This window comes from Neoarius graeffei, chromosome 10, assembly GCF_027579695.1.
Source record: "Neoarius graeffei isolate fNeoGra1 chromosome 10, fNeoGra1.pri, whole genome shotgun sequence".
Classification (NCBI taxonomy): Eukaryota; Metazoa; Chordata; class Actinopteri; order Siluriformes; family Ariidae; genus Neoarius; species Neoarius graeffei.
This window is the reverse complement of record NC_083578.1, coordinates 26420399-26708756: the sequence shown is the minus strand read 5'-3', so window position 1 is coordinate 26708756 and position 288358 is coordinate 26420399. Positions and strand designations below refer to the sequence as shown.

At 41.7% G+C, this 288358-nt stretch overlaps 3 protein-coding genes across 4 annotated transcripts in view; 1 reads left to right on the top strand and 2 right to left on the bottom strand.

The window, feature by feature from the left end:
• LOC132892994 (transketolase-like) overlaps positions 1-40508 on the top strand; it is a 43544-nt gene extending 3036 nt beyond the window's left edge. The window contains exons 2-14 of the mRNA XM_060931651.1: positions 2603-2720; positions 7110-7223; positions 9762-9859; positions 13072-13263; positions 13825-13943; positions 17733-17926; positions 19822-19986; positions 23364-23520; positions 28131-28261; positions 28902-28985; positions 31126-31219; positions 34589-34711; positions 38392-40508. Coding sequence (XP_060787634.1) covers positions 2603-2720; positions 7110-7223; positions 9762-9859; positions 13072-13263; positions 13825-13943; positions 17733-17926; positions 19822-19986; positions 23364-23520; positions 28131-28261; positions 28902-28985; positions 31126-31219; positions 34589-34711; positions 38392-38579 — 1777 coding nt within the window. The 3' untranslated portion in view covers positions 38580-40508. The remainder of the gene's footprint in view (positions 1-2602; positions 2721-7109; positions 7224-9761; positions 9860-13071; positions 13264-13824; positions 13944-17732; positions 17927-19821; positions 19987-23363; positions 23521-28130; positions 28262-28901; positions 28986-31125; positions 31220-34588; positions 34712-38391) is intronic.
• Positions 40509-44154: 3646 nt separating this feature from the next.
• On the bottom strand, positions 44155-86835 carry gnb1a (guanine nucleotide binding protein (G protein), beta polypeptide 1a). Of its 2 annotated transcripts, none has more exons than XM_060931649.1 (11): positions 86304-86835; positions 60763-60875; positions 59205-59243; positions 58976-59082; positions 57592-57655; positions 54884-55046; positions 54548-54614; positions 53954-54155; positions 50292-50508; positions 47548-47663; positions 44155-45985 (listed from the first exon to the last, which is right to left on the bottom strand). In XM_060931649.1, exons 2-10 carry the CDS (start codon positions 60817-60819, stop codon positions 47557-47559), a joined length of 1023 nt encoding a protein of 340 aa, XP_060787632.1. In that variant the 5' UTR covers positions 60820-60875; positions 86304-86835; the 3' UTR covers positions 44155-45985; positions 47548-47556. The 2 variants fall into 2 exon arrangements, with proteins under 2 accessions (XP_060787632.1, XP_060787633.1); XM_060931650.1 differs by having other exon boundaries at positions 60763-60870.
• Positions 86836-124433: 37598 nt separating this feature from the next.
• Positions 124434-277513, bottom strand: cfap74 (cilia and flagella associated protein 74). The gene is made up of 38 exons (XM_060931648.1): positions 277429-277513; positions 277254-277341; positions 277034-277180; positions 276090-276188; positions 275901-276005; positions 270933-271106; positions 270623-270733; positions 270437-270539; positions 264755-264912; positions 257338-257542; positions 256443-256640; positions 244801-244962; positions 244564-244682; positions 229320-229386; positions 218239-218328; positions 217949-218125; positions 217714-217822; positions 214675-214772; positions 212830-212952; positions 212610-212731; positions 190974-191102; positions 183422-183509; positions 180952-181125; positions 165602-165735; positions 163110-163386; positions 162880-163035; positions 162634-162788; positions 161187-161321; positions 159040-159149; positions 158886-158941; positions 156538-156657; positions 154120-154275; positions 149733-149862; positions 146607-146761; positions 129675-129818; positions 129220-129345; positions 128905-129039; positions 124434-124544 (listed from the first exon to the last, which is right to left on the bottom strand). Exons 1-38 carry the CDS (start codon positions 277511-277513, stop codon positions 124434-124436), a joined length of 5031 nt encoding a protein of 1676 aa, XP_060787631.1.
• Positions 277514-288358: the final 10845 nt, after the last annotated feature.

Genomic DNA, 288358 nt, shown 5'->3' with positions numbered 1-288358 from the left:
TGAAGCTCTGGTCACGTGCGCATCGAGGTTCTCACACACACCTGGTCTGGCTGGAAACCGGTTTAAACCGGAACTCTTGGAAAAACGGTGTAAAACGGACACGACGTGTTTGTCATATATTTTTATTTGTTTCGTCACATTTCTTTCACTTTTTCTCCATTTCGTAGCTGAAATCACACATGTATACGAGTGTAAAAGTAGACAAACACTGTTATTTTATTAGCTATTGCACGCATTTCAAACATTTCTTGGGCATACGGTAAGTTATAAACTAGTCAACGGTTCGATCTTTAACTGTATATATGGGTAGTTCTTCGGTAACGGTATTACATTCACAACAAATTTTTTTTTTTTTTTTTTAAGTTGCAGTACTCATGATGATGGTATTCTATTAAATTCAAACAACACCTCATACTGTACTCGGTGGGGTATCTTTTGACCCTCAGAAAGCTTAGAAAAATTGGCTATGTGTAACTCTGAACACAAACAATTTTATGAGGAATAACATCAGGGGGGAAAAAAAACCCTGAACTTTTATTTCTCTGAAGTCTGTAGCACATATCAAACTACTTTCTCCAGTTCATGGTAGCTACACGCAGTGGTGCTTGAAAGTTTGTGAACCCTTTAGAATTTTCTATATTTCTGCATAAATATGACCCAAAACATCATCAGATTTTCACACAAGTCGATAAAGAGAACCAATGAGACAAAAATATTATACTTGGTCGTTTATTTATTGAGGAAAAAGATCCAATATTACATATCTGTGAGTGGCAAAAGTATGTGAACCTTTGCTTTCAGTATCTGGTGTGACCCCCTTGTGCAGCAATAACTGCAACTAAACATTTGCTGTAACTGTTGATCAGTCCTGCACACCGGCTTGGAGGAATTTTAGCCTGTTCCTCTGTACAGAACAGCTTCAACTCTGGGATGTTGGTGGGTTTCCTCACATGAACTGCTCGCTTCAGGTCCTTCCACAACATTTCCATTGGATTAAGGTCAGGACTTTGACTTGGCCATTCCAAAACATTCACTTTATTCTTTAACCATTCTTTGGTAGAACGACTTGTGTGCTTAGGGTCGTTGTCTTGCTGCATGACCCACCTTCTCTTGAGATTCAGTTCATGGACAGATGTCCTGACATTTTCCTTTAGAATTCGCTGGTATAATTCAGAATTCATTGTTCCATCAATGATGGCAAGCCGTCCTGGCCCAGATGCAGCAAAACAGGCCCAAACCATGATACTACCACCACCATGTTTCACAGATGGGATAAGGTTCTTATGCTGGAATGCAGTGTTTTCCTTTCTCCAAACATAATGCTTCTTATTTTTTTCACGGTCTAAATCCTGCGCACTGATTGGCTGGCGAGCGGGTCCGTATCCTACGGTACAGAGCCCGGTTACGGACCTCTGGCGACTCGCTCATTCACAACAACAACATAGTAGCAATTTTTGTCAACATTTATTTTCACATTTCTCAGGAGAATAGCATTAATTTTACAGCATGGATAGCGATAACGACAGTGTTCACAGCAAAAGCGAGTTTTACTACCCTGAGGAAGACAAAATTAAAGAAAACATTTCAGGAGAAAGCTAAAAACCTGTAACTTGCTAATGCTGAGCAAAAACATGGCTGAATCCTGAATGACTTCTATTTGTATAAATAGGGGACTACATAGGCGGCAAAATGTAGTTTTTTTTTTTTTTTTCCTGCCATGGAAGTGCAGTTGTATACCGAGGGGAAAGCAATTTGCATTATAGCCATAAATGAGGATTCAAAATGTTGCCTTGGCTCAGTTTTCTCTTTCGGGCGCTCTCGTTTTCTGTTAGAATTTGGTAAAGAAAAAAATAAATATTTACCAGCTTAATGTCGGTCCGTATGGTGAAATACCGTGACCTCGGCCTTGAATACTGACCTCGGCCCAGAGGGCCTCGCTCAGTACTTTCAAGACCTCAGTCACGGTATTTCACGATGCGGACCTCCCAGCTGGTAAATAACGTATATATATTTCACTCAGATCCGTGAGGTATTTCATATGAAAAATGTGAGGGTTTTCAACATGGGAAGATAAACTTCATATCTTCAAGCCAACATGTGATGTTCTTTTATTTTTAGGCACATTCATGAACAAAAAATACAAAAACATTATCAGAACAATTCATCGATTTCCTTATGAGTGGCATATAGTGATTTATGTCACGGTTCTAGTTCTCCATGTCCTGGATGTAGTGCGTATGAAAAATGCAAGTGGCATATTTCCCAGTAAAACACTTCTGTCTATATTATAACTATATTATATAATAGTTATGTCTATAATTTTACACAGCCAGGCATCACAGAATTTTGAGAAACTTTCTCCATAATTAGGCAGACTAGTGCCAACACATTTTAGCAAAGCTTGCTTATACTTAACAAATCGATTAATGCCTATTATACAATACTTGCATGTTTTAAGCTTTTAGAATCCATTTCTGGTGACTTTACTTTGTTTGTGTTGTGTGTTTGCACACCTTTTTTAGTTGAACACGGTATGTTCGTGTATTAAATTGTGTGCGAGTAGCATCAGGGTGTAATCTTTTGTCTATTTTATGTTCTGTAGGCATCCAACATCATGTTGCAGTGCAGCAGAGATCATGTCTGTGCTCTTCTTCCACACCATGAAATACAAACCTGGTGACCCGCGTAATCCCAACTATGACCGCTTTGTTCTGTCAAAGGTAATGGGCACGTTTCTCTGTTGCAGCTAATTGATTATAAACATATACAATTAACATTGTATAGAACACCAAGTTCAATTCACAGACTCAAAATATGCAAAAAAAATCCTCCACATTAACTGATCATTTGAGTAAATCTCTCTCTTTGTAAGCATAGTTTCCAAAACAAGCAGGTTCATGCTGTTCAGGTGTTATGTTCTCTGCTGGAGCCGTGTTAGATAACCTGATAGGGCTGCATCACACTGTGTACATGAAAGTAAACACTAGTCCAGACGTGACAAACTAGTTAAGGCAGATTGCATCCATTTTTTGAAACAGTGCATCCTTTTGAATGAAAACAGATTAGGTGTGTGGTGTAGACAATCACCTTATCAAAAAATGGTGCAACCCCCAACAAAATTGTGTTTTCCTGCTGACTTGACACGCGTTGTCAAAATGGCGAGTATATGGCGGCATGGTGGTGTAGCGGTTAGCACTGTCACCTCACAGCAAGAAGGTTCAGAGTTCGAGCCCAGTGGTTGGCAAGGGCCTTTCTGTGTGGAGTTTGCATGTCTGCGTGGGTTTCCTCGGGTGCTCTGGTTTCCCCCACAGTCCAAAGACATGCAGGTTAGGCTGATTGGTGGCAAATGGTTGAGAGGAGAAAACCTCCATAATAATCCAGTAGAAGGCAATGGGAAACCACTACTGTAATGTTCCCAAGAGACTTTGATGGCTGAAGTAGAGGTCTGTGCGGGTCGGATTTTTCAGTCCCGCTCCCGCCCGCGTCCGCATTGTGCAGTCCCACCCGCGCCCGCAAAGAATTATGATTTTCAGTCCCGCTCCCGCCCGCGCCTGCCATATTTTGTCCCGCTCCCGCCTGCAAATCCCGCATGATGCAGACGTTTGCGTTATTTCTCAGGAAAGTTCTTGTCTTGACACAGCGTGATGGTGCCCCGCCCCCTACTTTGAGTGGATTTGAGCATAAATATCTACAGCTCATGTTCACGTTTGTTATTATTTACCTTGTTTCTGAATTCAGCATGTAGTCTAATAATAATTAGTGCTGTCAAGCGATTAGAATATTTAATCGCGAATCGCACATTTTTGTCACATGAGAAACCAATGTAATTCTCTGATCAGCATAAAAAAGTGAATGGGCTTGCTTTGTACCAATGTGTTTTGTTTTGTTTTTTATTGCAAAGCAGAGCTAGCAAAAGAACCATGAGTGAAGTGATGTACTGCTTGAGTTAGTCTACAACTCTAATCAGAGAGACAGGTTACACAGTGACGGTAGGCTTGACTCAATGCTATCCCAGAAATCCTTCCTGTAATATGCAAATTTGGCCGCCTCTGATTGGACAGCCAAATTTGCATATTACAGGAAGGATTTCTGGGATAGCATTGAGTCAAGCCTACCGTCACTGTATAACCTGTCTCTCTGATTAGAGTTGTAGACTAACGCAAGCAATAAATCACTTCACTCATGGTTCTCTTGCTAGCTGGGTGTGAACGGCGAGTCATTAGAGTGATCAAAGAATTTCCCGTTAGGGTGATCAATGGCAAATTTAAGATGCTATTCCTCACTCAATCTGGCAATCTGACTCTGTCTGCAAATTTAGGCATCTTAAAATTTTTTTATTAATACCAAATAAAATATCCAGCACAAATTATATATGATAGACATAAATTAATAATTTATAAATTTTATTTCAAACACGTTTTTAGTTAGCGGGACTGCAGCTTATCACCGCTCCCCCCCGCACCGCATATGTGCACTCCCGCTCCCGCCCGCGCCTGCATATGTGCACTTCCGGTCCCGCCCGCGCCCGCAGTGAGCTTTCAAAATTTGTCCTGCGCCGCACTGCTTTGCGGTGGGTCCCGCGGGACAACCACGGGAGTGCAGGGCTCTAGGCTGAAGCCATCAGAGTGGCCACGTCACTGTAGTAATATGCCAAAATGGAGATACACACTTAGGTCTGGGCAATAAAATGATAGCAATATGTACCATTGATAGACACTTCATCAATAGCAATAAGAAAATGGTCCAATAGAATGTTTGATAGTTTAACATAAATGCATTAAATGCAAATTGATAGAAAAGTACATGATGAATATGCAAAGTTCGGTTGTGTGCTCCTGCCCTGGCTCATAACCAGCCTATCATATCCCTTGATAATGGAGCGTGCTACGAATGACACATTAACAGCCAATCATTTAACAGGTGTATGGGTCAGTTGCACCATCAACATGTGACAACAACAGAAACAGCATGGAGTGAAAAAAATTAACAGTACTTCTCACAGATCTTAAATATACTTGTGGTGGTAACTGGCAGAAAGGGCCAACGTGACCTACCGACACAAAAATGGTTTACTAGCCTACATGTACAGTGCCTTGCAAAAGTATTCATACCCCTTGAACTTTTTCACTTTTTTCCACCTTACAACCACAAACTTCAAAGTTTTTTATTGAGATTTTATGTGATAGACCAACACAGAGTAGCACATAATTGTGAAGTGAAACGAAAATGATAAATGGTCTTCAAAATTTTAAACAAAAATCTGAAAAATGTGGTGTGCATTAGTATTCAGCCCCCTGTACTCTGATACCTCTAAATACAATCCAGTGCAATCAATTGCCTTCAGAAGTCATCTAATTAGTTAATAGAGTCCTACTGTGTGTAATTTACTCTCAGCATAAATACACTTGTTCTGTGAAGGCCTCAGTGGTTTGTTAGAGAACACTGAAGAACAAACAGCATCATGAAGACCAAAGAACTCACCAGACAGGTCAGGGATAAAGTTCTGGAGAAGTTTAAAGCAGGGTTAGGTTATAAAAAAATATCCCAAGCTCTGAACATCTCAAGAAGCACTGTTCAATCCATCATTCAAAAATGGGAAAAGTGTGGCACAACTGCAAACCTACCAAGACATGGCCGTCCACCTAAACTGACAGAGCGAGCAAGGAGAGTACTGGTCAGAGAAGCAGCCAAGAGGCCCATGATCACTCTGGAGGAGCTGCAGAAATCCACAGCTCAGGTGGGAGAATCTGTGCACAGGACAACTATAAGTCGTACACTCCACAAATCTGGCCTTTTTGGAAGAGTGGCAAGAAGAAAGCCATTGTTGAAAGACAGGCATAAGAAGCCATGCAGGGGACACAGCAAACATGTGGAAGAAGGTGCTTTGGTCAGATGAGACCAAAGTTGAACTTTTTGGCCTAAATGCAAAGCACTATGTGTGGCGGAAAACTAACACTGCTCATCACCCTGCGCACACCATCCCCGCTGTGAAACATGGTGGTGGCAGCATCATGCTATGGGGATGCTTTTCTTCAGCAGGGACAGGGAAGCTGGTCAGAGTTGATGGGAAGATGGATGGAGCTAAATACAGGCCAATCCTGGAAGAAAACCTGTTGGAGGCTGCAAAAACTTGATACTGGGAAGGAGATTCACCTTCCAGCAAGACAATGACCCTAAACATACAGCCAGAGCTACAATGGAATGGTTTAGATCAAAGAATATTCATGTGTTAGAATGGCCCAGTCAAAGTCCAGACCTAAATCCCATTGAGCATCTGTGGCAAGACTTGAAAATTGCTGTTCACAGACGCTCTCCATCCAATCTGGCTGAGCTTGAGCTATTTTGCAAAGAAAAATGGGCAAAAATTTCAGTGTCTAGATGTGCAAAGCTGGTAGAGACATACGGTACCACAAAAGACTTGCAGCTGTAATTGCAGCAAAAGGTGGCTCTACAAAGTATTGACACAGGGGGGCTGAATACTAATGCACATCACATTTTTCAGATTTTTATTTGTTTAAAATTTTGAAGACCATTTATCATTTTCGTTTCACTTCACAATTATGTGCTACTCTGTGTTGGTCTATCACATAAAATCTCAATCAAAAACTTTTAAGTTCGTGGTTGTAAGGTGGAAAAATGTGGAAAAAGTTCAAGGGGTATGAATACTTTTGCAAGGCACTGTAATTTAACCTGTCAGTTGTGAAAAGAAGTGGTTTAGTTTGACATGGATGATTGCCCCATAGGATTGCATTATATAGCCATTTTGCAGTTGCTGGTTAGAGCATTTTAACTCCAATACTGGACTGATTTCAATCATTTTTGTCCCTCATAAATATTTAGACCCAAAGGGATATAAAAATGGGGCCCAGGTCAAAAAAATCCCGGAATTTTCCTTTGAAGTAGAAAATAAATGTGTGTGTGTGTGTATATATATATATGTATATATATATATATATATATATATATATAAAATATATGTGTGTGTGTGTGTATATATATATATATATATATATATATATATATATATATATATATATATATAAAATTATACCAATATGTACTATGTGGTATTATATATCATCTGGGCTTTGTGTGTGTCTGTGTTTAAGGGTCATGCTGCTCCAGTGCTTTATGCTGCCTGGGCAGAAGCAGGTTTCCTCCAAGAGAGCGAGCTGCTTAACCTCCGAAAGATTGACTCCATCCTAGAAGGCCACCCAGTTCCAGTAAGCAAAATACAAATACAGGAAATTCCACAATAGACTGGTTTTTTTTCCTTCCCTAGCTAATTAGTATGATAGAAATTAAAATAAGCATTTCCCTACAAAATACTGTAATGTTCATTATGATACATGAAGTCTTAGCTTTAGCGTGTCATGATAATTTTCTATGTATTCTAATCTAACGATAAATCTAACGGTAAGTGTAATCATAACTTAGAAAACATTGCAAATAAATTATTTTAATAAATAAACCTAAATAAAGAATGTTTGTTTATGTAGAAAGAGGACATCACATTGTAGACAGAACATTTGATGCAGAAAGTGAATGAACTTTGGAGGTTGGCAGGATTCATGGGAAAGACAGAGAAGGATAGAAAAAGAGGAGAATGAATAGACAGTGAATCATGATGGAGTAACAAAAAAGATGAGGGATAACCAGATATGGCAAAGCTTTCTGTTAAGAGACATTTATTTCATGTTTGTGGAAGAAGTTTCAAGTGTCTGTGATTTTGTAGTGGTTTATTACAGAGAACTTTATACATTGCAATTTCTCGGTAACATGACAATCTGATTTTTTTTTTTCTTATTAAGTTAAAGAGAGAGCAAAAGAAAGATAAGTTGATGAGGGAACCACTGTTTATTGTTATAATGTAAGTGATAACAGGAACTAAGTTGTCTCGTGAACATGCCACAACAAGAACTCATCATTGGCAAATTGCAGTGGTGTAAGAGACACAAACTGCACATTTACAGTTAGGTCCATAAATATTTGGACAGGGACAACATTTTTCTAATTTTGGTTCTGTACATAACCACAATGAATTTTGAACAAAACAATTCAGATGCAGTTGAAGTTCAGACTTTTAGCTTTAATTCAGTGGGTTGAACAAAATGATTTGCATAAAAATGTGAGGAACTAAAGCATTTTTTAAACACAATCCCTTCATTTCAGGGGCTCAAAAGTAATTGGACAAATTAAATAATTGTGAATAAAATGTTCATTTCTAATACTTGGTTGAAAACCCTTTGTTGGCAATGACTGCCTGAAGTCTTGAACTCATGGACATCACCAGACGCTGTGGTTCCTCCTTTTTAATGCTCTGCCAGGCCTTTACTGCAGCGGTTTTCAGTTGCTGTTTGTTTGTGGGCCTTTCTGTCTGAAGTTTAGTCTTTAACAAGTGAAATGCATGCTCAATTGGGTTGAGATCAGGTGACTGACTTGGCCATTCAAGAATATTCCACTTCTTTGCTTTAATAAACTCCTGGGTTGCTTTGGCTTTATGTTTTGGGTCATTGTCCATCTGTATTATGAAACGCCGACCAATCAGTTTGGCTGCATTTGGCTGGATTTGAGCACACAGAATGTCTCTGAATACCTCAGAATTCATCCGGCTGCTTCTGTCCTGTGTCACATCATCAATAAACACTAGTGACCCAGTGCCACTGGCAGCCATGCATGCCCAAGCCATCACACTGCCTCCGCCATGTTTTACAGATGATGTGATATGCTTTGGATCATGAGCTGTACCACGCCTTCGCCATACTTTTTTCTTTCCATCATTCTGGTAGAGGTTGATCTTGGTTTCATCTGTCCAAAGAATGTTCTTCCAGAACTGCGCTGGCTTTTTTAGATGTTTTTTAGCAAAGTCTTTTTGTCTAACCTTTTTATTCTTGAGGCTTATGAGTGGCTTGCACCGTGCAGTGAACCCTCTGTATTTACTTTCATGCAGTCTTCTCTTTATGGTAGATTTGGATATTGATACGCCTACCTCCTGGAGAGTGTTGTTCACTTGGTTCGCTGTTGTGAAGGGGTTTCTCTTCACCATGGGAATTATTCTGCGATCATCCACCACTGTTGTCTTCTGTGGGTGTCCAGGTCTTTTTGCATTGATGAGTTCACCAGTGCTTGCTTTCTTTCTCAGGATGTACCAAACTGTAGATTTTGCCACTCCTAATATTGTAGCAGTTTCTCGGATGGGTTTTTTCTGTTTTCGCAGCTTAAGGATGGCTTGTTTCACCTGCATGGAGAGCTCCTTTGACCGCATGTTTTCTTCACAGCAAAATCTTCCAAATGCAAGCACCACACCTCAAATCAACTCCAGGCCTTTTATCTGCTTAACTGAGAATGACATAACGAAGGAATTTCCCCACACCTGCCCATGAAATAGCCTTTGAGTCAACTGTCCAATTACTTTTGGTCCCTTTAAAAACAGGGTGGCACATGTTAAGGAGCTGAAACTCCTAAACCCTTCATCCAATTTTAATGCGGATACCCTCAAATGAAAGCTGAAAGTCTGGACTTTATGTCCATGTCCATTATATAACTATAACCTGAGTATGTTTCAGTAAACAGGTAAAAAAAACAAAATTTGTGTCAGTGTCCAAATATATATGGACCTAACTGTATGTTGCAGATTTTTGATGTTATATTGGAATGTATGTAATCTCAGGCTCATTATAGAATGTCGTGATGATGTTAAAGCTTGAAAATTGTCGAAAGAGAGAGTCAAATGTCTATCTGTGTGTTTGTTTTTTAAATAGAAACAGCAATTTGTGGATGTGGCCACAGGATCTCTTGGGCAAGGACTCGGTGCTGCATGTGGAATGGCCTATACTGGAAAATACTTTGACAAGGCGAGGTATAAAACAATATACATGAAGTACTACTAATGCTAGCTCACATTCAGGAAGTATACATTGATAAACATGAACCATATTCTCAAGAAAATCCAGTGTAACTGTAGAAATGATTAAACCTTTTCACTCAGTCTTGATGTGAGCTCAATGTTCTGTGTGCTTTTTTTTGCATTTGCCTCCTCGTCTGTCTCCATATTGCCTTTTATCCTCTGTGCATTTCAGCATTCTGTCAATTCTTCAGCTCTGATAAGATGCTAATGGAGAAATCCTGCCCACCCCTGCACTTTTTCTATGGTTGGCTGTCATTCTCACTGCCTTCATCTTTTCTTCCTTTTCAGTATCCTCCATCAGTTCTCTGTCGATTTATTCTTTGTTTTCCCCTTGGCCACCCCCAAAGTTCGTTCACAAGTCCATGTTTTGCATCAAATATCCTAATTGCCTACAATGATGCCGAATGTGATGGACAAGGTTAATATTGATTTTCTGGCATCACTAAAGTACAGCCATAACCATATCTGATAACATCTGATATCTATACTAGATATCTAAACATATTACAGTTTATCATCTATAGGATTATAGTCAGTGCTTATGTAGTCTGTTCAAATGTTAATCACTTACTCATTTTACATCTACAAAATCACGTGTGTTTTGCTATTGCAGGGGTGGCCAACCAGTTGGAGACCAAGAGCCACATTTTTTACTGTATTACCGCAAAGAGCCACATCATACACATGGGCACACGAACATCACCCATCTCTTCCTCTCTCTCTCTCACACACACACACCTCTGCTCAGCCAGATTAATAGTAAATGTCACACACCAACATATTTACTCCTACAGTACTAAGACCACAGGCTGAGGCCAGTCATTTTTAACAATGAACATTGTGTGCACTTACTATGCATGCTGCTTAGTGGGACTCATGGCATTACCAAAAAAAAGCCACACCATACACATGACCGCACATGTGTACCATACATGTGACCCCCCTCGCTCTCTCTCTCCCTCACAGACACACACGCTCAAGCACGCACCTCTGCTCAGCCAGATTAATAGTAAATGTCACATACCAACATGAGAGAAATTTACTCCTTCAGTCAGTACTAATACCACAGGCCAGTCATTTACAGCAATCAATATCGTGTGCACTTACTATGCATGTTGCTTAGTGGGACTTCTGACATTCCTTGCCTTGAACAATCCTCTTCAAATCTGGCTTGTATTCCGTCGTTGCCACTCGAAGCAGTTCTTTCACATGGGTTTCAGTCAGAACAGAACGATGCTTTGACTTCACATGTTTCATGGTAGAGAACACAGACTCGCAGACGTATGTTGACCCAAACATTGACAGTATCTTAAGCGCAGCCTGTTTCACGTTCGGGTATTTTTCCAATGGCACACTTTTCCAAAACTCAATGGTGCCTTCCCTCAAAACAGGTTTCAGTTGGTCTTCCTCACGAAGATCGATCATCTCCAACTCAGCCGCAGCCTCATCTGTGACAAGCGGGGCTTTCAAACAGTCCATCTCCGCATTGAATGGGTCGACGAGGAACGTAACCTGTGGCCTTTTCAGTTGTATAGTATATCACGGAACCGGGTTACAAAGCTTTCGTGCAGGTTTTCAATTAGTGTTGCATATCTGGCTCCTTGCTTATTCAGGGAGGCGGGAAGCTTTGAAATGAGCTAATGACGACTGACATATAAGGCAGAATGGCTTGCCATTACGTTCAACAAAAAAGTATAAACTCTCCCACTCTGTTAAAAATGTCCTATGTTCGTCTTCATATTTTCGTTTTGCTGTGCATTTTTTCATTGCCATTTTGAGAGGCTACTTGACACAAGATACACCTTGCCCAAAAACTTAGCGATTATCTCACGCACATGCGCATTTGACATGACTTGAAAATACCGTAATATACCCAAGCAAAGCGAAGATGTATTTGACGAAAATACCATACTGAACTCAAGCAAAGCGCACATGCACATAAAAAAAAAACCACAAACACAAACTTCGATATGAACGTAAGAGCCGCATGACACCGGGCAAAGAGCCGCATGCGGCTCGCGAGCTGCGGGTTGGCCACCCAAGTGCTATTGGGTGTGTTTTGTCTTGCCAGGTGTGTGTGTGTCGAAGTGGCAGAGTCAGCCTTTTCTTTTCATGGCATGTGCGCATGATAATGCTCAATATTCGGTCTAATCACACTATGTTAAAGGTGATCTATTCCTTTTTCACAAGTTGACACAGCTCCCTGACGTCTTGAATGAAATGTCTGTGACATGCTTTGGTCAAAATACCATAAGGATAAAGCACCACAGCTCCCTTCTCACCCTGTCTAAACAGTCCTGTTCAAAACGACTGATTTGAGTGCCTGTTCCTTTAAATGATAATGAGCCACTGCTCGCCCAACCCTCCCCTTCCACCAGGCAATCAGGTAGCACTTTCATCATGAATATTCATAAATAAAGGTGGTTTTCAAGCCATTAGTGGAGATGCTCAGATGAGGGGATGGCATAATATAATATAATATAATAAGCTCCCCTTGTGACATCAAAAGGGGAGCAGAATCTAAACGGCTTGTTGAAGCACGTTTTCTGAAATGGGCAGCCCAAAAGAAACTGACTGAGTTGCTTTATTTCAGAGTTTGTGGGTTAGTAGGGACTCCAGATACCCAAATGTAGTATGTGCACAAGCACTGAAAAGGTTTTTCATAATATGTCGGCAAACATGTCTATTTGCCTGGAAATATGACTGCGATGTCATTAAAAACCATTCAACCGTGATCATTCCAAAGCATCTAATTTCTTTCTTTCTTTCTTTCTTTCTTTCTTTCTTTCTTTCTTTCTTTCTTTCTTCCTTGTTTGTTACCTCCTTATGACACTTTAAAACCTGATTCTATCTATATTTCTAAGCATATCAGCATGATACATATGGAAATAAAGCTAACATGATTTATATTTATATTGATATGATAATATATATCTTGTATATTTCTAACCATGTAAAACCATTTAGTATATAAAAAATAAGCAAACTTCTTGATTTTAATGACGTTTGAAATGAATTTTGCTTTTCATTTCCTTAAACTTAAATACACATTATTCTAAAGTGCAGGCTGCTGCTCTGTGAGATTATAAAATATACATTCCCAGCATTTTGGATTTAATTTTATTTGTTTACTTGTATTTCTTTCTCCATCTTTGGTGGTGTAGTTACCGAGTGTACTGCTTGCTGGGTGATGGTGAACTGTCTGAGGGCTCGGTGTGGGAGGCCATGGCCTTTGCTTCCTTCTATCAGTTGAACAACTTGGTGGCCATTCTGGACATCAACCGCCTTGGCCAGAGTGATCCCGCACCCCTACAGCACCAGATGGAGAAGTACAAGAAACGCTGCGAGGGCTTTGGGTGAGTGTGTACATGCATGCGTGCATGGTGCCATGCGATAACTTGGCGTACCATCCAGTGTGTATTTCCACTTGCAGCGTGCTGGGAAAGGCTCCAGGTCCACCCGGATTGAAGACACTTTATACATGCGGCTGATAACAGAAAGACAATATAATAACATAATTAATGCATAACAAAACAAACATAACATAAATAATGCATATAACATCCCTTAAACTCTCAGTACACATTAGCAGGTGCAGACTTGCACGCATAAATACGCACCTTTCCTTTTAGTTCCACTGACTGATTCATCATAGCTATGGAATAATATGTTTTAAGTTGAATAACTGGGGAACAAAATCTGAGACTTTAATCAGCTGTGTTGTTTGTCAGCTTGTTTGTTTTATTGGTTATGTTTGTTTTTGTTCCATTTTTCTCAGTACCTTGTTGTCCTGAATTTGTATATCATATTTAATTTGGACACAGGAAAATGTACTAAGAATTGTGAGAGGCTACAGCTCTGCACTGTTCAGAGTTTCTCAAACACATCTTATTTCGTTTGTGTGTGTGTGTGTGTAGATGGCATGCTATCATTGTGGATGGCCACAGTGTGGAGGAACTTTGTAAGGCTCTGTGTCAACCCCATGACCAGCCCACTGTCATTGTTGCCCAAACCTTAAAGGGCAAAGGCATATCAGGTATAACACACACGTACAGAAAGAGAGACGGAGAGAGTGTACATGTGTACAGAGAACACAGTTTATATATATTTTAATGTCCAACATGAATTATATGTAAACTTCTCGAAACTATCCATCAACTTATCATGTTGTTCCTACACTGCTGTAATGGTCACTGTATGCTATTGAGGTATTTCACCTGACGTCACAGGGTCACGTGACGCCCCGGTGTCCACCATTTTGGACGGCAAGCTAGCTAATGTCAACAACAGTAGCTAGTATGTTACTGTAGCAATATTTACGTTCAGTCATTTGGATGACTGTTAAAACCTTTCAGTCTCAAGTTTTTCCTTTACTGGATTTACTAGTTTACTGAGCTAGCGCGCGCTGGCTCCCGGCCCGGCCGGAGAGCGCGCGATGGCCCCCGGCCCGGCCGGAGAGCGCGCCATGGCTCCCGGCCCGGCCGGAGAGCGCGCCATGGCTCCCGGCCCGGCCGGAGAGCGCGCCATGGCTCCCGGCCCGGCCGGAGAGCGCGCCATGGCTCCCGGCCCGGCCGGAGAGCGCGCCATGGCTCCCGGCCCGGCCGGAGAGCGCGCCATGGCTCCCGGCCCGGCCGGAGAGCGCGCCATGGCTCCCGGCCCGGCCGGAGAGCGCGCCATGGCTCCCGGCCCGGCCGGAGAGCGCGCCATGGCTCCCGGCCCGGCCGGAGAGCGCGCCATGGCTCCCGGCCCGGCCGGAGAGCGCGCCATGGCTCCCGGCCCGGCCGGAGAGCGCGCCATGGCTCCCGGCCCGGCCGGAGAGCGCGCCATGGCTCCCGGCCCGGCCGGAGAGCGCGCCATGGCTCCCGGCCCGGCCGGAGAGCGCGCCATGGCTCCCGGCCCGGCCGGAGAGCGCGCCATGGCTCCCGGCCCGGCCGGAGAGCGCGCCATGGCTCCCGGCCCGGCCGGAGAGCGCGCCATGGCTCCCGGCCCGGCCGGAGAGCGCGCCATGGCTCCCGGCCCGGCCGGAGAGCGCGCCATGGCTCCCGGCCTGGCCGGAGAGCGAGCGATGGCTCCCGGCCTGGCCGGAGAGCGCGCGATGGCTCCCGGCCTGGCCGGAGAGCGCGCGATGGCTCCCGGTTTGGCCGAGCGCGCTAGCTCAGTAAACTAGTAAATCCAGTAAAGGAAAAACTTGAGACTGAAAGGTTTTAACAGTCATCCAAATGACTGAACGTAAACATTGCTACAGTAACATACTAGCTATGATGTTGTTGACATTAGCTAGTGCTAACAGCTAGCTGCTAGTACACTGCTACAACACAGACACCGACCCTAATAATACAGTTCTTGGTCATTGCCTGGTAACAGCAAATTTATAACGGGCCATGTCTCAACAGACTAAGAAGTTATTTCAATGACATTTAATAACATTTTGTTTATCCTGAGGACCGAAAGTAAATGAAAATGTGAACAAACCTTAGCTGTAATCAGATGGCGACCACCGGCTCCAGGGACGACCCGCTGATGTAGGCATGTTACCCAGCCTGACACAAAATATTTGTAGGCATCCAAACTCTTATACGCTTTCAGATCAATACCTGTGTATGGCGATGGGTTTTTAACGACATAGGTATACAGATCATGTGGGCCGAAGTCAGGTAAAGACGAGGGCTTCGTGTACTTCCGTACGTCAGTGAACAATCCTGGTGGAAGCAGGTAAACGTCGTTCTCTAAGCCTGCTAACCTCAATTTTTGCAAATACCTCTCCCTCTGCTCGCCCTGTAAATGCCCTACGTCGCTGGATAGTGAAGGTGTTTTCTGCATCTCGCTCCTTTTTCTTTTATGTTTTTCGTTTGTCGCCTTCCTCGCATTCAAACTGATTCGAGCCGTGCCGTCCAAAATGGCAGCATCACATGACTTGGTCACGTGAGTGAAATACCTCAATATACACTACATCATACAAAACCTACAGTGATGTTTGAAAGTTTGTGAACCCTTTAGAATTTTCTATATTTCTGCATAAACATAACCTAAAACATCATCAGATTTTCACACAAGTCCTAAAAGTAGATAAAGAGAAGCCAGTTAAACAAATGAGACAAAAATATTATACTTGGTCATTTATTTATTGAGGAAAATGATCCAATATTACATATCTGTGAGTGGCAAAAATATGTGAACCTCTAGGATTAGCAGTTAATTTGAAGGTGAAATTAGAGTCCGGTGTTTTCAATCAATAGGATGACAATCAGGTGTGAGTGGGCACCCTGTTTTATTTAAAGAACAGGGATCTATCAAAGTCTGATCTTCACAACACATGTTTGTGGAAGTGTATCGTGGCATGAACAAAGGAGATTTCTGAGGACCTCAGAAAAAGCATTGTTGATACTCATCAGGCTGGAAAAGGTTACAAAACCATCTCTAAAGAGTTTGGACTCCACCAATCCACAGTCAGACAGATTGTGTACAAATGGAGGAAATTCAAGACCATTGTTACCCTCCCCAGGAGTGGTCGACCAACAAAGATCACTCCAAGAGCAAGGCATGCAATAGTCGGCGAGGTCACAAAGGACCCCAGGGTAACTTCTAAGCAACTGAAGGCCTCTCTCACATTGGCTAATGTTCATGAGTCCACTATCAGGAGAACACTGAACAACAATGGTGTGCATGACAGGGTTGCAAGGAGAAAGCCACTGCTCTCCAAAAAGAACATTGCTGCTCGTCTGCAGTTTGCTAAAGATCACGTGGACAAGCCAGAAGGCTATTGGAAAAATGTTTTGTGGACGGATGAGACCAAAATAGAACTTTTTGGTTTAAATGAGAAGCATTATGTTTGGAGGAAGAAAAACACTGCATTCCAGCATAAGAACCTTATCCCATCTGTGAAACATGGTGGTGGTAGTATCATGGTTTGGGCCTGTTTTGCTGCATCTGGGCCAGGACGGCTTGCCATCATTGATGGAACAGTGAATTCTGAATGATACCAGTGAATTCTAAAGGAAAATGTCAGGACATCTGTCCATGAACTGAATCTCAAGAGAAGGTGGGTCATGCAGCAAGACAACGACCCTAAGCACACAAGTTGTTCTACCAAAGAATGGTTAAAGAAGAGTAAAGTTAATGTTTTGGAATGGCCAAGTCAAAGTCCTGACCTTAATCCAATGGAAATGTTGTGGAAGGACCTGAAGCGAGCAGTTCATGTGAGGAAACCCATCAACATCCCAGAGTTGAAGCTGTTCTGTACGGAGGAATGGGCTAAAATTCCTCCAAACCGGTGTGCAGGACTGATCAACAGTTACCGGAAACGTTTAGTTGCAGTTATTGCTGCACAAGCGGGTCACACCAGATACTGAAAGCAAAGGTTCACATACTTTTGCCCCTCACAGATATGTAATATTGGATCATTTTCCTCAATAAATAAATGTGCAAGTATAATATTTTTGTCTCATTTGTTTAACTGGCTTCTCTTTATCTACTTTTAGGACTTGTGTGAAAATCTGATGATGTTTTAGGTCATATTTATGCAGAAATATAGAAAATTCTAAAGGGTTCACAAACTTTCAAGCACCACTGTACATGTCTCTCCCTAACAAGCAAACCAAAGACCTCTAATGAGCTCTGTTTATGATATGAGGAAGAAGCCATGAGAAAAACCAGAAAAAAGGGAACCCAGGCTCTTCTTGGTGACGCCAGATAGTGGGATTTTGATCTGTATTGTATAGTCTTAAAAAGAAAAAAGGCACATAATACTGACCTGTTAAACACCTTCACCTTTGCATTCTGGCTGCTTTGCAGCAAATCTATAGATGTGTGTTTGTGTATATTATAGCCACAGAGGATAAGATGGGTTGGCACGGTAAACCCCTGTCTAAGGACATGGCTGAGAGTGTAATAAAGGAGCTACAAAGTCAGATTACATGCAACAGCAAGCTTTCTCCTCTTACACCAACTGAAGATGCACCTCCCGTCAGCCTGAAAAACATCCACATGCCCAGCGAACCCAGCTACAAACTCGGAGAGAAGGTATAGCTGAGAAACTCATAAGCCAAAACCCAATATTTACAGTCGGAGAAAAATGTTTGTACACCCTTTGGAATTTTTTACATTTCTGCCTAAACTGGTCATAAAACATCATCTGAACTCTCCAGCAATCTTAAGAATGAACAAACAGTGTCTGCTTGAACTAAAACCACCCAAACATTTGCGTTTTATCATATTTTTATTGATCATAAGATGGAATTATTCACAGGATAGGGAGGCATAAGTAAGTACACCCTTTGATTTAGTAGCTGGTTGACCCTCCTCTGGCTGCAATAACTTCAACCAGACGTTTCCTGTAGTTGCAGACTAGACGGGCACAACGATCAGGAGAAATCTTGCACCATTCCTCTTTGCAAAACTGTTGCAATTCAGCAAGATTCCTGGGATGCCTGGAATGGATGGCTTTCTTGAGGTCATGCCACAACATCTCGATTGGATTGAGGTCGGGGCTTTGACTGGGCCATTCCAGAATGTGAATTTTGTTCTTCTGAAACCATTCTAATGTCGACCTGCTTCTGTGTTTAGGGTCATTGTCCTGTTGCAGGACCCATCCTCTCTTGAGTTTCAACTTTTTGACAGATTGCCTCAGGTTTTTCTGCAAAATATCTTGATATACTTGAGAATTCATTTTCCCATTGATTATAGCCAGTTGTCCAGGCCCAGAGGCAGCAAAGCACCCCCACACCATGATGCTACCGCCGCCATACTTGACGGTGGGGATGAGGTTTTGCTGATGGTGTGCTGTACCGACTTTCCTCCACACATGATGTGGTGTGTTCCCCCCCAAACAATTCAACTTTGGTTTCATCAGACCACAATATGTTTTTCCAGTGGCGCTGAGGAGCATCCAAATGCTTTTTTGCGAACTCCAAACGAGCAGAAATGTTCTTTCTGGACGGCAATGGCTTCCTCCGTGGCCTTCTCCCATGAATCCCATTCTTGTTCAGTGTCTTTCTTATAGTAGATGTGTCCACAGAGATGTCTGCATGTTTCAGTGATTTCCTCAAGTCTTCAGCGGACACTCTTGGATTCTTTTTTACCTCATGACTCATTTGTGCATGACTCGCAGTGCCTTTGGAGTGATCTTCGCAGGGCGGCCACTCCTTGGCAGAGTAACAACCGTTCCAAATTGTCTCTATTCATACACAATTTTTCTAATTGTAGACACATGAACACCAAGGGTCTTAGAGATGGTTTTGTAACCCTTTTTAGCTTTATACAAATCAATTATTTTGTGTCTTAAGTCTTCAGACAGCTCCTTTGAGCGAGGCATGATGCACAGAACATGCCTCTCATCAAAACACACCTTTTAACTGGTTTTCCAGTGGGGTGGGTAGCTTACGACACACCTCAGTGATTGGACATCAGGTTGGCTCACACCTGAGTCAAATTGTTTAATCATCTAATTAGCTCTTGGATGAGCCTTAGCTAAGGGTGTACTTACTTATGCCTCCCTATCCTGTCAATATTTCCATCTTATGGCCAATAAAAATATGATAACGTAATTGTTTGAGTGGTTTTAGTTCAAGCAGACACTGTTTGTTCATTCTTAAGATTGCTGGAGAGTTCAGGCGATGTTTTATGACCAATTTAGGCAGAAATGTAAAAAATTCCAAAGGGTGTACAAACATTTTCCTCCGACTGTAGGTGGTGTGAACTCAGCAGGGTGGGTCTCTTCGACTTTACAGACAAACCTCTTCAAATTTTCTTTTGGCACAAATAAATCTAACTAGTTTAATGACACATTTTATATGTATATTTGAATGTGCAGAAATTCCACACTATATTCCTTCACTTGGCATCAAGGATTTACATATCCACATGAATAAATACTAACAGAAGGTTGCTGAAAGAACTGTGGCTTATTCGTCTTTCAGATCGCTACGAGGAAGGCGTATGGACTGGCTCTTACGAAACTCGGTCGAGCCAACGAGCGTGTTGTTGTCATGGACGCAGACACAAAGAATTCCACCTTTTCCGAGCTCTTCAAAAATGAATTTCCTAACCGCTATGTGGAGTGCTACATCGCAGAGCAGAATATGGTATGCAACTACAGAACCTTTGTTTCAAATTCTCACAATTACTCATGTAAACAAAAGTTGAGGTACAGCTTTAGTGTCTCCCGTCACGTTAAAGTAAAACTCCTTTAATTTACGTCAAAGTACAAGATTTAGAAAAGAGTGGGGGGGGGGGGGGGGGTTTCTTCCCGAATTTAGTCGCCGATAATAAATTATTGCCTCTTTTAATAGTTTTGGAAAAATATTCGAGAAGGCTAACAGCTTTATTTCTAATCTCTCAAATGTTAGCTGGGATGATGATGATGATGATGGGCCTCATTCATCAGTCTTTGAGGAAGGTTGTGTGTAAATCTTTGCATAATCCAAACTAAATATAAATACTGCATTTATATTTACAAAATTTACAAAAGTTTCTTAAATGCTGTGTGTGTATGTTGGGAAATGGCAATCACAATGTGCATGCCTCAGCTGATTTGCATTTGGTGATGCCCACAAAATCCTCGAAAAGGCCACACGCACAGAGTGAAAAGGACAAAATGGCCAAAAAAAAGAATTTCTCTAAGGCAGACGTACTTGTAACTCACACACATGAGAATAAAACATCATTGATCAGCATTTCTACCACAGTGACAGCGCCTGAAAAGTCCAAAATATAAAGAGAAATTACAGGGGTGAATTCGGTGTCGTCCATCCAGCATAATATAAGCGAGGTCAAAAGAAAAAGGCTCGACACAACTAAAACGAGCACGAAGGTATCATCAGTACCAGCGTTTGTGTGTAAATTCTCATGAATCCATTCATATTCAGCTTAATAAACGAGACCAGATTCCACACACAGTACAAATGAGTTGCATGCTAATGAGTTGCATGCTCTCACAGTGCAACCTTGATAAATACAAACTGTAGCTCAGCTCCTTGAAGCTCTTTGTGTAAAATAGTCACCTTATGACTTTATACATAGGTACATGATTATAGAGAAATTTGATGTTTGAAACAGTAGTAAGTGGAAAGTATGGGTAGGCAATATGACAAATATCGAACCATGAATCAGGAAGCTTACGATACACATTATATACTATGATATGTATATAAATGCTATGAAAGGAGGGGGAAAATGCAATTTTAAAGATTTGGTACAAAATTTTAACAGCTGCTTCCAGTCAGTTTGTAAATATTATTAAAAAACAAAAATATTTAATTAAAAAAACCCCATAATATTTCAGAAAAGTGTCACCTAATTTTTCACGATATGTACACTACCGTTCAAAAGTTTGGGGTCACCCAGACAATTTTGTGTTTTCCGTGAAAAGTCACACTTTGATTTCCCACCATAAGTTGTAAAATGAATAGAAAATATAGTCAAGACATTTTTCTGGCCATTTTGAGCATTTAATCGACCCCACAAATGTGATGCTCCAGAAACTCAATCTGCTCAAAGGAAGGTCAGTTTTATAGCTTCTCTAAAGAGCTCAACTGTTTTCAGCTGTGCTAACATGATTGTACAAGGGTTTTCTAATCATCCATTAGCCTTCTGAGGCAATGAGCAAACACATTGTACCATTAGAACACTGGAGTGAGAGTTGCTGGAAATGGGCCTCTATACACCTATTGCACCAAAAACCAGACATTTGCAGCTAGAATAGTCATTTACCACATTAGCAATGTATAGAGTGGATTTCTGATTAGTTTAAAGTGATCTTCATTGAAAAGAACAGTGCTTTTCTTTCAAAAATAAGGACATTTCAAAGTGACCCCAAACTTTTGAACGGTAGTGTATATTATAGTCTCATGGCACCCAGCCCTAGTCGAAGGTAGAAATGTTTCTTTTGAAATGTAAGTAAAAGATGAAAATTTTAGGTGAAAGACAAACTCGAGTAAAGTACAGATGCCAGATTAAATTCAGTAACAGTAAACATTTTGCTGGATTCCTTTACAATGAAATTTAAGAAGTGTAAAATTATTATTCTTTTTTTGATGATTTGTGAGATGTGCTAAATGAATCACACTTAAACAAAAATTCAGATCAAGAATGTCTAACAGTCATTAGCACATTTAGGGCTCGTTTACACGAGGACGCTGTCGGGTAAAAACGACTAAATATTTTACCGGAAGTGCCTTTCGTCTACACGGGGACGGCGTTTCCGAGGCTGAAAAACGGAAAAAATTGAAAACGCCTTCCAGAGTGGATAAGTTAAAAACAGCCCCCGTTGCATATCCGTCTAAACTACCCAATACGCGAAACCCTGCTCGGATCTGCTCACGTCGGGTACGCGTTTACGTCATACATATGTCATATACTGTACATGCCAGCCCGGGAAGTAAGAAAGTAAGTAAAAAAGTAAGAGCATGTCTCATTACATCGATCCAACGGACCTTCAGGCTGCTCTGGCAGCTTTAATAAACGTCCAGGAGTCCTTCGAACATCTATACCGAATCTGCACATATACCGTTAATGAACAGAGGCGGGTATAGCATGCTCTTACTTTTTTACTTACTTTCTTACTTACCATAGTCAGAGTAGTCAAAGTTTTCGCGGCGCAGATGTGCAGATCAGACAAGACGGAAGACGTTGCGCATGCGTGCAGACATAGCGGAGGTCTTTCACAGCACCACCTAGCCGCCTGGCATGCACGTCCAATTGAATTCCACACATTTATGCGTCACCGTATAGACGCAGATTTCCTCCTTGAAAACGGTCGTGTAGACGCAGAAAAAAGTGAGAACGAAAACGGACTTTTGCGTTTTTGTTTCAGACCGTCCCCGTGTAAAGTGGGCCTTAATGAGCTCTATTTAAGTCTCTTGGGCATGTACGGTGCACAACTGTGGGTCGCAACTGATTATCATGGTCATCCTATCAACGTCTTAAGTTCTTTTAGCAAAATCTGTGAAAAAATGTATTTTATTATAAGAGGAGTGGAAGTGTGGTCCTGCAGAGGTTAAACATTAAAGTGTCTTCAGCATGTTCAATATGGCATTGCATGTGTGCCTCATTGCCACAGTCTTTACAGTAAGCTGTTAAAAACCGGTAGCTGCTGTGGAGCCATAGAAGAGGAAAGTTTTGTAAAGGAAGTGGCAGTATTGCTGAATTATTACTACACAGGTTTTTTTTTTCAACCACTGTAGAGTATTTGCGCATGTTTAAGTTTTGGACATTTCTCAAGGCAACAGTAAGATAAAGCTTGCTGCATTAGATGTAGAAGTGTCCTGCATTAACTGAGGCCACTGACATCCAATCAGCTCTGGATTTATATAGTTCTCGTTTAATTTCTCATTATTAAACCAGTGTAGTTTGAATAGGATGTGCAGTGAAACCTGGAGATCTGGCTGTTTGGCTGTATGAAATAAACTGCTCTGAGTAATGTTGGGTTTATTTATTTATTTATTTATTTATCGCCCTTCAGGTGAGTGTAGCCGTGGGCTGTGCAGCTCGTGACCGCAACGTTGTTTTTGCCTCCACGTTTGCCACGTTCTTCACCCGAGCCTATGACCAGCTGCGCATGGCTGCCATCTCAGAGAGCAACATCAACCTCTGTGGCTCACACTGTGGCGTTTCCATTGGTTAGTGTTCGCTGACCCCTGAACTTTACCTTATTGTGAACTATGCAAGTACAACCCCGATTCCAAAAAAGTTGGGACAAAGTACAAATTGTAAATAAAAATGGTATGCAATGATGTGGAAGTTTCAAAATTCCATATTTTATTCAGAATAGAACATAGATGACATATCAAATGCTTAAACTGAGAAAATGTATCATTTAAAGAGAAAAATTAGGTGATTTTAAATTTCATGACAGCAACACATCTCAAAAAAGTTGGGACAAGGCCATGTTTCCCACTGTGAGACATCCCCTTTTCTCTTTACAACAGTCTGTAAACGTCTGGGGACTGAGGAGACAAGTTGCTCAAGTTTAGGGATAGGAATGCTAACCCATTCTTGTCTAATGTAGGATTCTAGTTGCTCAACTGTCTTAGGTCTTTTTTGTCGTATCTTCCGTTTTACGATGCACCAAATGTTTTCTATGGGTGAAAGATCTGGACTGCAGGCTGGCCAGTTCAGTACCCGGACCCTTCTTCTACGCAGCCATGATGCTGTAATTGATGCAGTATGTGGTTTGGCATTGTCATGTTGGAAAATGCAAGGTCTTCCCTGAAAGAGACGTCGTCTGGATGGGAGCATATGCTGCTCTAGAACCTGGATATACCTTTCAGCATTGATGGTGTCTTTCCAGATGTGTAAGCTGCCCATGCCACACGCACTAATGCAACCCCATACCATCAGAGATGCAGGCTTCTGAACTGAGCGCTGATAACAACTTGGGTCGTCCTTCTCCTGTTTAGTCCGAATGACACGGCGTCCCTGATTTCCATAAAGAACTTCACATTTTGATTCGTCTGACCACAGAACAGTTTTCCACTTTGCCACGGTCCATTTTAAATGAGCCTTGGCCCAGAGAAGACGTCTGCGCTTCTGGATCATGTTTAGATACGGCTTCTTCTTTGAACTATAGAGTTTTAGCTGGCAACGGCGGATGGCACGGTGAATTGTGTTCACAGATAATGTTCTCTGGAAATATTCCTGAGCCCATTTTGTGATTTCCAATACAGAAGCATGCCTGTATGTGATGCAGTGCCGTCTAAGGGCCGTTTTTATTTACAATTTGTACTTTGTCCCAACTTTTTTTGGAATCGGGGTTGTAATAAAACACTTAAATGTGGGTGGTTATAGGAAACTAATCAGTGACAGGGTGCTGTGATGCAACCTGACACAAAGCAGAGTTACTCTTACCACCTGATTACTTTCATATAACAGTATGTCACAAAGTGTTTGTTTTGTTCTCATACCACAGCGATTTGCCAGTCATTCCATACTTTAGTAATTACAGAATGACACACGCTTGTTTATCATTTTATAATTACATTTAATGTTGTGGAACATCCAGGAAACAAGTTTATTCCTGCGCTCACTTGCATAATAGCAACTGTAAACTTTCGTTCGCTTTCCAGCCTCTTTTTTTTTCCTCTCTCTTGAAGTAATAAGACAAATAAAAGCGGCTTGTCACGTTATCGAGAAACCAGAAGACGCAACGTCCTCCGTTCTGAAGACTTTCCTATGAAGGAAAACTCAGAGTTTTGTTAAATAAATGAGGCTTTTTACAGAACACTTCCCCATGTCAATGATGACATGTTTTTTCTTTGTTATAAAATAATATAAATGGATTAAAAGAAGTCAGATTATTGTAGAGCTGCAGCCATACAGATTGCTGCGAATGAGTTACTGTAGAAACAAGTGTTGCCAGGCAAAGCAAACCTCACCCGGCAGCACTTATTTTATACCTGTATGTTGATGATGGTAGTATTTTTCAGTCGTCAGCTGTCGGGTTAAAGTCCTATGAAAATCCATGACCTTGAGTTTGGCATTTCAGAGTCATTCAAGGTCAAAGGTCATGGTGCCAAATGAAAGCCCATATGGCACTTCCTATAAGTCGATAATGGTAAATATCTGTCTACCATCAACCGTTTTCGAGTTACAGCCCTCTGAAAACCCGTGACCTTACTGTAGATCATGGTGCCAAATGAAAGGCCATATGGGAGTTCCTATATGCTCATAATAGTAAACATTTGTCTATCGGTAACCGTTTTTGAGTTATAAATGTTATTTTGACCGAAAGGTTGACCTTTCTGGTGACCTTGACCCGATTACTGATTACAATACCTCGCCTCGCTTACTCCGTCGCGGGCGAGGTAATGATGCATACAAGAATGAGTGAGTGCGTTAATATAAACCTGTGATTAGACTTACAGCCACTACAACACCACTACTGTCAGAGGTGTTGTTATAGAAAATTAATCAACACTTTTTGACCCATTTGAGGCTTCAGCCATGCTGTGGTATAAAGTGCTGAACTCCTTGCTTTCTTATATGTGTATTTACTAAGAGGAACATTAATAAGTAGGCATGTCCATTTCGAAATATGTAGCCTTCTACAGTAATAATCTCCGTGCAGTTCAATCCCAGAAACACCCTTGATGTACTACTTCAACCCTGACCTTGAATGAGCAGCATTTATGGGTCACTTTGCAGAACGCAAGTTCTGTGAAATGCTCCATTGTTTAGTAAAGTTTGTATTTTATTTGCCATTGTAATGAAACTAGGCAGTAAATATTTTCTCTTGTGACAGTTCTTCTTTTCTTGTTCACTTCCTTCTGGTTAGTTTCCACACATCTTCCTCTTTCTCCTTTCACCATGCTTGCAATCCGCTATGGCATCAGTATTTGTTGCTTGTGCTAAGAGAGAGAGAAATTCGTCTTGTGGTAATACAAACAAGTATTTGCTCCAGCACTTTAAACCTTCCTAACACTAGCACTGCTCAAAAAGTTAACGCGTTGCTGGCCGTTTCGCCACATCTCAACACCACAGTGCAGACTATCACTACGTTCACACTGCAGGCTGAAGTGACTCAAATCCGATTTTTTCGCCCATATGTGACCTGTATCCGATCTTTTATTGACAATATGAACGACACAGATCCGATTTTTTCAAATCCGACCCAGGCCGTTTGGATATCTCATCTCATCTCATTATCTCTAGCCGCTTTATCCTTCTACAGGGTCGCAGGCGAGCTGGAGCCTATCCCAGCTGACTACGGGCAAAAGGCGGGGTACACCCTGGACAAGTCGCCAGGTCATCACAGGGCTGACACATAGACACAGACAACCATTCACACTCACATTCACACCTACGGTCAATTTAGAGTCACCAGTTAACCTAACCTGCATGTCTTTGGACTGTGGGGGAAACCGGAGCACCCGGAGGAAACCCACGCGGACACGGGGAGAACATGCAAACTCCACACAGAAAGGCCCTTGCCGGCCCCGGGGCTCGAACCCAGGACCTTCTTGCTGTGAGGCGACAGCGCTAACCACTACACCACCGTGCCGCCCCCGTTTGGATATGTGGTCCTAATTCCGATTCCTATCCGATCTTTTCATATGCGACTTCAGTCTGAACCGCCAGGTCGCATTCATCCGACTTACACGTCATCAACAAGCCACAAACGTCACTATTCTGCGCTGAAGTAGGCGGCGGGTCTCTCAAAAAAAGTTACAACAACATGGCTTTGATGTTCCTTTGAACGGAGGTTGCAGTCACTACCCCGCAGAACGCCTGAGCCAAAACCCTTGCCCTCTTCCTTCTCAACCTCCTCCTTAACATCAGGCTATTGTGCATGTTCTGGCTCCGTCGCAACAACAACTGCATCATCGCCAGGTACTCCATGCTGGCTACTGTCATACACAGGAAACTTTAGGTTACTTCCGTAAACACTGGCCATGCTCACTGCGTGTGACGTCATCGTATCCTGCAATGCGCATGCGGAACACTTTTAGGTCGCTTTTCGTTCATACTGAGGATCGCATACAAGTCGCATATATTTGTTAATGTGAACGACCTCACAAAAAAATCGGATTTCACAAAAAAATCGGAATTGAGCCTTAAGCCTTGCAGTGTGAACGTAGTGTAAATCGATCACTATATCAGTGTAGAAAAACTGACATACAGTATTATGTACCACCTGTTTATAAATCGCAAAATGGTCTTCCACGATGAGCTCTTCTACTCAGTAGAAAATGTGTCAAATTTTTATCTATAATGTTTTTCTTTTGAAGTTAACGTGTATAAAATTTCATTTCTGCATTTAAAAACCATATCACCACTAAAGCCGAGAAAAGGACATTTCATCAGACTGACACTGTGATCCTGAACACTTACTGCACACAAATAATACTGATAAGATATCTTCATTCAGCAGCCAGTTCTTTTTTTTTCCCCCAAAGGGACTAATAAGTGAGACAGACTCCAGTGCAATCACACACAGCTTTAGAATCTTGCTCAAGACCACAACAGTGGGATTTGAACTCTCAACCTTCTGGTAGCTAGCACAGAACCTTCACTGCTAAGTTACCGGTAACTTTGTGCGTCATCTTAACCACTCGCTCAGGACTATGTGAGATGGTGCTTCATCATTGTGTCGCACAAACAAGAATATTTTATGTCAAGAAATGGGCTTTAAAGGAATAGTTAAGCTCATAATAAAAAATAATTATGATGGTAATAATGTTGACCTTTGTGTTTAATTCCTTGCTCGTGTGTGTGTGGGTTGATATTTCAGGAGAGGATGGTCCCTCTCAGATGGCGCTGGAAGACTTGGCTATGTTCAGAGCCATTCCCACTGCCACTGTGTTCTACCCGAGTGATGGCGTATCCACTGAGAAGGCAGTGGAGCTGGCTGCTAACACGAAGGTTCTCATAATTCTCTCGCAAGCCAGAATATGTTAAATATCTTTAACAGAGGGCTTGAAATTAACACCTATTAAAATACGCGACTGGCAGGCAACTGATGATTGATAATCATCAGTACATTTCTGATGATAAAAAAGCTATTACTGTTGAGAGGGGAGAAAAACACTTGTTGTGTGTGTTTATGTACAAGTTGTTCACAAGCCTTGATCACTTTCGTCATGGTTCATTTATTATTGATTGCCACCTTGCAGAAGCTTAGTTAGGCCAAATGTGGAAACATTAATGCTGGTGTGAGCTGGCAGCATCCATTGAAAAGAGTGCAATAAGAAAGAATGAGGGGGGGTGCTTGAATAAAAAAGGAATGAACAGTCTGTTTGTTCCACTGAAACAGAATAAATGAGTGATTTAATTAATTTGTTTTGTATTTTTAACATGGCATATAGTTACATTTTCCCTTAGTGATTCTGTGGCAAATCCTTGATCTTGCCTCCTAAATTTAGAAAACAGTCCGTCAGGGTGGCTAGTGAACTTGAAGCTTAGTTTCCAGACCTGGTTTCACTGAACACACTTGAAATTTAATTCTCCTGATAGTCTGCAAAGAGGTTGTGCTCATGTGAGGTTGTATGCTCTCTTTTTGTAGGGTATTTGCTTCATCCGAACCAGTCGCCCCGAAAATCCTGTAATCTACAACAGCAATGAAGAGTTCCGTGTAGGCCAGGCGAAGGTGTGGTACTAAAAATTTTGTCCTCGATGAGTCAGTGAACTTACAGTTACAGTAAATGTTTATTTCAGCAGCCAGTCAAGTACACACACGACTATAACAGGCACAACATTTCCATTCTTCCGATACTATACTATTTAACAGTTATTCCATGAAATCGAGGCGTACATGAGCTGATAGCCGATGAGGCGCGTAGCATTCACTGGATTTTAAGAAACAGAGCATGGTTGGGTTTTTTTTTCTTTTCTTTTTGCGTAAATTTGATCAATAAAAACTTTATGCAAAACGTCTGACAAAATCATTTCCGCTTAGAATGTAAACAAACTGGTAAAATGACTAGCAATTTGTAAAAAATGCTATAATAATTCTTGAAAAATAAAAAAGGTTACGTTCTTACCATCAAATACTTTCATTCCATATTTTATTACCTTTTTTTTGTATTTTTTTTGGGTTTTGTTTTCAAGTAGAGATTTTATTTCGTCCTCAGTTGGTTCAGCAGCACGCGCCGCCATTTTGTTTTTCCCTACTTGAGCTGATAGCCTAGTAGTAGATTAGCCAATCAGAGCGTGCAATTGCTCATATTCAGTGAATGTGGATAGAATAATTTCTGTTATTCCATGTTTAGCACATGAGTAAGATTTATCTTAGATTAGCTGAATATCCATGGAAATAGTGTATAATTTTTAAAATGTTTTTCTACATTTGCAGTATTGGTGTAAGTCGGTGACGCCATCTGCATCTGTATTCAGACTTGCACCTGAAGTGTGATTGGCCTGGACCAGATTTTATTTTTATATATATATATATATATATATATATATATATATATATATATAATATATTAGTGCTGTCAAAAATGTCACGTTATTATCGCGTTAACTTGACTCAATTTTAACGGCGATAATTTTTTTATCGCGAGATTAACACTCTGTGACATGATGTAGGTTTTTCATAAGCTTTTGAAACTGCCAGGAACTTGGAACAGAGACTTTGCTTAGAAAAACGATAGCAGCTAGACTGTAATGCCACGCCCCGCACAGCCAGAGTCCTCTGCCCTCCCCCCAAAGAACCAGCGTGGGCAGGGCGCGCTAGCCCCGCGCCTCAGGACGAAGAGCCACGGTGCTCGGCTTAGGTTTCGTTTTCCCATCGGCGGCTCCAGCCCGACTTTGCAGTGGCTGCGACAAGACGTGTTATGCTCTGCAATAAAAAAAAAACATTGGTACAAAGCAAGCCCATTCACTTTTTTATGCTGATAAGAGAATTACAATGGTTTTTCATGTGACAAAAATGTGCAATTAAATTGCGATTAATCACGAGTTAACTATGACAGTCGCGACATTAATCGCGATTAAATATTTTAATCGCTTGACAGCACATATATATATATATATATATATATATATATATATATATATATATATATATAAATAAAATATGGGGTGGCACGGTGGTGTAGTGGTTAGCGCTGTCGCCTCACAGCAAGAAGGTCCGGGTTCGAGCCCCGTGGCCGGCGAGGGCCTTGCTGTGCGGAGTTTGCATGTTCTCCCCGTGTCCGCGTGGGTTTCCTCTGGGTGCTCCGGTTTCCCCCACAGTCCAAAGACTTGCAGGTTAGGTTAACTGGTGACTCTAAATTGACCGTAGGTGTGAATGTGAGTGTGAATGGTTGTCTGTGTCTATGTGTCAGCCCTGTGATGACCTGGCGACTTGTCCAGGGTGTACCCCGCCTTTCGCCCGTAGTCAGCTGGGATAGGCTCCAGCTTGCCTGCGACCCTGTAGAACAGGATAAAGCGGCTACAGATGAGATGAGATGAGATAAAAAATATGAAACCTACCACTGTGCCTCTGGAAACACTGGAGCAAACACTGACTCTGAGAGTTCCTCAGTCTCAGCTCCAGCTCATGACTGGTCTAAACTAGAGATATATGCTAAAAGAAAAAAAAACCCACAGTGCACCTCCTATCAGCATTTGTATATGTTTCGAACACATTATCTGTTCAATCCAAATAATGTATTCATTATCTGGTTCCATCCTACATATACAGAATATAGTAGACACTAACACTGTGTAACAGACGTTAATAGAGTAAAGATTTGTCTTGGTGATGATGAATAAGAGCTATGAAATGTGGTGTTTACATGCAGGTTGTGTACAAGACCAGCAACGACCAGGTTACTGTGATTGGAGCTGCTGTCACTCTGCATGAGGCTCTTGATGCAGCTGAGCAGCTGAAAAAAGGTACAGCAGGCAGAAAAGGAGCCAAATAAATATAGCACCTTTAAATACTCGAATGCACCAGACTGGTACTCTTTAGCTATATCAAGAGGAATTACAGTTATATTCTACAGCAGATACTACAGTTGTATGAGCAGGAAACTCAGTGAGCGTGTGGAACACAGGTCCTTTACCCAAAGCCATCACTTTGGTGTTGTGCTCACTGCGATGGCATCCGTATGTTCTAGAGTGATGTCAATATTAAGGGAAGGGAATGTGAGGGTTATAACAAAAGGTTTGTTCACTGCTACTGAAAACTTATTCGGTTATCAGCATGGACGTGTTGGCGTAAAATGTAACGTTTTGGCAGAAGGGTAATGTTCAGTATGCTAAATTATAAATAACAAGGGTGTATTTCATTGCGATTTTTAAACCAAGTAGGTCTTAATAACAGTAAATTAATAAGAAACGTTTCTCAGCTTATATCCTGAATGAGGTATTTTCTAAATTTTTACACATCTCCTCAGGGTTGTGGCTGATAAACTCATCACTTCTGAGTGGTAATTCCATTAACATGAGATGAGCCGGTTTCCACAGGGTTGTTTTCCCTATAAACGCTGCCGTTTGCATCATACATGGCCCTATTTTTATTTTATTTTTTAAAATGTGTATTAGTGCTTTGAATATAGAGAACATTATTAGATCATTTATGATTATTTGGCAGCATTTAACATTAGATGATTACCTCAGTGTTACAACAGCACACTGATTTTATTTCTAGAAACCGCATATTATACTGTATCTGAATATAAAGTGTCTGTACAGTGGTGCTTGAAAGTTTGTGAACCCTTTAGAATTTTCTATATTTCTGCATAAATATGACCTAAAACACCATCAGATTTTCACACAAGTCCTAAAAGTAGATAAAGAGAACCCAGTTAAACAAATGAGACAAAAATATTATACTTGGTCATTTATTTATTGAGGAAAATGATCCAATATTACATATCTGTGAGTGGCAAAAGTATGTGAACCTCTAGGATTAGCAGCTAATTTGAAGGTGAAATTAGAGTCAGGTGTTTTCAATCAATGGGATGACAATCAGGTGTGAGTGGGCACCCTGTTTTATTTAAAGAACAGGGATCTATCAAAGTCTGATCTTCACAACACACATTTGTGGAAGTGTATCATGGCACGAACAAAGGAGATTTCTGAGGACCTCAGAAAAAGCGTTGTTGATGCTCATCAGGCTGGAAAAGGTTACAAAACCATCTCTAAAGAGTTTGGACTCCACCAATCCACAGTCAGACAGATTGTGTACAAATGGAGGAAAATCAAGACCATTGTTACCCTCCCCAGGAGTGGGCGACCAACAAAGATCACTCCAAGAGCAAGGTGTGTAATAGTCAGTGAGGTCACAAAGGACCCCAGGGTAACTTCTAAGCAACTGAAGGCCTCTCTCACATTGGCTAATGTTCATGAGTCCACCATCAGGAGAACACTGAACAACAATGATGTGCATGGCAGGGTTGCAAGGAGAAAGCCACTGCTCTCCAAAAAGAACATAGCTGCTCATCTGCAGTTTGCTAAAGATCACGTGGACAAGCCAGAAGGCTATTGGAAAAATGTTTTGTGGACGGATGAGACCAAAATAGAACTTTTTGGTTTAAATGAGAAGCATTATGTTTGGAGAAAGGAAAACACTGCATTCCAGCATAAGGACCTTATCCCATCTGTGAAACATGGTGGTGGTAGTATCATGGTTTGCGTCTGTTTTGCTGCATCTGGGCCAGGACATCTTGCCATCACTGATGGAACAGTGAATTCTGAATTATACCAGTGAATTCTAAAGGAAAATGTCAGGACATCTGTCCATGAACTGAATCTCAAGAGAAGGTGGGTCATGCAGCAAGACAGCGACCCTAAGCACACAAGTCGTTCTACCAAAGAATGGTTAAAGAAGAATAAAGTTAATGTTTTGGAATGGCCAAGTCAAAGTCCTGACCTTAATCCAATTGAAACGTTGTGGAAGGACCTGAAGCGAGCAGTTCATGCGACGAAACCCACCAACATCCCAGAGTTGAAGCTGTTCTGTACGGAGGAACGGGCTAAAATTCCTCCAAGCTGGTGTGCAGGACTGATCAACAGTTACCGCAAACGTTTAGTTGCAGTTATTGCTGCACAAGGGGGTCACACCAGATACTGAAAGCAAAGGTTCACATACTTTTGCCACTCACAGACATGTAATATTGGATTATTTTCCTCAATAAATAAATGACCAAGTATCATATTTTTGTCTCATTTGTTTAACTGGGTTCTCTTTATCTACTTTTAGGACTTGTGCTGAAAATCTGATGCTGTTTTAGGCCATATTTATGCAGAAATATAGAAAATTCTAAAAGGTTCAGAAACTTTCAAGCACCACTGTACCTGTAGCTACCATTCTGATAGCCCCTTAATAAGCCTGCAGCATCGTGCTCTTCTGACCTGGGAAGTGTTTAATATGCAGGCTAGTAAGTAGCAGTATAATGTAAGAAGCAGGATCAGCCTGCAAAATCACTTAAGTGATTTTTTTTGGACAGGTCGTTGGAATATGTGGAATAGGGCTTTTAAATAGTTTTTCACACAGAAGATCACAGTAGAGAAAACGCAGTGGATGACATCAGCTATTTTCACCAATAATACTACATTTATGTACATACAAATTTTGCTTTAGAAAATGAGAACATGACCGATAGTCATTCAGTTGACTGATGGTCTTGAGTCCACAGAAGCTATTTAGAATCTTGCAGACTGTAATTATGTAAAAATTAATAATAATAGGGTAGCACGGTGGTGTAGTGGTTAGCACTGTCGCCTCACAGCAAGAAGGTTCTGGGTTCAAGCCCAGCGGCCGGCGAGGGCCTTTCTGTGCGGAGTTTGCATGTTCTATCCCGCCCGTAGTCTGCTGGGATAGGCTCCAGCTTGCCTGCGACCCTGTAGAACAGGATAAGCGGCTACAGATAATGGATGGATGGATAATAATTCAGAAAATAATCCAGAATGCATGTATGTGTTTGGGACTTAAGTCTGAAATGGCTATAAACTCCACCTCCTCGTGTTGTGACCCCAATAATGGCATCCATCATCAGTGTCATTACCCAAAATGTCATTACTTAAAACAGTGTGTATTGATTGTGTAATATTATTGGAGATTTTGGTCCCTGTGATAAACTGGCATCCTATTCAGGGTGTATTCCTGCCTCCTTGCCGAGTGTTCCTGGGATACACTCCATATCCAGTATCCCTGACCAGGATAAAGTGCTTACTGAAGATGAATGCGCAAATGTATGAATTTTCAAGCTTTGCAATCTATTATTGTTAACAGTATTCTTCTTATTATTTTCTTCTCAGAGGACATCAACATTCGAGTGATTGACTTATTCACTATTAAACCTCTGGACTCGAAGACAATTATTGAAAATGCCCGGGCCACAGGGGGTCGCATCATCACTGTAGAGGACCACTACTACGAAGGTGAGTGTTATAAAACGTTAATAGAGACCTTGACCCCTTAAACTCTCAGAATACTGTTAATCTTCTTACATATTATTCGACAACTTGTATGAGTTATTCGGTTGCTACAGAAAAACGTGTCGTTACTGGATGCATGAGATTGGATGAGACTTTAGGAGGTTTTTTTTGTGTGTGTGTTTGCGAATGCATGCGGAACACGAGTTTGAATTTTCATGGGTATGTGAGGACAAGTGTGAATAGTGAAGAAGAGCAGAGAGTGAGAGAAGGGAAGGGTAGACTGTGGCTTGGCTGCCTCATAAATAATTAACATGTAAATATATTTTGGCCATTGGGGTGTTTTTGATACAGTTGTGTTCAAAATAATAGCAGTGTGTTTAAAAACGTGAGTAAAGCTCAAAATCCTTATAATAGTTTTTATTTCCATGCATTGGGAACACTGCACATTATATTCTACATCAAAACATGAAGAAAAATGAACATTGGGCTGTTCACAAAAATAGCAGTGTCTGCATTTTTCATTACAAACTCCAAATATTTACTGTATAAACTGAAAAAATCTTAAGGATTTAGTATTCCTGTGAATCACTAAACTCATATTTAGTTGTATAACCACGGTTTCTGAGAACTTCTGGCACCTGTGAGCAGGTATTCCAGCCCAGGATGATTTGACAACATTCCACAATTCCTCTGCATTTCTTGGTTTTGCCTCAGAAACAGCATTTTTGATGTCACCCCACAAGTTTTCTATCGGATTAAGGTCCGGGGATTGGGCTGGCCACTCCATAACTTTCATTTTGTTGGTCTTGAACCCTGATGCTGCTCGCTTACTGGTGTGTTTGGGGTCGTTGTCTTGTTGAAACACCCATTTCAAGGGCATTTCAAAAGTCAGCGTTATGGATGTGACGAAATTCCGTTATGGATGTGACGCGTCTGAAATAGACATGGCATATGTTTAGAAAATCAGCAATTTAACCACCATAACCCTTTGAGAAACTCTCTAAATATCAGCTAAAACTATCAAAGTTCTTAAATAATATTTAGGATGGCTATTGTTTTGCTGTTTTGTGGATTTTAGCATACATTTCTGTGGCTTGTGGCAATAATATAGAATTGTACATGATCAAAGTTGATTTTAGCTTGGGTTTTACATTATAAGAAAGAAAGAGACTGACAGTGACACATTAGGTTGGTTACAAATTGGTTCAACTTATTCACATCTGTAAAATACAGGCCTAGGTGATATCTCTGGGAGTGGTTTTGATGTATTACATGTTGCTTTATTTTTGCATGGTGAGGTTGACATTTACATGGAATTGCCCATATGCAAACTGATCCATGATCCCTGGTATGCGATAAATGGGCCCAACACCATAGTAAGAGAAACATTCCCATATCATGATGCTTGCACCACCATGCTTCACTGTCTTCAGAGCGTACTGTGGCTTGAATTCACTGTCTGGGGGTCGTCTGAAAAACTGTCTGCGGCCCTTGGACCCAAAAAGAACAATTTTACTTTCATCAGTCCACAAAATGTTTTTCCATTTCTCTTTAGGCCAGTGAATGTGTTCTTTGGCAAATTGTATCCTCTTCAGCACGTCTTTTATTTAACAGTGGAACTTTGCGGGAGCTTCTTGCCGATAGATTAGCTTCACACAGGCGTCTTCTAATTGTCACAGTACTCACAGGTAACTTCAGACCGTCTTTGATCACCCTGGAGCTGATCATTGGCTGAGTCTTTGCCATTCTGGCTATTCTTCGATCCATTCGAATGGTAGTCTTCTGTTTTCTTTCACGTCTCTCTGGCTTTCCTGTCCATTTTAAAGCACTGGAGATCATTTTAGCCGAGCAGCCCATCATTTTCTGCACTTCTTTACAGTATACGTTTTCCCCTCTCCAATCAACGTTTTAATCAAAGCACGCTGTTCTTCTGAACAATGTCTGGAACGACCCATGTTTCTCAGGTTTTCAGAGAGAAATGGATGTACAACATGTGCTGGCTTCATCCTTAAATTAGGGCCACCTGACTGACACCTGTTTTTTCACAGAATGAATGACCTCACTAATTAAACTCCACACTGCTATTATTTTGAACACGTCCCTTTCACTTAATTATTCGATTACACAGACTCAGGAGCATGCATATCATGAATGTTGGGTCTGTTGGTTTTCTATGACTCTACTACACCTACTGGTAAATTATTTGCCATGTAATAATATAATTTCCACCAACAACAGTGATTGATCTGGTTAGTCGTGTTGGACTGCTATTATTTTGAACACAAGTGTATGTTCAGTGTATGTGTGTGCCCTAGCTCCTGCAAGTATCAGTAGAAATTTAGAAAAGCCCAAATTGGGAATGATCTGTAGCAGAGATCAAGAAATTCAGTGGTCAAATGCGACTTTTTAAATTATTGTTCCTCCATTCTTTCCTCTCTGTTCTATCATAAACTGTATGGCCAACCATTACACCCCATGTGTGCTTGTTGAACATCCCCTCTTTGCTGTTATAATAACCTCCAGTCTTCTGGGAAGGCTTTCCATTAGATTTTGGAACGTGGCTGTGGGAATTTGTCCATTCAGCTACAAGAGCGACGGTGAGGCCAGGTACTGATATCGGAGACTTGGGGTCTCGGTCACTGTTCCAGTTCATCCCAAAAGTATTCAGGGGGGTTGAGGTCAGGACTCTGTGCAGGACACTCAGGTTCTTCCAGACCATATCTTTGTGCACAGGGGCTTTTATCATCATGCTGGAACAGGTTTGGGCCCCATCGTTCCACTGAAGGGAAATTGTAACACTATACCATACAAAGACATCCCATACCGTTGTGTTCTTTCAACTTTCTGGCAACAGTTTGAGGAAGAACCACACATGGGTCTGATGTTCACATACTTTTGGCCATGGAAAATTAAGCAGGGGAGTGGCCACACCTATTGAGTCACCATTAGAAGCGCCTCAGAGTTACACCAATAGTGTTTCAAAAAGAACAGAGAGGAAGCACAAGACAGTGAGGTTTTGTGTCGGAGTGTGAATGATACAGATACGATGCATCCAAACCACTTCAAACCACAAAAAGTGCATCTGGATTTACAAATTCTGGCTTTTAATATGTACAGAAAATAAAAGCGCATCGACTTCTGTTCATAAGTGATAGTACAGCTTGTGTGTTTCTCTTAAATATTACTTATGTGACACAAGCTCACCAGGTAAAAGCAATTAAGCACCCGTAATCTGATTTATGAAGATTCTTGGTGAGAAAACATAAGGTTTATTATGGGTTAAGAATGTGAGGAGCGAGAACCTTAGTATTATAAGGCCACAAAAAATATACAAATTGGTTAAAATTTTAACATAATGTCCCTAAGCAATGATGTCTAATAATTTCACAAAAAATGCACAAATGAGAGCTAATAAATTAATTATGCTAACTTAGCATTTGTTGCTTTGTTACTAGTTGGATTGTAGATGTAGAGCCTCCTTTCTTGAACAAATCAAATACTGAAAATTTTTTAAATCTTCATTTTAGTGTATTTTATAATTTCATTGGTGGTAATTTTTTTGGATTAAAAAATAGGTGCATCAAATAATATAACGAGGCATTTTCAAGCTTGTTGGAGGGGTTAATATCCCCCAAACCATGTTGTTTAACATCAGGTGTTGATTAGGATGTGTGATTGCGCAGGTGGTCTGGGAGAGGCTGTGTGTTCAGCGGTGGTGAACGAACACGACTTCACTGTGCAGCGCCTGGCTGTGTCTCACGTGCCACGCAGCGGGAAACCCAGAGAGCTTCTCAAACTCTTCAACATCGACCGTGACGCCATCGTTCAAGCCGTGAAGAAGATAATCAATGACACGGCCAACAAAAAGTAACAAAGAACGAACGAAACACATTTAGTAGCTGTAAGTCATGGAAACTGGATTTGTGTTCTAAACATCATCTTTTCTGTTGAATGGTGTGACCTAACAAACCTCACTGAAGTTCACAGTACATTATTTTAATCCGCTAGACAATCTGGTGCTTTTTGCCACAAAACATTGCATACCGTCAGAAAAACAGGTGTTTGACTGACATTTCAAATCAGGGGCGCCGCCAGAAATTTTGGGCCCCCCAACTTTGCCCACCCTCGTCACAATTGCACTATTGTCATTATTTGACTTTTGATAGCCCATGGACCTTGAGTTTGTGACTTTATTACATTTTATGTATTAACCTACCAGGGACTAGATGAAAACTGGTCAGTGACTAATTCTGGTGCATTTACAATCACAAATGAAAATTCAAGATTTTGCCACATGCCTTCTTGTGCTAGGACAATTGGTAGTGAAATGTGTGATGTGACTGCTAATAAATCATAGAAAAAGTTTATTAGCAACACTTTAATCTAGCAAACTGTATATGGCGCTCGCTCATTAAAAACTTAAATCCTAAAGCATTTATGGGTTGTATTGCTGCTTACCTCCTTCTCCAAAGGGGGGTTCAGTGGTTTGGTAGGGTGGAGGTCCCCCTGAGGCTGAATCTGTGCTTATTTAGGGCACCCCATTAGTTATGAAACTGGTTATTAGCACCAGCATAACGTAATATTTCATCTTGTTTATCACACAAGTCAGTTCAGTTATTAAAATGGAAAAAATGTCACTGTACAAACTGTAAAAGTGTTCTCTTGATAGGCTAATCCAACCACGTTCATACTGTTCATTTACCATTCGCTAATATTTTGAACACACATGTGAGCGATAGCTACCTTTCTTTGGGAAAAACTGAGTGACCAGTTGCCTGCCTCTCCGGTCCCTTTCAGCTGCCTTTCTTTACGTTTTTGACAGCCACTCTTCATATTTAGCGATCATAGACTGTACGCACTCCACTGCTGGCTGCTGCACCGCGACACAGCAGCAAGTAGCGTTGCACTGATCAGCACACAGATTTAACGCATCGCGCTTCTACCAGAACTGGACCGTACCATTTCGCAAAAGGGGGAGGGTTAAATGACAATATGTTGAAGAACTCAAGAAATAGACAACCTTGTTCAATTAGCTCATTTTACTAGATGGAATATTGCATTGTTATTTCATTAAAAGCATATCAGCCCCTTAAAGGGCCCCATGGCAGTGCTGGGCCCCTAGAATTGTTCTAACCTTTCCCCCCCTGGCGGCGCCCATGTTTCAAACAGCCGACCATGTTTACTCTCCACTGTTTAAAAAAACATCACAGAAATGTAGGTTCAGTGACTATCTCTTGGTCCAAAATGCTCATTGAGACAGTGTTTGAAATTCATAACCTCTCTAGATAAAGTGCAGGTCACACCCTTGAAGATTCTGAAGCCTGGGGCCAGAAAAGTTATCAGGCGTTTAAGGCGTGAGTAGAGCATCTGAGTATGAGATTAACGTTACACTGAAATCTATAGGTGTGAATTTATGGTTAAAATGTCAGTTGCCATGACTTACTACTACTAGACATTCCAAATCAAGTGGATAACTTTTAATAAACCTCCCCCCCCACACACACTTTTTTTTTTTACTGTGTGGTTTTTATCCTTCAACACTGGGTTGAGTTTAACGGTATGAAATCTGATTTCACTCTCAACTGAACCTGAATCCATGAGAGATCAGTGCTGAAGCAATAAACATGTTGGGAATCATACAACATGAACTCATTAGAGATTTTTTTTTTCTTCAAGTGTTATTGAAGGAAAAAAATAACTGCCTTTGGTAAAGTAATACTTTATACAGTATGGATAAAGATGTTCTTTTGGTAGTTAATAAAATTATTCATTCTGAGCAATAAACACATGCTTTACTGCAGCGTCATTAGCATTTTGTATTTATTTTCATGCTTTAAGATGAAAAGCAGGGTGGCTAGCACTGTCGCCTCATGGCAAGGAGGTTCTGAGTTCGAGTCCAGCAGCCGGCGAGGGTCTTTCTGTGTGGGTTTCTTCCAGAGACATGCAGGTTAGGTTAAGTGGTGGCTCTAAATTGACCGTAGGTGTGAATGGTTGGTTGTCTCTATATGTCAGCCCTGTGATAATCTGGCAACTTGCCCAGGGTGTACCCCGCCTCTCGCCCATAGTCAGTGGGGATAAGCTCCAGCTTGCCTGCGACCCTGCACAGGATAAGCAGCTACAGATAATGGATGGATGGATGAAAAAAAAAAAAAAAATTCCATTTGAATCCCTTTCAGCAGGCCACACTAACAAAACACCTGCGTCTTTGTGGTGTGGTTTGATTTATCTCATCATCTGTAGCCGCTTTATCCTGTTCTACAGGGTCGCAGGCAAGCTGGAGCCTATCCCAGCTGACTACGGGCGAAAGGCGGGGTACACCCTGGACAAGTCGCCAGGTCATCACAGGGCTGACACATAGACACAGACAACCATTCACACTCACATTCACACCTACGGTCAATTTAGAGTCACCAGTTAACCTAACCTGCATGTCTTTGGACTGTGGGGGAAACCGGAGCACCCGGAGGAAACCCACGCGGACACGGGGAGAACATGCAAACTCCGCACAGAAAGGCCCTCGCCGGCCACGGGGCTCGAACCCGGACCTTCTTGCTGTGAGGCGACAGCGCTAACCACTACACCACCGTGCCACCCTGTGGTTTGATTTATCTCATCATCTGTAGCCGCTTTATCCTGTTCTACAGGGTCGCAGGCAAGCTGGAGCCTATCCCAGCTGACTACGGGCGAAAGGCGGGGTACACCCTGGACAAGTCGCCAGGTCATCACAGGGCTGACACATAGACACAGACAACCATTCACACTCACATTCACACCTACGGTCAATTTAGAGTCACCAGTTAACCTAACCTGCATGTCTTTGGACTGTGGGGGAAACCAGAGCACCCAGAGGAAACCCACGCGGACACGGGGAGAACATGCAAACTCCACACAGAAAGGCCCTCGCCGGCCACGGGGCTCGAACCCGGACCTTCTTGCTGTGAGGCGACAGCGCTAACCACTACACCACCGTGCCACCCTGTGGTTTGATTTATTTCTGACTTATTTATAAATTCTTGTGTACCATTTATATTCCATGATTAATCAGACGGATGTCAGAATATGAATCAAACTGAACAGTTTGAGAATGAAAAGGATGTAAATCATATACTACATCCTTGACAGTCAGTGCATCTCAAACCGGTCTTAAAATTGCGGGAGATTTTATACTGACGTGTGAAACTGAATCATTAAAACACCAACTGAGGGAACATCTTTTGGAAGTTGGTGTCTATCTTCAAAGGTTCTACGGTTCGTAGAATCTGTGCCAAAAAGCACTGAAACAGTTCCGGTAGGTGGTGATGGCCATCTTATTAAGACCCATCTGTACCTGAGCATCACTGATTAAAGCCAAGCATTGAATTAATTGTCAAAATGTCTGACTCTCTCTTTAAGAACAGTCCTTTTGCTGACTCACGTTGACTAGAAGTTAATGTACTTGGCCAACCAACTTGCTAAAACCTTTCTTCCACTCATCTGGCTTGTGTCCTCACTACCACTAAAGTGTACCTTCATTTTGGAACATGACCTCAATGTTGGTAGAAGGCTTTTAATCAGATTGGCGAAGGGATTTATGTTCGGAGCCAAAGTAACGACATCGGGGTGACTAAGCACACTTGAGAGAACCTCAAGTTGGGAGCCAACAAGCCAAATAAGGTCATGCGCACACTACGCGAGCACACTCATTCACTATTCACCCCACAGCGACTTTTACTCTCTTGACTCGTTTGCATTAGCTGCAGAAAAACACCATGCAGTGAAGCATCACCCATGGTCTTCAGTGTCGTGTAGGTTGTACGTGTTTATTATTCAGCCGCTGAAGCGTCACGGTTTCCTTAGAAGTGCACATAGTATTTACCTGTCTGTCCTCCACTTCAAACTTGTCTGACTATCCTTGTGAGGAACTTCCAGTGACGATTATTAATGCAGCTAATTAAGACGATGCTACACATTAACCTCATTAACCAAAGAGACCTTCGACCCCTTTAGGTTTTTTTTTTTCTATAAAAAGCTGCAACTTTCATAAAAGTCAAAATCAGATATAGTTTCACTTTTGTGGAAATACAGGATATAAAAACCTGTCCGTACACACAAAGCCGTGTTGTCTATGTGGAGATGAGCAGCATCAGAAAAGGCCAGAATTCTCAGATGGATACTTAAACCAAGTAAAAAGGCACTGCAAATCTCCCAAATGCTTCGCAAACAGTCACTGAGCTCTAATAAACCTTCCAGGTCTATGGTTCACACTGACCCACACATTACCACCTTTTCAACACAGCCCCTAATTTTAAAAATAAATAATCAGAGTAGCTGTGTACAGTAGAGCTCCGCTCCTTTCAGGTTCGGTCACGAGTAAACACTACCACCTACTGGAGAAAGCTGAATTTTTTTTTTTATGGCAATGCATGTTCAAAATTTCTGCTTGTATTCTTTGTTAGAAATTCAAAACAGCTATAAAAAGCACTTCATGTTTTTCCTCAAACATTTAAAAAAAAAAATGTAGCTTGCATTGTATATACACAAGTTTAAATTCAAGACTAATATTCATGTAGGAACTTAACCAGACCTTTGGGACAGGGTCATCCTGGAACCACCCACTCCTATTCACCAGAAGATCACTCAGATTGATTTGCAAGGACTCTTTCCTCTAAATGGATGAGCGAACGGAAACCACACCAGCAAATTAATTCAAAACTTGTTTTCCTGTTAACATAGAGCTAGCATCAGATCCATGTTGGATCTCCTGCATTACTAATTAAATCTGACCTCAAATCGTTGCACCTGCTGATAAGGGTTTATCCACGTTCTCTGGAAGGACAATCGTCCCACACAGCGTTCTTATTCAGGATCAACTCTCAGCACCTTGGTTCTAGAGACACATTAGAATGCTAGCGCATGTCATGTACAGACAGCAAGAATTCAATTCACACCTTTAAAGGAAAACTCCATCCTGAAACAGTTCATGTTTATACTGAAATGCTTGCGCTTAGCGATTCTGTCGCCATGTTGGTTGATGCTGCATTCTTGTCATTTCTGCGAGATGGTGGTGGTTGTGTGCAGCGATGTCAAGGAGATGAAATTTAGCTCCTAAAAACAAAAAGCCAAGAGCTTTTCTTTTTTGATAGTGGAATTAGCATGAAAGTTAAAGCTTTGGAAGCTGATCTATTTGATTAGAGTGGACAGAGGTGGTGAGAAAAGCAGAGTTAATGAAAAAATAAATTTAGAAAAAAAATTAAGCAAAAGCCGTCCCTCTGCCACCACCATCAGCAGGTAGCTCCGTGGCACTGTAGAAAACCAAGATGAAAATAGACTGGTGAATTTTTTTTTTTTGGGTGGGCAACTCAGAAAATCCTGAACGCTGAAGGCAGTACGTTAATTATAAAACAGTTCCGGGTGGATTTTCCTTTGAAAGATGAGCATGTGTCCTTATAAACAGCAAACAGTCAAAATTCATCTCAAACTGCTTTATTACATCTTAAATAACAGTACATTTTAATATAGTTTCTATCTTGCATCCAGCTTTCTGTTGTACACTGAATTTAAAATTAAATACAAAAGATGGATAAGGATACAGGGGTGTGTGCAGAGCTCTACAGTTATTTGTATGAAGAGACAGAAAGAGAGGGAGAAAAAGAGGAATTGATTTAATCTTTTTTTGTAGGTTTTCTTTTTATGTATTTTTGTTGCCAACTCCAGGCCTAATGCACAACGACAGCACTTTTGTACAGAAATGTCGCAGAGGGAGAACAGAATGGAAGAAATGCCACTACCGCTAAGGAAAGAGCGCCTCTCGTTACACGCAGAAAGGAACAGAAAAATTCTGCCATTCAAATGCTGCAAGTTTTTTCTCTCTTTTTTTTTATTAAAGGACATTAAAACCTGTTTGTTACAAAATGTCTCTAGCATCCTTTTCTTTATATCTGGAATTTTCGTCTTGCTACAGAAAGAATGAAAATTTTTGTTCTAGTTTGTGTGTACACGAGTGTTTTAGAAACTCCAAGATATGGATAGAACAGGTCAATGTGTTTGCTTCTCTCGAGTGCATAGCTTTGCGAGTTTAATTGAATTATGTATGCACAGAGTAGCAAAAGAAAAAAAAAAAAAGAATATAAATATTGTGATCTATTTAACAGGTTATTTTCTTAAAGAAAAACATCAAAGGACTTTCCATATGCACCTCTTTTTAAGCAATTCTACAGCATGCGATTCTAAGAGTTAACCCACTCATGGCAGACAACCGAAATAAGATTTTTTTTTTTCCATTTTTAACTTAGAAAGTTTTTTTTTTTCTTCAATATCATTATTTTCAAACATTGATTTTTACAACATGTCATTCACAGAGAAGTAACTGGTTTTTCCAAGCACGGAACGGGCACCTGTGTTGAAACTGGGTAAATATGGAAATTGAGTTACGCCCGAAACCTTTAAATCCCACCCTAAACCCTCCCTCACCCTCCACACCAAAGCGCAACCAAAACAAAAAGGACATGAAGACAGAGAGAGGGAAGAAGAAAGAAAAAAAATAATAAATGACAAGTTAATCTTCATTTCATGACTTGAACATCAGGCAAAAAAAAACAAAAGAGAAATATGTTTAAAATGGACCATTTTCTTTCTCTTTTTAAACGAGCATACATCATTAACAGTATGTGCTTGGTTAGTCAACATTCTATATATGCAATGCTTTATTCCTGTGCAAAGACTCATGACTAGACAAAACAGATTGTGGGACTAAATATACAGGTCAGGCTCGAACTGCTCTTCGTTTCTGACAAAGCTGTATTAGAACACCCGTGATTATTGTCAACATTATCCTCCATCTACAAACTTGATTCTAAAATATTTAAAGACTAAGTGAGCGCTTTTGATCCTCATGTGAAAGCCCAACCATATGTAAACGGGATGTAAAACACCACCAAAAAAAAAAAAAACAAACCTCTCATTTGGGGGAAAACGACTGCCACCTTTTTTTCTAACGTTAGCGTAAATGACAACTACAGTGTGATAAGCACTTGGAAAAAAAAAAATGGTCCCGGTAGGAATGCACAGTTACTTTTAGCCCCCTCCCCCACCATATAATGATGTCGTCGACCCCACTGATTTCCACGTGATGCAACAATGAAATAATTGTGCTCTTTTTATGGGAAGGAGGATCTTTTTTGCCCTGTTTCCTCAGATAACGGGGGTCAGTTGTGTTGCGTGTAAGAAGATTGGATATGCAATAAAATTTAACATTATGTTGGAATGGTCTTCCAGTCAACTTTGGAGTCCGGACGCCACCTGCAAAGAGAGCAAAGCGATCAGAGAACTCGGATCCTGTTTAACCCCTCCCCCACACACAATTATGAAAGCATGTTTACTGGAAGCTTCATTTCACAGCTGCTACCATTTTCCTGTTTTTGACCTAGTTGCATCACTTTTATCATTTCCTGAAGTCATGCCGTACCTGTGTGCCAGCAGGGGGCAGCAGAGCAGAGTGCGCATGACAATAAGGCTGTAGTAGATTATAAATCAGAATTATAAAATAAACAGCATACAGGTCAAGAAACTGGCAGAATCCGGGGGGGGGATCTGTTCCAGGCTCATCTTTTACACTGGTATCAGTGTCTGAATGAACACTTAGCCAACAGGATACAACTTGTAGGATTAATCAGCAATTATTTCAGCACAGATCTAACAACAGACAGCGATCAATTGAGTGAAGAGTCAAAAGTTCTTGTTCATCGAGGGTTGCGACCGACGTTAACCGGAAAAAAAAGATAAGACTATAGAAACAGAGATGGAGGATAAGTACAGTCTCTGATCACAAGTTTCACTTGAGTTCCTCAAGCTAGAAAATGTTACTTGCTTGAGGAACAAATTTCAGAGATGAGGAAAGCCTGTAGTTCATAGACCTACAGCACCAGTCAAAAGTTTGTACACCCCTACTCATTCATAGGTTTTTCCTGCATTGCAGAATACTGAAGACATCAAAAGTTTGTGGTGAAATAAATAAATAAATAAATAAATAAATATATATATATATATATACACATACATACATATATATTGCACACTACTGGCATCGTCTTAACCAGCTTCATGAGGTAGTCACCTGGAATGCTTTTCAGTTAACAGGTGTGCCTCGTCAAAAAGTTAATAAGTGCAATTTCTTGACTTCTTGCATGCATTTGAGATCCAACGGTAAACAACAAACAACCCAATTCCACAACAATCCATATTATGGTCAAGAACCACTCGACTAAGTAAAGAGAAATGACATCCATCACTAATGGAAGACATGAAGTGTCTTTCTTAATAAAAAATAAAGAAAAACTGAATTAGGTGGTGTCCAAAATTTTGACTGGTACTGTGTATAAAGATTTCATCACATGAAAGGTTTTCCCAGACTGTCACACTGCAATGAAGACGTGCCAACACTGCTAACAAGAAACTCCTGGCACAGAGACTTCGTGCATAAATAACAGAAATGTTTCAATGTAAGCAACGAGTGCATAAACTTACCTTATACAACTGTGGCAAAATGAATACAAAGATATCTGCTGTCTATTATACCGCACGGAAATATTTACTGTTCAGCTAAATTTATTAGCATCTTCAGTTTAGTGTTCATAATAAATAAATAAAATCAATCAATCTTTACACTAATCTCTGTGACAACTACAACATGGGTTTTAACCAACCGAAAGGTCTACAATCCCACCTACTTTTTTTTTTTGCGGGTCACACCTCAAAGTCCCACCTAGATAACTTTCATGCCTCCTTGGGTAGATGTCAGCACCTCTGCTTATCTTATATGAACGGTTGTTTCTTTAAAACGCGTCTTGAATGGAACAGCTTACCTTGCGGCTTTAATTCCAGATCTTAAGGAAACTGTCCCAAGAGCCTGTGGCCACTGCCATTCCATCATCAGTAACACCCAAGCAGCTAACACGGTTATCATGACCCGCCAGGACACCTGCAAAAAAAAAAAAAAATCGATATCCAGAATCTAGTCCACATACAACCCCGATTCCAAAAAAGTTGGGACAAAGTACAAATTGTAAATAAAAACGGAATGCAATGACGTGGAAGTTTCAAAATTCCATATTTTATTCAGAATAGAACATAGATGACATATCAAATGTTTAAACTGAGAAAATGTATCATTTAAAGATTAAAATTAGGTGATTTTAAATTTCATGACAACATCATCTCAAAAAAGTTGGGACAAGGCCATGTTTCCCACTGTGAGACATCCCCTGTTCTCTTTACAACAGTCTGTAAACGTCTGGGGACTGAGGAGACAAGTTGCTCAAGTTTAGGGATAGGAATGTTAACCCATTCTTGTCTAATGTAGGATTCTAGTTGCTCAACTGTCTTAGGTCCTTTTTGTCGTATCTTCCGTTTTATGATGCGCCAAATGTTTTCTATGGGTGAAAGATCTGGACTGCAGGCTGGCCAGTTCAGTACCCGGACCCTTCTTCTACGCAGCCATGATGCTGTAATTGATGCAGTATGTGGTTTGGCATTGTCATGTTGGAAAATGCAAGGTCTTCCCTGAAAGAGACGTCGTCTGGATGGGAGCATATGTTGCTCTAGAACCTGGATATACCTTTCAGCATTGATGGTGTCTTTCCAGATGTGTAAGCTGCCCATGCCACACGCACTAATGCAACCCCATACCATCAGAGATGCAGGCTTCTGAACTGAGCGCTGATAACAACTCGGGTCGTCCTTCTCCTCTTTAGTCCGAATGACACGGCGTCCCTGATTTCCATAAAGAACTTCACATTTTGATTCGTCTGACCACAGAACAGTTTTCCACTTTGCCACGGTCCATTTTAAATGAGCCTTGGCCCAGAGAAGACGTCTGCGCTTCTGGATCATGTTTAGATACGGCTTCTTCTTTGAACTATAGAGTTTTAGCTGGCAACGGCGGATGGCACGGTGAATTGTGTTCACAGATAATGTTCTCTGGAAATATTCCTGAGCCCGTTTTGTGATTTTCCAATCCAGAAGCATGCCTGTATGTGATGCAGTGCCGTCTAAGGGCCCAAAGATCACGGGCACCCAGTATGGTTTTCTGGCCTTGACCCTTACGCACAGAGATTCTTCCAGATTCTCTGAATCTTTTGATGATATTATGCACTGTAGATGATGATATGTTCAAACTCTTGGCAATTTTACACTGTCGAACTCCTTTCTGATATTGCTCCACTATTTGTCGGCGCAGAATTAGGGGGATTGGTGATCCTCTTCCCATCTTTACTTCTGAGAGCTGCTGCCACTCCAAGATGCTCTTTTTATACCCAGTCATGTTAATGACCTATTGCCAATTGACCTAATGAGTTGCAATTTGGTCCTCCAGCTGTTCCTTTTTTGTACCTTTAACTTTTCCAGCCTCTTATTGCCCCGTCCCAACTTTTTTGAGATGTGTTGCTGTCATGAAATTTCAAATGAGCCAATATTTGGCATGAAATTTCAAAATGTCTCACTTTCGACATTTGATATGTTGTCTATGTTCTATTGTGAATACAATATCAGTTTTTGAGATTTGTAAATTATTGCATTCCGTTTTTATTTACAATTTGTACTTTGTCCCAACTTTTTTTGGAATCGGGGTCGTACCAACTGTGCCATTTGTAACCAAGAAGCATGTTTAAAGCCCATCTGACATACGGAGCTTTACTGCAAACTACTTCCATTTTCACAACCAGATCACTTCACCATGTTCAACGTGTAACTGGAGAGCACAGATCATTAAAACTTCTTACCTTTTATAATAAACAACCGTAAACGTACACATTAGCTATTGGCTGATCTCATGAGTGTCTCTGAGGAAGCGCTTCTACGGTAGGTCACCGAATTTGATCTCCATTTCATGCTTTCTGGTGGTGTACATAATTCATGGAGATGCAATTTAAAAATAAATAAATAAATAAATAAATAAATATTCATGTGCTGGTTGACCGAGGAGATAAAAGGGCAGGTGTGTGTGACTTGCAGCTAGGAAAATGCTCGAGGGTTTGGAAATAATGCACATCTCTGTTAATAAACACGGAAGTCTTCAGAATTCTGCTGGCGCTCAAGTAAGTTGATCAACACATTCGATTATACTTTTAACAACTCCAATGTGGTGAGAAAGACTGGAGGGATTGGTTAAGGTTCTGCACTCGTGAAATTTTACAGTTCAGCGATCCCATCGTTTCCTAACCAGTACCGGGGCAATTCAAATGAAAATCTGAGTTTACTTCCGGCTTCATGCGCTAGCAGAAAGAACACGTTTTAAAATCGGAGCATGCGGCTCTTCCGATAGATGGCATCTAATCAGCATCAGCAGATGCATTTCCGTCATCGATTGTGGTCTGAATATGATCGATATCCCCTTAAAGTACTGCACATAATGTATACCCTTTATTACAACCCTATATTTGGTTTATCTCGACTCGGTCTTGTAATACAGTATTAGCTCCATTAAGGTTTCTAATGGACCTAAAAATGCTTTTCGAATATCAAACTTCCCGTTCCTTCGTCATTCACGACATCCTTCAGAATCCCCTTACACAACCTTGTAAGCCAAGTCTATAGCGTTCCTCGCGCTGACCTGCACGGTCTGCTTTGAGGGTGTCCCACACGTTGCAGTTGAAGTCGTCATAGCCGGCGAGCAGCAAACGGCCGCTTTTGGAGAAGGCCACCGAGGTAATGCCGCAGATGATGTTGTCGTGCGAGTACACCATCAGCTCCTGGTCGGCACGCAGGTCAAACAGCCTGCAGGTGGCGTCGTCTGAGCCTGTGGCAAACGCATTCCCATTGGGGAAGAACTGGTGGAGAGGAATGAGAGAGACACACACACACAGAGAGACATAACTACAAGCACAGGGTTGGTTTTTTTTTTTTTCTGAATTTCCTTGGTGAAGCTGTTTCTTTGCCCAAAATGACAAACTAATTAGCATGTACTCAAGCATCATTTTTAGAGCCTGGTCATTTAACATACAAGTCAAGGCACTCAAAATCCAACCATGCCTCACAAGTAGCGTCCAAGCAATGCTGCTTGAAGAACACACTGACTGCAGAACAGGGCGTGGCCAATGATGGTGAAACTTGGCCCAGGATTTGATCATCACTGACTTGGACTCGGTTAAATGGGTAAATATGACTGGTCGCCTCCACCAGGGGGCGCTAATAAGTAGATTTTGTGTACAGTCATCACTGGGAGACAGAAAGGAAAGCTTGCTTGCTATTTACTAGTGGCTCAGTGCTGTATGCTGCAACTCCGCAATTTCAGAAATACTGCTGTAAAACATCCTAACCAGGTCGTTGTCGGCTCCGGCACTTCCGCGCCTTTTTAATTCACTGCTTCTGAATGAAAGTGAGTGGGCGTGAAACAACGTGGCCTATAGTTAAGAGTAGAACCAATGCAGTCATGGAAGTCTTACTCTTCTCTGCCAAATCATACAGACTGTTCCCATTTCTAACACTTCACGTCAATCTGTTGAATGATCAATCAATAGCAGCTGTTAGGTGTGCATAAAACAAGCCAAAAAAAAGCGCATTGGAAAATATTTGATCAATATTTGTTTATCACTTAGTCCTGTCACAGTGCAGTATGCTAGGATAGTCATTAGCAGCTCCCCCCCTTAATCAGTACAACGACACTTGTTCATTATTGTCTAGCTTGAAATATACACTCCAATTCTGGGTGAAGGCTTTTCAGTGTACACAAAAAAAAAGGGTATTCGGTGCATCCAAATTCAGTTGTGGATAAATTCAACTGTACACAGCAAGACAGACAGTTACCTGGCTCTCTTACGAAAGAGAAAGGGTATACAGCATAAATATCGCCCTTGCACACGGAACTCAAACTTGGTTCTAGTATGAGGCCATCGCAGTACTCCGTACCGGGAAAATTCCTGCCTACACACTCATCCCACTGAATGTAGCGTTTGAAAGCGCATCAGCAAATTTTCCACGAAAGCTGATTCACTCACTTGTTCATCCAGGCCACAAGACAGACGGCTGGTTTAGATTTGAGATGACAAACTACCTTAAAAAAATGGATGTCAGAAATCAGTCATGATCTTTAAAAGGGGGAACTGAAGTTATTTTTAAACTTGCTTTATTTCTTAATTAACGTGTTATTCAATTATGTTTTCGGTTTCAGTAACCTTATATCGTGACTCGTATTGGCGACTAATTGCAATTAAATATTATACTTATCGGCCTATTCGGTTTTTAGCCGTGTTGAACCTAGTTCGTTTGGTCCACGGCAGGCGTCGCTTATCCGCGTGATCTTCACAAGACTTCGAAATGTGAAGTGTCAGTGCCGCCATTTTGAAACCCGCTTTCCAAACAAAATATTGCACAAAAACGAGTTTAAATGACGATTACTGCCTACTTTTTTAAACTTTCCCGATTATCAAAAACCTTCCGGCTTGATTACATCAGCATTCAAAATAGAGCGCATGCGTCTTTTTTTGCCATCGCGCTGAAAGAAATCAAAATTTTTTTTAAAAAAGTCTCAAATTTGATTTAATAAAAGGCAGTAGCAAAGAAGAAAGTACTCAGCCTTGATTTAAAAAAAAAAAAAAGATGCAGGTACTTTGTATTGATTAATGTGGGAAATGCGCTCAGTATAATATGGATTCATCACAAAAACACGTATTTATTATTTTGAAAACCCACCAGCCGACTGATCCGGCACATTTTAATTGTGCGACAGTAATGACGTAAATTGAGGTTTTTCACCCACATGACCAAGTCATGTGAGGCTGCCATTTTGGACGTCACTGCTCGAATCAGTTTGTATGCGAGGAAGGCGACAAACGAAAAACATAAAAGAAAAAGGAGCGAAACGCAGAAAACACCTTCACTATCCAGCGACGTAGGGCATTTACAGGGTGAGCAGAGGGAGAGGTATTTGCAAAAATTGAGGTTAGCAGGCTTAGAGAACGACGTTTACCTGCTTCCACCAGGATTGCTCACTGACGTACGGAAGTACACGAAGCCCTCGTCTTTACCGGACTTCGGCCCACATGATCTGTATACCTATGTCGTTAAAAACCCATCGCCATACACAGGTATTGATCTGAAAGCGTACAAGAGTTTAGATACCTACAAATATTTTGTGTCAGGCTGGGTAACATGCCTACATCAGCGGGTCGTCCCTGGAGCCGGTGGTCGCCATCTGATTACAGCTAAGGTTTGTTCACATTTTCATTTACTTTCGGTCCTCAGGATAAACAAAATGTTATTAAATGTCATTGAAATAACTTTAGTCTGTTGAGACATGGCCCGTTATAAATTTGCTGTTACCAGGTAATGACCAAGAACTGTATTATTAGGGTCGGTGTCTGTGTTGTAGCAGTGTACTAGCAACTAGCTGTTAGCACTAGCTAATGTCAACAACATCATTGCTACAGTAACATACCAGCTATGTTTACGTTCAGTCATTTGGATGACTTAAAACCTTTCAGTCTCAAGTTTTTCCTTTACTGGATTTACTAGTTTACTGTAATTATGATCCGGCAGCTATTTATACTGGATCCGGTGTAAATAGCTGCTGGATCATAATTACAGTAAACTAGTAAATCCAGTAAAGGAAAAACTTGAGACTGAAAGGTTTTAACAGTCATCCAAATGACTGAACGTAAACATTGCTACAGTAACATACCAGCTATGATGATGTTGACATTAGCTAGCTTGACCTTCAAAATGGCGGACCGGGGCGTCACGTGACCCTGTGACGTCAGGTGAAAAACCTCAATACCACCACGACAGACTGGTGTCCTAAAGCGCACCCCCCCCCCCCCCCCCATTTGAGCTCACTATATAGTCCTCTATATAGTAATTCTTCATATAGGGAGTAGTGAACGAGTGAACGATTTCCGACATGGAACACTGACAGATGTTGGTCACTTTGATTTCCGCTGTACGTTTTACTTCCGTCCTACAATGTCTCGCACAGGTCTCAGCGAATCTCGTTTACGGCCATTGCTTTGACATACGGACTGATATATTACACGGCGTATTTCAAACTCATAACTTGCTATAGCAGTGACAAAATAGCGATCAAAAATGCATTCCTATACTTAATAAAATGAGATCGATAGAATTTTGATGATAAATTTGCCTTCAGTTCTGCTTGTATTATGGGAAATAACTTGCTTGAATCCCATCACATTTCCTATTAGTGAGCAATGTAACGTTCATGACACTTTGGCGTAGACAATGGAGAAATTCCGAACACTGCATGTGTGTGATACATACACAGATGGCGTTGATGTCAGACTCATGGCCAGTGAAGGTCTGTCTGCACATGCCCTCTCTGATATCCCAAAGCTTAGCAGAGGCATCGCAAGCGCCAGAGACAAACAGGCGCGCATCTGGAGCCAGAGACAGAGACATCACATCCCCGGTGTGACCTGCAAACGTGGTCGTCTGCTGCCCCGTTTCAATGTCCCAAAGAGCACTGCAGACGCAACAATCAGGATTAGTTACAGCACCAAACGTGCGCTGCAGACATTTCTTCAATGAATAAACAAAAAAACTATTTTGACAGTCCTGATGATCTGCTGTGCAAGAGTCAATACTGAAGCAAATTATCCTAGTCACCTAAATCCTAAAGGCCTGCTCAATGAAGCCATGTTAAGTAAACATCTGGAAATTGGACATACATTTTTCCCCTAGTAGAAGGATGAAGCAAGAAAGCTGCTTGTGTGAATTATTCACAACGTCAGATATAAGGACTTGCATCATCATACAGCCGTCTGCCCAGTCAGAGCATCATGTGAGTCTATGCAAGTGTCTGTGTCTGATGCAAATGGCTAAAGCAGCAGTGCTGGTGCACTACCCCCAACTCACCAGGTGGTGTCGCCTGAGCTAGTGACAATCTGGTTGTCGTCCAGGAAACGACAACAGGAGAGGTAACCTGTGCAAAAAACACAAGGCAAAATTATACAACTGGACGACGAGTGTAGTATGCTATGCTACGATCGTGCTTAAATCCGGTCTTAAAAAGTCCACAGTACAAGATCACCGTTTGGCCAGCTCCACCGGATTTAACCCATAAAACCTTTCATGAATCAAATCAGTCACTGGTGGCCGATCGGAGGGCTTCATTTTATAATTCCTCCGCTACATTAGTGACCTGAACATGTCAAACTTATCACTGCTTGCTTAGAAGCACCACACACGAACCTGTATGGCCAGCCAGCTCACGGCTCACACGGACATTGCCCTCACGCGTCTTCAGATTGTAAATGGAACAGATGTTGTCCAGGCCACCGCAAGCCACGTAGTTGCCAGACGGAGCGTACGCACACGTCATCACCCATGAGGAGCGCAGTGGGATGGCATGCACCTATAAACAGGAGCGCTCGTATAATCAAAATCAATCGTATTTGGGAACACAACAAACCTAGATGGCTGCAGTTATGGTGAAGATAAACTGACTAAATATTAGACGTCAGTTTGTATTTACTCTGGTGCATTAACTCACAACCCACCATTCCCATGGATCGCCTACATTTAGTTGTATAACATGGTGGAATATTTATTAGGACTGAATTGATTCATCGTTTTAAAAATAACAGTGTTTACAATGTGCACGAGAGGCTGTTTTTGAAAACCAATACTCAAAAATAACCTGAATTGCAATAATTTCAAGTCTATTCATTAAACAGTTATGGGTTGTTTTACAAATCAGGGTACAAAGTTTGTGTCACAGGGGTCCAAAATTCAAATTGATTCAAACTGGTTCTTGTACCAGTTTTTAAGTGAAGGACAAGTTAAAGAACAGATTTCAGGTAATTTTTTGACATATGTGTATGGTAGTTTTGTGTAATCTGCTATAAGATGGGAGAAACAAATGAAGTGATTCTCGGAGAGGACTTTTTTTTTTTTTTGACAATTCAGAATCCACTCCTTCCATAGTGCTTTTAAATATAAGGCTGTAAGCTGTGTGTTAGTTGTCTCTAATATTTATGTCCCAATATCTTGACCACATTTTAGGATGAAAATAATCATTTTAGATATGTTATTTTATATTGAAAAATTAGCTGTCTCGGAGAGGACTTTTTTTTTTGACACAATTACATACTAATTTGATCAAAATAGTCTGAAAACTTACTGGCATTCAACATTAAAACTTAACTATGTTTCCAATGATATGGAACCAAATATACTCAGCAAAAATAAAAACTTAACACTCATTATTTTTCAAATAGTGTTCAGAAACTTTTCTCGAAAGAGTTCTTGTTGTGATTATGGTTAAATGCATTGTCAAGGGCATTACGTCACACATTCATTCTACTGGTCGGGCCTATGTAGCACGTGCGAGAGCACTGCACACTAAAATCACGTTTTCACGTGACGTGACCTATTGATACACGTGCAATTGATCTCACGGTAGCAGAGTAAAGGGTCATCTCAGAAAAACAAGGTTTTATGGTTAATTATTCGTTAATTTGCAATGCCACGACTGTCAAACATTCAGCGTGAACGTGCCATTGGCATGCTGAACACGGGAACATCCGTCACTGACGTCGCGAGGGTTATGGGATGCAGTCGACAGACCATCCATAATCTCCAGACACGTCTCCATCAAACTGGCACCACAGCCGACCGTAAGGAACCCTCCACAGAACTTGCAGGAGCTTGGTGCCATGTTGGTACAAATATGGCGGCGCATTCCCCAAGCTGTGTTCAGACGCATCATCCAATCCATGAGGAGGCGTTGTATCGCAGTTGTGAACGCCCATGGAGGACACACCCGATATTGACATGATTTCATTAAGTTGTGACTCTCAGTTTTTGATCATAGACATTGCCGTCGCATTTCCGGCGGAACCGATTCCATGACAAACATGATCTGTATGCTATAGCATCTTTAATGACGATAATTGAATACAATCGTTATTTCAAACCTATTTTCCAAAATGTTCAAATTATTGACTTTGAAACGAGTGTAAAGTTTTTATTTTTCATCTCATCTCATTATCTCTAGCCGCTTTATCCTTCTACAGGGTTGCAGGCAAGCTGGAGCCTATCCCAGCTGACTACGGGCGAAAGGCGGGGTACACCCTGGACAAGTCGCCAGGTCATCACAGGGCTGACACATAGACACAGACAACCATTCACACTCACATTCACACCTACGCTCAATTTAGAGTCACCAGTTAACCTAACCTGCATGTCTTTGGACTGTGGGGGAAACCGGAGCACCCGGAGGAAACCCACGCGGACACGGGGAGAACATGCAAACTCCACACAGAAAGGCCCTCGCCAGCCCCAGGGCTCGAACCCAGGACCTTCTTGCTGTGAGGCGACAGCACTAACCACTACACCACCGTGCCGCCCCAGTTTTTATTTTTGTTGAGTATATTTGTTTTATGGTATAAAGAATGATTTAAGTGCATCCCTTTTGGAGCTACCTGTGGTCAAAAAAGCACTTTTTCTAAATGACAAGTAATTTTGCTAAATATATGACATATATTGCCATACATTCACCAAAAATAATGTTATCACCAATTTTTTTTTGCATGGTAAATAGAGCTATCACAGGGCTACAATAAACAACCGAGTTTATTTAGTCAAGCCTTTTGATATTGAAGATAATAAGTGTTAAATGTGATTTTTAGCTTGCGTACCCTGATTGTAAAACAACCCTTAAACAAAAATTGTGGCAATCAATTTTGATCAAAATCTTATAACTTTATAGTTTACAAGCTCTACAATAACTTGCACAATAAGACGCTGTTCATGTGAAGAGCTCAGTGATGAAAGCCATACAATTTTAAGCACGGTTTGCCATAAGATCAGAAACCATAAACAAGGTTGTTTTTAGAAAAAGACATGCCTATTAACTAACAGTGGAGGTGAACAGGCTTTCAGGAAATCAGGCTCACCTTGTTTGTGGTATAGCTGTCCCAAATGATAAGTTTACCATCCTGGGAGGCACTGACGAGGAGTCTGCAGAGAAGGGGGGGGGGGGAACCACAAAGATGAACAGCAGTCTCTCATACTGTGTGGGGCATTCTGAACATAAATATACCTGGTAACACGGACATAATACTTCATTTCAACTAATTTAAATTATTTTAATGTCAACTTCATATGTAACCCCATTTGCATTCATGCCTGGGGCCTCTGGACCTTTCATGAGTATACAAGTGCGAGATATTCCCTGGATTCTTTGCGGTTGAACTAAACCCTGATAAGATTATCTCAAACCACCGCCAGAGAAATCACCACCACATAGTCTGTATACATATTCCTTCTGACTTATTTGAATAAACAAAACGATCTGGAATTTTTTTTTTTTGGCACATGGGAGAGGTGGAGACGATGTGACCATGACTACGTTTTGCTATCAGGAGAGTTAACGTAAACTTTCCACAGGGATTCAGTATGATGCCATATGTGCTCCACCTACCCAGGGGAAAACCAATAATTAAAAAACAAGATAGGACACTAATTGCATACCACCTCAAACAGAAAAGAAACGGTGAAAATATAATGAGAAATGTCAACTCGCTGCAACTTCGTGGACAGTACTAAGCTACACTCACTGTAGCTGGAACATAAGATGCTTAGTTGAGATTGCGCGGCATTATCTTGCTGTCCGAGCCCAACCTAATAACCGGGGAGTGGAATTAGAGTCTTTCTGCGCCAGTAGATTACCCATGTTCAGTTACATCTACTGATTAATGACGAAAGTAACAATAAGACCCAAAACAAGCTAGCTAAAATGTTCCGAGATGCGTTTGGTACGTAATCCAAATAGCTTCATGCTGCTTATTCTGAAAAATAACCAAACTTCTGAAGGACGCAATTAGTTACAAAGCTACAACCTCATACAGAACAGAAGAAGATATTGTTGTGCACATTGAAGAATCCAGACCGACAACTGCTTCGTGTCCTTCAAAACGAACAGCGGGTCAAAAGAATAGCCATTTTGGCAGAACGTGCGGAATCCGCTTTGCTCTGTTAAGTAGTATGACAAACCACACAGGGAGTCTCTGGGGCCTAACTTCACCTGCAGCCTCCCAATTAACCTCCTGGAGACCAGTGTGCGCATGTGTGTGGTGTGTAACGAGCTCTCCCTTGCAGGAGCGCACACCCAGAACAGTTCGTTTTATAATTATATTTCCAAAGCCTTGCTATAAACTGCATCTCCATTCACCAAAAATCTCATTGCAAGTGGTTTAAAACAAAAAACGGGGAAGGGGACTAGATCTAGCCATTGCTGAAATGGGTCTGGTGTTCAGTACACAGCTCGAGTGAGATTACCGTGAGTCAGTGCCCCAGTGCATGGCATAGATTTTTGCCAGGTGACCTCTCAGTGTCCGCCTGGTACGCATCTGAATTCGCCCAACTGGGTCGATGTTGGCTGTAATCTGTGCATGTACACAAATATACGAAAGTCATGACAAAAATACTGTTTACAATTTAAATTCTATCAAACAGTTACGTTCTTTAAAAAGTACTAATTCACAGGAGGAGGAGGTTAGACGCTCACCTGAGACAGGGTGGCATCCGCACATGCTTTCCTTGCATCCTTAAAAAAAAACAACAAACAGAAGCTATCAGCTTACAGAACTGTCACTATTAGTTCATATTACTTGCAGTATGCAATTTTATGTGCCACATTTACATTCCAGTTGTAGTTTTCTTTATCACTGAAACGTTCAAGGTCTTTCTAATCCTGCAAACAAGTAGTGAGCAATGTCAAGAGTGTGATGTAAAAGTTACAACATTAACTGTACATTTAGAACCTGTAGCACTTCAGTTTACTCCTTCCACGGCTGTTACGACAGTGATGCTCTAATGAAGCCTCGTACACCACCAACAACCTTGTTAATAAATATCACCAAAAATAGTGAGCATGTTTTTTTTTTTATGCCCCGTCAGCACCTAAGGCTATTTCACGGCAAGCACATTTCTAAAAGGTATTATAAAAGGTCTTCATAAATAAATAATTAAAACAAATAAAGCTACATAAATAAATACAATTCGGGTACGCAGGCGATAAAAATTCTCAAACGTTGTAGTGGTACCTTGTGTACTTTGAGAAGAAAATTGGTCCTTTGTAGCATTTAGGCCAGGACAAAGTAAAATATGCTCAATTGTCAGAGCCCGACAGAATGGCGTGGTGGTGGTGGTGGTGGTTCTTCACCCTTTAATAAAAACCATGGGTGAGCCGTGAATGACCAAGACAACGCCTGGTATACACCACTTGATCGTGTCTGGCTTGAAATGAGAATTTAAGACGCGTCTTATTGATGGCAGGGTTGATGTCAAGACTTTCATCCGATTCAAGTCTGCCACTTCCTTAAAATACAAAGATGCCAGTGGAGGTCTGGGGTCAGGATTTTACATTCAGGGACCTCTAAAGAAGGCCGTTTTGGCCACAGTCTGCCTGTTCATTGCCAGCGAGGCCAATGTGGTCTGGAATCCAACAACAAAAAAAAATAATGCTGCTCATTTCTCCGTCAAAGTTCAAGTTTATTTGAAATACTAAATGAACGTTAACATTAATGGATTATTTTTATTCTTCTTTAAAATGGTACTGTTGCTCGCTGGTTTGTGTTGAACACGATGGTGAACAGGCTGAGACCATCCTGTAAATCATCTTGCACATTTTGTGAATAAATGGTAGAAACCATTTAAGTGTTCACATAATTTTGACTAACCCTGTATTCCAGTGCTAACAAACACATGGGCCTCAGCCAGAAAACCTGAACTCTTCTCACCAAAATAAGGTTATCAGCATTAATATAGACTTGCATTTAAAGCAAGATCAACATATTGCTAAAGGAAATCAACAAAACAGAAATAACCTGTTATTACTTTTAAATACACAAGTCGTTAAAAATGCAGTTGTGCCTCACCCATTTTTATTTATATATATATATATATATATATATATATATACATATACACACACACACACACACACACACACAGTGAGCACAGTTATGACAGTAATTACATGCCGATTATGCATATACGCCAAGCATTCTCTTGTTGAAAACCCCAATGGCATCCTGGACATGTTGTGCTGTGTACGGACTCACTCTGATCTGGTTCTTCAGCTGCTCAGCCTCCTGACGTAGCTGGTCGAGTTCGCTCATTTTCCTCTTCTAAATGGTACGCTTCACTCCTGCCTCGCGCTGGGTCACTCACTGATCTGAGAGCGACAGAAAAGGAGAGGAGAGGGAGAGAGGGCGAGAAGGTGAGGTTAAGCCTGCAGCATAAGCTTCAGGAGATACAGCGGTCAGTAAGAACAGCCAGTCAAATCCTTTTAACTTAATCTATCCTTTGTCGTTTCAATTAGTTTATGCATGGTGAGCCTTAATAAAAGCACTTTACCATTTGTGAAAGAATTTTCAGTCCCCAGCCACGAAAAACACCCTGGCAATTTTCAGAAATACAATTAAAAAAGATTTATACAAAGCTCTAAAGTGATACTTAGCAAAACATCACAGCAAGCATATTCTACTGTGGGGAAAATGTAGCAGTGCTGTGTGAAGAGCGCATAATTTACAGGTCCACGGTGAGGCCCAACAGTCCCACACACAGCTTTAAACTCCACTAGCTTAGCCATCAGGCTAAGCAATGGCAATAAACGTGCCATAATAATTTAAAAAAAAAAAACAAAACCTAATCCAGGGATGGTACACTTGTACGCTCACTCTCCATCTCCCTCCCCCTCTCTGCTGGCGTGTGTCCTTGCCAACCCATGAAGCTGTTACTAAGCAACAGGGTTCTGCAGCAGCCCATACTAAAGATCACCATTTCGGTGCTGGTGCAGAGAGAAAGCTATTTACAAATCGAGACGGACAGATCCCACAGAAAATTCATCTGGCTTCCCAGCTTCGCTGTGTTAAAATGTAGCTAACTCAACCTTCGTCTTAAGGTAAACGTAGCCACCGTTGGGGAAACCTACAGCATAGTGCTAGATAAAGCTTGGTTCTTGTTCGTTTAAAACGCGACCTAGCGGTGCTACAAAAATCACGGTATCCTGGAGAGCGTTATATCCACCCTCAAGCGCAGGAGGAGTTTTAATCCGTTCTGTACGTGTGGCAAAGCACTTAACTGACTTCATAACATACCCTTAGATAAAAGGAAAAAGGAGGCCCAAAGGTTTAACATAAAAATTTTTTAAAAAAATCTAGTGGAACAAACTGGTCAAGAAAAGTGAATGTACAGTTAAAGAGAAAAAAAAAAAAAAAGTGTACAGCCCTGACAGGACGTCAAAGCTCTACGCAGCTGTGGCTACTGTCCTCTTTCCCTTCCCTCCAAAGTCACACAAGTAATCCAGGGACACTTAATTCAGCTCGTCCACACAAATCCGGTTAACACTGAATCTGCTGATGATCCTAAAAGGAGTGACACTTCTGCTGACCCAAATCCAACTGCAAACACGCTTACTGCCAACACTTTCACTCGCACAGTGCCGCTTCACTGCTAGAACAGAAAAAGACGACGATGACAAACACGCTAATGCTCTCTCTAACAAACCCAACATACTTGAAAGATGCGTCTTTCACTGGAGCTTGAAATATCATTTGGGTTGCTTGGTAATTAACCTTCTCAACCCACAAGAACCCCCAGTTGGCAAAGTACCAAGAATTAGCAGCAGTCCTTAAACGCCAACAAAAACTCTTTGCGCCAAGACATTCCCAAAAACAGGGGGGGGAGGGGAACCAAAAAAAACCCCAAAGACTAGTTGCAACAGCTAACTTTTTCTGGCTGTTGGTAGTGTTTTGGTAACGCTCTCCATTCCAACTAAAAACATCCCTTACTAGACTACAAATTCCCAACATACATCTCGCATGACCAAACCTTACCTTGCCCCTTTATGCTTAGCCACGAATCCTGTACGCCTGACAGCCAAAGACCTTCTGAATGGACACTATCCAATAAACACCCAACCCCGTTATACTAGAATGCTACATGCTGATTGGTCAGTGGGGTTAAATACGTTTGCATTTAGCCAATGCCACTTAAGCCCAACACAATCCAGGTGATAAAAACTTTACGCTAATATTGCTAATACTCTTCCACCATCAGATGCACAACAGGGTTAGCACTAGTTAGCCCCCTCCTGCCCAGGTTTCCATGACTTGAATATAGCCTTCCTGCCTTGGCAACTTAAGCCAAAGCCCTTGAAAACAAACAAAGACAGCTGATCATCAAGCGTCCGTGCTTCATTTTGAGAATTTCTAGAGCGCTGATGGGTTAATACGCATTTACTAAACCTGTTCATTTTGGTCACACGTTGCAGTCAAGAAAGCATGAAGGACTCAAAAGGCAAAGTCGATAATTGTTAGGCAGTTCTTGCCATGAAATAGCATGGCTGAAATGGTTTTGTTCGTACAGGAATAAAGAGAAACGAGAATGAGAAGAGGAAAATGACAGCAGTAAGGAAAGAGCCAAGACTAGAGAAAGAGAAAAGCAAGGGGGGAGGGGGGGCGGAGAGAGAGAGAGAGAGAGAGAGAGAGAGAGAGAGAGACACGAGCTACAGCTCTTATGCGCTGCCTCCCTCCTCTCTCCCCTTCCTCTTTTTCTCTGCACTATTTTTAGTCAGGTGGTGGATGGGCTCGGCTGAGAGGGTGGAAGCAGTCTTCACATTTTCCAGCACAGCCTATCAGCTCAGTCATCTCCGCACAATGATGCCCCTGCAACACACACACACACACACACGGGTGGCATAAAGTCCAGGCCTGAGCCACAGTCATTTATTTCTCTAAAAGACTCCGATTATATTAGTGCCTAGTTATAGGCTGCCGGGGAGATTTTTTTTTTTAGTCCTGTTGTAGGCAGGAAGAAAAGAAATGGGGCTGGTAAAAAAAAAAAAAGACTTCCTTCTGGTCACAAGAGAGGTGGGCGATGCCTTAACAGAGCTGAGCTGGCCGACTGGAAACCAAAAATCAGCGTTTGGAGGAAGGAGAAAGGGAAAAAAAAAAATCCAACATGTGCTCTGAAATTGATCAACCCTTACTCTACTGACACCAAGATGGCTCTTTCAACGAAAGACAGCATTTATAAAAATTACATACGGCATGTACGGTTTACCAAGAAAAATGAGGCAAGGGAAAAAAAAAAAATCTCAGAAGGGGAAAATCAGAATCAGCTAAAATGTACCTGTTTAGCTACAGATGACATGGACTTTTCCATTTGTAGAAATTAACAAGAACACTGAGCTGCTAATTTCCACCCAGGCACATTGTATACGTTGATGTACGTGTCAGGTGAGGACCGCGTACAATTAGTCATTTCTGTAAGGAATTTTCGTCCGTCTGCCCCATGAACACACTTTCAGCTTCACGTTTGAGAAAGTTGTGCACAGCCACAGAAGACGGATACATCCAATATTCAAATTAAGGCTGTTCTGGTGGCACAGTGTAATATCTTACATGCCCCTTTTCCACCAAAGCAGTTCCAGGGCTGGTTCGGGGCCAGTGCTTAGTTTGGAACCGGGTTTTCTGTTTCCACTGACAAAGAACTGGCTCTGGGGCCAGAAAAACCGGTTCCAGGCTAGCACCAACTCTCTGCTGGGCCAGAAGAAAGAACCGCTTATGTCAGCGGGGGGGCGGAGTTGTTAAGACCAACAACAATAACAAGACCGTGAAAGATCGCCATTTTTAAGCGACGAGAAGCAGCAGCTGTACAAACGCGAAGTCATCCATTATTATTATTGTTGCTGCTTCTTCCGTGTTGTTTTTGCTTCGATATTCACGCCAAGGTTTATGCAGACATAACTGACGTATACAGCGACGTAATGATGTGCCTTCCCTTAGCACTGCGAGCTATGGAAAAGCAAACTGGTTCTCAAGTTGAACGAGTTGTGAACCAGCACCGGCCCCGAACCAGCCCTGGAACTGATTTGGTGGAAAAGGGGTAACAGTGCATTTCTCTCCATTACCATCTATTGTTTTATATGATCAAATTCCTTGCCCCAGTAGTTCTTGTCCCTTTCATGTCCAGCCAGCTGTGATGCCCCAAAAATTTCACAACCCCCTTCGTCTCGACTTCCCTTCAATCACACTACAGCAACCTCTGTACCTCTCTGCACAGGGGGTGCAACTACACTTAAAGTCTAAATCAGCTACTTTTGTACACACATTACCTCTGCTACCACGTTCAAAACTTTCATACACAACACCACTATAGCACTGCTGACCAAAGCTAAACCAAGGCCCTGTCCACACGGCAACGGATTCAGGTGAATCTGATAAAATTGTTTATCGTTGCGGCCTGGTGTCCACACGGCACCGGCGTCTTGGGTGCCCCAAAACGAAATCTTTTGAGAACGGGTTCCAGAGTGGAAAAATCTGGCAACGGCGCCGTTGCGAAGTCGTCTGGATGAGTAGAACGGATTTGTTTATGATGACGTCAGAACCACATGTGCTTCATGCCGGGTAGAAGTGTAACGAACTCGATGCGAGTTGTCAACAAATCCTATAAATTTGTTCATGAAACGCGCTTACAAAATATTTTCACTGTGAATATTTATTGTGTAATGGTGCAAAGTGAGAGAGAGTGAGAGAGAGAGAGAGAGAGAGAGAGAGAATAGCCCTTAGGGCAGAGTCAATCCTGCCAGCAAAAATAAGGAAAAAAAAAAAAAAAAAAGAGTGATCTCACCTCTTCAGATGTTGGTTTAAGTCCTACAATACATTCCTCAAAAAGGGCGTAGAACAACAAATTAATCCATCAACGTGTTGCATTCAATTTATTCCGGACCATTCCGCATAGAATCATACGTCATCCTCGCCGCCATATCGGATGGGGCAAAGCGGAGAATAAAGATGCCTCATTCATGTGCTGCGTTTAACTGTACCAACAGGTTTACTGTCCAAACGAGATCACATGTGATTACCTTTCACAGGTGAGACTGGAAAAATACTTTTCATTGTATTTGGTCATTATAACGTAATTTTACGAACAGATTTTTCTGACTTTGTGGCTAATATGAAGTCTCGCGCATAATAGTTTATGTGCATACGTCCTTACTACTTCTATTGTTCTGGTGTCTCCGATGGGACTGTCTTACAGCGCACCTAGGTGTGGCATGTGTATTGCATCGTTTTCAGCAAGCGTTGCGTTGCCATATGTACCTGATGTTTTACTGATCCGTTGCCCATGTGGACGCGATATTTTTTTTTAAAATCTCGTTGCCGTTGTCGTGTGGATGTAGCCCAAAACACAAAGCTGTTCTCAAACATTAGTGACTCATTATGTAAGACACTAGTCTTTTCACGACCACCTTGTGTCTTTTAAAATGGTAATTAATAGCTAAAACAGCTTCAGAGTTCTGCAACTATGGATTTGTGCATCTTTAAACCCGTCTTCAGATGAACGTTGCAAGATAAACGGTTGAAAAGCTCTCCTGCACTGGATTTCTCACAGGAAACCACGTCCTCAAAAGCCTCTGAATGCTGCATGTTAAATCAGAGGATCATGCAACATTTATGTTGCACCGTTCAAGAACGTTACATTTTGCAGTCTTCCAGAATTGCACAGCTTTTAAATAGATAAAGAGAGAACACATCATGCTCAGAAATGATAGGAAACTGGTACAGGCTGCAGTGTTTTCACATATGTGAATCAGAGAGGGCAGCACGCTATTTTTAGGCCATATCACTCACCTCTAACAGGGAGATTAGCCTAATGGGACTCTATACTCAAGAGGATGAGTCGGAGCACGGCTTTTCTAATGAGGACTATGGTGAAGGAGACTAGGGTGTGGTCACCTTCAGAGACACCCACCCCCACCTTATCCAGCAACTGCTTAAAAGGTACATTCCTTAAAGGTCATAGGCAAGGGTCGGAGGTGGAACGTATAATATCAACTTTATTTTCTAGAAGAACGACCCAAAAAGCGAATTCAATCTTCCTGGTGTCTAATTTGCACCCTAAAATTGAAAACGGTTAAAATATACTGGTTTGCGCAAGTTCCGAAGGTGTGTTTACGGTACATCTGACCTACGTGCACTTTTACCGCCAGGGGACAATCGTCGTGACGTCATTCAAGGCAAACCGACTGGGAGCAGTTTTGCGTTTACTTGCGAACCGAGCACACGTGTACGGACTTTGGTCGTGAGAAGTTGTGTAAAACTTCTTCCCGAACCAGTCCTGTTGTTACAGTTCACTGCACGACAATAAGGCATGGTTTTTCTTTGGAAATTCCCAAATGCACGTATGCACTCAAGCCAAACGGCAATGCAAATAAACGGAAGTGGACTCAACTCAAGCAATTTGTTTGTCTTGAATGACATCACGTGCTGAGTGGTCACGAAAATCGCAGAGCAGAAATTCGCCGCGATCCGTTTTAATTATTACTTATTAACAATACTTCTTGGGACCAGAAGAAAATTACAGAGGGTTTAAAACATATAAAAAGTTTCAAATGTGCATAAATTGAAAACCTGTGTCTATTAACCTTTAACCACAGTTGAGAATGTCGTATGTTTCCTTTTCTTCTGGACAAACTTCAGACGAGCCTGATTCGCCAAACCTTCTAATTAAAATTAAGAGTCAGTTATTTTGGAGTTAGGTTTACTTAGAATCATTATTCAACTGTAACATAAGAAAGAAAGAACAACTTTATTCATTACACACTTGTGAAATTCCTCTCTGCATTTAACCCATCTGAAGCAGTGAACACACACACACACACACACACACACACACACACACACACACACACACACACAGCAGTGGGCAGCCATGCTACCAGCACCCAGGTAGCAGTTGGAAGTTAGGTGCCTTGCTCAAGGGCACCTCGGCCTAAAGGCCAATTTATGCTGACAACCCAGTCCTCGCAGACGGCGTCGCAGATAGCGTCTGCGTAGCCCCCCCACCTTCGCAGACGCTCTGCGCGCACCTCCCAAAAATTGTGACCACCACAGAAGCCTCGCAGACAAGAGGGCTCTGATTGGTCCACTCTACATCCGCTGTACACGCACTTCCGCTTCCCTACTTTCCCGGTTTGGTTTGTTTTCACTACCGCCATTTTTAAAAACACGAGCGAAGATGGAGCAGCACGAAGAGCGGTTGATCGAGGAAGTACGTACATCTATACGACTCCAGTTCTAGTCATTATAAGTAACCGGAGGATAAACACTCCACTAACCACACCCACCAACTACTCCTAGCGACTTCGCACCCCCTTGCGTTGTGGCGGTGAATAACATCGCGCACGCCTATTACTCCCTGCTCAACGATAAATTACAACTGTGCGAAAAGCTGTCTGCGAAAGCCTTGCAGCAAGAGCATGCAGAGGCCTTAAGGCCATCCCATATTAACCTAACCGCATGTCTTTGGACTGTGGAGGGAACCAGAACACCCGGAGGAAACCCACGCAGACACGTGGAGAACATGCAAACTCCACACAGAAAGGCCCTTGCTGGCCACTGGGCTCGAACCCAGAACCTTCTTGCTGTGAGGCGACTGTGCTAACCACTACACCACCCAAAATACAGAGAAAATCCCTCCGTGTTCAAAATCACTCACTTGTTCACTCCTCACTATATAGAGGACTATATAGTGAGTTCATGAAAAGACACTACTCAGTCATGCCTTTATTTTACATCATTGCTGTCGCACAATTAAAACGTGCCAGACCGCTAGCCGTGCTTTCTGCCATAATGGCGTAATGTTTACTACATTCAAAACAGTGAAACAAAATTAAAGAATACTCAGCATATCATCAAAAGTCAAACGGAGATTCACTTACATTTATACATAACGTTCTCCCGTTGCTGCACTGGCTGCTCCTCTCCATCCCCCCCCAGCGTGACCGCAATACATGATTGTATGTACCACTTGGCTAGTGACCATCGGTTGTACACTACTTTTCATGATGCACTGTGGGATACTTTGAGTGCACTATATAGAGTGCAATAATCCTCACTACATTCGGACAGCACTACAAAATGGCGACCTCACTATATAGGCGAGTAGGGAGCGATTTCGGACACAGGGCCTGTTTGCTTCGGAAATCAAGTTCAAATGAAAGGAAATGCTAACTCAGTCATGAGGGCTAGATGACTGATTCAAAAGTTTGCAGCATAGCTTCTCAAAAACAGTTATCTATTAAGCACGGTGCCCCGATTCTGCTTCTGGGGGCTTAATAATTTAAGACCCCCTCCCCTCCCTTTAGCCTACAGGCTTATGGGTAGCTCCAAGGGATTAACTCATCATCCAAAACGTCCTGAGCAAAAGCTGCAAGTCCTGATTCCCACCCCCCCTTTTTTTTGAGCAAATGAAGTGAACATAAAAGCGAATGAATAATCCTTTAGACTTCCTGTCGACACGTGTAAGACCCAACACATCCAAAAGCTACAAAGCGGGAGACCTGAAGGGTGGATAAATATTCAGCCGTGATCAACAGTAGGAAGTGTGCTTCAATACATCATGCAAGGCGTTAACAGAGATCTTCTGTGAGGGCTTTTGTGTTGCAACTGCAGTGCAGGAAGTAGAAACGCTGCACCCTGCTAAAAGCCTTGGCCATTAATAGTGGGGAAAATAGAACCCTGGAGTTCACACTCTTCCTGATGAGAAGTTACTTTTTTTGGAAAATGACCAAAAAAAAAAAAAGGGGGGGAGGACTCACCCAACGCCATGCCACTTTCACTTCACAAAAACATTCAGTGAACCACATCTACATTAACGAAAGAGTCACACAAAAACAGCAGTAAGGACTAACTGTTCCCTTATTTATATATATTTTCTGGTTAAGTTTGAAACTCACCAGAGGCGTTGCATGTATTTTGAATTTGGTGCGCCATGTTCTTATACACTTCAACCTAGTGACATCAGAAGACCACAAAGTCAGCTGAATGTGTGCGAGTACGTGTTACAAACAGGAAACGTAGGGCGGAGTGAGCCGCAGTACACATATGGCTCATGTTCTGAACCAACAAACAGACACCCCATCAGGTAGGTAGGTAGGAATAAAAAATAAATAAAACAAAAAGAAAGGTTACAAGGCTTTCTAAATACTCATAAGTGTGTGTGTGGGGATAGATATGGACAGTATTGAGCTTGAGGTGTCAAAAAAAAAAACTAAAATTAAAAAAAAAAAAAAATCCCTTTGCATTCTTCAGTGCTGCCTGTGCTCTGTTCATTGTAGCACCAGAAAAGGCTTTGGCTGGGAAACGTTGCTCTGAAAGGCTGACGGTTTGAGAGTGGAGAAATAGCACCACACCTTTCACGCTTCAAAACCCGACTCCTTGAAAACACTGTTCGAGAAACGATAATTTTTTTCTTTCATTTAACATTCAGGGTAGGCCTGAATAGGTTGACAATACAGCATTTGTTAATCCACATAACCCGAATGCACAAAAAGTGCTTCAGTGGCTGTAGCCCAAGGTAATAAGGCACTTAAGGGATGTACTGTAGAGGGTGAATAAGTGCATGCGCTGAAATTTAGATGCTCTAAATGGCCGCCGTAAGCATGTGTGTTTAGACAGACCATGCACTTACAGCCATGCTCTCAAGACAAACTATGCAATATTTAACAGCACCCTTGCCCCTTTTCCACCAAAGCAGTTCCAGGGCTGGTTCGGGGCCAGTGCTTAGTTTGGAACCGGGTTTTCTGTTTCCACTGACAAAGAACTGGCTCTGGGGCCAGAAAAACCGGTTCCAGGCTAGCACCAGCTCTTTGCTGGGCCAGAGGAAAGAACCGCTTACGTCAGCGGGGGGGGCGGAGTTGTTAAGACCGACAACAATAACCAGACCGCGAAAGATCGCCATTTTTAAGCGACGAGAAGCAGCAGCTGTACAAACGCGAAGTCATCCATTATTATTATTATTGTTGTTGCTGCTGCTGCTTCTTCCGTGTTGTTTTTGCTTCGATATTCGCGCCAAGGTTTATGCAAATGTAGCGACGTACCTGACGTGGCTTCCCTTAGCACCGCGAGCTATGGAAAAGCAAACTGGTTCTCAGCTGGCTCGCAAGTTGAACGAGTTGTGAACCAGCACCAGCACTGGAACTGATTTGGTGGAAAAGGGATACCTGGCTCCCGTTCCCTTTCCTTCATTCTTAGAGACTCTGTACATCTCTCTCTCTCTCTCTCTCTCTCTCTGACGTAGCAGCCAGGCAGCAGGACTATCTCCATGTGGCCCGTTTCTCCAGGGGCTTAAAGGTGCTCATGCATGTAAACATAATTGAAACACAAGGGGTCAGAAAGTGTGATGGGACCACAAGTCTGGAGGATGTGCTAGTTCCTGGAAGCCACTCCTTAAAAAGCCTTGCTGTTTTGACACTCCTTTCTCCTTTGTTCTTCTCTTTTCACCCAAGTGTACAATGCATGCCCCCCCTTTCGCACTAACCAATCCAGAGCATGTGTAAACACTTTACAGCAGCTGTATTCCTTATACATTAACCTTAAAAAAATAAATAAAATAATTTGTTAGAGCAAATTCCCACCCACGAGCTGAATCATCCATACCACAAAGTAGTTGAACATGTGTGAATAGCACCAAATACCCCATTTTGGATACTGTATTATCTTTACAAAAACTCCATGCAAGTTGTCCAATTTTGGTCTAAGAGCTAACTGCATCCATATCATAGTAATAAGCATAAAATCTGCCATCACGTAACCGTTTACTACAACAGCATCATTCTTAAAGTGCACATCTTGGGTATATTTAGGAGCAAGATCAATGTAATTCTCTTATTTTATATTAAACTTGTCACATTTTGCGCAATTGTTTTACCTTGCGCAATACCAGAAAAATTCAGTTGAAATCAAGGCATTTGAGGCGAATTGGTCCGCCTCTGAAAAAACTTGGCATTTGGATTTCCCGGCAAACACTGATTTTCGTGACGTCACGTGCGGGACGCCTCCCTCTGAATCCTACGTCAGCGCTGGTTTGTTTATGAGAAAACGACCTGGTGGTTTTCTGCAAATTTCTTCAACGTTATCACGTAATTATTAAAATGGTTAACAGATGTATCGTAGGAGGGTGTAGCAACACCAATCTTGATGGGATTAGTACTCATCGTTTTCCAAAAGACCGAACAATGAGAGAAATGGGAGCGCTTCGTGCAAGGCACCCAGAAAAACTGGCAACATGTAACAGACCAAAGCATCATATGCAGGGCTCTCAGCCTGCTGGCGGATCCACATGTGACGTCACGAATCTGGATCAATATGACTCCAGACTCCCTTGGGATTTTCCCAGACACTTTTTTTTTTCTTCTGCTGGAGACAGATGGCCTTGTGCAAAATTACCCTTCTGGATGAGTGTGTAAAGGGACATACTTTCATATTTAAAAAAAAAACCCACTAAATTGGTCCAGGATATGCACTTTAAGCTCAGGGCCAGGGTAAGTGCTTTCATCAAGGTTCAGATATGGAACAGGAGCCCCTTGTGGTAGGCATGCAACAATCAGGCAATGAAACTGTGGTACAAATTGGAAAATTTCAATTTTTTGGGGTGGAAGAATCACGATTACTAGGCGACATGATAGTTTTTTTTCCTAGCTGTAATTGTATCATCTAAACAGCAGAGGGTGGAAGACCATACAATCGAGGGAACGTATGCAATCTCACCATACGCGGAATTTACGGCTCTGTCTCAAAAACATTCAAAAAAACATCTAAAATGAGAAAAAGCTGTTGTACGATCGACTCTACAAATACCGTATTTTCTGGACTATAAGCCGCTACTTTTTTCCTAGGTTTTGAACCATGCGGCTTATACAAAGGTGCGGCTATTCTGTGGATTTTTCTTCCACCGCTAGGGGTGCTCTAAGCGGAAGTAGAATCAAAAATAAGATAGACGAAAAATCAATGCAAAGAAGAATTAGCAGATCTTTAGCAGATAGAACACGCACGACAAATTACTAACTGGTAATTATTTTCAAATCCAGCGAAGATGATTAAAGTGACTTGTGGTTTCAAACACAGGAGAAATGAAGGTAAATAAATACCGGTTATTTTCTCTTGGTTCTGTTCCGTTTTAATCAGCAAAGTTGCTGCCGTGTTAAAAGGCACTGTTCGGAAAGAATCTGTTCAGGTACATACATGTACATTTACAGTACAAAATCGTTCTGTACATGCAGTAAATATCTAATTTTTCAACATAGATATCTGCGGCTTATAGCCCGGTGCGGCTTGTATATCTTTTTTTTAATTTTTTAAAAAAAATAGAGCGGATGCGGCTTATATACAGGTGCGCTCTATAGTCCAGAAAATACGGTAGACATGTTTAAGCCTGGAATATTGAAGCTGATGAATGGGAAATGTTGCTTTTTTGGTAAAATTTAGATATCTGTCTAGAAGTATACTAGGGAAATCGAATCATGACCCCAGTATCGTAAATTGGGCAAATTGTTATGTGCCTACCTTGTGGTCATCAGACTATCGCACTTTGTACCTTTTGACCCGTTCCTCCCGCAGAGTGATCGCTCTCCAAACCTTGACATCATGCCATGTTCTCTACACAGCAGTCGCCTCAGAGAAACCATCAACCATGGATCCAAGAAGCAGCTGTGCGATATATGCCAAGTATTAACCGCATAGAAGAGGCTCCAGAGCTGCATGGATTGTGTGATCCTGCCTGACGGAAGCTGACTCATAAGGGCATGAACCCAAATATCCAGCATGTGGATGTTTAGTTTTGTTTCTCCGACATTACATGCTCTTGGTTTTGCATTTGCTATGAAGGTGTTAGGACTGCATTGTTACTTTGCTGCCTATAATTTCCTGTAATTTGATAACGCTTGCAATTAAAAGTCTGTTTTATTATTACTCCTTTGTGTCATGGCATGCTCACACGTGCATTTTCAAATCCTTTTTGCATATTCATACAGATGGAGATGCTTTCAAAGACTCCATTCTTGTAGAGGTTTTTTTTTTTTAATGGGTAAAATCTACATTTTTAAAAATTCTGTATTACATATGGGCAGGGCTTGAATGAGCAGACAGCACAAAACAAGAACAAAGTAGTCAAATTTGACAAACCTAGAGATGTAAACCTCAGGCTTCTACACAAATATTCTAACACGTGATGTATAAAAATTAATGACCAAGAGCGACATTTAACAAATATTATAATCAATCACTGAAAATATTCAGTGACCCAAAAATTTGCATACTTTCAGAACGATTTAACAAATCTCCAGTAAGGAAGTGCCAATATATTGCGCTGTCAGAATATGATGGACGACTCAGGAGGCCTGGGATTTTGAGGCCGCAGTGCAGTGCTTGTACTTTTCTGGACCAAGATTGGAGCAATTTCTAGAATTGGTTTGAGCTCCTCTTCTTACAGGTGCCAAGCTTCATTGTAACCATCAGCACTGGGGCAACTTTAGTTTTACCTTCTAAATTCTGTCTACTTCCTCTTTCAGAAACGCAGTGGTTAACACCACCGCCCTGTGCACGGGTAAGGCTTTAAATCCACGGAAAGGCAACGGTGCTTAGTAGAGTTGCACAAGGTACTGAAAGTTACATCCCTTCTCAATACAACGTAGTAAACAACTCAATTCTATAAAGCTGAGACTACACGGCTCTTAAAAATAGACCAACCGTATGAGCTGATCTTATATTCTGCCTATTGTTAGGTCAAATTGTGGATGCTAATTTGGCTCTGATGGGTGAGCCACACAAAGTGACTAGTGGAAAAGATGAGCTCAAGCTGACGCATTTGGGCACATTTTGGCTTACTGTGCTGATGACGAGCAGTCGGACCAGGGGGTGGGGGAGGAAAACCCACCCCTGCCAAACAAATTCAAAAAGAAAATCCTTCGGACCTCTACTGGCAGTGGTATTACTATAATGGTACAGCTCTGTGTTTTTACTCCAGAGATATAACTAGCGAATTTAAGTGCCTGAAAAAATATCGGTGCTCAAAACATGAACAGCGTGACTTGAAATTATGAACTGAGGCCATCCTTGAAAAAAAAAAAATCCGTTTCCTGTCCACCGGGTGAGCAAAAAAAATTCAGTCGGGAGGGAGGGATTTTTTTTTTAAATATATGGATGGATAAGAAATCACAATGCTGTGTTTGCTTTTTCTTTCAGTACTTTTTTATTACAAAAGCAGACATTTAATAATATGACAGTTTAATCAACTGAAACTTGTACAAGAACGTTAAGTTAGCATTTTAAATGCTGACTGCAACATTTGCAAAACTTTTACAAAGGTACTTAAAATGTCCGACACATGGACTTTTTGTAGTTCTAAATCGAGCGTTAGGCCTAGTTCGGATGAAATTACACTATTAAAATGATCACTGAATGATTTGTTTTTCTGAATCTTTACTATTTTGTTGTTCGCTAGAATACCATTTTGCGATTTCACACTTAAGCAAATGTTTGAAAACTCCGGATCTCCTTCCTTCATGGTGGCTGCCATTTTTTTGTGCCGCACGGCGCATGCGCAGAGCTGATTCAGTTCAGAGTGCGCGCGCACTCGGCGGAGGCAGTAGCGTGTCGGAGGGAACAGAAGCAGAGATAACGCTTATTTTGTCTCCGGTAAACCAGTCTGCTCTCGCTCAATTACGTGCTGACATCAAGAGACACCGTTGGTTGTAAATGAAATCAAACTGAGTGGTTGGAGTGTATTTTCATACACAAATGGAGAAAAGTTCGCCGAGTGTTTAATTGTGTAGCCCCACTGCAGACCGTTGTCGTTGTTAATTCATAGCATGCTCAGCTGCGTGAATGTGTCATGCACCGAAAATAAGAGATTTACAAGCCAGGAACGCCTCATGATGCAATACGCAAGAAAAGATGATTTACTGCCATTTTACTTTGTATTTGAGTAAAGTGAATAAATAAATGGTCTGTGGAAAATACATTTAATCCTGGGAACTGCGTGCACAGTAGTTTATTTTGTGTTTCCTCCCCCCCGGCTGGCTACTTATTTGTCATGGCTGGCTAGTATGAGCCTTAGTGGAAAGCCCTGGGAATGCGGAAATGTCAAGTTTGATTTTAGATTTACGAACCCGAAAAAAAATGTCGAAAAACCGGCGTTAAAAAAAAAAAAATTTTCAACCGCACAAACGCCACTCACCCGGCCGGTGGACCGGAAACAGGACATTTTTTAATAATGGCCTAATGCTATTTAACTGTACATATGGTGCAAAGTACATTTCTTTGCTAACTGCACTTTTACATATTGCTTGAAATTTTTAGCTTCATAACTGCTCAGTTTAGTTTGATGGCTATAAATGGAACTGCCATAACTAACTTAAGTTGGAGTCAATAATGGAGAAAACCGAGCATTCACAATGTGCTCCCAGAGTCTGGACTGATCGGTGCTACAATGCTCATGATTTCAGAACAAAACCATCTTTTACTTATATAGTTAGTTGGTTTATTTAATTTACAAAAGAGCTTAAAATCGAAGTCATACTTTCATCGACTGACAAAGTGCCGTTTTGGTATCAATAGTCTCTATACCGCATCTGTTCTTGGCACTGAAGTCCAAATTCTGAAATCATAACAACCCTAGTCCTTGTGCCAAACACTACAAAAGGGAGAACATGCTCACACAGATTAATCGGTCCATGTTCAATTCTGAGGAACCAGGACAGCTCAGTTCTAAGTGGGCTATTGGAGCAAACCAAAAATGGACAGTGTGTGTGTGTAGATTTCATGCTGCATGAGATGGTGGACAAACTTACCAACCCTACCAATAGCTACAAGACGAGCCTTGAAATCACTGATGCAGGAGCCAGTCAAACAAAAGAGAATATCTGAAGAGACCGTGTCCTGCATCCTCTGCGCACGATAGTGATCAATCATTAATCAATTCCTCTTTCCCCATTAAACAGGATTCTTGCAATTTTGAACGAAGTACATGCTTTCCGAAGGCAAGTTGTGGAAAATAAAACCAACCCTTGAAGCCCGAAGCACACAGACCCTCAGCATTTAGCCACCCCGTCAAAGCTGTCCACGTCATATCTGCATTCAACAAGCAGCATCTGCCTTTAAAAAGAGAAGAGGCACTAAAAATCACTGGTTTCAGGGCTTGTGGGCCACATTTAACGCCATTAGCATTTTGTACTTATTAAAAATAAAGCGCTCAAGCGAATGGTTTACTGGATTTGTCCATTTGTGAAAAGCGATTATAAAACCGTCCGTCAGTGTGCTTGGTCAGCGCTACCCAACAAGTTCTCAATGAATAAAAAGCGCTTTTAGATTTTAAATTTATTCTCTGCAACATCTCCAACACAAACTGTAGTAGACAGAAAGCGTTCGTTTGTTTGTGCCCCTCCCTTTCAAGCTTTACATCCAGCAATTCAGACTGCAAGTTAAGGGCAAATCAAAAGACCTTGGGAGGGGCAGCCCGTGCTATTCATCCTTTTCCAAATATAAACGGTCATTTTTAAGTGCAAGACTTCATTTACCAACTGAACTTTTGACATGGAAATTATTAATAGACCTTAATATCTAAGGAGTAAGTTGGGAGTAAGTGCCACAGAGGGTTTATGTGGGTCACATGCAGAACGGTAAGAGAAGAGAAAACGGCAATATGACGAGGAGCTTTTAACTGATAAAGACTTCAGAAGGATTGTGGTTTTATTTATACAGAAATGCCAATATAAAAAAGGAAAATGTTTTGTACGCTGCAGAAAAAGAATTAGGTGGATTACTTGCACATAGCCCATTAAAAGTCTAAAAATATGAAAACGCGGAGGCGTCGTGGCTCAGGTGGATAAGGCGCCATACCATAAATCCGGGGACCCGGGTTCGATTCCGACCCGAGGTCACTTCCCGATTCCTCCCTGTCTCTCTCCCGCTCGTTTTTCCTGTCTCTACACTGTCCTATCCAATAAAAGGTGGAAAAAGCCCCAAAAAAAAATCTTAAAAGAAAAATGAAAACGCAATGATCTTCCGTAAGGTTTGTCGACGCTACACTTGATAATGAACACGATGCATTAAGTGGTGTGTCATCTTGATAGTTTGCCAAAGCTGCTTAAAGGTATGCTTGCCTTGCTGCTAAACAAGAGTCTGAGCGTAAAGAGCAAACTCACTCGTCATTCCAATGCCCGTGGCGTGATGCCTCCAGCTAAACTGGTTCCTCTGGATAACGCTCGTGTTGTCTGTACCCTGGTCCTGAGACACTCACTTAAAATGCCAACACTAGCAAAGATTAAAAATGTGAAAGACTCTTCCAGATGCAGCATGTCTACCACTCAAGGCCCAGATTGTACTTAATAGAAAATATAGGATCCTACGAGAAACTTTTTGGCTCTAGCGCACACAATCATGAAAAAGTGAAACAGCTTGCCCAAAGCCAGACACACATTCATCTCTAACTACACGAACACACCAACTCCCTTCACAACGTTTCTGAGGCGCTACCGAGCAAAACTACTGCATGACTCAAAGCTCATCTTAATTTTATTTAAGGATCGTCTCGTTTTGGAGTTAGTTCTTCTGCTTCTAAACTAAGGGAAGCAAAATAACAGGGGAAGGAGACTTGGCAACACGTACGTGTATTTATCTTTGTCCCTCAGGCTTATGAATGTAAACAGCAAGTCAAACCTTTATTCAAAAACACCTGTGGCACTGAATGCAAAAATTGCAACAGGTTTACACCACAGTATGCAAAACCCTTTCCCCATTGCCATTAAATTTGGATATTCAAAATCGGAATGGAGCGTGCACCCAGTAACAGGAAAAGTGAGGACAGTTTTATGCAAAACCACTCAGACCGGCATAAACGCTAAGTACAGCTTGCTTGGTTAAGGGTTTTCTTACATCTTTTACTAGTGTAAAGGGAAAAAAAATGATCATTGAGAAAAGTCACATCTTAAAAGTGCATGAAATGTACAGTTTGGTGGAAGAAATAGGACAGGACGACGATGAAATCTGCTTCATTTTCAACTTCTCCCACACTCCATTTTAGTTTTTTCATTCTGGTTAAAGCAGATACGCAGAGCCATGGCCTCAATTTTTGTTTATAAACGCCTTGAGACATCAAGAACGGCACAGGAGTAGTTTTAAGCATAAACACATCTAATATAGTAATTTTTATGATTAAAATTATTCATATAGGTAGCAGTCAAGTGAATGACCTTGACATCTGTGATGTCATAGCAGGAAGGCTATCGGTCCCGTCGCCATTTCCGCTATACTAAAACACAGCTGACTGCAACTCCGATCCTCCATTTTGAGCTAATTTATCACCATGCCATGTAGATGTGTTGCTGGCGGTGCAGCAACACTACAGAAGGTGGATTTACGTTGCATTCGTGGCTCAAGAATGTTCAAACTGCAAAGATTTGGACGCGTTTTGCGAGAAGTTCACGGGCACATTGGGCGCCTACGAAGTGGTCTCTCCTCTGCTCTGCACATTTTACTGAAGACTCATACGAGACCTCTGATCTGTTGGAGTGTTGGCTACAAGGCTACGTTTACATTAGACCGTATCTGTCTCGTTTTCTTCGCGGATGCACTGTCCGTTTACATTAAACCGCCTGGAAACGCCGGAAACGGGAATCCGCCAGCGTCCACGTATTCAATCCAGATCGTGTCAGCTCCGGTGCTGTGTAAACATTCAGAATACGCGGATACGCTGTGCTGAGCTCTAGCTGGCGTCTCATTGGACAACGTCACTGTGACATCCACCTTCCTGATTCGCTGGCGTTGGTCATGTGATGCGACTGCTGAAAAACAGCGCGGACTTCCGCCTTGTATCACCTTTCATTAAAGAGTATAAAAGTATGAAAATACTGATGCAAATACTGCCCATTGTGTAGTTGTCTTTAGGCTTGCCATCCTTCCACTTGCAAGTGGTAAGTGATATGCGCTGGGATCACACACACAGCGGCTCAGTCCCGAATCACAGCTTGTTCACTTCACTCGCGTGCTCTGTGAGCTGCGCAAGGCCGAAGTGCGCACCCTCCAGAGGGCACTCGCTGTTCAGGGCGGAGTGATTTGGAGCGCAGGATGCCTGCGGAGCCGAGCGTATCCGTGTATTGGTGTTGCTGTGTGCACGCAAATCGTGTATTGGTGTTGCTGTGTGCACACTAATCGTTTTAAAAACGTTAATCTGATGATCCGCTGATACGGTCTAATGTAAACATGGGCCAAGTATTGAAAGAGGGTGCAGTACCAACAATTAAAGGAAAATAAAACCACAAGAAAAGGAAAGTTAGTTCAGTTGCACCAGTTCTCCCGGAGCATGAGCTGAGGATTGTTGCTAAAACCCAGGACGGAACAGGACGACATGACATATCGCTTGGGCAGTGACCTCCCCACGGTTGTTCCCAAAACTGGTGACATCCCATCCTGGGTTTTAGTAATTGCCTGAGCACTCAGTATGGAGAACAAGTGGGCCAGCCGTCTGATTTCTCCGCTGGATATACTTGCCTCAGCAGCAATATCTCACCCTTGCGTGGAAGAAGCGAATGAACGAACAACTGAAAGTCAGATTGTTTCAAAACAACCGTCCACAAGATCGGCCTTCAAGAAGCGAGAACACAGACGGGTAAGCTCCAACTCTCATTTGGATACAACACGTTGTTTACCTGCATTTAGATTAACACATCTAACTTGTATTGTGTGTTAAAGTTACCGGTATAAGATTTAATTTGCTTCAGAATATGATAAGTTCATCGGATTAATTAGCCTTTTACGTTTTATCAGTGAAAATGCATGCATGTACAGGCATAAAAGTTATAACACCCATCCTGTTTTAATGAGAGTCAACCCATAATCAATTCAGTCAAAATCAGTCTTAGTTGAGCAAGTCGGTAACGGTATTTCTTACTTTCACCATAAATTATTCATATATGACTTTGGTCTATAGCTGTCAAAGGACTCGGCCTTAAAACCGGTTCCTGCTGAATAGAATAGAATGCCTTTATTGTCACTGCACAAACGTACAACGAAATTTTAGTTCATCACATGATAGCAAAGCCGCTGCACAAGTATGCGCCGCCACTCTTGAGCAATTCAGCCCAAGGCCGTCCTATGTTAACTTAACTGCATGTCTTAGGACTGTGGGGGAAACCAGAGCACCCGGAGGAAACCCATGCAGACACGGGGAGAACATGCAAACTCCACACAGAAAGGCCCCCGTCGGCCGCTGGGCTCGAACCCAGGACCCTCTTGCTGTGAGGCGACAGTGCTAACCACTACACACACCGTGCCGCTGTGACGTCACGCACTCAGGGCTGGCTGGCTCAGCAGGGCAGCTTGAATGCTAACTTTGCAGTCGATTTTAACTCTCAAATGTATTTTTTTTATTCCCATTTATGCAGCATACAAGAGTCAAGGATGGAGATACTATCCACTCAGAAATGCATTTTAAAATAAAGGGTCTGTGTATCTCCTTTAAGCACTGGACACCGCACTGCTTACCAACGATGTATGCATTGTACCGATAATGACCTGAAAATACATTTTTGTATACGATTGGACCATCTTGAATAATTGTAACATCAGCAGTTTAAGACTTGTGATCATTCCATGGATATGCATTTCTGCTGTCCGAGTCTGAAATATGCATGGCAAAGTGGTGGATCAGTGGGGTAAAGGCTTTGTGCTAATAACTGGAAGGTTGTGCGCTCAAACCCCAACACCACACAGCTGCAATGTTAGGTGCCTGAGCAAGACCCCTACTCCTCAACCGCGCAATTTTTTTTTTTTTAAAGATATTTCTTTGGGCTTTTTTCACCTCTATTGGATAGGACAGTGCAGAAACAGGAAACGAGCGGGAGAGGGGGATTGGGAAATGACCTCGGGTCGGAATCGAACCCGCGTCCCCGGATCCACAGCACCCCATCCACGACGCCCCCAACTACGCAATTTTAAGCTGTTTTATGTCCAAGTTTTAATCAAATGGAACTAAAGGTCAACGAAAACGATTGGTTTCTGCTTAATAAGTCAGACAAGTTAGCGCAACGAACATAATTAAGAATTTCATTGTATGTTTGAACATTTGCATATCAATCAGTTAGGATTATTGCGAACAAACGCCAGGACTAACTGAGCAAGCTAAACTAGCACTACAGCCTACAGTTCACATGGACTATAAAACAGCCCGAGACTAGACACTCTGTACCAAATATGCGATGATTAACGCGCTAAATCCTTCCTTATCGTTCGGTCCTGGTGCCAGCGCGCATGTTAGAGAATTACTGAATATTTGGCACTTTGAAATGTTTTAATGCCTTGTTATAAATACAAAATCATTCAGATACGACATTCCCCATGAAATTTCCAGATGTAGCGCACAAAAAAAAACCCTCCATCTCACCACTAAAGAATCAAAGTACATTTTACAGTAATTCCACTTAAATGAAACCCGACTGCAGAGTCAGCTTCTTGCTTTGAAAGGTTTCTCTAGACCACTATTCCACCATAGAACTGCAGAGACGGTGTTTTAAAACAACTCCCCACTTTCATCTATGGTGAGAAACACCCGGTGTGTTGCAATAAAAAAATAAAATCAAAAGAAACACCACAAAGAGTACAAACTAAACTCTAACTGTGCTCGCAGGCAGAGATTTTGCTTACATCATGTAGGATGTGATTACTGAATTAGGTCCATTACAACTCAAGATGCAACCTTCTCAAATTAATGCTTTCGGCCTTGAAGCTCAGATGATCAACTCTAGCACCCCCCCCACCAAAAAATTTATTTTTAGACCTGATAAATCTATCACCACCTCCGCTTGTTTACTTAAACACCTGCCTACGTTCCACATACACATGCATATGGAACACTGGGGAGGAGAAAGAACATGGAAGCAAAAGCATGAAAATAGTTAACAGGAAACACATGCACAAGCAAAAAAAGAACTTCCTGCTGAAGGATTTTTAAAGGGCGTTGTAAGGTTGAGGCCTGCTGGGACCATTTTCAATCGGTTGGGAACTGGTAGTTTGTTGGGGCTTTTGTTTTTTTTTTTTATTTCCCTTTATTCCCCCCCTACACTTTGCTTGAAGCAAAGAAAAACACGAGAACCACATCTATAAAAGGTTTTAGATCTTAAAACTGTCTGCAATCTGAGTTCAAGCAATGAATGGAGCATTGATATCATGCTTACCCACACACAAAAAATACCCACCAGATCTTTACAAGCATCAGGTCCAATCCTAGGGTTTAGTGACCTTAAAGTCTCCAAGTTCAACCTAACGGTTCATTTGGTGTTTTAGAGCAGCCGAAATCCGTACAGGATTCAAGCAGCAATCTGAAACAATGACCCCTGACAACAAGAACAGCAATTCAGCCCAACATATCACATGAGCTTCATATCACGTTATTACAAAATGCCACGTCCTAGCTGACACGCTTTTAACTGACCTTATGCCTATTTTACTGTCACAGACAGAAGTCTCACATCGTAAAAAGAATTCTTTGGTCGCGAGTTGAAATAAGCGCATACCCTGACATGCTCACCAGCAGCCGATTTAGCGCGACTGCAACCAGTCAGTCAAGTCGTAGCAAAGACAAAAAAAAAAAAAAAAAGTCCTGCCAAAGTCAGAAATCTTTTTATCAAAATCTTAGAGTGCCAGCACTGCTACGATGCTCATCTAAAAGCCACAAAACTGACAAAAAACCATAAGACGACACAAAACTCATTCAACGGACACAAATCTGTAACGGCAATGACAAAACTAAATATTCTGAATGAACAGAAATAATATCCCCATTACCTCAAGCTCGCATTGAAGGTTTCTGTTAACATTCTACAAACTGACATTCGGCTACAGAACTGCAGTGAACCTTTTACTCTCATCATCTTGTACACTAAAGTTATTAAAATAGTGCTAGAAACAAGGGCTAGACCCAACCTGAAGTAGAGAAAACAAATCTGCCTTTGGTACCATAATACGAGCTAGACACTTCAACTTGGATGGCACTCATTGTTGAAATTTCTCTCACAGATGGATTTGTGTAGAGTTTCATTCAGAAGTTTTTCAAATTACAAAAGCTACTAAAAGAGGTCCATAACCTAGAGTGGAAACCACTTGCAGGAATGGCTGAAGGGGGGATTTTTTTTTTTTTATATTAAAACAGCTCAAATCATCTGTATCAATGACCAAGCCCATAATCCTAAAAGCTGAGGTTCAAAGACAGCAAGAATTTAATCCTATTCAGGACTGAAAATGGAGGAGAGAGAGACGGATGTTAAAACTAACGTCCACGGTGTTACATGGGGTGGATAATTCCAAGCTGGTCATATGTTCCTCGCTAAAAGCTGATTTAACATCTGGAAGCACAACAGAGGAACAGATGTTATTATAATAACAATAAAAATCATCTAAGATGAAATGACCAAGTACTATGACACTGATAACCGCCTGTAAGAAACATGATGCCTTTATGTAACCCATCTAGAGGAGTCCTGAATTTGGAAGTGAAGCATTATTTTCAAGCACGGATGCCACGGTGCTGCACGTTCTCAATACAGATGTGGATGCGTGTGACTGAGCAAGCAAACAACGTCTTGTATAAACGTGCAGAACCCAAGTCATGTGTGACTTGGCCTACTAGAACAAGACTGTGCAGAATGAGCACCATCACAGTGATTAAGGTGTCGTTAATACATCAGAAAAGAGAAGAAAAAAAACTCCTCAGAAACTGCCCAGATGTCTGAATATGATCCGACTTCTGACGCCACATACACTACCAAGAGGAAAGGAAGTCAAAAATACTGAGTGTATGGATGGATAAAAAGTGAAAGCCCCAACTGGTTACTCCGCTCATCCATGTTGCCCTAAATGTACTGCCATTAAACACAGGCTCGAAAACAAAGGCCATTTCCCACCGCATGGGAAGCTAATCCGGAGAAACATTATCAGAATATGGTTTTTCCATGGAACCACAGAGCCCAGTGCTAATGTGCTGCTTGGTCAGAGGGAAAAGAAGGAGGGGGGGAAAAAAATCCCTGCAAACGCCATCTTGTTGGTTGCAGCTGCTTGAGGTCGAGAAGACAGAGAGGCATTCAGAGGACGAGGAGGAGCGATTCAGGGCTGTGAACCACACCAGAGCTTAAATGTTACGGAGATTTAGACAAGGTTTAAGGGTGGTGTGGATACAAATTGCAAAATGGCTGTTTTTTTTTTAATCTAAGAGGTGTGCGTGCATGCGTGGAGCGCTTCAGTATTACACCAGACTCCTCTCTCACACAGTAGACACACACACACTGCAGTGACAAACCGGTTCAATCCAACACGTCTTCCATTTTTAAACGGAAAATTCCTGAGAAAAATTTTTGTTTTTGCTCAAACGTCTCTCCTTTTCAGCTCGACAATGTTCCTCGGTGCAGAGAAAGCCGCCCTGTTTCCTCTACACCACCACCAGGGCTGAGATTTCGAGATCACCCAAAAGCCAATCAGCTCATTCCCGGGTTGGTCAAAGTGTTTGATGAGCTTGCAGATCTGATCAAAAAACAACACACACACACACACATTAGCCCTAAAGCGAAGCTGATAAAACGAGAAAGGGCCGAGACCCTGTCAGTCACTCACAAGCCGGCTGGTGCAGGCATCATCCAACACACGCCATTTTTATTCATCATCCTAAATCTATACATACAAATGATCCAGAGATTAAAAGTAAGTGTAAAATGACAACAGAACCAACCATGACAGTCTCCTTATCTTTAACACTCGTGATGTGTGTGTGTGTATTTACTCTACACATGGTAACAAACTCAGTTTATATTTCATACCAAAATAGTCATGCATGCATTAAAGGAGCAAGATATACAAGTGCACCCGAGAACTTTCAGGAACTAAGGGTGAAAACAGGATTCCCAAATTCCAGTTTCACACACCCTGACTTCAACCCTTTCCAGAAATCTATCTACTGATCCCCATACTGGAAATAACCAACACAGGATCAGAACACCACACACATCTGGGGTGGTTAGTGGTAGTGATAGGACTGGGCTTCCTGCACACAAGTAGCCATTTCAGACCCACTACATCCATACAAAACCCTTGATTTGTTCTAATCCTCATACCCAAGTTAAAATTTAGGCAAAAACAGTGTGTGTGTGTGAGGATGGAGGTGTAGCCTGAGCACGAATGGCCGTGAATAGCTAAACAACCTGGTTCCAAGATGGATCTCTATCCGCACCGGAACCCTTCAAATGGTGGACGCAGGTTTCTCTCTCTCTCTCTCTCACAAAATAATAAACACCCACAAATGTTTCCAGTATCGAAAGAGGAAAAAAAAAAAAAAAAAGGTCGCCACTGCTGCTAACAGTAATACGACAAAAACACACACAGACAGACCGGATTATGCAAAGTGCTCCTGAGTGCAGACAGCACTAGCCTGCTAGCTCACACAGGAGGTGCTGACAAGCTCGAATGTTAAACAATTTTCAGGCACATAACCGTGATATATATATTTTTTATTTCTTTATTTTAGAAAGGACTGCCATCTTTCTCCACGGAATACAGCATGGAAAAGCGCACACAGCTCGAGCACCATTAAATCTCTGCCATTGTCAGCGAGTTTAGCTTTAGCAGCTCTTCCTCCACCCTGTCACACAAGCAGGGAAGTCAATCAACTCAATTAGCCGACTAGCTAGCTAGCACTAGCTAGCACCCTCTCTCTCCTTCTCTAATGCAAATAATATTTGAATACAAGTCAAGTAAAATGTCCACAGCTGCGCTCTTACCCGTTTTCAGTCGTGGGAATCCGTTGTTTATATCGCATTGACTGGAAACAGCAGAGATAAAGAGTTCCCCGTTTCTCTCCGTCGAGCTAGCGAGCTTCACCGAGGAGCGCCACTCCCCGCACCCAGCTTTCGATACGCCAAACGGTGGGGACACACCGGCACGTTTCTTTCTCTCTCTCCCTCTCTCACACACTCATTCATTCACACATTTCATTCATACATACATACATACACTCATACACTCACTCATGCATACACACACACAACATGCGCGCACACAAAAAAAAAATCAGTTGGAAGCTAGGCGTCTTTTTGTGCCGTTGACTCAAACTTGTTTAACTCCGGCCCCTATCCAAACGTAGCCTCCCTTTCTGCCCCGCTGTCGGTCGTTCTGTCTCTCTCCTGCGCTGCACTTTTCTTTCTTCCTTCCTTCCTTTCTTTCTTTCTCCTCACCGCGGTCTTTCAGGCGCTTCCTCCGGCCATCAAACGGCAGAGCTGGGCGCGGTAACCCTGCGTCTCGCTCTGGGAAACCCCACGCTCCGCCCTACGTCATCACGTAACGCGCGCGCAACCCATCTGGGGACTGTAGCTAGTGAAAGCTACTGCTCCAACCTTCCTCTTCAGCATCCGCACTTTCCACATCGCTCACTCCATTATTAACAGGCTTTCTAAAGCTTCTTACAAAATACACCAAATATTATTATAATACACTACTGTTCAAAAGTTTGGGGTCACCCAGACAATTTTGTGTTTTCCATGAAAAGTCACACTTTGATTTCCCACCATAAGTTGTAAAATGAATAGAAAATATAGTCGAGACATTGTTCTGGCCATTTTGAGCATTTAATCGACCCCACAAATGTGATGCTCCAGAAACTCAATCTGCTCAAAGGAAGGTCAGTTTTATAGCTTCTCTAAAGAGCTCAACTGTTTTCAGCTGTGCTAACATGATTGTACAAGGGTTTTCTAATCATCCATTAGCCTTCTGAGGCAATGAGCAAACACATTGTACCATTAGAACACTGGAGTGAGAGTTGCTGGAAATGGGCCTCTATGGAGCACTTGCATGTGACGTCACAGCCAATCCAGATTGTGACAGACGCCATCTTGTCGGTCAAACGCCATATTCCACCTTCTACTTCTGCTTTTACTTCTACCTTTTCTTCTGGAAAACCCTACTATATTGAGGTATTTCACCTGACGTCACAGGGTCACGTGACGCCCCGGTGTCCACCATTTTGGACGGCAAGCTAGCTAATGTCAACAACAGTAGCTGGTATGTTACTGTAGCAATATTTACGTTCAGTCATTTGGATGACTGTTAAAACCTTTCAGCCTCAAGTTTTTCCTTTACTGGATTTACTAGTTTACTGAGCTAGCGCGCGATGGCTCCCGGCTTGGCCGGCGAGCGCGCGATGGCTCCCGGCTTGGCCGGAGAGCGCCGCGATGGCTCCCGGCTTGCCCGAGCGCGCTAGCTCAGTAAACTAGTAAATCCAGTAAAGGAAAAACTTGAGGCTGAAAGGTTTTAACAGTCATCCAAATGACTGAACGTAAATATTGCTACAGTAACATACTAGCTACGATGTTGTTGACATTAGCTAGTGCTAACAGCTAGTTGCTAATACAGTGCTACAACTACACCGACCCTAATAATACAGTTCTTGGTCATTGCCTGGTAACAGCAAATTTATAACGGGCCATGTCTCAACAGACTAAGAAGTTATTTCAATGACATTTAATAACATTTTGTTTATCCTGAGGACCGAAAGTAAATGAAAATGTGAACAAACCTTAGCTGTAATAAGATGGCGACCACCGGCTCCAGGGACGACCCGCTGATGTAGGCATGTTACCCAGCCTGACACAAAATATTTGTAGGCATCCAAACTCTTATACGCTTTCAGATCAATACCTGTGTATGGCGATGGGTTTTTAACGACATAGGTATACAGATCATGTGGGCCGAAGTCAGGTAAAGACGAGGGCTTCGTGTACTTCCGTACGTCAGTGAACAATCCTGGTGGAAGCAGGTAAACGTCGTTCTCTAAGCCTGCTAACCTCAATTTTTGCAAATACCTCTCCCTCTGCTCGCCCTGTAAATGCCCTACGTCGCTGGATAGTGAAGGTGTTTTCTGCATCTCGCTCCTTTTTCTTTTATGTTTTTCGTTTGTCGCCTTCCTCGCATTCAAACTGATTCGAGCCGTGACGTCCAAAATGGCAGCATCACATGACTTGGTCACGTGAGTGAAATACCTCAATACAGTTCTACTACAACGGCTGCGGCTACAAGCTCTCCCTACCTGTGCACGTTTTTTATGTTTTTTGTGTGCATTTTTGCGTGTTGTTCGTCTGTACCGGACTTCAATATCCACTACAACCGTATGGACTTACTGGACATTGGTTTCCAGCAGAAAATGACGGTTTGTAGCGATTTCCATCGCATGCACAACATTCCGGACGAGATAGCGAGACCAGCGGGGTCTCCGTGGATTGTTATCGGAAGCAAAGCGAAGGAGGCGGTGCCGGGAGCGGAAGCAAAAGCGAGGCTGCAGAGCCGGCCTGTTGACTAAGCTCAGAAAACAGCCACTCAAATCTCCACTGCCAAGCCTCTACCTCTCCAACGCCAGATCCATGTAAACAACACGGACGATTTGGAATTACCTTATTCTATTCTATAATCGGCTGGTCAGTGCTATACTCAATACTTAAGTGACTTACCCATCCAATGAGGATTCTTGTTTACAAGATGCCACATCTGAGTCGCTGACAAATCCTGAATTTCTGTAAAGATAACTGTCCAGAGATTTATAGGCACGCAGTGCTTCACCACTGAACAGCGAGGGAAAGTTAATGAGGTAATTATACATGGGTATTCCGCTGGCAGTTCAAAATCCGGTCGTGAAAACTCCGTCCGGTAAGCCATAAGGGTCACTAATCTGTAGGTCGTTTATTTTAGACATATATCTAGTTATCTGTTCATTAGAAAAATGAGCCGTGTAGTCCGTCAGTTGAAATTGATCCATTCTGTACACGAGTGCAGCAGTATTCAGCGGTGTTTTTGACCGACAAGATGGCGGTTGTGTACTTTCCGGTTACATGACTGCAAGATCTCTATACACCCAGAGGCATATCACCTGCGGGGGATGCGTACGTTTCATCCCCCCCACTTTTGTTGAAACACAATTTCATCCCCCGCACTTTTGTCAGATTAAAATGACATCATTATGAAAATTATACAGCTACTATAAAATGTGTAACAAGGAAGTAAACTATTGCCATAACGTTAGACAAAAAACAGCCACGCAACGGACTCAAAACAGTTTTTCCTCACCCGACCAATCAGCAGTTGCATGAATATAATAGCCAGTTTGCGTAGCGTGCCGAAAGCGCTCAATAATACAGTATCTGTCTGCAGAGCTGCAGAGCCAACACCAGTTTTGCCGCTCCTGATTCACCGTTCCAGGTTTGACATCGCATGCGGTGCTTACTGTGCCTGGCTCTGCACACAAACCCTTCTCAAAGCGCTTGCGATGCCATCGTTCAAACAGTTGTCCCAGATGCCATGCCCTAAAAGACTGTGTTAAATTCCATAGGACTATTTTATGCATTAAACCTGATGTAATGCATGATGCAAACAAGTTTTGTACACGAGTTTGAATAATTAAAGACATTAAAAGCAGGAACTGCCCCGTCTTATTTGAATGCTATAGAGTGCTTCGAGGTCAGCGCGCACCCGGCGGCGGCCATATTGGAAGTCAAAGGTCGCTGTGTCAGTGCATTGTTGTTGTCCAGCGAAGCAAAAAGGGGTGACAATGCCAAATACGTGTGTCATTGTTGGCTGTAGTAGCCGGGGGGAAAAGGGTGGCAAAAGCTTCCACAGACTCCCTAAAGTCGTGACAAACCAGGGAATTGCAGCACAGGAGAAAAGCGAGCAGAGGAGACGACAGTGGCTGGCTGCCATTAACCGATCAAATTTAGGACAACTTGACTGTATCCGGATTTGTTCTGATCACTTTGTGACAGGTAGGTTAATATTGTCTTGAATTTCATAGTTACTAACCTAGACGCCGGTAGCATCCAGTATGCCGGCTGTTGTGTGACCGTCGTTCTTTCCCTCAGTCTCGTGGCCGCTTCAACATAAAACAACAGGGAAGCAACATGGGAGCAACATTCCCCAAGTCCAGCAATGCAGTTGCAATGTGCACACAAAATAGCATGTCTCTTGTCAACTATTATCCAGGGGTGTAGACTAGGCTGGGATAGTCTCTGCGAGTGTAACACTTTCCCTCTGATCACTTTTGTCTCTCCGTCTTCAGCAGTAAACACCGACACATCGCGGACCCAACCGGACACAAATCTATCGTATGCTTCCATACTCTTGTAGTTCTGGAAATCCTTTAGTTCACAAAATGGACTTGGGTGAAACACTAGATAGTTCACAAGATCTATGTATGTTAAATGCGGCAACAAGCTGGGGTCAGCTTTCCATTCCTTCTCACTAACAGTGTATGGATCTACATTCCCAATGAAACGTACCTTCTCAGCATAACGCTCCCGTGCCTGCTTATCCAAACTTTCACAGTAGTGCTCCATCACTTCAGATGTCTAAATTCTTGTAAATGTAAAAATCCAAGCTTTTAAGCCCTCTAACACGGAAACGAATCGCTAAATGTGTACTCACTCTATGATGTGTACTCTATGCGTGCTCTGGAGCGAGTGACTTCCAAGATGGCCGCGCACGCGCAGTGTTACTATTTTTAGTATCATCTCGGAGCCCACTATAGACCCTTTTCAGTCACGTGACCTTCGTAAACGCGACCGCCATTTTGGACATGTAGTGGACTTCGGCTCGAATCAGTTTGAATGCGAGGAAGGCGACAAACGAAAAACATAAAAAAAAAAGGAGCGAGATGCAGAAAACACCTTCACTATCCAGCGACGTAGGGCATTTACAGGGCGAGCAGAAGGAGAGATATTTGCAAAAATTGAGGTTAGCAGGCTTAGAGAACGACGTTTACCTGCTTCCACCAGGATTGTTCACTGACATACGGAAGTACACGAAGCCCTCGTCTTTACCTGACTTTGGCCCACATGATCTGTATACCTATGTCGTTCAAAACCCATCGCCGTACACATACAACGTCCAACGTCCGAGGTTCCGGAGCGCGCTCCGGCTTGCTCCCGGAGTGCTCCGGCCTGCTCCCGGAGTGCTCCGGCCGAGGTTCCGGAGCGCGCTCCGGCTTGCTCCAGGAGTGCTCCGGCCGAGGTTACGGAGCGCGCTCCGGCTTGCTCCAGAGCAAGCCGGAGCGCGCTGCTTAATTTGAGGGGAACCTCGGCCGGAGCACTCCGGGAGCAAGCCGGCGCGCGCTGCTTAATTTGAGGGGAACCTCGGCCGGAGCACTCCGGGAGCAAGCCGGCGCGCGCTGCTTAATTTGAGGGGAACCTCGGCCGGAGCACTCCGGGAGCAAGCCGGAGCGCGCTGCTTAATTTGAGGGGGAGCAAGCCGGAGCGCGCTCCGGAACCTCGGACGTTGGCTCCGGCAGCTATTTATACTGGATCTGGTGCAAATAGCTGCCGGATCATAATTACAGTAAACTAGTAAATACAGTAAAGGAAAAACTTGAGACTGAAAGGTTTTAACAGTCATCCAAATGACTGAACGTAAACATTGCTACAGTAACATACCAGCTACTTGTTGACATTAGCTAGTCAACAATAGCTACTACAGAAGAACAAAGAGGTTACAATGGGTGATTTTAACCTATTTGGTTACACACTCGCCGCCACAGAATGTTAACAGCAATGTAATGCCTTTTCTAGCTAATTTTATTCGTCTTACCTCCAACAAAGTGGTCACTACACAAGCGTTGGTATGCCGAGGGCTGCCAATCTTTCCTGTTAATGGCCGCTATCTATCTTCTCCGTCGGGATCCAATAAAATGATAAACCTTGCCTTGTTTGTTGATGGTTACTACATCCAGGTGCACAACAATATAGTGGCATGATGGAAGTCTTGCTGAAAGTAAAAACTTTCTTTGCTGCTGTTCCTCAATGTTGGCTGTGGTAAACTACTGGTAGTACATGTCCAAAATGGCGGCCGCGTTTGTCGTGACGTCACGTGAAAAGGGTCTATACTAAAGAGGTCCTTCCAGAATGCTGCGCTTCTCCATGAACTGATTAGCCATGCCTCCTGCTCACACAAAGCGATCCCAGTCCAAACTGTTATGCATGATGGTGTATGATCTATACACTGTGTATGACTTCTTGGGCTATGTGAAGTTTTTGGTTTTGTTTATATATCAGTGTACACCAGTGTAGGCAGCAATACTGACATCTCTGTTATAGAACAGTATCCTGTTACCTAGAATTATCACTCAATACTTTTTTCCTTCACTTACTGAATAATTACATAGCCCATGGCAGTAACAACACCAAAACCCAACATGATAGATCTCTGCATGAAATGCAGAACTTGGCTGGAGTCAACTGGATTTATAGGCTTTCTGCTGTCCTCCCTTTCATTTGCATCCATGGACCATGGGTATGAAAAAGTTCCATATTGGTCATTGACAGTACATCACAGTGTACACGCCGGGCGTGTATATAGCCATAAACCGATTTCTAATGATATGGCTTCCCCATTCCAGAACACTCCCACTTTTGGAAAGCTTGATACGCCCCTGTATACACCTATGTAGATATTGCACCAAAAACCAGACGTTTGCAGCTAGAATAGTCATTTACCACATTAGCAATGTATAGAGTGGATTTCTGATTAGTTTAAAGTGATCTTCATTGAAAAGAACAGTGCTTTTCTTTCAAAAATAAGGACATTTCAAAGTGACCCCAAACTTTTGAACGGTAGTGTATGTTCAATTTATATAGCGCCTTTCTCAAAACCCAAGGTCGCTTTACAAAAGAAAGCACAACTTTACTCATCACACCCACACTTGTGAAATTCCTCTCTGCATTTAACCCATCTGAAGCAGTGAACAAACACACACAGCCATGCTAACAGCGCCCGGGGAGCAGTTCAGAGTTAGGTGCCTCGCTCAAGGGCACCTCAGCCCAAGGCCGTCCCATATTAACCTACCCGCATGTCTTTGGACTGTAGGGGGAAACCAGAGCACCCGGAGAAAACCCAGGCAGGCACGGGGAGAACGTGCAAACTCCACACAGAAAGGCCCTCACCGGCTGCTGGATTCAAACCCAGAACCTTCTTGCTGTGAGGCAACCGTGCTAACCACTACACCACCGTGCCGCCCCGTATACAATAATAGGCAGGAAAAAAGTCCACCAAATATGCCCCTTTTCCACCAAATCAGTTCCAGGGCTGGTTCAGGGCCAATGCTTAGTTTGGAACCAGGTTTTCTGTTTCCACTGACAAAGAACTGGCTCTGGGGCCAGAAAAACCGGTTCCAGGCTAGCACCAGCTCTTTGCTGGGCCAGAGGAAAGAACCGCTTACGTCAGCGGGGTGGCGGAGTTGTTAAGACCAACAACAATAGCAAGACCGCGAAAGGTCGCCATTTTTAAGCGACGAGATATTCAGTGTAAGTAAGAGTCAAAACGTTATTAGGTTATTACCTGTCTCCTAGAACGTAATCGCCGTCCACTCAAAACCTGTCGATCAACACAAGCATATTGGATCTGCCGTTTTCTGATCCCAATGAAGCACCATAAAGCCAGAAGCAGCAGCTGTACAAAAGCGAAGTCATCCATTATTGTTGTTGTTGCTGCTTCTTCTTCTCCGTGTTGTTGTTGCTTCGATGTTTGCGCCAAGGTTTATACAAACGCAGTGACATAACTGACGTATATAGTGACGTAATGACGTGGCTCCCCTTAGCACCCCGAGCTATGGAAAAGCAAACTGGTTCTCAGCTGGCTCGCAAGTTGAACAAGTTGTGAACCAGCACTGGCCCCGAACCTGGAACTGATTTGGTAGAAAAGGGGTAATAGAGGTCAGGATATCATTCCAGTGGTGTAGCAGCCACAGTCCCACCAAAAGGTGCATGAAAACAAGTCCCACATCTCCAGCACAGCCGCCGTGATGCCGCCAGCAACATCGTTCGAACACCACGCCATGGATCCACAAAGCGAGCATAGAAGCACCGCCATGCAGAGCGCTGGTATGTCCTAAACCGCCTGCACAGCCACCGCAACGCTACCGAGCAACATCACTCGGAACATCACGCCAAGCATTAAAAGCGCAGAGCACTGGACAACCACGATGTTAAAATGAGCAACGAGCTCACTGCAGTCCATAGCTGGGAGCACAGGCATCACCCACGGCGAACCAAGGCCTAGAGGGAACCGACGCCCAAAACTGGGTCCGGAGCTACACCACAACCGGCGGACTAAAACACTCAAACAAACGTCAAACACAGAAAAATGAAAAAAATTAGAATAAAAAAAAGGAGAGAAAAATAAAATAAAAAAGCTCCGGTGAGAAGCGGCAGCCAGAATGCGCACGATGTACTCTCAACCGAAACGGAAACGAAAAAGATACAAGTAGACTGAATCCTGCTGATAAATGAAATATCTGACAAAACGCAGATTTGTAGTCCATCTTTGCTAGCTGACATCATGAACAATTTATTTTAAAGCACAGGAAGGCAAAAAAAAACCTCTCAAAGGGTGGGACAGTGGTGTAGTGGTTAGCACTGTCGCCTCACAGCAAGAAGGTCCTGGGTTCGAGCCCAGTGCCTGGTGAGGGCCTTTCTGTGTGGAGTTTGCATGTTCTCCTCGTGTCTGCATGGGTTTCCTCCGGGTGCTCCGGTTTCCCCCACAGTCCAAAGACATGCAGGTTAGGTTAATTGGTGGCTCTAAATTGACCGTAGGTGTGAATGTGAGTGTGAATGCTTGTTTGTCTTGATGTGTCAGCCCTGCGATGGCTTAGCAACTTGTCCAGGGTGTACCACGCCTCTCGCCCATAGTCAGCTGGGATAGGCTCCAGCTCGCCTGCGACCCTGTAGAACAGGATAAGCAGCTACAGACGATGGATGGACGTGAATGTGAGTGTGAATGGTTGTTTGTCCCTGTGTCAGCCCTGCGATGGCCTGGCGATTTGTCCAGGGTGTACTCTGCCTCTCGCCCATAGTCAACTGGGATAGGCTCCAGCTTGCCTGCAACCCTGTAGAACAGGATAAGCGGCTACAGATAATGGATGGATGGAAAACCCTCTCAAACCTTTATTGATCAGGGGTGGGTTTCCCAAAAGCCTCTTAACACTAAGGGCATCTTAACTAGGAGAGTGTTCGTTGTGCTGCTCGCTCGACCATTTAATGATGATCTTTGTGCTACGATGCTTTGGGGAAACTTGGCACAGTTTAGTCAACTTGTAACCTGAGATGGTCTACCAGCTTGACCAGCTCTCTGTCTCGGTCTACTTAGGTATAGTTTTCAGCATGGTGCCATTATTAAACTGAGATGATCTTCCATTAAATGTAATGTAATGGTCAACAAGTTTGGACCCCCTGACAGGTTAATGTACTGGGTCTCCTTAACTGTTTGATCATTGGGGTCATCATGGGCCCCTGTGTAATCTTTGTAACGTTGGAATCGTCTCCATGTATGTGAACTACTTGTTGTATATTGCAGTGGTTTTCAAACAGACCCCATGTCCACCTATTGGCCTGGACCTTTGAGACAGGAATGCTACCTGCAGCACCACCATGGCATACACAAATAATTTTATGAACCTAATCCAACTATCCAAATACCACTGCATCTCCAAAAAAAAAAATTAAAATATCATGAAAAAGTTCTTTTTTTTTGTAATTTAATTCAAAAAGGTAAACATTCATACATTCTATATTTATTACATGCAAAGTGAAACATTTCAAGCCTTTTTTGTTTTAAATTTTGATTATTATGATTTATAGCTCATGAAAATCAGAAATTCGGTATCTCCAAATGTACGAATATTCCATTTCGAGTTTGAGGAAAACAATACAAATGCCGTGTATCTCTCGGTCTAGTTCAGTACATACAACCACAATCATGAGGAAGACTGCTGACTTGACGGTTGTCCAGAAGATGATTATCGACACCCTCCACAAGGAGGGTAAGCCACAGAAGGTCATTGCTGAAAAGGCTGGCTGGAAAAGGTGCACAAGCAATAAGGATGACTGCAGACTTGAGAGGACTGTCAAGAAAAGTTGATTCAAGAACTTGGGAGAGCTTCATAAGGAGTGGACTGAGGCTGGTGTCAGTGCATCAAGCACCACCATGCACAGACGTCTTCAGGAAAGGGGCTACAACTGTCGCACATTCCTAATATCAAGCCACTCCTGAACCAGAGACGATGTCAGAAGCATCTTACCTGGGCTAAGGAGTGAAAGAACTGGACTGCTGCTCAGTGGTCCAAAGTCCTCTTTACAGATGAAAGTAAATTTTGCATTTCATTTGGAAACCAAGGTCCTAGAGTCTGGAGGAAGCGTGGAGAGGCATAGAATCCAAGGTGTTTGAAGTCCAGGGTGAAATATCCACAGTCTGTGATGTGGGGCGCCATGTCATCTGCTGGTGTTGGTCCACTGTGTTTTATCAAGTCCAAAAAGTCAATGCAGCTGTCAATCAGGAGATTTTAGAGCACTTCATGCTGCCATCTGCTGACAAGCTTTATGGAGATACTAATTTCCTTTTCCAGCAGGACTTAGCATCTGCCCGCAGTGCCAAAACTATGACCAAATGGTTTGCTGACCATGACATTACTGTGCTTGATTAGCCAGCCCATCTCGCCTGACCAGATCCCCATAGAGAACCTATGGGCTATTGTCAAGAGGAAGATGAGAAGCTCCCGACCCAAAAATACAAACGAGCTGAAGGCCACTATCAAAGCAACCTGGGCTTCAATAACATCTCAGCAGTGCCCCAGGCTGATCACCTCCATGCCACACTGCTTTGATGCAGTAATTCGTGGGAAAGGAGCCCCGACCAAGTATTGAGTGTATAAATTAACATACTTTTCAGAAGTTGGACATTACCTGTACTGTACATCCTTTTATGATTGATCTTAGGAAATATTGTAATAACTCGAGATACTGGATTTCTGATTTTCGTGAGCTATAAACCACAATAATCAAAATTAAAACAAAAAAGGCTTGACATATTTCACTTTATATGTAATGAATATAGAATATTTGCAAGTTTACCTTTTTGAATTAAATTAAGGGGGGAAAAAATGAGCTTTTTCACAATATTCAGATTTTTTGAGATGCCCTAGTATGTGGCACATGAGCCAACTATGCACCATGTTATTTATTGGAACCATGACAGTTGTTATTCCTATAAAATTGGCTAAACTCAATTGTTGAATGTGTGTGTGGAGGCCTGCGATGTCTAGATGCCTAGATGTCTCATCTAGGGTTTATTCCCGCTTCACACTAAGTGTTCTTGGGATAGGCTGTAGATCCACCATGACCCAGACCAGGAAAAAGCGGTTAATGAAAATAAATGAATGGTAAAATTTACCTAGTTTTAATTTAAAAAAATAGATAGCTTTGATTTGATATTATTTATAGCTTATTTTTAAGGTGTACACTTTCAGTCCCACTCAGTTAAAGTGACTATTAAGTCGGGCTTATATTAACTACTTTAAGTGAACAATAAATATGAAATGTACAGTGAAAATATTCATTATAGTGAGAACATAATTTGTGAACACCAGGTCTTTTGAATAACATAATAGAAAAGCTACTCATGTTTTTATGATGACAGCACTAAAAGTTTGCCAAAATGTTTACCTGGCTGCTATCACAGCTGCATGATTACTGTTGACAAGGTACATCCGTGTTTATGATTTATTGAATATGAAACTCTGAAGTGTACTTTACTTATATGCAAACTAGTCATAAAGGGATAAAACAAGACACAGTTTCCCTTATTACAGTCAAAGTAAAAAGTTTGTGAACCCCTTGGAATTTTCTATATTTATGTCTAATTCCGGGTGGCATGGTGGTGTAGTGGTTAGCGCTGTCGCCTCACAGCAAGAAGGTCCGGGTTCGAGCCCTGTGGCCAGTGAGGGCCTTTCTGTGTGGAGTTTGCATGTTCTCCCCGTGTCCGCATGGGTTTCCTCCGGGTGCTCCGGTTTCCTCCACAGTCCAAAGACATGCAGGTTAGGTTAACTGATGACTCTAAATTGACCGTAGGTGTGAATGTGAGTGTGAATGGTTGTCTGTGTCTATGTGTCAGCCCTGTGATGACCTGGCGACTTGTCCAGGGTGTACCCCGCCTTTCGCCCGTAGTCAGCTGGGATAGGCTCCAGCTTGCCTGCGACCCTGTAGAACAGGATAAAGCGGCTAGAGATAATGAGATGAGATGAAGCAGAAGAGGCTGGATGATGCAACAGGACAATGACCCCAAACATCGCAGCAAATCCACAGCACAATGGTTTCAGAAGAACAAAATCCACCTTTTGGAGTGGCCTAGTCAGAGCCCAGATCTCAATCCTACTGAGATGCTGTGAAATGACTTGAAGACAGCCATACACAGAAGACAACCCAAGAATATGGAAGAGTTAAGGCAGTTCTGCAGGGGAGAATGGGCTAAAATTCTCCCTGCACGATGTGCAGGTCTGACCTGCAGTTACAGGAAGCACCTGGTTGAGGTCATTGCTGCCAAAGGAGGGTCAACCTGTTATTAAATCCAAAGGTTCACTTACTTTTTTCACCACTACTGTGAATGTTGAATGCATCTGTAAAATAAAGTCATGAAAAAGTAGAATTTTTTGTGTTATTAGCTTAAGCTCATTGTGTACATCAGTACCTGTGACTTGGCTGAAGATCAGATCACTTTTTATTACCAATTCATGCAGAAAACCAGATAATTCCAAAGGGTTCACATACAACCCCGATTCCAAAAAAGTTGGGACAAAGTACAAACTGTAAATAAAAACGGAATGCAATAATTTACAAATCTCAAAAACTGATATTGTATTCACAATAGAACATAGACAACATATCAAATGTCGAAAGTGAGACATTTTGAAATTTCATGCCAAATATTGCCTCATTTGAAATTTCATGACAGCAACACATCTCAAAAAAGTTGGGACAGGGGCAATAAGAGGCTGGAAAAGTTAAAGGTACAAAAAAGGAACAGCTGGAGGACCAAATTGCAACTCATTAGGTCAATTGGCAATAGGTCATTAACATGACTGGGTATAAAAAGAGCATCTTGGAGTGGCAGCGGCTCTCAGAAGTAAAGATGGGAAGAGGATCACCAATCCCCCTAATTCTGCGCCGAAAAATAGTGGAGCAATATCAGAAAGGAGTTCGACAGTGTAAAATTGCAAAGAATTTGAACATATCATCATCTACAGTGCATATCATCATCAAAAGATTCAGAGAATCTGGAAGAATCTCTGTGCGTAAGGGTCAAGGCCGGAAAACCATACTGGGTGCCCGTGATCTTCGGGCCCTTAGACGGTACTGCATCACATACAGGCATGCTTCTGTATTGGAAATCACAAAATGGGCTCAGGAATATTTCCAGAGAACATTATCTGTGAACACAATTCACCGTGCCATCCGCCGTTGCCAGCTCAAACTCTATAGTTCAAAGAAGAAGCCGTATCTAAACATGATCCAGAAGCGCAGACGTCTTCTCTGGGCCAAGGCTCATTTAAAATGGACTGTGGCAAAGTGGAAAACTGTTCTGTGGTCAGACGAATCAAAATTTGAAGTTCTTTATGGAAATCAGGGACGCCGTGTCATTCGGACTAAAGAGGAGAAGGACGACCCGAGTTATCAGCGCTCAGTTCAGAAGCCTGCATCTCTGATGGTATGGGGTTGCATTAGTGCGTGTGGCATGGGCAGCTTACACATCTGGAAAGACACCATCAATGCCGAAAGGTATATCCAGGTTCTAGAGCAACATATGCTCCCATCCAGACGACGTCTCTTTCAGTGAAGACCTTGCATTTTCCAACATGACAATGCCAAACCACATACTGCATCAATTACAGCATCATGGCTGCGTAGAAGAAGGGTCCAGGTACTGAACTGGCCAGCCTGCAGTCCAGATCTTTCACCCATAGAAAACATTTGGCACATCATAAAACGGAAGATACGATAAAAAAGACCTAAGACAGTTGAGCAACTAGAATCCTACATTAGACAAGAATGGGTTAACATTCCTATCCGTAAACTTGAGCAACTTGTCTCCTCAGTCCCCAGACATTTACAGACTGTTGTAAAGAGAAAAGGGGATGTCTCACAGTGGGAAACATGGCCTTGTCCCAACTTTTTTGAGATGTGTTGTTGTCATAAAATTTAAAATCACCTAATTTTTCTCTTTAAATGATACATTTTCTCAGTTTAAACATTTGATATGTCATCTATGTTCTATTCTGAATAAAATATGGAATTTTGAAACTTCCACATCATTGTATTCCATTTTTATTTACAATTTGTACTTTGTCCCAACTTTTTTGGAATCGGGGTTGTACTTTTTTTTACTTTGACTGTACATCACCTGGTGTTCAATTCAGCGACACATTTTAGAACATAAACATGCACAATCCTTGTATTTATAAAGGCTTCTGAAACTGTGCAACATCCATTCAGTCATATGTCTGAATGCCTCTCTCAGATTCTGAAGAGTTCAGCACAGTTTAGTCGACTCTCTGCTCATAAGACACCTGCACAGATGATCAACTGTTAAGTCCAGACAGGTATGAAATGGAAACTTACTGGATTTCAAATGTGCAGGACCACAGTTAGGCTCTCCTTATATTACTGTACATATTATAATTGGGAGTTTGCAAGTACACTATCAAAAGCAGGCTTATACTACAGAAAATAACTAGACACCATCTAGTTAAATAAGGGCTCTTACTTTTATTGTAGTCATGCTCACTTATTTTTATGTCTAGGGTATACATTTTAATTTGGTTTCACATTTGTTTAATGTATATGAAGTGTAACCATAGCCATAAGTACAACCCCAATTCCAAAAAATTTGGGACACTGTGTAAAACATCAATGAAAATAGAATGTGAAGATTTTCAAGTCATGGAAACCCTGTAGTTCATTGAAAAATAATACAAAGACAACATATTAACTCGGGTGTGGGAGGAGTTCGGTGAGGCCATGGAAAGTGACTTTCGGTCGGCCTCGAAGAGATTCTGGCAAACCGTCCGGCGGCTCAGGAAAGGGAAGCAGTGCTCTGTCCCTACTGTTTACAGCGAGGATGGCGTGCTGTTGACCTCAACTGGGGACATCGTCCAACGGTGGAAGGAATACTTTGAGGATCTCCTCAATCCCACCTTCATGTTGTCCGAGGAGGACGCAGAGTCTGAGGGTGCTTGGGAGGACTCGCCCATCACAGGGGCTGAGGTTGACGAGGTGGTTAAAAAGCTCCTCGGTGGCTGGGCTCCGGGGGTGGATGAGAATCATCCTGAGTTCCTGAAGGCACTGGATGTTGTTGGGCTGTCTTGGCTGACACGCCTCTTCAACATTGCGTGGAGGTCGGGGACAGTGCCTTTGGATTGGCAGACTGGGGTGGTGGTTCCCCTTTTTAAAAAGGGGGACCGGAGAGTGTGTTCCAACTATAGGGGGATCACACTTCTCAGCCTCCCTGGGAAAGCTTATGCTGAGGTGCTGGAGAGGAGAGTCCGGTCGATTATCGAACCTTGGATTCAGGAGGAACAATGCAGTTTTCATCCTGGTCATGGAACACTGGACCAGCTCTTTACCCTTGCAAGGGTACTGGAGGGTGCATGGGAGTTTGCCCAACCGGTCTACATGTGTTTTGTGGACCTGGAGAAGGCTTATGGCCGTGTCCCTTGTGGTGCCCTGTGGGGGGTGCTTCAGGAGTATGGGGTTCAGGGCCTACTACTGCAGGCCATTCGGACCCTGTATGACCGGAACAGGAGTTTGGTTCGCATTGCCATCAGTAAGTCGGACTCGTTCCCGGTGTATGTGGGACTCCGCCAGGGCTGCCCTTTGTCACCGGTTCTGTTCATAACTTTTATAGACAGAATTTCTAGGTGCAGCCAAGGGGCGGAGGGTGTCCGGTTTGGTGGCAGCAGGATCGTATCTCTGCTTTTTGCGGATGATGTGGTCCTGTTGGCTTCATCAATCTGTGACTTACAGCAGGCACTGGGATGGTTTGCAGCCGAGTGTGAAGTGGCTGGGATTAGGATCAGCACCTCCAAATCCATTGCCATAGCGCTCAGCCGGAAACAGGTGGAGTGCCTACTCCGGGTCAGGGGGCAGTTGTTACATAAAGTGGAGGAGTTTAAGTATCTCGGGATTTTGTTCACGAGTGAGGGTAAGGGGGAGCGGGAGTTGGACAGATGGATCGGGGAAGTGTCAGCAGTGATGCGGACGCTAAACCAGTCTGTTGTGGTAAAGAGGGAGCTGAGCCAAAAGGCAAAGCTCTCAGTTTACTGGTCCATCGACGTTCCCACTCTCACCTATGGTCACGAGCTATGGATAGTGATCGAAAGAATGAGATCGCAGATACAAGCGGTAGAAATGAGTTTTCTCCGCAGGGTGGCTGGGCTCTCCCTTAGAGACAGGGTGAGAAGCTTGGTCATTCGGGAGAGACTCAGAGTAGAACCGCTGCTCCTCCACATTGAAAGGAGTCAGTTGAGGTGGTTCGGGCACCTTGTTAGGATGCCCCCTGGACGCCTCCCAAGGGAGGTTTTCTGAGCATGCCCCACTGGGAGGAGACCCCAGGGCAGACTCGGGACACACTGGAGAGATTACATCTTTCGGCTGGCCTGGGAACGCCTCAGTATTCCCCCAGAAGAGCTGGTGGAGGTGGCCGGGGAGAGGGAAGTCTGGGCTGCTCTGCTTAGGCTGCTACCCCCACAATCCAGATAAGCAGTAGAAGATGGATGGATGGACAACATATTAAATGGTGAAACTGAGAAATGTTATTGTTTTTTGATAAATATATGCTCATTTTAAATTTGATGTCAGCAACACGTTTCAGAAAAGTTGGGACGGGGCAACAAAAGACTGAAAAAGTTGTGTCATGCTAAAAAAGCTAATTTGGTTAATTAGGTCAGTAATATGATTGGGTATTTAAAAAACAAAAAGCATCCCAGAGAGGCGGAGTCTCTCAGGAGTAAAGATGGGGAGGGGTTCACCGCAATTTCAGAATAATGTTCCTCAATGTAAAATTGCAAAGAATTTGGGGATCACATCATCTATGGTACATAATATCATTTAAAAGATTCAGAGAATCTGGAGAAATCTCTGTATGCAAGAGACAAGGCTGAAAACTGACATTGGATGCCTGTGATCTTCAGGCCCTCAGGCAACACTGCATTAAAAGCAGACATGTGTCTGTAGTGGAAATCTCTGTATGGGCTCAGGAACACGTCAGAAAACCATCGTCTGTGAAAACAGTTAATTACTGCATCCACAAATGCAAGTTAAAACCAGATACAACAATATCCAGAAACACCGCCACCTTCTCTGGGCCCGAGCTCTTTTACAATGGACTGAGGCGAAGTAGAAAATTGTCCTGAGGTCTGACGAATCAAAATTAGAAATTCTTTTTACAACCCCGATTCCAAAAAAGTTGGGACGAAGTACAAATTGTAAATAAAAACGGAATGCAATGATGTGGAAGTTTCAAAATTCCATATTTTATTCAGAATAGAACATAGATGACATATCAAATGTTTAAACTGAGAAAATGTATCATTTAAAGAGAAAAATTAGGTGATTTGAAATTTCATGACAACAACACATCTCAAAAAAGTTGGGACAAGGCCATGTTTACCACTGTGAGACATCCCCTTTTCTCTTTACAACAGTCTGTAAACGTCTGGGGACTGAGGAGACAAGTTGCTCAAGTTTAGGGATAGGAACGTTAACCCATTCTTGTCTAATGTAGGATTATAGTTGCTCAACTGTCTTAGGTCTTTTTTATCGTATCTTCCGTTTTATGATGCGCCAAATGTGTTCTATGGGTGAAAGATCTGGACTGCAGGCTAGCCAGTTCAGTACCAGGACCCTCCTTCTACGCAGCCATGATGCTGTAATTGATGCAGTATGTGGTTTGGCATTGTCATGTTGGAAAATGCAAGGTCTTCCCTGAAAGAGACATCATCTGGATGGGAGCATATGTTGCTCTAGAACCTGGATATACCTTTCAGCATTGATGGTGTCTTTCCAGATGTGTAAGCTGCCCATGCCACACGCACTAATGCAACCCCATACCATCAGAGATGCAGGCTTCTGAACTGAGCGCTGATAACAACTCGGGTCGTCCTTCTCCTCTTTAGTCCGAATGACACGGCATCCCTGATTTCCATAAAGAACTTCAAATTTTGATTCGTCTGACCACAGAACAGTTTTCCACTTTGCCACAGTCCATTTTAAATGAGCCTTGGCCCAGAGAAGACGTCTACGCTTCTGGATCATGTTTAGATACGGCTTCTTCTTTGAACTATAGAGTTTTAGCTGGCAACGGTGGATGACACGGTGTTCACAGATAATGTTCTCTGGAAATATTCCTGAGCCCATTTTGTGCTTTCCAATACAGAAGCATGCCTGTGTGTGATGCAGTGCCATCTAAGGGCCCAAAGATCACGGGCCCCCAGTATGGTTTTCCGGCCTTGACCCTTACGCACAGAGATTCTTCCAGATTCTCTGAATCTTTTGATGATATTATGCACTGTAGATGATGATATGTTCAAACTCTTTGCAATTTTACACTGTTGAACTCCTTTCTGATATTGCTCCACTAGTCAGCGCAGAATTAGGGGGATTGGTGATCCTCTTCCCATCTTTACTTCTGAGAGCCGCTGCCACTCCAAGATGCTCTTTTTATACCCAGTCGTGTTAATGACCTATTGCCAATTGACCTAATGAGTTGCAATTTGCACCTCCAGCTGTTCCTTTTTTGTACCTTTAACTTTTCCAGCCTCTTATTGCCCCTGTCCCAACTTTTTTGAGATGTGTTGCTGTCATGAAATTTCAAATGAGGCAATATTTGGCATGAAATTTCAAAATGTCTCACTTTCGACATTTGATATGTTGTCTATGTTCTATTGTGAATACAGTATCAGTTTTTGAGATTTGTAAATTATTGCATTCCATTTTTATTTACAATTTGTACTTTGTCCCAACTTTTTTGGAATCGGGGTTGTAGAAATCATGAACACCACGTCCTCCAGGCTAAAGAGGAGAGGGACCATCTGGCTTGTTATCAGTGCACAGTTCAAAAGCCAGTATCTGTGATGGTATGAGGGTGCATTAGTGCACATGATGTGGGTAGCTTGTACATCTGGGAAGGCATCGTTCATGCTGAATGATATATACACATTTCAGGCTGCCATCATGACAAAATCTTTTTCAGGGAAGGCCTTCCTTCTTTCAGCAAGACAATGCCAAACCGCTTTCTGCACATATTAAAACTGAATGGGTCCGTCGTAAAAGAGTTCGGGTGCTAAACTGACCTGCCTGCAGTCCAGACCTGTCTCCCATTTAAAACATTTGGCGTATTATGAAGCGCAAAATATGACAAAGGAGACCCTGAACTGTTGAGCAACTGAAATTGTATATCAGGAAAGAATAGGACAACATTTCTCTTTCAGAACTACAGCAATTGGTCTCCTCAGTTCCCAAACGTTTACAGAGTATTGTTAAAAGTAGAGGTGCTGCAACACACTAGTAAACACATGCCCCTGTCTCAACTTTTTTGAAACGTGTTGCTGACATCAAATTCAAAAAGAGTATATATTTTTCAAAAAACAACAAAATTTCTCAGTTTCAACATTTGATATGTTGTCTTTGTACTATTTTCAATGAAATATAAAGGCTCCATGATTTGCAAATTATTGCATTCTGTTTTTATTTACAGTTTACACAGCATCCCAATTGTTTTAAATTGGGGTTGTATGTAAATATAAAGTACATATCATCAAGCTACTGTAAATAGCATAGAAACATGGGGTCACTAACAATGTTCTGTACTGTCTCTGCTTCTATGTGTACTGTGACTTGTAAACTTAGAGTAATTAGACTCATGGTCAAGCCTGTTTCAGCTCAAGTGAATAAGTCATCTGTATGAAATGTTGCAGCAATGAGATACTTCACATGGTTGAGTACGATATGAACACTGTGTCTATTAACTCTACAGTACAGAATTTTGCTCTCGAGCACAGGTTCTTGGTAATGGCATGCCCCTTGTCCTGCAGGTTTCCCTGCTCTAACACACCAACTTCACTTGATTAAGAGTTGTTATTAGCTGCTTGGTTGAAGCAGATAGTTGTGAACAGGAAAAACAGTAAAATGTTCAGGACAGGATCAGGTCTGGGAACCTGTGCTCTATAGGTTAGGAGGTATTATTCTTGTTGACTCATGAAACCATATCTAATGATAGAATTGAGTGCAAAAGATAAATGATGTGTGAATGCTAGGGAACGTAAACGTTTGGGAACTGAGGAGACCAATTGCTGTAGTTCTGAAAGAGAAATGTTGTCCTATTCTTTCCTGATATACAATTTCAGTTGCTCAACAGTTCGGGGTCTCCTTTGTCATATTTTGCGCTTCATAATACGCCAAATGTTTTAAATGGGAGACAGGTCTGGACTGCAGGCAGGTCAGTTTAGCACCCGAACTCTTTTACGACGGACCCATTCAGTTTTAATATGTGCAGAAAGCGGTTTGGCATTGTCTTGCTGAAAGAAGGAAGGCCTTCCCTGAAAAAGATTTTGTCATGATGGCAGCCTGAAATGTGTATATATCATTCAGCATGAATAATGAGGCTGGATTGCATGGAAGTAGAATAAGAATGTGATTTTGGGGTTTCAGTTATATATAAGAAAAAAACCCTTAGGTGCACTGTTTTCGAAAAATAATCAAATGAAAATGTGGTACAGTGTCTTGCAAAAGTATTCACCCCCCTTGGTGTTTGTCCTATTTGTCACATTACAAGGTGGAATTAAAATGGATTTTTGGGGTTAGCACCATTTGATTTACATAACATATCTACAACTTGAAAGGTGAAAATTGTTGATTTATTGTGACACAAACAATTTAGATGAAAAAACAAATCTGGAATGTGCATATGTATCCCCCCCCCCAAAAAAGAAGAAGAAGAAAAAAAGTCAATACTTTGTAGAGCCACCTTTTCATACTTGCCAACTTTTCAAAATTCTCATGGGGGAGAAAAGTGCATGAATGACCTTTTCAACTGGACGAGGGTATGATGCGCGGTTGAAACGATAAAAACAGTGGATCCTAATTAATTGCAAACCATTTTGAAATTTATATAATTAAAAGAGTTTTTGAATTGTTGATATTGTTCGATCAATTACTCTAGGTTATGGGATTCATGTATCAGGCATGAGAGAGCTCAGAGTGAAAAATCTGAAATAATACTCATCTTGAATTTTAATATAATGAGAATGAAAGGGAAGTATTAAATCAGATTTTTAGCTGAAAAATCTCATGCCTGAATATTGTATACATACCGAGACCCACAGAAAATAACACAAGTGATGCTTTAGAAGAATATTTATAATTTCACTTGTAAACTTTCACTTAAAACTTTCAAACATAAATTCAAAATAGCACTAAGACACTACCACACACTTCAAATACACTCAAACAAATTTGGCATCGTTTATTCCACCATGGCTGATGCTAAAATTTCTGCGACACAACTGAAAAAAGAAATTCTCAAGAGTTAAAAACACTTCAATATGATAAATATATTTCGTTTATACAGAGGTGCAGATCCTACTGTATATGCAATTTAATTATACTTCTTACTACAAAAAAATACAAAACATAATATAAATCTTAAGTTAATTTCAATGTCTCATAAGTACTTGTTACATACACATGTAAAAATGATCAACTATTTTTAATTAAAAAATAAAAACATTAAGAATTTACATAAAAGGGTGTGAATGACCTATTGTTGTTTTGAAGAATATGTAATTTACCAGCTTTTACCCCACCATAAGATTGGGATAATTGAATCGCAATTGAATAATTGGGATAAATGAATCGCTTTGTAGTTTTACCTTGCAAAATGCGTTGGTCTGGCTGGTTGAACATTTACTTATCCATGGAAATTCATTCTCCCATGCAACCCGGTATTTGCATTCATATTTTTGCCATTTGGTATTGGGTTTAGTGGCCATGATGAATGACTGCTTGTAAAAAATGTCGAACAGCCTGGGTGAATCCTACATTACAGAAGTGACTGTTGTTCTGTTCGTTGATTGGTTAAAAATCAGTTGACGTCAGCAGTGTTTCTCATACAATTCTGATTGGACATAATCGGGAGTATTTTTAACTTGACGGTAGGGATTTCCCCAAACCGGGAGATTATCCAGTTTTTAACAAATACGATCAGGAGACGGAGGCTAAAATTGGGAGCCTCCCACCAAAATCGGGAGGGTTGGCAAGTATGTCTTTTGCTGCAATTCCAGCTGCTAGTCTCTTGGGGTAGATATCTATTAGCTTAGCACATCTAGCCACTGGGATTTTTGCCCATTCCTCAAAGCAAAACTGCTCCAACTCCTTCAATTTAGATGGGTTGCGTTGGTGTACAGCAATCTTCAAATTATGCCACAGATTCCCAATTGGATTGAGGTCTGGGCTTTGACTAGGCCATTCAAAGACATTTAAATGTTTCCCTTTAAACCATTCCAGTGTAGCTTTTGCAGTATGTTTAGGATCATTGTCCTGTTGGAAAGTGAACCTTCGTCCCAGTCTCAAACCTCTGGCCGACTCAAACAGGTTTTCCTCCAGAATTGCCCTGTATTTAGTGGCATCTATCTTTCCTTCAGTCCTGACCAGCTTTCCTGTCCCTGCAGATGAAAAACATACCCACAGCATGATGCTGCCACCACCACGCTTCACTGTAGGAATGGTGTTCTCAGGGTGTTGGGTTTGCGCCACAAATGGCATTTCCCATGATGACCAAAAAGATAAATTTTAGTCTCATTTGACCAGAGAATCTTCTTCCATGTGTTTGGGGAGTCTGCCACATGCTGCTGGGCAAACTCCAAATGTGTTTTCTTCAGCAATGGCTTTCTTCTGGCCACTCTTCCATAAAGCCCTGCTTGTGGAATGTATGGCTTAAAGTGGTCCTCTGGACAGATGCTCCCATCTCCGCTGTGGATCTTTGCAGCTCCTTCAGTGTTATCGTTGGGGTCTTTGTTGCATCTCTGATTAATTCCCTCCTTGCCCGGTCTGTGAGTTTTAGTGGGGGCCCTTCTCTTGTCAGGTTTGTAGTGGTGCCATATTCTTTCCATTTTGCTATCATGGATTTAATGGTGCTCCCTGGGACATTCAAAGTTTGGGATATTTTTATAACCCAACCCTGATCTATACTTCTTCATAACCTTGTTGCTGACCTGTTTGAAGTGCTCCTTGGTTTTCATGTTGCTTGCTTAGTAGTGTTGCAGAGTCAGGGTCCTTCCAGAACAGGATGATTTATACAGACATCATGTGACAGATCATGTGACACTTTGATTGCACACAGGTGGATCTTAATCAACTAATTATGTGACTTATGAAGTGAATTGGTTGGACCAGCTCTTATTTAGGGGTTCCATATGAAAGGGGGTGAATACTTATGCACACTCCAGATTTCTGGTTTTTTTTCATGTTAATTATCATTTGTGTCACACTAAAATAACAATTTGCATCTTTGAAGTGGTCGGCGTGTTGTGTAAATCAAATGGCGCTAACCCTCCAAAAATCCATTTTAATTCCAGCTTGTAATGCAATAAAACAGGACAAACGTCAAGGGGGATCAATACTTTTGCAAGACACTGTATGATGCAGCCTGATGTGTGTTACTGTTTTCACCCTAAAAGTTGATTATTTGCCTATGACAGCATGCCCTAATAATTTTCTAATTATTACAATTTTTATTCATTAAAGAATTACATATCATATGTTTTATACATTTAAATATGTTTATTGTTGTTGAATGGGCGGCATGGTGGTGTAGTGGTTAGCACTCTCGCCTCACAGCAAGAAGGTTCTGGGTTTGAGCCCAGCAGCCAACGGGGCCTTTCTGTGCGGAGTTTACATGTTCTCCCCCTGTCTGTGTGGGTTTCCTCTGGGTGCTCTGGTTTCCCCCACAGTCCAAAACATGCAGGTTAGACTAATTGGTGGCTCTAAATTGACCGTAGGTGTGAATGGTTGTTTGTCTCTATGTATCAGCCCTGCAATGACCTGGTGACTTGTCCAGGTCATCGCAAGGCTGACACATAGAGACACGTAGTGTACTCCGCCTCTCGCCCATAGTCAGCTGGGATGGGCTGTAGCTTGCCTGCGACCCTGTACAGGATAAGCGGCTACAGATAATGGATGGATGTTGTTGAATGTACATGAAACAAGTAAGGGTTTCTTGTGTTGGAACAAAACTACAGCTTTATCTCTTACTGTTGCAAAGCACTGACACCTGAATGCTAAATTCTTCCAAAAATGGTAAATAAATGTTTCGTCACAGAAAACCTCACAATTTCAATAATAATTTGTTACTACAGAAACTATAACGTGTTACAGCAAGTGCATTAATGTAAACTTGGTAACAAGACCTGCTGTTGTAGAAAGTTAATCAACATCTGATCAATCAGAATCAAGCATTCAACAGTGATCTGGTATAAAACTGTTTAAGATTGGGTATTACAAACAAAAGAATTGTAGCAGATTAGTTGTCTCATCTCATTATCTCTAGCCGCTTTATCCTGTTCTACAGGGTCGCAGGCAAGCTGGAGCCTATCCCAGCTGACTACGGGCGAAAGGCGGGGTACACCCTGGACAAGTCGCCAGGTCATCACAGGGCTGACACATAGACACAGACAACCATTCACACTCACATTCACACCTACGGTCAATTTAGAGTCACCAGTTAACCTAACCTGCATGTCTTTGGACTGTGGGGGAAACCGGAGCACCCGGAGGAAACCCACGCGGACACGGGGAGAACATGCAAACTCTGCACAGAAAGGCCCTCGCCAGCCACGGGGCTCGAACTCAGAACCTTCTTATTGTGAGGCGACAGCGCTAACCACTACACCACCGTGCCGCCCAGATTAGTTGTTTATTCATTAATTAATGTCTAGCCAATTGGAGAACTCTCAGCATTTTTGGGCTGACTCCTATGTCTTATAAATCAGAGCACAATTTCTTTCCAATCCTGTTTACCAAGACAGCTGCCAGTACTTGTAGACTAGCTCAGTTTTAGAGTGCTCCAGCAAGCAGTGAAAAATACTCATCATTCAACATGCTAGTTGCATCATGTGCCCAGCTTTCAAAGTGTATAATTGGGCTGTTATGCACTTGCCTCTCATACTCATTTAGTTCTAGACAATCCTCATTGAGACCCACCCCCAGTAGAGGTGTTCTACAGGGCTGCGTTTAAGAGCCACTGTACCTCTACGAAAAAAACAAAAGAAACAAAGTGAAAGGCAGGCAGCTATGGGACTACTGGCAGATCTGAGGGAGACAGGGGAGTGAGTCGGTCTCCAACCCATAGCTAATTATCGCCAGCAGCAGGAGTGAGATATTACTCCACAGAGATGATGAAGTGAGTTGGGTAGCATCGTTACTTAGAGACTTGGAACACAATATACCCTGATTCATTACCCAGTAGGTCCAGAAGGCTGCTGTTTTCCCACATACAAACACTTTGCCAAGGACAGAGGACCTCCTCTAGGAGTTCTTCACAGGTTAAGGTGGGGCAGCCACCTCTAGTGCAAGGGCCCTTGAGTATGACACAAGAGAATACTCATGAATCTTTCATCAAAACAAAAACACTTGCAAAATATGTGTGGACTATGCTATGATTTTTGAGGGTAAATTTCTGTTCATTTAAATTTGGAAATGATATATTAACATACTAGTAATGGACTGGCATCCAATCCAGGTTGTATTTCTGGTAATAACAACAACTAGCTTATAATATTCACTGACACGTCACATTAACAACTGTAACAATAATGATATAGAAAATTGTCCAGGTAGAAGTTGGACTGGCTAGAATTAGCCATCATGTGATTTTAAGATTTTATTATAGGGAATAGGATGCTTCCAGAAAGAGCTGTTGCACCAAAAATGAAGAGACATTTGAACTCTTGAAACTGGAAAATCAATTGTTTACTCGTGAATTATTTTCATACACTCACCGGCCCCTTTGATAGGAACTTGTTCTTGATGCTAAGATTCCTGTTCTTGGCTGGCAGGAGTAGAACCCAATGTGGTCTTCTACTGCCGCATGCTGAGATGCTTTTCTGCTCACCGCGATTGTAAAGCATTACTGTGAGTTACTATATCCTTCCTGGCAGCTCGAACCAATCTGGCCATTTTCCTTTGATCTCTCTTATCAACAAGACGTTTCCACCCACAGAATTGTCTCTCGCTTGATGTTTTTTGTTTTTCACACCATTCTTTGTCAACTCTAGAGACTGTTGTGTGTGAAAACCCCAGGAGATCAACAGTTTCTGATATTCTCAAACCAGTTCACCTGGCACCAACGCCCATGCCACAGTGAAAGTCACACTTTGAGATCATAATTTTTCCCATTCGGATGTTTGAAGTGGGGCGGCATGGTGGTGTAGTGGTTACCGCTGTTGCCTCACAGCAAGAAGGTCCGGGTTCGAGCCCCGTGGCTGGCAAGGGCCTTTCTGTGTGGAGTTTGCATGTTCTCCCCGTGTCCGCGTGGGTTTCCTCCGGGTGCTCCGGTTTCCCCCACAGTCCAAAGACATGCAGGTTAGGTTAACTGGTGACTCTAAATTGACCGTAGGTGTGAATGTGAGTGTGAATGGTTATCTGTGTCTATGTGTCAGCCCTGTGATGACCTGGCGACTTGTCCAGGGTGTACCCTGCCTTTCGCCCGTAGTCAGCTGGGATAGGCTCCAGCTTGCCTGCGACCCTGTAGAACAGGATAAAGCGGCTAGAGATAATGAGATGAATGAGATGAGATGTTTGAAGTGAACATTAACTGAAGCTCTTGATTTGTATCTGCATGATTTTATGCATTGTGCTGCTGTCAAGGCATTGGCTGATTAGATAACTGCATTAAACTGCAGGTTGTTCCTAATAAAGTGGCCGGTGAGAGTGTATGGCTTGTCGTGGAAGTGGCTCAAACATGACTGGTTACAGCATATGAATTCTGAAGTTTATAGAAGCATCTGAACTGTTCAGAACCAACCAAATGTCTCACAACACATTGCATGGTACTTCATCTTGGAGAACCGTGTCCTGAACCGTACTGGAAAGTTCTTGACCTGAGCTGAACCTCAGTAAGCATGGCATGCACTTTATACACCATTTCAAATGGCTAAACTGAGTTTGCGTGAACCAGATTACTTATTGAAGGCAAAAAAAAGCCTTGTCGGGGGGAAAAAAGCAGGAAAACAGCAGGATTACAGGCCTTATATTGAATCAGCAGGGAAGATACACAGCATCTGGTGATGCAAGTTTTTAGCAGACAGCAATTACTGCTTTTAATTACTAAATGAATTACAATATACACTTTAAAAAGGGTTTTCCTGTATGAGTTTCCCAATATAGATGTAGGTAACTTTAAATGAAAGCTGACATTCTGCATTATTACAGCATAAAGGTGAACAGTCAGAATAACTGTGTTGCTCTGCATTGACCCTTCCTCAATGGGAACAAGTGGACTCAAACCATGCCAGCAAAATTCCTCCTGCATATAGTATACTCATAATATTCTGATATAATTACAGCACTACAGATCTGACTGGGACTCAGCTGGAGAGAACTATATGATCTAAAACACGTAAGCATAATCACGGTGAGATTTAGTTGCCTGGGATACTTTCTGTAAATGCACTGGGTGCATTGGGCTGCTTCACAAAGCATCCCTTGGGATCCTGTTAGCAAGGCGGTGTGATACTGCAGAACGCATGTAGGCTGCAACACATTTATGGTCCAGTGAATGAAGACAGCAGTTATAAATATATACTGTATACTTCAGATTATCTTAGCTTGATTGTCCACCAACGTAGTCCAAAGGGACATGCAATACTAATGCTGCTAGCACAAAAAGCTGGCATTATTGAACAAGCATTAGAATAGTATTCAACAAGAATCACAATAATCTAAAACAAATAAGAACAATGTCGCAATATTCAAATTAACTACCTATTAGCAGGGCTTTGAACCAGAATTTTTTTCCTATTGGTTCGTTCCGAACAGAAACTGAATTTTAACGTTTCCGGTTTTGGGTTCCACCATTAAATAGACGTTCCCGAACCGGTTAGAACAAAAAAATTTCGTTCCCGGAACGGTTAATTACGTTCCCTGTCAGCTGTTTAACAAATGGCTATAAAATGATGTCTCTGTCTCATCCAGCTTAAGCCAAATGTAGGCTAATTCTATTACAACCTTCATTAAATAAGACAAGAAATAATTCAAAACAATTATTATTTCAAATGTTGGCGATTTGGATTCTCAGTATGTCTTCCCATCTACACAAACAGAAAAAGTGCCAATAATGAAAGATAATTCGTTTAGTGTGTTACCAAAGGCTAGTCAGGCCCTATGCATTGATGGGCTAACAGAGGTTAACGTCATTTAATGTTCGCGAGCCTCTCATTAACGTGGACAAATGTATTGATATCGTGTTTGAAATTGACGTTTTTGAATAACGATAGACTGCAATATTTACCTCTTATTTAAGATGTGGAGACGTGATAGTAGTTCACCCTCCCGCTCTCTCCATTCAGTCAGCGAACGTCACACAGGAAGTGAACCCCAGCGGGTCATAGAAACTTGCGCAGGAGAAGAATGACTTTTTTATTTGTAGGCTACGGAAACTTTGAGGAACGAAATAAAAACCGGTATTAACCGGTTACCATTATTTTTAATAAGCGTTTCTGTTCTGGAACATAAAAAATAATAAAGTTTCTGGTTTCGTTTCTGTTCCATGTGAAATAGAAAAAGTTCCCGGTTTTCGTTCCTTGAACCGGTTCAAAGCCCTGCCTATTAGTCATCAAATAATTTCGAAAAGTGATATTCATGTAGGGCGGCACGGTGGCGTAGTGGTTAGCGCTGTCGCCTCACAGCAAGAAGGTTCTGGGTTCGAGCCCCGTGGCTGGCAAGGGCCTTTCTGTGCGGAGTTTGCATGTTCTCCCCGTGTCTGCGTGGGTTTCCTCCGGGTGCTCCGGTTTCCCCCACAGTCCAAAGACATGCAGGTTGGGTTAACTGGTGACTCTAAATTGACCGTAGGTGTGAATGTGAGTGTGAATGGTTGTCTCCATGTGTCGACCCTGTGATGATCTGGCAACTTGTCCAGGGTGTACCCCGCCTCTTGCCCATTGTCAGCTGGGATAGGCTCCAGCTTGCCTGTGACCCTGCACAGGATAAGCGGTTAGGGATAACGGATGGATGGCTATATTCATGTACAATATGTTTCGTATGCTCTGCTCTGTCTGCCAAGAGGGCTTGGAAAGTAATGCCATGTTGAGTTCTGAAATCAGTTTAAAATTGAGCAGTACTAATAAACTTTTTCTAATGGAAAAAAGGAGACTTCAGTGTAATTTGAGTCAAATGAAAGGTTATCAAGTTTTATAATACATTTACAGTAAATTAGTTTCACTTGAGAACCTTACCAAAGCTGTTATGCGAGCTCAATGTTATTAACTTAACATTAAGTGATGTATACATGTACTAGCTCTACAATATACTGTTCATTAAGTAGCTACTTTGTATTTATCTATTGTATGTATCTAAGTGTTCTTAATATACAATTGTAGATGTATTTGTAAATATTATTGATTACATTAAATCAAACTATGGACGGCAATAATTAAATAATATCGGCTGGCTTTTTTTCATGGTCTATCAGATATATTCCATTCAGCTAGCATGATATTGAATGAGTTGAAGAAGAGTTCAATGTCATGCTAGCTGAATGGAATATATCTGATATACCATGAAAAAAAGCCAGTCAATATTATTATTATTATTATTATCTCATCTCATTATCTCTAGCCGCTTTATCCTGTTCTACAGGGTCGCAGGCAAGCTGGAGCCTATCCCAGCTGACTACGGCCGAAAGGCGGGGTACACCCTGGACAAGTCGCCAGGTCATCACAGGGCTGACACATAGACACAGACAACCATTCACACTCACATTCACACCTACGCTCAATTTAGAGTCACCAGTTAACCTAACCTGCATGTCTTTGGACTGTGGGGGAAACCGGAGCACCCAGAGGAAACCCACGCGGACACGGGGAGAACATGCAAACTCCGCACAGAAAGGCCTTCGTCGGCTGCTGGGCTCGAACCCGGACCTTCTTGCTGTGAGGAGACAGCGCTAACCACTACACCACCGTGCCGCCTATTATTATTATTATTATTATACATACACATTCCTTTCAGGTGTTCAACGCATCTTTCTCGTTCAAAATTCTCTCAAAATCTTCTGTATTTAATGAAGCAAACCTGGCTGCCATATTTGTTTACAAATTGTCACAGTCGCTCGCTAGTGCGGAGGTTTTACGTCTCTGATGTGTGACGTCATGGTGTCTTGACAACCATGCAGTATCATAAACCATATTCAACGTTCATTCTCCATTGGGTAGAGTGACGTAATACACATAGGATAAGTGATATGCTAACAATATTGCATGCTATCAAACCAAATGAATGAAACCCACTAGAAGGGAATAGAACACGTGTTTTTATTCCATGGAAAAAGTGTCCTGTATAATAATTATGTATATTTCTCCCTTCCCAAATATGGTTAATTCATGCTCTTATTCTCCTTCCACTTTTCCTGGTGGGATTTACAGTGATAATAGGCTGAGAAGGTCAGCCCCAAATACTTCTACATTTACATTCACATTTACGGCATTTGGCAAACACGCTTATCCAGGGAAAATTACAGAAGTGCTAATGAAATCCCCATCAATGAACACATCCCCATATTGGTTTACAAGGTCAGGCACTAAGAGTAGTTCATTCCACCAACTAGGTTCCAGAACAAAGAAACTCCATGATGCATATCTTCCCTGAGAAATGGTGGGCCCAATCAAGCATTGCTAGAGGATCAGTGAGAGTGTGTTGAGCAGGGTGTGATAAGTGCTTTATGCTAGGAGGACGCTGGTCCAAAGCCATTTTTGGCTTTGTAAGCCAAGTAGGACATGCCTGATACATCTCTAATATGAACTGACCAGGGGACGTCCTTGTGAGGTGCCCAACCAAGAGGATATCACGATGTGATAAATAACAGGGATGTTACCTCAGCCCTCCATACAGGCCACTTCTCCAACCTTTGCTGTATCTTGATATCCTGTCCATGAAAACCACAAACAGGAGTGCAGACAAGAGATACTCTGTCAAAGTTGTGCAAAAACCCATATTGTTCATCCTGAAACTTAGGTTCAACTATCACACTGAGCCTTCTCACCAGAACACACCATCACACAACCCCATTTTTTAGAAACAGAGACCACCGGTTTCCTAATCCAAAGGCACTGGTCCAGATATCCAACCAGCAATGGGGTAAGAGGCATGCCATACAATCTCAACCTTCTCCAGTGCCTTTAACATCTCAGCATTGCTATAATGACAACTTCCGTCATAATAACCTTAGCCACAGAGATTGACTGACTTTAAAATGCCAGATATTTCTGGCACTGACTCCCCTTACAAAAATCTACCATGGTTAACTATGGTTTTACCATGGTTTTATGTAGTAACCATGGTTATACTATGGTTTTTATGTAGTAACCATGATTCTACCATGGTATCTCATGGTTATTCTAAGTACTATGAACCAACCATAGTATTACTATGGTTCATCCATGGTAGTAACCATGGATTTCAGGGCTTTGAACCGGTTCAAGGAACGAAAACGAAAACCGGGAACTTTTTCTATTTCACATGGAACAGAAACGAAACCAGAAACTTTATTATTTTTTATGTTCCGGAACAGAAACGCTTATTAAAAATAATGGTAACCGGTTAATACCGGTTTTTATTTCGTTCCTCAAAGTTTCTGTAGCCTACAAATAGTCATTCTTCTCCTGCGCAAGTTTCTATGACCCGCTGGGGTTCACTTCCTGTGTGACGTTCGCTGATTGAATGGAGAGAGCGGGAAGGTGGACTGCTAGTGAGTAAGTGCATTACTGAGTGTCTGAGCAAAGAAGAGCCTGAACGATGCAACCTCCCTATTGGCTGTTTATTGGCTGTTTGTAAAAATGTATCAGTTGTTGCCCTTCCCACGGGAATCATCGCGGGCTCGAGAGACGAGACCTGACGAGTTAGTTCGTTGGTAGCAGAACAAAATGTCTGGACACAAATCGGGTTTTCAGAAAAGGAAAGAAAATAAACGGAGGGTTGAAAATACAAAAAAGGAGGCAGAAAATGCAAAACGAGTTTTAAGGTAGGACAAATGGTTAGTTTTCTGAGGCAGCCCGCCGTGGCTGCCTGCAGGCTTATTTATTATAGCCCATTTAGTTAAAATAGTTGATATAAAATGTTTATAGTTATAGTTATGTGATGGTTGTCCTGATTTAGACTGTTTTTTTTGGGGGGGGGTTGCGCGATGTTGCACCCGGGTCCAGATTAGGGCAGAACCGGCCCTGGCTACATTTCAGGTGTAGTTTGTTTTATGAATGTATGTACTTGCATAGATGTGCACTTGGTCTTCCAATATGGCGCCTAACAAAATCTCGCGGCGCGGTGACGTCATGCGGTAGCCCTCTATAGGGCCTGACTAGCCTTTGGTAACACACTAAACGAATTATCTTTCATTTTTGGCACTTTTTCTGTTTGTGTAGATGGGAAGACATACTGAGAATCCAAATCGCCAACATTTGAAATAATAATTGTTTTGAATTATTTCTTGTCTTATTTAATGAAGGTTGTAATAGAATTAGCCTACATTTGGCTTAAGCTGGATGAGACAGAGACATAATTTTATAGCCATTTGTTAAACAGCTGACAGGGAACGTAATTAACCGTTCCGGGAACGAAATTTTTTTGTTCTAACCGGTTCGGGAACGTCTATTTAATGGTGGAACCCAAAACCGGAAACGTTAAAATTCCGTTTCTGTTCGGAACGAACCAATAGGAAAAAAATTCCGGTTCAAAGCCCTGATGGATTTACTATGGTATTTCATGGTGATTCTAAGTACTATGAACCAACCATAGCATTACTGTGGTTTATCCATAGTACTGCAGTAGCTGTGGTAGCATCATAGTTGTATGTGTAATAGGCCATAGTAACTATGAAATTAGTTTAAAAAGGGATAGTATGGTTTTTAAAAGGATGCACTAACTGTAGTATTATCATGCTTTCATCCAACAGTCAATGCTGTAGAGAAGGATCTCGATTAACAGCCCAGATACATTAACATTTACCATAGTGAAACCATGGTTAAACCATAGTCATGAACCATGGTTTTCATGGTTACCCAAAAAAACCATGAAAACCATGAATAACTATAAACCATGGTAAAACCATGGTTAGTTTTCATAGTAAAACCATGGTTAATTTTCGTAAGGGTCTTGATGGGAGGGTATGTCGTTCCTCCTAATCACTCCCCTCCAAAATATTGCCTTCATTTCCAACATAAGCAATGAAGTCCCATAGTAGCACTATGGAGTTAATACCCTCTCACGTGTTTACTCTAACTTCTCCAAGAAGTCTGAATACTCCAAACTGCTATTTGGTGCATACATATGCACAAACAATAGTGAGAGTTTTCCTTCTGTAGCCTGGGATTGGTGAACATCCTGACAGCCTGAGGCCTGTGGGAACGCTGGAGTAGCAGTGAAAGACCACCCCTGATCAAACAGTTTGGTACTGGAGCTCGTACCATGTCTCACACAGTAACAACAGAAAATTGATGTTGCACAATCTTAAAGCCAGTTTCTATTACAAGGGTCAAGTTCCTCTAAGACTGTCCATTGCATGTCTGCCATCAAAATGGCATTGGTAGTTCGAACTGATCCTGATATAGTGATCATTGGTGGCTTCGGGGGTAGGTTGTGGTAACCCTAATTTGGACAGCATACACTTAGTCATCTTGTACCCTTCATGGGGTCTTTCAGATTACTCTATTTGTCTGAGCTCTCCCCTCAGATCTGTTTACCTAGGGAGACCCTACTAGGAGCATTATGCTTCTAGTGACATAGCTCTGAGGTTCACAGAAATACAAAAGCCCCTTCACACTGATGAGGTCTTGAACCACAAAATGGCCTGACATGGTTAACCACAAATGTAATTCTCAATTGGGGATTAGTATAGGGGAAAGATGTTTAATGTTCAGCCCCCTAGACATCCCTTTTTACTACGTATAAAAGACCAAATTCAGACATGCTGAGGGCAGCACGGTGGTGTCGTGGTTAGCACTGTCGCCTCACAGCAAGAAGGTTCTGGGTTCGAGCCCAGTGGTTGACAGGGGCCTTTCTGTGTCGAGTTTGCATGTTCTCCCTGTGTCTACGTGGGTTTCCTTCGGGTGCGCCGGTTTCCACCACAGTCCAAAGACATGCGGTTAGGTTAACTAGCTACTCTAAATTGTCCATAAGTGTGAATGGTTGAGAGGAGAAAACCTCTATAATAATCCAGTAGAAGGCAACAGGAAACCACTACTGTAACGTTCCCTTGAAACTTTGATGGCTGAAGCCATCAGATTGGACCTGCCATTAGGCAGAATACTGAAGAAGACACAGTAATATAGTGAACAACTGAGTGAGTAAATCATCCATCTTATGGGACACTGTTTTTGCAGAGGTGTCTATCACAAACGAAGTAAAGGCCTTATAAAACATGATTAGAGACAAAATAAAATTAGTCCCTTAAAAGAGCATGAAAGAACACTACCAATATCACCGAATGATGCAATGTAGTGCATAAAAAAAGACTGATATTGCATACTGATAAGCTTATAATAACCTTGCCTTTTGAGCAGGGTCAAAATGCGGTAATCTGATTTGGAGTAATCTGCTCCAATCTGGCATAAATGCTGACCACATGCCTCTCTCCCTCTAACGGGCCACTCCTATTGGCTGAGCTTCAGCTTTACTGGTATATGCTGTCAACCTAGAGCATGTCATATTGACATTCAGTTAGGTACCTTTCTACATCATCTATATATTCCAAGTTGAATTTGGTCAGCACTATTACTGTAAAGTTCTACCAAAAATTCAATAAAATAGATATTATTATAATACATGGATTAGTATGCATATTCAGTCACTTCATATACAGAATAGACAAAAGAGCCCAGAAGGCTAGAAGTTATAATACAATTTAGAAATGGAGAAATATTTAAAGCTTCAAGACACATTCAACTTGATTATAAATACTACTATGTTTTGTCATTCTTCAGCGAATCTTCGAGATTAAATTCTAACTATAACAACACAAAAGCTTATATTCTCTGTAAGAAATATGAAGTAAAATTGTAAGTAAAACCAAGAGTGTTGAATTCATTTGCTTACCAGATTCAATTTGGAGTAAAATTAGCTGGCAATAGTTTAGAGCCCTGCCATGGCATCAAAGTAGAGCTTTGTATTAATTTATTCTAATACAGATGATCTTAACCAAAAGGCAGAAAAGCGCTAGACATTTTAGCAAATATTATATAACTAATTGTTTAAATTCATGACTAATTAATTATATATCTTCCCTGTTCATTTCACTATAATTTAGTGAATAATTCATAGCAGTTACTGAATAACACACTTGAAGATAATCAACTAAACAACAAACTGAAAAACTTTAAGTGGTTAAGTTAAGCAAGGTGTAATTATAAACGCATGCTGAAGTTGTCTGAGACACAGCTTAAATGTTCTTATGTCCTTGTGTAAGATACCTGAACCTAAATCTCTCAAATGGCACTTGATACCCCGAGCTGCGTTAGAGATTGCAAACGGGGTTTTTTTTTTTTTAGATGCTGTGTATATTGTATTGTTACATTTAATTTTGGGTATTTTCAGGAAATAGAAAACTATTGAATTGACAATTACTCTCATTTGAATTCATTTTATGTTATGATATTTCGATATGCTATCTAACCTACAACAAGGTTTACAAATAACATACTTAACATTACTGACAAATACAACTGAGCTGAGGTCCCCATATTCATATTACCTGTGCAATATCAAGTGAGCTCCCAGCAATAAATGTACTGTACCTGCCTGTAATCTGTAAATCTTCAATTACAGCTCATTGTCATGTTGCATATATATATATACACACACACACACACACACACACACACACACACAAGTGCATCTCAAAAAATTAGAATATTGTGAAAAAGTTCAATATTTTCCATCAGTTATTTAAGAAAGTGAAAATGTTATATATTATAGACTCATTACACGTAAACTAAAATGTTTCAAGCATTTTTCTATTTTAATTTTAATCAGTATGGCACACAGTACAAAAAAAAAAAAAAAAACATCTCCAAATATTAGAATATTTCATTTCGAGTTTGAGTAAAACAGTATGAACACAGTGTATCTCTCGGTCTAGTTCAGTACACACAACCACAATCATGGGGAAGACTGCTGACTTGACTGTTGTCCAGAAGATGATCACTGATGCCCTCCACAAGGAGGGTAAGCCACAAAAGGTCATTGCTGAAAAGGGTGGCTGGAAAAGGTGCACAAGCAACAGGGATGGCCGCAGTCTTGAGAGGATTGTCAAGAAAAGTTAATTCAAGAACTTGGGAGAGCTTCACAAGGAGCGGACTGAGGCTGGTGTCAGTGTATCAAGACCCATCACGAAGAGACATCTTCAAGAAACGGGATACAACTTTCGCATTCCTAATATCAAGCTACTCCTGAGCCAGAGACAATGTCAGAAGTGTCTTATCTGGGCTAAGGAGAGAAAGAAATGGACTGTTGCTCAGTGGTCCAAAGTCCTCTTTTCAGATGAAAGTACATTTTGCATTTAATTTGGAAATCACGGTTCTAGAGTCTGGAGGAAGAGTGGAGAGGCACAGAATCCAAGGTGTTTGAAGCCCAGTGTGAAGTTTCCACAGTCTGTGATGATTTGGGGTGCCATGTCATCTGCTGGTGATGGTCCACTGTATTTTATCAAGTCCAAAGTCAACACAGCCATCTACCAGGAGATTTTAGAGCACTTCATGCTTCCATCTGCTGACGAGCTTTTTGGAGATGCTGATTTCCTTTTCCAGCAGGACTTAGCACCTGCCCACAGTGCCAAAACTACTACCAAATGGTTTGCTGACCATGATATTACTGTGTTTGATTGGCCAGCCAACTTGCCTGACCTGAACCCCATAGAGAATCTATGGGGTATTGTCAAGAGGAAAATGAGAAACACCTGACCCAAAAATACAGATACGCTGAAGGCCGTTATCAAAGCAACCTGGGCTTCAATAACACCTCAGCAGTGCCACAGATTGATCACCTCCATGCCACACCGCATTGATACAGTAATTCATAGTAAAGGAGCCCCAACCAAGTATTGAGTGTATAAATGAATATACTTTTCAGAAGTTGGACATTTCTGTATTGTAAATCCTTTTTTTGGTTGATCTTAGGGAATATTCTAATAATTTGAGATACTGGATTTCTGATTTTCATGAGCTATAAGCCATAATCATCAAAATTAAAACAAAAAAAGGCTTTAAATATTTCACTTTACATGTAATGAATATAGAATATATGAAAGTTTACCTTATATATATATATATATATATATATATATATATATATATATATATATATATATATATATTTATTCTGTTTTTAACACACATTAATATCTTTTATTTTCTATAATTTGCCCAGCCCTTTTAAACACATAGTTTGGAAAATTTGCATTAAACCCTCCCCTGAGCTCTAATGAAAAATAACTGCTAGCTATGATATTGAGGGTACAGCATACCAAATTATGTGTACTGAACCACGCGTAAATGGCCACCTATACCTACCTGAATAACATCTTCCCTGCTGTTAAAGGAAACAAAAAAGTAACCCCTGGATGATGTAAATGACGTGTTGAAAGAGTGCTCTCAGACTCCCCCTTCTGTCTGCCTGCAATACAATATTGAACAAAGAGTATGCTTCTATCTGAGTAAGCTGATTAAAGAAAGACCTTCTGAATAATAAAAACAACAGAAACCATACAGTTTATAAAAGGTTATTTTAATGATAAGTAACAATAGCCTATGCAGAATGCGTGTGGTGGGATGTGTAGGCCATGAGTGTGACGCTGTACACGTCAGTCTTGTCTCCTTTCAATATCAGTGGAACACACATCTGCACCACCTTGTTGGGCTAGAACACACACACACACACACACACACACACACACACACACACACATACATATATCAATCACTGACAAAATGTAAATTAAAAGACAAAGATGACATTTTCTTTGCAGAAACATCTTCATAAATTATTTTATCCGGTTGTTAACTATCCTTGTTTTGATTCTTGATGAGATATAACTTCCATCTTTGTTCAAATCTGCCATGCTATCTGTGCATTAGCGACTCAGTTTAATATCGCTGCAGTCAGGTAATGATCAGGCTTCATGTCTCACTGGTAAAATGTTGGAGGGTCTAAATGTTTGATCTAAATTTGACCCAAGCCTCCAAGTTATTGAGGCCTTATTTATTTAGCAATTTTCTACATCTAGTCAAGTGGCTTAAAACTGAGGGTTAACGTGGCATAACGACAACTAAACGATTCTTAAACTCTGTTTAACAGATCAGGCTCACAGTGCCAGGAGGCTGATTTAAGATGCTCAGCTGTTGAAGTCCGTGAGCTACGCGCAAAATGATTAAACTTAAAGCGACATTTTTTGCCTCAGTCATCAAAATACTGTAAGTTCGTAGCTGACTGGCAGCATTACGTGGTTTTTTTTTAATGTTCTGCAAACCATGAAGCAGTGCATATGTTCTATAAATACATACCTTTTACATGAAGAAACTAGATAGAACTCGACGCCAACGGCATCGATGGGGATGCCTCCGCCCGGTAGACTACACGCCTTATTAAGTTGTGATTTGGGGATGGACATTTGACCTCACAGTAATCTTGACCTGGTGAAATTAATTGTATTGGCCTTGGAGACATTGTGTTCACAAGGTTTTCGGACAGACATTTGACCTCACAGTGACCTTGACCTTAGACCTTTTGATCTCAAAATCTAATCAGCTTATCTTTGTCCCCAAATGCACAAATGGTGAAAGTTTGGTGAAATTCCTTTTATTTGCCTTGGAGACATTGTGTTCACAGGGTTTTCGGACAGACATTTGACCTCACAGTGACCTTGACCTTAGACCTTTTAACCTCAAAATCTAATCAGTTCATGTTTGTCCCAAAGCGCACAAATGGTGAAAGTTTGGTGAAATTCCTTTTATTAGCCTTTGAGATACCGTGTTCACAAGGTTTCGGGATGGACGCACGGACGGACGGATGGACAACCCGAAAACATAATGCCTCCTGCACCTTAAGGTGGCGGAGGCATAAAAATGGGTTATGGTGACCTCCCTGACTATTGTGTGTACTGTGTATTGTACACTGCAAAAAACCTGACAACTGAATTTGAGGAGAAAATTCCTTAATACGAATAAAATTCTCTTGCTGCATGGACATAATTTTACTTGACAAGACATCTTGGAATAAGTTGGTTATAATCGAGAACTAGTTTTAATAATCTCAGAGTTGGTGTCTTGTATTCTTCTAATAGGAAACGCTAGATTGTTTCAACTATATTCAAGATATTCTAACTTGTTAAGATAGCATTTTTGCAGTGTAGAAGAAAACGAGACACCAACTCTGAGATTATTAAAACTAGTTCTAGATTGTAACCAACTTATTCCAAGATGTCTTGTCAAGTAAAATTATCCGTCCATGCAGCAAGATAATTTCACTAGTATTAAGGAATTTTCTCCTCAAATTCCGTTTTCTGCAGTGTATTGGGTTGCAAACGTTGTCTACCAAGCGCATTTAGACAAGAGGGTTGTTAGCTCCATAGTCAATAAAGCTTACTTATTTGTTATTCATTTGCAATGGTGTGTTCTATTACAGTTTACCCACTACAGGCAATTAAACAACGAAGAAAAAAATTAAACGAGTGGTCCAAATACCTAAATCTGCTTACTGCAGATTTTAAAAAAAAGAAAGGAAATCAGCCTTTTCCAGTAAGACCTAGATAACTTCATAATTTGAACCCGTTTCTTAAGGAGTTAAAATATTAACACAGGGTGTTAAAAAAAAAAACACCACCACCACCTTTTGTCTAGTAGTGCAGGTGGCACGATGGTGCCGTAGTTAGCACTGACTGTTGCCTTATAACAAGCGGGTTCTGGGTTCAAACCTGTCAGTTGACTGGGGTCTTTCTGTGTGGAGTTTTCGTGTTTTTCTCGTGCCTGTGCGTTTTCTCTCTGGGTACTCCAGTTTCCTCCCATAGTCCAAAGACATGCAGATTAGGTGAACTGGCTACTCTAAGGCTACATCCACACGACAATGGCAATGAGATTTTTTTTTTTAAATATCGCGTCCACATGGGCAACGGATCAGTAAAATATCAGGTACATATGGCAACGCAACACTTGCTGAAAACGATGCAATACACATGCCACACCTCTACGTGCGCTGTAAGACGGTCCCATCGGAGACACCAGAACAATAGAAGAAGTAGACGCATGCGCATAAACCCCTTCTTCTGTAGCATCAGCCACATAAAAAGTTTTGATTATTAATCAGTAGCGTAAAACGAAAGATGCGGAAAGAGGAATGAATGGGGGTAGATGGAAGCCGGTACGCCAACATTCTGATATCCTCCAGAATTCTTTAATGGTCCGGAATAAATTGAATGCTACACGTTGATGGATTACTTTGTTCTTCTACACCCTTTTTGAGGAATGTATTGTCGGACTTAAACCAACATCTGAAGAGGTGAGATCGCTCCTTTTTTTTCCCTATTTTTGCTGGCGGGATTGTTTTTGTTTTTGGAAAGCGCACGGGTGGTGCGTGGTTTGGTTATACTCAGTACTTCCGCAGTGCTTGGACTAAAGACTCTGCCCTAAGGGCTATTCTCTCACTCTCTCACTTTGCACCATTACACAATAAATATTCACAGTGAAAATATTTTGTAAGCGCGTTTCATGAACCAAGTTATAGGATTTGTTGACAACTCGCATCGAGTTCGTTACACTTCTACCCGGCGTGAAGCACTGACAGTCATGTGGTTGTGACGTCATCGTAAACAAATCCGTTCTACTCATCCAGACGACTTCGCAATGGCGCCATTGCCAGATTTTTCCACTCTGGAACCCGTTCTCAAAAGATTTCGTTTTGGGGCACCCAAAACGCCGGTGCCGTGTGGACGCCAGGCCGAAACGATAAACAATTTTATCAGATTCACCTGAATCCGTTGCCGTGTGGACAGGGCCTAAATTGTCCATTGTGAGTCTGTGGCTCTAACATTTCTAACCTGCGATAGACTGGCGACCTGTCCAGGGTGAACCCAATTGCCCAATGTCAGCTGGGATTGGCTCCAGTCTACTTACAACCCGTAATGGATAAGCAGCATAGAAAATGAATGAATGAATACAGCATGATATTTTATTGCTTAGTCATCATAAGCTTCAAAGCCATTGTGAAATCTGAATTAATAGTTTTGAAGACAAAATTCCCAAGATTCTTTATATTTAAATTTGATAATGTGCATTCGGGATGTAACTGAATACGAGTACTTTTGTCACAATGAACAAATAGTAGATGTGTTCTAAAGACAAACATGTACAGACACAAATAGGAGGTTCACTTTTTTTTTTTTCTGGAAAGGGTCACAAGACTTCTTTTTCTTCAGGGTGCTGGCTGATAGCAGGTCTGCTCTGATGGCTTCAGCCATCAAAGTTTCTAGAGAAGAAGAATTACAGTAGTGGTTTCCCGTTGCCTTCTACTGGATTATTATGGAGGTTCACACACACACACCTATGGACAATTTAGAGTAGCCAGTTAACCTAAGCGCATGTCTTTGGACTGTGGGGGAAACCGGAGCACCCGGAGGAAACCCACGCAGACACGGGGAGAACATGCAAACTCGACACGGAAAGGCCCCCGTCGGCGGCTGGGCTCAAACCCAGAACCTTCTTGCTGTGAGGCGACAGCGCTAACCACTACACCACCGTGCTGCCCGGTCACAGGACAGCTGGTTGAAATTAAAGGTGTGCCATAGGACTGGGATACTGATGCACAAAAATCTCTGGGAGGTTTTTACTTTCATGTGGGCATGAGTGGTTAAATATGAAGTTCAAGGGACAAAGAAAGAACTTGTTTATCGTGTTCCTTCATTCATACCTGCCTAGCCACACCTCTAGTTGAGACCATTTATAAACTCAAGTGATGTAGCTGAAATTGAGGAACTTTCAGAGCCAGAATTCATGGATCATACTGCCAGTGCTGGCATTTCAACTTCTGAGTTTTTTGCACTGCTTCTGGTGGCATAGTGCTACAGTTCTTATTTAATAATAATTTATTTAATAAAAAAAAACTCTTCTGGTTTCGGCCTCACCCTTCAGATTCACATCTGAATACAGATAGGAATATTTGGAGCTCTAAACAGATAAAGATAATGCTATTGCATTACACCCCTAGTGTGCATGTTATACTTCCGTACAGTGTGTCCAGCAGGTGGAGTCCAAGTGATAGTGATGGTGCATCTGTGACCTGCAGCCACACTTCCTTGGGTGGGGTCCACATGAAACCCATGCTTCTGAAGATCAGTTACGTTCTCCCATAAAAACTCTCCATTCTACAAACGGCAAGACAGAGATGAGATGAGACAGTGCAGAAAAGAGGAAAGAAACATAACAGGAAAGGAGGAGGAAAAGCTAAAAGCAGAGACAAAAAGAGAGGACATTTCAATTCCCAACATAATTTTGACAGCCTGTGAAATATGAGTGTCTTCTGGGAGATACAATATACAGTGTACCTTCTTGTGGTGTGGTTCTGAGCTGTTGATACAGCCCACCTCTAACGCCCGCACTGTGGCTTTTACCTGGCCCTCACTGTACACACTCCTCAGAGTCAGCAATAGGGGTTTGGGCTGCTTCTCTGTCTCTGTGTGAGTGTCAACCAATAAAGTGACAATGACATCAAGCTCATGTTTCCTTTTTAATAGTTTCCAGTCCAAATATACTACGCAAGCACACAAATAACATGCTCAAGACTGACCACTACCAAACTTACACAGCTTATTTCTCATGAGTAATGAAATATAAGTAAAACATTCACAGAACTGAACTGAAAAAAAAAAAAGATGTACACTTGTTCAGTATAAAAAAATGACTACACCTGCAATCATATCAAGAGTGGAGAAGTTGAGTTGTATATTATGAAGAATGTTTAAGATAAATTGTGGAAAGAGATATTTTTCTGGAATATCACAAAAGCTAGTTTGCCTTCTATACCTGTACTGGATATGTTTGGAGGGATGAGTGATTCAGAGCACAGGTCTAACGGATCACCACCACACACAAACATGGTGTGGCACTGTGCTGCTCCTCGTAACTCCAGATCACACACTGTTTGCTGTCTCACACACACACGGAGTTAAAATGAATAAAATGCTATAAACACATAACACAAACACTGACTCAAGTAGGTACCAGTATGACAAAACATGCACATGTAAATAAAATGTGTGTGATAGTCTGGGGAAACCCTTTACAGGCTCAAATGATGACATTTTCTCCTATATATGGTTCTAAAAACTCAACCAGAAGTAAAGTTATGTAAGAGGACCATGCAGGTATATGAAAATAATACATGCTGGGGTGGTGTGATATGGCCTGACTTGAAACATCCACAAAACAAGCTGCATCCTGTTATCACTTACAGTGTCCTGCAAAAGTATTCATCCCCCTTGGTGTTTTTGTCCTGTTTTGTCGCATTACAAGCTGGAATTAAAATGGATTTTTGGAGGGTTAGCACCATTTGATTTATGCAACATTCCTACAACTTTAAAGGTGAAAATTGTTTTATTGTGACACAAACAATAATTAAGATGAAAAACAGAAATCTGGAGTGTGCATAGGTATTCAAACCCCCCCCCAAAAAAAAGGCAATACTTTGTAAAGCCACCTTTTGCTGCAATTCCAGCTGCCAGTCTCTTGGGGCATGTATCTATTAGCTTAGCACATCTAGCCACTGGGATTTTTGCCCATTCCTCAAGGCAAAACTGCTCCAACTCCTTCAAGTTAGATGGGTTGCGTTGGTGTACAGCAATCTTCAAGTGATGCCACAGATTCTCAATTGGATTGAGGTCTGAGCTTTGATTAGGCCATTCCAAGACATTGAAATGTTTCCCTTTAAACCACTCCAGTGTAGCTTTAGCAGTATGTTTAGGGCCATTGTCCTGCTAGAATGTGAACCTTCGTCCCAGTCTCAAACCTCTGGCTGCCTCAAACAGGTTTTTCTCCAGAAATTGCCCTGTATTTAGTGCCATCCATCTTTCCTTCAGTCCTGACCGGCTTTCCTGTCCCTGCAGATGAAAAATATCCCCACAGTGTGATGCTGCCACCACCATGCTTCACTGTAGGGATGGTGTTCTCAGGGTGTTGGGTTTACGCCACACGTGGCATTTCCCATGATGGCCAAAAAGTTAAATTTTATTCTCATCTAACCAGAGAATCTTCTTCCATGTGTTTAGGGAGTCTGCCACATGCTGTTGGGCAAACTCCAAATGTGCTCTCTTATTTTTGCTCTTTAAGCAATGGCTTTTTTTCTGGCCACTCTTCTATGAAGCCCTGCTCTGTGGAGTGTACGTACAGCTTAAAGTGGTCCTATGGACAGATACTCCCATCTCCGCTGTGGATCTTTGCAGCTCCTTCAGTGTTCTCTTTGGTGTCTTTGTTGCATCTCTGATTAATGCCCTCCTTGCCCGGTCTGTGAGTTTTGGTGTGCGGCCTTCTCTTGTCAGGTTTGTAGTGGTGCCATATTCTTTCCATTTTGCTATAATGGATTTAATGGTGCTCCCTGGGATGTTCAAAGTTTTGGATATTTTTTAAATAACCCACCTCTGATCTATGCTTCTCCACAATTTTGTCTCTGACCTGTTTGGAGGCTCCTTGGTTTTCATGTTGCTTGCTTAGTAGTGTTGCAGAGTCAGGGTCCTTCCAGAACAGGTTGATTTATACAGACATCATGTGACGGATCATGTGACACTTTGATTGCACACAGGTGGATCTTAATCAACTAATTATGTGACTTATGAAGTGAATTGGTTGGAGCAGCTCTTATTTAGGGGTTTAATATGAAAGGGGGTGAATACCTATGCACACTCCAGATTTCTGTTTTTTCATCTTAATTATTGTTTGTGTTACAATAAAACAACCATTTTCACCTTTAAAGTGGTAGACATGTTGTGTAAATCAAATGGCGCTCACCCTCCAAAAATCCATTTTAATTCCAGCTTGTAATGCAACAAAACAGGACAAACACCAAGGGGGATCAATACTTTTGCAAGACACTGTACATTATAGCCATAACGATAAACAGCCATTCTCTACCAGATCACCACCATCTCCTTTTCTCTCTCAAAGTTAAAATAACAAAAAAGGCAACTTGTCATTTTATTAAGAAACCGAAAAGCATAAACTTCTCTGTCCTGAAGACTTTCCTGCACTGGGAAACTTTAGAAAGCACTGTGGCTGTTACGAATCGCTGACACCTAAGTGTCCTTCAATAAATGCTACATAAATGTCTCCTGATTAAAAAACCCCCCAAAAATCTTCACCACAAACATGAACTATACAGTGTGTAGAAACAGCCTTCACACACCTATTAAAACAACAATGTAAAAACAAAAAAACAAAACAAAAAACTGAAACCAAGATAAATCATGTCAGATCATTTTCCAAAAAAAGAGAAAAAACAAATAGGAAAGTTTTAGAGAAAAAAAAAAGAAAAAACTTCCAATAACCTGGTTGAGTAAGTGTGCACGCCCTTTTTTCATGGGACACGTGACTGTGCTTGGAATGAACCAATCACATTTAAACTCACGTTCAAAAGTAATCATCATACTCCTGTCAACAATGAAGTGATTCTGATGAACTAGAAATAAAGATTAGCGGTTTCTATAGGATTTTCTTGACATCTTCTTGGTTTCATCTTCATTTCTGAAGCCATGGTGCACAAAGAGCTTACAAAGCATGTAAGGGATCCCATTGTCAAAAAGGTCTCAATCAGGAGAGGGGTCCAAAACATTTTCAAAATATTAGCTGTACCATGGAACACTGAAGGCCATCATCAACAAGTGGAGAAAATGGGGCATCACAGTGTCCTTACCAAGAACAGGACGTCCCCAAAATTGATGTAAAGACAAGAAGAAAAGTTATCAGAAACAATGCTAAGAGACCTACGGCAACATTAAAGCCTCACTCACAACCCGCCGTAAATGTTTTGGACATGCATGGGTCGCAGGGTTTGGGAGCTCGCAGCCGTGCCGCAGGGTCGCGGTGAACCCGGGGGAAAGTTTGGGGGAGGAGTACAGGCAAAGTGGGCGGCACGGTGGTGTAGTGGTTAGCGCTGTCGCCTCATAGCAAGAAGGTCTTTCTGTGTGGAGTTTGCATGTTCTCCCCATGTCCGCGTGGGTTTCCTCCGGGTGCTCCGGTTTCCCCCACAGTCCAAAGACATGCAGGTTAGGTTAACTGGTGACTCTAAATTGACCGTAGGTGTGAATGTGAGTGTGAATGGTTGTCTGTGTCTATGTGTCAGCCCTGTGATGACCTGGCAACTTGTCCAGGGTGTATCCCGCCTCTCGCCCATAGTCAGCTGGGATAGGCTCCAGCTTGCCTGCGACCCTGTAGAAGGATAAAGTGGCTACAGATAATGAGATGAGATGAGTACAGGCAAAGTACTTGTCAAGTACAGGCTGCACACCTGACTTCCTCGAGGCGTGGGAAAAATTGCGCCGTTAGCCCGTGGAAAGCGTATATCTGACACACGTGATCAGTGTGTGTTCAGTAAGTGTGGAGTGTGCGAGACTTGCATTTTACCAGTTTCCTGTGCTATGAGTACGGGCCGCACTTGTGAAGCGTGTGTGATGCATGTGATTAGCACGTTACAATCACTCATAACTTGTGTGTGATGCAAGCCAGGAGTGGGTATACACCCAGCGTGTCTGCAGCATTCTGCATCTGTCTTTCAACTGAAGAACACTGGATATTTTGTGGGAAAAATTTAAACATTTTCAGTTTAAAGTTTAGAAAATGGGACCCAAGAAGAAGTGAGTAAAAGTGAAGTAACCCAGCCTGAAACAGCAGAGGAGGAGGAAGAAATTGATGATGATGGTAGCAGCACCGGCGAGCCCTGCACGGACAGGGAGAAGTATGCTTTCAAGCCGGCAGAAGGCACAGCACCCCGCCAGAGGGATTTTCACAGGTAAATACACAAGCTTTAAACATTCACTTCAGTATCTACAGGTGCTGGTCATATAATTAGAATATCATGAAAAAGTTGATTTATTTCAGTAATTCCATTCAAAAAGTGAAACTTGTATATTATATTCATTTATTACACACAGACTGATATATTTCAAGTGTTTATTTTTTTTAATTTTGATGATTATAACTGACAACTAATGAAAATCCCAAATTCAGTATCTCAGAAAATTAGAATATTGTAAAAAGGTTCAATATTGAAGACACCTGGTGCCACACTCTAATCAGCTAATTAACTCAAAACACCTGCAAAGGCCTTTAAATGGTCTCACATGCCCCTTTTCCACCAAAGCAGTTCCAGGGCTGGTTCGGGGCCAGTGCTTAGTTTGGAACCGGGTTTTCTGTTTCCACTGACAAAGAACTGGCTCTGGGGCCAGAAAAAACGGTTCCAGGCTAGCATAGTGTTGCCACCTGTCCCGGTTTTTCCTGATTGTCCCGGATTTTCATGGTCTGTCCCGGAAAAAAAAAAAAAAATCCGGGACACTGAATGTCCCGGTTTTTTGTACATGATGGGCAAAATGTGTATTTCAACTTGCGAGCCAGTTGAGAACCAGTTTGCTTTTCCATAGCTCGCCGTGCTAAGCGGAGCCACGTCATTACGTCGCTGTATACGTCACTTACGTCGCTACGTTTACATAAACCTTGGTGCGAATATCAAAGCAAAAACAACACGGAAGAAGCAGCAGCAGCAACAATAATAATAATAAATGACTTCGTGTTTGTACAGCTGCTGCTTCTCATCGCTTAAAAATGGCGATCTTTCGCAGTCTTGTTATTGTTGTTGGTCTTAACAACTCCGCCCCCCCGCTGACGTAAGCGGTTCTTTCCTCTGGCCCAGCAGAGAGTTGGTGCTAGCCTGGAACCGGTTTTTCTGGCCCCAGAGCCAGTTCTTTGTCAGTGGAAACAGAAAACCTGGTTCCAAACTAAGCACTGGCCCCGAACCAGCCCTGGAACTGCTTTGGTGGAAAAGGGGCAATGGAGGATGCTTGGAGTGATAAAAGAAACAGACTCTCTGTTGCAATGGTGAAGGCTGAGCTTCAACTTTCAGTTGTCCTGTACTGAGTTCAAGACATTCATTGAAAATCAGCCAGGACTCATAGCAGCAGCAAAGAAAAACACCAAATATAAATGGAAGATTAGGTAAGGTTTTGGTGAATTAAATGAAATAGTGTAGTGTAGTACATACTCCTGTATGTGCCCAGTTATATCAGTTACATGTCCTCCTATGTATTTGTTTAGCCAAGAGCAGCAAGCAGCAGAGGCACAGGCAAGCACAAGCAAAGCACACACCGCACTCTAAGCAATCAGGTAAGCTGTTTGACACTACACCTTACATTGTTACATTCAGGTATTCTTAGATACAATGAAAAATTAGATTATTTATTTTTATTCCACATAAGCAAACAAACAGAACTTAATTATGTATTCCCCTTTTACCTATGCCCACTACTGCCCCCACGTGTCCACAACCAAAAACTGTTGGAAATAAACCAAAATAATGAAGACCTGCTATATTATGTAAAGCAATTAACTAAACAAATAACTAGCAAAAGCGTAATTTTTACTAATTAGAGCAATACAATTTCAGTGTAGAAGGGTGATTTTTGTCTTGGGTTAGATGTGCGAAGGGCGCCGTTGCTTACAAGCAAAAAGGTCGATTGGATGGTCGAAATGTCCAGGATTTTTGTCAGACACAGGTGGCAACCCTAGGCTAGCACCAACTCTCTGCTGGGCCAGAGGAAAGAACCGCTTACGTCGGGGGGGGGGGGGGGGGGGGGCGGAGTTGTTAAGACCAACAACAATAACAAGACCGCGAAAGGTCGCCATTTTTAAGTGACGAGAAGCAGCAGCTGTACAAACACAAAGTCATCCATTATTATTATTGTTGTTGTTGCTGCTGCTGCTTCTTCCGCGTTGTTTTTGCTTCGATATTAGCGCCAAGGTTTATGCAAACGTAGTGACGTAACTGACGTATACAGCGACGTAATGACGTATACAGCGACGTAATGACGTGTCTTCTCTTAGCACCGCGAGCGATGGAAAAGCAAACTGGTTCTCAGCTGGCTTGCAAGTTGAACGAGTTGTGAACCAGCACCAGCCCCGAACCAGCCCTGGAACTGATTTGATGGAAAAGGGGTATCAGTCTCGTTCTGTAGGCGACACAATCATGGGGAAGACTGCGGACTTGACAGTTGTCCAAAAGACGACCGTTGAGACCTTGCACAAGGAGGGCAAGACACAAAAGGTCATTGCTAAAGAGGCTGGCTGTTCACAGAGCTCTGTGTCCAAGCACATTAGTAGAGAGGCGAAGGGAAGGAAAATATGTGGTAGGAAAAAAGTGTACAAGCAATAGGGATAAGCGCACCCTGGAGAGGATTGTGAAACAAAACCCATTCAAAAATGTGGGGGAGATTCACAAAGAGTGGACTGCAGCTGGAGTCAGTGCTTCAAGAACCACCACGCACAGACGTATGCAAGACATGGGTTTCAGCTGTCGCATTCCTTGTGTCAAGCCACTCTTGAACAAGAGACAGCGTCAGAAGTGTCTCACCTGGGCTAAAGACAAAAAGGACTGGACTGCTGCCGAGTGGTCCAAAGTTATGTTCTCTGATGAAAGTAAATTTTGCATTTCCTTTGGAAATCAAGGTCCCAGAGTCTGGAGGAAGAGAGGAAAGGCACAGAATCCACGTTGCTTGAGGTCCAGTGTAAAGTTTCCACAGTCAGTGATGGTTTGGGGTGCCATGTCATCTGCTGGTGTTGGTCCACTGTGTTTTCTGAGGTCCAAGGTCAACGCAGCCGTCTACCAGGAAGTTTTAGAGCACTTCATGCTTCCTGCTGCTGACCAACTTTATGGAGATGCAGATTTCATTTTCCAACAGGACTTGGCACCTGCACACAGTGCCAAAGCTACCAGTACCTGGTTTAAGGACCATGGTATCCCTGTTCTTAATTGGCCAGCAAACTCGCCTGACCTTAACCCCATAGAAAATCCATGGGGTATTGTGAAGAGGAAGATGCAATACGCCAGACCCAACAATGCAGAAGAGCTGAAGGCCACCATCAGAGCAACCTGGGCTCTCATAACACCTGAGCAGTGCCACAGACTGATCGACTCCATGCCACGCCGCATTGCTGCAGTAATTCAGGCAAAAGGAGCCCCAACTAAGTATTGAGTGCTGTACATGCTCATACTTTTCATGTTCATACTTTTCAGTGTGCCTACATTTCTAAAAATCCTTTTTTTGTATTGGTCTTAAGTAATATTCTAATTTTCTGAGATACTGAATTTGGGATTTTCATTAGTTGTCAGTTATAATCATCAAAATTAAAAGAAATCAACATTTGAAATATATCAGTCTGTGTGTAATGAATGAATATAATATACAAGTTTCACTTTTTGAATGGAATTACTAAAATAAATCATCAACTTTTTCATGATATTCTAATTATATGACCAGCACCTGTATATGCTTATGTAATTAATATTATATATGCTGATTTTCATGTATGTTTCAGCTAATGACGCCCAGAAGTGAGGACAGTGCAATCCCATCATCGCTGTCAGGCCATTGTGCCATGCTCAGTGATAAAGACAAGGACATCCCGACACCCCGTCCCACCACTCAGCAGGAGCAGGACAGCAGCTCAGAGTCCAAGTGTGTTTCAGTGCCCAAACTGTTGGGCTATTTAGTTGGGATTTTTTACAGTGTAATAAAATGCGTTATTCCCTTATACTCATGTTTTATTATTTGACGTTTGCATGGTAAATTAAACATACAGGTATACTCACATAAAAACAGCAAATGAGGTGGTCTTCTTCCTTTCTACAATGCTACACGATCAGTTCCTTGGTTTTCCGATTACGTTCATTATGTCTTATATTAAATATGGTTAGTTTTTTCTTTTTTTATCAGACATCTAGTTTTTAGGTTTGTTTACCTGACATGTTTTGACGAACGTAACTGTCGTCTTCCTCAGAGTGTCACCGGATGTTGTTGGTGATGCATCTTATCAGCTGATGTTTCCGAAGGCGTGACCTTCCTGTCTGGTTTGACAGGTCGGTCACGCCTTCTATTGGGATACACTCAACAACTTACCGACCATCTCAACACCATAGACAATACCGGCAATATAAAATTCACACATGAAGAGGAAACGGAGCAGTCAATAGCATTTTTGGACTTAAAAATACAACACACAGAAGATGGGGACATCAAAATAAAAGTGCATAGAAAACCCACACACACCGACCAATATTTAAACTGGACTTCTGAACACCCCATAATGCACAAATTATCTGTAGTTAGAACATTACATGAACACGCAGCAATAATTACAGATGCACAGGACAAAGAACAGGAGGAACAACACATACAACACGTGCTGAAGGCATGTCAATATCCACAATGGGCAATATCCAAAGGGGCAGAACAGGTCAAGAACAATAAAACACAGAAGAAAGAGAAAAAACACACCAACAAACAAGAACACAGGGGAGTAATAACATTACCATACATCAGAGGAATAACGGAACGCATTCAAAGAGCAATGAGGAAACACAACATTAACACACCTGTCAAACCACACACAACACTCCGTCAAGACAGAATACATCCGGACAACAGATGCAACACCATATATGAGATTCCATGCCAATCATGCAATAAAACTTACATCGGGGAGACAGGAAGGAGTTTCACCACAAGGAAAAACGAACATAAGAAAGAATGCGAAAAGGAGACAGCTACAAGACAAACCCGAACAATAAAAGAAAAGGCACAACAAGAAAACTATAAGTCAGCCATAACAGATCACTGCAAAAGAGAAAATCATATTATGGACTGGCGGAATGCCAGAGTCATCCGCACAGAAGATAATAAACATCAGCGCTGGATCAGGGAGGCCATCGAGATCCAAATCCGTAAGCGAAGCCCGAGGACCATCAACCGGGATGAGGGAGCATACATGCTCTCCCATACCTGGAGTGCCATCTTGCAGGGGACGAACAGACAATAGAAGGCGTGACCGACCTGTCAAACCAGACAGGAAGGTCAGGCCTTCGGAAACATCAGCTGATAAGATGCGTCACCAACAACATCCGGTGACACTCTGAGGAAGACGACAGTTATGTTCGTCGAAACATGTCAGGTAAACAAACCTAAAAACTAGATGTCTGATAAAAAAGAAAAAACTAACCATGGTTCCTTGATTCCTCCCCAATATATATACTGTACTCAGAGTCTTGCCCCTCGTGTCGCGTGCAGGTCGCGTGTGCTGTGTGCACACCACACATAGGGGTAGAAAGTGAGATGTACTTCTGTCTTGCGTACCGCACAAATAGCAAGTGTGGAATACTGTTGTAGTACTTCTGAGGCATGTCACGCATACAATAACCATGCGTCACTCATGAGTCTTACTGTCATCGCAAAAAGCCCCTACTAGCCGCGTTGCTGACTTGGTTCAGGCGTACAAAAGGAGTACGGGTCCCGTACGTAGTGTATGCGTTCTTGATTTGTTGCAAGACCCGTAGAATTTGCATGTGCAGGACCAAAAGTCTCCATGGGCAGTCTGCGACCTTCTACGGCACTGAACACACGCAAGTGTTGTGCAAGTCTCAAGCATGGTTTTGCCAGTTTTTTTTTACCATAGACTGCCTATTGAGGTATTTCACCTTACGTCACAGGGTCACGTGACGCCCCGGTGTCCGCCATTTTGAACGTCAAGCTAGCTAATGTCAACAACAGTAGCTAGTATGTTACTGTAGCAATGTTTACGTTCAGTCATTTGAATGACTGTTAAAACCTTTCAGTCTCAAGTTTTTCCTTTACTGGATTTACTAGTTTACTGAGCTAGTGCGCGTGCCGGCCGGCCGGCAGGCTAGCGCGCGCTAGCTCCCAGCTTGCCCGAGCGCGCTAGCTCAGTAAACTAGTAAATCCAGTAAAGGAAAAACTTGAGGCTGAAAGGTTTTAACAGTCATCCAAATGACTGAACGTAAACATTGCTACAGTAACATACCAGGTATGATGTTGTTGGCATTAGCTAGTGCTAACAGCTAGTTGCTAATACATTGCTACAACTACACCGACCCTAATAATACAGTTCTTCATCATTGCCTGGTAACAGCAAATTTATAACGGGCCATGTCTCAACAGACTAAGAAGTTATTTCAATGACATTTAATAACATTTTGTTTATCCTGAGGACCGAAAGTAAATGAAAATGTGAACAAACCTTAGCTGTAATAAGATGGCGACCACCGGCTCCAGGGACGACCCGCTGATGTAGGCATGTTACCCAGCCTGACACAAAATATTTGTAGGCATCCAAACTCTTATACGCTTTCAGATCAATACCTGTGTATGGCGATGGGTTTTTAACGACATAGGTATACAGATCATGTGGGCCGAAGTCAGGTAAAGACGAGGGCTTCGTGTACTTCCGTACGTCAGTGAACAATCCTGGTGGAAGCAGGTAAACGTCGTTCTCTAAGCCTGCTAACCTCAATTTTTGCAAATACCTCTCCCTCTGCTCGCCCTGTAAATGCCCTACGTCGCTGGATAGTGAAGGTGTTTTCTGCATCTCGCTCCTTTTTCTTTTATGTTTTTCGTTTGTCGCCTTCCTCGCATTCAAACTGATTCGAGCCGTGCCGTCCAAAATGGCAGCATCACATGACTTGGTCACGTGAGTGAAATACCTCAATAGCAGCCCGTACGGCGGGTTGTGAGTGAGGCTTAAAGGAGCTACAGGAATATCTGGGAAGTACTGGTCACTCTATGTATGTGACAACAATCTCTCATCTTCTTCACATCTGGGCTATGGAGTAGGTTGGCAAGGTGGAAGCCCTTACTCCCAAAAAAACCTCCCCCTAAAACACCCAAGCCCATCCAAACTTTGCCAAGACCATGTGTCAAAATGTGTTATGGTCTGATGAGACCAAGGCAGAACCTTTTGGGTATAATTCGAAAATATATCTTTGGCACAAAAACAAGATAGCTTATTACCCAAAGAACACTATACCCATGGTGAAGCACGGTGGTGGCAGCATCATGCTATGGTGCTGCTTCTCTTCAGCTAGGACTGGGGCTCTAGTAAAGATAGTCATGGATGATGGATACCTCCATATTCGAATCTATTTTTAGCACAAAACCTGCAGGCCTCTGTCAGACAGCTGAAGAAAAAAAAAAATTCACCTTCCAGCACGATAATGACCCAAAGCAAAAATATAAGTCAACAAAGGAATGGCTTCAGAAGAAAAAAAAAATCAATGTTTTGGAATGGCCACGTCATAGCCCGCAACTAAATCCTATCAAAAACCCATGGAATGACTTGAAGAGGGCTGTGCACAGGAGCTCCCCTCACAATTTGATAGATCTGGAGCATTTTTGCAAGTAAGATGGGAATACAACTGCCAAATCAAGATGCGATAAGTTCGTACGCTCTTACCCAAAAACTTGACGGCTGTATTACAAGCAAAAGGTGCTTTAACAAAGTTAAAACTAGACGGCCTTTCGATTTCATAAAATCGATGAAATTTAGTTCCCTCTGAAATTTGGTCATTGCAAGGAACGTTTTTTTTTTTGGTAATATTTCACAAACTATCAGGCTATTCTGGGGCTGGGAAGTTATTTAATTTGAGGGGCTTCCTGAGCAAATAATATGCATGAAATTGCTCGCTTTGCACAGTCAAGCAGACAGAGGAAGTCCATGTACGCATGTGCAGGTTTACCTTCTTCTTCTTCATTTTTTGGGTTTTACAGCAGCTGGCATCCACAGTGTTGCATAACTGCCACCTACAGGTTTACCTCGACCGTGCACTGACAGTTACATCATTCTGTCGCAAAACGAACAGATGATCACACCAAGGTTTGGTCCGGTGTTTCCTTTCCTTTGCAACTTAACGTCTTTTCTTCTCGCTTTCTGTTACTGTAGTTGGTCTTTCCAGTTTCATTCGCATCCTCCATTTTTCTCTTCCGTTTCAAATTTCTATCCCACAATGCCTTGTGCGAACGGGGAAAGCCCACCACGTGATGCATGACGTAGTATCTTGTATTGCGTCATGGTGAAGCAGGAAAAAATACCGGAGGATTTAGGGCCACGTGGCCCTAAATTCATTAGTTGTTTTATTAAAAATAAATAAATAAATAAAATTGGAAGTCTGTGATTTGAATTCAGTAGCTTTCGGTCCACTAAACAAAAATGACTGGGTGTCAGGGAAAATTCTTTTTATGACCTAAACTTGAAAAATCTGAAAGGCAGTCTACCTTTAAGGAGTGTGCACACTTATATAACCAGGTTGCTCTTAAAAACCAAGATTTATTTGTGTGTTGTTTTTCACTCGAATTTTGTTGGTTGTTATAACACCTTAAAGGTGGACAAAAGAGCTGCCATGATTTATCTTGGTTTCATTATTTACATCACAAAAACCTGCAATTTCAACAGGAGGATGTAGACTTTTTATATTCCGACATGTTAAAAAAATGCAGTTATTATCAGGCTTAGATTATGCATGAGCTGTTACTGTAAATACAACAATGTATTCGAACAAGCGTATATTAATAACCTATTGTTCACATTACAGCTGGAATTACTGCCCAAGCCGTGGTGTTGTATACAATTACTGATTAGTCTCATATCTTTTGAGGTGTAACGTAGCTATGCAACTAATATATCACAATGATCAACTCTTTGCCTGAGACAAGCACACCTAGGCAAGGCAAGACTGGAATGTGTCATTAAAAAATATTTCCATGTCAAAATATGTTACTGGCAAAAAACTTCCAAGTTTTGCTTCAAACTCAGTTTTTTCATCATTTTGGGATGTTTTACAGAATTTAGCTGCAGTAACATGCGACAGGTTTTCCCAAACCATCAGACATACAAAACTCTATTGTGACTACAGCATAACTCAAACAAAAGCCCTATTCGCATGGGATAAGCATTACCTGTGGACCTCTGGTAATTCGGAATAATTGCAGAGAATGTCTGAGTTCTTAGTCCCGTGTGAATGCGCCATGTCCGTAATTTGCCAAGTAATAATTCCGCCGCGAATTACCTACTGTGTTTCGGCAAAACACAGACATCCAGTGGTAATACAAGTCCCGTGTGAATGCGCATGTCTGTGTTTGTAATTATTAAACGCGCGTCTCTTGTACTTTTCTGGAGTGAATAATGGAGGATACGGGCGAAATTTTGATAAACAGCATTTCAGGGGCAAGTGGTAGTAGGCCTATCCCGTATTTGAACCAGATAAGCATTTTGAACTCCTGTCTACTAGTGTTGTGACGTTCGCAAACGAACTGATTCTTTTGAACGGCTCCTAGGCATGAACGATGAGAACCGAGTCTCAAGCTGGGGGAGCCGTTCTTTCTGTCGTTCTTTTTCTGTACTGTTTCAGATGAAAAAGCTTTTGCCCAAGGACAAGAAGTAGGCTAAACAGCATTTGCCTTTTATTTATTCAAGTTTTATCTGTTTGCCTAATAGTTCAAATTTTGTATATAGTTTATAATGTTGTTGTGTGATATTAATGATAATATTGTGGGAAAACTACTTTGCACGGACGTTCATTTAATTTATTCTATCGTCATTTTGTTTGTTCTATTTTTGTGTATTTTATTTATTTATCTGTTTGTCTAATTGTATCTATTTTTCTAATAATAATATATTTTTTGCATTAATACCGTAAAATACCAAATAATAGCAGAGTTCCAATTAACCGCCGAGTTCCCTTTAATGGCCGGGTGTACGCGTGTGTTGTGACAAATAAAGGCCGATTCCGAATACTCGCCGGGGTCTAAAAAAAAAAAAAAAAGCGTCCGAACGTTCTATCTAGAATCTTGAGGCCCAGCACTTTTCTGGTTTTCTGGTGTTTAAACGATTTTGCATTGCATAGTTTTCTACCGAAACAATATGAATGAATGAATGAATGAATGAATGCAAAATGAAATTATTTCTATAATACTGTTTACAACATTTTGTTACGTGATAATAAACATGCCATTTCAATGTTATAATCTTGGTCTACCGTAATATTTCTTGAGGAATGCAACTCCGTAACTTTTGACAGATGTCTTAGCCAATTACGTTTGACATGGGTGTGTGGGATATCACTTACGTCATCGAATGAGGAATACCCCTTTGGGGTATTCACCCAACGAAAGCCAGCGTGTGTGGTGACATTGAGGACTGCGGGTTTCCAAGGTTGGACTGCTGCTTCTGTTAAACGACCTAAATTGCCGAACGCATGCGTCAAAGCACACACTGAGTTTTATTAAAGACCTTATACCATTTCACTTGCCCTTACCCATTCGGATCTGGAAGACGCTTTACAAAAAAGGTGAGAGCGTTCTAACATGCATTTCAGTCTGCTCGCGGCCAATCTAATCCAAGGGGCCTTTTCAACAAGTAATCTGTCGTGCAAGTTGGGCAGAAGCACGCGTCAGGCAGGCAACATGTAGGCCTACAAGTCAGTAACCTATTCAACTAACTTTCATCCGAACTTTAAGTTTTCTACGGGGTCGAGCCACCGTACCAACTCACTCGGGGAATAGGCTCATATCCGCCAAATAGGGAGACGTCTTGGAGAGAAACGTGAGAATGCAAGATGACAGTATGTAGCCACTGCAGGTCACTTATTTTTCAGCATAAGAAAAAACCCTTTGGTTTGACACTTCGCACCCTAATTATGTTGCTTCAACGTCGCGCCCTCCATGCAATTTCAGATTGACAGACATCGCAAAGCGCAAAGGGTGGAGGCTGCATGGGTGAGGGTGATAGCAAGTGACCATAACTTTGCAGAGTAATTAAATCACAGTGCTGCGCACAGACAATGGTGTGGTTTCTTGATTATTTTGTAAAGCATGCACTTAGTCATTAACAGGAAAAGGTGTGTGATTTATCCTTTATCCACCCCGACTGTGCCATACGAAGATCCATTCTGCGTCTTCAAAATTCCCCGAAGTCGGCACCGTGCTATCTGTAATCTAACTCTAAACAAACTGTAAGTTATACTAGTTAAAAGTAGGCCTATCTGAGAATGATTTTTTCCCCGTTTTGAGGTAGATTTTGGGGACGGTGTTTGTGAAGAAGGAATTAATCGCCTGTTCCAAATAGCCGCCTAGTCTCTAATACGCGCCGGGTCTCTTACGTGATTGAGACAAATAATCACCCGGGCTATTATTTGGTATTTTACGGTAGTTTGTTTTTTCCTATTAAAATAATCGTGTTCTTGTTATAACTTTATCTATTTATCTGACTGTTTAGTTGTATCTATTTTTGTTACAATTTCAATATTTTTAATATAGAAAGCTTGTTTTTTTCTATTAAAATGTTCTTGTGTGATAACTAGTTCTTGTGTTATATTTATTGTAGTTGTATCTATTTTGTATCTCAGACTTAAATATTTTTGTAAAACAAGTGTTTTTCTAGGGCAGCACGGTGGTGTAGTGGTTAGCGCTGTCGCCTCACAGCAAGAAGGTCCTGGGTTCGAGCCCCGGGGCCGGCGAGGGCCTTTCTGTGCGGAGTTTGCATGTTCTCCCCGTGTCCGCGTGGGTTTCCTCCGGGTGCTCCGGTTTCCCCCACAGTCCAAAGACATGCAGGTTAGGTTAACTGGTGACTCTAAATTGACCGTAGGTGTGAATGTGAGTGTGAATGGTTGTCTGTGTCTATGTGTCAGCCCTGTGATGACCTGGCGACTTGTCCAGGGTGTACCCCGCCTTTCGCCCGTAGTCAGCTGGGATAGGCTCCAGCTTGCCTGCGACCCTGTAGAAGGATAAAGCGGCTACAGATAATGAGATGAGATGAAGTGTTTTTCTATAAAATATTCTTGCGTTCTTGATAACTATGTTCTTGAGTGTTTTTTTTTTACAGAAAAGCCGTTCTGCATGGACATTCATTAAAGCCCTCATTGTTTTTTAATGGTTATTTATGAGCGTTTAGGGGTTAATACAATAATGTAAGTCTAGGTTGCTTTATATAAAAGGTATGTCCAGAAATATTGATGTCACTGTCTAAGCAGAGGGATCTGGCTTCTTTAGACGCGGTCTTCTTAAAACTGAATAAATATTTAAAAAGAGCCAAATGAGCCAGTCTTTTGAACGGCTCTTTTCAAAGAACGGATCACAAAGATGCGGATCCCATCAAAGAGCCATAAATCCCATCTCTACTGTCTACAAGACGAAACAGGATGCTGTGAACTTACGACACATCCAGTCACAATGTCTGTAAATTCAGTGAATTACAGACTTTTGCTTATGCCGTCTGAATGCGCCACACAATAACACAGAGGTGCGGGGGTAATTGCGAATTACCAGAGGTCCATAGGTAATACTTATCCCGTGCGAATCGTACTAAAGTCAGCAATTCTTGGTGTAATCCTTATGTTACATTTGGATATGATGTATGGCTATGTAAGGGCCAAAAGTCTGAGGAGAATATTGAAAGATGGTTAATTTCATTTTCGCAAATGCCTTTAGAACAGGATATTCGAGTTTTAATTTCACACAAGGATTTCTTAAACGGCTAAAACCCTTAAATAAATAAATGTATGTTGGAATTATAAATATCACTTGAATAAAATTTTGTGTTCGCTTTTTGACTGAGACAGTTAGACCTGGATGTGTAAGACTTTATATAAATATAAATAACTGGATGTAAATAATAATTTAAAAAATAAATAAAATGAAATGTATTTAATTATGACTAATTAAGCATCAGTAATGTAATATGTTAAATTATTAATTATTAATAATTATCGATTATTAATATAGTGAATAATTTTAATATGTAAATACTAATTAAAAATCAATAAAAATTATAAATAATTTATATGTTATTTCTGATCAGTTTGCTGCAGATGTCTTACTGACTGATGCCCTCTTACATGGTTCATAAGTTGTACAAGGAGTGCATCTCGGTAATGTAGACTCTCGTGATCGGGCTGGAAAATCACAGTGATGTCTTGAGTTTCAAAAGGGTAAATAGTGCCCTCTGTGGGTGACACACTGAACACACTCTGACCACTGTAATTCTGAGTGCCTGGGAGGAACAACAGGGGAAAAAAAAAAAGAAGCCAAGATGTGTTTCAAAGCTACAGAACAATTTAAAGCTTCAAAAAATAAGTGCTGTGACAGTAGGTATAAATTGTAATGGCATAGCACGTCTCCTTCTTGTTCCACCAATGGATTTACAATTATAACAAAAACCTAATATCTCATTCGGACCTACATTAAGATCTGACCACCAAAGTGCTATAGCGAGGTAATGATGCAATATTAGCATTATCTGGAAGCTTGTGGCAAAGAAACAACAACAACAGAATCATGCTAAACTACTGGAGTATATTCAGGGGTTTGACCGATGAGTCTCACCTTATGGCCTGCGTAGGCTTTATGCTAACCTACAGTACATAACAAGGAAAGAACATGGAAGTATGTTTGCTTTGCCAATAAAATATATCTAAGTATCAGCAATGAGAGTTATTTTCAACATACATACATAAATACACTTATTTTAGTTTAGCTATCCTAATGATATGCATACTATATTATGCTATAGAATATTATGTCATTATACTTTACAACCCCGATTCCAAAAAAGTTGGGACAAAGAACAAATTGTAAATAAAAACGGAATGCAATGATGTGGAAGTTTCAAAATTCCATATTTTATTCAGAATAGAACATAGATGACATATCAAATGTTTAAACTGAGAAAATGTATCATTTAAAGAGAAAAATTAGGTGATTTTAAATTTCATGACAGCAACACATCTCAAAAAAGTTGGGACAAGGCCATGTTTCCCACTGTGAGACATCCCCTTTTCTCTTTACAACAGTCTGTAAACGTCTGGGGGCTGAGGAGACAAGTTGCTCAAGTTTAGGGATAGGAATGTTAACCCATTCTTGTCTAATGTAGGATTCTAGTTGCTCAACTGTCTTAGGTCTTTTTTGTCGTATCTTCCGTTTTATGATGCGCCAAATGTTTTCTATGGGTGAAAGATCTGGACTGCAGGCTGGCCAGTTCAGTACCCGGACCCTTCTTCTACGCAGCCATGATGCTGTAATTGATGCAGTATGTGGTTTGGCATTGTCATGTTGGAAAATGCAAGGTCTTCCCTGAAAGAGACGTCGTCTGGATGGGAGCATATGTTGCTCTAGAACCTGGATATACCTTTCAGCATTGATGGTGTCTTTCCAGATGTGCAAGCTGCCCATGCCACACACACTAATGCAACCCCATACCATCAGAGATGCAGGCTTCTGAACTGAGCGCTGATAACAACTTGGGTCGTCCTTCTCCTCTTTAGTCCGAATGACACGGCGTCCCTGATTTCCATAAAGAACTTCAAATTTTGATTCATCTAACCACAGAACAGTTTTCCACTTTGCCACAGTCCATTTTAAATGAGCCTTGGCCCAGAGAAGACGTCTGCGCTTCTGGATCATGTTTAGATACGGCTTCTTCTTTGAACTATAGAGTTTTAGCTGGCAACGGCGGATGGCACGGTGAATTGTGTTCACAGATAATGTTCTCTGGAAATATTCCTGAGCCCATTTTGTGATTTCCAATACAGAAGCATGCCTGTATGTGATGCAGTGCCGTCTAAGGGCCCGAAGATCACGGGCACCCGGTATGGTTTTCCGGCCTTGACCCTTACGCACAGAGATTCTTCCAGATTCTCTGAATCTTTTGATGATATTATGCACTGTAGATGATGATATGTTCAAACTCTTTGCAATTTTACACTGTCGAACTCCTTTCTGATATTGCTCCACTAGTCAGCGCAGAATTAGGGGGATTGGTGATCCTCTTCCCATCTTTACTTCTGAGAGCCGCTGCCACTCCAAGATGCTCTTTTTATACCCAGTCATGTTAATGACCTATTGCCAATTGACCTAATGAGTTGCAGTTTGGTCCTCCAGCTGTTCCTTTTTTGTACCTTTAACTTTTCCAGCCTCTTATTGCCCCTGTCCCAACTTTTTTGAGATGTGTTGCTGTCATGAAATTTCAAACGAGCCAATATTTGGCATGAAATTTCAAAATGTCTCACTTTCGACATTTGATATGTTGTCTATGTTCTATTGTGAAAACAATATCAGTTTTTGAGATTTGTAAATTATTGCATTCCGTTTTTATTTACAATTTGTACTTTGTCCCAACTTTTTTGGAATCGGGGTTGTAATAGCTGACTAATGCACACAGATAAGGGAATGATTATTATTCTATCCACGGTCACTGGATATGAGCAGTCGCGTGCTCTGATTGGCTACTCTACTACTAGGCTATCAGCTCATATACTGTGAGTAGAGGAAACAAAATGGCAGAGTGCATCAAGTCAGATATCAAGTATTTAAAAGAAACAGAAATGGCTAAAAGAATATAGTCCCCCCCCCAATATCTCCTGTTCCACATTCCAACCCAGTTGGTGGCGGTAATGCACCTTTAAGTTGGGTTGCCAACCGCAAAAAAACAAAAACAAAAAACCTAAAGAAGAAGAAAATGGCGGAGTGTGTTACTGAACCAACCGAGGACGAGATAAAAACTCTACTGGAAAACAAAATCCCCAAAAATACAAAAAAGCAACAAAATATGGAATGAAAGTATTTGATGGTAAGAATGTATCTTTTTTTAATTTTTCAAGAATTATTATTATAACATTTTTTTACAAATTGCTACTGTCATTTCGCCCGTTTGTTTACATTCTAAGCGGAAATGATTTTGTCGGACCTTTTGTATAAAGTTTTTATTTATCGAATCTGCAAAAAATAAAAATGCCCTGTTTCTCAAAATCCAGTGAATGTGGATAGACTAAAGCAGTTATTCCACTCAATATCATCGTGCATGGCTTATAGCCGACTCGGTGCTATGTGCCTCGTCGGCTATCAGCTCATGTACGCCTCGATTTCGTGGAATAACTTAAATGTAGCAACCCAGAAGAACTGCTTTGAAAAGTCCACTTTGTCCCCGAGTGTGCAGAGTGTAAGAGTATCTGTCTCTGTGCACTCACCCAAAGTTGTGCACTGTGTGAAATACTTGGACAGAAATGCTGGAAGCAAGCGTGTGTCATTTTGTTTGGAGGGGCTGAGGCTGTCCAACAACACTCTGAACTGTACAAGCAGAGTGGAAGTGTTCTGAAGCTGCACATTAGTAAAAGAAGATGGGAAAGAGAAACAGAAACAACAGCATTATGCCCACTAGGACTTATTCCTTAAATTCTGATCACCAACACATGATCTGATCACTAACACTAACTCTGACTGTGAAGAGCACAAAACTTCTGGGTCACACTACCAATAAACTACTGATTAAAAATCTTGATCTCTTTACAGTCTTCCATATGATAAGCAGGAAAAATCTAAAAGGTCTTTGCACGCATTACTTCAGGTCTGTATTAGCATCAGTAGAAGGTGTCAATAACAAAAAGAATAAAAATACACATGCTCTGCTCAGGTCTTAATTTGAGAATTTGTGAACTTGTTTGTCTTGATACAGTTGAAGATAAATTAGACAATTTGAACAGTGCTTTTTGTATACTTGATGCATCTCAAAGAATTAGAATATAGGGTTGGGCGGTATCCAAATTTTGATACCTTTAAACCGTCTCTGTGTTTTCCCGGGGTATACGGTATTACCGAGAAAAAAATAATATTTTGTTTCGGCCTACTGTGTAACGTGCGCCTATGCCTCAAATGTACTATTTAAAAGCAGCATAGCGAATTGTGTACATTGTGGTAAGGATTAAGCAGCAAAGCGAATTTTGTGCATTGATGAATGGATTAAGAGATATTTCAAAGCATCACGCAACTCTTCCTTCATCTTGAAAATAGCATTCAACTGTCGTTTACACATGTCTGCGTTGAAACGCCATTTGCAGCACTATTTCACCTGCTCCATCAAAAAAAGTACACGATGAGCAGGATCATACCCTTTCAAGCATGGGAAATAAAAAAAAGAAAAGAAAAAGAATCAACCAACACCCAAGTCCGTTTAGACTGCGCGATAAACCATATTCTTCAGCGCAAATGAGGCGAACCTAATTCAAATGCGTGATAGCTGCACAAGGCAAAATCATATGGGCCCACGTCATGCCATGGCGGGGAAATTAATAATCAAATGGCCTTACCTTGCTTAAAACGTTGTCTTGATCACGTAACTCCTTACAATTATTCCACTTAAATCCATACGGTTTAACACACCCAACAAAGGTAGCAAGCGCATTGCTAATTCCCACCAGAAACCGAACAGTTTACGCTACGATGTTTTCTTCCGTTTCTTCAGTAGATGACATTTCAAACGTTTATTACCCACATCCCAAATGTCATACGTTATATTATTTTACCTTGTTGTTACTCATGTAACCTACTCAAAACACAACTCATTGGAGAGATCTCGTGGAAGTGGAGTACCCCAGGCTATGGTGTGCCTTAGGGGACATATTAGATTTTTCGTTTGAAACCAAAATACTGCCACACTGCCGATGTTGTATTTTTTTTTGCCACTAACTCGTTATCTTGACTTGCCATCTTTCAACCGCGGTCTCAGTCTCTTTTTTTTTTTAGATAGGACAGTATAGAGAGACAGGAAATGAGCGGGGGAGAGAGAGACGGGATCGGGAAATAACCTCGGGTCGGAATCGAACCCGGGTCCCCGGATTTATGGTACGGTGCCTTAGCCATCTGAGCCATGACACCCCCGGTCTCAGTCTCTTGCGAAGCTTTCTGTCAGACTCCAAAATGTCACGCAGGGTTGCCATGGTAACGACATAAACAACCCTGCACGCGATGAAAACTTCTTTAGGAAATTGATAGAATTAGTGAAAATACGATCACACAGTTATTCGGGATGATCTTCAATTTATTATTTTATATTATGACCTCATGTACTCCATATTTATTTAGATATTATATATTTTTTTAAAATGACGGTAATGAGACCGATACCGTTGGTACTTTTGGATACCTTGGGATACCTTCTTACCGTAATACCGCCCAACCCTAATAGAATATCATAGAAAAAGTTCAACATTTAGACAGAGATAGTTTTATTTTAACATGAAAAACTTTCCTCACAAATCTCAAATTTGAATTATTTGACGTCAATAATGTTCCCATATACAGATTAGTTAGTTAGTTAGTTAGTTAGTTAAGATAGATAGATAGATAGATAGAGGGAGGCCCATAAGTCTGAGAGCACTCGTGAAAATGCTCCTGTTTTGCTTTTTTTTTTATTTAATACAACAGTTTCATTACAAATTATATTAATGACAAAAGCTTGAGTGAAAAGTAGAATCTCTGAAATATTTGCATGAATTTCACAGTTTCTTAGTAATTGGGACCAGGGCTTTGAACCAGAATTTTTTTCCTATTGGTTCGTTCCGAACAGAAACGGAATTTTAACGTTTCCGGTTTTGGGTTCCACCATTAAATAGACGTTCCCGAACCGGTTAGAACAAAAAAATTTCGTTCCCAGAACGGTTAATTACGTTCCCTGTCAGCTGTTTAACAAATGGCTATAAAATTATGTCTCTGTCTCATCCAGCTTAAGCCAAATGTAGGCTAATTCTATTACAACCTTCATTAAATAAGACAAGAAATAATTCAAAACAATTATTATTTCAAATGTTGGCGATTTGGATTCTCAGTATGTCTTCCCATCTACACAAACAGAAAAAGTGCCAGAAATGAAAGATAATTCGTTTAGTGTGTTACCAAAGGCTAGTCAGGCCCTATAGAGGGCTACCGCATGACGTCACCGCGCCGCGAGATTTTGTTAGGCGCCATACTGGAAGACCAAGTACACATCTATGCAAGTACATACATTCATAAAACAAACTACACCTGAAATGTAGCCAGGGCCGGTTCTGCCCTAATCTGGACCCGGGTGCAACATCGCGCAACCCCCCCCAAAAAAAACACCAGTCTAAATCAGGACAACCATCACATAACTATAAACATTTTATATAAACTATTTTAACTAAATGGGCTATAATAAATAAGCCTGCAGGCAGCCACGGCGGGCTGCCTCAGAAAAGTAACCATTTGTCGTACCTTAAAACTCGTTTTGCATTTTCTGCCTCCTTTTTTGTATTTTCGACCCTCCGTTTATTTTCTTTCCTTTTCTGAAAACCCGATTTGTGTCCAGACATTTTGTTCTGCTACCAACGAACTAACTCGTCAGGTCTCGTCTCTCGAGCCCGCGATGATTCCCGTGGGAAGGGCAGCAACTGATACATTTTTACAAACAGCCAATAGGGAGGTTGCATCGTTCAGGCCCTTCTTTGCTCAGACACTCAGTAATGCAATTACTCACTTATTATCACATGGAGAAGTGATGGTAGTCCACCTTCCCGCTCTCTCCATTCGGTCAGCGAACGTCACACAGGAAGTGAACCCCAGCGGGTCATAGAAACTTGCGCAGGAGAAGAATGACTTTTTTTATTTGTAGGCTACGGAAACTTTGAGGAATGAAATAAAAACCGGTATTAACCGGTTACCATTATTTTTAATAAGCGTTTCTGTTCCGGAGCATAAAAAATAATAAAGTTTCTGGTTTCGTTTCTGTTCCATGTGAAATAGAAAAAGTTCCCGGTTTTCGTTTTCGTTCCTTGAACCGGTTCAAAGCCCTGATTGGGACGTCCCCGTTTGGCTTTAATGACAATGTACACAGTCGAGCTGAGACACACTCCACAAGTTCGTGCAAGACCTTATGAGCCATTTGAGATCAAATCCATCAGAGTGTCATTTGAACACATGCTTCAATAGAAGAGATTTTTCATGAGGAAAATCTGACCTTCTGCACAAAGCAGTTAACATGGTCAATATCACACTTTTGCTCACATTGAAATATGGACCCAGAAATAGTGCGGAATCTCAAATATTAAATAGTCAAGATATTGAACATTTACTTTCTTTGTTTTAAATATTTCAAAATACTAAAGTCTTTTGTTTATTTTCGATTTGGCAAGAAAATAATTTCAATGTGTTCTCAAATTTTTGGACCCCACTGTGTATTTTTTGCATTCTTATCAGAATGATTTTATTTTAGAGGAAATGTAAGTGTATAATTTAATTTACACTGAATGTAAAATGCTCTCAGCTTGCACCCAGTCTTTTGTACACTAAAGTCTGTCTTAAACTGACTCACATCTGCCAAAATCCTTGATATTGGATACTTTAGTAGGTACTGGATCCTTGATAGTTAGTACACAGCCAGTAATGCACTAGCTTTAAAAAGTTTAAATTTATAACAAACAGAATATAACCTCTGAATTTTTTTCCTGTAACTTAAAAAAAACAAACAAAAAAAACCCTACGCATTTATTTTGATGTTCACTGGGATGAAAAAAGTGAACAGTAACAATAATTCTACAACATGAATTATGGCTAAGGCATTACCGTAAGGATTTGGCTCGTGCTCTGCTTCTCCAGCACATATCCAAAGTCCATAATTCGTCCCTCATATGTGCAGGTGATGAGAGGTTCAGTGCCTTCTCCACACAGTGTGAACGCCAGAGTCATTTTACTGCAGCTCACCTCCAGTATTTCACGATACTGATTCAACAAAAATGAATCACATTAGTATATTTACAATATGCTGTACAACATACTTTGTCATTTTCATGGTGACAAACTTCCACTTCCTATCAGAAGCTCTAATCTACAGGTTAGTAACTTAAAAACAAGTATAAATTATATCAACTGGAAGTTATCTGCAATTTTAATAAAACTAGAAAAAAAATGCTGTCATGAAAAACTGCAGTCTCTAATACCTTATAGTATCTTATATGTGCAAAGTTCAGTCGTATATCTGATTGAGTACAACCCCAATTCCAAAAAAGTTGGGACGCTGTGTAAACTGTAAATAAAAACCGAATGCGATAATTTGCAAATCATGGAAACCCTGTAATTCACTGAAAACAGTACAAAGACAGCATATCAAATGTTGAAACTGAGAAATTTCATTGTTGTTTGAAAAATATATATGCTCATTTTGAATTTGATGTCAGCAATACGTTTCAAAAAAGTTGGGACAGCGGCATGTTTACCATTGTGTTGCATCGCCTCTACTTTTAACAGCACTCTGTAAACGTTTGGGAACTGAGGAGACCAATTGCTGTTGTTCTGAAAGAGAAATGTTGTCCCATTCTTGCCTGATATACCATTTCAGTTGCTCAACAGTTCGGGGTCTCCTTTGTCATATTTTGCGCTTCATAATGCACCAAATGTTTTAAATAGGAGACAGGTCTGGACTGCAGGCAGGCCAGTTTAGCACCCAGACTCTTTTACTACGGAACCATGCAGTTTTAATATGTGCAGAAAGCGGTTTGGCATTGTCTTGCTGAAAGAAGGAAGGCCTTCCCTGGAAAATATTTTGCCTGGATGGCAGCCTATTGCTCTGAAACGTGTATATATCATTCGGCATTAATGATGCCTTCCCAAATGTACAAGCTACTCATGCCATGTGCACTAATGCCCCCTCATACCATGACAGATGCTGGCTTTTGAACTGTGCACTGATAACAAGCCGGATGGTCCCTCTCCTCTTTAGCCTGGAGGACATAGTGTCCATGATTTCGAAAAAGAATTTCTACTTTTGATCCGGCAGATCTCAGGACAATTTTCCACTTCGCCTCAGTCCATCGTAAAAGAGCTCGGGCCCAGAGAGGGTGGCGGTGTTTCTGGATATTGTTTATATCTGGTTTTAACTTGCATTTGTGGATGCAGTAATGAACTGTTTTCACAGACAATGGTTTTTTGACGTGTTCCTGAGCCCATACAGTGATTTCCAATACAGACGCGTGTCTGCTTTTAATGCAGTGTCACCTGAGGGCCTGAAAATCACAGGCATCCAGTGTCAGTTTTCAGCCATGTCTCTTGCATACAGAGATTTCTCCAGATTCTCTAAATCTTTTAATGATATTATGTACCACAGATGATGTGATCCCCAAATTCTTTGCAATTTTACATTGAAGAACATTATTCTTAAATTGTTGCACTGTTTGCCCACACAGTCTTTCACAGAGCAGTGAGCCCCTCCCCATCTTTACTTCTGAGACTCAACCTCTCTGGGATGCTCTTTTTTATACCCAGTCATGTTACTGACCTGTTGCCACTTAACCAAATGAGTTTTTTTAAGCATTACATAACTTTTTCAGTCTTTTGAAAAATACATACACCACATTACGGGCGGCACGGTGGTGTAGTGGTTAGCGCTGTCACCTCACAGCAAGAAGGTCCGGGTTCGAACCCCGTGGCCGGCGAGGGCCTTTCTGTGTGGAGTTTACATGTTCTCCCTGTGTCTGCGTGGGTTTCCTCCGGGTGCTCCGGTTTCCCCCACAGTCCAAAGACATGCAGGTTAGGTTAACTGGTGACTCTAAATTGACCGTAGGTGTGAATGTGAGTGTGAATGGTTGTCTGTGTCTATGTGTCAGCCCTGTGATGACCTGGCGACTTGTCCAGGGTGTACCCTGCCTTTTGCCGGTAGTCAGCTGGGATAGACTCCAGCTTGCCTGCGACCCTGCAGAACAGGATAAAGCGGCTAGAGATAATGAGATGAGATGAGACAATGTCCCAACTTTTTTGGAATTGGGGTTGTAGTTCTACATGTAAACGCAATTTTGTGAAGCCTTCGTTATTCGACCTACTTACACAGGAATGGGTGCCTAAAATACCTTCAGTGCTTTGTGCATATCTTACTGAAACACTGGCATCTCCGGCTATTTTTGAAAGAACTAGATTCAGTACAATATGTACTGTATCTCTTTATATGAGGACTTACTGCTTTATATACCACAAGAGGCCAGTGCTGTTTACCTTTTTAACCAAAGCTGGCATAAAAGCCAGCAGGACTGTGTGTGTCTCTCCAGGCTTGATTCCTCTCATTGCATTCAACACAGAGAATGGTCCATTTAAGTCCAGCAGTGAAGACTTCAGCTACAGCACATGGTAAGAAAGACATGTTTCTGGCACTTTGATACAATGAGCTGACAAATAAGACAGGGTTCGCACAGCCATGCTAAAGTCAATCTCGTCAGCTGCCAGTTTGTAGTTTATATTATCTTATTTTAACAACCAAAATCATGACTTTAAACCAAATAAAATGGAAAAATCAGCATATTCAACAATTTATTTAAAGGGCTGATGACACGAACATGACTCTATGCAATTTCTTAAATAAACTATACAACATGGCAAACATGTTAGATTTCTGTTATAATTACGTGAAAAGAAGCTGTTGTTACACAAATATCCAACTTGTAATTGCACAGCGCAAGAAAACTGGGTCCGTGGCTCGCGGCCATGTTGTGACGTCAGCGGAAGAACACGCTGCGGTTCACTGGCTGTTCTACTCTGGTTCTACTCAATGGAAATGGTGCATGAAAATGCCGGTGAACTCTCTAGTGCTAGCTCTTCCTCTTCTGGGAGTCTAGAATTGTGTTGATCTCTTCCAAATAGAATCTATGATAGCCTACCCTCTTTACCCTTTGCCTCTCGTTGCTAGGCGGCAGTTACATGAAAGCCGCAAGCTTTCACAAGCAAATACATGACTGATATCACGCCGACTTTATGATTACATTTATGATTATCATGTAGAATCTATAGCTCTACGTACCTTTATCTTATGTTGTTTCACAACACATGTTCTGACAGGAGGACTGTCTTTGGATCCGGCATAGCTACTAGTAGACCCCCTCTGGAATACTGGCAGTGTTGCCAGATTGGGAGGAATCCCGCCCAGTTGGGTGGTTTCAAGTGCATTTTGGTGGGTTTTGAACATATTTTGGGCTGGAAAACGTCAGCAGTATCTGTTGCCAGATACTGCTGACGTTTTCCAGCCCAAAATATGTTCAAAACCCACCAAAATGCACTTGAAACCGCTCAACTGGGCGGGAAACCTCCCAATCTGGCAACACTGTGTAGGCACTGCTGATGGTAGTAACACACGTTTGTGCTGAACTGAACACCCAAGAGATTCTTTTAAGCTGGGAAGGGTGTCAAAACAATCCAAATCGAAGTGTTCAGAGCACAGGACGGATGTTGGTGAGGGCTCCCACTTGTCACGAGTGCGCCTGACTTGCTTCACCCACTTCGCATGCAGCTCGGGATCTCTGGGAAACTTGAATAAACTTACCCCATCCTTGTAGGTTTTGGAGCAAAAGCCGGCAACACAACGCGAAGGCATAATAACTATATATATAATGTATAATAATGTCTAATAAAAATACTAATAATTACAAACTGAACACCTGTCGCATCAACAACAAACTGGTAAGTTAGGAGGAAGGTTCTTTCGCTGACGTCATATAGCTCCTCCTCCTCTTTCGTCTCCTGGGTGCTGCAGCCCCGTCAAATTTGCCCAAATAGCTGCGTTTTTTATCATAACTTGTAAAATAGGCGCCTTCGTGAATTAATATATGGATCATCGGGAATTACTTTTTATGTTATAAAACATCGCCAAAGATGTCAAAAACGTGTCATCAGCACTTTAAAACAAAATTATACCATATTACTGTTTAATTCTAAATTCTAATCAGTCAGAAGATCTTGATAAATTTTCTATGAAAGCCTGAATACTAGATTAAATAGATTAAAAACCTATAATCACTGACATGGTGAAATCTTCTGTGAGGAGACTTCCACTGAATATTTATGGAAGGAGTCTCCAATGACAGCACTTCATAACAGACTACGAGTTTTCTGCCAGGGGAAAGTCTTCGGGACGGAGGAAATTTTGTGCTTTCCTGTGTCTCAGTAACATGACAAGCTGCATTTTGTTTTTAATAAATTTAAGAGAGAGGGGAAAAAGTGGCTATGGAGGCAGTGATTGTTTATTGCTGCTATAACGTAAGCGATAACCGGAAATATTATCTCATCGAAGTTCCACAACGTTAAATGAAATGGCAAACTGATTGTGCTGTCGTGCTTTAATAAATAAAATACTGGTAGTAACAGTAATTCTACTTTGTGTCAGACTGCGTAACACCACCTCCTCACTGATTATTTTCCAGTAACAATATGCCCCATTGTGTTTAATTCCAAACAGGTTTTAAGATGATATGAAAAAGAACAAATTAAATATGAAAGGATAGCATCTACAATGACTTTAATAATAATAATAATAATAATAATAAGCTGCTCTGAAGTCTGTTTCAAAAGGATACCTTCACATACTCCGAACAAATGTTCTGGACTGTCACTTTTTTCAAAACTTTATGACCTAAAGAAAATAATAAAAAATAACAACAAACATCAAATTCTTCCCGATCAATGGAATCAAAGTAGCAGCAATACAAAGCACAGGCAGACCCATCTTACCTATTGCCACCTGGTTGAAATTGATGGTGGTTACACCTTTGTCAGAGATGACCACCAGCGCAGGTCGAACAGCTGGGCACCGCAGCTCCAGGTACAATGTGTTATATGGGCTGTAATAAGGGTTTCATTTTTTATTAGTCCAGCTCTAGCCTCAAGCATACTAACACAAGAACAAATTAAAGTAATTCTTTACTAGTCAGCCCTCTGCACAATCCTCCCAAAAAATTTGTGGCAATATGCATATGAATGCTTTCAATCATCCAGATCATTTCAAAATATCTATTAAGGGTACATCAGGACCAGCGGCTGCTGGTGAACTTTGAAGGAGGGGAAGCTCAGTTTTAGGTCGACGTAAGAACATTTTTCAATTATCTGTCAATTTATTGTTATTTATATGCGAATTCTGCCATGTTCTACTCTGACTCTGCGTGCACATGAACTTGCTTTTCTCATGCCTTTTGTATGCCCTGTCAAATCTCCAAAACTCAGTTTTGACCAAATAATACATCCCTGGGATGGTCTCGTTAAGAGACGAGGCCAACAGTACATTCACCTGGTCAAAGCACTCCCAGTTAACCAGTTTACTTTGTCATACCAAAACAGCTGAAATAAGTGATTGTGTCTCCCTGACTTTTAAATTTGATCTTGGGCATTGATCTGCCCTGTTGTTTAATTTTGAGCCTCTCCTTGAAGAATGGGCAACAAACGTCTTCTCCAAAATCAGGTCGAGAACATTAGCAACGTTTGCCATACCGCACAGCTAACAGCTACCTAGCTGGCTATATTTCCCCTCCACTGCCTGGCTTAAAGTAAATAGCTTTTACTGAACCGAAACGAAAGCAAGCAACAAACTCACAAACTCTATATTTACAATTTTATTTACAGTATATACAAATGAAAATAGGAAGTGTATATTTCTAGGAGGCGGCACGGTGGTGTAGTGGTTAGCGCTGTCGCCTCACAGCAAGAAGGTCCGGGTTCGAGCCCCGTGGCCGGCGAGGGCCTTTCTGTGCGGAGTTTGCATGTTCTCCCCGTGTCCGCGTGGGTTTCCTCCAGGCGCTCCGGTTTCCCCCAAAGACATGCAGTTAGGTTAACTGGTGACTCTAAATTGAGCGTAGGTGTGAATGTGAGTGTGAATGGTTGTCTGTGTCTATGTGTCAGCCCTGTGATGACCTGGCAACTTGTCCAGGGTGTACCCCGCCTTTCGCCCGTAGTCAGCTGGGATAGACTCCAGCTTGCCTGCGACCCTGTAGAAGGATAAAGCGGCTAGAGATAATGAGATGAGATATTTCTAGGAAAAGAACAAGAATGAGCAGCAGCTAGTCTCATGACTTCGCTTGCCAACACACCGCATGGACTGAGCTTGAATCCCTCTGATGCGATGTATAAATTTTAAAACGCTGTCAGTCACATGACATTCAAAAGAGATTTGAGAGTTCTTCCGATCTTCATATCGAAGCCCAGCGTCCAGTCCTGAATGTCCATAGACCCCCAGTGAAGCCGGGCGTCCAGAAATGATGTTTTAAAAGTATACTGTCCAATCAGTGTCTAGCTTTGCTGCACTAAGATCAAAGCATATCCCGTAGTGGCAGTAAACTACGGAACATCAATGGGTTTTCAATGGGTTGTACTTCCACAGGCTTCTATGGGGAAAAAAAAAATCACTTTATCAGATGATGATGACCGGCGAGAAATAACTGCTGAACGAACTAGCCGTAAAGCTGAGCACCTCTGAATGAACTAGCCATAAAGCTGAGCACCTCAGATCAAGACCATTGGGAGAAAAGATTTTTGCCAAACAGCCAAGGGGCTTCTGTTTCTTCTGTTTGAAAAAGACATCAAAATCAACCCTAATGCCTACCTTGACTTACAACTGCGAACAAAAAAAACCTTCACAATATTGTTTATGTATTTTTATGAATCTGGTCAGAAATATGCGTAATTGTGTTTTATTGTGACGGCTACAGTGAACAATGCATGCACCACTCACACACATTACATGCATTAATCCAACAAAATGCGATTCTATTCAATTTTATACGTGTAAGTCGTAAGAAAAGGTACAGATCCTAACCCTGTCCTAAGCTTAGGGTGTGACTGTTATACAGAACGAATTGGGTGCGAATTTGTAAGCAATTTCAGTTCACCTGTATAAGGGTTCTTCCGTCTGCTTTTGGTGTGTAATGTCTCCATTGGACACAAAGCATGGGATGACGTAACGGCTGCATCTGTTTTTGAAAGTGTGGAGCAGAGACGCCTTCGCAGCAGCATACTCATTTGAGCTAGACAAGCAAAGAGTGTATTAGCCATATTTTCACCTAAACAGCCCTTTTTGTTTAGAACCTGAACTAACGAAATACACTATATAGCCAAAGATTTGTGAACACCTGACCATCACACCCATATGTGGGCCTTTCTGAAACTGTCGCCACAATTGTACAGGATGTCTTTGTGCAGCATTACAATTTCCCTTCACTGGAACTATCGAGCCCAAGCATGACAATGCACCTGTGCAGAAACGGAGGTCCATGAAGACATGGTTTGCCAAGGATGAAGTGGAAGAACTCGAATGTCCTGCACAGAGTCCTGACCTCAACCCCACTGAACACCTTTGGGATGAACTGGAGCACCGACTGCACCCCAGGTGTTCTTGTGCCAACCTCAGCACCTGACCTCACTAATGCTTGGCGTTTCAGCCTTGCATATGCACGGCGTATCAGGATACGTGGCAGTAAGAGCTAATACTCTAGGATGCGTAACACGATCTCGTTGTATGCCAGGGTGCGGCGTATTTTTAAGTCCGCGCTTAAAAATCCGTAGCACATACAGTACGTAAGAGCTTTGATACGTCACATATACGCCGTAAAAATGAAAGCTACGCAGCAGTGACGCAGCAGGAACGTTGCTTGAACACCTATTACGCTGTGCGAACGCTTTAGTTGACATGTGTCTGATGAAGGTGGCTCTGAGGCTGGCTGGGTGGATGCGGCTGATGGCTTCCCTCTTCCCTTGCCCTTCTTGGGTCCTGACTTCTTTGCTGGCATAATGCTTTCTTGACTGTGATGAATGACAACGAAAGCAACATGGGGCCTCCTTTTATACCCACCTGTGAACGCCGCAGATACGCAGCAGCAACGTTACACGTAAGAACGAAATGCCACGCCAACAAAAGCACCAAAACGGTTACGCCACGGCAACACATCATACGCCTCAGTATGCCATAACGTTACGTTGCTTGAACCCCAGATACGCCACAGAAAGGTCGCACATATGCCGTGCACGTCACAGGACTTTAATTTTGGACAAAATACGCCTCATTTCTTGGCATTTGACCCACACGCCGCTTACGTGGCAAGATACAAGACGGTGTGATAGTAGCCTAATGCTCTTGTGGCTGAATGGACAAATTCCCACAGCCACGCCCCAAAATCGAGTGGAAAGCCTTTCCAGAAGAGTGGAGGTTATTATAATGGCAAAGGTGGGGACTAAATCTGGAACAGGATATTCAAAAAGCACATATGGATGTAATGGTCAGGTGTCCACAAAGCTTTGGACATATAGTGTATGTCTTGTACACTTAAGAAGAACACTGACTCTTTCTGTATGTCCTCTGGGTTCAGGGCCTGCAAAGGACTCTCACGTTTGGGAGTCAGAGACGCTTCGCTGGTCTTCTCCTTCAGCTTGCTTGAGCTATGATTTAGAGGAAACTCCTTCCCTTCCTTTGGTTCCTCTTGCGTCTCTTTATTGCTCTGAAAGCATGGGGAAAGAAAAACATAAATGTTTCTTGTTGCTATCTCGATTAGAAAAAAGATAACGAAAAGAGAACCAATGTATCCTGACATCTGTCACGGAATCTGTGCTTTTGCCATCGTTGCCCTCATCATCAACCTTCTTCAACACCTGTAGCTCCTCGTTCTGCGACAGCAGCCGAACAGCCTCTGCCTTGATGGCTTCATCAGACAGCGATGGGTTGAATGTAACTTGGACGAGACACCTCTGTGGACAAAAAAAAGAGCTTTAAGCTGTTAAAATTTAATACTTGACAGGAAATTAATCAGAAAGATCCGTACCTGCCCAGGCAGTACACGTCCTGCAATGGGCGTCACTGTAATTTCAGAGTTTTCTGGACGAGCGAATGTGAAGAATCTGGTACCCACAGGAGAGACGGGGCCCTTGCCAATGCGTGGCATGGGGCGTGTAATGTCATTAAGGCTAGTGTGGAAGTTCAGCACGTGTAGCACTGCTGTGGACCGATCTCCTACTGCTGTGGCTCCAAACTGCACCAATGAATTAGAGAGCTCCAGCACAGGGCGCACACCAATTGCATGGCACTTTAACCGAAACTCTCTAAGTGGAAAAAAGAATGGAATTTTATGGGCAAAATGGATTAAACTACTTGATTTCCATCATCAGAAATTTAAATAATATGATAAAGTAAAAATAGTGTTAAAACATAAGTTCCTGTAGCTAATAAGAAGAAGCATAAAAGGTGCATGGGGTGAAATTTAGATACAGTATATAAGTTTAAACCGCAATAAATAAAAGCCAAGGGTAAAGATTTTTCAGGGTATATAATATCATTCGAGAGCGGCACAGTGGTGTAGTGGTTAGCGCTGTCGCCTCACAGCAAGAAGGTCTGGGTTCGAGCCCCGTGGCCGGCGAGGGCCTTTCTGTGCGGAGTTTGCATGTTCTCCCCGTGTCCGTGTGGGTTTCCTCCGGGTGCTCCGGTTTCCCCCACAGTCCAAAGACATGCAGGTTAGGTTAACTGGTGACTCTAAATTGACCGTAGGTGTGAATGTGAGTGTGAATGGTTGTCTGTGTCTATGTGTCAGCCCTGTGATGACCTGGCGACTTGTCCAGGGTGTACCCCGCCTTTCGCCCGTAGTCAGCTGGGATAGGCTCCAGCTTGCCTGCGACCCTGTAGAAGGATAAAGCGGCTAGAGATAATGAGATGAGATAATATCATTCCTCATTAAATTGTTATATTATATTTAAATAATATTGGCTGGTGTATTGAGTGGTCTATCAGACATATTTCATTCAGCTAGCACGATACTGAATGAGTCGAAGACGAGTTCAATATCGTGCTAGCTGAATGGAATATATTTGATAGACCACGACAAAAAGCCAGCCAATATTATTATTATTATACATACACACTCTTCATATCAGCATTCTTGAAGGCTGATGCTAGCTTACCCACGACTAGGTGCTGTTAGTGCGGCAGTCCTGTTAGCTTCCAGCCGGTATAGCAGGAGGATTAGCGAAGGCCGACGCTAGCTTATCCGTGACTCAGCGCTGTTAGCGTGGCAGTCTAATTACCTTCCAGCTGGTGAAGTGTTCGCGAAGGCCAACACTGGCGCAGTCAAGCCGAATATTATTATTATTTTCCCTGTGTAATTTACTTAGCTACTTTTAAAATCAACATTGACAGCTACACACAATGGAGTGACCTGGCAGCCAAAATTCTCTCAAAATCTTCTGTATTTAATGAAGCAAACCTGGCAGCCATGTTTGTTTACAAACTGTCACTGTTGCTTGCTAACATGGAAGTTTTACGTCTCTGACATGTGACGTCGTGTTGTCTTGACAACGTGCAATATTGTAACAATATTGCACGCTCATTCTCCATTGGGGAGAGCGGCGTCATACATGGAGGAAAAGCGATATGCTAACAATACTGCATGCTATCAATACATCCACTAGAAGGGAATAGAATACATGTTTTTATTCCATGGAAAACATGGCCCATATATCTCATCTCATTCATCTCATTATCTCTAGCCGCTTTATCCTGTTCTACAGGGTCGCAGGCGAGCTGGAGCCTATCCCAGCTGACTACGGGCGAAAGGCGGGGTACACCCTGGACAAGTCGCCAGGTCATTACAGGGCTGACACATAGACACAGACAACCATTCACACTCACATTCACACCTACGCTCAATTTAGAGTCACCAGTTAACCTAACCTGCATGTCTTTGGACTGTGGGGGAAACCGGCGCACCCGGAGGAAACCCACGCGGACACGGGGAGAACATGCAAACTCTGCACAGAAAGGCCCTCGCCGGCCGCGGGGCTCGAACCCGGACCTTCTTGCTGTGAGGCGACAGCGCTAACCACTACACCACCATGCCGCCCGTGGCCCATATGTATAATACATTATATTATATTATAGACACTACAGCTATGCAAAGATACATGACAAGGCTAAAAAATGTACAAATTAAAAGTTTTGTCAGCAATAACTTACAATGAATCTGAGAGGAAAAAATAGGATATTTATACACAATCAATCTACCATACTGCATTGCTTCCAGTGTCAACCCCTGCTGTTTATGTTATATAACACAACGTGCGTCTCTTGAAAAGCTTGAGACAGCATGATCACTCTTGTATGATCAATTTCGTTGATAGTTTGGAACATATGAAGTCCCTACAATATAGGCCACATTTATTTTGATAGCTTAATTGAAACTGAATGCAATAGTGGTTCACATTTTGCATTGATTAATATTAAACATCTAAATAAATAAATGTTTATAAGAGGTATGACCTGACATACCTGTTAATTCCTGACTTGCAGGTGAGTTGAAAGTTAAATTCGCCTGCTTTTGGAGCACTGAAGATTAGATGAATTTCCAGTGTCTGTAGAGGGAGTAGTGTGCCAAAACCATCATTAGGCTGGACATCAATGAACTAGAAAAAATAAATCAGCGGATCAGAGACTCTTATAAACCTTGAGGGCATTCATGAATTCATCATTCAAGTCTTTCAGTTTTGTTATTGGTTAGATTCTTGTAACATTTTAATAAAATACAGACAACTAAAAATGATAGAAAATATTTTTAATACTAACACAAGGACATTTGAATGGAAAAATGTAGTTGATACTCAATGAATAAAACATTTAATGCCTTGATCATTACGTTAACTGTTAGAAATGACCAGCTGTCTGACATTGGAACAAATGTGGTTTCTGTTGTCTGTTTTCTCTGTCATATACTGTACATCAGTGTTTTAGAGGCAAAAATAATCAGTTTTCTGTCATTTTTTTTGGTCTTCAGTCATAAGTGCTCTACCATGTTTATAACATTTGTATTGGGGAATTTATGATCTCTGGTATTAGTTTGATTAGTCTGATTCAGTTTTAGTAGTTGCAACTGAGTCTTGTTATGGAGAAAATAATTAGGTCTGATGGATGTAATTAGCGGGCGGCATGGTGGTGTAGTGGTTAGCGCTGTCGCCTCACAGCAAGAAAGTTCTGGGTTTGAGCCCAGCGGTCGACGAGGGCCTTGCTGTGTGGAGTTTGCATGTTCTCCCCATGTCCGCGTGGGTTTCCTCCGGGTGCTCCGGTTTCCCCCACAGTCCAAAGACATGCAGGTTAGGTTAACTGGTGACTCTAAATTGAGCGTAGGTGTGAATGTGAGTGTGAATGGTTGTCTGTGTGTCAGCCCTGTGATGACCTGGCGACTTGTCCAGGGTGTACCCCGCCTTTCGCCCGTAGTCAGCTGGGATAGGCTCCAGCTTGCCTGCGACCCTGTAGAAGGATAAAGCAGCTACAGATAATGGATGGATGGATGTAATTAGCAATTTAATTCACATGTGGTGACATTAATAGTGTACAGTGGTGCTTGACAGTTTGTGAACACCTTAGAATTTTTCTATATTTCTGCATAAATATGAACTAAAACATAATCAGACTTTTACACAAATCTTAAACGTACAACCCCATTTCCAAAAAAGTTGGATGCTGTGTAAACTGTAAACAAAAACAGAATGTGATCGTTTGCAAATCATGGAAACCTTATATTTCATTGAAAATACTACAAAGACAACATATCAAATTTTGAAACTGAGAAATTTTATTCTCATCTCATCTCATTATCTGTAGCCGCTTTATCCTTCTACAGGGTCGCAGGCAAGCTGGAGCCTATCCCAGCTGACTACGGGCGAGAGGGGAGGTACACCCTGGACAAGTCGCCAGGTCATCACAGGGCTGACACATAGACACAGACAACCATTCACACTCACATTCACACCTACGGTCAATTTAGAGCCACCAGTTAACCTAACCTGCATGTCTTTGGACTGTGGGGGAAACCGGAGCACCCGGAGGAAACCCACGCGGACACGGGGAGAACATGCAAACTCCGCACAGAAAGGCCCTCGCCGGCCACGGGGCTCGAACCCGGACCTTCTTGCTGTGAGGCGACAGCGCTAACCACTACACCACCGTGCCGCCCGAGAAATTTTATTATTGTTTGAAAAATTTCTTGCTGTGAGGCGACAGTGATAACCACTACACCACTGTGCCGCCCTTTTGCCACTCACAGATATGCAATATTGAATCATTTTCCTTGATAAATAAATGATCAAATATAATATTTTTGTCTTATTTGTTTAATTAGATTATCTTTTTTTTGAGAGTGTAGTGAAGATGCAAGGAGTAGACGTAAAGAAAGTTGGTGAATTCAAGTAACTGTGTAGGAAAATGGGAGCTGTGACAGTGAGGTGAGAAAGAGAGTACACGCAGGGTGGAGCAGTTGGAGAAGGATTTCGGGAGTCATTTGTGATAGGAAAGTCCCAGCAATAGTGAAAGGTAAGATGTATAAGACAGTAGTTAGACCAGCTATGATGTATGGATTGGAGACCGTACCCTTAACGAAGAGGCAGGAGGCAAAGTTGGAGGTGGCGGAGTTGAGGACGTTAAGGTTTGCAATGGGAGTGACGAGGTTGGACAGGATAAGGAATGAGCACATCAGAGGGACAGCACATGTGGAGGGCTTGGGAATTACGCTAAGAGAGATGAGACTGAGATGGTATGGGCACATCCTGAGAAGAGATGCAGAGCATGTTGGAAGGAGAATGTTGAGGATGGAGCTGCCAGGCAAACGAAAACGAGGAAGGCCAAAGAGGAGATACATGGATGTGGTGAGAGAGGACATGAAAGTGGCAGGTGTGGTAGAGAAGGATGCGAAAGACAGGGAGCAATGGAGACTAAAGATCCGCTGTGGCGAGCCCTAATCGGGAGCAGCCAAAAGAAGAAGATCTTTATCTATTTTTCAGACTTGTGTGAAAATCTGATGATGTTTTAGGTCATATTTATGTAGAAATCTAGACAATTCTAATGGGTTCACAAGCTTTCAAGCACCACTGTATATCCGCAAAACTGCATTGTAAGAAATGACAGGAATTTTAAGGCTGCATGTGAGGTCAGGAAAAACACTACTTGGCATCATATTTGTGAGAAGAGATATACCATTGTACCCCGCCCTGTAAACCTTTCCTGAAATGGCCAATTTAGTGGCAGATGGATTCTTCCCCTTAGTGACCCCCTCTACGCAGGATGCCAGTACGTTGGTCACAGTGGAAATTTTATGCTGAAGCGGTCAGTTTCTGAAAAAAGCTCATGGGCAAGTGCCATATTAGTGACGTTTACTATGTGGTCTAGCCTTTTTGCTGAAGATGTCAGAGAAGGGCTGCATTCAAAGGCCATTTGGCAGCCATTTTCTCTTGCCATGATGACTCGTGTTTTGTTTGTGTCCCAGTTTCTACAAAATATGTCGTCAGAGCACCATGCAGCTTATGACATGTTTAGATGACTACATGAGACATTTCACAAGAAGACTCACTTTGCCACGCTCCACACAGAAAAGCATTCTCATACAAAACCTACAGTGGTGCTTGAAAGTTTGTGAAAATCTTTAGAATTTTCTATATTTCTGCATAAATATGACCTAAAACAGCATCAGATTTTCACACAAGTCCTAAAAGTAAACCAAGAGAACCCAGTTAAACAAATGAAACAAATATTATACTCGGTCATTTATTTATTGAGGAAAATGATCCAATATTACATATCTGTGAGTGGCAAAAGTATGTGAACCTTTGCTTTCAGTATCTGGTGTGACCCCCTTGTACAGCAATAACTGCAACTTAACATTTCCGGTAACTGTTGATCAGTCCTGCACACCAGCTTGGAGGAATTTTAGCCCGTTCCTCCATACAGAACAGCTTCAACTCTGGGATGTTGGTGGGTTTCCTCACATGAACTGCTCACTTCAGGTCCTTCCACAACATTACGATTAGATTAAGGTCAGGACTTTGACTTGGCCATTCCAAAACATTAACTTTATTCTTCTTTAACCATTCTTTGGTAGAACGACTTGTGTGCTTAGGGTCGCTGTCTTGCTGCATGACCCACCTTCTCTTGAGATTCAGTTCATGGACAGATGTCCTGACATTTTCCTTAGAATTCACTGGAACAATGAATTCTGAATGATACCATCAATGATGGCAAGCCGTCCTGGCCCAGATGCAGCAAAACAGGCCCAAGCCATGATACCAGCACAGAGGGGATAAGCTTCTTATGCTGGAATGCAGCGTTTTCCTTTCTCCAAACATAACGCTTCTCATTTAAACCAAAAAGTTCTATTTTGGTCTCATCCGTCCACAAAACATTTTTCCAATAGCCTTCTGGCTTGTCCACATGATCTTTAGCAAACTGCAGACGAGCAGCAATGTTCTTTTTGGAGAGCAGTGGCTTTCTCCTTGCAACCCTGCCATGCACACCATTGTTGTTCATTGTTTTCCTGATGGTGGACTCATGAACATTAACATTAGCCAATGTGAGAGAGGCCTTCAGTTGCTTAGAAGTTACCCTGGGAACCTCGCCGACTATTACATGCCTTGCTCTTGGAGTGATCTTTGTTGGTCGACCACTCCTGGGGAGGGTAACAGTGGTCTTGAATTTCCTCCATTTGTACACAATCTGTCTGACTGTGGATTGGTGGAGTCCAAACTCTTTAGAGATGGTTTTGTAACCTTTTCCAGCCTGATGAGCATCAACAACGCTTTTTCTGAGGTCCTCAGAAATCTCCTTTGTTCGTGCCATGATACATTTCCACAAACGTGTTGTGAAGATCAGACTTTGATAGAGCCCTGTTCTTTAAATAAAACAGGGTGCCCACTCACACCTGATTGTCATCCCATTGATTGAAAACACCTGACTCTAATTTCACCTTCAAAATTACCTGCTAATCCTAGAGGTTCACATACTTTTGACACTCACAGATATGTAATATTGGATCATTTTCCTCAATAAATAAATGACCAAGTATAATATTTTTGTCTCATTTGTTTAACTGGGTTCTCTTTATCTACTTTTAGGACTTGTGTGAAAATCTGATGATGTTTTAGGTCATATTTATGCAGAAATATAGAAAATTCATAAGGGTTCACAAACTTTCAAGCACCACTGTACACGCACAGTCATGAGAAAAAGAAAGCACACCCTCTTTTAATTCTATGTTTTTATTTATCAGGACTTTAATAACAATTGTGTGGTCCTTCTATAAACACGCATATAACCTCAGATAACACCACCACCAAAAACAAACACAACAGATTTCAACACGTAGTCATTTTTTCCGTTAAAAAGTAAACCAACATTCAGAAACCGGGTGGGAAAAACAAATACACCCTGACATTCAGTAACATGTACAACCACATTTAGTTACAGTAACTTGAAGTAAATATTTTCCTCAGGAGTTTATCACTCCCCTACGTTTTTAGAGAAATTTTGGTCCACTCTTCTTTACAACATTAATTCAGTTCATCGATGTTTGAGGGCATTTGTTTATGCACAGCTCTTGAGGTCTTGATTTCCACACAATGACCGTACATGTACACTGTATTTTATTGGCTATAAAAATGAATGAGCATTGTAACGTCTAAGTGGTGTATATTTCTGTAATCTAAATATCTATGCTTTAATTTTACTTGAATCTTTACACTAAGATACCACAATCATACCAGAGAAATAAATTTGGGACGGATTGAAGCATTTCAATGCGTAATATTTACAATCACATTATTCATAGCATAGACATATCACATGTAGCACATAATATCAAGTATCACCATTTCACCAATATAATCAGTCAAATAAAGCCATACTTGGAGAACCTTTTTGAACGTTTCTCTTTCAGATAACCTTGAACCTTTGAAGTTCAAAAGTTATATCAGTATTTCGGTGGGGAAGTTTCTTTGGCTTCAGAATTGATTTTCTACATTATTAAAATCATCTCTGAGGTTGTCAGCTTTTCCAAAAATAAATCAGGCCATAGAAAATGTACAACCCCAAATCAGAAAAAAAAAATTGTTCAGGTATGTTGAAATTAAAACTGAAAACAATGATTTGTAAATAGTCTTTGACCTGTATTGCACTCCAAATAATACAACAGCACATCATCTGATGTTCTACCACATGATTTAAATTTTTTTTTCAAAATAAACACATTTCAGTTTTAATTTTTGCAACATGTTTCAAAAAACGTTGGGACAGTAAGGCATTTACCACTTTGTAATGTTACCATTTCTTCTCAAAAGACTTAAAAGGTATTTTAGGGACTGAAGACACCGAGTGATGAAGCCTTTCAGGTGTTATTTTGTCCCATTCTTCCTGCAAACAGGTCTTAAGGCGTGCAACAGTATGGGGTCGTCATTGTTGCATTTTTTTCATTTCAAAATTCACCACACATTCTTTATAGGAGACAGAGGGGACAGGCGCCCTCTTCTTCCACAGCCATGCCTTTGTAACGTGTGCAGAATGTGGTTTTGCATTGTCTTGTTGAAATCTCCCTGGAAAAGGTGTCATTTCAAAGGCAACATATGTTGCTCCCAAATCTCACTGTATTTTTCTGCATTAATGCTGCCATCACAGAAGTGTAAGTTACTTCTGCCAAGGGCACTGACACAACCCCATACCATGACAGCCCCTGGCATTTAGACTTGTTGCTGTTAACAGTCTGGCTGGTCCTTTTTGTCTTTGGTCCGGAGCACACAGCATCCATCTCTTACAAAAAAAGACCTGTAATACTGATTCGTCTGACCACGATACACATTTCACTGTGTGATGGTCCATCCCAGACGCCTTTGAGCCCAGAGAAGTTGATGGCGCTGAACACAGTTAACGTAAGGCTTCCTTTCTGCACACTAAAGTTTTAACTGGCATTTGTGGATGTAACTGTGTATTGTAGTGCTTGACAAAGGCTTGCCAAATTAATCCCGGGCCCATGTGATTATATCATCTCATCTCATCATCTCCAGCCGCTTTATCCTGTTCTACAGGGTCGCAGGCAAGCTGGAGCCTATCCCAGCTGACTACGGGCGAAAGGCGGGGTACACCCTGGACAAGTCGCCAGGTCATCACAGGGCTGACACATAGACAACCATTCACACTCACATTCACACCTACGGTCAATTTAGAGTCACCAGTTAACCTAACCTGCATGTCTTTGGACTGTGGGGGAAACCGGAGCACCCGGAGGAAACCCACGCGGACACGGCGAGAACATGCAAACTCCGCACAGAAAGGCCCTCGCCGGCCACGGGGCTCGAACCTGGACCTTCTTGCTGTGAGGCAACAGCGCTAACCACTACACCACCATGCTGCCCTGTGATTATATCAACTATAGATAAATGATGGTTCTTGATACAATACAGTCTGAGGGACGAGAGCTCATGGGTGTTCAGCTTAGGCTTACGCCCTTGCCCTTTATGCACCAAAATTCTTCCAGATTCCTTGAATCATTTAATGATATTGTGCACCGTACAGGCTGATATAATCCAAATCCCTTCCTAGCTTTCTTTGAGGAACATTGTTTTTAAAAATTTAAATAATTTTCTCATGCATCTGTCGACAAACTGGAGATCCTCTTTGCTCCTCAAAGACTAGGCCTTTCCTGGATACTGATTTTTTTTTTGTTTTGTTTACCAAATCATGATTACAATAACCTGCTGACATCACCTGTTTCAAATCATAACATTATTTAATTGTTATTTTACTAGCCCTAAATCCCCCCCATTCCAACTTTGTTTGGAATGTGTTGCAGGCCTGAAACGCAGGAATGGATGTATATTAAGAAATTAAAAGAAGTTGACCAGACAAAACATGAAATATATCTTTGGTTCATACTGTCTGCAATGAAATACAAATCAAAGTAAATTTAGAAATCGCTGCTTTCTTTTTTTAATTAGCATTTTCCAGATCATCCCACATTTTTCTGATTTGAGGTTTGTGGCAGTGAGGGTGTGGTAAAGCGTTGGCTGTGAACGGTGAGGAGCCAGGTTTGACCAGCAGGTAACATGCGATGAATTAGACCCATGTCAAATTACTGGCTGTCTATTAATGTGTCTTTCAGATGGCCAGTAACAAGAGAAAGAAAGAGACAGAGAGAGAGAGAGAGACAGACACACGAATGAGCGCTGTATTCCCCAATGTGTGGTTGTGTTTGTGTGTGCGCGTGTGGTGAAGGCACTGAAAAGTGCATTACGGAAAAAATAAAACAAAACTTGAACTGTCATGCTTGTCTCCCAGCTTCTCATTGCCCGAGCATAAAATTGTCACAGGGTTGGAGACAGAACAGCAAGAGCTTTAAAAAAATTATTTTTTTCTACAGCAAAATGTGACATGATATAAAGAGACTTGAAAAAATAAAATAAAATAAAAAAGCCTATTAAGACTGCAAATGTGGTTTAATTTAACAACATGGCCTCCATGCTCATTATTCAGAAGCTTAAAAAATAGCACTTGATCAAGTGAATTCTATTATTTTTCGCAATGAAGTACAGAAAATTGTATCTACTATGTGAGAAATAATACATATGCGGGATGTAGGTTATTTTATCACTATTTAAATTTTATATTTTGATTTGTTGAATTAATAAAATGAGAGCGCTTTTTAATTCACTGTGCTCTTCAGAAAAGAAAAAAATGTGCCCACTGTTTAAAGGATAAGCTGACCAAGCACTCATCTGCTCCAGTTACAGCTCAGGAAGTAAGTATACTTCCTAATTTTATTCATAAATTTAAAAAAATTCATCATTGAGATTGAGAGTAGTGTTTCTAATTAAGATTCTGACACCTCTAATCTCCTTGTGAATAAAAATCTGCACTGTGGTTCATACAATTAATTAATAAGTAGTTTCATATTTATGAAGACTGAAGAGTTAACTTTTCACCAAACATTAAATGGGCACTCATTTAACAAATGAGTTTTGGGGTTTTTTTGTTTTTTTTTTTGGCTGTACTAACTCCTACCTAACTGGATTTTTGGTTGATAATATTCTTTAGGTAATGATACACAGGGCAACTTTTTGGGCAATGTTGCTGAGCAACTGCGCTTCGACACTTTCCCATTGAGACTGGGCAGCATCATTTCTATCTAAACGATTTTGATCATTTTGGGCAACTTTTTAAGATCACCCAATCAGAGCATTATCAGCAAATCATATGACCACCTGAGAGCTTCTGAAATTTTCAACAAAGATGGCGGCGTCTCAATTGCAGTGGAGCGAAGAAAATGAGAGACAACTAATATCTTTTTATGCTGGTAAGCTGTTGTGTGTAAACCCAAAGTGGTGACTTTACCTCATCAAAGGCTTAGAAAACCAACAGACATTTATTTTTATGTGCTTAGGTTGTAATTAAGACATCGATTTTTTTTCAGCCAAGTGTAAACTGCCGTTAGCTAACCACTGCTCCAGAGACATTGAATGGGATTTAGCTAACTAGCGGTAGTTTTTGCTAACATAGTTAGCTTAAAATTATTGCTAGCTGTGTATTCAGGTTTGTTCCAGAAGCGAAATAAAGACTGAAGCCAAGACGAAAGTGACAGCTGCAGATGTTTTAGTGTCCATCTCTGCGGTGTCTGTCTCCCTGGCAATAGATTTGCTCTTATCTGATTGTCTTGTCTCGTCTTCATCCGCTTATCCGGGGCCGGGTCGCGGAGGCAGCAGTCTGAGCATGGAAGCCCAAACTTCCCTTTCCTCAGACACCGCGGCCAGCTCCTCGGGAAGAACACCGAGGTGTTCCCAGGCCAGCCGAGAGACATAGTCCCTCCAGAGTGTCCTGGGTCTTCCCCAGGGCCTCCTCCCGGGGTGACATGCCTGGAACACCTCCCCAGGGAGGCGTCCAGGAGGCATCCGAAAGAGATGCCCGAGCCATCTCAGCTGATTCCTCTCAATGTGGAGGAGCAGTGGCTCTACTCCGAGCTCCTCCCGAGTGACTGTGATTCTCACCCTATTTCTAAGGGAGTGCCCAGCCACCCTGCGAAGGAAACTCATTTCGGCCGCTTGTATCCACGATCTTGTTTTTTCGGTCATTAACCAAAGCTCATGACCATAGGTGAGAGTCGGAACGTAGATCGACCAGTAAATCGAGAGCTTCGCCTTTTGGCTCAGCTCCTTCTTCACCAGAACGGACCGGTAAAGCGACCGCATCACTGCGGAGGCTGCACCAATCCACCTGTCGATCCCACGCTCTATCCTTCCCTCACTCGTGAACAAGATCCCGAGATACTTAAACTCCTCCACTTGAGGCAGGACTTCTCCACCAACCTGGAGAGGGCAAGCCACCCTTTTCCGGTCGAGAACCATGGCCTCGGAGGTGCTGATTCTCATCCCAGCCGCTTCACACTCGACTGAAAACCACCCCAGTGCATGCTGAAGGTCCTGGTTTGAAGAAGCCAACAGAACAACATCATCTGCAAAAAGCAGAGATGAAATCCTGTGGTTCCCAAACAGGATTCCTTCCGGCCCCTGGCTGCGCCTAGAAATTCTGTCCATAAAAATTATGAACAGAACCAGTGACAAAGGGCAGCCCTGCCGGAGTCCAACATGCACTAGGAACAGGTCTGACTTACTGCTGGCAATGCGAACCAGACTCCTGCTCCGTTCGTACAGGGACCGGACAGCCCTTAGCAAAGAGCCCCGAACCCCATGCTCCCAAAGCACCCCCCACAGAATACCATGAGGGACATGGTCGAATGCCTTCTCCAGATCCACAAAGCACATGTGGACTGGTTGGGCAAACTCCCATGAACCCTCGAGCACCCTATGAAGGATATAGAGCTGGTCCAGTGTTCCTAAACCAGGACAAAAACTGCATTGTTCCTCCTGGATCCGAGGTTCGACTATTGGCTGAATTCTCCTCTCCAGTACCCTGGAGTAAACCTTCCCGGGGAGGCTGAGAAGTGTGATTGCCCTATAATTGGAGCACACTCTCCGGTCCCCTTTCTTAAAAAGAGGGACCACCACCCCAGTCTGCCACTCCAGAGACACTGTCCCCGACTGCCACGCGATGTTGCAGAGGCGTGTCAGCCAAGACAGCCCCACAACATCCAGAGACTTGAGATACTCAGGACGGATCTCATCCACCCCCGGTGCCTTGCCACCGAGGAGCTTGCAAACCACCTCAGTGACTTCGGCTTGGGTAATGGACGAGTCCACCTCTGAGTCATCAGCCTCCGCTTCCTCAATGGAAGATGTGACGGTGGGATTGAGGAGATCCTCGAAGTATTCCTTCCACCACCCGACAATGTCCCCAGTCGAAGTCAACAGCTCCCCACCCACACTGTAAGTGTTGGCAGAGTACTGCTTCCCCCTCCTGAGGCGCCGAACGGTTTGCCAGAATTTCTTCAAGGCCGACCGATAGTCCTCTTCCATGGCCTCACCGAACTCCTCCCAGTTCAGAGTTTTTGCCTCCGCAACTGCTCAAGCTGTGGCATGCCTGGCCTGCCGATACCCGTCAGCTGCCTCAGGAGTCCCGGAGGTCAACATGGCCCGATAGGACTCCTTCTTCAGCTTGACGGCATCCCTTACTTCTGGTGTCCACCACCGGGTTCGAGGATTGCTGCCACGACAGGCACTGGAGACCTTGCGGCCACAGCTCCAAACAGCCGCGTCTACAATGGAGGTAGAGAACATGGTCCACTCAGACTCAATGTCCTCCACCTCCCTCAGAAGCTGGGAGAAGCTCTCCCGGAGGTGGGAGTTAAAGACCTCCCCGACAGAGTGCTCGGCCAGACGTTCCCAGCAGACCCTCACCATACGTTTGGGCCTGCCAGGTCTGTCCGGCTTCCTCCTCCGCCAGCGGATCCAACTCACCACCAGGTGGTGATCAGTTGACAGCTCAGCCCCTCTCTTCACCCGAGTGTCCAAGACATAGGGTCGGAGAGCCGATGAAACGACAACAAAATCGATTATCGACCTCTGACCTAAGGTGTCCTGGTGCCACGTGCACTTATGGACACCCCTATGCTCGAACATGGTGTTTGTTATGGACAAACCGTGACTAGCACAGAAGTCCAATAACAAAACACCACTCGGGTTCAGATCGGGGAGGCCATTCCTCCCAATCACACCCCTCCAGGTGTCACTGTCGTCGCCCACGTGAGCGTTGAAGTCCCCCAGTAGAACAATGGAGTCCCCAGTCTGAGCACCTCTCAGTACCTCTCCCAGGGACTCCAAGAAGGCCGGATACTCTATGCTGCTATTCGGCCCGTAGGCACAAACAACAGCAAGAGCCCTCTCCCCGATCCGAAGGCGCAGAGAGCTGACCCTCTCGTTCACTGGGGTAAACTCCAACACATGGCGGCTGAGCTGGGGAGCTATAAGCAAGCCCACACCAGCCCGCCGCTGCTCACCATGGGCGACTGCAGAGAAGTGGAGAGTCCAGCCCCTCTCGAGGAGCTAGGTTCCGGAGCCCAAGTTGTGCGTGGAGGTGAGCCCCACTATCTCTAGCCGGTACCTCTCAACCTCCCGCACAAGCTCAGGCTCTTTCCCCCCCCAGCGAAGTGACATTCCATGTCCCAACAGCCAGCCACTGTGTTCGGGGATCAGGTCGTTGAGGCCCCTGCCTTCGACTGCCGCCCAATCCACACTGCACCGGCCCCCTACGGCTACCTCTGTGGGTGGTGAACCCACAGGAGGTCGGGCCCACGTCACCGCTTCGGGCTGAGCTTGGCCAGGCCCCATGGGCAAAGGCCCGGCCACCAAGCGCTCGCATACGAGCTCCAACCCCGGGCCTGGCTCCAGGGTGGGGCCCCAGCTGTGCCATACCAGGTGACGTCACGGTCCTTGATCGATTATTATCCATAAGGGTTTTGGTGAACTGCTCTTGGTCTGGCCTGTCACCTAGGACCTGTCTGCCTTGGGAGACACTGACAGGGGCGTAATGCTCCCGACAACATAGCTCCTAGGATCATTCAAGCACACAAACCCCTTCACCACAATAAAGTGCCAGTTCTAGGAGGGGCTTATCTGATTGGTTGTTGCCAATTGTCTGTTGCCCTAATTAGTTGCCGTGTCTCACCTAGTTGCCTGGCAACACTGCTCAAAAAGTTGCCCCAACTATCATCACCTTTAGACCCTGTGCTATTTTACTAACCTGAGGAAAAGTTTTTATGGAAATTAAAAACACTTCTGTAAGTCAATCTGGATAAGAGCATCTGACAAACTGGCATGTCAACACTGGAATTGGTATTGCTTCTAACATCCAACAGCCATTACAAACTATCACATTCACATTCATCGTCCTACTGGTGTCACACAACTGGACTCACTTACACAATCATGCCAACAGTATAAAAGGACACTCATTCCAACACTACATTTCAAAGTATACTCTCAGTGTTTCTTACCTGTTGATACCAAGCCTTTATCTTGCCATCATGTTTTCTGGTTACAGTTCCTCTGATTGCACATCTCCTGATTACTGCCGGTATCCTGACTTTGATTTTGCCTTACATTTTGGATTTGTTTGCCTGCTGTATGAATAAAACTCTGAACCTGTAACTGTCACCATCTCCACTGCCTGACATAAATGCTGTACCACCCTGCATGCACAAACATCATGCTGCCCGGATAACACGCCAATCTGTAGTCTGAGCTCTGAATACGAATATAATCAATTTCGGTATTAATTCCTCCTACCGGTGCCTAACTCAATTCTGAATATGGAGCTAAATGTCTATTATACAGTAACTTAATGATAAAGGTCGCACAAATGTACAGTTGAGAGAGTACAACCCAATCCCAGAAAAGTTGGGACACTGTGCAAAACATAAATAATAACAGAATGCAATAATTTGCAAATAATGGAAACCTTATAGTTCATTGAAAATAGTACAAAGACAACATATCAAATGTTGAAACTGAGAAATTGTATTGTTTATTGAAAAATATATGTTCATTTTGAATTTGATGTCAGCACCATGCTTCAGAAAAGTTGGGACAGGGGCAACAAAAGACTGAAAAAGTTGTGTAATGCTAAAAAAAAAACCTAATTTGGTTAATTGGCAACAGGTCAGTAACATGATTGGGTATTTCTCAGAAGTAAAGATGAGGAGGGGTTCACCGATCTGTGAAAGACTGCATGGGCAAACAGTGCAACAATTTAAGAATAACGTTCCTCGGTGTAATACTGCAAAGAATTTGGGGATCACATCAGCTGTGGTACATAAGATCATTAAAAGATTCAAAGAATCTGGAGAAATCTCTGTATGCAAGACACAAGGCTGAAAACTGACACTGGATGCCTGTGATCTTCAGGCCCTCAGGTGACACTGCATTAAAAGCAGACTCGTGTCTGTAGTGGAAATCACTGTATGGGCTCAGGAACACTTCAGAAAACCATCATATGTGAAAACAGTTCATTGCTGCATCCACAAATGCAAGTTAAAACCAGATATAAACAATATCCAGAAACACCGCCACCTTCTCTGGGCCCGAGCTCTTTTATGGACTGAGGCGAAGTGGAAAATTGTCCCAAGGTCTGACGAATCAAAAGTAGAAATTATTTTTAGAAATCATGAACATCTACATCCTCCAGGCTAAAGAGGAGAGGGACCATCCGGCTTGTTATGAGTGCACAGTTCAAAAGCCAGCATCTGTCATGGTATGAGGGGGCATTAGTGCACGACATGAGTAGCTTGTACATCTGGGAAGGTATCATTAATGCTGAATGATATATACACGTTTCAGAGCAATATGCTGACATCCAGACAAAATCTTTTTCAGGAAAGGCCTTCCTTCTTTCAGCCAGACAATGCCAAACCGCTTTCTGCACATATTAAACGGCATGGCTCTGTAGTAAGAGAGTCTGGGTGCTAAACTGGCCTGCCTGCAGTCCAGACCTGTCTCCTATTTAAAACATTTGGTGCATTATGAAGCACAAAATACAACAACGGAGACCCCAAACTATTAAGCAACTGAAATTGTATATTGGGCAAGAATGGGACAACATTTCTCTTTCAAAACTACAGCAATTGGTCTCCTCAGTTCCCAAACGTTTAGAGAGTGTTGTTAAAAGTAGAGGTGATGCAACACAGTGGTAAACATGCCCCTGTTTCAACTTTTTTTTTTTTTGGAAACGTGCTGCTGACATCAAATTCAAAATGAGCATGTAATTTTCAAACAAGAATAAAATTTCTCAGTTTCAACATCTGATATGTTGCCTTTGTACTATTTTCAATGAAACATAGAGTTTCCATGATTTGCAAATTATCGCATTCTGTTTTTATTTACACAGTGTCCCAACTTTTTTGGAATTAGAGTTGTAAATAGTGGGACATTTCTATTACACTATGGTACAAATATTTTACATATAAGCTTGATGAAAATGATTGTTCTGTTATGTCATATATTGCAATATTTTTTGAATTACACCAAGTGTTAATAGTGTTTTATTGCTGTCAGTTCAGTAACAGATCATATGATATGTGGCTAACAGACCATGGATATGTGGTGTCTAAAACTAGAACTCATTTCCTCAAAAAGTCTTTAAAGTGCTTTCAGTGTGGGATTTCACGGAGCCAGAAATAGAGACTGTGTAAAATGCTTCATATTAGTGATGCCTTCAGGCTGGTCTATCAGTGAAAATGAGTGTAGCCCTATTTCCGATGTGCTCGAATAAAGCAGCAGCACAGCTGATGCATTTTCGAACCAGTATTCATAATCATAATTATCTCTTTTGTTCACAGATATTTTTTTCTTGCAGACGTGTAGTTACTAAATCTCTATAAATAAAACATGCATACATGGCATATTTGATTAGTATTCCGTACTCACCTTAGGAATGCCCACAAAACCGAAGTCCTGTGGCAATAAAGAGAGGTTGCTGAGACACACAGTGGTCTGAACAGACTCGAAAACGGTGCAGTGCCCAAAATCCACCTCACTGTGGTCAAACTTCAAATCAGAGGTACTCACAACCGCATGGACAGTGAAGGGAACAGGTTTCACCTATTGGAAATCATCCTAATTAGCCTTATTATTTTATGCATTGTGCCAAACGTTAGAGCTCATTCCAAAAGCAAAATTCGAAGACGGGTAAAGCAGAGGATGAAATGAGCCTTGGAAGCACATGCTAGTGGTGAATGTTGACTGGCAAAAAGATATCCATAGATAATTCTCAGAAATGTACAGCTGAACAAAAGGTTGCATTGCATTCTTAAATAAAACAGATGTGACAGTAAAATTTCTTTGGCTTCTGTCAAATTTCTACTTCACTATCCTCTTTTTTTTTATACACACTAGCATTTATTTATGGATTGGTAGAAAAGGAGGGAGACAAAGAGAGAGTGAGAAGCTGTGTGTGTATTTGCATTTGTGTTTATTTTGAGCATGACAGTGCTGTGGCTTCAATACGCTTGTGAGCACTTGTATGCATTTTATAGATGTTGGCTTGAGTCAGAAGGTCAATAAGGTAGGAATTGTGACAAACAGATGGGTGACAAATTAAAAGACAAAAACACAGTGAGCCAAACTGGTGAGTCATTGCAAATCAATACAATATTAAGCTACTCTGACTGATCACCTTCATTTTATGATGGAACAGTTCTATCCTGACGGGTGTAGTCTCTTCCAGGGTGACCTCGCCTACGTCGACAGGGCACGAGGGCTCACTGAATCATTTAATGAGGATGAAAACGATGTAATCATATCCTATGGCTTTTACAACCAACGCAACTGAACACCAGTAGGAGATTTTGAACTGATGTACTACGTAGTGCTCTGTACCACCACCATCAAGACACCAACTGAAGGAATATCTTTTGGGGAGACAAATGTCTTCAAAAGGATAGAATAGTGTCAATTGTCCCGAGAATGACCCGGTAGTTTGGCTCACAAAGAGTAGAAGCTCCTATTAAGGTCCTAAGGGCCCGGTCCCACAACACTGATAACTAAAACTATACCTATAACCTATACATATACCTATACAAGTCACACCACAACTATAATACCGGTTGGTCCTGCCACTCAGGTAAATAAATACATGCGACTTAGAAATGGTCATGGAAGATTTTCCAAGTACTTGCACATTATTCCAGGTCAAACTGTACAGCTTGAACTTCAAAACAACCCATGCGCATACGCCAGTGGTTGATATAATACAGATAGGTCACAGACTACAGAAATACAATAAAAAAAAAAGGCTACAAAATACGGAGTGGTTACAGATTTTAATCACGGATGCTAATAATTTACGGACTGGTAACAGACATTTCGGTAGATTACAATTGGTTACGTATTTCGTACAGATGATGCATCATGGATAAAAAAGTAAGAAGTCTAAAACAATTAAATGTTTGGGCTGCCAAAGTTCATAATTAAAATATCTTGCCGGCATTTATATATGTTTACTAATTTACTATTGATATTTCATGGAAAATTCACATATCTGTGAATAAAAGATCCATGCGTTGGATTAGATTTTTTATTTTCCGTGAATCCGTATTCCGTGACTTCATGATGCAACAAGGATGTACAAAGATGCCCGGGGAAAACAGCACGTGCTCAGACAAATGTCGCGTGTAAACAATTACCTGATTGGTCAGATGTTTTATCGGATCAGGTCCAGACCTGGAAAAATTGCTCCAGAAGCAATTTTTCAGGGAACTGCAGGGGACCGATTTATTTATAGTTCTCGTTATAGTTACACAGTTATCGGTATTGTGGGACCGGGCCTTAATAGAAGGTCCTTATAAAGACAGTGTGTGTATGTATTTGTTTGTTTGTGTGCGCATGCACGTGTGTGAGTGTGTGAGAGAGAGAGAGAGAGAGAGAGAGAGAGAGAGAGAGCATGTGTATCTATGTGTATGGTTTTTGAGGATTTGCCATGGGCAATGTTTTGGTCAGGAACACAGGTTTGAGCTCAGCATGAGTCCTGGCCTGGAAGCTAAATTCTGAGTGGGTGATAGGACAAGCGGATGATGTTAGATCCTGTTCGCCAAGGATGGAGTAGTGGAGGGGGGCTTTTTTTGGAAAGGGAAAGTTAACCAGAATCCAGGACGGGGGATTATGGAAGTTAGCCCTGCATTTTTACTGATGATGCTATATTACTCGATATGTAGTTATAAAATACTTAGTGTTATAAAAGACAATGCATAACAAATAAATATGGCCTCTTATCAAAGTAATACAGTGGGGTAAATGCTAGTTCACTGAGGGGAGGCCAACATCTAGAGAGAGAGAGAGAGAGAGAGAGAGAGAGAGAGAGAAGGCAGCCATGAGCTATTTTTGACTTATTTGCACCTACCTGATTAGCCACCTGTATATTCAGAGGTACCTCCAGGACTCCTGTGTCCTGGTCAAAGAAGGACTTGGCGTCCTCTGGCAGGCTACATCTATCAAAAAGACATGAAGGACAGGACACAAATAAACATTATGTAAATGGACTGCTGAAACGACCAGAATTAAAGGTAGACTTGCTTTGTCACCAGTGCTGTTGCTTAAACTTGATGCCTATAACATTATCTGTTAGGTTTCGTACTGATTTTAAAAATTCTTTCATTAGTTTATAAGGCACTCCATGGTCTTGCAATAGGCTACCCCTTAGAAACGCTTTTGCTTTATGAACCAGAAAGGTCCCTCAGATCCTCCGGTTCTTCTCTTTTAGCTGTTCCACAAAGCAGAACAAAAACATGTGGTGACGCTGCTTTCAGCCACTATGCTCCAAGCTACTGGAACAGCCTTCCAGTGGATATGAAAGGAAGTGGATATATTGATATTTTTAAATGTAAACTAGAAACCCACATGTTCAGTATTAAAATTTTTACAATCATTTATGCTACAGTATTTATGCTTTTTTTTTTAATATCCCTATTTTTAACTTTTATTGTTGATCATTTTAAAATTTTTAAATTCCTGTTTATTTTATTAAAATTTTTTCGTTTTGCCGTAACCAATTTGTGTAATTTTCAGATTTTTATTGCTTGTATTTTATTTTAATCTTTAAATTATTGTCGCATTAAATTGGTTGTGTATATCAGTTTCTACATTTATTTTAACATCTTACATTCTGCCAATTGCTCGTAAAAGCAGTCTGAATTGCAATTTGATTTGTTTGTAAGGTGCGACATAAATAAGGTTTGATTGGTTTAAACGTGATGTCTGTACGTCTTGGCTTTTTTTTTTAAGCTGTAACACATTCAGTAAAATTCACGACAATACTTCTGTTTGTCAGAGAATTCCTGCTTTCGTTCCTGCTGAACGTCAGGCATGCTGGAATATTTACTAATATTCTAACATGGACGTGATGACCTGGAGCAGAGATTAAAGCTGACAGGGAGGGAGGGAGGGAACAAGGGAGCAAGAAAGAAGGAGACTGTAAGAGACGGGAATATATGGAGAGCGAGGGAGAGAGAAATAAATAGAGCGAAACAAGAGTTACATTAGTAGTTCCATGTAGTCTGAGGGCTCTACCATGAAAGCATGGTAACCATGGTGATTGTGGGTGTAAGGCACAGTGGAGTGGGATTTAGAGAGGGACATGCAGTCAAATGTCAGATTATGTAATACAATAAGCTCTGCTCACTCATAATATGCCTAAATTAAACACCATGTAGAGTATACAAGCTACTAAAGGTCAAACACCAAAACAGGTTCAAGCGCTCAATAAGGGTTTTTTTTTTAATGAAAAGTAGCCAAATTTAACATATGAGCAAAATTATAAAATTCAGTTAAAATAGATGCAAGTCTCTATTCTTTGTATAGAAATTGTGTAAACACATTGTATTACTGTATGCAGTACTATTCTTCTACTTTCAAGGAGTAAATGCTTCATATAAACAAGAAATTGCTCTCTCTCTCTCTCTCTCTGTAGCCAGAGTTGCATGAAATTATTGGCCAGTTTTTCCTTTGGAAATTTTTTTTTTTTTGCAGGTTGTCAAATCACTGATCTTAAATGTTGTGAATGCCCCTTTAATTATACAAAACCTCCTAATATAATGAGCAGGGCTACAAGTGCTGCAAAGTCCAAATTCACACAAGGCGAATAAAACGCAGCTTTTTTTCTCGCATGAGCTCCAGCATTTAACAGTACAGTATGATCCAAACACACCCGAGCGATAAAGCATGATGTAATCCTGCACGTTAAGCCGAAGCATTAAGCAGAAACTAAGGCTCTGCCTTTTGTATCAGTGAATCTTCTCTCAAATAGATCTGATTGTATTCAAAACATTCTCCTCTGCCCATTGTCCCAACATTTCAGTTGTGGAAGGCGTGGGTATGGGAACTTTACAGAATGGATCACATAACTCACAAGTTGAGGCTCCAGAGGGAGAAACTCTCGAAGACATGGAGCCCGGTCTTGTGAATAATGTTTTGAGGCCAGAGAGCAAATCATGATCCCCCCTTTTTTCTTCTTCGTTTTCCCATTTTGTTTCGTCATGTTTTGTTTCGCTACTGTCTGTATGTGTGAGTATATGTTGTGGATTTAAAAAAAAAAAAATCTTGTCATTTTAATAACTCCAATTTCGTGTTTCTGAATGTCTATGATCAATAAACAATAAGTTAAAAACAAACAAACAACCCCCCCAAACACAATCTCCTCCAGTAGGGGAGCTATATGAAGTTAAAATATTCATAAATTGAAATTTCTTAAAAAAAAAAAAAAAATCCCTGAACTCTACAGCTGGGTAATGAAGTGGATATTAAACCTTCTGTACCTCATGCATCCTACTTAAGGCAAAACAAAAACAAGGCAAATCCGATTAAAGGATAATAAATGATGGTGTGTTTTTGGTAATGCTAAAGTGCAAGCATGAGTTAATGTGACAACTACATTTCGGCATCCCCAGCCTAGGCTTTATGTGCCATTTACCCCATCCATGCTACCATCTGAGAGTGCTACACTGGTGTTATCAATCCCACACTAGCGCCGATTTATTTAAGGAATCGCTTGTTCTCGGTTAATGGAGTCTCAGTGGGAGCGTCACTCCTGAATTAGCTTGGCATGATGCTGCGGAAAAGCCTTGCGGGGCGTCACATGGCCCATCTGTCGGAAAAAAAAACAGGCTTGTAGCATGGTTCTGGCTTGTGATATGAAAGCACCCCACGCTACCATCCAAATGATCAATACGATTCCTTTTGCATTATTTAAAAAAACAAAAAACAAAACCCTACTACCTAATCCCGGTCCATGAAACTATCTTAAAGACAAATTCTCCTGAAGACAGATTTCTTTCATCCTGTCGTCCTATGTATGGCCATATATTTGATAGTATTCAGGAAATATCTGTGAAACACATCTCAAATGAAATGAAAATTATACCTTCATGATACTTTATTAATAATTTGTTGTATAGTACTTATTTTCATCTTTAAATTAGAGTCCATCCACAAGAGATCTCACGAGTCTGAAATATTCACAGAGCAGTCCTTTAAGATTTATTAATATTACAGTTGGTTTTCTACTAGCCTTCTCAACAACAGTAGAAGCATTCTACGCATCAGAACAAGTACGCTTCTTCTATACCATATGCGAAGCCATTATTTAATCCGATTTAACTATGAAACATATCGGTTGCCTGCAGCTACAGTATACTGCCCAGTTTTCAAAGTGTCATCTTGAAGGAGCTGCACACACCCGAGTTTGAGGAGTTGAGAGAGCAGTTGGAGGATCACTGAAAAACTGAAAACAAACTTTACCAAGAGATTATGGAGAGTTTTGTGCTTGGGGGAACAAATAATTTTTTTTTTTTAACCACTACAGTAGAAATGACTCGTTTCTCCAGGCTCTTTTACTTATCATTTTGAATGCTCATGCTAACCTGATGTGGTTTGCTTTATATCATGGAGTCCAGCTAATAGAATGGAAATATGGCTCTACAATCTCATGAAAACAACCTACAAATTTAAACAAGTGAGGCTGATCTGGTCCGATTTCATAGAAACAAAGTCATAAGGTAGGAACACTGACTGTCAGGAACCCCAACCTTAACCCGAATACATTTTCATACAGAGTCTTGTAAACTTTTGTGACTGTATTCGAACCCTTTATAATGCATTTTACTATCCATTCATCCCACCAAATACATCATATTTTTCATGTCTATTTAACAGTTATTCCACGAAATCCAGTCGTACATGAGCTGATAGCCGACGAGGCTTGTAGCACTGAGTTGCCTATAAGCTATGTACAACGAGATCGAGTGGAATAACTGCTTTATTCTACCCACATTCACTGGATTTTGAGAAACAGAGCATTTTTATTTTTTGTAAATTCGATAAATAAAAACTTTATACAAAACGTCCGACAAAATCATTTCCGCTTAGAATGAAAACAAATCGGCGAAATGACACTAGCAATTTGTGAAAAATGCTATGATAATTCTTCAAAAAAAAGTTCTTATCATCAGATACTATTATTCCATATTTTGTTGCTTTTTTGTATTTTTTGGGGTTTTCTTCTTCTTTAGGGTTTTTTTTGGAAGTTGGCAAACCAACTTAAAGGTGCCTTATCGCAACCAACTGGGCTGGAGTGTAGAACATGAGATACTGGGGGAAAAACCTATCTGGGTCCGTCTCAGAAACTGGTCTCTCATTTGGGACCTTATGGTCAAAAAATAAATTTTCTAATTTTACTATTTTTTTTTTGCATTTACCCAACACTCAATGTTTCTTTTGTCATGTTTAATAAGAATAAAGATAGTATCTTGCTTTATCTGGCCTCCACTGTGAAATTTTTTTTTTTTATTACAATTCAAATGCTTTTGTAAAATTGATTTACATATAAAATAACTACATCATGAAGAATTAAAGCCCCTCCTTCACAGAGGAGTAAAAATATTGAATACATTTCCTCTTTTTGATTGCTTGGGTTAAAAATGCCAAGTTATGATGACTGAATTGATTATTCACTTAAATATGAATAATATGATATATTTTGGGTATTTGATATGGCGAAATAGGACACAATGGAAAAATCAAGAACACGCCGGAAAGATGAGAATAACAGCGGTGGTAAAAGAACAGCGACTGTACCGGCTGAAGGTCGCGCAGGTCTCTGCTGCGGTGCGCGAACAACGGGACATCACTACCGCACCGCGCACGGAGCGTGAGGCGGGGGCGGGGCAAAATGACTGGCCGTAGAGTCTATCAAAAGTTCAATCTAAATTGACCATGGTTGCAAAATATTGGCCAAAAATATGCAAACACTACGAAATATGAAAGTAAGATGAAAAAGAAACATTCTATTGCCTTATACTGCAAGACTAAAACAAAATAAAACTGTCAAAACTCACCTTTTCAGTGATAACGTCCGAACAGATCACCCGCGTAACAGAAAGACCGCAAATGGAAGCACGATCAACTTCTAACTGTTGTAGTGGAAAATTCCATTCTACACATGCAAATTGTTAATGTGTGTCCTTCCCCGCACACAAATAACACGCTACGGTAAAAAATAGACCACAACTCATTTTATAGCTCAGAAATTCATACAAGACCAGCTACCATCGTAACATATTCTGTAAGAAACATATTCTGTAACTAACTTTCAGCTTTCGTTTTAAAAAACAAAATCACAGATTTATAATTAAATTTTTATATGGCGTAGTGATTTTAAGTTACTACTTTTGGTGAGGTAGTGACCTTGACCCTGAGGCTTTCCGTTTAGATCAAAACACACGATCGTATTGGTTTTGGGTCTGCGGAAAATGGAGTTACGACAGTGATCAAATATTTTGCATGATGTTTTATTACAGTTATGATTATTCTGTGAGCGCACCGATCCTTAGGTGTATAAAGTTACAACTTAAAATACAATTAGTGATAACTGTAGACTTTTCAGTGGACTACAACCTTTTTAAAGGAATGCGATGTAGTCAGCCATTTATCATGTCCCAGATCAAGCCGCCATTTTTCCACAAATTTGCAGAATTTTTTGCCAAATTCTGAATAGAGTATTCACATCAAAGATTTAGTTTTATCTGGATTATTTCTTTCATCATTTTATTCCAAATTAAAACCAACATCACCATTCAAAACCGTATAGTTTATTGACTGTGAGTATATTTAGTGGGGTAGCCCCACAGTACCCAGTTTCTGAGACAGACCCATATTGTTTTTGCTATTTCTGTTTCTTTTAAATACTTGATCATTTCTGGGGTTTTGTTTTCGAGTGGAGTTTTTATTTTGTCCCCGGTTGGTTCAGCAACACGCTCGGCCATTTTGGTTTTCTCTACTCACAGTATATGAGCTGATATCCTAGTAGTAGAGTAGCCAATCAGAGCGCACGATTGCTTATATCCAGTGAACGTGGATAGAATAAATGGGTTTTTCTATATTTACAGCAGACAGACAAAGCACAGCATGAAATCGGTTCTAACTGCACCTTCTGCAGGATGCTGGATAATGGTGAGTCACATGAATAGAACAACCTCGCTGAGATTGTGGACACAAGCAGAGATTATTCATCAACTACATGTTCATACAAAAAAAAAACCCCTAGAAAACAGTTTTTTGTTTTTTTTTTTTAAAATAATTGATCACAATCTTACATGTGGTAAGAAGAAAGTACTTGTACTGGTCACAGTGAAAATGACAAAACTGCAACGAGTTATATAAGCAATCAAGTAAGACAAATCAAATCTTACAACTGGGTTTTGAGCATGGGGGAAGAGGAGTGAGTGAAGAACAGCAAGGATGGATAGATAAGGAGGACAGAAAGAGAGGACAGGCAGCAGGAATGCTGTTCTTTTAAAATGCCTTGCTTTTATAATAGAATTTATAAAAGTTTTCTATTTGCAAGTGTAACACTGAGGACGTGTAACCTACTGCACGTTGGTGCCTCCTTACATTTTCTCTTTATAGTAACGTACCTGAATTAGTTATGAATATTTTTGCCTCTATCATTAATTGCTGCCTACGCAATCGAGTCGTACACGAGCTGATAGCGGCTATAAGCCATGTACGATGAGATTGAGTGGAATAACTGTTTTATTCTATCCACATTCACTGGATTTTGAGAAACAGAGCATTTTTATTTTTTGCAAATTCAATAAATAAAACCTTTATACAAAACGTGTGACAAAATTTCTGCTTAGAATGTAAACAAACCAGCAAAATGACCGTAGCAATTTGTGAAAAGTGCTATAATAATAATAATAATAATTCTAGAATTTTTTTTAAAAAAGATACGTTCTTACCATCAAATACTTTTATTCCATATTTTGTTGGTTTTTTTTGTACTTTTTGGGGTTTTGTTTTCGAGTAGAGTTTTTATTTCGTCCTCGGTTGGTTCAGCAACACGCTCTGCCATTTTGTTTTTCTCTACTGACGGTATATGAGCTGATAGCCTAGTAGTAGAGTAGTCAATCAGCTCCCAGGCTGACAACTTCTCCATCCACAGGGCATAAGGACTCACCGAATAGTTTTAGGAGTATAAAAATGATGGAATGATCCTATTGTCTTCACACTCACCAAATCTCAACCCAACTGCATATCAGTGGGAGATTTCTGAACGGATGTGTTAGACAGTGCTCTCCACTACCATCATCAAAACACTGGCTGAGGGGAAAAAATAGTGTTCATCCCTCTGGACCAAGGTGAACTGAAGTTGTTCTAGCAGCTTGGGATGGCCCAACAGACATGTTTTTTATTTAACGTTTCAATGTTTCAGCTCCCTGTAGCCCTTCTGACCCAACTTCAAGAACTTATTGCCACTCAGAGGCTAAGACAATGGGCAGTTCATTACAAATCAAACCCCTCAAACTGATAATATACCTATTTCACAATTTAGATGAAGATCTAGGTGAGGATAATTTTTCTTTGTTTTCAATTTCAAAGAAGCTTAGCTTTGTGGTTACCTGGGCAGGAATCTGAGCTGAGCACGAAAGCTGGACTTTGCCTGAATATAGCCAGTTTTAGGCAGGATGTCCATGTGGTTCTTCAGCTTCTTGCACACTTCAAATGTCAATCTGAGTGCTGTGCTGGCTCTGAAACACATGAAACAAACATACATATAAAAAGTATGTACATGAAAATTGCCCCATATTAATATTTTCAGTGACTCTGTTTAAACTTGTCTTGCCACATCCTTTACCAACTGTCCACATATCAGAAACGGGGTGAAAAAACTTGTTGTTCTTTAAAAACAAAGCCCAGGCATGACGGTACTATGATAACGAAAGTTATTCTAAGCTGCACAATAACGCTACGTTCACACTGCAAGGCTTAATGCTCAATTCCGATTTTTTTGTGAAATCCGATTTTTTTGTGAGGTCGTTCACATTAACAAATATATGCGACTTGTATGTGATCCTCAGTATGAACGAAAAGCGACCTAAAAGTGTTCCGCATGCGCATTGCAGGATACAACGACGTCACACGCAGTGAGCATGGCCAGTGTTTACGGAAGTAAAACCGCCCGGTTGCGGTATGACCCATCCAATCTAGCTTGAATAGCTGTATCCCCCCAAATGGAAATCAGCTCCCTAACCTCTGCGTCCTTCCATTGAGAAGATTCAGAACCTTCACAGCCCGAAGCGTCCCTCGCATTGATGTCATGCGCAGGGGCGCAGATACGGTTTTTGAACTGGGGGGGACAAAAAACTGGGGGGGACAAAGCTGCCAGCAAACCAACCCCAACCCCGATATGCCTGTCAAACTTGTTGTGGGTTACCATAGCAACCAAGCTCGAGCTCGCAACCTGTGCAGTCTGCGCAGCTCAACCAACCGAATATCAGTCTTTGTTTTGTTTTATGTGAATTGTTGCAACTACGTCTGTACTGCTGTGCACCTCAATAAACCGAATGGTAATTAGTCTTTTGATTTTTCCGTGAGGTTTGCCTTATGCAAAGAAAAACAGCATAGATGTTTTTTCCTCCCTATAAGTGGGGGGGACCGAGCGAGGTGAATTTAAATCTGGGCCCTCTATCTGCGCCCGTGATTATGCGCCATGTTGTTGTAACTTTTTTTGAGAGGCCCGCCGCCTACTTCAGCGCAGAATAGTGACGTTTGTGGCTTGTTGATGACGTGTAAGTTGGATGAATGCGACCTGGCGGTTCAGACTGAAGTCGCATATGGAAAGAGTGGATAGGAATCGGAATTAGGACCACATATCCAAACGGCCTGGGTCGGATTTGAAAAAATCGGATCTGTGTCGTTCATATTGTCAATAAAAGATCGGATACAGGTCACATATGGGCGAAAAGATCGGATTTGAGTCACTTCAGCCTGCAGTGTGAACGTAGCCCAAGTCCTCCATGGTCCGTTTTCTCTGTGAGTACATCAGACAACCTGCTTTCACTGAACACCATTCAGTACCGTATTTATTTGTACAAAGTCCAGCAGCCATGGTCTTCATTTCTGTGTGGAAGCTGGAGCACATAAAAGTACCTACACTTGACTTGTACAGAAAAGAAACATACACTCTTTACCAGCAAACTGACCATGAGTAATACAAATACACCAAACAAAGGCACATATGATCAACCTGAATAGATATTAATAGCCTCACACTGTCAGTAAACCCGCTGGAAACGAGCAAACTACAAACATGGACAGCTCGGACTACAACTCCCAGCACACACAGTGCCCTCTATCTCCCGCCTTCTGATTCACAGCTGACTCACATTTCCACAATCACCAGTCACACTCTCACCCATTACGAAGTATCGTCCTGATTCACCAGTTCATACCAAGCCTTGTTTCTTTCTGACTGCCTTTCTGCCCCTTGCCAGTACGTCCTCATTTTCTTGCTCTCTGACTTGCCCTCGTAACTCTGTTTGCCGATCGCCCGACCCTCGCTAGCTTCTGACTATGTTTCCTGTCTCTCGATTTGGCTTGGTTTGCTCTTCTAAAGCTGTCTTCTGCCGCACATACATCCATAAGTGCCTGCGTCCTCACAGGATACTTCGCCAGCATGGATGTAGCGGGGGATTCTAAACAGACGGCTCTCAATGCACAAGGGCACCTGCTAGGAGAACATCAACAGATGCTTGCTGATTTGAACACCAGAATGACGCAGCTTACAACTTATGTCGCAGGCCCTCTTAGTGCACCCTGAACCTCCTCCTCCGGCATTGCAACTCCCCACGCCAGAGAAGTTCGCTGGTGACACCACCGCATGTAAGGGCTTCTTGTTGCAATGCTCGTTGTATTTTGCCACCATGCCTGATTTACCTGATGAGCACAAAATTGCTAAGTTTCTGTCTCTCTTCATCGGCAAAGCACGCCGCTGGGCTACAGCTGTCTGGAACAGGGCTGGAAAACCAACGGGGTCACATGAGCAGTTTCTCTCCCTCTTCAAGAAGGTGTTTGACCATGAACCTGAAGGGATCGAATTTGGGGAAAGCCTTCTCACCAGTTCACAGGGCACTAAAAGTCGTCTGTGCCAAGTACAAGACATACTGATAGACACAGAGGAGAGACTCACACCTTCTTTCCCGGCGATAGAGTATGGGTGGCCACAAAGAATCTATGAGAGACAAACACCTGTAGAAAGCTTCAACCATGCTACACCGAACCATTCAAAGTTCTGTGATGCATCAATGAAGTCTTGTACCGTCTGGAACTTCCACCGCACAGCCGAGTCTCTCCCACATTCCACGTCCTGAATCTCAAACCTGCCATCCCAGGACCTATTTCCGACAATACACCTCCCCAAGAACACACTTCTTTGAATCTAGAAGGGGAACCCATCTACCAGGTCAAAAAGATCCTCGACTCCAGACGAAGAGGAGGCCAGAACAAGTACCTGGTGGATTGGGAAGAGTACAGACCAGAAGAACAAAGTTGGGTCAAGTCCAAAGACATCCTTGACCATCTCCTGAAACAGGACTTCCATGCCCAGCACCCAGAGGTAGAGGACGTCCCCGAAAGAGTATAGCTCCCGGAGGTAGCTCCTGGGGGTGGGGGTGCAGCTTCTGTCAGTAAACCCGCTGGAAATGAGCAAACTACAAACATGGACAGCTCGGACTACAACTCCCAGCACGCACAGCGCCCTCTATCTCCCACCTTCTGATTCACAGCTGACTCACATTTCCACAATCACCTCTCTCCCCATATAAACCCCAGTCACACTCTCACCCATTGTGATGTATCGTCCTGATTCACCAGTTCATACCAAGGCTTGTTTCTTTCTGACCCTTGCCAGTACTTCCTCGTTTTCTCGCTCTCTGTCTTGCCAATCTCCTGACCCTCGTTAGCTTCTGACTACATTTCCTGTCTCTCGAGTTGGCTTGGTTTGTTCTTCTAAAGCGGTCTTCCGCCGCACATACTAGTGCATCTCAAAAAAATTAGAATACCATGATAAAGTTCCTCATCTCATCTCATCATCTCTAGCCGCTTTATCCTTCTACAGGGTCGCAGGCAAGCTGGAGCCTATCCCAGCTGACTACGGGCGAAAGGCGGGGTACACCCTGGACAAGTCGCCAGGTCATCACAGGGCTGACACATAGACACAGACAACCATTCACACTCACACCTACGGTCAATTTAGAGTCACCAGTTAGCCTAACCTGCATGTCTTTGGACTGTGGGGGAAACCGGAGCACCCGGAGGAAACCCACGCAGACACGGGGAGAACATGCAAACTCCACACAGAAAGGCCCTCGCCGGCCCCGGGGCTCGAACCCAGGACCTTCTTGCTGTGAGGCGACAGCGCTAACCACTACACCACCGTGCCGCCTGATAAAGTTCCTTTTTTTCATAATTTAATTCAAAAAGGTAAACTTTCGTTCTATATTCATTACATGTAAAGTGAAATATTTAAAGCCTTTTTTGTTTTAATTTTGATGATTATGGCTTATAGCTCGGGTGGCATGGTAGTGTAGTGGTTAGCGCTGTCACCTCACAGCAAGAAGGTCCGGGTTCGAGCCCCGTGGCCGACAAGGGCCTTTCTGTGTGGAGTTTGCATGTTCTCCCCGTGTCCGCGTGGGTTTCCTCTGGGTGCTCCGGTTTCCCCCACAGTCCAAAGACATGCAGGTTAGGTTAACTGGTGACTCTAAATTGACCGTAGGTGTGAATGGGAATGTGAATGGTTGTCTGTGTCTATGTGTCAGCCCTGTGATGACCTGGCGACTTGTCCAGGGTGTACCCCGCCTTTCGCCCGTAGTCAGCTGGGATAGGCTCCAGCTTGCCTGCGACCCTGTAGAAGGATAAAGTGGCTAGAGATAATGAGATGAGATGGCTTATAGCTCATGAAAATCAGAAATCCAGTATCTCAAATTATTAGAATATTCCCTAAGATCAATCAAAAAAAGGATTTACAATACAGAAATGTCCAACTTCTGAAAAGTATATTCATTTATACACTCAATACTTGGTTGGGGCTCCTTTACCATCAATTACTGTATCAATGTGGTGTGGCATGGAGGTGATCAGTCTGTGGCACTGCTGAGGTGTTATTGAAGCCCAGGTTGCTTTGATAGCGGCCTTCAGCGTATCTGTATTTTTGGGTCGGGTGTTTCTCATCTTCCTCTTGACAATACCCCATAGATTCTCTATGGGGTTCAGGTCAGGCAAGTTGGCTGGCCAATCAAACACAGTAATATCATGGTCAGCAAACCATTTGGTAGTAGTTTTGGCACTGTGGGTAGGTGCTAAGTCCTGCTGGAAAAGGAAATCAGCATCTCCAAAAAGCTTGTCAGCAGATGGAGGCATGAAGTGCTCTAAAATCTCCTGGTAGATGGCTGTGTTGACTTTGGACTTGATAAAATACAGTGGACCAACACCAGCAGATGACATGGCACCCCAAACCATCACAGACTATGGAAACTTCACACTGGGCTTCAAACACCTTGGATTCTGTGCCTCTCCACTCTTCCTCCAGACTCTAGAACTGTGATTTCCAAATTAAATGCAAAATGTACTTTCATCTGAAAAGAGGACTTTGGACCACTGAGCAACAGTCCATTTCTTTCTCTCCTTAGCCCAGATAAGACACTTCTGACATTGTCTCTGGCTCAGGAGTAGCTTGATATTAGGAATGCAAAAGTTGTATCCCCTTTCTTGAAGATGTCTCTTCGTGATGGGTCTTGATAGACTGACACCAGCCTCAGTCTGCTCCTTGTGAAGCTCTCCCAAGTTCTTGAATCAACTTTTCTTGACAATCCTCTCAAGACTGCGGCCATCCCTGTTGCTTGTGCACCTTTTCCAGCCACCCTTTTCAGCAATGACCTTTTGTGGCTTACCCTCCTTGTGGAGGCCATCAGTGATCATCTTCTGGACAACAGTCAAGTCAGCAGTCTTCCCAATGATTGTGGTTGTGTGTACTGAACTAGACCGAGAGATACACTGTGTTCATACTGTTTTACTCAAACTCAAAATGAAATATTCTAATATTTTGAGATGGGTTTTTTTATGTTTTTGTACTGTATGCCATACTGATTAAAATTAAAATAGAAAAATGCTTGAAACATTTTACTTTATGTGTAATGAGTCTATAATATATAACATTTTCACTTTCTTAAATAACTGATGGAAAATATTGAACTTTTTCACAATATTCTAATTTTTTGAGATGCACTACTACATCCGTAAGTGCCTGCATCCTCACACGCAATGTACAGTGTTTTCTTTTCTTGGCATTTTTGAGGTGACCGAAATGTAAGGAGAAATCCATTTTGTGCCAAAGAACTTCCAGGTTTAGGGAGATAAATGGGGTCCTATCAAGGAAATATTCTCCACAGAATTTTGACTACGCATACCTACTACTGCGACGGCACCATGCCAAGAGTTTATCTCTCTCTGTATGACTCACTGTCAATGGATGTTTGCTTATTTCTAAGCTTATGTAAATTATTGTGATTTTACTCCAGCAGAGGAGGTCTAAATAAGGACTGTCACCACCAACAAATACAGCCTGGTAACTTCGTAAACAGAAAGGGCAAGTGGTTCAGTTTCTTCTTGTTGTATATGTAAATAAGCACCATTAAATATTCAAATGGCAGATGTGTTATGTGTGTATTATGAATATGTAAGTAAGTACTTGTGCAGCGTCCTTCAAACCTCAGCAGTTCCTCAAGGGAAGAAGAGATGGGATATTTTAATGAGGAGACAGAAATTCCCTGACATTGCACTATGCTGTCAGCACTTAATTTTCAAGCCTTCAGTAAAGTGACCTACATAGTACAAAAAACCCAACAGACGTGCTTGTGGCACAGGCAAGGGCAGCGGCAGTCCATGGCTATAAACGGAAAACTTTAATGGTACGCTACGTCCTAGTCACAGAGATACTTCTGAGAGACTTCAGTCACTGGAGGAAGTGAGTTGGCTTAAGTACAGTACGTACTGCCAAATGCAATTTCTTTCTATGATTTCACATTAGTGCTTTTTTATGTCACCTACATATAACAAAGGCTGTGTCCCAGCATGCCACATCTACAGTTACTTGCAAAAGTATCCCCTTGGTGTTTGTTCTGTTTTGTCGCATTACAAGCTGGAATTAAAATGCATTTTTGGGGGTTAGGACCATTTGATTTACACAACATACCTACCACTTTAAAGGTGAAAATTTGTTGTTTTATTGTGACACAAACAATAATTAAGATAAAAAAACAGAACTCTGGAGCGTGCATAGGTATTTCACCCCCTCCTAAGAAACCCTTAAACAAGAGCTGGCCCAACCAATTTACTTCATAAGTCACAGAAATAGTTGACAAAGATCCACCTGTGTGCAATCAAAATGTCACATGATGTCTGTATAAATCAAATCAATCTGTTCTGGAAGGACCCTGACTCTGCAACACTACTAAGCAAGCAACATGAAAACCAAGGAGCCTCCAAACAGGTCAGAGACAAAGTTGTGGAGAACAGATCAGGGTTGGGTTATAAAAAATATCCCAAACTTTGAATATCCCAGGGAGCACCATTAAATCTATTATAGCAAAATGGAAAGAATATGGCACCACTACAAACCTGACAAGAGAAGGCCGCCCACCAAAACTCACAGACCGGGCAAGGAGGGCATTAATCAGAGATGCAACAAAGACACCAAAGATAACACTGAAGGAGCTGCAAAGATCCACAGAGGAGATGGGAGTATCTGTCCATAGGACCACTTTAAGCCATACACTCCACAGAGTGGGGCTTTCTGGAAATGTGGCCAGAAAAAAATCCATTGCTTAAAGAAAAAAAAAACCAAACCACATTTGGAGTTTGCCCAACAGCATGTGGCAGACGATTCTCTGGTCAAATGAGACTAAAATTGAACTTTTTGGCCATCATGGGAAACGCCATGTGTGGCACAAACCCAGCACTTCCCATCACCCTGAGAACACCATTCCTACAGTGAAGCATGGTGGTGGCAGCATCATGCTGTGGGGATGTTTTTCATTGCAGGGACAGGAAAGCTGGTCAGGACTGAGGGAAAGATGGATGGCACTAAATACAGGACAATTCTGGAGGAAAACCTGTTTGAGTCGGCCAGAGGTTTGAGGCTGGGATGAAGGCTCACGTTCCAGCAGGACAGTGACCCTAAACATACTGCTAAAGCTACACTGGAGTGGTTTAAAGGGAAACATTTAAACATCTTTGAATGGCCTAGTCAAAGCCCAGACCTCAATCCAATTGAGAATCTGTGGCATAACTTGAAGACTGCTGTACACCAATGCAACCCATCTAACTTGAAGGAGTTGGAGCAGTTTTGCCTTGAGGAATGGGTAAAAATCCCAGTGGCTAGATGTGCTAAGCTAATAAAGACCTACCCCAAGAGACTTGCAACTGTAATTACAACAAAAGGTGGCTCTACAAAGTATTGACTTTGAGGGGGTGAATATCTATGCACACTCCAGATTTCTGTTTTTTCAGCTGTTTGTGTCACAATAAAACAATTTTCATCTTTAAAGTTGTAGGCATATTGTGTAAATCAAATGGTGCTAACCCCCAAAAAATCAATTTTAATTCCAGCTTGTAATGTGACAAAACAGGACAAAAACACCAAGGCAGATGAATACTTTTGCAAGACACTAATTTTCAAGCATGGTGCAATTCAACCTACAAAGAACATGGTAGTTTTCATGACAAAACTCCCTCTTTCCTGCTTGATCAAGACTGTGTGGGGGTATTGGATCATACAATGACTGACAGTGGTGTCTCCCTAGCAACATCAACAACTTGTGACATACTCGTGAAAGAAGTTGTTGATACTAGAAAAGCTTGTAGGAATGACTAAGAGGTGTTTAAACAGAATTACCTATAAGGCATGAATGTTGGATAGTATATACTAGCTTGAGCTGACAGTAAATCAAATAATCACTCTTTGCAACTATGTTTTTAATTTAAAAAAAAAAAAAAAGCATCTCAGAATAGCCTCTTCACTGTGCACATGTCGAACCTTGAACTGGATAGGCTACAACAGTAGAAGACCACATCAGTTTCAACTCCTGTCAGTCAACAACAGTAATCTAAAGCTAGAATCGGCACAGGCACCAACACTGCACTCAACAATCCAGTTTCCGTGAACCTGTGCCCATTGTAGCAATAATTAATTTTCACCTGAACTCATGTGAGCTCACCATTCTGTGTAAACTCTAGAGACTGCTGTGACTGGATATCCCGGGAGAACTGTAGTTTCTGAAAGAAAGTATTAAACCCAAGATTTTCCCACCTGGTACCAGCAGCCATACCACAGTTAAAGATTTAAAAATGAACTGAAGCTCTTGACCAGAATCTACATGAATATATGCATTATCCTGCTGCCATCTGTTTGAATAATTGCATGCCACACCCCTCATTTTCCTGGGCTTCCTAGTTGTGGATTAGCTGACACACCTGATATCCGGTATATACCTTGTTTTTCCATCCACTCTTTGCCAGATCGTTGTTTCAGCCAGTGTGGCAGATTGCATTACTTGGCCACTTGGAATTGTGTATTCTGAGTTCATGTTTTCGTGTCATTTCCTGCCTCTTGTTCATGGATCTTGTCTCTACATGTTAACAGAAGCATTGCATGGCGCCTGCATTTCTGCTCATCTCCCTGTCTGCCATTCATCTCCAGCCACACTCGCTCTCTTGCCTCCAAGCCTGCTCTGCCTTCACTTTCACTTCCTGTCAGCTCAGTGAGCTGATACTGAGAAGAAGCTGCACTCTCACCACCACAACCCAGGATCGATCCCTACTCAAGCCTCCTCACACCTCCACTTTCACCAGATAAAATCTTCACTCCTCTTCCCTTTCTGAAAACTAAACAATATATTCTCCTCTGTTCACTCTACTCCTGAGCCTGTTCTGTATTTGGGTCCACATCATAACAGAGCAATCTGACCATCATGGACCCACCAGACATGAACCCCACTCACCGAGCTGTCGCCAGTCAGGGGTTGCTACTTGGACAACACAACCAACTCCTCTGAGTAATTATTATCTGATCCCTATCTGCTCATATCATACAGATTGGTAATAAGGTGGACGGTGTATCCATCTCACACAGCTTGCACCTGGAACCCAGTATAGCCTAGAGAGCCTTGTGTAGCTGAGCCAGAGCAGTACTCTGGAGATCTGAGGAGGTGCAAGGGCTTTCTGTTTCACTGCTCCTTGGTGTTCAAACAGAAGCCATCAATTTACTCCACAGGTAAGTTCAAAATTACTTACATTATGGGGTTGCTAAGAGGGAATGCATTAGTATGGGCTACAGTTGTGTGAGACAATCAAACCACGATTTGCTCCTCTTTCACCAGCTTTATTGCAGTCACGAGAAAGATTTTCAATCACGCATTTCAGGGAAAAGCTGCTGCCAAACACCTGCTCATTCTCCACCAGGGCCCTCTCAGTGTCGCAGAGTTCAGGACTGGCTTGGGGTGGAATGATGAGTCACTTCAGGGAGTATTCCTTAATGGACTGAGTGATCAAGTGAAGCATGAGTTCGCAGTAAGAAATAGCTAAAAAGGGAAGACTCACCCATTGAAGAGGGGGTTTGGGTGGGCCAAACGACTTACCCTTTTCAGCCCCTGACCCACAATGAAGCTTCCAGCTACCCTGTGCATAAACCAGCAGTGACTGCTGTTAGCATTAGTGGATTCTGGTAATGGAGGGGGACTTTTTAGATGAGAACTTTGCCCTCCAAGCTGGTATTTCCTGTGAGCCACTGGAAACCCCCCTGGATGCCAATGTGCTAAACAGAAGGCTTCTGGCCCATGTCGCACACTGCACAGAACTCCTGCTGCTTCTCCTTTCCAGAAACGACTGTGAACAGTTGCAGTCTCCTGTCCTCATACCCCTTTAGTCCTTGTTCACCTGTGGCTACAGTATCACAACCCCACATTGACTGGTCTGCTGAAAAAAAAAAAGTCAGCTGGAGCTTGTCCTGTCATTCCTCATGCCTGTAATCAGCCTCTCCTCCTGTTTCTGCCCCCACACTGGCCTTACAGTTGCGCCATCTACCTCCTCCCCAGAACATCTTTACTCACCAGTGGGCTGTACAACCTGTCCCATCCTGAGAGAGAAGCTACGGATGCGTATATTAGTGACTCCCTAGCTGTGGGCATAATACAACTCTCTCTTCCCCCATTGCTGCTGGCTTCTTTTTTGTGGCTATAAAAGACGGCTCACCACACCCTTGCATTGATTTTACTTGGGATCAAACAACATCACCATCTAGAACAAAACACCCTCTGACCTTGATTGATTAATTCAGCATTCGAACCCTGCCAATGGGCCACCATTTTCACTACTCAAAATACAATTCAAAACTAGACTTGCAGACTGTCTATCAGCTGGTCAGGATACTGGAGGGAGATGAATAGAAAACCATCTTCAATGCCCCGTTCGGCTCCCTCAAACACCTCGTAATGCCTTCTGGGTTGTCCAACACTCCTGCAATATTCCAGTCCCTGGTTACCGATGTTTTTATGGACTTTCTCAACCTCTATCTTTTACATTGATGCCATTCTGACATTTTCCTGTAACCACCAAGAACAGACCCTCTATGTTTGACAGGTACTCCAGAGGCTCCTGGAAAACAAGCTGTTCATGAAGGCCAAAAAAATGTGTTCCATGTTCATTCTTTGTTTCCTAGGGTACATTTCTGAGAGTGTGCAAGCGAGGATAGGTCCAGGAAAGCTCTGGGTGATGGCAGAGTGGCCTTAAACCCACAGCATTAAAACAGCTTTAGATCCTTATCCTGAGCACCCTTGGACTCCTATTGCACTCGACTTTTTCACAGGCCTGCCTCCCTCACAAGGTAACACAGTGATACTCATTGTTGACCATATCCCCAAAAGTTGTGCACTTCACAGGCCTTCCAAAACTCTCTACTGCCCAAGAGATTAATCTCTTAGTTCTGGAAATCTTTCTGTCAACCCCCTGGAGCCTCTGTGAGCCTGTCTTCAGGCTTCCACCCACAGACCAATGGCCAGATGGAGCAAGCCAACCAGGGCATGGAAACGGCACTCCACATTTTAGCACAAAACCCAGCTTCCTGGAGCACACAACTTCCTTGGGTTGAATATGCCTACAACTCCCGTACCAGTGTTTCCACTGGTTTGTCACCCTTTGAATGTTCCTTAGGCTATCAACCCCCATTGTTTTTCGCTCATGAAGATGACTTTGCCATATCATCAGTCCAAGCTCATGTCTGCAAATGTTGTAAAGTCTGGAGGGATGCTCGCATGTCCCTGATCAGATTATCTGGCAGCAACTGGTGTATCACTGCCACTTGCACCCAACTATCATCCAGCCCAGAAAGCCTGGTTCACTTATAGAGACATTCCCTCAAGACAGAATCCAAGAAACTCACCCCTTGTTGTATAGGACCATTTGAGATTGAATGTCTCATTAACCCCTCTATGGTCAGATTGAAACTACCCGGGTTCACGCGAATCCACCCTACCTTCCATGTCTCCCATCTCAAACTGGTGCCTATCAACCCCTTGTTAAATTCTGTGCTCTCACAAGCATGACCCAGGTTCAATCTCTGTTCAAGGCTCCTCACACCTCATTTGACATGCTTTCACCAGCCAAAATCCTCAACTATCTTCCCCCTATGAAATCTAGCAATAACTTCTCTTGTTCTTGTGTTCACTCTATTCCTGAGTTTGTGTTCTGCATTTGGGTCCACCCATTCATCATAACACTTAACTGAAAAAAACAGAAATGTATTTTTCTTTTATAGTTGCCATTATATTTGCCACAGAAGCTATAGATAACAGTAAGAAGCCAATTATGAAAATGAGTTGACAGGTGCTTTACCTTAAAGCCTAATTAGATAAATCCGTGCTAGCTATTGTTTTCTCTAGTCAGCATCTTCGTGTAAAACTCATCCAATAAATGACAAAACAGCAAATGACCAGATCAGCATTTAATTTCAGCTATAGTCTGTACTAAAGGGGAAAAAATTATATATATTTTTGTTGTACAAGCTCTTGAATACAGGAATTTTCAGCATACTGTACTTTAATATCTTATTCAATTCATTCAACATTTGAATACAAGGCTGCATGAAATAAAACAGTCTAACTAGAGCTTGTGATGACTATACAGCTATTCACTGTAGCTGTCCATTATTTTTTTCTTTTCTAATTCTGTAATTATGTGTAGTAAAGCAAACATAGACAAGTATTTATTTTTATTGTACCTAAAATATTCAGAAGATTTTTTTTTTTTATATTAACAACTTCATTCCATAGCTAGCAAGGGCCGTAGGGGCACCACTGATGACATTAACAGTCCATCATTGGTGTGTCTAGGGCATTAAAACTTGGTGGAGCCCGTCCTTCGTCAAGCTTGATCAATGGGCAACTTAGAGTAGCCAGTTAGCCTAAATGCATGTTTTTGGAGGAAACCCATGTAGACAGGGGAGAACATGCAAACTCCACACAGAAAGGCTCAAACCCAGAGCCTTCCTGCTATAAGGTGATAGTACCAACCACTGGACCACACCATATATATATATGTATGTGTGTGTGTGTGTGTGTGTGTGTGTGTGTGTGTGTGCGCATACACACCTTGGTTCTATTACACACTACCAAAATCCAACCATATTAGCCTTTTATTATTGTATTCCACCTTTACACTGACATAATATAGTCTACAAAGCTGCTGCTGTCAACCCGCATAGTAAATAGGCAGCACTGGGAGGAAAACTTAGAGGGTGTGTGTGTGTGTGTGTGTGTGTGTGTGTGTGTGTGTGTGTGTGTGTGTGTGTGGGCATGCGCCCAACCCACCTCTCCAAGTTGACACTTTATATATATATATATACACACACACACACACACACACACACACACACACACACACACACACACAATGTCTATATTAGATCAAAGTCAAAAGCAGTGCACAACTTGTAGAGAGAGAAGAAAAAGGAAGAACAGAAAACCATAAAAGGAGCAAAAACACAAGTTTGCATGTGCGCGCATGGGTTATATATGTGGTGTATGTGCGCGTGCGCAGTTTGTGTGTGTGTGTGTGTGTGTGTGTGTGTGTGAGGGGTCGTCAGTAAGAAAGGCCTGTTAAACTAGGCAGCGATGACAGGATGAAGGGCTTATTTTAAGCTGCTTTCAGACAGCACTGAGCTCCATGTCAACATTTTCTGTCAGACTGTTTTAATTCAGCTGATTCCAATTTGAATGCTTGAATCATGTGATTCACATGTCGAGAATTACATGTGACTCATACACTCACAAACTCATTTTATTGAGAGCTTGGAATTATTTTTGAGGTGGGCACAAAACACCCACCCATCCACACACACAGTTACAAAAACATTTAATTTTTCTAATAAAGTTCAACAATACTATCAGATCTGGCAGTATGACATGAAACCCACGTAAATGCACAAACACCCACCCACTCAAACACACACGCACACACAAGCAAGCATGCACAAAACGTGCTCACCCACACAGCTACCTACAGTAACACTATAAATATCACACACACTAGACATTGAACATGAGTCACCAGATACTGCACATGTAAAAGAAAATATTTTTAAAAATATTTTTGCACTAACCATGAATTTACCATCTTCCGTACATCTACTGAATAGTTAAATAGCAATGATGAGTGAATTAAAATGCCATCCATCATTCTGATGGATAGAAATTAATATATCTGTTGCATTTTCAGGGAAAGAGGGATTTTCTGTAAGGATTTAAGTTTTCATACAGATGCTTGGTCCGTGGCCATGGTAACACGTTTCTGGATTTTAAAATGCACGACTGTCGTGGCACATGTTGTGCCTGTTTCCAGTATGGAAGATAAGCACGATTTCAACCGACCAGCAAAGATGCAAAACCTAATGAGCATTGTCTGAACACTCATCCAACTGGATAATTTTAAGTATGGATGAGTGACGATGCATTTCAAAGGCTTACCCTCATTTTAAGCACCACTCTGTGATGGTTTTCATTTTACTCCTGCCATGAATTGCATGTTATGTTTATTAGTCACAAGCATTTCCACCAATATTCTTTGGATCGGCTGATGTCGTCTTTTGACCAAAATTGGGTTTTCCTGCTTATAGCAGACTTTAACACCTATACTTTAAGAAAAACCAAGTATTTTTCACCAAACTTATGTTAACATTTTTAAATCTACTCATCTGGGCTTTCTGCCTTCAGAGATCACATCACATTACAGAAAATAATAAGGCAGATTAACAAATGTGTTGGTTAAAAAAAAAAAGTCAGTCCGCCTAAAGATGCTTTAATTGCTAGCTTCCTAGCTATGTGTGTTTTCTTCACACAGTGAATATTATGTGTGATCAAGTTTTGGATATGTGCCCTAGCGCAACAAATACAAGCCTAATATACAGTGGGGAGAGCCCCACCATTTATATCAGCTGTTCAACAAATAATCTTCATTCACAAATGTTAATGGACCGCGAGCTGGCCTCGTGGTTATCGTGTCCACCTCTTAACCAAGAGTTCGTGAGTTCTACTCGCGGTCGGGTCATACCGAAGACCATCATAAAAATGGTGCCTGCTGGCAAGGTACGCTGCAATACAGGTGCAAGTAAGGAGTCAAACTCTCGCAGTTACAGTGGGGGGCCAGTCCTCTGGTAACTCCAGCTATATAATAGGCGAGAGGCCAAGGGATATAGAAACAGAGATCGGTGCTGCACCCATGTGCCTCAGGAGCTGGTTAGTACTGGGTAGAGCCCTGCACTCCCGCGGGGGACCCGACGCAAAGCAGTGCGGCGCGGGACAAATTTTGAAAGCTCATTGCGGGCGCGGGCGGGAGGGGCAGTGCACAATGCGGGAGCGGGCGGGAGAGGTGATAAGCTGCAGTCCCGCTAACTAAAAACGTGTTTAAAATAAAATTTATAAATTATTAATTTATGTATATCGTATATAATTTGTGCTGGATATTTTATTTGGCCTTAATAAAAACATTTTAAGATGCCGAAATTTGCGGATGTGGTCTAATCTCGCGTACGTTTCCGATTCCTTTCCGCTCTTCCGTGTTTGAGATCTCCGATCATGGCAGAAGAGCAGAGCTCCTCTAGTGAAGCTCACAGTGCTTCAGAAGTAAGTGCTGCTTTAAAAAGAGGTACATTTACCGTTAAAAAGTCAAGAGTCCTGAAATCAGACATTTGGAAGTCGTTCTCACTCGTGTACGATGCAGAGGGAAATCAGCTGCCCTTTGCTTGTTGTGATAAGTGCCAAAAGGTTCTGACATACAACGGCCATAAATCAGGTACATCAGGCCTGAATCGCCATGTATGTACTGTCTTAAAAGGACAACAATTGTTGGAGTTCAGAGGGAACAACGCAAAAGTGACAGATGCCTGTCAACGCGCACCCTCGCGACGTGCGCTAGGTGAAGGATCGGTCAGTGGAGAGCTCAGCATGTTTAATTCCCCAAGCCAATGACAAGAACTTTCGTGAGAAATAACGCGAATGTCTGCATCATGCGGGATTTGCAGGCGGGAGCGGGACAAAATATGGCAGGCGCGGGCGGGAGCGGGACTGCACAGTGCGGGAGCGGGACTGAAAATTCTGTCCCGCGCAGACCTCTAGTACTGGGACAGGGGACAGCCTGGGAAGACCAGATCCTGGCATGGGAGGGACTTTGATTTGATAAATGTTAATGTACCCCTTCACAACTATACATTTTAAATTACGATGTTTTGTTGAGCATTATTATTGCACCTAGTGGTTAAAAATAGGAAATGAAACAAGCACTGCAAGCAAGAGGTCCACTGGTTCAGGAAACTTACTGCCTCACGCTTGGGGGAGGAGCAGCAGCTGGATCAAAATTAAGGCCCACTTTACACGGGGACGGTCTGAAACAAAAACGCAAAAGTCTGTTTTCGTTCTCACTTTTTTCCGCGTCTACACGACCGTTTTCAAGGAGGAAATCTGCGTCTATACGGTGACGCATAAATGTGTGGAATTCAATTGGATGTGCATGCCAGGTGGTGCTGTGAAAGACCTCCGCTATGTCTGCACGCATGCGCAACGTCTTCCGTCTTGTCTGATCTGCACATCTGTGCCGCGAAAACTTTGACTACTCTGGCTATGGTAAGAAAGTAAGTAAAAAAGTAAGAGCATGCTATACCCGCCTCTGTACATTAACGGTATATGTGCAGATTCGGTATAGATGTTCGAAGGACTCCTGGACGTTTATTAAAGCTGCCAGAGCAGCTTGAAGGTCCGTTGGATCGATGTAATCAGACATGCTCTTACTTTTTTACTTACTTTCTTACTTCCCGGGCTGGCATGTACAGTATATGACATATGTATGACGTAAACGCGTACCCGACGTGAGCAGATCCGAGCAGAGTTTCGCGTATTGGGTAGTTTAGACGGATATGCAACGGGGGCTGTTTTTAACTTATCCACTCTGGAAGGCGTTTTCAATTTTTTCCGTTTTTCAGCCTCGGAAACGCCGTCCCCGTGTAAACGAAAGGCACTTCCGATAAAATATTTAGTCGTTTTTACCCGACAGCGTCCTCGTGTAAACGGGCCCTAAGTCTAATACATTTCTGCAAAGTTTACAGGCATACAGTGTGTCTAAATTTGTCTTCAGTTTCCAAAGCCTGAATTTTTTTTTTTCAGCTAGTTTTAGGTCTTTTGTGTGGTTTTTGAGAAATAGTTGGGCTGAAAATCTTGCTGTTACTTGGCAATCCTGGTTAATGAGATTAGGTCTTCTGTGTACGCCTTGCCGGGAAAGGGAAACACATCTGCTGTATTGAATGCAGTTGAACAAAGTTTCACTCAAAACAAACTGCTCGACTATGCTGAATGGCTGTGTGCTATCCATTCCCAACTGCCTATTACAGGCTTACTCTAAAAAAATTTGTGAAAAATAGTAGCCTATAGTATAAGTGAAGTGTGATAGCCTTTTGATGTAATTTCACTTGAGTCTATAATGTTCTTCCCCATCAAAATCTATGGTCACGAGCCACTGCTCCTAATGCTTTCAATTAACACATAATTGTAAGTTGCTTTGGATAAAGGCATCAGCCAAATCAAGGAAATGCAAATTTAATGTAAATAGATTTAGTCTGAAATGGTCTAAATGCACACACAGACACTGCCACCTCTACAAGCCGTAACGGTTGAATACTTACAGTTGTGGTCAGAAGTTTACATACAGTGACGTGAATGTCCTCTTGGATATGAATGTCATGGCAATATTTGGGCTTTCAGTAATTTCTTTGAACTGTTCTTTTTCTGTGCCAGAATGATTGTACAGCATACATCTTTAATTAAAAAAAACACTAGAATTTGGTGCACAAGTTTGAATTTTCTTTGGGTTTTCTGAAATCAACACAGGGTTAAAATTATACATACAGGATCAAAAATATACATACAGCACGACCTAATATTTGGGTAAAATGTCTCTTTGCAAGATTCACCTTGACCAAATATTTTTGTTTACCATGAACAAGCTTCTGGCAGAATTCTGGTTGGATATTTCACAACTCTTCATGGTAGAATTGGTAGCGTTCAATTGAATTTATTTTTTCTTGGCATGGACTCGACTTATAAGCACGGTCCATATATTTTTAATAGGGCTGAAGTCAGGACTTGTTTTAAGCTTAATGTTAGCCTGCTTTATCCTCCACAACCAGCTCTGATGCGTGTTTGGGTTCATTGTCCTGTTGTAACTCCCAAGTCGCGTTCAAGTTTCTGATGGTTTATGCTGAAGAATTCTGAGGTAGTCCTCCTCCTTCATTATTCCATCCACTTTGTGCAATGAACCAGTTCCACTGGCAGCAAAACAGCCCCAGAGCATGATGATCCTACCACCACCACCTGGTACAGTGTCCCTCTGTACACGGTGGTTATTGTGGCCAAACAACTCAATCTCATCTGACCATACAGCTATCCTCCAGAAGGCTTTTTCTTTGTCTATACTGTATATACTTATATATACTTTACTTATATAATTAGTTAAGCTTGAAGGTGTCAATTTTGGAGCAGGGGGTTATTTCTTGGATAACAGTCCATGGTGATCTGAACTGTAGACAGTGATCCATCAGCTTCCAGTTCATGGCGGGGTTGTGCCATGGTGGTTCTCAGGTTGTTCCTGACCATCCAACCCAATTTTCTTTCAGCTGAGGGTGACAGTTTGGGTTTTCTTGAAGCAAAGTGGCTTGGCAAAGTGACTACACCTCACAATAACTTTGGATACAATTGTTTGAACTGATCTTGGAATTTGCAGTTGTTTAGAAATGGCTCCAAGAGACATTCCAGAGTTGTGTATATCTGCAATCCTCTTTCTCAGATCTGCACTGAGCTCCTTGGACTTTCCCATTGTATTGCGTGTTGGTCAATCCAGTGAGTGCTGTAAACAAACCCTTTTTATGAAGGCACAGAGAAGCTACCAGCTGTAGTCAATCATGATCACTAACAGGAAGTTAAGAGACCTTGGCTTTAGCAAGATAAGAGACAGTTTGGAAGTTTCAGCACCTCTGAATTAATAATCTAAGTGAGCGTATGTAAATATTTGACACTGCATGCATAATTTTGACCATGTGTTGATTTCAGAAAACCCAAAGAAACTTAAAACGTGTGCACCAAATTCTAGTGGTTTTTTTAATTAAAGCTGTATGCTGTACAATCATTCTGCCACAGAAAAAGAACAGTTCAAAGAAATTACTGAAAGCCCAAATATTGCCATGACATTCATATCCAAGATGACATTCATGTCACTGTATGTAAACTTCTGACCACAACTGTATAAAAATAGCCTACAGAACGAAATTTGCTAAACTAAATCAGCAATTATTTTACCACAGATGAATGTAATAATGTAAGAACCAGTGATTTAAGTGAGCCAGGACACACCGGTACGCAGTACCACCACTTCTAGATTTTAATCCCTGGCGTACCGGGACTTTTTACGGCATACCAGGATTTCTCACAAGCTCACAGTACCCTTTCCTGTCCTCTCCGTATCAGACTGTCTCTTGGCGATTCATTATGACATTTAAACTACATTACCCAGGGTGCACTACGCGATGCTCGACGCTCACTCGCTTGTTCAAGGAGAAGTCGGAAACACCAAACGGGAAAAACACAGAAACAAAAACAGGACCGTAATGTTGGCATGGCTGCAAAAGGGCACAAAGAGAACGAGAGTCGAAATGGAGTCGGATGACGATGCAGCTCTTTGACAGTCAAATTCTACCGCGACAGAAAATGCAGGTGGCGAGCGGCAAGCTAATACTAGCACGTTTGCTAACAGCGAAGAGCCTGTTGCTATACCAACTGCGATGTTAACAATAACCTCCTTCAACATGAATGGCCAGACTGTTGGTCAAAGGATCAAGTACAGTATTTTTGCTCACAGAACTTATTTGTAAAGACAAAAAGCTTGGGTGCAAGATATGTAGCCGCCCAACTCATATGCCAACAAGTGAATATGGGGAGTACTAGCACTTTTTTTTTTTCCACTTAAAGCACTGGTATGAACAAACAGTGATCGGCTGAGTGAATTGCAGTGACCTCGAGTTTAACAAATACCACAAGCTGACATTTTGTTTCAAAATCTAAGAGAAAATGTGGGGGCGTCGTGGCTCAGGTGGATAAGGCGCCATACCATAAATCCGGGGACCCGGGTTCGATTCCGACCCGAGGTCATTTCCTGATCCCTCCCCATCTCTCTCTCTCCCGCTCATTTCCTGTCTCTACACTGTCCTATCCAATTAAAGGTGAAAAAGCCCAAAAAATATCTTTAAAAAAATCTAATGCCGCTTTTCCACTACAAACGCGGCTGAGCCGTGCCGTGCCGAGTCGAGCTGAGTCGGGCTGAGCGGGGCTGTTGGAGTTGCATTTCGACTACAACCGCACTGAACCATGCTGGCTGGAAGTTGGTGGACACATTGGGTGGAGTTAGCGAAAGTGGGTGGACGTCACGTGATGTCGTTAAGCAGCGCAAACAGTGACATCAGTGACAGTGGCGGAACAAGTCAGAGCCGGGCCGGGGGCGGGGCAAATGACCGGGCCCTTTATTAAAGCTTATCATAACATCATTTTAGGCTACAAAATGTCCGCAACTGCGGTGTTTACCAATTTCAACACTACCGGGTGCAACTATGTTATTTAGTACATCTAGTCCTTCAAACGAACATGTAACTCAGAAACAAAAAACATTAGGATACTGTACATGGCTCATAATAAAACATCAATAGCCTATACTGCGCACATTATTTGAAGGGCATACGAATGAGCGCTCAGAGTGGTGACAGGAAGAGTCAGAAATAAAAGGAGGGCGGTGCAAACCTCACTGAATGCACTGTGTTTACCAATTTCAACACTACGGGGTGCAACTATGTTATTTTGTACATTAAGTCCTTCAAACGAACATGTAACTCAGAAACAAAAAACATTAGGCGACATACTGTACATGGCTCATAATAAAACATCAATAGCCTACTGCGCGCATTATTTGAAGGGCATACGACGAGGCTTGCGCTCCGCGAACTCGTCCACGATGCTCTGTATGTCACTGATTCAGTGAGCTTTTAAGCGGTAGTCTCACGACCCGAATAGTAAACAATAAACATGGAGGACATGGAGTCGTTAGTGTTGCTGGTCTTGGTGCTGTGGCTTGTTGTCACCGACAACGCGGACAGATACTGGCAAGAGCGTATAGATGAGGCGAGGCGCATAAGGCTTCAGAAATTCTCGTAATTCATAATTATTCTCCTTCCGGGTTTGCGGTGTTTACAGATCCCAGCGCGCTCGCGGGGCGTGTGTGGGCATGTGAGGACACGCCTCCTCACCAATCAGTGCACAGGGGAGTGTCTGCTCACGCCCCCAACCTCAGTCGGCACGGTTTGGCTCGCTTCAGCCCCACTCCAAAACGGTGCGAGTTTTAGGGGCTAAGCAGGGCTGAAACGAGCTGAGTCGTGCTGGTTTTTGGTAGTCGAAACGCGAGCCGTGTCGGGCTGAAGTGAGCTGAAGCGAGCTGAAGTGAGCTGAAAAAGGGTAGTGGAAAAGGTCCATATGAGAAAATGTGAAAATTTTCACCATGAAGGGGTCTCCCAGGCCACCACATGTATTGTATATTATGGCACCAAAAATATAAGAATCCTGTCTCACCTGCTTTGGACTTCAATGCAGTCTTGGTAAAGGTGATCATACATGCAGATCTTTAGGTCCATGCTTGGCTTGGTCACCCACACAGGAACACTCTGAGCCACTCCACAGGCTGACACCACAATCTAGATATTAAAGAGAGAGAAAAAAAAAAAGTGCTGTTCGGTTCACAGTTAAGACCATTATGATGAAAAAGTGTACTGATTTTTGCAATACGCCTTACCGGTTCACAGTTTTGTTGTGAAAATCTGATCTTAATATCTAGCTTCGTTTCTCCTGGGATGGTTGGTGTGAAAATGATGGGCAGTTTGACGCTAGCAAATGGGTCCACCTCACCCTCAAGCACCTGATGAGAAAATGAATGTGCAAAGTTGCATGCTAGCTTCTGGAGTCTACTGAAAACATTTTTTTTTTAAATACAAATTCAGGCCCGCAGAGACCTCAGCACCTAATGACTAACGATCAATCAATACAAGAATATCCTGGCACTTCCTGGCTAATATTTCAGTCTTTTTTTTTCCTTTTCTCATACATTTCTTTAAGTGACTGCAGCTGCTATTATATTCTGCCTTTCTCATGTTTTTTTTCCTCGCTTTCTTTTTATTTTTATGCCAGCCGAATCCTAGTTATGACTGAATCAATCACATGGGCAATTTTCTGCAATTAACCAAGGTTGGCTGTGCTTGTGTAGCATCAGTATAATCCATGCTCCAGTGTAATTTCAGTGTCTGAACAGATACTGTACGCCTCTCATAATAATCAACAGGGCATTAATACATAAACTAAGAGATCACAGAGACATAGCAGACATGGCCACAGCTATCTCCTGTATGAAGACACCAAGGTTCACACATTGGTAGTTTCTCTCTCTTTCTTTCTTTTTTTTTTTAAACCTCCCACATAACCCACATCTCCACCTGTCAAATTCAATATGGAAACAAAGACCTCATGATAACGTAGTCTACCATGGAGAAAAACTTTCATTCCAGGTTCTCAGATGATCTCAGAACAGCTAAAGAGAATAGCTGTCACAGAAGCAAGAGAGAAGATGAAAAAATTAATCAATGTAACTCGAGTCAGAATAGTTTATGGAAGAACTGAAGTAGAATATTCCAGAGATTAGAAATGAGACACTGGTGTAGTACACATTGATCATTTATAGTACATGAGCATTTCACTGCATGTATGATTGTGTACGTGACAAATAAATCTGAATTTAGTATGACGTAGGTCACATTTCTGCAATGAGGACCTCGCTAAAAATGAAAATACCTCATTATTGTTGTCTTTTCTGGTGCTGTATTTGGAAATCTATGGTCTTACATGAGTGATATGAATGTATTTTAGACACATTCCCAACTTATGTGGTTGGGAAATGTCAGACCTGTCGCCAATTTCTCATTAAAATATGCCTGTGGCTAAAAACCCGAAAGTAGAAAGGGTAGACAGGGTCGCTGCGTTTTACCTTCCAAAAGTGTACATCTTTATATATGCCTTTTATATGATTTTTTTTAAACTATCTATGATTTCAGTCAATTACCCTGACATGATTGATAATAAATGTGATGGGATCTCCTTATAACCAGATTACATGCGATTACACTTTTCTGCCATGAGGAGTTTCTCCATGTGTGGTCAGGAGCAGTTCAAAGAAATGTGAATATGAAAGGTTTATTTACAAAACTATGCAAAAGCAAGCTCCAGGTCTGTTTCTATACACAACAGTTTAAATAATGACGTGTGGATGAGTGAGTGAGGGAGTGATTTCAAACACAGTATTGGACTTCCTGAGCAAAAAAGGATATAAACAGATAACAGGAGCTGTTATAAAGGCATCTAGAGGCATCTGTATTTACCTAAAGGGCATTTGAATTTGTTTTCAGTCGCTAATCTACCTGAACACTCAGTAAACAAAAGCAAGTTTTATCTTTTTGTTCACCCTGAAGGCAAAAATGGAAAGATTCAGACACATCTGATATATAAACATAATGCAGTGTTTTAAGTTGTGAAACCTTTCGCATGTTTCTAAAAATATTTAAGCGTTTGACACATCCAGGGAGAAACTTACTTTACCAAGGCTGATTTCAGCGATCTCAGACTCATGGTCTTGCTCAACCTCTGTAACCTTACTCTGTTCCAGACCATTATCTCCTGAAGCCTTGACACCTACAGATGTATCAGAGCTGGTTAGGGATATACAATACTCAAATCACAGTTAATACAAGTTACTAGTCAAATAGATAAAAACTCATACAGTGGTGCTTGGATGTTTGAACCCTTTAGAATGTTCTATACTTTATATATTTATTACAGGTCTCCTCTCATCTCATTTATCCTGTTCTACAGGGTCGCAGGCAAGCTGGGGCCTATCCCAGCTGACTACAGGCGGGAGGCGGGGTACACCCTGGACAAGTCGCCAGGTCATCACAGGGCTGACACATAGACACAGACAACCATTCACACTCACATTCACACCTACGCTCAATTTAGAGTCACCAGTTAACCTAACCTGCATGTCTTTGGACTGTGGGGGAAACCGGAGCACCCAGAGGAAACCCACGCGGACACGGGGAGAACATGCAAACTCCGCACAGAAAGGCCCTCGCCGGCCACGGGGCTCGAACCCGGACCTTCTTGCTGTGAGGCGACAGCGCTAACCACTACACCACCGTGCCGCCCTCATTACAGGTTAAAAAAAAATTCAACCTCGGAGCTTTTTTTTTTGACCCCGATTAAAATGTTTTTTAATCGAATGCATAATTTCCAACCTATGTAAAGTTTTGGATTATCTAAGCTTCTTAAAAGGGAATTTGCATCACTTGTTTTGTCTCTCTTCCATCCACTTCCTCTCTGTCTACACCTACTTAGTATTTCTTCTCATCTGTTTGTCCTCTCATCTGTTTGTCTACCTATTCAGCATATATATATATATATATATATATATATATATATACATATACACACACACACACACACACACACACACACACAACCCCGATTCCAAAAAAGTTGGGACAAAGTACAAATTGTAAATAAAAACGGAATGCAATAATTTCCAAATCTCAAAAACTGATATTATATTCATAATAGAACATAGACAACATATCAAATGTCGAAAGTGAGACATTTTGAAATTTCATGCCAAATATCGGCTCATTTGAAATTTCATGACAGCAACACATCTCAAAAAAGTTGGGACAGGGGCAATAAGAGGCTGGAAAAGTTAAAGGTACAAAAAAGGAACAGCTGGAGGACCAAATTGCAACTCATTAGGTCAACTGGCAATAGGTCATTAACATGACTGGGTATAAAAAGAGCATCTTGGAGTGGCAGCAGCTCTCAGAAGTAAAGATGGGAAGAGGATCACCAATCCCCCTAATTCTGCGCCGACAAATAGTGGAGCAATATCAGAAAGGAGTTCGACAGTGTAAAATTGCAAAGAGTTTGAACATATCATCATCTACAGTGCATAATATCATCAAAAGATTCAGAGAATCTGGAAGAATCTCTGTGCGTAAGGGTCAAGGCCAGAAAACCATACTGGGTGCCCGTGATCTTCGGGCCCTTAGACGGCACTGCATCACATACAGGCATGCTTCTGGATTGGAAATCACAAAATGGGCTCAGGAATATTTCCAGAGAACATTATCTGTGAACACAATTCACTGTGCCATCCGCCGTTGCCAGCTAAAACTCTATAGTTCAAAGAAGAAGCCGTATCTAAACATGATCCAGAAGCGCAGACGTCTTCTCTGGGCCAAGGCTCATTTAAAATGGACTGTGGCAAAGTGGAAAACTGTTCTGTGGTCAGACGAATCAAAATTTGAAGTTCTTTATGGAAATCAGGGACACCGTGTCATTCGGACTAAAGAGGAGAAGGACGACCCAAGTTGTTATCAGCGCTCAGTTCAGAAGCCTGCATCTCTGATGGTATGGGGTTGCATTAGTGCGTGTGGCATGGGCAGCTTACACATCTGGAAAGACACCATCAATGCTGAAAGGTATATCCAGGTTCTAGAGCAACATGTGCTCCCATCCAGACGACGTCTCTTTCAGGGAAAACCTTGCATTTTCCAACATGACAATGCCAAACCACATACTGCATCAATTACAGCATCATGGCTGCGTAGAAGAAGGGTCCGGGTACTGAACTGGCCAGCCTGCAGTCCAGATCTTTCACCCATAGAAAACATTTGGCGCATCATAAAACGGAAGATACGACAAAAAAGACCTAAGACAGTTGAGCAACTAGAATCCTACATTAGACAAGAATGGGTTAACATTCCTATCCCTAAACTTGAGCAACTTGTCTCCTCAGTCCCCAGACGTTTACAGACTGTTGTAAAGAGAAAAGGGGATGTCTCACAGTGGGAAACATGGCCTTGTCCCAACTTTTTTGAGATGTGTTGTCGTCATGAAATTTAAAATCACCTAATTTTTCTCTTTAAATGATACATTTTCTCAGTTTAAACATTTGATATGTCATCTATGTTCTATTCTGAATAAAATATGGAATTTTGAAACTTCCACATCATTGCATTCTGTTTTTATTTACAATTTGTACTTTGTCCCAACTTTTTTGGAATCGGGGTTGTATATATAAAATTTTATTTTATTTTTTTATACTTAACCAGGATTCTGACTCGCAACCTTCTGATTCTTAACCCAACATCTTAACTACTAGATCAGCGACGATTGCAATGGAAGGCGTGATATATAAATTTTGAATTTATTAATGAGTCCAGTCTTATTACGTCATCGAGTAGTTTAAAATACAAAGCCTTCCCAAATCCGAACCCTCAACCGAACTGCAAAGTACTTTTGTTTGATTATAAAATACAAAGTCTTTCCAAATCCTTTCCAAAGGACCAAGTATAATATTTTTGTCTTATTTATTTAATTGAGTTCTCTTTATCTACAACTTTTAGGGCTTAGGTGAAAATCTGATAAGGTCATATTTATGCAGAAGTAGAGAAAATTCGAAAGGACCGTATTGCACCACTGTATTGTTATGGTGAACTTTTAAATATTACATGTTTTAAATTCTCAGAAGAGTTCTTTTTTTGCATAAACGTAAAGCGAAATGCAGATCAAATTTTGTGTTCACCTGATTCCAATTCTGTTTGAGTAATGCAGTTAGCGGTTTCTCCCTCTGGTTGAATTTGTTCCTCATGACATAAAGCAGCAACTTTCACACTGCTGCTGTCACCAGGTTCCTGATACAAGCAATAATATTCAAACGCTTAGAATTGTACACTGATTATCAAATTAATTTAGACACATCTGTGTCTCTGGACAGATGTTAATTTGATGTACTTCTGGTGGCTAATTGGAAAAGTTACCTGTTTGCTAGGAGAGGAATGCTGGGATAGATTGTGCAACTGAAGGCAGTTTGTGGAGAGGGGAGTCAGTGAATAGCGAGTACCCAGTGCCCCCCTGTTGGTCAGGGTGATTACCCGTGAAATTGTCTCCCCGACCACATGCGTGCCAAAGTCAATGAGGCTGCTATCAACAACCATCTGGGGAAAAGACAGAAAAGACATAACATTCCCAGCATCATCTTATCCATATACTTATGAATATGTGACACCAGAATTACTTGCAAAAACATTTAACAGACAGTAGTCCTCACCTCACATTTTTTTGTTCTACACTTGATTATGACAGAAAAGGGGCCAGTAGATGACTGAAACTGGATCTCACCATCCAAATCTTCATTAAGCTGAGAGAGAGAAAACGTACAGTATGATGCAAGTTCATGTATTTGATTATTTAGGAGGATGTTAAATGAGGGCGGCACGGTGGGCCAGTGGTTAACACTGTCGCCTTACAGCAAGAAGGTTCCGAGTTTGAACCTCACGGCTGACTGAGGCCTTTCTGCGTGGAGTTTGTAGGTTCTCCACGTGCTTGCGTGGGTTTCCTCCGGGTGCTCCAGTTTCCTCCCACAGCTCAAAGGCATGCGGATTAGGTCAACTGGCTACTCTAAATTGCCAACAGGTGTGAATGTGAATGGTTGTTTGTCTCTGTATTAGCCTTGCGATAGATTGGTGACCTGCCCAGGGTGTACCCTGCCTCTCACCCAACGTCAGCTGGGATTGACTCCAGCTTCCTCTGTGACCCTGAGAGATAAGAGGTATAGATAATGGATGGATATAAAATAGGTACCCCATGGGTACATGTGACTTAGGGTGCATCAGTTGCCCCCTAAAAATGAAAAGTTCCTCCGATCATGATGCATTTTTGTTTTTATGTTCCTTTTGGTAAGAAAACACACTGGGTGAAATATTTTGACAAAATTCAAAAGTTTAATGGTGGCACCAGGAACTCAAAGTTATGGAAAAAGCTGCTATTTTATGACTTTTATGACAAAATTTCGATCACTTTTCATGAAACATTATGGCACCTTATAGACCCCTTCGCATGTTTGTAAAAAAAACCGACCGTTGCCAGGATGCACGCGCAGCCTGGACTCAGAAACAATGGCGCTGCCCATAGACCGGCATTATGAGCTGTCAGATTATGCAAAACAATTGTCGTTACAAGATTGAGAATGCTACATAAATAAGTTAACTCTAACAAGTGGACATCGCCTACCGGATCCGTATTTAATTAAAGAGTGGACAGACGATGTTAGTAAGTTCCCTGGTATACAATAGCCAGATATATACTCGTACCTTATTGACAAGACTTCAGTGTACACCCACGAAAAACTTCGTGCCTACAAGTCTTTAGACGCATATGATTATGTTATGTGCGGGCATGTACAACTTGATTAATAATGGGACATTCATATTCATTTTGTTTTAATCAAATTATGCCAGTGATGTGATGGCAATGTGGCTTTAGCTACAACAGCAAATACCAACACTAAACAGCAATTTGCAGGAGGTAATGGCATGAAAGGAATGATAGTGTAAAGAGTGCAGCTAAGAGAAATCAGAGCTGCGTAAAAAGCGAGAGGCAGAGAGCAGAAATGAAACTGAACGGGGCGGGAGCTAGGTTAGAGCAGTCAACGCAAGTTGGCATTTAGCGTGAGGGCACACAATTTTACCTTTCCATCCTTGCTTTAAAATTGTGATTTTCGGCATACGCAAATAATGATGGCACAAAATCTGGACTGCTTGAGTCAAGCGAGACCTCTCCTACAAACAAAATTGCATGCAAAGCTAACATGCTAACAATATTCATTACATTGTGTAACTATGACCCAGCTAATCAGACAAACGTTACCAAAGTATTTTGCTACATCAATAAACGAAGACTAGAAAGAATAAAAAAGAAAGATTTAATAAATAGCCTGATCTTACCTGTGATGAAGTGGGCGCTGCAAACCTGCGCATTTTTGATAGTGCTTTCATCCCAGTCTACACGTTTGATGGCTTGTAGCCATAGACGTCGGCGATTTTTTTGGAATGGGTGAGATCCTGCTGGAATTCTGTATATTTTAACCCCATCACTGCTACGATTCTGACACCCGACAACACAACAACTAGGCATCGCTGAGTCTTTTTTGAGTCCAGGCTGCGCGCGCAATTTCCGCTTACGTATGAATGACGTTTACTGCGAAGGGGTCTATAGAGTATACCAAATATCTTAGATACACATTTTTAGTACATATTCTAAATATATTATCAAGCACGGTTTGAGTTTTAGCTGTTCATTGAATCATTGTTCAACTACTTTTAAACAATACAAATGTATTATGAATCACATTAATGCTTCTCAATCCCTTCCAAAGGTTCTTAACATGATCTCTGGGTCACAAGAAATCAATAAATGGAGTCCAACATTGTGATTCAAACCTTACGCGAAAACATAAAATAAGCGTTTTTTGGCAAAAAATGAACCTCATGGTGCCGCCATTAGACTTTTGAATATGGTCAAAACATTTTACAGGATGTCTTTATTGGTGAAAAGGAACACCCAGACAAAAATGCATCAGATTTTATGAAAGTGAGGGCAACTGATGCACCCTAATGTGGCTACTGCTTATAAATAAAATTGTTTTTCGATACCATTTCCAGACAGTAAATATAGCATATATACATGTTATCAATGATACTCGCCTCATTTCTTGCAAGCATCACCAAGCTGTGCGCAGCATCAGGGCTTGGAGTATTTTGGTTACCAATTTTGTTTACAGTGTTTTGTTCAAAATACAGTGATGTGAACTATATTTTCAAAATAGTAAGAAACCACTTGTTCATGAATTGTCTTAGAAGCATTAGTTAGTACTAATGAGCACATTATGGCTACGTTCACACTGCAGGCTGAAGTGACTCAAATCCGATCTTTTCGCCCATATGTGACCTGTATCCGATTTTTTATTGACAATATGAACGACACAGATCCGATTTTTTCAAATCCGACCCAAGCCGTTTGGATATGTGGTCCTAATTCCGATTCCTATCCGCTCTTTTCATATGCGACTTCAGTCTGAACCACCAGGTCGCATTCATCTGACTTACACGTCATCAACAAGCCACAAACGTCACTATTCTGCGCTGAAGTAGGCGGCGGGTCTCTCAAAAAAAGTTACAACAACATGGCGCATAATCACGGGCGCAGATAGAGGGTGGGATTCGTCCCACCCAGATTTAAATTCACCTCGTTCGGTCCCCCCCACTTACAGTGGTGCTTGAAAGTTTGTGAACCCTTTAGAATTTTCTATATTTCTGCATAAATATGACCTAAAACATCATCAGATTTTCACACAAGTCCTAAAAGTAGATAAAGAGAACCCAGTTAAACAAATGAGACAAAAATATTATACTTGGTCATTTATTTATCGAGGAAAATGATCCAATATTACATATCTGTGAGTGGCAAAAGTATGTGAACCTCTAGGATTAGCAGTTAATTTGAAGGTGAAATTAGAGTCAGGTGTTTTCAATCAATGGCATGACAATCAGGTGTGAGTGGGCACCCTGTTTTATTTAAAGAACAGGGATCTATCAAAGTCTGATCTTCACAACACGTTTGTGGAAGTGTATCATGGCATGAACAAAGGAGATTTCTGAGGACCTCAGAAAAAACATTGATGATGCTCATCGGGTTGGAAAAGGTTACAAAACCATCTCTAAAGAGTTTGGACTCCACCAATCCACAGTCAGACAGATTGTGTACAAATGAAGGAAATTCAGGACCATTGTTTCCCTCCCCAGGAGTGGTCAACCAACAAAGATCACTCCAAGAGCAAGGCGTGTAATAGTCGGCAAGGTCACAAAGGACCCCAGGGTAACTTCTAAGCAACTGAAGGCCTCTCTCAAATTGGTTAAGGTTAATGTTCATGAGTCTACCATCAGGAGAACACTGAACAAAAATGGTGTGCATGGCAGGGTTGCAAGGATAAAGCCACTGCTCTCCATAAAGAACATTGCTGCTCATCTGCAGTTTGCTAAAGATCACGTGGACAAGCCAGAAGGCTATTGGAAAAATCTTTTGTGGACGGATGAGACCAAAATAGAACTTTTTGGTTTAAATGAGAAGCGTTATGTTTGGAGAAAGGAAACCACTGTATTCCAGCATAAGAACCTTATCCCATCTGTGAAACATGGTGGTGGTAGTATCATGGTTTGGGTCTGTTTTGCTGCATCTGGGCCAGGACGGTTTGCCATCATTGATGGAACAATGAATTCTGAATTATACCAGCAAATTCTAAAGGAAAATGTCAGGACATCTGTCCGTGAACTGAATCTCAAGAGAAGGTGGGTCATGCAGCAAGACAACGACCCTAAGCACACAAGTTGTTCTACCAGAGAATGGTTAAAGAAGAATAAAGTTAATGTTTTGGAATGGCCAAGTCAAAGTCCTGACCTTAATTCAATTGAAATGCTGTGCAAGGACCTGAAGCGAGCAGTTCATGTGAGGAAACCCACCAACATCCCAGAGTTGAAGCTGTTCTGTATGGAGGAATGGGCTAAAATTCCTCCAAGCCAGTGTGCAGGATTGATCAACAGTTACCAGAAATGTTTAGTTGCAGTTATTGCTGCACAAGGGGGTCACACCAGATACTGAAAGCAAAGGTTCACATACTTTTGCCACTCACAGATATGTAATATTGGATCACTTTCCTCAATAAATAAATGACCAAGTATAATATTTTTGTCTCATTTGTTTAACTGGGTTCTCTTTATCTACTTTTAGGACTTGTGTGAAAATCTGATGATGTTTTAGGTTATATTTATGCAGAAATGTAGAAAATTCTAAAGGGTTCACAAACTTTCAAGCACCACTGTATAGGGAGGAAAAAATGTCTATGCTGTCTTTCTTTGCATAAGGCAAACCTCACGGAAAAATCAAAAGACTAATTACCATTCGGTTTATTGAGGTGCACAGCAGTGTATACATAGTTGCAACAACTCACATAAAACAAAGACTGATATTCGGTTGGTTGAGCTGCGCAGACTGCACAGGTTGCGAGCTCAAGCTTGGTTGCTATGGTAACCCACAACAAGTTTGACAGGCATATCGGGGTTGGGGTTGGTTTGCTGGCAGCTTTGTCCCCCCCAGTTTTTTGTCCCCCCCAGTTCAAAAAACGTATCTGCGCCCCTGCGCATGAAATCAATGCGAGGGACGCTTCGGGCTGTGAAGGTTCTGAATCTTCTCAATGGAAGGACGCAGAGGTTAGGGAGCTGATTTCCATTTGGGGGGATACAGCTATTCAAGCTAGATTGGATGGGTCATACCGCAACCGGGCGGTTTTACTTCCGTAAACACTGGCCATGCTCACTGCGTGTGACGTCGTCGTATCCTGCAATGCGCATGCGGAACACTTTTAGGTCGCTTTTCGTTCATACTGAGGATCACATACAAGTCGCATATATTTGTTAATGTGAACGACCTCACAAAAAAATCGGATTTCACAAAAAAATCGGAATTGAGCATTAAGCCTTGCAGTGTGAACGTAGCGTTTGTTTCACAAGTGTAGTGTAAAGACTCTAAAATAAAGAATAAAATTAAAACGTGAATAGCAGACGTTTGATATCGGCTTTTCAATATATCTGCCAAAAAGCTTAAAAAAAAAAAAACTTACAAAACCTTTCATTTGACCTTTCAGAAGGACCAAACAAAAGCTGTGATAATCCAAAAGGTAAATTTTCTTAAAATAAAGACCACTTCCTTGATATTGAATCAGTAGCCTTGCCGAACCACAAGGTGAATTTCGTTTGTCTTTATCTGCTGATTATCTTCCGATACTTCGAAGTTATAACGAGGTTTCTCTTATTTCGTTTCTGGTTCTGATTGGTTCCGAAGTTTATCAAGAAGTAGAACAGGTAATCGAACTTGATCAGGATAAGTGCTGATTGGTTACGAAGTTTCGCAACTGTTACATTCATTCTTACAACATGATGACATCGTGGCTTCGCCACTCGTTCTTGTGTACCTTTGAAAATGCAAGATCAACTGTTCGGCTTGCGAGATTATGATTCGCCGTTCTGGCGATTGTAATGCTTATGCATATGCACATGCGCAGTGCGCTATTGTTACACTCATTCTTACATTTATCACAATTGTAATTAAAAATATTTTTGATTAATTTAATTGATAACTGGATAATAAGCTGCCAATTTATGCATGTTAAATGTCATATGCAAAGAAAATGCAATTTGTAATAATTTTCTTATTTCTCTTTAGTTACAGAAAAGAACATGCAGATCAACCCATAGTACAGATGTGTTTCATATAAATTTTTTTTTAATAATTGGAAATTAGATCTCATTTCCTAAACTGCGAACAGTTCCACTTCAGACTAATGCCGCTTTTCCACTACCAACGCAGCTGAGTTGGGCTGAGCCGTGCGGTGCTGAGTTGGGCTGAGTCGAGGTGAGTGGGGCTGTTGGAGTTGCATTTCGACTGCAACCGCGCTGAACCGTGCTGGCTGGAAGTGGGTGGACACATTGGGTGGAGTTAGCAAAAGTGGGTGGACGTCACGTGATGTCGTTAGGCGGCGCAAACAGTGACATCAGTGATCTTTTAAGCGGTAGTCTCACGACCCGGACAGTAAACAACAAACATGGAGGACATGGAGTCGTTAGTGTTGCTGATCTTGGTGCTGTGGCTTGTTGTCACCGACAACGGCAACAGATACTGGCAAGAGCGTATAGATGAGGCGAGGCGCATAAGGCTTCAGAAATTCTCGTAATTCGTAATTCTTCTTCTTCCGGGTTTACGGTGTTTACAGATCCCAGCGTGCTCGCGGGGCGTGTGTGGGCATGTGAGGACACTCCTCCTCACCAATCAGTGCACAGGGGAGTGTCTCCTCACGCCCCTAGCCCCACTCGGCTCGGTTTGGCTCGCTTCAGACCCACTCCAAAACCGTGTGAGTTTTGGGTGCTAAGCAGGGCTGAAGCGAGCTGAGTCGTGCTGCTCTGAGGCAGTCGAAACGCGAGCCGTGTTGGGCTGAAGTGAGCTGAAAAAGGGTAGTGGAAAAGGGCCATAAGCTGTCATAAGTGTTACATGGCTTATAGTACACAGATCATCCAAAAACATTAAAACCACCTGCCTAATATTGTGTAGGTCCCCCTTGCACCTCCTGGATCTGGCCCATCAAGGCATAGACTCCACAAGACCTCTGAAGGTATGCTGTGGTATCTGACACCAAGACTTGAGCAGCAGATCCTTTAAGTCCTATTATTTGCGAGGTAGGGCCTTCATGGATCTGCCTTGCTTGTCCAGCACATTTCTCAGATGATCAATCAGACAGATCTGGGGAATTTGGGGGCCAAAATCAACACCTTGAACTCTTTGTTGTAGGTACAATACACAGTTAGTTTAAGAACTACAACAGTCCCTTTAAGGACTACAACTCCCATCACCAGCTTCCGCATTGACCTGTGTCACGTGGGGGCCGGAATCACCAACGTCACATCCTACATGAAGGCATAAGAAACCCGGAAACTCCTAGCTCCGCCTCTTTTGGCGCCGTGATTCAACACGGACACAAGGAGAAATCGCTCGCTCCGCGAGCAAACCCAAAAAGACGTCTTTTCTTTTCTTTCTTGCAAGAATCAGAGTTTCGCGCTTTTCTTTGTTTACCTTTGGCCACGGTAGACTCCAAGATCGCGCGATTTCAAACTCAGCTTGAGTTTACAACCGGTTTTTCATTTGTTCCTTATAAGTACGTACAACACTGCAACCAGGCAGTTATTTTAAAGTTAAGAAGCGATTGAATCCTTTTTAACTCAAAAGCTGTGCACAGTATTTAATCAGAGACTTTCTTTTCATCACAAGCGACCACGCGTCATCGGATCGAGAAGTTCTCTGCTCCACGGAATCGCCTCACGGAAGCCTCACATGTTCCACAGCGGCGAACCTCCAAAGTCTCGGAACATCTCTTCATAATCTTGCTAGAGGCAGGATATTAAGTAAGACTTGGCATTTTTGGGCATAATTAAAGCTAGTCTTAGGAATTTGCTTTTATTGAAATAGTGTGATTTTAAACCCAGGTTTATTTGTTACACTGTTAAATACACAGCGTGTTGAATTAATTTATTTTGTTCTATGTTCTCTCAATTGTTTTAATAGATAGGCTGTGCATGCTTCTCTTTACTCCTACTAACATATTTAGTTCTCTTATTATACATCTTGACCGCATCAAGATTTCAGTGGATTCAGTATTGTTATAAGCTAGTGAAATTAGCCTACGGCTAATTCTTTGTTCCATTAGCCTCTAGGGCTAATTGTATTGTCTCAAGGGATCACAAGGCCTCCACCACGTGGAGTTAGCTACACAGGCTAATCTAGGCCTACACAAACACGTGGCCACTCACAAACACACCTTTAGCTAGCTCCCCTTTGTCTTAGCTTAGCCACACGAGGTTAATCTAGGCCTACCCGAACACGTGGTCAATTCCTCCCCCACAAACACACGTGGAGTTAGCTACAAGAGCTAACCCTCTTGTAGGCCACACCCAAGGCCTCTCTCTCTCACACACACCTTAGATAGCAATCCATGCTAACTCTTTTGTTCTCTTCAAACCCTACGTGGTGACACACCCTCCTTAGCTAGCCACACAAAGCTAATTCTTTTATCTTAGCTACACAAAGCTAATTCTCTTGTGTGGACCACACCCACACAAGGCCTCTCATACACACACACACACACACACACACACACACACACACACACACACACCTCACTGTTTGTATATATTCCATCTGCTAGTATCCATTTTTATCTTTGTTATAATAAATTCATTTATTATTGAAACTGTGTTTTATTTGTGTTCCAATATCTTTGAAGTCCCCAATCTCCCAAAGAATTCAGAAAGGTGCATATAAAGTTATGTAATACGGTAAGTGATCATAATAATTTGGAATATACCATAATTTGGCTGTTTGGTAATTTATTATTAAGCACCAAAATTAATGGTATGATTCACTTTAAATGATTCACTTTAAATGATTCACTTTAAATGATTCACTTTAAATGATTCACTTTAAACGATTCAAATGAGACTGATTCAATTTAATTATTAACCTTCAGATTTAATGAGACTGATTTAATGAGATCACTTAATAATTACCAAATGCACCTACATTGTCATGTTCCTCAAACCACTTCTGAACACTTTTGCTATGTGGTAGGGTGCATTATCCTGTTGAAAATGCCACTGCCATTCGGGAATAACGTTCCCATGAAGGGGTATACTTGGGCTGCAACAATAGGCGGTACATGTCAAAGGAATATCCACATAAATGCCAGGAAGCTGGGTTTCCCAGCAGAACATTGCCCAGAGCAGCACACTGCCTCTGCCAGTTTGCCTTCTTCCCATAGTGCATCTTGGTGCCACGTAATATGTAAAAGGAAACGTGATTGATCAGACCAGACCACCTTCTTCCATTGCTCCCTGGTCCAGTTCTGATGCTCATGTGCCCATTGTAGCCGCTTTTGGTGTTGGACAGAGGTCAGCATGGGCACTCTGACTGGTCTGCAGCTACGCAGCCCCATACGCAGCAAGCAGCGATGGGCTGCGTGTTCTGACACCTTTGTATCATAGCTTGCATTAACTTTTTCAGCAATTTGTGCTACAGTAGTTCATCTGTGGAATTGGGCCAGACGGGCTAGCCTTTGTCCCCTGTCTCCTTGGGTGCCCATGACCCTGTCACCGCTTTACCAATTTGTCCTTCCTTGGACCACTTTTGGTTGGTACTAACCACTGCACAGCGGGAACACTCTACAAGACCTGCCATTTTGGAGGTGCTCTGACCCCAGCTAACTAGTCATCAAAGTTTGCCAAAGCCACTCAGATCTTTATGCTTGTCCATTTTTCCTGCTTCCAACACATCAACTTCGAGAACTGACCATTCACTTGCTGCCTCATATATCCCACCCCTTTACAAGTGCCATTGTAACAAAATAATCAATGTGCTTCACTTCACCTGCCACTGGTTTTAATTTTATGGCTGATTTAGTATTCATGGGTGCGGAAAAAAATGCAGCTGAACTGAATTAAATGATCAAAAAGTGAATTGTAGGTGACACAGTGCAATCCAGTTTGCGTGGAGTTTCACACATTCTCCCAGTGTCCACATGGTCCCATAAACATACCAGGAGGTGGAATCCATCCATCCATCCATTATCTGTAACCACTCATCTTGTGCAGGGTCGCGGGCAAGCTGGAGCCTATCCCAGCTAACTATAGGTGAGAGGCGGGGTACACCCTGGACAAGTTGCCAGATCATCACAGGGCTGACACAGAGACAAACAACCATTCACGCTCACATTCACACCTACGGTCAATTCAGAGCCACCAATGAACCTAACCTGCATGTCTTTGGACTGTGGGGGAAACCGGAGCACCCGGAGGAAACCCACGCAGACACGGGGAGAACATGCAAACTCCGCACAGAAAGGCCCCCGTCAGCTGCTGGGCTCAAACCCAGAACCTTCTTACTGTGAGGTGACAGTGCTCACCATGACACCAGGACGTGGAATGTTTACTCTAAATTGGCCCTAGGAGTGACCTGAGTGTGAGAATGTGTGTGCATGGTGCCCTGTGAGTCCTACCAAACTTAATTTCCCAACTCTGGTCCTGGAACATCCCAGGTTCTGTGGATATTTGTGCTTTCCTGTTCTAACACACCATTTAAAATGAGGAAGGGCTGTTAATTTGCTGTTTAGTTGAAACAGGGTATTATATTAGGGAAACATGAAAATTTGCAGGACAGGGCAAGACTCCAGGACCAGTAATTGAAACCTGTGCTATAAAAGTAATAATTAAAATCAATGTTCAAGAAGTAGAAGTTAAAAAAAATTAAAATTAAAAACCCATAAAAGGTTCAAAATGCCTGATCTGTTCTTTCTGGAAAATCTGCCAGAGATGTTCCTTGCTGCATTCAAGTCGTGCCTTGAATGTATTTTTGTATGGAAGACCCTTCACATATACACAGTATATGCTGTATATATGGCTTCAACCCTGAACAATTCACCCTGGTGTGATAGCCTGTGAGGATACTCTTAAATGCACTTGGCAAGCTGAAATGGCAGCTTCCTGTAAAAGTTATCAGTGTGCTTTAACCCAGTTTCCTTTTCACACCATACCCTTTAAACCTATCATTTTAATATACTGAAGCTTCTGGAAATCTGGTTTGTGAATTATTCTTATGTAAGCTCTGTGTGTGTTTTTTTTTTTTTTTAAATCCTCCTTTTTCCAAATCTGGCTAGATCAGCTGTACGTTAAAGCAGGAAAGTGGAATAAAAGTACTTACCAAAGGTTTGAAAACAGCCTCAAGTTCACATGCCATGCCTGATGACACTGGCCCAGGAGGCTGAAAACTGAATTGAGAACATTAGATCATTTGATGAGAATTAGATTAGTGAAGAAACTACACAATGAAAGCATATATAAACCAACCATACAAATAATTATATGCCAGTTTTCACTGGATACTTGGTAATGACAATAAAACTAAAGGAATGTGTCATATACTGTACATATCAGTTGTGGTCAGAAGTTTACATACAGTGACATGAATGACATCTTGGATATGAATGTCATGGCCACATTTGGGTTTTCAGTAATTTCTTTGAATTGTTCTTTTTCTGTGGCAGGTTGTACATCATACATCTTTTAATTTAAAAAAAAAAAAAAAAACCACCAGAATTTGGTGCACAAGTTTTAATTTTCTTTGAGTTTTCTGAAATCAACACGGCGTCAAAATTATACACACAGGGTCAAAAATATACAGTGGTGCTTGAAAGTTTGTGAACCCTTGAGAATTTTCTATATTTCTGCATAAATATGACCTAAAACATCATCAGATTTTCACACAAGTCCTAAAAGTAGATAAAGAGAACCCAGTTAAACAAATGAGACAAAAATATTATACTTGGTCATTTATTTATTGAGGAAAATGATCCAATATTACATATCTGTGAGTGGCAAAAGTATGTGAACCTCTAGGATTAGCAGTTAATTTGAAGGTGAAATTAGAGTCAGGTGTTTTCAATCAATGGGATGACAATCAGGTGTGAGTGGGCACCCTGTTTTATCTAAAGAACAGGGATCTATCAAAGTCTGATCTTCACAACACATGTTTGTGGAAGTGTATCATGGCACGAACAAAGGAGATTTCTGAGGACCTCAGAAAAAGCGTTGTTGATGCTCATCAGGCTGGAAAAGGTTACAAAACCATCTCTAAAGAGTTTGGACTCCACCAATCCACAGTCAGACAGATTGTGTACAAATGGAGGGAATTCAAGACCATTGTTACCCTCCCCAGGAGTGGTCGACCAACAAAGATCACTCCAAGAGCAAGGCGTGTAATAGTCAGCGAGGTCACAAAGGACCCCAGGCAGTGGCGGCTGGTAGTCTTTCAAACAGGGGAGGCTGGTCGGTTACGATATTTCCAGATTTTAAAAGAAAAAACATCAATTTTGCCCATACTCTTGCCTCTGATCTGGCTGATTGTTGGCAGGGTCACAAACTGTGAAATAACAGGTTCTTTTGGCCCATTAGCCTACTGTCCAATATACATGATGGTGGTGTTGGGGGGGGTATATTTTAACATTTTATCTTTTAAAATTGTGGCATGTTGTTTAAAAATTGATCATTATTGAAAGCAGCTCTTTGTCAGGAACCTCAGCAGTAGAGCTGGGTGCCACACATTTCATTCAATGACACTTTCCCTATATTTTACTTATTTTGACTGAGAAATGTTTTATTGACAATTTTGATAGCCCTTCACTTTTAATGCAGGTCTGTAGTGTGAAATGTTCTCGGCTGTGTTTTTGTTTAAAAATGTTTTCCAAATTGTAGCCATGTTTAATTCATATCCAGAAAAATATATATTCCAATATAATATACTCAGCATAAACATTTTAAATAGATTCTATATTTTTGGTCCATCCATGACATATTACTAAAGTAGCCTATTTACTGTTGTTCATGTGGGTCACTTGCTGTTAGCCAATTCACTTTCTCGTACCAGGAGAGCTGAAAGGAACGAGTATTATTCCCTACCTTTTTCACCAAGTCAATTTGAGGCGTTGGTCTACCCTGCTCTTTAATTTAAATTTTTTCCTCGAAAGGAAGACTGGCAAATGGCTTCGCCAAAATTAAATCAGCAATGCTTGGCATCCGTGCGCAGCTTTCTTGCTAGCTGACTAGCCCCCTCAAGTTCAAGTTCAGTCACTCAAATAAACGAAATTTCTGGAACTAAGATAGCAAACTTGACAACACTATATTTACACTTTATTTACAATGAAAATATATACAAACTAAAAAAGCTGGTAGAAACCGTATGTAATGAATGAAATCGAAATGTAAGCTGATCTCTTACAATACACCACAGCACTTGCGAATCCGCATGGGACTGAACTGAAATTCACTGCTGCCTGTCTATATTTGAAACGAGCTGTCAATCAAAGAAAATATCCGGCCGCTTTCACCAATCACCAGTCTCCTCGCGGAAACTGCCATGTCCCTCCCATGTGAGGCTTGGAGTCCGTAAGCGGGCATTTTCTCAGTATTTGTCCAATAACCGTCTTGCATTTTGAGATTGAAAAGCGCATCGCTCCCAAATGCCATTGAAGTCCACTGAGGCTGGGAGTCTGTGAGACTCCGTGGGCGGGCGTTTTCGCAGTATTTGTCCAATAATCGTCTTGCATTTTGAGATTGAAAAGCGCATAGCTCCCAAATGCCATTGAAGTGCACTGAGGCTGGGCTGCATCGCGCTGTCACGAGGGGGAGGAATGATTTCGCACTGTAGTGGGTTGAGCACATATATTTCTATGATTCTGGATCTGAAATAGCAATGTTATAAGGTCGGCTATAACATAAGCCTAGCGCAATTCATCCTATACGATGTTCGTCATTTTTAGAGGAGGCTGAGCCTCCCTCGTTGTCTTAGAGCAATCGCCTGTGACCCCAGGGTAACTTCTAAGCAACTGAAGGTCTCACTCACATTGGCTAATGTTAATGTTCATGAGTCCACCATCAGGAGAACACTGAACAACAATGGTGTGCATGGCAGGGTTGCAAGGAGAAAGCCACTGCTCTCCAAAAAGAACACTGTTGCTTGTCTGCAGTTTGCTAAAGATCAAATGGACAAACCAGAAGGCTATTGGAAAAATGTTTTGTGGACAGATGAGACCAAAATAGAACTTTTTGGTTTAAATGAGAAGCGTTTTGTTTGGAGAAAGGAAAACACTGCATTCCAACATAAGAACCTTATCCCATCTGTGAAACATGGTGGTGGTAGTATCATGGTTTGGGCCTGTTTTGCTGCATCTGGGCCAGGACAGCTTGCCATTATTGATGAAACAATGAATTCTGAATTATACCAGCGAATTCTAAAGGAAAATGTCAGGACATCTGTCCGTGAACTGAATCTCAGAAGAAGGTGGGTCATGCAGCAAAACAACGACCCTAAGCACACAAGTCGTTCTACCAAAGAATGGTTAAAGAAGAATAAAGTTAATGTTTTGGAATGGCCAAGTCAAAGTCCTGACCTTAATCCAATCGAAATGTTGCAGAAGGACCTGAAGCGAGCAGTTCATGTGAGGAAACCCACCAACACCCCAGAGTTGAAGCTGTTCTGTACGGAGGAACGGGCTAAAATTCCTCCAAGCTGGTGTGCAGGACTGATCAACAGTTACCGGAAATGTTTAGTTACAGTTATTGCTGCACAAGGGGGTCACACCAGATACAGACAGGGAAGGTTCACATACTTTTGCCACTCACAGATATGGAATATTGGATCATTTTCCTCAATAAATAAATGACCAAGTATAATATTTTTGTCTCATTTGTTTAACTGGGTTCTCTTTATCTACTTTTAGGACTTGTGTAAAAATCTGATGATGTTTTAGGTCATATTTATGGAGAAATATAGAAAATTCTAAAGGGTTCACAAACTTTCAAGCACCACTGTACATACAGCACACCGAATATTTGAGTAAAATGTCTCTTTGCAAGATTCACCTTGACCAAACATTTTTTGTTTACCATGAACAAGCTTCTGGCAGAATTCTGGTTGGATATTTCACGACTCTTCATGGTAGAATTGGTCGAGTTCAATTAATTTTTTTTTTTCTTGGCATGGACTCGACTTATAAGCACGGTCCATATATTTTCAATAGGGTTGAAGTCAGGACTTGTTTTAAGCTTAATGTTAGCCTGCTTTATCCTCCACAACCAGCTCTGATACGTGTTTGGGTTCATTGTCCTGTTGTAACTCCCATGTCGTGTTCAAGTTTCTGATGGTTTATGCTGAAGAATTCTGAGATAGACCTCCTTCATCATTATTCCATCCAGTTTGTGCAATGAACCAGTTCCACTGGCAGCAAAACAGCCCCAGAGCATGATGATCCTACCACCACCAGGTACAGTGTTCCTCTGTACATGATGGTCATTGTGGCCAAACAACTTAATCTTTGTCTCATTGGCCCATACAGCTTTCCTCCAGAAGGCTTTTTCTTTGTCCGTGTGGTCAGCTTCAAACTTGAAGGTGTCAATTTTGGAGCAGGGGGTTATTTCTTGGATAGCAGCCTCTTAGTCCATGGTGATCTGAACTGTAGACAGTGATCCATCAGCTTCCAGTTCATGGCAGGGCTGTGCTATGGTGGTTCCCAGGTTGTTCCTGACCATCCAAACCAATTTCCTTTCAGCTGAGGGTGACAGTTTGCATCATTTTCGTCAATAAATAAATGACCAAGTATAATATTTTTGTCTCATTTGTTTAACTGGGTTCTCTTTATCTACCTTTTAGGACTTGTGTGAAAATCTGATGATGTTTTAGGTCATATTTATGCAGAAATATAGAACATTCTAAAGGGTTCACAAACTTTCAACCACCACTGTTAATTTTGACCCGTGTTGATTACAGAAAACCCAAAGAAAATTAAAAATGGCGCACCAAATTCGTGGGTCATTCTGCCACAGAAAAAGAACAGTTCAAAGAAATTACTGAAAGCCCAAATATTGCCATGACATTCATATCCAAGATGACATTCATGTCACTGTATGTAAACTTTTGACCACAACTCTGTGTGTGTGTGTGTCCATATCTTTTATTTGACCTGGACATCACCATTACATTGGATGAACCAAATGCATTGCTTGAGTGTGTTATTATACATGATAATTTTCAACATTTGTCCATGGGAGGCTTTAAAAAAAAAATAAACAATGGTAACATTAATGACAATAATAATATTAACAATAAGAACATAATAGTAAAAGAAAAGGAGACAGTAAAATACAACCCCGATTCCAAAAAAGTTGGGACAAAGTACAAATTGTAAATAAAAACGGAATGCAATAATTTACAAATCTCAAAACCTGATATTGTATTCACAATAGAACATAGACAACATATCAAATGTCAAAAGTGAGACATTTTGAAATTTCATGCCAAATATTGGCTCATTTGAAATTTCATGACAGCAACACATCTCAAAAAAGTTGGGACAGGGGCAATAAGAGGCTGGAAAAGTTAAAGGTACAAAAAAGGAACAGCTGGAGGACCAAATTGCAACTCATTAGGTCAATTGGCAATAGGTCATTAACATGACTGGGTATAAAAAGAGCATCTTGGAGTGGCAGCGGCTCTCAGAAGTAAAGATGGGAAGAGGATCACCAATCCCCCTAATTCTGCACCGACAAATAGTGGAGCAATATCAGAAAGGAGTTTGACAGTGTAAAATTGCAAAGAGTTTGAACATATCATCATCTACAGTGCATATCATCATCAAAAGATTCAGAGAATCTGGAAGAATCTCTGTGCGTAAGGGTCAAGGCTGGAAAACCATACCGGGTGCCCATGATCTTCGGGCCCTTAGACGGCACTGCATCACATACAGGCATGCTTCTGTATTGGAAATCACAAAATGGGCTCAGGAATATTTCCAGAGAACATTATCTGTGAACACAATTCACCGTGCCATCCGCCATTGCCAGCTAAAACTCTATAGTTCAAAGAAGAAGCCGTATCTAAACATGATCCAGAAGCGCAGACGTCTTCTCTGGGCCAAGGCTCATTTAAAATGGACTGTGGCAAAGTGGAAAACTGTTCTGTGGTCAGATGAATCAAAATGTGAAGTTCTTTATGGAAATCAGGGACGCCGTGTCATTCGGACTAAAGAGGAGAAGGACGACCCAAGTTGTTATCAGCGCTCAGTTCAGAAGCCTGCATCTCTGATGGTATGGGGTTGCATTAGTGCGTATGGCATGGGCAGCTTACACATCTGGAAAGACACCATCAATGCTGAAAGGTATATCCAGGTTCTAGAGCAACATATGCTCCCATCCAGACGACGTCTCTTTCAGGGAACACCTTGCATTTTCCAACATGACAATGCCAAACCACATACTGCATCAATTACAGCATCATGGCTGCGTAGAAGAAGGGTCCGGGTACTGAACTGGCCAGCCTGCAGTCCAGATCTTTCACCCATAGAAAACATTTGGCGCATCATAAAACGGAAGATACGACAAAAAAGACCTAAGACAGTTGAGCAACTAGAATCCTACATTAGACAAGAATGGGTTAACATTCCTATCCCTAAACTTGAGCAAATTGTCTCCTCAGTCCCCAGACGTTTACAGACTGTTGTAAAGAGAAAAGGGGATGTCTCACAGTGGGAAACATGGCCTTGTCCCAACTTTTTTGAGATGTGGTGTCGTCATGAAATTTAAAATCACCTCATTTTTCTCTTTAAATGATACATTTTCTCAGTTTAAACATTTGATATGTCATCTATGTTCTATTCTGAATAAAATATGGAATTTTGAAACTTCCACATCATTGCATTCCGTTTTTATTTACAATTTGTACTTTGTCCCAACTTTTTTGGAATCGAGGTTGTATAAAATATTACAAAGAACAGAAAAAAAAACCCTGTGTATTCAGAATTAAATACACGTGTAAACTATTGAGCAAAGGCAACATTACCAGACAGTAAACCAGTGATGGACTATTCATGTGATCACTGTTGTTTAGATTTTAGCCATTTCTTGAGTCCTCCATTGAAAATATTACCATTGGTCTCTCGTTTTAAATTAATCGGTCGGGAGTTCTAAAGTTTTCCCCCTTAGCGGAGAAAGCAGACTGACCGGAAGAGGTCTTATACATTGGGACGAAACAATCACCACTACTGTGAGCTCGTGTGATTGTCCTCTGAGTGCTCTGACGCCTAGTGGCTAATTCGGAAAACGGTGGTAGACACATGATTGTTTAGACATTTTAAAACCATTTTTAATATGACAAAAATTCTCAAAACTAAAAAGGTTATGTTTTCTTATATCACAATGATGCCATCTCATAGGTTTCTGGTCCATGACTTTTATTGTCTGCTTATAAATTGAACTAAGAGGTTTGAATGTAGTTGAAGAAGCTTGTGACCATGACGTGATGCATTATGACAAGTGCGAAAAAATCACTGAGTGCATGTATAGTTTTGCAGTTTGACATGGGAGGTCCCTTCTAATAAAGCGAAGGCAGTTCAAATTTGGTTTGACATTCTTGCAAATGTACTTAACCTGACTACCAAATTTTAAGTTCTTATCCAAAATGATGCCGGAGATACTTGACTTCATTTGCTACTTCAATTACTTCATTCTTAACCCGTACCTCAAATACATCATTTACAGGCCTGCTGCGTATGGAGAAGACCAGAGAAACTGTTTTCTTAACGTTAAAAAAGTTAAATGAGACAACTCAAGCCATTTAGAAATGATTTGCAATACTTGTGTCAGCTGCTCAAGCCAAGCCAGAATCTCTCTTTTCAACTGAATAAATGTAATCCCTCTTTTGTTTGGTTTTTATTCTTTCAACAATGAGAGCGCGTTTGGGGAAATGTACGTTTAATGGCTGGTTGTTACAATAGACTTCGTTGCATGGAACAAAGAATAGTCTCAGTGATGTACACTTTGATAGTCTTCATGTTAAAAAATAGACGCAGGATCGAGAGAGAGCATTTGTTTGCCTGTAGCTGTTGGCTCAGCCTCAGCCATCAGAAAGTAAAGCAACTGTCAATATAGCATTAAAAACAAACAGCAGCGAAAAGCAAAGTACTTGGATGGCTGAGAAATAATTGGCTGATATCCAGAATCATAAAAGCCGTTTCTGCTGGTACCAGGTTTTCCCAAATCCTGCGTTGATTTAATCTATTCCTTTCACTCTTTTTTTTCTCACTCTTCTGACTATTTCCTGAAGCAGTGTTAGCACTCTTCACACTGTTACATGAGCGTAGGCACCTCAGTCTCCCAGTCACGAACTTATCTCACCCTTGCCTGTCAATATTACAGCAGTTAAACAGCTTACAAGTGCACAAACAACTCTACATATGTTCCGGTTCTTGTTGTTTTTGACCTCTCAGAGTTTACCCATCTATTTTTATGCAAGTAGATTAAAAATAAGACAAAAGACAATTCCACAAAATGCCCTAATGCAGCAAGTCACTGGATTGTGAATACTGGTAGTCAGCATATCAGGTGAAAATTCAATCCAATTTGCTTGAAACTGGTCGCACTGAATTCGGAACTGAATGCTGAACAACATACTTTTTACAGAATGAAAATATGTTTATCCATTCTTGAGATATTACAAATCAAAGACTGAAAAAAAAGGCTTTATTTTTAGAAAACTCATGTAATATTCTGTATTCGGATAACATGGTCCAAAATGGGCCTCATTAACGAATGAGATCAAATGTTTTTTCTTAAAGGAGATACGCAGAACCTCATCTCATCTCATTATCTCTAGCCGCTTTATCCTTCTACAGGGTCGCAGGCAAGCTGGAGCCTATCCCAGCTGACTACGGGCGAAAGGCGGGGTACACCCTGGACAAGTCGCCAGGTCATCACAGGGCTGACACATAGACACAGACAACCATTCACACTCACATTCACACCTACGGTCAATTTAGAGTCACCAGTTAACCTAACCTGCATGTCTTTGGACTGTGGGGGAAACCGGAGCACCCGGAGGAAACCCACGCGGACACGGGGAGAACATGCACACGCCGCACAGAAAGGCCCTCGCTGGCCACGGGGCTCGAACCCGGACCTTCTTGCTGTGAGGCGACAGCGCTAACCACTACACCACTGTGCCGCCCTACGCAGAACCTTTATTTTTAAATACATTTCTGAGTGGATAGTATCTCCACCCTTGACTCTTGTATGCTGCGTAAATGGGAATAAAAAATATATATATTTTTGAGAGTTAAAATCGACCACAAAGTTGGCATTGGAGCTGCCCCGCTGAACCAGCCAGCCCTGAGTGCGTGACGTCACAGCAGGAACCGGTTTTAAGGCCGAGATCTTTGACAGCTATAGACCAAAAGACATATAAATAATAATTTATGGTGAAAGTAAGAAATCCCGTTACCGACTTGCTCAACTCAGACTGATTTGACTTCATTGATTGTGGGTTGACTCTCATTAAAACAGGATGGGTGTTATAACTTATGCAACATACATGTACATGCATGCGTTTTCACTGATAAAACGTAAAAGGCTAATTAAATAATCAGATGAACTGAGACAATTACATTCTGAAGCAAATTAAATCTTATACCAGTAACTTAAACACGCAATACAACTTACATGTATTAATCTAAATGCAGGTAAACAACGAATGTTTTTGTTGTTTTGTATCCACATGAGAGTCAGAGCTTACCCGTCTGTGTTCTCGCTTCTTGAAAGCCAATCTTGTGGCCAACTGTTTTGAAACAATCTGACTTTCAGTTGTTCGTTCATTCGCTTCTTCCATGTAAAGGCGAGATATTGCTGCTGAGGCAAGTATATCCAGGAGAGAAGTCAGACGGCTGGTCCTCTCATTGTCCGTTTTCTCCATACGGAGTACTCCGCCATTACTGCTCGGCTCAGGCAATTACTAAAACCCGGGACGTCACCGGTTTTAGCAACAACCGTGGGGAGGTCACTGCCTGAGCGATATGTCACGTTCTGTTCCATCCCGGGTTTTAGCAACAACCTTAGGCTCACGCTCCGGGAGAACTGGTGCAACTGAACTTACTTTCCTTTTCTTATAGTTTTATTTTCCTTTAATTGTTGGTACTGCACCCTCTTTCAATACGGGCTTATAGCCAACGCTCCTCAACAGATCAGAGGTCTCGTACAAGTCTTTGGTAAAATGTGCAGAGCAGAGGAGAGACAACTTCATAGGCGCCCAATATGCCCGTGAACTTCTCGCAAAACACGTCCAAATCTTTGCAGTTTGAACATTCTTGAGCCACGAATGCAACGTAAATCCACCTTCTGTAGTGTTGCTGCACCGCCAGCAACACATCTACGTGGCATGGCGATAAATTAGCTCAAAATGGAGGATCGGAGTTTCAGTCAGCTCTGTGTTTTAGTATAGCGGAAATGGCAATGAGACCGATAGACTTCCTGCGGTGACGTCACGGACGTCAAGGTCATTCACTCGGACTGCTACCTATATGAATCACTAATTGTAAAAATTACTATATTAGATTTATTGTTGACGCTTAAAACTATTCCTGTGCCATTCTTGAGGTCTCAAGGCGTTTATAAACAAAGTGATGCCATGGTTGTGTATATGCTTTTAATAACTTTTTATTTTTCAAGCTATTTACATGGAAATTGGCAGGCACGTAGATGTTTGTATCCTGAATACAAAATTTAAAAAATTAGTAAAAAACAATTATGTAAATTAGTATTTAATTAACATTAATAATGGTAATTAGGTTTTAAAAAACGTTAAAATCAGTACACTCTCTTCAAAATTTCACCAAATAACTTCCATCCATTATCTGTAGCCGCTTATCCTGTTCTACAGGGTCGCAGGCAAGCTGGAGCCTATCCCAGCTGACTACGGGCGAAAGACGGGGTACACCCTGGACAAGTCGCCAGGTCATCACAGGGCTGACACATAGACACAGACAACCATTCACACTCACATTCACACCTACGGTCAATTTAGAGTCACCAGTTAACCTAACCTGCATGTCTTTGGACTGTGGGGGAAACCGGAGCACCCGGAGGAAACCCACGCGGACACGGGGAGAACATGCAAACTCCGCACAGAAAGGCCCTCGCCGGCCACGGGGCTCGAACCCGGACCTTCTTGCTGTGAGGCGACAGCGCTAACCACTACACCACCGTGCCGCACCAAATGACTTTATTCACGCAATATAACTGATCTTAATTCATTTATGCATCACAAAGAAGGAGAAAACGTTAATTCTACAATATGCATAAATAAGCATTGAATGTCATTCACATCTACCATTCTCTATCAAAATAAAAAAGTAATAAAATATTATTTCTAATACCCTTTTTGTGCTCTGTAGGCCTTTGTATTTCTCAATCGTAGGGCCTACTAGTGTTTATATTGAAGAATATAAATTATTATTTTGATTAATATTCACAGCTTTCGAGGCTAACCTCGAAAAAACTGTGTGAGCCACATTCAATAAACAATTCAATGATTAATTGAACTGAAATTGACACTCGCGTTTCTGACTTCCGGTTTTTAAAAATATCATATTGACCACTAAGATCTCTATTTTTCATCAAAACAGCTCAAGTTATATTCTAAAATAGCTATTTAAATGAATCAGTTTGATCTGAAAAAAATAAGTAGGTAAAGCTATGAAAACTCACTTCAAATTCTCCTGCAAATTATAACATCAAAACTACCTGATGGAAAATTTTGCGGAATACTTCATCAGAAACAGTGAGAGCGAGAGAACATCCCTATAGGGGTTATCTGATGAGTAATCCAGTTGGAAACCATCAGAAGAGAGCGAGAGCCTGACCGCTTTCCCGTGACTTAAAAATCACGATAGAAAACATTCAAGGGTTAAGCAATGACCGATTTGGAAACTTAGATGATCATCTGCATGCACGGCCAGTGAGTGTCTGATATGCCTACTGGTAGGTTAATCTGATGCACATCCATTTAGGAATGAATACTGAAAATGTGTAACGGAGATGAGTCTAAAACTAAAACGTTCATTCATCTTCCATAACTGCTTCAGGAGCCTATCCTGAGAACACTGAAAGCAAGCTGAGAATACACCCTGGAAGGGATGCCGGTCCATGCACACATACATTTACACAGTCATTCACACTTGGGGGCAATTTAGCATATCCAATTCACCTACTGGCATGTTTTTGGGAGGTGGGAGGAAACCAGAGACCCAGCAGAGATGGGGAGAACATGCGAAACTCCACAGAGCTGAGGCTCAAACCCTGGTGCTCTGAGACAGCAATGTTTCTCAGTGCACTGACTACAAAAAGATCTAAAATAGATTTAAGTCTATTAAAACTGACAATGGATTGGTAATTAAATATTGTGATATGCGAAGTTATTGAAATGTTTACTGTTACAAGTTACTAGTGAGACCCAACACACATTTCAAGATATATTAATTCCAATTCTCAAGCCTCTGAGAGCACTCTGCAAAACCCCAGCCTGATTTAACCAGCCTGGGAGTCATTAGCTTCAAAATCGTTCTGCTCTGCAGTTGCAGTCTGGCGTCAGTGACATTCGCACCCGTTTGTGCATACTGGCGTTGTGAATGAGTATCAAGTATAATTATTTCAGAACTCTATCTCCAAATTCAGCAGGAGAGGACGACTTGGTTAGAAAAGTGCCTTCACAGAGGCTTCGAACATCTTTGAATATATCTTGGGTTTTTTTTCCTGATGGTTTTACATGGCCTGTTTTATTTCAGCATTCCATGTCATACAACAATCTGTCTTACAGTTAAATTTAGCTCACACAGGCTGATACAATCTGCCTAATTTTTCCCAAGCGAGCTCAAGGTAACAAATTCAGCTGAAAAGGCTTAATTAATGAGCTGGCACGCAGCCTAAGGAGTCAGTAATCTGATGATATACCCTTTAATGTCACCTGTTCAATTATTACAATGTTAAAAGGGACTTTGGGCTAAATATGAAGGGGGGAGAAAAATATGTTCTTGAGCTTTCAAATATGATTTATTGACAGATCCGACATCTGTTGCATGTGAAATATGGCTGTGAGGATGCGATCGGAAGTGATGTGCGCATGCTGAGAAACATTTGTCATCTGCAGATTGTAGGGGGAAAAGGCTAAAAAAAAAAAACCCCAGCACAATATACAAAAATAGATGAACTGCTTTATGCAGTATGTGTGCCATCAACCCATTTCCTGTTTTTGGTGAACTGAGACATGAAGCTGTATAAGTGTGCATGTGTGTGTGTGTGTGTGTGTGTGTGTGTGTGTGTGTGTGTGTGTGTGTGTGCATGTGTGTGCGCGCATGTGTGAGTGAGAGAGAGAGAGAGATTCTGATACTCTGGAGAAGGGGGCTCTGGCATAAAGCAAAAAAAAAAAAAAAAAACACACACACAGGGAGAGAAAAAGACAGAGAGACAAAGAGTGAGAGAAAAGAGAGCCGTTTTTAGAATTTCCGGGGGCGTCAAAGGAGGCATGGACATATGGCAAACAGAGCAGAGTCTTACTACTGCTGCTCACTTCCACAGATTGGTTTTGCTTCCACAGATATTGAACCTGACAGCGGGGTACGAATCCTGTACATTAATGATAAACTTCAGCAGTGCAAGCATTTCATTTCAGTTCTGCAGTCTCTATTTGTAGCTGTTTGGCTTGACATTGTCTCATCCAATCCTATCATGATCATCATCTCACGGTCATACATTGTGGTGTTCGTATTTATTTCTAATGACATACAGTACATACAGTACCATGGGTTGAATATTTAGGGAGGAGACCTAATCATATGTACTTCTCACGTTCAAATCTCATCTCATCTCATTATCTCTAGCCGCTTTATCCTTCTACAGGGTCGCAGGCAAGCTGGAGCCTATCCCAGCTGACTATGGGCGAAAGGCGGGGTACACCCTGGACAAGTTGCCAGGTCATCACAGGGCTGACACATAGACGCAGACAACCATCCACACTCACATTCACACCTACGGTCAATTTAGAGTCACCAGTTAACCTAACCTGCATGTCTTTGGACTGTGGGGGAAACCGGAGCACCCGGAGGAAACCCACGCGGACACAGGGAGAACATGCAAACTCCGCACAGAAAGGCCCTCGCCGGCCACGGGGCTCGAACCCGGACCTTCTTGCTGTGAGGCGACAGCGCTAACCGCTACACCACCGCACCGCCCCCGTATTAAATGATGTATTTGGAAATAATTTTAAAAAATAACTGGACATTTGGCCTCAGTTTTCAAGCAGGATAGGAATGAAATCCTTCATTTGAAGGAGCATATACACAAGAAATGTGCTAGTCACAAAAATCCAGTTCATTGGCATGGGTTAATGCATCCTATTTGCAGTGTCTTGCAAAAGTATTCATCCCCCTTGGTGTTTGTCCTGTTTTGTTGCATTACAAGCTGGAATTAAGATGGATTTTGGGGGGTTCGCACCAATTTGATTTACACAACATGCCTACAACTTTAAAAGATGAAAATTGTTGTTTTATTGTGACACAATAAAAAGAAGAGTGTACCGATTTACCTAACTAGCATAATCAATACTAATTTGCATAATAGTTTTTTATACATCACAGTTAGTGTGAATGGAGGAACTGACGAAGATATCAGAGTCAGGATCAACAAGGCACGAGTGGTTTTTAACTTGTTAAAGAAAGTGTGGAGCTCGAGATCTTCAACTCCAATGTGAAAAGCGTCCTCTTGTACGGATCGGAGACATGGAGAACTACAAAGATGCCTAGCAACAAGCTACAAACCTTAATTAACAACTGTTTGAGAAGAATTCTGAAGATAAGATGGACAGACAGAGTAACAAAGATCTTTGGGAACAATCAGGTCAGGAACCCGTTCAAATACAAATCAGTCGGCGTAAATGGGGATGGATTGGCCACACCTTGAGGAAACATCCAGACAGTGTTACAAGGCAAGCTTTAAAATGGAATCCCCAGGGCAGGCGGAAAAGAGGACGCCCCAAAAACACCCGGAGGCGTGATGTTGAGGCTGTGATGAAGAGCTGGGGCCAGTGTTGCCAGATTGGGCGGTTTTAAGTACATTTTCGCAGGTTTTGAACATATTTTGGGCTGGAAAACGTCAGCAGTATCTGGCAACACTGGCTGGGGCCACACCTGGAACATATTGAGAGGCTAGCCCAAGACAGGATGAGATGGAGGAGGGAGATCGTCGATGGCCTATGCCCCAGGAGGAGCTAAGGGCCTAAGTAAGTAAATAACCTAATACATAATATTACATCAGTTTTCTAAAAATTAAGTGTTTTTTTTCCAATCTTTGTTTTGTAATATCTCAAGAACGGATAAAGACTTTTTAATTCTGTAAAAAGTATGTCGTTCAGCATTCATATCCGAATTCAATGCGACAAGTTTCAAGCAATTTGGATTGAATTTTCACCTGATATGCCTATTAATAGAAAGATATTTACAAATCTCTCACTACCTGCGCTGTTATCCTGCCCTACTGTGTTTATCAGTTTGTCACATTTTGCTCAGTGTTGTTCTCACCTTATAGATATGAAATCCATGAGGTTCTGTGAAACTCCCACAAATCTGCAGTGACTTGTGACACTAGAGACATTTGTAAGCACTACTTTTCTCTTATATGTCTTCTCAAGTTCAAAATCCTGCAAAACAGCATAGTGATATATTAATGCATGGCACACATGCGAGATTTCAAATAAGAAATAGTGCAATTACTTACAATACTACATCTGAGAAAGTCAAAATTAGAAGCACATCTACCTTAAATAAGAGTGTTTCTGGTTTGCTGACAAATGGTGAACGTTTCAGCTTTTTGCCACTTGTAGTTTTCTTGGTTCCTTTGGAAATCAGGGTTTTGTCTGGGCCCGTCTTCATGGACCTCGACAGAGATGTTTTGAGACAAATGTCTTCATGTGACATTATCTGAAAACATTAAAAATATATTTGAAACGGAATATTTGAATATACAGTTTAAACCGACACTGGAATCATTAATAACTCATCTACCACTAGGAAAAGAATTAGAATTGGAATCGGAATCCTAATCGAGTTTATTGCCAAGACCGTTCTCACATACAAGGGATTTGCTTTGGTGGTTGGTGCTTGAACAGTTAAGATAAAAGAATTTAAAAATAAACAAAAAAGTAGTAATATAAATCAAATTTAAAAAATAAGCAGGAATCTAAACTATAATCATTATAAAATATAATTATTTGAAAAATAGACATATTTAAGGAGTATGTGCGTGGGTTGTTTTGAAATCCAAGCTGTACAGGATATCCTGGAATGTGCAAAGAGAGGTCACAGGATGAAGATGACATGTGCAGCAGGTTAAATAAATAGCCAAGCTGTACGGTGAGCCGGAATGTGCAATAAAGTTCACAGAATGAAGATGCATGACATGACCACGGATGTGCAAAATCGCAGTTCAGAGAGGAAGTGCTTTCATGTTACAGAATGAGAATGAGAGATTTATAATTCTTTGATTCTAATATTTTAGAAGTGGTTCTTTGATGATAATATTTTGCATCTTTTGGCGTATGATTTTTAGGGGTGGGACGCGATTAAAAATTTTAATCTAATTAATTAGAGCCTTTGAAATTAATTAATCGAAATGAATCGCCTGCATGGGGCCAACTAAAACGTTCTCATCCGCTTCTTGTACTTCTTCCATCTCTCCTTCCAAAAACCAGCGTCTTTTGAAAACCGGCGTTCTTCTTCTCCTGTTCTTTTTCTGTTTCCGTCCGGCTGTATTCCGTCACGCATTAGTGCTGCCCCCACAGGTAAAATCCCAAACGACTTCTTCTGAGTTTCCAGAAGGCTGTGTACACCATCAGACGTAATGCCACTCTCCACTGCTCTAATGCAGAAGGACGTGTCTGTTATCGTGTGCGATTAAAATGCGTTATTTTTTTTAACGCATTGATATTTGTGTGATTAATTAATCGAAATTAACGCGCTAATGTCCCAGCCCTAATGATTTTCATTGTCCCCAGTGTTCTGTTCTGGGATGGGTTTCCCAAAAGCCTCTTAACACTAAGAACATCTTAACTAGGAGAGGGAGTGTTCATTGTGATGCTCGCTCTACCATTTAACGCTGATCTTTTAGGAAACCCACCCCTGAATGGTTCCTTGTTTCGACCTTGTATTGGGGCGGCACAGTGGTGTAGTGGTTAGCACTGTTGCCTCACAGCGGCAGGTTCTGGGTTTGAGCCCAGTGGCCAACAGGGGCCTTTCTGTGTGGAGTCTGCATGGTTTGTATGGGTTTCCTCCAGGTGTTCTGGTTTCCCCCACAGTTCAAAGACATGTGGTTAGGTTAACATGGGGCAGCCATGGCCTGAAAAGTTGGGCTGACGTGCTCTTGAGCAAGGCGCCTAAATCCCCCAACTGCTGTAGCATAGCTGCCCACTGCTCTGGATATGTGTGTGTGCTCACTGTTCACTTGTGTGTGCGCGCATGTCACTGCTTCAGATGGGTTAAATGTAGAGGAGGAATTTCACTGTGCTTAAGTTTGTGCTTGAGTGTACGTGTGATAAATAAAGGCCCAAGGTTTTTTTTGTTTGTTTTGTATTTTGGAAAAAAAGTAACTTTTATAGTGTCAGCTTAGTTTTGCAGTATGCTATATACTGGTATACAAGAAAAATTAAAGTATTTTTGAAGTTTTGTTGCAAACAATGGAAAAATCTAAACTTCAAACTTATAAATTCAGTTATTTATGAATTAATCAGGAAGGAAAGGTATGTACAGTGGTGCTTGAAAGTTTGTGAACCCTTTAGAATTTTCTATATTTCTGCATAAATATGACCTAAAACATCATCAGATTTTCACACAAGTCCTAAAAGTACATAAAGAGAACCCAGTTAAACGAATGAGACAAAAATATTATACTTGGTCATTTATTTATTGAGGAAAATGATCCAATATTACATTTCTGTGAGTGGCAAAAGTATGTGAACCTTTGCTTTCAGTATCTGGTGTGACCCCCTTGTGCAGCAATAGCTGCAACTAAACGTTTCCGGTAACCGTTGATCAGTCCTGCACACCGGCTTGGAGGAATTTTAGCCCGTTCCTCCATACAGAACAGCTTCAACTCTGGGATGTTGGTGGGTTTCCTCACATGAACTGCTCGCTTCAGGTCCTTCCACAACGTTTCGATTGGATTAAGGTCAGGACTTTGACTTGGCCATTCCAAAACATTAACTTTATTCTTCTTTAACCATTCTTTGGTAGAACGACTTGTGTGCTTAGGGTCGTTGTCTTGCTGCATGACCTACCTTCTCTTGAGATTCAGTTCATGGACAGATGTCCTGACATTTTCCTTTAGAATTTGCTGGTGTAATTCAGAATTCATTGTTCCATCAATGATGGCAAGCCGTCCTGGCCCAGATGCAGCAAAACAGGCCCAAACCATGATACTACCACCACCATGTTTCACAGACGGGATAAGATTCTTATGCTGGAATGCAGTGTTTTCCTTTCTCCAAACATAATTATTCTCATTTAAACCAAAAAGTTCTATTTTGGTCTCATTTTTTGGTCTCATATTTTGGTTAACTCTTTATTTTATTTATTCTTTTTTTGTCACTGTTTTTCATTTTCTTTCTTTTGTATGTACAAATAGTTACATACATTTTTATACATGTTCGAAATAAATAAATAAATTCATTCATTCATTCATTCATTCGTCCAAAAAAATTTTTTTCCAATAGCCTTCTGGCTTGTCCACGTTATCTTTAGCAAACTGCAGATGAGCAGCAATGTTCTTTTTGGAGAGCAGTGGCTTTCTCCTTGCAACCCTGCCATGCACACCATTGTTGTTCAGTGTTCTCCTGATGGTGGACTCATGAACATTAACATTAGCCAATGTGAGAGAGGTCTTCAGTTGCTTAGAAGTTACCCTGGGGTCCTTTGTGACCTCGCCGACTATTACATGCCTTGCTCTTGGAGTGATCTTTGTTGGTCGACCACTCCTGGGGAGGGTAACAATGGTCTTGAATTTCCTCCATTTGTACACAATCTGTCTGACTGTGGATTGGTGGAGTCCAAACTCTTTAGAGATGGTTTTGTAACCTTTTCCAGCCTGATGAGCATCAACAACGCTTTTTCTGAGGTCCTCAGAAATCTCCTTTATTCGTGCCATGATACACTTCCACAAACATGTGTTGTGAAGATCAGACTTTGATAGATCCCTGTTCTTTAAATAAAACAGGGCGCCCACTCACACCTGATTGTCATCCCATTGATTGAAAACACCTGACTCTAATTTCACCTTCAAATTAACTGCTAATCCTAGAGGTTCACATACTTTTGCCACTCACAGATATGTAATATTGGATCATTTTCCTCAGTAAATAAATGACCAAGTATAATATTTTTGTCTCATTTGTTTAACTGGGTTCTCTTTATCTACTTTTAGGACTTGTGTGAAAATCTGATGATGTTTTAGGTCATATAAATGCAGAAATATAGAAAATTCTAAAGGGTTCACAAACTTTCAAGCACCACTGTAGTTATAAGAATGAAGTCAACCAGTTCAGGGAGTTTAAGGGGTTAAAGTTCAGGAAAGTCCTTTAAGCAGCATTAACATGTTGGATACATCAGCCATATCCAGTTTCCACCTATTGCATTAGTAACAGACTTAGACAGAGGAAGTAACTTTGTGTTCTAATAATGTTTTTATTGGACATTTAAAGGAAATTTCTTGGTGATTTGTAGTACCTTTTGCGTTTGATCTATGCTGATCAGAGAAACAGATCTGTATTCAGATGAAACTGTTAATCAAATATCGCAAAACAAATCTTAGAAATTTATTTTTTAAAAACCTGCATCGACTCAGAACACCTTCAGGGTATGTTGTGTTCCTCAGGTCTGTAGTTATGCTGACTCAGTCCTTCAGGAACCCGAACGGTTAAGCCCGCCGCACACCTTCCCGATTCGCTTACGATTTTGTCGGGCCGATTAAATCGCTTGCAAATCGTAAACGTGTGTGTGGGGGCACTTCGTAGCCGATTTCATCGGTTCTCGGTTCTGATAAGTAAGTAAGTAAGTAATTTATTTGTATAGCACATTTAAAACCAAAGTGCTTCACAGTAAAATAATAAGAAAAATAAAATAAAATAAAATAAATTAAAAGAAATAAATACAAAATATACAGAATATACAGGTACCAGTACTGACAGATGAGACAGAGCAAACAAGACAGGAAAGAAACAACAGCACAGCAATACAACAATACATACAGTAATAGGGTCTCCATCCCAGAATCCCACAATTTCAAAGGTCATTGAAGGCAAGTCTAAACAGGTGTGTTTTGAGAGAAGTTTTAAACACTGACACCTCAGATGCAGATCTCAGTTCCTGTGGTAGACTATTCCAGAGACGTGGGGCATAGACACTAAAGGCCCTGTCCCGTTTCATGGAAAGCCGTACACGTGGGACCATCAGCTGTCCCTGGGATGCAGATCTCAGTGACCGTAAAGGGACATATGGACTTAACATGTCCACTATATATGTTGGAGCACGTCCATGTAATGCTTTAAAAACTGTCAATGCTACTTTGTACTGGATTCTAAACTTCACAGAGAGCCAATGTAGGTCCGCCAATATGGGTGTGATGTGATCTCTTTTCCTGGCTCCAGTAAGTAGCCTGGCTGCTGCGTTTTGGACTAGCTGTAAACGTGCAAGAGATGATTCACAAATGCCAGTGTAAAGTACATTACAATAGTCCAGTCTTGAGGTAATAAAAGCATGTGTGAGTTTCTCAAGATCTGGTACAGTTAAAAAAGATTTTAACTTGGCTATGGACCTAAGCTGAAAAAAGCTGCCCTTTACAACAGCATTTATCTGCTTATCAAATTTTAGCTCTGAGTCAAATAGTACACCAAGATTTCTGACTAAGGGTTTGCTAAAAGCAGTTAGAGGGCCAAGATCTTTCTTCAGGGCCTCAGTTTTGTTGGGAGGTCCAAATAGTATTACCTCGGTTTTGTTGGCATTTAACTGCAAAAAACTGTGAGCCATCCATGTTTTGACCTCTGCAATGCAGTCACTGAGCAATTTCATGGAGCTCTGGCTTCCAATAGACAGAGGAAGGTACAGTTGCAGATCATCTGCATAAAAATGAAATGAAATGTTGTGCTTGCGCAGGATTTGACCTAGAGAAAGCATATAAAGAGAGAAAAGAAGAGGGCCCAAAATGGACCCTTGTGGGACTCCAGAGGTCAAGGTAGCTGGTGTGGATGAAAAGGTCCCAATGTTAACTGTGCAAGATCTGTGCTTAATGTAGGAAATAAACCACTGTAGAGCCATGCCTCTAATACCCACACAATGTTCTAGACGCTCAATGAGAATGTTATGGTCCACTGTATCAAAAGCAGCACTCAGATCTAATAAAACCAGTATAGAACAATTTCCAGAATCTACATTCATTAACAGGTCATTTGTAACTTTAACAAGAGCAGACTCTGTGCTGTGGAATGCCCTGAAACCTGACTGAAAAATTTCAAAGATGTTATTGCTCTGCAGAAAAGATGTCAGTTGGACAGAGATAACTTTTTCTAGAACTTTACTTAGAAATGGTAGTTTAGATATAGGCCTATAGTTACTTAAGTTGTTTACATCCAAATTATGCTTCTTTAAAAGAGGCTGGACTATGGCCTGTTTGAAGCAGTTAGGAACTGTACCATGCACAAGGCTAGAATTTATAATAGCCAGAACATCATAACCAATAGTATCAAAGTTTGCTTTAAAAAACCAGGAGGGCATTACATCATTTGCAGAGGTAGAGGATTTCATGTGTCTGATAATGTCTGTTAGATTAGAATATGAAATCAATTCAAAACATTCAAAAGTCATAGTAGCTGGTGTGTAAATAGGTCTTATTCCAGTGATTAATATGTTGGACCTAATGCTTTCCACCTTACCAACAAAGAACTTCAAAAAGTCCTCGCAGTTTTTGTGTGATGCATTTGGACCCCTACATGGTGTCGGATTTAAAACTGAATTAATTTTCTTAAATAAAAATGCAGGTTTGTGCTGATTTATGGTGATCAACCCAGAAAAATACTTTGCTTTTTCGGATGCAGCCAGCTCTTGGAAAATACACAAACTTGACTTAAACATCTCGAGTGACACCTGAAGCCTATCATTTTTCCATCTACGCTCTGCTCTTCTACAAGCTTGTCTTGCAGAACGAACAGTCTCATTCAGCCAAGGTTGAGATTTAAATCTGGGGTTGTAAATTCTAAGAGGAGCAGCCACATCTAATGCTAAGCCACAGTTACTCATAAAAACAGACACAAGCTCCTCAGTGCTCGCATGAGGGCAGGGATGAGAGTGAGATAGATTAGAATATTCCTCAGAGAATTGAGATGGAGATGAAGGAGAAAACTTCCTAGAATAGTGTTGTGCAGTTTTGATAACTGTCTGATTTGTGGGCAATAACGCTTTAAACAGAACTGTTTTATGATCAGAAAAAAACAGTATCCATTACAGTGACTGCATCAACACTAAAACCATGGGTCAAGACCAAATCTAGTGTATGACCATGTTCATGAGTAGGACCTTTTACATTTTGAGTGAAATCAAAAGAGTCCAGCATATTATTGAATTCATTTACCAAGGGCTTATTTGCACAGCATATGTGAATATTAAAGTCTCCCAAAACCAAAATCTGATCATACTGCACCCTTACTGAGGACAGAAGGTCAGAAAAGTCTTTGAGAAAGTCTTTGTTTATTTTCGGAGGTCTGTATATGAGAATACACAGCAAAGTATTTGTAGTGTCAATGCTGAATGTTAGAGATTCAAAGCTCTTGCATGTATCAGTTGTGAGAACGGAGCATTTAAACTGATTTTTGTAAAGCACAGCGATCCCACCGCCTCGTCCAGCGGTTCGCGGTGAGTTTAGAAAACTGCAGTTTGCAGGGCACAGGTCAGAGAATGGACTTACATCATCCACACGCAGCCACGTCTCTACTAGGAATAAGAAATCCAGATCGCTTGAAGTAAAAAAGTCGTTTAAAATAAATGTCTTATTGAAGACTGACCTCACACTGGCCAAAGCCATCTTCCTTGTCGAAACGGAACTTCCAGACGTCTGAGATTGATGTTGCAGAAGCCTCAGGTTGTGGTGTTCAACACCTCTGTTCCTGGATGTAAACAGCTTGCGCTGGTGGTTGAGTCGCACAGGAAAACAAAGAGATGTCACCGTTGAGACCGGACAGAGAAGAACAAGGTGAGAGTGATTTTGATTCCGATGGAGACGGCGTAGTTTCACCCGTAAGCCAGCACGCCTCCCTCGCTTTCTGTGGCTCTTTCTCCGTGATAGAAAGCAGCAGGGCATAGGCCGAAAGCAGTCCTGGATTCCAGGGTGACGCTGATGATAGAACTGATCCCATCCGGTAGTATGCGAATGTATATCCACATTTGAGCGTATTGTAAGCAGTGCGTCACGATCATACTTAATATACAACGCCGTTGTTGAGTGGAGCCCCCAAACAAAAATATAAACACAAACATACAAATAAAAAACAGGTACCGGCAGGACAGGTAGAAAGCGACGGCAAGCCGAGAGACATACTGGCGCCATCAGATGGATGGATGGAGAGATGTGTGATCAAACTGGTCTTGATATTTTCGGACGCAATCTCCTCGTATGCAACACTATCGGTAGTGTGTGCGTTGTTACTACGATCTCATCAGTTATGATAATTTTAAACAGCCAATTGGAGTGCCAGGATTGATCACACGTGGACTGCGGACTGGGAAGCACAACTTGTGTCACTTTGGGAAGCGTCCACCTGTCTTTATGACATTGGTTCACCTGATTACAGCAAAATGCCTGGTAAAGTATTATAGTACTGTCAGTGGTACAGAAATCGCTTGTCCGGAATCCCGGAACAAGTTGAATTTTAAGAACGACTGAACAAATTAGAATCAACTTTTATTATTGATTTGTTTTAGTTGGGATTATTATCCCTTTCTGATTCTAATATTCAAAATTTAATACTTCTCATATATACAGTGGGGCAAAAAAGTATTTAGTCAGTCACCAATTGTGCAAGTTCTCCCACTTAAAAAGATGAGAGAGGCCTGTAATTTTCATCATAGGTATACCTCAACTATGAGAGACAGAATGAGAAAAAAATCCAGAAAATCACATTGTCTGATTTTTAAAGAATTTATTGCAAATTATGGTGGAAAATAAGTATTTGGTCAATAACAAAAGTTCATCTCAGTACTTTGTTATATACCCTTTGTTGGCAATGACAGAGGTCAAACGTTTTCTGTAAGTCTTCACAAGGTTTTCACACACTGTTGCTGGTATTTTGGCCCATTCCTCCATGCAGATCTCCTCTAGAGCAGTGATGTTTTGGGGCTGTCGCTGGGCAACACAGACTTTCAACTCCCTCCAAAGATTTTCTATGGGGTCGAGCTCTGGAGACTGGCTAGGCCACTCCAGGACCTTGAAATGCTTCTTACGAAGCCACTCCTTCGTTGCCCGGGCGGTGTGTTTGGGATCATTGTCATGCTGAAAGACCCAGCCACGTTTCATCTTCAATGCCCTTGCTTATGGAAGGAGGTTTTCACTCAAAATCTCACGATACATGGCCCCATTCATTCTTTCCTTTACATGGATCAGTCATCCTGGTCCCTTTGCAGAAAAACAGCCCCAAAGCATGATGTTTCCACCCCCATGCTTCACAGTAGGTATGGTGTTCTTTGGATGCAACTCAGCATTCTTTCTCCTCCAAACACGACAAGTTGAGTTTTTACCAAAAAGTTCTATTTTGGTTTCATCTGACCATATGGCATTCTCCCAATCCTCTTCTGGATCATCCAAATGCTCTCTAGGAAACTTCAGACGGGCCTGGACATGTACTGGCTTAAGCAGGGGGACACGTCTGGCACTGCAGGATTTGAGTCCCTGGCGGCGTAGTGTGTTACTGATGGTAGCCTTTGTTACTTTGGTCCCAGCTCTCTGCAGGTCATTCACTAGGTCCCCCCATGTGGTTCTGGGATTTTTGCTCACCGTTCTTGTGATCATTTTGACCCCACGGGGTGAGATCTTGCGTGGAGCCCCAGATCGAGGGAGATTATCAGTGGTCTTGTATGGCTTCCATTTTCTAATAACTGCTCCCACAGTTAATTTCTTCACACCAAGCTCCTTTACCTATTGCAGATTCAGTCTTCCCAGCCTGGTGCAGGTCTACAATTTTGTTTCTGGTGTCCTTTGACAGCTCTTTGGTCTTGGCCATAGTGGAGTTTGGAGTGTGACTGTTTGAGGTTGTGGACAGGTGTCTTTTATACTGATAACGAGTTCAAACAGGTGCCATTAATACAGGTAACGAGTGGAGGACAGAGGAGCCTCTTAAAGAAGAAGTTACAGGTCTGTGAGAGCCAGAAATCTTGCTTGTTTGTAGGTGACCAAATACTTATTTTACCGAGGAATTTACCAATTAATTCATTAAAAATCCTACAATGTAATTTCCTGGATTCTTTCCCCCCATTCTGTCTCTCATAGTTGAAGTGTACCTATGATGAAAATTACAGGCCTCTCTCATCTTTTTAAGTGGGAGAACTTGCACAATTGGTGGCTGACTAAATACTTTTTTGCCCCATTGTATATATATCACGTGATCTCTTGAACATGTGACCATCTATTCGGGCTGAACGTGTACGATGTCTCGCAAATGTGTGCAGGGAATTTTGAAACTATCAAATCGGGCCCGTATACTCGTAACCGATCACCTGATACCCCGATGAAATCGGGAAGGTGTGCGCTGGGCTTTAGCCAACACAATCCACCTGTGCTTTGCAATGAAGTGTCCAAAGAGCCTGTTAACTTGGCTGGTTAACACATTTAAGACGACATTACATTAACAGCATTTAGCAGACGTTCTTATCCAGAGCAGCCAGGGATTAGATGCCTTGCTCAAGGGTACTTCAGCCATTCCTGCCGGTCTCAAGAATTGAACCAGCAACCTTTTGGTCACAAAGCTGCTTCTCTAAGCATTAGGCTAATAAGCTTCCCCTAAGCGCTGACTTGAAAACCATTCCTTCCTTAGAGTGACACTTCATTTATATGATCATACACTCACCGGCCACTTTATTAGGAATACCCATACACCTGCTGTTTTATGCAGTTCTCTAATCAGCCAATCCCTTCACAGCAGCACAATGCATAAAATCATGCAGATAGAAATCAGGAGCCTCAGTTAATGTTCACTTCAAACATCAGAATGGGAAAAATTGTGATCATTGTGGCATGGGTGTTTGGTTTGAGCCAGATGGACTGGTTTGAGTGTTTCAGAAACTGCTGATCTCCTGGGGTTTTCACACACAACAGTCTCTAGAGTTTACACGGAATGGTGCGAAAAACAAAAAACACTGCGTGAGCGACAGTTCTGTGGGTGGAAACGTCATACTGATGAGAGATCAGAGGAATATGGCCAGATTGGTTCAAGCTGCCAGGAAGGATATAGTAACTCAAAGAAAATCTTCACAACCGTCATGAGCAGAAAAGCATCTCGGCATGCAACAGCAGGAGACCACATTGGGTTCCACTCCTGCAGCCAAGAACAGGAATCTTAGATTCAAGAACAAGTTCCTATTAAAGTGGCCAGTGAGTATATGCAAAATTACATTACAGACATGTAGCAGACGCTCTTATCCAGAACAGCCTGAGAAGCAGTTAGGGGTTAGGTGCCTTGCTCAAGGGCACTTCAGCCATTCCTGCTGTTCCAGGGAATCGAACTGGCAACCTTTTGGTCACAAAGCTGCTTCTATGACACAATCCCATGACACTATCCAGTTGTCAAAGTACTTTTATCACATTACTTCAAGTCTGAATGCACATTAAAAAAAAAGCTAATTTCAAGGAGAATCATACTTATATAAGGAACTTTAACTGTTTCTGAGGCATTTAAAGTGTAATAAGCAAAAACATGACCAAATGTAGGCGGCACGGTGGTGTAGTGGTTAGCGCTGTTGCCTCACAGCAAGAAGGTCCGGGTTCGAGCCCCGTGGCTGGCAAGGGCCTTTCTGTGTGGAGTTTGCATGTTCTCCCCGTATCCGCATGGGTTTCCTCCGGGTGCTCCGGTTTCCCCCACAGCCCAAAGACATGCAGGTTAGGTTAACTGGTGACTCTAAATTGACCGTAGGTGTGAATGTGAGTGTGAATGGTTGTCTGTGTCTATGTGTCAGCCCTGTGATGACCTGGCGACTTGTCCAGGGTGTACCCCGCCTTTCGCCCGTAGTCAGCTGGGATCGGCTCCAGCTTGCCTGCGACCCTGTAGAAGGATAAAGCGGCTAGAGATAATGAGATGAGATGACCAAATGTGATATGTGAATTAATGTAACTGACCATAATTATAAGAATTTGTGTCTCTTAATTTTAACATTACCATGTAATCCCTGTGTTTGCGTTCCCAAAGGCCAGTGAACTCAGGCTGGACCAGACACTCTCTGTCTCCTTTTTCTTCCGTTAGCCAGTCTGCCTCAGTCCTTGTTCTCCTCCCCTGTTTCTTCATGGAATCCAGAGAGGAACTGATGTCACTTCTGGAGCTTGCAGGGGATGACAGAGGGCGGATTGGATTCCTATCCTGAATTAACTACAAGAGGGAAAAAAAAAAGCACTGAAATGACTGCCATGCAAAGGAGTCAGAATAAAAGAAAGAATGATCTTCTGGTGTTCTAGAATTGTAATCTATAGACGACAATCAGGCATAGCAGATACCATTTATATTCAGATTTTTGTTTTTGCACTGTCTATAATCTAAACCAGGGGTGCCCAAATTGATCCATAAAGGGCCATGTGGCTGCAGGTTTTCATTCCAGCCATGCAGCAGCACACCTGATTTGGCTCATTCAATCAACTGAACTGTCTTCACACAGTCAAATACTTGCAGCCACACCCACCCTTGATTAAAGGGTGGGTGTGTCAGTTGATTGAATAAGCCAAATCAGGTGTGCTGCTGCATGGCTGGAATGAAAACCTGCAGCCACATGGCCCTTTATGGATCAATTTGGGCACCCCTGATCTAAACGCACTCATTGGTTCATTACTAGGTCACTGAGTGAACAGAGTTAGGCTATTTAAAACCGAGAAAAGGCTCAATATGGAAAAAAACACAGTGAACAATATCCTCATTGCTGGGACTGGGAAATGATATTCCATTCCATCATCAAGAAAATTAAAATTCGACCATGAGAGAATTGCTATAAACATTAACCATAATGTAAAAGACACTTGATATTTTTAGTACCCCTAATAGCCCTACGTGATCAGCTTATTTCTACCTCTCTCTCGGAGTGTGCTGATAGAGGCGGTAAGTTCTGCAACAGTCTTTGCTCTCGTCGCTTTAGCACCATGCTCTGAGTCACACGTGGTGGTGGACGAACGAGGAGCGCATGCCGCTTTTTCAGTCGCTCCTTTTGCCTTTCTTCCAACAGCAGTTTGGAGACAATTTCCATCCGTCTGGCTTTCTGTTTCTCCTGGAATTCCCTACAAAATTCAGGAAGTTCAGGTTATACGACCCCAATTCCAAAAAAGTTGGGACGCTGTGTAAACTGTAAATAAAAACAAAATGAGAATTTGCAAATCCTGGAAACCCTATATTTCATTGAAAACAGTACAAACACAACATATCAAATATTTAAAACGGAGTAATTTTATTGGTTTTTGAAAAATATATGCTCAGTTTGAATTTGATGTCAGCAACACGTTTCAAAAAAGTTGGGACAGGGGCATGTTTACCACTGTGTTGCATCGCCTCTACTTTTAACAACACTCTGTAAACGTTTGGGAACTGAGGAGAACAATCGCTGTAGTTCTGAAAGAGAAATGTTGTCCCATTCTTGCCTGATATACAATTTCAGTTGCTCAACGGTTCAGGATCTTCTTTGTCATATTTTGCACTTCATAATGCACCAAATGTTTTAAACGGGAGACAGGGCTGGACCGCAGGCAGGCCAGTTTAGCACCCAGACTCTTTTACTACAGCGCCATGCAGTTTTAATACGTGCAGAAAGTGGTTTGGCATTGTCTTGCTGAAACAAGGAAGGCCTTTCCTGAAAAAGATTTTGTCTGGATGGCAGCATATTGCTCTGAAACGTGTATATATCATTCAGCATTAATGATGCCTGCCCAGATGTACAAGCTACCCATGTCATGTGTACTAATGCACCTTCATACCATCACAGATGCTGGCTTTTGAATTGTGCACTGATAAGCCGGATGATCATTCTCCTCTTTAGCCTGGAGGATGTGGTCAGGTTGCAGGCACTTACAGATGTATGTGCAGGGGAGAGTGAGGAAACAAACAGGAAACATAGCCAAATCGCAAAACAATACTCGAAGTCAAGGGCAGGCAGGGGTCAGTCAATTGGCAAACAGAGCAATGAAGAGAAGACGAGAGACTAGGAAAGAGAAATGTAGCAAGGGTCGAAGAAACTAGTGACAGGCAGAACTAGAAAGACTTGGTATAACTGGATAAACTCAGAATGATACTTCGCAGCGAGAGTGATTGTGAGAGAAGCTTAAGTAGCGTGGCTGATTGACAAATCATGAATGTCAGGTGTACTAATAAGCCGGAGACAGGGGGCGCTGTGAATCTTGGGCATTGTAGTCCTGAGAAGCCATGCTTGACGTTCGTTTCGAGCTGCTGCTCTCAACGCCATTACTGACAGATGTGGTGTCCATGATTTCTAAAAAAAAAAAAATTCTACTTTTGAGTCATCAGACCTCAGGACCATCTTCCACTTCGCCTCAGTCCATCATAAAAGAGCTCGGGCCCAGAGAAGGTGGCAGTGTTTCTGGATATTGTTTATATCTGGTTTTAACTTGCATTTGTGGATGCAGCAATGAACTGTTTTCACAGACGATGGTTTTCTGAAGTGTTCCTGAGCCCATAAAGTGACTTCCACGACAGACATGTGTCTGCTTTTAATGCAGTGTCACATGAGGGCCTGAAGATCACAGGCATCCAAATGTCAGTTTTCAGCCTTGTCTCTTGCATACAGAGATTTCTCCAGATTCTCTGAATCTTTTAATGATATAATGTACCATAGATCAGTGTTTCTCAACCACTGGACAGTGGCCCATTAGTGGGCCGCGAAGCACCATCTTGTGGGCGCCAGTTTTTGTTTTTTTCCCCCCCCCAAGATGAGGCTAATTTTTACTCATAGTAAGGTACAATTGCTGGGTTGTATCCGACGTCACATCTGCCTCATTAAGCTATGGTTACACTACAGCTCGCTATGCTTTGTGATGGGTTATCGATGAAAATGAGGCATTTTAGTGGCGATCCTTGGTGATATACACATGAGCTAAAAGTTGTGGTCACACAGCAGGTGAACACTTGACTGTCATACCTTTGCGCATGAGTCTGGCTCGAGTGGCCGTGCACGTTCACAGAGCATGTTGTGCACGCTCTTGAGACCCAGTTGTTATGGGAAACACCTGATACTGATTTAAGCGCAATCAGCAGATACGGACACTGTTTACACAGAGGCTTTGCGAAGTATTATCATGGTCATGTTTGTTTCTAACCATGTTTATGGCTCTGGTTAAATACTCTACTTATATATTTTTAAAAAAAAAAACATTTCTCAGTTTCCACATTTGATATGTTGTCTTTGAACTATTTTCAATTAAATATAGGATTTCCATGATTTGCAAATTATCGCATTTTGTTTTTATTTCCTGTTTACACAGCATCCCGACTTTTGTGGAATTGTGGTTGTATTTCTTGTTGGAGCTTCAGAATTTTGTCATTTAGCTGTCCCACTGATCCAGTCCAGATATGTTGATTTAAAATCAATAGAAACTGACCACCAAATTTCATCTTACTTAACAGAAATATAAAACAATACTTATGGTAATTAACACAAAAATATTTTAGATGATGCAGTTTAAAGGCAACTACAAATGATAGTCACCTTCTTGTTTTATATTTATAAAGCTCAGTCATTTGTAACATTTTAATTTTATCTTGGAACTCAGTGTAATTACAAGAATGGTTGCTGAAATATAGATTTATATTTATTAGAGAAATGTCAATTAGCACACAACAGACTCTATTTTCATGCCAGAGAAAGTGTAATTTCCCAGTTAACACCAATGTGTTGCTATTTTTGGGGGGCGCAATCCAATATTTCATCCTAACTCAATGCCCTCTTGCAAAGCACGTGGAGGGGCAGTGGGATTTTCAAGCCCATGTTGGTGTCTTGCTGCCTGATTTCAAGCCTCTTCAACATAAATACGTTACTTCACCCAAATAGTAAATACAAAATAGCAATGATTTTATCCATAACAAGTAACAACAAACAACTCAGTTGCTGGGGTGAAGATAAATTCACACTAACAGCTTTTTTTGATGCTTCTTTTAGTCAGGCATAAGGATTTATTTCAACCAATCTTGATAAACTTTTCAGGCACAGGGCTTTAACACGTAGCATTTGTTAAAACCAGACATGCTGCTCTGTGTGGTGCAGCAGCAGTAAAGTGTTCGCCCTATTATCCGGAGGTCACAAATTTGATTTGCGACAATGCAAAAGCCGTCTATGGCTGGGAAGTAAGGGAGCAAAGTCGGCTGTGCTCTGTCGGTGGGAGGGAGGCATAGTCTCTCTCCGCTGTCAGTCACAGTGACACAAGTCAATTGTGGGTATCTGTGAGCTCACGTATGTGGAAAAGGGCAGATAGCTCTTTCCTCTAAAGTGTGTTACAATGCCCTGTGATGCAGCATGAGCAGAAGTTTGAAATGATATAGTTGGCTGGCAGCACACATCTCAGAGAAGGCATGTGTTAGCCTTCACCCTCCCTGTTTGGTAGAACTGGCTGTTAATCAAGTTGGAGAGAAAAGGGTGGGGGATGGGACGGGGAGTAGGCTGATATCAGTACATTAATTAACTGCTTGCATGCTTTTAAATGATTGTGGATTTTAGGCAGTTGGCATTCACACTGAAAATGTGCAAGTTTAAATCCACAGCTCCTCATTGAGACACATCGACTAAAATACTGACATAAAATTTTGTAACAAATGAGAGAACATATATGTTATTTAAATATATATGTATAATAAATAGGATATTACACGGGTGCATGAAGATATGAAGTATATCTTCGAGTAGTGAATGGATATTTTTCAACATGAGAAGATAAACTTCATGTCTTCATGCCACCGTGTAATGTTCTTTCTATTATATGGACACATCCACAAGAAAAAAAATATGCAAGTTAATCAGAAGAATTTTAATCTTGAACCAGTTTGCCATGTTGACAATGCGCATCGAGTCAGTGGAAAAACACTGGAAGTGACATCATCAGAGTGAATTATCGGGAATTATTATACATACGGGACACTTTTTCGATGGAATAAAAATGTGTATTCTATTCCCTTCTAGTGGGTTTCATTTATTTGGTTTGATAGCATGCAATATTGTTAGCATATTGCTTATCCTATGTGTATTGTCACTTTAGCCAATGGAGAATGAGCATACAATATTGTACGTTGTCAAGACAACACGACATTACACGTCGGAGCACGAATATCCAGTGAGAAGGTTTTCTGCTGCGCATGCGCACAATCATTTCTTTGCTCGCCAGGAAAAAGAAAGACATGTTAAACACCCGAAAGGCTACCAAAACTTCATTAGATATTCTTCAGGCATATTTACAAGCAGTGGTGAACCGTGACTATTAGAACTGGGACTTGAGCTCAGGCAAAACTTAGCCAGACTCATCAAGTAAAAGCAATAGGACAAAGGATTTTGCAAGGGATTAGCGACAGGCTGCCAAGTCGCTCCGTTGTGTGTACAGTGGTGCTTGAAAGTTTGTGAACCCTTTAGAATTTTCTATATTTCTGCATAAATATGACCTAAAAACTTGATCATATTTTCACACAAGTCCTAAAAGTAGATAAAGAGAACCCAGTTTAGCAAATGAGACAAAAATATTATACTTGGTCATTTATTTATTGAGGAAAATGATCCAATATTACATATCTGTGAGTGGCAAAAGTATGTGAACCTCTAGGATTAGCAGTTAATTTGAAGGTGAAAGTAGAGTCAGGTGTTTTCAATCAATGGGATGACAATCAGGTGTGAGTGGACACCCTGTTTTATTTAAAGAACAGGGATCTATCAAAGTCTGAGCTTCACAACACATGTTTGTGGAAGTGTATCATGACACAAAGGAGATTTCTGAGGACCTCAGAAAAAGCGTTGTTGATGCTCATCAGGCTGGAAAAGGTTACAAAACCATCTCTAAAGAGTTTGGACTCCACCAATCCACAGTCAGACAGATTGTGTACAAATGGAGGAAATTCAAGACCATTGTTACCCTCCCCAGGAGTGGGCGACCAACAAAGATCACTCCAAGAGCAAGGTGTGTAATAGTTGGCGAGGTCACAAAGGACCCCAGGGTAACTTCTAAGCAACTGAAGGCCTCTCTCACATTGGCTAATGTTAATGTTCATGAGTCCACCATCAGGAGAACACTGAACAACAATGGTGTGCATGGCAGGATTGCAAAGAGAAAGACACTGCTCTCCACAAAGAACATTGCTGCTCGTCTGCAGTTTGCTAAAGATCACGTAGACAAGCCAGAAGGCTATTGGAAAAATGTTTTGTGGACGGATGAGACCAAAATAGAACTTTTTGGTTTAAATGAGAAGCATTATGTTTGGAGAAAGGAAAACACTGCATTCCATCATAAGAAGCTTATCCCATCTGTGAAACATGGTGGTGGTGGTGGTGGTGGTAGTATCATGGTTTGGGCCTGTTTTGCTGCATCTGGGCCAGGACGGCTTGCCATCATTGATGGAACAAAGAATTCTGAATTATACCAGCGAATTCTAAAGGAAAATGTCAGGACATCTGTCCATGAACTGAATCTCAAGAGAAGGTGGGTCATGCAGCAAGACAACGATCCTAAGCGCACAAGTCGTTTTACCAAAAAATGGTTAAAGAAGAATAAAGTTAATGTTTTGGAATGGCCAAGTCAAAGTCCTGACCTTAATCCGATGGAAATGTTGTGGAAGGACCTGAAGCGAGCGGTTCATATGAGGAAACCCATTAACATCCCAGAGTTGAAGCTGTTCTGTATGGAGGAATGGGCTAAAATTCCTCCAAGGTAGTGTGCAGGACTGATCAACAGTTACCAGAAATGTTTAGTTGCAGTTATTGCTGCACAAGCGGGTCACACCAGATACTGAAAGCAAAGGTTCACATACTTTTGTCACTCACAGAAATGTAATATTGGATCATTTTCCTCAATAAATAAATGACCAAGTATAATATTTTTGTCTCATTTGTTTAACTGGGTTCTCTTTATCTACTTTTAGGACTTGTGTGAAAATCTGATGATGTTTTATGCCATATTTATGCAGAAATATAGAAAATTCTAAAAAGGGTTCACAAACTTTCAAGCACCACTGTAGCTGTTGTTGATTTTAAGTCACTAAGTAAATTACACAGGTAAATGAATACTTAAATATGAGTGAAAAATACTGTGGTGAGCGTGCGTGGAAGAAGTCTGGAGACAGAAATCGTTTCTTGGTCGTTAGCCTGTGCTACTTGCTCTCAATAGCACTGGCTTGACTGCTTTATTAGCATTCGCTAGCACTACTGAAGAACGCTACACCGGCTGGAAGGTGACTTCACTGCTGCGCCGACTCGCGGTTAAGCTCACATTGGCTTTCGAGAAGGCCGAGGACGATAAATTTTTGGTCCCTCCCACTATAAAATCAAAATGTGCTGGGTTAATTCATCGGTCACTTCCTACATAAACATACACTGCCATGGCCTTCTGTCCCGGCAGTGAAGTCCTAACCAATGAGTGAGCCAGCTTTAAACTCTTCTCTGCCTAGAGACAACAAACAAAGAGATCTCACTGGATAACTCTATTTTAATCTTTTCAGGACAGTAACCCTTTCATTTCTGAAGCAGATTTGACAGAAAATGAGGCCGAATTAGAAGAGAATAATTAGAATGAAATTATGAAAGAATGAAAGCAATTCAAGAATGAACTCCTCTTCGACTCGTTCAATATCATGCTAGCTGAATGGAATATATCTGATAGACCACTCAAAGCCAGCCAATATTATTTAAATATGTGTCATTCAGATCCGCAATGTATTTCGGACAAAAAACGCGAGTTTTTCAACACAAAAAGATAAACTTCATATCCTCAAGCCAATGTGAGTTTCTTTTTATTATATAGACACATTCACAAACAAAAAGTACCCAAAGTTATCAAAGCAATTTATTGATTTCCTCACAACTGACATATGGCGTTTTCCATGTCCTGGATATAGTTCGTATGAAAAAAAAAAAATGAGTGGTGTATTTCCCAGTAAAACACTCAGATCCATATATAAAATTGCTGCACTTTCTGTCATCTGTTTATTTGCTCACTAAAAATTGATGTGAAAATCTGTAAGTGAAATCTGTTCGGATGTAATTGTGAAAGCATCACTGTGCTACACTGTGCACACAGTTCCTAAAGTGTTCATCCAGTCCTCTACCCCATACCCAACCCCTTTTTACATCTATGCTGCTCTGTGCCATGTTACTACATGCTGAAAATCATAGCGTTTTTTTTTTTTCCAAAAATATACAACACTGTGATACCTTGCTTTTGTGCATGTGCCTCAAGCACCAAAATCGAGTGTGACATTTCATGTTGGGGGAAAAAAAAATTAGCATTAATCCTCACTCCTGCTTTCTGTGGAGGTCCTCTTGTATTTTGTGCAGGTGCATGAGCCTGATGCTGTTCATTCCTGCTTCTTCCAATAACTGTTTACGAAAATTTTCATCCTCTTTCTGCTTCTGCAAGCGGGCTTTGTCCTTAAGCTTTCTCACACGCAGAGTTTCCTGCAACCAGAGACATCAAACACATACACTCACCGGCCACTTTATTAGAAAACACCCATCCACCTGCTGTTTTAGGCAGTTATCTAATCAGCCACCTGATCCACAGTGCACCGGACCCTTACGGCACCTCCTGCGGGTGGTGGGTCCACAGGAGAGTGGTTCCGAGAAGGAAGTCTGGGCTGTTCTGCTTCGGCTGCTACCCCCGCGACCCGGATCCAGATAAGCAGCAGAAGATGGATGGATGGATGGATGGATGTAATCAGCCAATCCCTTGACAGCAGCACAATGCTTAAAATCATGCAGATACAAATCAAGAAAAATTGTCATCTCTGTGACTTTCACTGCGGCATGGGTGTTGGTGCCAGATGGTCTGGTTTGAATATTTCAGAAACTGCTGATCTCCTGGGGTTTTCTCACACACATACACACACCAGTCTCTAGAGTTGACACAGAATGGTGCGAAAAACAAAAAACATTGAGTGAGCGACAGTTCTGTGGGTGGAAATGGCTTGCTGATGAGAGATCAGAGGAAAATGGCCAGATCGGTTTGAGCTGCCAGGAAGGATAGAGCAACTCATAACAACCGTGGTGAGCAGAAAAGCATCTCAGCATGCAACAGCAGAAGACCACATTGGGTTCCACTCCGACCAGCCAAGAACAGGAATCTTATGCCGCTTTTCCACTACCAACGCGGCTGAGTCGGGCTGAGCGGGGCTGTTGGAGTTGCATTTCGACTACAACCGCGCTGAACCGTGCTGGCTGGAAGTGGGTGGACACATTGGGTGGAGTTAGCGAAAGTGGGTGGACGTCACGTGATGTCGTTAGGCGGTGCAAACAGTGACATCGGTGACCTTTTAAGCGGTAGTCTCACGACCCGGAGAGTAAACAATAAACATGGAGTCGTTAGTGTTGCAGGTCTTGGTGCTGTGGCTTGTTGTCACCGACAACGCCAACAGATACTGGCAAGAGCGTATAGATGAGGCGAGGCGCATAAGGCTTCAGAAATTCTCGTAATTCGTAATTATTCTTCTTCCGGGTTTACGGTGTTTACAGATCCCAGCGTGCTCGCGGGGCGTGTGTGGGCATGTGAGGACACTCCTCCTCACCAATCAGTGCACAGGGGAGTGTCTCCTCACGCCTCTCGCCCCACTCGGCTCGGTTTGGCTCGCTTCAGCCCCACTCCAAAACCGTGCGAGTTTTGGGTGCTGAGTAGGGCTGAAGCGAGCTGAGTCGTGCCGCTCTGAGGTAGTCAAAACGCGAGCCGTGTCGGGCTGAAGTGAGCTGAAAAAGGGTAGTGGAAAAGGGCCATTAGAATCAAGAACAAGTTCCTATTAAAGTGGCTGGTGAGTGTACAAGATACACACATTGCATACCACAGAACACTTCATAAGATTTTGAAACAAGCAAACAAAAATATACCAACTGATTTTGTGGTTTTGTTCATCACAGAAAATCTGGAAATGTTACTTTTTCAAATGTGCATGCTCACTTATTTAGAATAAGCATGTCTGAATGCAACACATCACATGCTGAGCCACAAGATTCAACATGTACCGTATGTATGCATTCTGGGATGCTTTTCAGCTCACCACAGTTGTAAAGAGTGGTTATTTGAGTTACTGGAGACTTCCTGTCAGCTCGGGCTATCCTTATCTAACCTCTCTCATAAACCAAGAATTTCTGCTTGCAGAACTGCTTACTCTTGGCATGTGATGTTTTTTGTTTTTCGCACCATTCTGTGTAAACTTTAAACACATGTGAAAATCCCAAGTACATCAGCAGTTTCTGAAAAACTCATACCAGCCGATCTGGTACCAACAACCATGCCACAATCAAAGTCACAGAGATAAAAATTTTCCCGGTTCGGATGTCTGATGTGAATATTAACTGAAGCTCTTGACCTGTATCTGCATGATTTTATGCTTTGCCACATGACAATCTGAATGCGTAACAAGTGTTGCCAGGCAAAACAAACCTTGCCTGGCAGCACTTATTTTATACCTATATGTTGATCATGGTAATATTTCTCAATCATCAGCTGTCAGGTTATAGTCCTATGAAAATCCATGACCTTGACATTTCAGAGTCATTCAAGGTCAAAGGTTATGGTGCCAAATGAAAGCCTATATGGCACGTCCTATAAGGTGATAATGGTAAACATCTGTCTACCATTAACCGTTTTCAAGTTACAGCCCTCTGAAAATCCATGACCTCGAGTTTGACCTTTCAAGGTCACTCAAGGTCAAAGATCATGGTGCCAAATGGAAGTTCCTATATGCTCAGAATAACAAACATTAGTCTATCGGCAAGCGTTTTTGAGTTACAGATGCGGTCAGAAGTTTACATACAGTGACGTGAATGATATCTTGGATATGAACGTCATGGCAATATTTGAAGAAGTGTGCATATTTGTCACATGCACAGTGAGATTCATCCTCTGCATTTAACTTATCTGAAGCACTGAACGTGCACGCACACACACACATCCAGAGAAGTGGACAGCCATACTACAGCAAACAGGGAGCAGTTAGGGGTTAGGTACCTTGCTCAAGGGCACTTCAGTCCAAGGCCAGCCCATGTTAACCTAACTGCATGCCTTTGGAAACCGGAGCACCTGGAGGAAACCCACGCAGACACAGGGAGAACACGTAAACTCCACACAGAAAGGCCCCCACCCACCGCTGGGCTCGAACCCAGAACCTTCTTGCTGTGAGGCAACAGCGCTAACCACTACATCACTGTGCCGCCCATTTGGGCTTTCAGTAATTTCTTTGAACTGTTCTTTTTCTGTGGCAGAAAATACAGCGAACATATTTAATTTAATTTAAAAAAAAAACACTACAATTTGGTGCACAAGTTTGAATTTTCTTTGGGTTTTCTGAGATCAACACAGCGTCAAAATTATACACACAGCACACCTAATATTTGGGTAAAATGTCTCTTTATAAGAGCCACCTTGACCAAACATTTTTGTTTACCATGAACAAGCTTCTGGCAGAATTCTGGTTGGATATTTCACGACTCTTCATGGTAGAATTGGAAGAGTTCATCTCATCTCATCTCATTATCTCTAGCCGCTTTATCCTGTTCTACAGGGTCGCAGGCAAGCTGAAGCCTATCCCAGCTGACTACGGGCGAAAGGCGGGGTACACCCTGGACAAGTCGCCAGGTCATCACAGGGCTGACACATAGACACAGACAACCATTCACACTCACATTCACACCTACAGTCAATTTAGAGTCACCAGTTAACCTAACCTGCATGTCTTTGGACTGTGGGGGAAACCGGAGCACCCGGAGGAAACCCACGCAGACACGGGGAGAACATGCAAACTCCACACATAAAGGCCCTCGCCGGCCACGGGGCTTCGAACCCGGACCTTCTTGCTGTGAGGCTACAGCGCTAACCACTACACCACCGTGCCGCCTGGTAGAGTTCAATTAAAAAAAAAATTTTCTTGGCATGGACTCGACTTATAAGCACGGTCCATATATTTTCAATAGGGTTGAAGTCAGGACTTGTTTTAAGCTTAATGTTAGCCTGCTTTATCTTCCACAACCAGCTCTGATGCGTGTTTGGGTTCATTGTCCTGTTGTAACTCCCAAGTCATGTTCAAGTTTCTGATGGTTTATGCTCAAGAATTCTGAGGTAGTCCTCCTCCTTCATTATTCCATCCACTTTGTGCAATGAACCAGTTCCACTGGCAGCAAAACAGCCCCAGAGCATGATGATCCTACCACCACCACCAGCTGGTACAGTGTCCCTCTGTACATGATGGTCATTGTGGCCAAACAACTCAATCTTTGTCTCATCTGACCATACAGCTATCCTCCAGAAGGCTTTTTCTTTGTCCGTGTGGTCAGCTTCAAACTTTAGTTAAGCTCGAAGGTGTCAGTTTTGGAGCAGGGGGTTATTTCTTGGATAGCAGCCTCTTAGTCCATGGTGATCTGAACTGCAGACAGTGATCCATCAGCTTCCAGTTCATGGCAGGGCTGTGCCATGGTGTTTCTCAGGTTGTTCCTGACCATCCAAACCAATTTCCTTTCAGCTGAGGGTGACCGTTTGGGTTTTCTTGAAGCAAAGTGGCTTGGCAAAGTGACTACACCTCACAGTAACTTGCATACAATTGTTTGAACTGATCTTGGAATTTGCAGTTGTTTAGAAATGGCTCCAAGAGACATTCCGGAGTTGTGTAAATCTGCGATCCTCTTTCTCAGATCTTCACTGAGCTCCTTGGACTTTCCCATTTTACTGTGTGTTGGTCAATCCAATGAGTGCTGTAAACAAATCCGTTTTATGAAGGCACAGAGAAGCTACCAGCTGTAGTCAATCATGATCACTAACAGAAAGTTAAGAGACCTCGGCCTTGGCAAGATAAGAGACGTTTTGGAAGTTTCAGCACCTCTGAATCAATAATCTCAATAAGTGTATGTAAATTTTTGACCCTGCATGTATAATTTTGACCCAGTGTTGATTTCAGAAAACCCAAAGAAAATTAAAATTTGTGCACCAAATTCTAGTGGTTTTTTTAAATTAAAGATGTATTTTTAAATTTAAAGATGTAAATCGTAATGCCACAGAAAAAGAACAGTTCAAAAAAAATTACAAGATTACATTCATGTCACTGTATCCAAACTTCTGAAAGAACTGTATAATGGAAAAGCTGTTATTTTGACTGAAAGGTTGACCTTTCCGGTGACCTAGACCCGATTACCTCCAAAATTTAATCGGGTAATCTACGGACCACTGCCCACCCACCCTGAAAATTTGAAGTCAATCCGTGCAACCATCTAGACGCGAGATTCTTAACAGACAGACACACACACACACACACACACACAAAGAAACGAACGAGAAGTCGTGCAGAGCACGAAACTTGCGAAAATCACAAAGAAACGGAAGTTATGGCCAATTAGGTGCTTTTACAAGATTTGACCTTGGTGACCTTGAACTACCAAAAACTAATGATGTCTTTGTGTGACCCTAGTGAGTTGTCTTGTGCATTTTGGTGAAGATTGGTCAAGAAATGACGACGCTAGAGCACCAACAAATGAACAAAAAACGGACAAACGGACAGATCAACATACTTGCAAAAATCTCATATTTTCGCAAGTAACAAACCGCACTGATTATAATACCTCGCCCCACTTACTCGGTCATGGATGAGGTAATGACATGAATAAGCGGGGTACAGGTGTTCCTATAAACGGCCAGCGAGTGTAGATATTAATGTCATTAATGTTTATTTTTTAGAACAAAATGTTAGGAATAAACCTTTAGATTATATGATCAAACTTTTGATTCGTATGATTTGATTAGTAATGCTCTGGATTTCCACACATCCTGAATTAATGAGCTGACACAAAAGCTTTAGGCAAATCAAGCTGAAGCAAACGAAAGGGCATGCTTTTATTTCTACTTTTAGAAGGAACTAATTATTTGTTGTATAAGAAGGTTATAAAATGATGCTCAAAACTGTGATAGTCATATATTCAATTACTGACTTGCATTCCTGTCACATACCTGACTGGCCGCTATACTGGCCTTCAGTGATTCTGCTGCGTCCATCCTCCTCTTCATCAGCTCCTTCCTCATCTTTTCTCTCTCTTCCTCTTTTTCACGCATTCTTCAACACAGAGATAAATTAGTGCCCTGGGTAAGAATATATGACCATTGTGACAAGTGTGTACTGTATGTGTCATACGGTACCTTCTGAGAGTCTGTTTAAGGAAGACTGCTGCTTTCTGACGGCTTGTCCGGATCTGATCCCGCTTCCTCAGTTCAAGCTCTGCTTGCTCTTGTAAAGCCTCTTCCTGCTCACTGACACACAGCAACAACATTTCAACCTTAATGTATATTTATATTGAATATCTACATTAGTTTACTCGAGCAAAATCTTGCTTTACATGATTTTAATATACGAAAAACTTTTTTGCAGGTTTGTATGTATAAGAGTTCAGCATCAGAATTAACTCCATGGGACTTGCTACAGCGGAGATTTAACTGTGCCACTGAGTACTTTTTGGCCCGCAGCGCTTTGAGTTTGGTTCCCCTGGCGACACTCTTCTCCCTTTGGAGTCTTTGATTGTACTTCTCCTGTTTCAGGGCTTGAAATTTCTTCTCCTCATGCTCCACCTCCTGACGCAGGCCTAGATACTGACCAAGTTCTACGTCCACTTGACAAAGCTCCAGTCTGGACAAAAGAATGCAAAATTAATCTGCTTTTAGAAGTGATCACAAGAATCTAGCCGAAAGGTTTAAATGACCTCTTTTTACGCTGTTCTATTTTTAATCCAAAGGCAATTAAATAAAAGGTTAGGCACAGTTAGACTGAAGAAAAGGTTATTTTATTGGTTATTTATAAACAGACAGCGTGTGGTTAGGACTAATTAGCTAAATGATATGTCAAGGTGATTGGAATTGTCGTATAATGTTGAAAATGTTCTTCATTACTTCCATGTAAGCTGAAACTATTTCCCAGTTCTTTGAGAACTTGCACACGGAGTTTAAAGAAAGTCATCCCATTTTCCAGGGGCTTGCCTATTATTAGTTGGCTAATAAAATAAAATAAAAATAGAACAACATGAAGAGTCTTATTATACAACAGTCCAGACAACCGCAAAGAATAATAATGTCTCGCCCCGCCCTCTGAGTTGCGTGGGTGATTGGGGGTAGGTGCTTTGGGCTAAATGCAGTGAACATCAAAAAATCATTACACAGTACATTTTTTATATAATCTTTTTACAAATTTCTTGTCTAACATCCCTCGTAGTTTGGGGCCTCCAAAGAGTTTCTGTTACAATCAGAGAATTCAAAATACCTGCAGAAATGATCAGATTCATATGTCAATTGGCTCATCACCAACATTTTTTTTTACCCCATCAGCTCTACGTACTTACGTGTGTGTGTGTGTGTGTGTGTGTGTGTATATAGCTCATCTCATTATCTGTAGCCACTTTATCTTGTTCTACAGGGTCACAGGCAAGCTGGAGCCTATCCCAGCTGTACAGTATATGGGCGAGAGGCGGGGTACACCCTGTACAAGTTGCCAGGGCGTCGCAGGGCCAACACATAGAGACAAACAATCATTCACACCTACGGTCAATTTAGAGCCGCCAATTAACGTAACCTGCATGTCTTTGGGGAAAACCGGAGCACCCAAAGGAAATCCATGCAGACACAGGGAGAACATGCAAACTCCACACAGAAAGGCCCTTGTCGGCCACTGGGCTCAAACCCAGGACCTTCTTGCTGTGAGGCGACAGTGCTAACCACCCCTAGATATATAAGTTAGTCAGTTAGTTAGTTAGTTAGTTAGTTAGTTGTGGTCAGAAATTTACATACAGTGACATGAATGTCATCTTGGATATGAATGTCATGGCAATATTTGCACTTTCAGTCATTTCTTTGAACTGTTCTTTTTCTGTGGCAGAATGATTATACAGCATACAGCTTTAATTTAAAAAAAACAAACAAACTAGAATTTGGTGCACAAGTTTTAATTTTCTTTGGGTTTTCTGAAAATCAACACAGGGTCAAAAATCTACATACGCTCACTTAGATTATTAATTCAGAGGTGCTGAAACTTCCAAAATGTCTTTTATCTTGCCAAGGCCGAGGTCTCTTAACTTCTTGTTAGTGATCATGATTGACTACAGCTGGTAGCTTCTCTGTGCCTTCATAAAAAGGGTTTCTTTACAGCACTCACTGGATTGACCAACACACAGTAAAATGGGAAAGTCCAAGGAGCTCAGTGCAGATCTGAGAAAGAGGATCGCAGATTTACACAACTCAGGAATGTCTTTTGGAGCCATTTCTAAACAACTGCAAATTCCAAGATCAGTTCAAACAACTGTATCCAAGTTATTGTGAGGTGTAGTCACTTTACCAAGCCACTTTGCTTCAAGAAAACCCAAACTGTCACCCTCAGCTGAAAGGAAATTGGTTTGGATGGTCAGGAACAACCTGAGAACCACCATGGCACAACCCTGCCATGAACTGGAAGCTGATGGATCACTGTCTACAGTTCAGATCACCATGGACTAAGAGGCTGCTATCCAAGAAATAACCCCCTGCTCCAAAATTGACACCTTCAAGCTTAAGTAAAGTTTGAAGCTGACCACACGGACAAAGAAAAAGCCTTCTGGAGGATAGCTGTGGTCACATGAGAAAGATTGAGTTGTTTGGCCACAATAACCACCGTGTACAGAGGGACACTGTGCCAGTTGGTGGTGGTGGTAGGATCATCATGCTCTGTTTTGCTGCCAGTGGAACTGGTTCACTGCACAAAGACGGAAAATTGAAGGAGGACTACCTCAGAATTCTTGAGCATAAACCATCAGAAACTTGAACACGACATGGGGCTTGGGAGTTACAACAGGACAATGAACCCAAACACACATCCGAGCTGGTTGTGGAGGATAAAGCAGGCTAACATTAAGCTTAAAACAAGTCCTGACTTCAACCCTATTGAAAATATATGGACTGTGCTTCTAAGTCGAATCCATGCCAAGAAAAAAAAAAAATTTAATTGAACTCTACCAATTCTACCATGAAAAGTCGTGAAATATCCAACCAGAATTCTGCCAGAAGCTTGTTCATGGTAAACAAAAATGTTTGGTCAAAGTGACTCTTGCAAAGAGACATTTTACCCAAATATTAGGTGTGCTGTATGTATATTTTTGACCCTGTATTTATAATTTTGACCCTGTGTTGATTTCAGAAAACCTAAAGAAAATTAAAACTTGTGCACCAAATTCTAGTGTTTTTTTTATTATAAGATCTATGCTGTACATTCTGCCACAGTAAAAGAACAGTTCTAAGAAATTACTGAAAGCCCAAATGACATTCATATCCAAGATGACATTCATGTCACTGTATGTAAACTTCTGACCACAACTGTGTGTGTACACACACACACAAATGCTATAGACTAAAAAAATGATGAAATGAAATGTTTCAAACATTTAAAAAAATACTATAAACAGCAGTAAGCCATAACAAACGAAACAAAGTCAAGATTTGGTGTGAGACGACCCTTTGCTTTAAAAAAAAAAAAAAATTAGTGGTCTCAGGTACAGCGAGTGCAGTTTGATAAGGAAATGAGCTGTAGGTTTTACTGAGCATCTTACAGAACCAGCCACAGCTCTTCTGGACACTTTGTCACACTCGCTTCTTCATTTTGCACTAAAACCCAGTAGCCTTCATTATGTTTTCTTTTTTAATCTGAAATGTGCTCTCCGGGCCAAAACCAGCAGGCTCAAGAACAGTTTCTTTCACCAGGCGGTCAGGAGGCTCAACTCCCTCCCTGTTCTGCCCCTCCTCCCCCCTCTGCCCTCTGCCACAGATTCTGCTCGCACACACCCCTTCAGCATCTGACATGTCATCCTCACAGTCCCCCCCCCAACACACACACACACACACACACACATACATCTCATCGTTCATTAACACACTGAACTCAGGGACCGCACATCTCACTTTACCTCGCCCATTTGCACTATTCCGCACTACCTCACCTTAACAGCTGCTAGTTTGTTTATTCTGCTTATTTCATGTTTACCTGCTATACCTCAAGTGCCCTTGACTGTTTGGTTATTTGTACCAATTTGTGTGTGTGTGTGTGTGTGTGTGTGTGTGTGTGTGTATGTATGAGTGTTTAGTCTAGTTAATATCTAGAGTGTTTATACTGTTTATATTGTCTGAGTGTTTAGTCTGTCTTGTTATCTAGTGTTTATACTGTTTATTTATATTGTTTATATTGTTTGAGTGTTTAGTTAATATCTAGTGTTTTATTCTGTTTATATTGTTTGAGTGTTTAGTCTGTCTAGTTCCTATCTAGAGTGTTTATACTGTTTATATTGTTTGTTTTTTTCAATTATTTATTGCATTGCCAGTTTGCACCGTGGGTCAGAGAGGACTGATCTTTCATCTGTGCTGTATGTCGAGCATGTATAGCATATTTGACAATAAAGTTGACTTGACTTATGTAATATGCTGCTCAGATACAAACTTTTTCTCATCTCATCTCATTATCTGTAGCCGCTTTATCCTTCTACAGGGTCGCAGGCAAGCTGGAGCCTATCCCAGCTGACTACGGGCGAAAGGCGGGGTACACCCTGGACAAGTCGCCAGGTCATCACAGGGCTGACACATAGACACAGACAACCATTCACGCTCACATTCACACCTACGGTCAATTTAGAGTCACCAGTTAACCTAACCTGCATGTCTTTGGACTGTGGGGGAAACCGGAGCACCCGGAGGAAACCCACGCGGACACGGGGAGAACATGCAAACTCCACACAGAAAGGCCCTCGCCGGCCACGGGGCTCGAACCCGGACCTTCTTGCTGTGAGGCGACAGCGCTAACCACTACACCACCATGCTGCCCACAAACTTTTTCTGTAACATTTAATTTTGTGTTGGAAAACGAACACTTGGAACTCCAAAAGCAAATTTTACTGACTCGATAATGCAGAAGTCATAAAATAGAACTCCATAACAAAGTTTGTATGAAGAAGGAAAAAAAAATAGGGTGCCTAAGACTTTAACAGTACTGTAACCAAAGGGTTAACAAAAATCAAGTGCCAGCTAGCATTGAGAAATATATATTTGTAAAGGTTGGAACACTATGAATAAGACACGCTACGAATAAGAATCAGCCGTATTAATAAAAAATAAATAAATAAATAAATAAAAAGACAGCGCTTTGGACTCATTTTTGAGTAGGTTTCTTGCTGAGTACATTCCAGTGTACTTCAGTGTGGAGCTCCAGTACAAAATGTGTAAAGGTTGGCAGGTCTGATGCAATTCTTCAAATATTTATTTTCTGGTGTTTTCCATCTCCCCCTCATGCTTGCAATTCCAGTATGAATACCTTAGAAAGTTAGACATTTCAAATGACCTTCAACCTGCAAGTGTTAAATCCGGCAACCTCAGTGGACTTTTTTTTTTTGATGACTCTGCACTGGGGTATAAGACTCACTCATGTTCTTGCAGGACCATGGCTAGATGAGCCTCCAGCTCCTCCTCTGCTTGAAGTTCAGCACAAACACACTTGTGGCTGGCACGTAGGCGGAATATGGCTGCGCTATGGACAACAGCACACGCTGAGGTTGAAGTAACAACAGATACTACTCCCTCCCACCTACAATGCCTGTTCTTTGCATGTTACCTGTTCTCTGCCTGCTTCTCCCTTTCTATGTCATTTTCTATGTTGTCTCTCTGTTTTTCCAGCTCAGTCACATGAAGACGGCAGGCTTTCAGTTCCTCCCTGTAAAAGTAGAAGCAGGTGAGAAGCAAGAAGGCTTGTTAGGGTTTAAAAATAAAAAGCGTCCATTGTTTTGATGGCAAAATATGCCTTTCCAAATTAGCTTGAAAGGTTTCTTTTAGCAGCAGTCACAAGGGAGCTGGAACGTGATCACACCTCAGCGCATCACAGAGAACGTAGAGAAGAGACTGGTGAGAAGAAAAAAACATACACTGGTTTTTCACAAATTATGTAAGCTTGATGACGTGAAGCACTTCAGCCCTTAGCCTGATCCTTGTGCATAAGATACGTCAAAGGTAGAAGAGCTTAAATGGTTCTTTATTTACATAATACCGAATCGTATCGGCAGGATTCCATAATTTTGCTCTTTATGTAATGTAATATTAGTAGAAGCTAGGCTACTAGCTCCTAATGTGCAGCCGTGTGAAAAAATGGTGAGTAGCTCTTCAAACTAAGCTTGCACAGGACATAGAGCTTGATAGAATAGTGAAGCCCAAGGGTGCAATTGAAATATGAAGGCCATCTGAATGTGTGCAGCACTGTGTCTCATGTCAGAACGTTGCAGATTTATGACAGCATGTTTGTTCCACGCTGCTATTCAAATACAATGTAACCTGAGAGTTGCTCCATCCACCCACCTAACAGCTTCTCCACAGCTTGGGCTAAAGGCTAGAAACACATATGGAAAATACTTATGTTTTATTCTGGCTTGAGAGCTTGGTTTTAAATATATCTGCTAATTAAAGTATGAGGTTTCCTTCTGTTAAATGCAGTGGGGGGAAATTATGGTCTGTATCTGAATGCATGAACAGATGTGTGCTCGTACATATATGTGTGTGTAGGCAGACCTGGCCTTTAATACATTAAGCTCCTTCTGTTTGTAAAAACGCTCCAGCTGGTCCAGGTCCCTTCTCAGCTTGAACATCCGAGTGCTGTCCATGTCACTCTTGTCTCTCTCGTCAAGCTCCATATCTCCAGACTCCAGGCTCACATCCCTGATGGAAAGACTAACTGTGATAAAGAGCCTATAGATGTTCTTACGCAGGAAATGGCAAATATTAGACTCACCATTCGGGGTCATCAATATCCACAGAATAATCAGCAAGAGAGCCATCTTCATCCTTGAACACATCTTCCCATGTTCCAGCTTCTTCTGCTGAAATGTACACATGCATACGTGTACATGTACGTAACTACCTTCGTTCATGGAAATACAAAAATTCTCGGATGCATTCACATCTACCTTGTGTGTCCTCATCAGTCCAGGTGTTCTGTGGTGCGTCATGTTCAGGTGCTTCTGCAAAGTCTTCCGATGCACTACTGTCCATTGCGAGGTGGACTTGAACAGCCAAATGAATCGTTTGTGTGACCTGGAACATTTTAATGCTTGATAACAATTGAACGTAACCTCTATTCAGATGCAAATTAAAAGTAAAAGAATTTACATCAGAAAACACCAGCCTCTTTAATAGGAACACTTGTACACATTTCTAGAATCTCATCTCATCTCATTATCTCTAGCCGCTTTATCCTGTTCTACAGGGTCGCAGGTAAGCTGGAGCCTATCCCAGCTGACTACGGGCGAAAGGCGGGGTACACCCTGGACAAGTCGCCAGGTCATCACAGGGCTGACACATAGACACAGACAACCATTCACACTCACATTCACACCTACGGTCAATTTAGAGTCACCAGTTAACCTAACCTGCATGTCTTTGGACTGTGGGGGAAACCGGAGCACCCGGAGGAAACCCACGCGGACACGGGGAGAACATGCAAACTCCGCACAGAAAGGCCCTCGCCGGCCCCGGGGCTTGAACCCGGACCTACTTGCTGTGAGGCGACAGCGCTAACCACTACGCCACCGTGCCGCCCCATTTCTAGAATCATCCAATCAAATCAACCAAGCAGATGGCAGCAACGCAATGCATAAAATCATGCAGATAAAGATCCAGTTAATGTTCACATCAGAATGAGGAGAAATGTGATCTTTGACTGTAGCATGGTTGTTGCAACCAGACAGGCTGGTTTGAGTATTTCAAAAATACTACTTTAGGTTTAGTGGCGAACTGTTACTATTAGAGCTGGGACTTGAGCTCAGCCAAAACTTAGCCAGACACACCAAAAAAGCAACAGGGCAAAGGATTTTGCAAGGGTTTAGCAGCAGACTGCCAGGTCACGCCGCTATGTGTAGCTGTCGCTGTTGATTTTAAAAGTCACTAAGTAAATTACACAGGGAAATGAATACTTAAGTCTGAGTGAAAAATACTGTAGCGTGCGTGCATGGAAGAAGAGTCTGGAGACAGAAATCTTAGTTTCTCGGTCGTTAGCCTGTGCTACTTGCTCTCAATAGCACTGGCTTGATCGCTTTATTAGCATTCGCTAACACTACTGATGAACGCTACACTGGTTGGAAGGTGACTTCACTGCCACGCTGACGGCCCCGACTTGCGGTTAAGCTCGCGCGGGTGATACATTTTTGGTCCCTCCCACTCTAAATCAAAATCCGATTGGTTAATTCATTTGTCGCTTCCTACATAAACATACACTGCCATGGCCTTCTGTCCTGGCAGATTTTCCAGATGTCCCAAACAGTCTGAAGGGGGCGTCATCAGAGAAAATAACTTTTTGCAGGACTTTTTGCAGACTGCAGAGGACTGGGGTAAAGTTTTTTCTCTTATGAAACTCCCGTCAGACTGTTTGGGACATGTGGAAAAATGATTGTCCAGAGAAGAAAAGGTGAGCGCTACCATGAGTCCTGCGTCATGCCAACAGTAAAGCATCCTGAGACTATTCATGTGTGGGGTCGCTTCTCATTCAAGGGAGTGGGCTCACTCACAACTTTGCCTAAGAACACTGCCATGAATAAAGAATGGTATCAAAACATCCACCAAGAGCAACTTCTCCCAACAATCCAGGAGCAATGTGGTGAAATTTTCCAGCATGATGGAGCACCATGTCACAAGGCAAAAGTGATGACTAAGTGGCTCTGGGAACAAAACATTGAAATTTTGGGTCCATGGCCAGGAAACTCCGCAGATTTTAATCCCATCAAGAACCTGTGGTCAATCGTCAGAAAGCGGGTGGACAAACAAAAACCCAAAAATTGTGATAAACTCTCAGCACTGATTATGCAAGAATGGGTTGCCATTGGTCAGGATTTGGTCCAGAAGCTGATTTCCAGCATGCCAGGGCGAATTGCAGGAGTCTTGAAAAAGAAGGGTCAACAGTGTGAATACTGACGCTTTGCATAAACTTGATGTATTTGTCAAGAAAAGCCTTTGAAACTTATGAAATGCTTACAATTGTCCTTCACTATACCATAGAAACATCTGACAAAAAGATCTAAAAACACTGAAGCAGCAAACTTTGTGAAAACCAAAATTTGTATCAGTCTCAAAACTTTTGGCCACAACTGTATTTTAATGTTTTCAGGACAGTAACCATTTCATTTCTGAAGCAAATATGATAGAAAATGAGGCCAAATTAGAAGAAAACAACGATAATGAAATGATGAAAGAAATTAAAGAATGAAAGAAATTTAATATAACACTTGAAATGCTGATATGTTTGGGCCTTCTCTGAAGGCCCTGACGGTTTCCCTCTGTTTAGGTTACAGTAACTAAAATAACAACCTTTTACAACAGTGGTAATCAGAAAGGCATCTCCAAACCTTGAGGTGGAGAAAGCACATTTTCTACAAAAGCTGAACGTTCCACTCCTATCAGTCAAGAACAGGAATCTGAAACTACAACGGGCACAGAATCAACAAAAGTGGGCAGTTGAAGATTGGAAAAACACTCTGAGATGTTTTTTTCCAGTCTTCAGCTGCCCAGTTTCTGTGAGTATGTGCCCACTGGAGCCTCAGATTCCTGTTCTGAAATATTCAAACCGGCCCATCTGGCACCAACAGCCATGGCCAGCGAGATCACATTTTTCTCCCATTTTGATGTTTGATGTGAACATCAGCTGAAGCTCTTGACCTGATTTTACACATTGTGCTGCTGCCACATGATTGGCCGATTGAATCTTGCATGAATGAGAAAGTTTATAGATGTTTCTCTTAAAGTTTGTGTTCTAACAGTGTTGTCTGTAAGAGACAACTAACGTCTTCAGTGACTGGGGAAGGGGGTGGATTCGGGGGTTGGTTAAGGCCAATTTATGCTGACAACCAATCCTCGCAGATGGCGTCGCAGATGGCGTCTGCGAAGCCCCCCCCTTCGCAGACGCTCTGTGCGCACCTCCCAAAAATTGTGACCACCGCAGACAGCGTCGCAGACAAGAGGGCTCTGATTGGTCCACTCTACATCCGCTGTACACGCACTTCCGCTTCCATACTTTCCCGGTTTGTTTTGTTTTCACGACCGCCATTTTTAAAAACACGAGCGAAGATGGAGCAGCACGAAGAGCGGTTGATCGACGAAGTGAGGAAGTACGTACATCTATACGACTCCAGTTCTAGTCATTATAAGTAACCGGAGGATAAACACTCCACTAACCACACCCACCAACTACTCCTAGCGATTTCACGACTTCGCGCCCCCTTGCGTTGTGGCGGTGAATAACATCACGCACGCCTATTACTCCCCGCTCAACGATAAATTACAACTGTCTGCGAAAAGCTATCTGCGAAAGCCTTGTGGCAAGAGCATGCAGAGGCCCTTATGGGGGACCCGTCACAATATGTCATCGTGTACTAAAGGATGTGCATTTATGGCCACATATTGTGGGTTCTCATACATAGTGATGTTACTTTTAAAGGTAAAGTACTGTATATTCACTGTAACTAGAACATGTATTTAAGACAAGACCCTACAGGTATAAATAATTTTTGGTGAAATAAATTGGTTTCAGATTTTTTTGATCATTTAAATCTGTAAGATCTTTTTATATGCAGTAACAAAATATCAGGACTCAACAAAAAATATTTTACTACAAACAGCACATTAACTTAGTGCCTTTTGCGAAGGCTTGAAGCTCCGCCCATTCAGCACAATCACATCATTTCATATATCCCTTCAAAGTTGATTTCCTGTAAACCTTATAAACCATACTTGCAAGAGTGGAAAACGTTACAACAAACTGTAGAGCTGTTTTTGTTTCTCCTTCCATTTTTTTTAAATTCAAAACCAGTTTCTAATTGACCTGCAGTCAAGATAATGGATATGTAAAGTATCCATAATAATAATAATAATAATAATAATAATAAAAAGAAGATATTCCGATCTTTCTGCTGTGGTTACGAAGCTATTAGTATTTTTAAATTACACATTTCTATTGTTTATTGTCGAGACAAAATTTGCTTTTTATTATTTTAAACCATATTCTTCTCATAATAACAAGAGAAAAAATGAGTTTGTTGAAATAGCAAGATGTTTTATTGTTTACGAGGTTTTATCGGATGCTTTTCTCCTAATAATGAGATGTTTTTCTTGCAATAACAAGATGCTTTTCTTATTATAAAGACATTTTCTTGCAATAACAAGGTATTTTCTAATAACAGGCTAAGAAGATACAATTGAATTGAATTGAGTTGAGTTGTTTGAGGCGGCAGGGTGGTGTAGTGGTTAGCACTGTCGCCTCACAGCAAGAAGGTTCTGGGTTCGAGCCGAGCAGCCGACAGGGGCCTTTCTGTGTGGAGCTTACATGCTCTCCCCATGTCTGCGTAGGTTTCCTCCGGGTGCTCCGGTTTCCCCCAAAGACATGCAGGTTAGGCTAATTGGTGGCTCTAAATTGATCGCAGGTGTGAATGAGTGTGAATGGTTGTTTGTCTCTGTGTCAGCCCTGCGATGACCTGGTGATTTGTCCAGGGTGCACCCCGCCTCTCACCCATAGTCAGCTGGGATAGGCTCCAGCTTGCCCGTGACGCTGCACAGGATAAGTGGTTACGGATAATGGATGGATGAATTGATTGAATTGCCTTTATTGTAAATGTATACAATGAAATTAAAATTGCCACTCTATGGTGCAAACACAGGACATTGAAGACAAAAAAAAAGACATAAAATGAGAATTGTGATACTAGAAATTAAATTAAATAATCTGCATAACATTAATTTAAATAAAGTGCAGGTGTGTAGCAGCATGAATGTTATATTCTTATTTGTGATTATAATTATTATTTAAAGTGCAAATTGCTTTCGGGAAAAAACAACTGTCTCTGAATCTGGAGGTGTGTGCTTTGGCCGACCGATAACGTCTGCCAGAGGGTAACAGTTCAAAGAGGTGGTGGCCGGGGTAGGTGGAGTCCTTGATGAAAACTAAGAAACGAGAAACGAAAAAACGAGATGCTTTTCTTGGAATATCAGTATGGTTTTCGTGCGGTAACAAGATGATTTCTAATAGTGGAAAACCCCTGAGATAATTTTGTTAAATTAAAAAACAAAACAAAAACACACACAAAAAAAACATACTGAGATTATCATAGTCACTGCCAAACCCAATCCGGGCTTGAGGCGAACCATATTTGGTTGACGTGGCCACAAGACCCATCTCCCATCCTCACTATATTCTACAGAGGGACTATTGAGAGCATTCTGAGCAGCTGCATCACGGTCTGGTTTGGGAATTGCACCGTCTCGAATCGCAAGACCCTACAGCGGATAGTGAGGACAGCTGAGAAGATCATCAGAGTCTCTCCTCCTCCATCACGGACATTTACACCACACGCTGCATCCGGAAGGTCACCAGCATCATGGCTGATCCAATACACCCCTCACACTCCTGCCATCTGGAAAAAGGTACCGAAGCATTCAGGCCTTCACAGCCAGACTCTGTAACAGTTTCTTCCCACATGCCATCAGACTCCTCAACTCTGAAGTACTGGACTGAGTTTCACGGACTGTTGAACACGGACAATAAGACACTATTGCCTTACAATGTCTCTCGTATTTCTTTATTCCCCTTCATATACATATGTGCATGCGTGTATATATATGTATGTATGTATGTATGTATGTATGTGTCAGCCCTGCGATAATCTGGCAACTTGTCCAGGGTGTACCCCGCCTCTCACCCATAGTCAGCTAGGATAGGTTCCAAGATACACACACACACAGTGGTGCTTGAATGTTTGTGAACCCTTTAGAATTTTCTATATTTTTGCATAAATATGACCTAAAACATCATCAGATTTTCACACAAGTCCTAAAAGTAGATAAAGAGAACCCAGTTAAACAAATGAGACAAAAATATTATACTTGCTCATTTATTTATTGAGGAAAATGATCCAATATTACATATCTGTGAGTGGCAAAAGTATGTGAACCTTTGCTTTCAGTATCTGGTGTGACCCCCTTGTGCAGCAATAACTGCAACTAAACACTTCCAGTAACTGTTGCTCACTCTTGCACACCAGCTTGGAGGAATTTTAGCCCATTCCTCCATACAGAACAGCTTCAACTCTGGGATGTTGGTGGGTTTCCTCGCATGAACTGCTCGCTTCAGGTCCTTCCACAACATTTCAATTGGATTAAGGTCAGGACTTTGACTTGGCCATTCCAAAACATTCACTTGATTCTTCTTTAACCATTCTTTGGTAGAATAACTTGTGTGCTTAGGGTCATTGTCTTGCTGCATGACCCACCTTCTCTTGAGATTCAGTTCATGGACAGATGTCCTGACATTTTCCTTTAGAATTCGCTGGTATCATTCAGAATTCATTGTTCCATCAATGATGGCAAGCTGTCCTGGCCCAGATGCAGCAAAACAGGCCCAAACCATGATACTGCCACCACCATGTTTCACAGATGGGATAAGGGCCTTATGCTGGAATGCAGTGTCTTCCTGTCTCCAAACATAACGCTTCTCATTTAAACCAAAAAGTTCTATTTTGGTCTCATCCGTCCACAAAACATTTTTCCAATAGCCATCTGGCTTTTCCACGTGATCTTTAGCAAACTGCAGACAAGCAGCAATGTTCTTTTTGGAGAGCAGTGGTTTTCTCCTTGCAACCCTGCCATGCACACCATTGTTGTTCAGTGTTCTCCTGATGATGGACTCATGAACATTAACATTAGCCAATGTGAGAGAGGCCTTCAGTTGCTTCAAAGTTACCCTGGGGTCCTTTGTGACCTCGCTGACTATTATAAGCCTTGCTCTTGGAGTGATCTTTGTTGGTCGACCACTCCTGGGGAGGGTAACAATGGTCTTGAATTTCCTCCATTTGTACACAATCTGTCTGACTGTGGATTGGTGGAGTCCAAACTCTTTAGAGATGGTTTTATAACCTTTTCCAGCCTGATGAGCATCAACAACGCTTTTTCTGAGGTCCTCAGAAATCTCCTTTGTTCGTGCCATGATACACTTCCACAAACGTGTTGTGAAGATCAGACTTTGATAGATCCCTGTTCTTTAAATAAAACAGGGTGCCCACTCACACCTGATTGTCATCCCATTGATTGAAAACACCTGACTCTAATTTCACCTTCAAATTAACTGCTAATCCTAGAGGTTCACATACTTTTGCCACTCACAGATATGTAATATTGGATCCTTTTCCTCAATAAATAAATGACCAAGTATAATATTTTTGTCTCATTTGTTTAACTGGGTTCTCTTTATCTACTTTTAGGACTTGTGTGAAAATCTGATGATGTTTTCAGTCATATTTATGCAGAAATATAGAACATTCTAAAAGGTTCACAAACTTTCAAGCACCACTGTATATTATATATATATATGTGTGTGTGTGTGTGTGTGTGTGTGTGTGTGTGTGTGTACACAAACTTTCAAGCACCACTGTATATTATATATGTGTGTGTGTGTGTGTGTGTGTGTGTGTGTGTGTGTGTGTACACACACACACACACATATACATACACACAAAATATTATATATATATATATATATATATATATATATATATATATATATATATATACACACACACACACATATATACACACACACACACACACACACACACATATATATATATACACATATACACACAATATATAATGGTTTTCCCCAAAGCGTTTTAGCGTATTGGGCCCGATACGCTTGCTCTGCCTGCCGATACGCTTAGTTGCTTTAGTTAAAATCTGATACGCTTAGATTTATACCGGTATGTTAAATTTCCTACCCACAAGTAACTAGATACATAGGAGAGCAGATAAATGGAGAACAGATCCATTTACATATTGATTTTTCCAATGTTTGTGTTGATTCTGTCAAAGTAATATGTCCGCGTGGTATGATGTAAACAAACTGTAATCTGTTTGGCAATGTCAAGATCATATGTTCAAACCGTCCAATAAAAATATCGAAAGAAAACGTCAGACATCCCGGAATTTTCCGATTCATTATAAGTGATCTCATTGGCTGGCGATGTTGTCCCCCACCAGACGGACAAAGCCGACTGATTTTAATCATAAAAGTTTGACCTAGTCTATTATCATTACGGCTTCGATCAAAGATTGGTTGACTTAACATCAACAAACCCACATGAGTGATGGCGCACAAAACCAGACAACTGTCACGACAACGCGACTGGCTCAAAAAGCACTCGCTGGACAATTTGATCCACATCAGCATGGATGACAGCGAGATGGACTATGAGAGGGCTGCCCAACATTGGGCCAAGCAAAAGCCAAGGAGAATTAATCTGCTTTAAAGGAGCAGAAAACTTAATTCATTAGTTTGGGTTTGCAGAAAGATTATGTGCTTATAAACACTCTCACGAAGTGAACTTGTCCAAATGTGTCAAATATAGCATCATTTCAAATAATAATCAGAAGCATTTTTGGCAGTGTGATGTCACTGAGATCCATTTAACAAAAGGCGGCTCCGGATTATTCTGTTGTTAAAGGATCACAGTGACATCACACTGCCAAAAATGCTTATCATTATTATTCTAAATTATGCTACATTTAACAAATTCTCTTCATGAATGTGTTTATAAGTACATAATCTTTCTGCAAACTTAAATGTATTAAGTTTTCCTTTAAACAGGTTTTAATCTTAATCTAGTCCATTTAATAAAGTGCCAAAATTTAAACTTTATAATATGCAGTTGCCTTACTTTTCTTTTCAGTGTATCTTAATTATACATATATTATGGTAATTGCATCAGAAACATTCTAAATCATTACAGTTACAGAAATACAGCAACTTATTTTAAGGTGGCAGGTCTTAGGTTCAGATCCCTTTGTGATCAACAGGAGGTCATGATGATCAATTCTCTTCATTGGATTGCATAAGATGGAGTAAACCACTGTTCATATTTTCATGCACATTTTTGTTACAACATTAATTGATCATAGATAATTAAGGGATCCCTGTAGATTTTCCATCTATCATATACCTCAGTAATTTATAACAAAACAGTTTAACTTGTATGTTGAACTTTAAGGTAAAATTTCAAATGTGTGTGCATTAATACTATTTAGGTCAGAAATCATTGAAACACTGGCAAAACTGATCCTATAATCATGGATCTAAAACCTCTCAGAGACCCTGAAAATGCACCTGATACCCCTTTTCCACCAAATCAGTTCCAGGGCTGGTTCGGGGTCAGTGCTGGTTCACAACTCGTTCAACTTGTGAGCCAGCTGAGAACCAGTTTGCTTTTCCATAGCTCGAGGTGCTAAGGGGAGCCATGTCATTACATCGCTGTATACGTCAATTACGTCGCTGCATTTGCATAAACCTTGGCGCGAACATCGAAGCAACAACAACACGGAGAAGAAGAAGCAGCAGCAACAACAACAACAATAATGGATGACTTCACGTTTGTACAGCTGCTGCTTCTCGTCGCTTAAAAATGGCGACCTTTCGCGGTCTTGCTATTGTTGTTGGTCTTAACAACTCCGCCCCCCCCGCTGATGTAAGCGGTTCTTTCCTCTGGCCCAGCAGAGAGTTGGTGCTAGCCTGGAACTGGTTTTTCTGGCCCCAGAGCCAGTTCTTTGTCAGTGGAAACAGAAAACCCGGTTCCAAATTAAGCACTGGCCCCGAACCAGCCCTGGAACTGCTGCTTTGGTGGAAAAGGGGCATGAGAGCATCTATTTTCAAAAAAATTTTCCAGGGAGGCATGCTCCCGGACCCCCCTAGTTTCGCTTTGCGGCGTTGGCGCTCAATTGTCTGTGTATTATCATGCCAGAATTTAGGGCTTTAATTTTTTTCTGGGGAAAACACACACATATAAAAACCGGCAAGTGGCCTAGTGGTTAACGTGTCCATCTCTCGATCAGGAGGCCGTGAGTTCTACTCACGGTCAGGTCATACCAAAGACCATCATAAAAATGGTGCCATCTAGCAAGGCATGCTGCAATACAGATGCGAGTGGGGAGTCAAACTCTCGTGGTTATCAGAGGACCAGTCCCCCACTGTAACCCTAGCTACACTACCGTTCAAAAATTTGGGGTCACTTTGAAATGTCCTTATTTTTGAAAGAAAAGCACTGTTCTTTTCAATGAAGATCACTAAACTAATCAGAAATCCACTCTATACATTGCTAATGTGGTAAATGACTATTCTAGCTGCAAATGTCTGGTTTTTGGTGCAATATCTCCATAGGTGTATAGAGGCCCATTTCCAGCAACTCTCACTCCAGTGTTCTAATGGTACAATGTGTTTGCTCATTGCCTCAGAAGGCTAATGGAGGATTAGAAAACCCTTGTACAATCATGTTAGCACAGCTGAAAACAGTTGAGCTCTTTAGAGAAGCTATAAAACTGACCTTCCTTTGAGCAGATTGAGTTTCTGGAGCATCGCATTTGTGGGGTCGATTAAATGCTCAAAATGGCCAGAAAAATGTCTTGACTATATTTTCTATTCATTTTACAACTTATGGTGGGAAATCAAAGTGTGACTTTTCATGGAAAACACAACATTGTCTGGGTGACCCCAAACTTTTGAATGGTAGTGTATGTAATATAATATAGGCGAGAGGCCGAGGACTATGGTGCGGGAAGGACTTTGACTTTCATATACTACCTCAATATGCACACTCAACTCTAGTCTGCACCTTATATTGTTTGTTTGTCTGTCTATTGTGTCATTTACTGTCTGAAGTGTTGCACGCTTGGACTTAATGTTGGTATAGTATATGTAAACTTGCAGTCCTGTGATGTTTAATGTAGCACCATCGTCCTGGAGAAGCGTAGTTTCGTTTTTTTTTTTTTTGGGGGGGGGGGGGGGGAGTAGCTAATTAACCTATCTGCATGTCTTAG

What these genes read in the sequence shown, in the direction of transcription:
- gnb1a (XM_060931649.1), bottom strand. Translation starts at nt 60,819, where the DNA reads ATGAGCGAACTCGACCAGCTACGTCAGGAGGCTGAGCAGCTGAAGAAC. An exon ending in AGCTGAAGAACCAGATCAGA is followed by an intron (nt 59,244 to 60,762) that starts GTGAGTCCGTAC and finishes TTTTTTTTTAAG; the next exon opens with GATGCAAGGAAAGCATGTGC. An exon ending in ACAGCTATACCACAAACAAG is followed by an intron (nt 55,047 to 57,591) that starts GTGAGCCTGATT and finishes TCCTGTTTATAG; the next exon opens with GTGCATGCCATCCCACTGCG.
- cfap74 (XM_060931648.1), bottom strand. Translation starts at nt 277,513, where the DNA reads ATGGACAGTAGTGCATCGGAAGACTTTGCAGAAGCACCTGAACATGAC. An exon ending in CTTAAACAGACTCTCAGAAG is followed by an intron (nt 270,540 to 270,622) that starts GTACCGTATGAC and finishes TCTGTGTTGAAG; the next exon opens with AATGCGTGAAAAAGAGGAAG. An exon ending in ATGGATTTCATATCTATAAG is followed by an intron (nt 229,387 to 244,563) that starts GTGAGAACAACA and finishes TTCTCAATTCAG; the next exon opens with TTTTCAGCCTCCTGGGCCAG.